Source organism: Leptinotarsa decemlineata, unplaced genomic scaffold (assembly GCF_025532065.1).
Source record: "Leptinotarsa decemlineata unplaced genomic scaffold, Ldec_3_MD MMD2_tig00026328_RagTag_RagTag, whole genome shotgun sequence".
NCBI lineage: Eukaryota > Metazoa > Arthropoda > Insecta > Coleoptera > Chrysomelidae > Leptinotarsa > Leptinotarsa decemlineata.
In genome coordinates, this window is record NW_027412688.1 from 36,657,059 (window position 1) to 36,860,946 (window position 203,888).

At 35.1% G+C, this 203,888-nt stretch overlaps 12 protein-coding genes and 2 long non-coding RNA genes across 18 annotated transcripts; 7 read left to right on the plus strand and 7 right to left on the minus strand.

Annotated features, from left to right (window-relative positions):
• The first annotated feature begins 697 nt into the window (after positions 1-697).
• On the plus strand, positions 698-123,357 carry LOC111502988 (neuroglobin). The gene is made up of 4 exons (XM_074182067.1): positions 698-872; positions 49,562-49,964; positions 114,446-114,677; positions 121,063-123,357. The coding sequence occupies exons 2-4, from the start codon at positions 49,774-49,776 to the stop codon at positions 121,213-121,215; spliced, it is 576 nt and encodes a 191-aa protein (XP_074038168.1). The 5' UTR covers positions 698-872; positions 49,562-49,773; the 3' UTR covers positions 121,216-123,357.
• LOC111502987 (uncharacterized) lies at positions 54,023-72,307 on the minus strand. The gene is made up of 2 exons (XM_023157178.2): positions 72,182-72,307; positions 54,023-54,755 (listed from the first exon to the last, which is right to left on the minus strand). The coding sequence occupies exons 1-2, from the start codon at positions 72,243-72,245 to the stop codon at positions 54,067-54,069; spliced, it is 753 nt and encodes a 250-aa protein (XP_023012946.2). The 5' UTR covers positions 72,246-72,307; the 3' UTR covers positions 54,023-54,066.
• LOC111502984 (uncharacterized) lies at positions 58,234-65,381 on the minus strand. 2 transcript variants are annotated; one of them, XM_023157176.2, is made up of 2 exons: positions 65,264-65,381; positions 58,234-62,228 (listed from the first exon to the last, which is right to left on the minus strand). In XM_023157176.2, the coding sequence occupies exon 2, from the start codon at positions 62,207-62,209 to the stop codon at positions 61,391-61,393; it is 819 nt and encodes a 272-aa protein (XP_023012944.1). In that variant the 5' UTR covers positions 62,210-62,228; positions 65,264-65,381; the 3' UTR covers positions 58,234-61,390. The 2 variants fall into 2 exon arrangements, with proteins under 2 accessions (XP_023012944.1, XP_023012945.1); XM_023157177.2 differs by lacking the exon at positions 65,264-65,381 and adding an exon at positions 65,103-65,227.
• Positions 75,111-97,874, minus strand: LOC111502983 (uncharacterized). 2 transcript variants are annotated; one of them, XM_074182128.1, is made up of 5 exons: positions 97,596-97,874; positions 92,344-92,517; positions 91,858-91,989; positions 79,583-86,491; positions 75,111-75,445 (listed from the first exon to the last, which is right to left on the minus strand). In XM_074182128.1, the coding sequence occupies exons 1-5, from the start codon at positions 97,735-97,737 to the stop codon at positions 75,129-75,131; spliced, it is 7,674 nt and encodes a 2,557-aa protein (XP_074038229.1). In that variant the 5' UTR covers positions 97,738-97,874; the 3' UTR covers positions 75,111-75,128. The 2 variants fall into 2 exon arrangements, with proteins under 2 accessions (XP_074038229.1, XP_023012943.2); XM_023157175.2 differs by lacking the exon at positions 97,596-97,874 and adding an exon at positions 95,633-95,711.
• On the plus strand, positions 100,273-101,554 carry LOC141485550 (uncharacterized). The gene is made up of 4 exons (XR_012467279.1): positions 100,273-100,553; positions 100,651-100,707; positions 100,768-100,909; positions 101,355-101,554. It is a non-coding gene; the product is annotated as an uncharacterized lncRNA (long non-coding RNA).
• A 5,130-nt stretch (positions 123,358-128,487) lies between the features above and the next one.
• Positions 128,488-131,568, minus strand: LOC111502989 (RNA-binding protein 42). The gene is made up of 3 exons (XM_023157180.2): positions 131,381-131,568; positions 130,191-130,540; positions 128,488-129,058 (listed from the first exon to the last, which is right to left on the minus strand). Exons 1-3 carry the CDS (start codon positions 131,422-131,424, stop codon positions 128,595-128,597), a joined length of 858 nt encoding a protein of 285 aa, XP_023012948.1. The 5' UTR covers positions 131,425-131,568; the 3' UTR covers positions 128,488-128,594.
• A 960-nt stretch (positions 131,569-132,528) lies between these two features.
• Usp12-46 (Ubiquitin-specific protease 12/46) lies at positions 132,529-141,770 on the plus strand. The gene is made up of 9 exons (XM_074182604.1): positions 132,529-132,674; positions 132,811-132,891; positions 132,946-133,162; positions 133,217-133,297; positions 134,885-134,994; positions 137,091-137,272; positions 137,336-137,489; positions 138,491-138,634; positions 140,470-141,770. Exons 1-9 carry the CDS (start codon positions 132,672-132,674, stop codon positions 140,575-140,577), a joined length of 1,080 nt encoding a protein of 359 aa, XP_074038705.1. The 5' UTR covers positions 132,529-132,671; the 3' UTR covers positions 140,578-141,770.
• A 1,536-nt stretch (positions 141,771-143,306) lies between these two features.
• Positions 143,307-148,181, plus strand: LOC141485608 (uncharacterized). Its single transcript, XR_012467305.1, has 2 exons — positions 143,307-146,239; positions 147,524-148,181. It is a non-coding gene; the product is annotated as an uncharacterized lncRNA (long non-coding RNA).
• Positions 148,182-150,397: 2,216 nt separating this feature from the next.
• LOC111503000 (large ribosomal subunit protein eL21-like) lies at positions 150,398-151,234 on the minus strand. Of its 2 annotated transcripts, none has more exons than XM_074182133.1 (2): positions 151,098-151,234; positions 150,398-150,921 (listed from the first exon to the last, which is right to left on the minus strand). In XM_074182133.1, the coding sequence occupies exon 2, from the start codon at positions 150,910-150,912 to the stop codon at positions 150,433-150,435; it is 480 nt and encodes a 159-aa protein (XP_074038234.1). In that variant the 5' UTR covers positions 150,913-150,921; positions 151,098-151,234; the 3' UTR covers positions 150,398-150,432. The 2 variants fall into 2 exon arrangements, with proteins under 2 accessions (XP_074038234.1, XP_074038235.1); XM_074182134.1 differs by having other exon boundaries at positions 151,068-151,183.
• Positions 151,235-152,937: 1,703 nt separating this feature from the next.
• LOC111502990 (large ribosomal subunit protein eL21) lies at positions 152,938-153,791 on the plus strand. The gene is made up of 2 exons (XM_023157182.2): positions 152,938-153,089; positions 153,268-153,791. The coding sequence occupies exon 2, from the start codon at positions 153,277-153,279 to the stop codon at positions 153,754-153,756; it is 480 nt and encodes a 159-aa protein (XP_023012950.1). The 5' UTR covers positions 152,938-153,089; positions 153,268-153,276; the 3' UTR covers positions 153,757-153,791.
• Positions 153,792-156,740: 2,949 nt separating this feature from the next.
• Mtmr6 (Myotubularin related protein 6) lies at positions 156,741-169,292 on the plus strand. Of its 2 annotated transcripts, XM_074182248.1 has the most exons (11): positions 156,741-156,918; positions 157,575-157,688; positions 157,773-158,093; positions 158,510-158,770; positions 158,820-158,952; positions 161,472-161,704; positions 161,761-162,011; positions 162,372-162,500; positions 162,632-162,758; positions 165,454-165,807; positions 168,773-169,292. In XM_074182248.1, exons 1-11 carry the CDS (start codon positions 156,895-156,897, stop codon positions 168,911-168,913), a joined length of 2,088 nt encoding a protein of 695 aa, XP_074038349.1. In that variant the 5' UTR covers positions 156,741-156,894; the 3' UTR covers positions 168,914-169,292. The 2 variants fall into 2 exon arrangements, with proteins under 2 accessions (XP_074038349.1, XP_074038350.1); XM_074182249.1 differs by lacking the exon at positions 156,741-156,918 and having other exon boundaries at positions 157,575-157,693.
• Positions 169,293-170,146: 854 nt separating this feature from the next.
• mRpL48 (mitochondrial ribosomal protein L48) lies at positions 170,147-170,920 on the minus strand. Its single transcript, XM_023157186.2, has 3 exons — positions 170,748-170,920; positions 170,435-170,695; positions 170,147-170,371 (listed from the first exon to the last, which is right to left on the minus strand). The coding sequence occupies exons 1-3, from the start codon at positions 170,838-170,840 to the stop codon at positions 170,201-170,203; spliced, it is 525 nt and encodes a 174-aa protein (XP_023012954.1). The 5' UTR covers positions 170,841-170,920; the 3' UTR covers positions 170,147-170,200.
• Positions 170,921-172,004: 1,084 nt separating this feature from the next.
• LOC111502993 (uncharacterized protein C3orf38 homolog) lies at positions 172,005-173,413 on the minus strand. The gene is made up of 3 exons (XM_023157185.2): positions 173,134-173,413; positions 172,687-173,079; positions 172,005-172,410 (listed from the first exon to the last, which is right to left on the minus strand). Exons 1-3 carry the CDS (start codon positions 173,243-173,245, stop codon positions 172,046-172,048), a joined length of 870 nt encoding a protein of 289 aa, XP_023012953.1. The 5' UTR covers positions 173,246-173,413; the 3' UTR covers positions 172,005-172,045.
• A 509-nt stretch (positions 173,414-173,922) lies between these two features.
• Ankle2 (ankyrin repeat and LEM domain-containing protein 2) lies at positions 173,923-198,644 on the plus strand. The gene is made up of 8 exons (XM_023157183.2): positions 173,923-174,589; positions 175,580-175,891; positions 175,956-176,111; positions 182,046-182,582; positions 187,214-187,829; positions 192,291-192,477; positions 192,557-192,694; positions 193,087-198,644. The coding sequence occupies exons 1-8, from the start codon at positions 174,158-174,160 to the stop codon at positions 193,253-193,255; spliced, it is 2,547 nt and encodes an 848-aa protein (XP_023012951.2). The 5' UTR covers positions 173,923-174,157; the 3' UTR covers positions 193,256-198,644.
• Positions 198,645-203,888: the final 5,244 nt, after the last annotated feature.

Consider the following 203,888-nt stretch of genomic DNA (forward strand, 5'->3'; position numbering starts at 1 on the left):
ATGCGAAATTGTATCAAATGACTTACGGTAATCGATCCAGACCATAGAGAGGTTAAGCGTATATTGTATTGTATCGTTGTTATTATTATTATTAATAAATATTCCTTTTTTGGATCGGATCATCACGTGTTAAGAAAAGTGGATTCTCTACGACAACAGGAGTCGTTCAGGACAGTGGCTGGACACCGATGAGGCACTCAGGCATTTCTTAAAGGCAAACCCCCTTCAAAAAAACTAGTGGTCAGCGACTGATTTGATGCACTATAACTTTCTGCAACCGGGCCAAACCATCACCGCAGAGTCATATTGTGAGGAAATCGACGAAATGTAACAAAAAAAGTGGCAGCAGGAGCCGGCACTGGACATCAATAAAGGTCCGATCCTGCTCCACGACAACGTACGTCCGCACATTTCAGAAATCACCGTCCAAATATGAATGTTCCAATTCACAAATTAGGGTTTATAATTAATAATTATTGGGAATTATCAACATTAATTCCTGAAGATTTTCCCTCACATCTTTCATTCTTATCCGAATTCGCTCGGCCTAACTCCAACACACGGGTTTCATTCAGAAGCTCCACTATCCCGCACACCTTCCAGCCCTCCCTCCTGTTCCCCCGTGCTCCCCCATCGCGAAATACTTCAACGCAGCCCCGGAACGCGCATGTCCTCGGGCGCCTCGCTGAAATGCTGAACTTTCAGTGCTTTTCAGGATTGCGCGAGCGGCGTTTCAGCGTGCCGTGCGGGTTGCCTACCTCGGTTTTGTGTTTGTAAAGTAGCCCAAGAGGTCCTGGATTCCTGAACGGATGCCGGCTGGTCCTGATTCCGCGGTATCGAGTGAGGATTTTTCCAGTGGGAATTGAGTGCAGGTGAGTTGTTGGGGGGTGGGTGGATGGGTTGCGAAGGGTTGTTTTTTGCCTCTGGGGCTGATGTCGCTTCTCTTCACATCCGGTTCACCTGTTTGCGTACCTGAGACTGTATAACAGGATCTGATTGAGCAATAGTATGAGTCTTGTCTTTCTTTCATGGAAGACGTGATTATATATAGTGAACATCATCAGTATCAATCACCCTCATATTAATAATAATATAAATCACCTAAAAAAGGAATAAATGTGGACACAAGTGATAAACATAAATTAGATAAACAGGCGGATTATCGGCGTAAGCTGTTTTTCAAATCAACCTTGCAAAAATATACAATAGAAAACAAATATATTGAAAATAGGTTGAGTATAGAAGATAAATTAACCAACACAATTATACAAGCTTAATTAGAATGAGTAATAATAAGAGCTTAGCGAAAATCGACATACAGAGCACCATACAGGATTCAAGAAATTGCAAGCGTTTTTTAAATGTCTTCGTGAAGAGTATGAAATCACTGAAATATGAATATTTTCTGATTGATTCAGCCGTTACTTGATGAAGATCCATAGTAATTTCATAAACTACAACTCACTCTGGATCAAATTGGAGATAAAATCGTGAGTTGTAGTTTATGAAAATAAATAGGGATATTTTTTGGGAAAGAAAGTTTTTGGCTTTCTACTACTCCATCTTGATACAAAAAAAATGATGAGGGAATCTTCCAAAGAAAGGAAGGTAGTAATCAATTTGAAAATAAGTAACTCTTTACATGGATCTGTAGATCATGCGAAGAAGTAACTTTCAGACACAAACTGAAAGAAAGTTCTCCTGAAACAGCTACTTTCATATAAACATGGAATAATACGAAAGAAAATTTTTTTTTCGAAACAAATACTTCTATATGAACACTGAATTATATAGAAGATACTTTTCTCTACTCAGTTTGTATTTCAAACATTCGTTGTGGAATAAAAATCAGATATCATTGGGTCGATCTCCAACAGGTTCCTCAAACCCTCGTCCTAGTCAACCAATTTGTAGTCTAATCAACTAGTACAAAAACGTGAAAAATAGAGATAAAGGCCCTAAAAATATGAGCGACAGCTCATTCGATTCGGAATCACCTCTAGAAAAATGTTCTTGAAGGATTTTGGTGCAGGTAAAATATGGCAATTATTATTAACAAAATAAGATTAAAAAAATGGTATTTAGTTTTTCCTTATTAACTCAAACAATTTTAATATTTAAGCAATTTTTAAAAAAGCTCGTTAAAGAGGAGGAAATTTCCGATAAAAAAGTCCCGACTTCCAAAACTCTATCTCCATTATTTATAATTTTAATTTGACGTTGAAAATAGGGTTCCGCGCGGCTGTTACGGCATGCACGCGCTGCCTCCGGAGAGAGTTTATCAAAAGAAATAATTTTTTATAACATAAAATGTCATTTTGAAAATTTGAAAAAAATCTAGTATATTCTTAACACTTGAATGAATCGAGTCCCGTAGAAAAATAAATTTTTATCACCATTTTTGAAAAAATTATTCAATTGTTAACTAACAAATTTTTTCCCAATCTCCGTTGGCATAAATAATGGGATAAAAGGTATAAATAATTGGCCTATAAATTTTAAACTTAAACATTGTTGATATTTTTTTTATTTATTGTAATATAATTTTTTATAGCACTTCTTTATGAATAGCTGTTTTTTTAATTTTTTCTGCTTCAGAAAAAAAATATAACGTTAATATTTGCTCATAACAAATTGTTGTACTGATAAACAATTAAATAATGAATAAACTTTTTTTGACAAACTATTTGAAAGTGTAAATTATGATTTTTAAAAGCAAAATTATTTCTTGATTATTTATTTAAACAATCGAAATATAAAAAAAATCTATTTTAAACAATTAAAAATTAAAATTAGGATTTTTTTTTTAATCATAATTATCTCTAGACAAAAAAATAGCAAAAAAAAATTTTCGAAAATATTGAATTTCTCTATTTGTTTAAAACAATTTAATAAACAAATTACGTAAAAAATTCATATCCTATGTCAATAACTGCCATTGTTTAATGTGAAAACAGACATAGCTGAATATCAATTGAAAAAAAATTCATCAACAATTTTAGATATTTTATTTCGCAATAGTTATAAAAAATCATAATTAACAAATTGATAAATTTTTCTGAACTTTTATCACAGGATATATATATCCTGTGATAAATATATATATATATATATATATATATATATATATATATATATATATATATATATATATATATATATATATTACAATGTAGGTTTTCACGGATGGTAGAATATGATGTGTTATTTTTCCGGGTGTTTATCCCTTGTGTACTATTCGATAGTCGACGTTTCGCCATCATCTCAGATGGCATTATCAAGACGAGTTACTGCTTCGCTTCGAGAGGTGTAACTTACACCTCACCTCACATTGTTGTCACTAACAGGAGCTAACCGTACATTTGTGGTTTCAATTAGAAGACCTAGAATTCCCAGGCATCATCTAACATCACCACGTAGGCAGCTATAGCTACCTGCATGACTTCCGGGTCCAAGATATAAATTCAGAGATACGCGGACACGCGGACACGTGTTTCTGCCTATTGGCCTCATCAGAGCGGTGCAGCCAATTGCTACATTCTCATGTAGCTTCTGTTCACGAAAAAATGCATCGATAGTGATTTAAAAAAAAACATATCGTCCGTGATTATTGAAGCTTTTTGATTTATGACCTTAGTAAATTGTCAAAAATTAATTGAAAAATGATATTTTTTTTATTTTTTCTGCAGGAATATATTCTGATACCTTCCAAAAATAACTTTCAAAAAATGAAAAAAATTCCAGCTTTGTTATTGAACAATTATAACACTTGCCAGGTTCCTGTTCAATTAGAAAGAAATTGTCAATTGACTGATGCATAATTATCTGGAAAATCACGAAAAAAGTGGGCCTGTCGTGCGCAAACCCATTTTAGGACGTATTTTCAGAATCATAAATATTGGTTCTACAGTTCCGAGTAGTACGGCTTTTTTTGAGAAGCTTGCTCCTCCTTCTGAATCTTCTTTGAAATTTGAAAAGTGTCGAATAGTTTTTGAGATATTTGCATAAACACAAACTCAATTTTTTTCAAATCATCTAAAGAAACAATTCGTTCAGACCAGTCTCAACTCCCTACACTGTAGATTAATGGACTGACACCTTTTAAAAAACAACTACTTCCCTGGCTAATACCACGAAGAGCGTTGGATTACATCCGACAGGTGTCAGTGCAGGATTCTTCACTGAAGTTATTCCTGCATATGCTGTTGGCGATAGAACTGCCGCAATAGATTTTCAATTATTGAAAGACACTTGCACAATCAGTGCGAGGTAGTGTCTATCATCAACCTAAACTCGATGATTTCTGATAATTGAAAATCGAATTCTTTCAGAGTATGATTCCTCGAACTAGACTGAAACGGACAACAAACAACAGTTTTATCATCGCCCCATCTCTGGATATAATCCAACACTCTTCGAAGTATTAGCCAGGGGATTAGTTGTTTTCTGATAGGTGTCAATCCATTAACGTACAGTGTAAGGAGTTGAGACTGGCCTGAAGGAATTGTTTCTTCAGATGATTTGATTTATTGCCAGTCTTCAAGTATGTCCCCTGACTATGTGTGAAAAATTATTTTTTTTTCAGTTATTTGTTTTTAACTCTTGTAATTTTTGCGAGCGGCACTTTATTATTCTCAAAAATCATCTGCACGCTATTCCGAGTCGAATGACACCTTGTTCATATTTATCGGAGGCAGAAAAAAAGTTTGACCTGAAAGGCATTCGTTGACCAGACTGTAAGATGTAATTGCCTTAACGTTCTCTCCTTGAATGACGATACTGAGAAACTCCAGCGACACGCTCGCGATTCAGCATAGCGCCACTGATGAGACCTTTGGCAAGCTGAAACAGTGCCGTCTGTTACAAATGCTTTGTTTTTGGGCTCTGGTTTCGACTTGCTGTTTCACAGTGAAAGCTGCAGAGAAAGACAGCTGACGAATCTCGTCAGCGGTCGATGTCGAAGCTTGACTTCGCAACGGAGACGATATCATAGATGACGTCGTCGTAAGGGGGCATATCATCACCTTCGCTCTATGGTCATGAGGTAAAAACAGTTTTGACAATGAGTCGCTTTGAAAAGTTTCGAGACCTGGCTGTATATTCGTGAAAACAGGTTGTGGCTGCTCTGGTGGATGAGTTTCTGGAACCATGCTAGGAATCGTATGTGAGAAGGTAACACCTCGTTAATCCCTACCTTGCACAAGTTTTGGCATCTGTGAGTTGTCGTACGAATGAAGGCGATAGCTCAGACCGAGGAGACAGTAACTCTCAACATTGAATTTTTCTCACCATTTCAGAATCAGTGTCATATGGTATGCAATTACAGAGCTCTGAAACATATGTTTCCATAAAAGGAATTCCATCTTATTCCGTGATATCATCTCATATTCCTTCGGAAAAGTTTGTAGTCTCAGAACTAGTTGGAAAATATCCAATTTTCATTCCAGAGACTCTTGCGACTCGATAGATACTGAAGTTTCAATTCCCTCGACACCTCAACGACTTATTGATTTCTAACATGTGAAAACCTCCAGAGATATCTACTGGAACTTCTGTTCTACAAATGTGCTTCTTTATTGTAGCGGATCAAATATCCAGGAGATAATGAAAATATTCATTAGCAGTTTCTCATTATATCGTGCTGGGAAGAAAACGGCGGAGGAATTTCACAATGAAAACCGCAAAATGTTGCCTAGGAAATATCTCGGTTATTATAAAAGTTAACTTCCGGAATTTCAGAAAGCTTATTTTAATAGTCTGGAGTAAATATTTACAAGAAAATAATAGTGACTGTATTTTTTGAAAATCACACAGAGCAAATGCTGTGCTCATATTTTCACAGAATCCATGTTGATTTCTGGATAACGTTCTCTGACTCCACGAGAATGATGGGAGTTGATTAGTGAAGTCCGTTTCATTGAGTTCAGCGAGACTTGACAATAAGCTGATGGCTGAATAATTGAAAAAGTCATCAAAATCACCTTTTTTGTAAAATGGCAGAACTACAGTCAATTTCAAACATTCTGTTCAGGATAACAAAGATTGATGAGAAAAGCCATTGGTTCACATAAACCTGCATACGATTTTTTCAGTAGGTTATTTGATATTTCATCAAATCCACTTGAGTTGGAAGATTTCAAATTACCAATCAATATTTTAACATCTACAGGTGTAACTGGCTTTAAGATAAACGACTTTTTTGACACTGGCATATTCATCTTCAGATAATCCCGATCATGCTGATTCATCAAAAATGGTTCTCTAGTGAAATGGATGTTAAACTGCTCAGCCATTTCAGAGGCAGTCATCTGTTTACCATTTTCATCGTGGATGTTGATGGGTATATTGTTTTTAGAACGTCCTTTCAAATTATTATTAATTTTCTATACAGTTTTTGATTTTTTTATTTAATTTCATTATCAAATCATCATTATATTTTTTCTTAGCCTCTGACAATGCTTTGCAGTAGCGTTTCTGTAGCTCTGCTCATGGTTGATGATATATTGGGTAAAAATTTGCTGAATCCGATATAAGAGTCAACTGCTGCTGAATGTAGAACTTTCTTGTTAAATCAAGTTCTGTTTTCAGCTCTTTTATAATTGGGTATTTTTTTAATTTGGAAATAGGAATCTATCAAACCACTGATGATATTCAAAAATTTGTTCCAGGCTTTATTGATATTATTTTCAGTGTAAATATTCTACCATTGTTCATCTTCCAATTAATTCAGAAACTTCGGAGTATTCTGTTCTAAGAATTTTCTCGAATACTTGTATTGTTGAGGAGCAGATTTGAGGCTATACTCAAGTCCGAACTAATGAAAAGACTTTTATGCTTCCCGAAAAAATGATGAAATCAATAATAATCGTCAGTTCTATATCACTCGAAGATATGTTGACAGTTTCAGCTCTTTAGCAAGTTTAGATTGTTGGTGAGAGGCATAAAATCTGTTTAAAATCTGTTTTTCCGTTAACCAGCTGTCGAACCCCTACGAACGAAAACCTTCAGAAATCGAAACTTGTGCGAGTTAAGGATTAACGAGGTCTTATCTTTTAACGTGTGATTCCCAACACGTTGTGTTAAAAATTTTTGTGGATCGAAGATTTTGCATCAAATTTTGTGTAAAAAATGAAATAAAGTGCTCAGAATACACTTTAAATGTTGACAGTGACATGCCGTGATTGTACTCTGAGTCAGAAAAATGTTTACAAGTGGTACAGGTTTTTCCAGGAGGTCGAGAAAATGTGAATAATAACGCCCTTCTGGACTCTCCAGCACATCAACAACAAATGAAAATGTTGAGAAAGTGAAGGAAATTGTTATGGAAAATCGTCGCAGCGGAGTTCTTTCTGAAATTTCTGAATTTTGACCAAAAAACCGTCGCATAAGAATTTCTCAGATATTGTTGAACGAAGTCAATGGCGACCAGATTTGCTTTAAACGGTCCTAACTGGTGACGAACCATAAGTATATGGTTATGATATCGAAATAAATCTCTAATCGTTCCCATGGAAGAACCCAGGAGAGCCAAGACCAAAAATATCACGCCAAGCTCAATCAAATGACAACGTTTTGCTCACAGTTTTCTTCGATTACCGTGGCTTAGTGCATCAAGAGTTCTTGGCACATGGCAGTACGGTCAACAAGGATTATGATCTTGCGCCGTTTGCGAGAAGCAATATGAAGAAAACAGCTGTTATTTTGGAAAACATTTCATGACTTCTGCATTACGATAATACATTTGCTCACTTGTTATTTCTTGTTCGTAATTTTTTGCCAAAAACAACACCGTAACCGTGCCTCGGCCACCGTATTCACTAGATTTGGCGCCCTGCGAATTTTTATGTTCCCAACATTGAAGAGACCCAAGAAAGGACGGCGTTCCGCGACGATTTTGGGAAAAAACCGATCCACTGAGATATCTCGAGGGCATTCCAAGAAATGCATGTCAGAGAGTTCATGGATTGGAAAATACAGTGAGACAACTGTATTATATCTGAGGAGGACCACTGTGGAGAGGAAATTAATGGATAGTTTTTTAAGGAAAATGAATATTTCCCTATTTTTGAACAGACAGCGTATATGATTTTTGTAAAGCAAAAAAAACACAGATAGTAACGGGTATGTTTGGAGTGCATAATTCATTATTTTGAAAATGATGGCAACTTACTAGAAATAAAACGTTTCAGCGAGATAATTCAACACAAATTTTGATGGATAGATACAATTGTTGGGAAAAGCCAACTGGATATTTGGGATAATAAGGTAAGGTTAGGAAAATTGGTAAATTGTGAGACAATTAGTGAAGATCATTTGCCTTCAATAAATTATTTTTTTCAAAGTTGCTGATTTCAATGCTTGACAGGTCACAGCTCTGAGAAACTTAGGAATTTTTTTCTTCTGTTCCTTGAACTGATCACCATTTCTCTTGCAGTGTTAGTATAACTTGTGATTCAAGTATTATAGCTTGTTAATTACTCGCAAGGGAGGCTTTTTACTTATGAATTCAATAGAGCAGAAGTTTGGGCGAATTACGAATAAACTGGCCACCATAAAATAACGAATTTTCCACGAATTGGACCAATTTGCTTGAATAAAGTCACTTTCAATCATAAAGAAACTTTTTGGAATCTTTTCCTGTGCAAATAGTAGGTAAATTCATAGAAATTTATTTGAAATCATGTAAGCATGTGACTTCATGTAGTAATTCAATCACATTGCTGATAATTGAATTTTTTCTTCCTAAAACTCTAGAAAAATTTTGGCAGAAGTTTCCCGTTCTAAATAAATGCTATTTAAAAATTTAGACCTGTTCAGTTACAGCCGGAATAACAGAAGGAAAATGACAAACAAATGTCCAATTTCTAAGAGTAAATGAAAAATCATAACATGATATTACAAAATAACGAACATAATATAGTCGATCAATTCCCATCAGAAATTTGTCTATTTACGATCATATCCATTACCGACAACAACAACATAACCATTACTGAAAGAAAAATCAATCGATTCGTCTATTCACTGGCCATCAACGTGGTAGAGAGAAAATTCCATCGCAATTCCTTAGCATTCCTGTACTTCCTAGAACTTGTTCCCGATATAAATCAATCAACTTTATCGCGTGATGAATATCGAAAGCATTCGGGATGCTTTTCATTACCTAAAAACCATCGACTAAATATTTTGGTTAGCTCAGCGGTTTGTCTATCGAACAGATTCCACTGGTACGAAGTGGCATAAAAAAAGTTTAGGTTTTTGACCTCAGGTGATGAAAAGTCCGAAATATATTTGTGAAACGAAGGGATGAGCGTAATTTCAATCAATACACTTTTGCCAACGAAACACAAGTCAAATAATTGCGTCAGCATAAAAAGTATGTGCTCGGGATTCGATGAAGTCGTTCTTATAATGTTGTTCAAATTGGTACTGAAGATCCCTGAAGGCAAGTATGTGTCTTACGGCGAAACATCGATGTCTACCATTGAGGATGACAGTGTTCCATGTAAGTGAAATATTTACCTTTCATTTAGTATATTGTGTAGAAATCCTATGAATGATATCTGATTTAATTCCATAATGAATGTTTGGATTACAAACTGAGTAGAGAAAAGTGTTTTTTGTATAATTCAGTGTTCATTTAAAAGTATTTGTTCTGAAATAATTTTTCTTTCGTGTAATTCAATGTTGATATGAAAGTAGCTGTTTCTGAAGGGGTTTTTTTTTCAGTTTGTGCCTGAAAGTTACTTCTTCGCATGATCTACACATCTATGTATAGAGTTGATTGCTTCCTTCCTTTCTTTGGAAGATTCCCACATGTTTCTGTATCAAGATGGAGTAGTAGAAAGCCAAAAACTTTCTTTTCCAAAAATTAGTCACTTCTAAAAATAAAACCCTTTCAGTGTCACTGTTTTTCGAATTTGAAAGCCGTGGATTTTTGGAATTTCTTCCTGACGTTTCGCTGGCGCTGTGGCTAGCTTCTCCAGAGGTTTAATCATCATGGCTAGCTGCCCGATGACTAACTTTTAGGCTTCGTGAAGCGTATTTATGCCTTTTCAACAGAAAAGAAGGAGCGGTGAACCTCAATCGAGAATATCAAACAGAATGACAACAGGCAGCAAGATTGTTTATGTTCCAGGTTCAAGTACAGGTACAACTGCAGATACAAATACAGGAACCAATACAACTGACAAGGCATAAATACGCTTTACGAAGGATTCAAAAAATCCACGGCTTTCCAATTCGAAAAACAGTGACACTGACACCATTTTGTCTTTCAATCCACATCTGGTTTGGTTATTGATTCATTTGTTCTGGCAATGATATTTTGTGAATCATCTTGTCTTTTGAGCTATTTTCTTTATTGATCCTGAGTAGTTTCTCTCAGTCTTGTAGTCTCATTCGAATATATCTATATTCGTCTTTCCTAGATCTTGACTTTCGGTAACATATTTTTCTGTCGATTATTTTATTTCTTATTCAATCTTGATTTTTTCTCAGGCTCCCAACACTTTTTATTGTTTTCTGTTGAGATATTGGTCTTCTGATCAGTAATTTTCTGAGCTAAATTTCTCTCGAAATATCTAACAATTTGAGTGAAAGCTCAATCGTCATTTCCACTGCCACCGGTCAAAAACAACCTTTCACTGAACATGTATCCACTTCCAGGAGTTGAACAATGAATAAACATAAGAAAGGCGAAAACTCTGATTCGATAACGATAATAAGAAAAACTTAAAAACAATTGAGTCAGCAGTATGAGACAGAACTTCATCAAATCAGTCCAGTTAGTATGAAGCCATTATAAAAATATCCTGCGTTTATTATTCTACGGAGTTTGTTTTTATTACTTACTGACGCACTTTATTTATTTATATTTGACGAAAAAATCTGCAGGCTAGGTGGAAAATAGATTGATTCCAGAGTTTAGATGACTAACGTAAATGTTTCAGTATTTGAGTTAACAAAAGCGTCTCCGACACTATTTTGCTATATACGGGGTACGCTCACGAAGTAGTTCAATAGACTCCTACTTTTCGATAACTCAAGAGATTTCAGATATACGACGTTTTACAAGTTTTCAAGGAAAGTGTGAATAATCTATGACAGAAATAATGAATGACTTCTTACTCACCGGTAATAGAACCATTTTTACGGTCGATATATGAATAATCCCCAAACAATTCATTTCATTCAAAATTCGATGTTTCATCATAACCCCCAGTAATTGTTATTCAATTATTTTTTGAAACCTGAGTTGAAAGCGAAAGTTTGTTTCACAGTCAGGTAGAGTCCTGAAGGTTCTTGCTCACGAGCAAGTGGACTCAAAAATACTCTACTATGTATTCACAATTTTTAATGTCAACGTTCCGGCAATTAGTTTCGCATTCTTCAGGGCTGCAATAAATTTAATATTTATTTTCAATATAAAAAACCAATTTAATATTTCATGCAGATCAGCAAACTCACCTCAACTATAAAGGAGGGTGATGATGTCAACTCTCTTCTTTTCTTTTATTAGATATTCCATAGTTAACGAAGCTAATATAGGTATTATAATGTCTCCGTAAAATTTGCATCATAAGTGTAAAAACTCGATTATTGACCAAATTATAATAAGTCTTTGATTAATTCATTGATTTCACCCCATTTGTTCTCAATATTTCTAATATTGTTTTATTAGGTTGTTCTTAAACAAAGATCTAACATCACTAGACATTAATATGTAACTTGTTGGTGAACGTATTGAATGAACTGATTTCTTCATTTATTACTTAGATTTTTTCCTGGGGGATAGCTAACTTCAAAAGTATTATTCATAATCCAGCTGATAACAAAGAAAACGTGCTTTGATACGGTGAACCATGGACTTCTGCTGGAGATACTGGAATGCCAAGGAGTTTGCGGCATGTTTTAATTGGTCTAACACAGTACGTTATTAGCATTATTAGTATTATTATTTTCACCAAAGATAGATCCAAACAATGTATATTCGATACTCCAATTGTAGCATCCACTATTTACCGAGGAACTTCAGGTACAGAGTCCATAAAGATCTCCTCTCTATTAAATTTACATTTGTTCTATGGCAGAGGTAGTTATAGATACTCGGCCAGTAATGGACCCAGAACTGTGCCTTGTGGAACTTCTAGATTTCCATTCAAACAAACTTCTAATGAAAAAATTTGTGATCTGATACGAGTCAGCGACGACTAAAGCGGATAAAAACTTCGTTTTCTCTTAGATAGAGCAGCGGACTGAATAAAACATAATATTTTGCGGACTATAAACCCTCGTTTCGAGAAGAGGTTTCTTCGGTATGAGAACTGAGCACCTGTTTGGTTGTGCTCATTAAATATTGAAAGGAACACCTGTTTCCATCCGGGAATTATTGAGTTGTTCGCCAAAGCAGAAGGAGGGATCAATCGGAACACAGACTGTTGCTCTAATTACTTGATCAAACTCAGGGCATCCAGCGAACATCAGATGAACTTTTGATGGGTTTACGGAGGGAAGGTTCGAAAGATTATACGGTCGATATTCAGTCGATAATTCCGTAAGAAAGTGTAGACATATCTCAATCCTTCTAGAACTGCAATCTCAGTAAATCCGTCTGGGATGTCTCCAATTGAAAAACGATTTCCATAAAAATTTGTTTCATCTGGGCATTAAAAATATTCTGTCACGAGCCCATGGAATTCATACGTTCCGCAAAAACGAATTATACCTAGTCAACCTCTCATCGGCTAATGGACACTTATGGTCATCTGGTAGTAATCTCAACTATAACACACATAATGTCACGCCATTATTTTTCGAACTTAATAGCCGCTTGATGTTAATCCAAAGTAAATATTTATCTCAGAGCAAATAAGCTAACGCACACTTCGATTCTGATGGAAAATATGAATCAAATATTTGCCGTCGATAATCGTAAATTGAAATGAAAAATTCATTCGGAATTTGTATATTGGAGTACGGAATTCCTATAGATTTCACGTGACTTGATCCTGGATTGAATTATATATATAACAATATGCGAATTTTTTCTCACAAATTCAACTTTCAATTGAGCTAAACATACTTTTTTTTCATGAACGGTTGAGAAAGATTTTCCAATTGGAAGAATTTTAACACTGGATCGTCCCCAAGATGGAAAATTATTGGCTGAAATAGTCTTCAAAATGAACGAAATAACAAAATAACTGAAGGAATGTTTTCGAGAAGAGTTTATTTTCTATTTTCCACTGACCCAGTTCAGTTGATTTCTGTTCGAAAAAGGGGTCTACCGATTAGAAAATCTGATCCAATCAAATAGGTTTTTCCTGGCTTTTCAATGGATTTGTGTATAATTTTTCAGGAAGAAATCAGTTAGCACCACTGATGAGATCTATGGCGGGTCAAAGCAACGCTATCTCTTGTGTTTGATCTCAAATTATTTGATTTACTATTTCCTTGAGTTTTCCCAGCCATTCCTCAATCGTCGCAAAACTCCTTCCTTTCGTGAATCTCTTCACTCTTGGGAACAAGAAACAGTCACAGGGGAGCAAATCTGGTGAATACGATGGCTGAGGCATGATTACGGCCCTTTTACGAAAATTTAGATCGTTGTTGACATCATTCAACAATTTCTACTTATGCGACGGTTTTTCTGGTAAAAATTCCAAAATTTACGAAAAAATTGCATAGCTTGGCAACTAAAACTGTGTACATATATTCTAAAGAAGTGTACCAATATGAAAATTTTCAAAATAGCTAATCGAATGTACGTAGCCCGCAAAATTTGAACGTTTGCCTCATTTTTCAATAGTCCACGTACCTACTATATTTTTGGGTCATCTTTGAATTTGGTGAATGAAGTAATTGAATAAATTTCAACAAGAAAAATATTGTAAATGGTTTCTCTACGAGAATAAAACACTTGTCTTCCAAAACAACTTTAATTTTTTCAGTTTTTCAATCACTGGTACCTGGTATGATTATCTGAATTAACCACATAATATATCGAGTGTTTTTTCGGGTGGATAAATAATATTCATTTTGAATAACTAGTGAATGCCTGAGAAATTTTTTGGTCTACATAATTTCGTAGTTAGTTCAAAGAAGGTAATTCAAAAATGAACTTTATTTCATTTTTTGACTTGAGGGATTTTTTGTAATGTTCTGTGATACTGAAAATTTAGACTGAGATATATCATTTTCATTGCTTCCAAATTTTTAGTTTCATACCTTTATTTTCTATGTGCAGAATTTCGAACTCGAAGATGATTTGAATATGTTCAATTTGTTTTCTTATTTACATAGCTCATATGATGTTCCTGGATTCGATTCCTAAATTTTCTACCAGTTTTACCAATATATACCTTAGGGCATGTTCCACATTTTAATTTATATACTCCTGATTTCTCGAATTTGGATCTTTTGTCTTTACTATTTTTAACTTTCCCAACGTATGACTTGTTCTATATGAAATTTCAATATCTCTTTTCCTCAAAAAATAAAGCCACTTTTTCCGTTGGTTGTCCAAAATGTATCAAAGCTCTCTAATTTTGATTTTTATTATCTAACTTATCAATAGGAAAAACTTTTCGAATCGCTTTTGCGTAGACTTTTTTGGCAAGTATTTTGTTTATTAATTCGGCTTTAAAGCCATTGTTAACCGTATTGTTAACCGTTTGTAGTTTTTAAAATTACTATGATTCTTCATCAAGAAACGGTCGAATAAATCAGAAAAGTTACAAAATATCCCAATGCATATAGAATTTTAATCATTTGAACATTTTTTTTGGCATTTTGGACGTGTAAGGAACATGTGAGACATTGATCAATGAGCAATCCTAGAAATATCAAACATTTTGTAAATGTCACTGATCAATTCAAGTTGACAAATCAGAATCAGATATTATTTTTTTAAATGCATACAAAAGGAGGTTTCCAAAATTTTCAAATATTCATCTCATCAACAATGAGCAGCTCTTGGTAGAATCAAATGTGCCAAGTCACTTGAATACCTCCCGTGAAAGTGTCTATAAAAGATAAACGAATCTCCAACTGTTCTTCGATGTTCCAGACTACCAAGGTTGCAAGTGATTTATCGTCTCTAATCAGGCGGATGGCTCTTTTCTGAATGGAATTCAGCAGCTTCAGGGTATGCTTACGGGCAGAGCTCCATACATGAGAACAATACTCCAAAGAAAGTCTCATGTGAGCTTTATAAAGCATCAAAATTTGCTGAGGTGTGTACGGTTTTCTGGTTTGGAACAGTGTTCTCAACATTTGAGAAGCAGCCTTTGCAATTCCAGCGACATGATTGTGCCAAGACATATTGGTGTCCATTCAAACCTCCAACAAACTTATCGAAGCAAAAAGCGTAATGGTCTGTGTTTAATAAAGTATTTAAATAATTAATAGATTTATATGTACTAGAACCCAAATTTTTGGCTTTGATATTGCTCCTGTGTCTCCCCCAAGCTCTAAGAACATCTTTTGGAAGGGTAGATTCGGCTATTGCAAATAATATAGCAGCATATTTATCACTAGTTACTAGTTGTATCTCTAATTTGTCGAATGAAGAATCTAATGACATACATGATTTGTTATTGGTGGCCTGCTTCAATACCAAATTCGACAGTTCCCTGACGTAAACCTCTATAAGAAATTCGTCTCGTGCAAACCTGGCTTTCATTTGATCAATGGCTTTTTTGTAGTTAGTTGTAGATGGGGAAAAACTGTCAACTAAAGCTTTTGCTACACTTCCCAGGTTCCATGGACTGCACTAAATATTGGAATTTGTCTTCATTATCAACCACGGTGTCTTCATGGATTTTTCGAAATTGCTCCCAGAATCCTATCCATTTTCGAACATCCCCGTCAAATTTTTCCAACTCTATTTTTGGCACTTTGAAATGTCGCTTGACATTTGATGTTCCAATTTATTTCCAATGTCTTGATTCGGTATATTTACTAGGGCAAACTCGCACTTCGACCTATACATTATCAAATTCTCACGAAACTTTTCATTCTCTTCATAATCCTTCTCGAATTCTTCACCATCTGTTGTCACCATTTGTATTTGCTCATCAATGACGAATAATCTGGACCTTTCATCTTCAATCTGTGTTAAGAGGGCCAGTATACTAGGCTTTGCTATCGGCTGGGCATTCAGTTCCAGTTCCAGCTCGTTGCATAATTTTTTAAATATTTTCCTCAAAATACCTCGTTCTTTCTTCAACCTTGATGGATTCTCCACGTATTGTCCTGTCACGGTCGCCATTTTATGTTAAGTGTGGAGAATTATATAGAAAAACTGAAATATTTTTTGGACTTTTACAGTTTTCAATTGCCCTACCATATGTGTAAACAAACTTGTAACTAACAAACTCAAATTGACATAAAATATACAGCATGTATTAAAATCACAAACGATGCTGCAACTCTCGAACTCCAACAGTCTTCAATCAGACGGATGGCTCTTTTCTGAATGGAATTCAACAGCTTCAGGGTATGTTTGGGGGCGGAGTTCCATACATGGGAACAATACTCCAAAGAAAGTACCATCTGAGCTTCATAAAGCATCAACATTTGCTAAGGTGTGTACAGTTTTCTGGTTTGGAACAGTGTTCTCAACATTTGAGAAGCAACCTCTGCAATTCCAGTGACATAATTGTGCCAAGAAATATTGGTGTCCATTCATACCCCCAACAAACTTATCGAAGCAGAAAGCGGAATTGTCTGACCTACCACTATTATATCCGGTTCGGAAATATTTATCTTTTCAGGAAAAACCGATGCCTGGGTTTTTGTGGCATTGAATCGAGTTACTTTCTCCCCAATTCAGAATTATTTCTAGATCCTCATTAAGATATTGAACCTCCTGTTGCCGGTGAAGGTTGGAGACAATATGGATCCCTGAGGAACACCAGCGTTGATGGTGCAAATATTAGAGAGATATCCCTCCAGGGCCACTTGCAGGAACCGTTTTTTCAGGAAGCTGAGGAGCCATAAGCAAAACTTATTCGACAAGCCATAGCATCGAAGTTTGGCCAGCAAACCCTCATGCCACACACGGTCAAAGGCCTTAAGAATATCAAGCACAAAAGATGTCATCTTCTACTCTTATTTCACATGATTTCCATATCAGAAATACAATTCATAATGTTCATAAATTACACCGCATATTTACAGCCAAAAATCGTTTTGTGCTATGATAATCACTGAAAGCGATCCCACGCTTCCGATAGTTCTTCGATATATCACCGAGTCTGACAACCCAAAAAAATCCACCCCGTGCGACGTATTTTTTGCCAACGCAGACGCAATTGTATAGGATGAATTGATGGAAGCGGCGATAAAACACATTGAAATTCCCTGGGAAATTAATAGGTCTTTAATCTTCGTAATGGTCACATCAGAATTCCATCATAAACTGGTCGACATTTTTATGGTGATAATTGCGACGCCAACAAACTGCCAGCGCAATGAAAATTAAATGAAAACTGTCTGGGTGGGATAAATTATGAACGGAATCCAGGAGGAACTGGAAATTTTCAGTCACAGCGAGGGGTGGATTGAACAAAGTCTTTTCTGAAAGAAAATATGTGTAACTTTCATCAAAGGGCAGATATTCTTTACTCCGAACCCTGGTTTTCAATTGGAACCGGTAGAATGTTGAAACATTGAAAAATGTCTTAAAAAAGATAGACACCATCTTAAAACAGGATACGTTTTTTTGGAAGATAACACCAAATTTCTGGCGTTGTATGAACGTGAAACCTTTGGTTATTTAACCTTCCACAATCTAAAAAATATACGAATCTGAATCTTTAGAAATCTGCTGAAGTCTATGAATGGCAAATAGTAATTAGGAACCAATTACAAATAATTAACCACCAATACTATTATATTGAGTCCTTTTACATGCTTTCATGCACTTATTTACATCATTAACTATATTAATTATATTGACTACAATTTGTGTAAAATGTTTTTAATATTAATTCATCTTCAACTGATACTGTACTATGCTGACTTGTTCTATATTATGCTAGACATAATCTAAAGAACTAATAATTTTTTTTACCGAAGTTTGCGCTGGTCAGGCCCTATCCCCTGAAGCCCCGATACATTCGGAAGGGCGCGCTAGCATTATCAACCAATGAGCACTCCCCACACCGTGGGGTAAGTGATCTTTGGGTCCGAGAATCATGTGCCCTGAGCAAGCGCAGTGAGACAAGAATGACTGCCTTCTGCATCTGTGCGGCTAAGATTTCTGCCTATATACTGTCTCCAACCTTCTTTGTATATCAACGACTCATTGGGAAAAACCAATAATCCTATATACTGCTGTGCTGACAACAGCACAATTGTCTTGTAATTCCATTTGGATTCCAGGACATTGGCTGCGGATGCACATCTTCACCGGCAGTAGGAAGTTGCATATCCTAATGAGGATCTAGGAGTAATTTTGAATTGGGTTGGAAATAACCCAGTTCAATTCAATGCCACACAAACCCAGGGATCGGTTTTCTCCAAAAAGATAAATGTCTCCGAATCGGATATAATAATGCCAGGTCAAACAATTCCACTTTCTGCTTCGATAAGTTTGCTGGGGATCAAAATGGACACCAATATGTCTTGGCCCAATCAAGTCTCTGGAATTGCAGAAGCCGCTTCTCAAAAGCTTGGAACACTGTTCCGAACCAGAAAACTGTACACACCTCAGATACTCTTGATGCTTTGCCAAGCTCAGATGAGACCTTCTTTGGAGTATTGTTCTCATGTATAGAGCCCCGCCCCTAAGCATGCCCTGTAGCTGCTGAGCGTCTTGAGAATTTTCCTGTAGTGCTTGTGTAGGGCGGAAGCTCTATTCAGTGAAGGTGACGTACGAGCTCACCTCATATGAGGTTTGAAAAACACACCAACAAACTCATTCAACGAGCATATTCCTCCCTCAAACTAATATATGGTAATAGGCACTACCTATCAATTGAATTGAAAAAAATGTTGTTTGACAGCTTAGTACTAGCACAATTGAATCTTGCAGATACTCTTTATGGGCCGAACCTGACAAGTCACTATAAACAAAAAATTCAGAAAGTCCAGAATTCTTGTTTGAGACTTACATATGGAATAAGAAGAAGAAAAAGAATATCTCACAAGCTCAAGGAAGTAGGATGGCTAAATATGGAGAATAGGAGAAAATTACATGCTGCCTGCCTCCATCACAAGATTCTCTTATATAAAATCCCTTCTTACCTGCATAGGAAAGTGACGTATCGAACAGATGTTCATAATATTAACATCAGGTTCAAAGGCTCTTTAACACCTCTCAATTTCAAATCCAGTTATTCAAACGATCCTCCAGTTACCAGATAGCAAAAGTATTCAATGCTATTCCTGAACTTTTAAAGAAACTGCCACCCTCTCAGTTTAAAATCAAATTGAAATTATATTTTTTCAAAATCAATAACATGATGAACGGTTCACTATTCCGTTTTCCAATCTTCTTTAATTTTTCTCCTCTTTGAGCAATTCCTAACCAATAATAGTTTGCCTTGTTTTGTATCATCGCCAGTCACTAATCTTTATTCATGTATTTATATACTTATGTTAATGATATGCTACTCCAATACCCATGCAGAGACTTTTTTAGGTTAAGTGGAAGAACAATTTAGCACTTATTTGCATATCTGCGAAAATTGAATTTCGCCTTTTACTATAACTTCAGAACTTATATTGTTATTTTTTATGTGTGGTTGTAGTAATAAAGACGATTATCACTATTATTATTATTAATCGACCAAAAACAATGACGAGATGATGAATTTGAGCCGTATATGAAGCTATTTACCATAAAGAACCCAAATTCATGTGTCAATATGTGACAATAAATGAAACATCGTCAACTGAGTGGAATGCACGTGATGAACCGACTCCAAAGCGTGCAAATGCGTAACAGTCGGCTGGTAAGGTACGGTTTCAATATTTCGGAAGGCGCATGGTATAATATTCATCGACTATATCGAAAAGGGAAACAATTGAACAAAAAGAAAGATCTGTTCCACCAAGAAAATGTACTGTGTCGCAAATCAATGAAAACGATGGCAAAATTGCGTGAATTGGGCTTCAAATTGTTTCCGCATCCACCGCTTTCTCCAGATCTGGCCCCCAGTAACCTCAAGAAAATGCTCGCTGTGAAAAAATTCAGCGCCGATGGAGAATTGTCGAAACTGAGGCGTATCTTGAGGCTAAAGACAATTCGTACTATAAAAATGGCATCGAAAAATTGTATGGCTGCTATAATCGTTGTATCGCTCTCGAAGATTCTACCAAAAAATGTATTTCTATATAAGCCTACGAACTTCTCAGCCTAACTTAGGTTAGATTTCTATTACGAAAACTATATTTTTCGCCTGGTATACAAAACATATTTACGTGTGAGCTATTATAGGAAGAATGTTTATTTTATAAATGATTTATTATTTAAGCTACCTTTTCATCATGCCCTCTGAAAATAATATTTGTTTTATCGCAAGGTAAACAAATATAGACTTAACTCAATAGTTCATAAACAGGAGATTAATCAGTTTCAGATATTTTCGATATTATTTCCTATATTAACTTTGAAAGTACGTAAAGGTGATAACCCATTCAAAGAGTAATGTGAGAAATGTCGGTTTGAATTCCACTATTATGTATAGAAAATTGAGTCGTATTCTTTGAAATACGAATCGTTTGATACTGCTACAGTCTACAAGCCTGGATGTTGTCTCTAATAATGATGTAATGTCTTTTTTTATAAATAAAGATATCTAATTCATTATAACATTAAAATCAACAGTACAAAAATAACATTTCAAAACGCTCAAAGGTTTTCATGAAGAGGATGTATGCATCTCCACTCACAAGCGATTTTGGTAAAATTGGTGACACGTGTGAATCATTGTATTCGTGCCACGTGCCAGTATAAGAATGTCTGCAGAATGCTGTATAATGTCCGCTGTAGGTAGACCCATTATGATTCGAAAGTGCATATAGATTATAACGACAAGGAGTCACACTTTCTGCTGCATAATTGTTCATATCTAAAAGGAAATTTGATGGCAACATTTAACTTGCCTCTGAATCTTTCTGTTTGAGGAAATCTTCTAAAATGAACGACTGAAATACGGGGAAACTCATGGACTGATAGAGACTTTGTGCATTTTTCTCTTGAACACTTGAACACGTCGGTTTTTCATGTCCATCCAAAGTTTCCTCTCCTGTGAAGAAATCCAAGCACTGGGATAAACTCCATTGGTCAATTCTTTGTGGTATGGGGAGTGACAAATCCTAGGATCGAAAGTTACAGATGAGTGTCCACAATGTGTGCACTTCATCGTGGATTTTAATTGACCAACGAAATTATCTTAGAGTTATATGTACTCAAGTAAATCAGCCATGACTCTTGCGTTTTTCCGTTGTCGCTCAATTTTTCGTTAATCTTCGTTAAGGTCGGTTTAGGTTTCTCAATAATTCTATTAACGTCATCATGTAAACCTTCTTAAAGATAACGAAGGAACTCCTGGGCTTCTTGATGTGCATGACCCATGAATCGAGGGGCAAAACTCTGATTCCGACTTTTTAAGGAAACTGTAATGTATTTTTTCCTCATTACAGAAAAGAAAAAAGATAATTGAAGAAAAGTTGCGGTTCAGCCAATTTGTACTTTCTAATCGTAACTTCGGCCCTGAAAGCCTATGTTGTTTCATTATCATTATGAAAACTGTTCGCACCCTAGCTTCCTACGGATGTCAGAGAATATTCAATTTTCTCGAAATTGTCCGCTGAAACTTTTGAAGCTCTTTCGGTACTGAAGTACGACAATTTGACTTGCAAATAGGGGCGAATTGATATAAAATTGATATTAATTCTGGTCTGACGAGCCAAGCCGTGCAATATTGTTCAAGGAAGAAGTATTAAAACTTTGGATTACTTGGAGCATTACCCGGAAACTTCTAGAAACCCTTGTACAAATATGAAATTGTGGAAATGATTATATCCGTTCTGCGGGGTTACTCGGCAATTCATCTGTATCGTAATTCAACTGAAGTTGTAATTAATGGATAATAAACGCGAGTATACATTGAATATTCACCAAATCGTGCCCGTATGGAAATGAATAAGACTGATTGATATGGAAATCGGCAGTAAAATAATCTTGAAAATATTCGAGAATCAAACAACTGGAACTGAGAATAAAACAACTCCGTTTTATTTCAAAGTGGTCATGATTTGATATCAAAACGTAAGCTGCTACCAATTTTCTCGCTCGTTAAGAAAAACAATTACGTTGCGAATTTTTAGTATTTGTTATGGTTCCTGATGAATATTTATTTATTGACTAAGTCAAGTAACCTTCAATTTCACAAGAAATGATATCTGATACTACCGAGGTTCACTTCACAGTTTGTAGCAGTTCTGTTTCTGTTAAGTAGAGAGAGTGAGTGTAGACTCATATCTCTTAGGCCACATGTGACCCATTGTACATCCTCCCGAGGAGTTGTCCTCCTAGGTCATAGTCCATCCTGTCCTTTCCAGGAAGGTGGACAGGTCACTAGGAGACATCTCCTTTATATTGACAGATGTTTTGTAAGGTGCAGCGATATTATTGTCGTTGCGCAGCTCCTTCAACCTTCTTGGGGTTCCCTCCGTGGAGGTGAACAAGTGAGGGGGCTTTCCTGCAGGGGCAGCCACTTCCTTGCCTTTATTCAAGGCAGAGCTCTTGGCGCCAGCCGCAGGAAGTGCCCCTTCTGTTGGAGGTAGAGTGGGTGAGGAGGAGGGTGCATCACGAGGTGATCTGCTGTGTCCAGCCTCATTCCAAGCGGTAGATTGGGGTGGACATTTCTGTTTATCCCCAACCACTGCCTTAGATTGAGGTGAGCACTTCTGTCCAGCCTCGAGGTTGGTATTTGTTTTTGTTATTTCTGTTTACGTGTTTGTTTCTTTCATGTGTGTTCCCACGAGTAGCAAGGAAAGAGTTGATCACCTCTGGAAGAGCTCCGCATTACCAGAGACAGGCTGATTACAATGAGGTTTCGCCCAGTAACCCAAGAGGATCCTTTGTGACCGCATTTCACCCTGCGGCCATTCAGCTCTCGGCATGATTCCTTACTCCTTAGCTTGGGTAGGCTGGTCCACGGTGGCATGTTTTGCAAAGGCTTTTGAGGAGTTTCAGTTCCCCTCAAACTACTTATTTCTGCCACTGACCAGGAGTCCGGCGACCCCGTCCGTAAAGCCACATTGGCTTCGTGGACAGGGCCTCCAGTTCCCTGGCCGTTCCCCTATCCGCCACCTGGGAACGCGCCCGATAGGTAGCCCAACTCACGGGGTATGTAGCAGTTATTGAGCTAAGATCAGATTGGCCAGTTAAGTGGGTACCCAAAGTATACAATCAGTAAGTTAAATCAATATCAAAATGGGTCATTCCATTTAATAGTCTTCATAAATCTACTGTGCTTACAAGATGCGTTTCATAGATAGCTGGACCCAAGATGCTTTATAGCACGCGCGTCATTGAGACATATTGGGTTGCAAAGCTTAGATGACAAGAAGAAAAAAATATTATATAATATATAGCTTTTCATCGGTGGGGGAAGCGTCTATAGATTTTTAGATATGTTAAAAAATACTGTTGCATGGACATACTCGAGCGCGTCAGATATTGAGAGCATCAATGTCCTACGTATTTTTAATAATGTTGGCATGTTAATCTGATCGTTTGCATGATGTGGGTGGTTGTACGTAAGGGTTAAAAGTGAGAAGAAAAAACATTTAATCGAGCGCGTCAGATTTTCTTAGGGGGTGTTAAGTACAACAAAAAAAAGCTCTCATTCAATAATCTGACGATTTCGATATGACGCAAACTCGCGGCCTTTATTATAATGTGCAAAAAAAATTCACCATTTTGAAATACTCAAGCGCGTCAGAATTAAGATATGAATTGTTCATCTTTATGTTTTAGACGTGCTGTCTCATAATCTGACGATTATCTAGAGGGATCTTGATCTGAGAAAAACAATTTTTTTTTAATTCATTGAACTTAATCAATTGAAAAGCTCAGGAAATAGCATGCAAATAAATAGGTGTATGTTTTTTAAGTAGAATACTTGTATTTATTAGAAAATATTTTTTTTAAATGTTCAAAAAAATTTAATTTTTCATAATCAATTGAATAATTAATGAAGAAGAGTGAAATGAAACTTTCTATGTTTTTTACCACTTGTATTTGTAAATAACGTTACTGCAGTTTCGTCCTTTAAGGACATTTTCAACCTTATATAAGTTTGAAAATGTCTTTTTATATATTGTATAAGTTTGAAAATGTCCTTTCATATTGTATAAGTTTGAAATTGTCCTTATAGGACGAAACTGCAGTAACGTTAGTTACAAATAAAAGTGGTAAAAAACATAGAAAGTTCAATTTCTCTTCTCTTCATTATGATTTCCTACCACGTAGTAACGGCTACATCAATCAATTAATTGATTGATCAATCATCTTCATCACGAACGAGTCTCTGTGATCAGCTGTGATGGCGTCATGGCAACAGAATTCAGAGTGGGGACGGAGTGAGAGAGTAATAGATAGAGAAAAAGTTAATAGAGAATAAAGGAATAGAAACTCAGAGAGGAAAATATAGGTATGACACAGCTGCGGCTTGCGGAAATCGTCAGATTATATATTTTTTGTTATCCTTGGATTATTTTCTTGAAAATGAAAAAAAATTAGCTACGCTCGAGAATGTCGAAATGACATTATTTTTTTACAACTTTGCTGCCCTCCCCTGTCTCTACGTCACTCTCAAATTATCAGATTATTGTAATATATACTTTTTAGCAGGTAATTAACTCACCGTACCTTAATCTGACGCGTTCGAGAATTTCTGATGATCAATTTTTTTTAATCTGATCCTTTATCCCTCACAGCCGGCCTTATATATGGGGCTCATATTTGGTGGAGGTACTAAACCGGGTACAAGGTATCCCCCTGTATGTTAATGTACCGCGCTTTAGTAAATCCCGAAATCCTCGCTTGGGCTCCCCTATTATTAAGTAAATGAATGCAGAAAGCCAGTATAGCAAGCAGGTATAAGCGTCAAGCTGAAGATCCCACTTGTCTTGGTTGGTGTCACATCCAGAGCACTTGCTCTGACCTATGGCGATGAACAGATTTATGCAGACTAAGGTGGGCAGAAATCTAGATCTTGAGCTACGTTACGTACGTTCCTATCTTAGATCAGTTGGGGAGTGTTCGTGGAAATTGGAAAAGTTCAACGAAAGCAGGCAGGTGTACTAGGTAGGTAGGCTGTGCCAAATTCTTGTAATAAAAATCTGGCCCATACGTTGACTGCCCCAAATTTTTGCAATAGAAATCGTGCCCCACATTGGGTGCCACAAGAATGTTACAACTAGAATTGATGTGTTTCTAAATTTTTCAACAGTCTCAATATCAAATGATTCGTTCTGGAAGGCTTGTTTAACCTAAAATGCACTGTATATTCAGTAAATAATTCAAGAAGATTTCATTACAAATAAGTTCAAAGAATGTTTTCAAAGTGTTACAGTGAAGTGAATTACAATCATCAACATATAAAATGGAAAAATTTCATTCTGAATAATAGCGCTGAAACTAATCACAAAATAGAGTAGTTCATTGAAGTGGAAGTTTGCAAAACACCAACATTTCCAACCGCTCCGGTCAATTGAAAGTTGGCCTACTTCCAGACCAATCGACCCGGAGTTTTCTCCGGATATTTCACGTAGAAACCCAAACGACCACACTTTGACGGGGGTTATAAAAGTGTCAGAGCTCCTAACGTCGTTGTGTGTTTACAAATGGGTTCGGCGGATGTTGTGTCTAATAGGATTATATATTTCCTTCTACAATCCTGGAAAATGACCAAGTCCATTCGTAGTGCTGCCCCGCCTTCGTCTGGACATAACTGGATGTTTGTAGAAGATCGAAGAATATGTTGGTTTTTTGGTGAGGAATGAAGAGCTTTCGTTGGGATATGCAAGAAACCTGCGACTTGCATACAAAATGTAGACATTCCTCAGATCGAACGACAAAGATTAATGAGGACTTTCAGTGACAAAATGGTGTAGACTTTCACGGTTGAGGTTTTCAGTGTCATTGCTTTTCGAGTTTGAAAGCCGTGGATTTTTGGAATTTCTTCCAAAGATTCCAATTTCAAAACCCTTTCAGTGTTCACACATAGTTTTTCGGAACAATTAGAACTCTGTTTTCTAACGTTGATCACCAATGTCTGACATAACTGTACTTCTACAGCGCAAAAGCGGAATTTTTCAGGAAAAACAAAATGTGGAAGAGACATCCAAGCCACATGCCAGCGACGGGACTCTGATAAGTAGAAATGTATTTTACAATCGAAATGTGACGTCAAAGTCGTAAACTCGGTACTATGATGTCAATTTCTAAAGTAATCCCCCTTCCCCGTCATCGCCGATAGAATCGCTTCCAAAGGAAATTCTAGAGCATGCGAATTCAAAGCTCGTATTTGTGACAGAAAGAGATAAGTAATAAATGAAGGATATAGGCAGATAGCACAGACTGTGGTATAGGTTAGGGTGTGTCATAACTCAATTATTCAAAAAGTTAGTAACAAGTTTTCATCATTTTTCTAATGAAATGGAAAAAACAATTAAATGCGAGTCACCAACAAGTTCAGTTCCCATTTGCAAGGAAAACAAAAAAATAAATTACTTTGGAAAAGGCTGGCACTGACCGGGTGAACTTGGTGTTAAGTCCCGTTTAAAGTCATTAGCTGGGTTATAATGACTTTTTATATCGTAAATTTGGGTGGCTGAAAATGTTCAACAGAAGAGAATTACATCTGGCTAACTCCGAGCAAAACCTCAGAATAAAACAACGTTCTCAATATGTTCTGAAGAAGTTGGTATACAGACGCGATACCCATGAGAGGAGTCTCAGAAATAGGAATGAATATTCCATCTCACGACATAAATCGAAAAAGTTTGAGAGATCCTTCTTTGTCACGCAGATTTTTTTTAAAATTGCCTGAATGAACAATGATCTTGAAATCAAGTTACCAAAAAGAAAGTTTTTCAGAATATTTCTCGTTTTAGTTCATTTTTCAACCGTTTATTTTTCAACATGTTAGAATTTATTTTATTTGTTCGCATTCATCTATGTATGCTTGGTTGAGTGAAATAATAGCTATATACTAAACTCCGCCAAGTTAAATAACGTCCAGTTATCATTATCATCATCATGAAATCAAAAGAAAATATTTTTAGGAGATATCAGTTATTTAGGAAAATACCTTTTGACTTTCTACTTCTCCATCACTAACACATTACTGATTTTTTTCAATAAGCTTATGAAAAATTGGTTTTTCCTTCAGCCATCTGCCATCCCCATATGCTAAGGAATATCAGAAGCAGACGATCTGTAATAAACAACCATCGTTTCTCATTTGAATACCTTCCTGTCATTTATCAACAAATTTTGTAAATAATTTTATAGAACTTAATATTCATTTTGAGAAGCACTATATAAGTCCGGTTATATTTAGAGTTACTTTCAGCACCGCCCTCGCAAATTCAATTATAATGAAACTCGATGGAAGCAAAAAAACCTCGCAAAAGAACCCATCCCGATGCATGTCTGCGGCGTCTCAATTAGATTTTCCCATGAGTAAATTGTAGACGCGAAAAAACGTTTCCCAATAAATCGCAATTTAGCAGTTTCCTTTTCAATAAGGATCGGTTTCTTTGGATCCTGTCTTTAGCGACAGTGACAAAAACTTTTCGATTTCTCTTGGAGTTCTCGAATGTGGACAAGAGATTCATATTAGTATTTATATCGCAGTACTTGATAAACTTTAAATTAATTCCACATAATGTCATCAATATCACAAATTATTCAACAAGAGTTATACAATTTCCTACAACCTACTTCAAAAACTATTGAGATTTTGGAAGAAGATGTCACAGTCATTTTGTGAATTATTATAAATCTAAAGAAATTTACTTTAAAATTTCAAGCCCGTCTCAGATATACCTACACAGTAGGTTGAATGGACTGATGCCTATCAGAAAACAACTACTCCATTGGCTAATACCACGAACGGTGTTGGATTGTATCCAACAGGCGTCAGTACAGGAATCTTCATAGAAAATTTCCTGCATATGCAATTGGCAATACAACTGATATCCTCTACGGATATATTCAACTCTTTATCAATATAGATATAGAGTTGGATATATCAACTCTATTCAACCTCTATATCCAACAATATAGTGCTGTCCTTTCGGTATCGCCTTATGCTCTGGAGGATATTGAATCCATTGAGGCAAATGAAAAGTTCCGAATTAATGGGAGCTAGCCTATATCCATCAACATAGTGTTGTCCTTTCGGTATTGCCTAATGCTCTGGAGGATATTGAATCCATTGTGGCAATTGAGAAGTACCGAATTCATGGGAACTAGCCTCTATCCATCTACATAGTGCTGTCCTTTCGCTATTGCCTTATGGTCTGGAGAATATTGAATCCATTGTGGCAAATAAAAAGTACCGAATTCATGGGAACTAGCCTCTATCCATCTACATAGTGCTGTCCTTTCGCTATTGCCTCATGCTCTGTAGGATATTGAATCCATTGAGGCAAATGAAAAGAACCGAATTAATGGGAGCTAGCCTATATCCATCAACATAGTGTTTGTTGTCCTTTCGGTACTAGCCTCTATCCATCTACATAGTGCTGTCCTTTCGCTATTGCCTCATGATCTGGAGGATATTGAATCCATTGTGGCAAATGAGAAGAACCGAATTAATGGGAGCTAGCCTATATTCATCAACATAGTGTTTGTTGTCCTTTCGGTACTAGCCTCTATCCATCTACATAGTGCTGTCCTTTCGCTATTGCCTCATGCTCTGGAGGATAATGAATCCACTTTGGCAAATGAGAAGTACCGAATTCATAAGAACTAGCCTCTATCCATCTACATAGTGCTGTCCTTTCGCTATTGCCTCATGGTCTGAAGAATGTTGAATCCATTGTGGCAAATGAAAAGTACCGAATTAATGGGAGCTAGCCTATATCCATCAACATAGTGTTGTCCTTTCAGTATTGCCTAATGCTCTGGAGGATATTGAATCCATTGTGGCAATTGAGAAGTACCAAATTCATGGGAACTACCCTCTATCCATCTACATAGTGCTGTCCTTTCGCTATTGCCTCATGGTCTGGAGGATAATGAATCCATTGTGGCAAATGAGAAGTACCGAATTTATGGGAACTGGCCAATATCCATCAACATGGTGTTGTCATTTCGGTATTACCTCATGCTCTGGAGAATATTGAATCTATTGTGGCAAATGAGAAGTACCGAATTCATGGGAACTAGCCTATATCCATCAATATAGTGTTGTCCTTTCGGTATTACCTTATACTCTGGAGAATATTGCCACTGTGGCAAATGAGAAGTGCAAAATTCATGAGAACTATGCATCCCTTTCGTAGGTTGTTTTGAGCTGAAGAACCTGATGAAGTCAACCTCAACTGTTAAGGAAAGAGGATTGCCCTACGGATCATTGCCCTACGTGGAATTTTCCACAGTATCTACCTGGACCACTCTGTGAAAATTGTTGTTCCGATTTTTGGAGCGATGCCTTTCTTCTCTCGATCCTCAAGATCATACCGGCTGATTACCCTACGGTAGAAATCCTGGCTGTATAAATGCAGAAGGTTATTATTCTCGACTCCTTGCATTTCCTCAAGTCACACGAATCTCGAACCATGTGATCATTCACCTTACAGTATGGTTTATTGATGCCGTTCGTGGCAAACTTCTCAGTGAAGAAATGTATGAATGTCCGGTTGAAGGAGAATTCAAACTCGGGATCTATAAGTCGACAGTTTTATACACTACCACCGCGATAACTATCCAATCAAAAAAAAATGTTGTCAACGATCCTAATGTACCTTATTTACAAATTTCACATCCCACCCCTTAATCTCGCCATGAACTGCTCACATCATCGACGTAACGGATATCGTTTTTCGCCCAGCACAGCATCCTTTTGACCTCGACCCAGATTCCCTATTCTGATTGACCTCGAGCATCCTCAGTGCTCTCGGCTAACTCAGCCCGACTCTAATCATCCATACTTGTGTTCTCTTTGATTACTAATTGGCAAGGGGCATTAGTCATCCCGAGAGCTCTGCTACGTCAGAACTCTAGTCTCTTTAATTACGCAAAAGGGCTTGCATAAACCAGGGAATGGGGAAGGTTGAAGGTGATCGCTGCCTCTGGGGTCGGTCAGTTGTTTGATGAAGTTAGGTTAAACTACATTCACCGGTTCTGAGAAATTGTCTTTTCTCTGGAAGGTCTCGAAAACAGTTGCAGGTATATGAATATTTATATGGTTGACACAATATTAAAGAAAACCACCAGAGGGCAATGGCAGTACGATGTCAGTATTCAATATTAGTATCAACAGAATTGGATAGCTAGCAGTCGCTGACAACCAGTCGGCCGGATCAAATCGAAGTTGAGATGTACGCCAAAATTAAAAAAAAATTGAAATTCTGATATCGAACTGCTTTGCCCTCTGGTGGTCATGGTGAGTATTTAAAACTTTACCTGACACGAAAATGCCACTTCTGAGATTCTATGGGCTCTATATTCTTTGAAAAAGAGCGATGACATCTCCTCGTTACGAAGATACAATATATGGGATCGGTAGGGGCTCCCCAAGGCGGTCAGTTGCAAAAGCAAGCTTCAACGTCAGCCTCTGACAAGATTCATCCTCTGTCTTGTACTGCAGCTTTCACTGCAAGGCATCTAGTTGAAACCTAGAGCCGAAACATAACGCATGCATATTCCAACACCAGACAGCGCTGTTTCTGCCCGCTATTAGTGGTGCTAGGGTAAACCACGAGCCTGAGTAATGCCATCTCCCTCATCCTGGATTATCAAAGATAAACGAGGCTCCCCAAGGCGGTCAATTGCAAAGTCTGTCGCTTCACTTCAACTTTCTGCTGAGCATTAGCTGGGGTATCTGGTATTTCTGTGATATCCGTTGGATATCTGAGCTCCGTTATGCGAACCGCAGATACGTGTTTCTGGTTCATTAGCTGTCATCAGCACGGTATAGCCAAGTGCCAGGCTAGGTTGCAGGAAACAGCACAAACGCCAGTTGTCACCAACAGAAGCCAGCCGCCAGCTTCAACCAAGTGTTGCACAACCTTGTACTAGGCTATACCATACTGATGACAACTAATGAGCCAGAAACACGTGTCAACACATGTCTGCGGTTTGCATTTTTCGGAGAGCATTTTCCGTGTTTGGGGTTTGGACCTAGACTAGGTGTAAGTCCATCTTCTGGTGGTGTCTGAAGTTTAGAACTGAACTGATTCACTCTAACTCTGTTCCTCAATTTATAGGTGTAGAAGTTACCATTTTCATGGGTTGCTCCCATTACCTGTGTTGGCCCGATTACCTGTGCTGTCCCGTCTGCCTTCGTAATTATACCTGAATTACCAGGTGCTAAGTTTTGCTTTTGGGGTTGTGCAGTCTGTTTTATGTTTTGGAATGATATCTTGGGTCTATTGCTGTTTCTGTGTTGTCTTGAAGGCCGGTTTCATAATTTTCTCAGAATGGTCATTCATTAGTAGAGTTATCTTGATGCTGTTCAACTCTTGTTAACTGTGTTCGTGGTCTGCCAGCCTCCTTGAACTTAAAATCAGTGTTTTGTCAAATACTGTATTTGTTTTGGGTGGTGGTGTAAATTCGCGACCCCACAATTATGTTCGTGGACGTGTGGAGAGTTGGACCGGAAGTGAGAGCGAGGGATAAGTTGGTAGTGTAAACGAAGGTGTGACTCACAGAAGCGAGGTGTGCAGTGTTGTAAGATGTACAACGTGAAAGTAATGATCTTCATGACTGCGGTAATCTTTGTGAATAATCTCGTTCATTGATGTAGTAGGAACGTTCCTCAATTTCAGTAGCTTCGCAGATTATCCTGGCCTGACCCGTGGGTTGGGCTACCTATCGGGCGCGTCCCCAGGTGGTGGATAGGAAAACGGCCTAAGGACTGAAGGCCCTTTCTGGGAAGCCAATGTGACCTTACGGACAGGGTCGCCCGGCTTCCGGTCAATGGCAGAAATGAGTCGGGTAAGGGCAACTAAAACCACCAAGAAGTATTTTCAGAACATGCCACCGTGGACCCAAACTAAGGAGTAAGGAATCGTGCCGACAGCTAAATGGCCGCAGGGTGATATGCGGTCACAAACGATTTCCTTGGGGAACTGGGCGAAACCTCATTGTAATCAGCCTACCTCTGCCAGAGGTGACCAACTTTTCCCTTGCTACTCGTAGAAACACACATGAATGAAACAACAAAAACCAATCCCAAGGCTGGACAGAAGTGCTCACCTCAATCTAAGGCGGTGGCTGAAGATGAACAGAAATGTCCACCACATTCTACCGCTTGGAATGAGGCTGGACATAGCAGATCATCTCCAACAGCAAGAGCATTTCTTGCGGTGGGCGCCAAACGCTCCACCTTGTATAAAGGCAAGGAACCGGCTGCCCCTGCAGGAAAGCTCCCTCACTTGTGCACCTCCACGAAGGGAACCCCAAGAAGGCTGAAGAAACCGCGTAACATCGCTGCACCTTCCAAAACTTTCGCGGAAACCACCGTGAGACACCTCAAGTTTGCCAAAGAGAGTGTGTGTTCGGTGAGTCTTGCCCTACACCTGCCAATATAAAGGAGATGTCTTCTAGTGACCTGTTTACCTTCCTGGAAAGGACAGGATGTACGATGACCTAGGAGGACAACTCCTCGGGAGGATGTACAATGGGTCATATGTGCTGTAAGTCTACACTCACCCTCCCTACTCTGGAGATACCAGATGGATAGTTTTTGCCGTGGCAACGGTTTTGATGTATTCGAAGCTCATCATGTGGCATGTTTCACAATAATGTTTGATGGAGGATGAAGCTGAAATGTGATAACAAGCTCAGGTTCATAGGCTCTGTTGAAGACTCTTCTGTTGGTCTGGTAGATATAAGTTCTGGAGCAGGTGGATCATGGTATTTTTTATAAGCCTATTGCCTCATTGGATGTTCTAAGGTGTTCGTAGAAAGGTGGAAATGTGTTTGCTGTGAAAAGTGTTTTTATATAATGCCTCTTTAGAATTTGGCTCACTTTGTCGATAACTCCATGAAAGGAAAAAAGTTTTCAGATGGTCCACAAGTTTATTATGAAGAAAAGGAAAGAAAGTGATCTTGAATTTTAATTCTTCATGTATAGAAAAAGCGTCACTCGAAAAATCACTCACTCAAGAAATGAAAATTTATCATTCTCAAGGATATGAAAAATTGATTGCATGTTATCGAGTAGGAGACATTTGGTGGTAAGAAAAATCATTTCCTGACTTAAATCTCATCTCATCTTCCAATGATGTGGGATTCATGTGTTGGTTGTTCAAAACACAGCTTTTACTCCTTTCTACAAATTTTATTTGTGATATTTTTCCCATCATAAATGTGGAAACGGGTAACTTCAATTCATACATTATCGACACCCCTTGTTTATGAAATGAATACATCAGGACAAAAACATCCTTCTGAAATGTATCAAGGACATACGAGTCATATGTTTCGATCTATCTTTTGCGATAGTCCCAATACGTTGTACAAGGGCCACATCATCATGAATAACTTCCCTATAAAAAATGATTGATGTAGTCCACTGTTTTCTGTAAAAAAACAATCCCACCAAATTAACTCCGTAATATTTCTTGAAAGGAAGCTTCAAGAGACGGGGCTGTGGTTCCAATTTATATTTCTCAAGACCTTAAAGGATTCGTTAGGTTTTTCTGGAGGTTTACGAACAACGGTATCCGGGGAAAAAAGTTTCCCAAGGGAGTTTGGCTAACAAAGAGTCGATAAAGAATGTGAGGGGGCACAGGCGTACTTCCAATTTTTTCATGGGTTCTGAAGAAGTTGGTCGGCCTGTATTTTGTTGAAAAACTATTCGGGGAAAGTTGGTTTCGATGCGGGATTGTGTTTCATATCATTGAAACGCTATTCCTCTATCACGATAATGAGATTTTTTCAGCTAACAGACACAACAAAATCGACTTGGAAACTTGGAAACAAAACCTACTCCAACTATTGTTCTCGAGTGTTCCATTACAGAACTCAGTAGGAAAAGTTTTGTTTGTGAGAGTATATTGGATTTTTCATGGTGAAAAGTTTTTTGTTGTTATTCTCATCTCTTATTGAAAATGTCGATGGCTGCCTAACAAGAAATGCTGGAGTCATTCGACATGTTATTTTAATAGAAAGTTACACAATAGTGGGGTCTTGGTGGAAGTGATTGAAAAAGAATCACATTTTGTAACCATTGAATCATAAATCAGTCAACTGAATATTAGTGAAAATACACTCCTCAAAACAATTAAAGGGTCACTACTTTGTAATGATCGTGAACAAGAATAAGTTTTACGATAAATATAATAATGTGACTTTTGCTACGGGACAACTTTTATAAGACACAACAGAGGTTGTCTTTGTTTCTGGCTTAATCTTATATTTTTGTAAACATACCGAAACTGGAATGGAAAAGAGCATGATTCCAAGTACTAACCAGTTATCAATCGAACTTACGAACTGCAGTTTACTCATTTTCTGTTTGGTACCTCCTATTTACGTATCATGGCATGTGTTAGCAGATTTTTTTTGACAATAATATCACTAGGGCTATCATATGGATTGAAGGTGGTGTTTCCTAACGTCAGGTGGGTCAAAGATTAAGTGTCAGTCAATAAATGGTTTCAACACTTCGGGAAAGGGGATTGAGAACTAGATGACCAGTCCAGGTACCTGGAAAGAGAATTCAATTCGCTTGGACACACAGACGTTGGCAGTTTAAGCATTGGCGTGAAGTACTCTTTTCTAGTGAATCTGAATCCAATATTTTTGGTAATTATGGTCGGGAGAGAGTATATAGAAAAAGTATTGAACGTTTCATTTCCTGCTGTTTACCTTCAAGGAACCCATTTGGAAATGGCTCAATGATGGTGTGGAGTGGAATAACACTCAATGATAGTACAGACCTTGTAGTCAATCGCAACGAATCCCTGAACGGCCAAACGTACGTAAATGAGGTGTTGGATGTCCAGATACGTCACAGGTGAGAAGCAGGAGGTCACAATATCATTTTTGTGCACGACGGGGCCCGTCCCCACGCTGTAGAAATCGTGCATCAGTACCTACAAGCCCACAGTATCATCAGTTTGGGTGGCCCACTTGTAGCCCGAACTTGAATCCCATCGAAAATATTTGGGATCAACTGAGAAGAAGCATCCGATGCCGTCAATACCAATCTACCACTTTGGATGAGCTGGAAATCGCTTTTCGAGAAGCGGGGAAGCGTTTGCCTCAAGAAAACCTCGAGAGGCTCATAAAAACTATGCCCTGCCGAATTCCAGCTGTGATTTCTGTCCAAAGAGAAAACATAAGATACTGGGCCATCATTTGTAATACGAAAACAATTTTTTGTTTACTTTTGATTTCGAAATTTGAATTTTCTCAGTATACCCAATGCACATCAGAAATTATTCAATAATTTAGTAAGATTTGGTAGCCATTTGTATTGTCTTTCAAATTAATATATCATATAGTAAGTTTTTTTCACTGTTAACAAAATTAAAAGCTCATAAAGAAGTGATCCTTCAATTGTTTCGAAGAGTATGATTCGCAGTAGATCAAATAGCTTCTGCTTCCTCATTCGGCAAAGTGAATTTTCGGATAACATTCTCTGTTCAATGTTCGATGGTAATCATGTGGAATATCATTTTGGGGATCATGAAAACGAGGCACTCATTAAACCAAAGCTGATTTCGAACTACTAGTTTAATTTGACATCATTTACTAAAAGTAAATAACTTCTCATGAAGTTCCATTTGAACCTGGTAACAATCTCCTAAAACCTTAAACACTTGATAATGAGGTCCTAGAGTAGAAATGGTATCATTGCACCAAAGACTACAATAACCGAAACATTCAACGTAACAGTCTGGATAAAAACTGCTTGATTCCAAAAGAAATTGATATTTCACTCGTTCTTTTAACCCTTTTTGGGTGACATTCGTCTCACTCGGAGCTGAAAACTACACGACGAATACTTGGTAGTTTCACTTTGCTAGTCGAGAAGAACTACATCAGGCTCAATAGTCTACGTCAATTATTCCAAAACTTATCTTTTCCTAGATAACGTAAAGGTGGCGTAGATTGTGGTGGAGTACGATACAGAAGAAATCAGCCTGCAGGGTATTAAAAACCCTTCAGTTTCAAACTTCTGTCCCCCAACCTAAAACAGTCAAAGATCAGCAGTTCGGACTTCCATTGTCTAATATAATATAAATTGATTCGAAATGCCTGAAAAAAATAAAAGATTAACAGAAAATAACAATTTTATTAAAACAAAAAAAAGAAATTACAAGGAAATAACATACAAGCTACAACTAGAATATAAAAAATTGAAATATTAATTATGGCTGAAAATTAAAAAATATTATCAACAAAAATGAAAAATTAAAATAAAAATTAAAAGATTTCAAACCAAGTTACGTCACGACGTTTCGATCGTTAGTATCCACAATCAGTCAAGTCAAAGATCAGGTTGCTTCGATAACCTAAGGTCTTCAATGTTGTGGAAAGGATCCTTTCACATTCTCTCATCCTCATACAGCTACAGGAGTAAATTAATATCAGTAGTTTTGATGTGGGGCCGAACTAAGTTATTGACGATACAACACCAACTCTTGCTATCTCATAGTCACGGTTCATGCCGAGAAGGGGATCCGACCTCTTGATGAATTCACAGGTTCCAACCAGAATCATTTTTTGTTATGTACACACTTCAAAATATATATCTACGGCATCCTTGTTATTAATGGAAGTGTGATGATGAGGGATGCAAACTCCTAGAAGGAGCATCATTTTTCCGGTTTTCACATCAAGTTGATAGAGTTGCTCTCAATTCCTTTCATTTTTACATAGAAGTGGGGTTAGATTGGGATGGTGAGCATATTTGTAGTAACAATTTTGTTCTTTTCCAATAGTTTCGATGACCAGATCTATCACAGCTTGTCCTGATACTTGCCAATGAGATATTCCTTCAATGTCATTCCTCCTTGGATGCGGCACCACGTCGACGAGCTGTTCATCTTCTTTCAGAAGATGAACAGATGATGTACTACTAACTTCAATGAGTAATGAAGACTTTTTTCTTCAGAGGTAATGCATGTAAAACATTCTACTCATCAAACTCTATTCCGACCAAATTTTATTTTGAAGTAATTTCTCCAGAGTGGTATCGGTTTTAAAGGCATCTCACTTTTTTGTCATTCTCAGGCATTCGGGAAATTAATCAATATTCCTAATAGATTGCAGTCTATATCAATTTTTCAAAACTATTACGACAGCAAATTGAAACGTTTTCTCCCGATAGAAAATCCAATCGTCTAGAAACGTCACATCCTGCAGCATTCCTGCTGGCAATTATTCTGGTCACAAAAAAGCGAAGCGAACGAAATCTCCTGGTTTCCTGCTCTTTCACAGTATCCTGCAGCAGCTGCTGCGGCCGCAGAAATGAGAAATATTCAATTCATGGCGTAGGCGGATTCCTGCTAACGTTAGACGCTTAAATTTCATTATTCTACTCCCTCTTCAGAGAGGCGTCGAAAATTCCTGCGGGGATGCGGTATAACTGTATTAGAGGACTTTACGGGTGTAGCATTTGATGATGCGTTATAAAGTGATGGTTAGAAGATTGATAAATGAGTCCCAAGATAAAGAAGGTTCGTCCGCGAAATGGGAATATCAATAGACGGGGGATTATGGTGTTTTGGTTGAGGATAATCTGCTTCCGTACTGAATATTTGATAATTGGTTGGTTTGATGAAACACATTTTTTTCTTCGCCATATGCCATCGTTTCTTTGCAATGTCGGCCTTCAAACGCTTCATCAACGCTATATAATATTCACTGTTGATGGTATTTCCCTTTCCAAGATAGTTAATGAATAATATACCACGCACATCCCAGAATGCCGAAGCCATAACCTTTCTAGCCGATTGTTGTCCTTTCGGGTGCTTTGGATAAGGTCCACCAGTTGCTCTCTACTCAGATGACGATCCCGGAGTGAAGCGATGGATCCATGTTCCATTAATTATCACATATCGATGCAAAAAAAGTAGATCACCAAAGCCGATTCTGTGACACCAGCCAATGAGAGCGCGGTATAGTTTGGTTTTGCGCAGTTACGCTGTGCGCAGTATGACTTAGTTCGGCGTACTATGTCAGTTTCGCTCGAATCGTTATTTTTCAAACCGCGATAACGCTGCTCGATTCTCAACCGTACGCGTGACCTTGAAAGATAACGATTTGAGCGAAACTGATACATAGTACGCCGAACCAAACCATACTGCGCAACATCAAACTATTCCGCGATTTCATTAGCTGGTGTCACAGAATCGGCTTTGGTGATCTACTAAAAAATCAGCCAACACAGTTTTTTTTTATATTTTTACAATGTCAGCTAACTCACTCAACTTCATTTTTCGATCATTCAAAACGATTTTGTGGATTTTTTATTGTTTTCTGAAATTAGTGTTTCATTTGGACGTTCACTGCGTTCTGCATCATGAGTATCTCTACGAGTACGTTTGAAATCAGCAAACCAACGTTCAATTGTTGTTTGTGATGGAGCGGAGTCCTTATAACACTTTTCTAGCCATTTTTTCGCTTGGACGGTATTTTTCCATCAAGAAGCAGTGTAAAATCAAAACAAGAAATTGTTTTGATTCATTGTTTTGAAAATACCAAAAGTAATGTCACTCTTAGCACAGTAACTCACAAACTAATGAGGAGAATGTCATGAAATTTCAACAGCTTTTTTTGAAGGTTAGTACTAACTGGAAAAGTTGATTGGTTTCAACATCTCTGAAAACTCACGAACTCCAAGAATTGATATAAGAAAACTAGTAAAAACCCATTGATATTAGAAATTAGAGAAATTTTGTTTTATTATAAATTAAATCACGAACAAGGTCATCACAAACCCGTTTCAATGATTCCTTTGAATTCCAAACATTCCAATTTGGATTGAAAGCAGAATTTTCTATATCCGATAACAGGAAACTGCCCACCTGTCTATTTTGAGAAGGGTTTATCCACTAGCGGTGTTCAACAGAAAGTAAATCGTCCAGTCGATTCCAGTCATCCATGAAACCCTGAGTTACGAGTGAAACCCGCCTTTTTATGTGGACCACCCTCCTTTGAATAGACCCTTTAAAGTTAATGTATCGAGAAATCTTGGTAGGGTTCAGGCAAAAAAAGTTTGATACGAATGACTATATTTAAATACTAGTACTATGTTGCTGTATCGCTGCTGTTCCAATGTTTTGACAGAATCAGAATCAACGAACTTAGGCGTGCGCAGCGTTATAGAACAGTGCTTTCAAAAAATGTTTCTACAGCGCCATCTAGTGGCGAGATACAGAAAAATTGATAGCCTTAAAAACCTTCTCTATGAAAAATTACTCATACACGTCAAGTTTCATCACGATCGGTTGAGCTATGTGGAAGTTTATCACTTACCAACCAACCAACCAACAAGCATCCATTTTTTTATATTAGATTTAAATTTTGGTGCATATGATGAACAGTTCAGTTTATTGATATATTCACATCTATAATGCATCCTTTCGACCAGCAAAAATAGGTTAGCCACAAGAAATGCCAATATTTTTCGTGCAATTCATGTTATATTTTAACAGTCTCATGATGTATTTCTTTCAGGGTGTTTTCTAATCGCCTGTTCAGGAACTGAGTTAATGTTGAAAATTTCATTTAAACTGAGTCCGGAAATGAATGTGTTCTCAAAGTACAGGGTGCTGAACTTTTTCTAAAAAAATTTTTCAGTATTTCTCCAAGAACAAGACATAAACACTACAGGAGAATCCTTGAGGGAGAGTTCCGTGGTAGACGTGGTAGTGGACGGATAACGTCCGCCCACGAAGATGGTAAACAAATGTCATGTGCTATCGTGGGGCTCCGTTTTGTGTTGTAATAGTCCATAGTGTTAATTATTGAAATGTGTGAGGGTCTTTTAAAAAAGTACTAAATGAAGGGTCACCTTTATTCACGCCGGTATCCAGACCGGGGTGGTTCGGAAAACCACGTAAAGGGGGCTGCATATGTGGAAAAAACCAAAAGGTCTCCCAAGCAGGAGGCGACTTAATGAAAATCAAATTGTTTCGAAGATAAAGAAAAGTTCGACAAAAAATGGGTGACAACATTGCTTCGTGCAAGACAACCGCGCCCTTCGACGAAACTCCTGTCAACCAACAGGAGGAGCGTTGGTCATATGCGCCTGAAGATAGGAAGCAACGGTCATCCAAAATAAAGCGAGAGAGAGAGAGAGAATCCTTGAGGCGCTCTGAAAGCGGTGCCTGGCAAAAGTAGGGATTCACGTTGAATTTGAATCGTTGGAGACTGAATTCATTTGGAAAATTTATTCCACATGATCGCAGTTCTCCAATTGAAAAAGTTCTCAAACTATAAAGTTCGGGGTGTACTCAGTTGAACCGCAAAACGATGAACAGCCACAGTCCGTCACGTATTTCTGATATGTACCGCTCTTGGTGGAATCAATGTGTCAAATCACTTGAATACCTTCTCATGCCACGTTTCTTGATTGCGTTACTCCAAATATGGGTGGCATACGACAGAAGATCGCCTGTTGATCTTCATTTCCGAAAGCCATCTTGATGATTGCTCAAGATATTGAAGCCTTCCAAATATTTAAGGAAATATGGTTTACGGCTTTCGACGTGATTTTTGATAGTCGCACCAGTCGCTTCTGATACCGAAGCGACTGGTGTATAGTTATTTGGAAGATTTTTCTTTCCTTTTTTGGGAGTATATCAGTTTCAATAGAGTATTTCAGAAATTCTGGAGAATTTTTTTTTATTTCATCACCCTGTTTTTCCAAAACCCTGCATTTTCAGAGACAGTTCCACTCATGAAATACTGATGAATTAACGAAAATATTTTTTATTTCCATTCAGCAATAATTTTGTATAATAATAATAATAATAACCTGCTAAGTCAACCAAAATTTTAGCACCAGACGCATGTTTTGGTTGAAAACTATACCAAAGGCCATAAATTCTCATATAAAACTGCTTCCCGGGCTGTTTCCCTTACATTCTGAATCTGTCCCAAAAGTATCTATTTTAGGTACGGCGTGTACCCAAAATAGATGTACAGAAGACATCCATTTACGCGCAATCTGGACATACCAGGTACATCCGTTAGACTCACATCGGCCCTAATCCGATTATTCTCAATACGTGCAATTCGTCATTTTCATACATCCTCAGTACGTTCATAGGACGTACTATTTGGATACTTCTACTACTCAGAACAGTTACCAAGCCCATGATTCCAACTTAATTAGTAAAACACGCGTCTTAGGAATGTTACAATTGGGCGGAAAAAAACTTCAATATTGTTTTCTTGATCATTGTATTCCCACGCACTTCAATGCATGCATTTAATGATCTATCTGGCTTCTTAATCAGCATTTGTTACTTCAACGGAAATTCTTTCATTGAGAGAATTGCATATGATAATTCACTTTGGTATGAAAACCATCACAGGAAAAAATTCAATGGAGTCATGTCGGATGATTCTGCTGGCCAGATATCCCAGTAGGTGCATTATAAAAAGCTTCATTTGGGACAGTTAGAATGGTGTGCGCAGATACGTTCCCAGTGATGTTTTCATCTCCTTGTCGTTTTTTTTGTGTCAATGATTAATTTTTGAATACATAAATAATTAAGAAATACTAGAAGGTGACTCTTATCTTCTGAAAAATGCCACATAAATTTGCAGTAGAAAGTTGTAAAGCGACCCTAGTGAAATATTACCTCCTTTAAACAACAAAAAAACATTCATTTCAGAATGCTCCAGCGTATGTCTTCTAATTAACCGGCAAATCCCGGACCCGTTCAGATTTACATATAATGAATTTTCCATTTTGTTCTGGAACGCTGAAAATTCCCCTGGAAATAGACCAATTAAGCTAAATATAAAGAGCTCTCTCTACAACTTTCCCAGTAACATGGTTGCCAAACTTGGACAAAATAGAGCTACGTGTTTCAGACCGATTCATTAAAAGTTTTGATTAGTTTACGCTTAAAACAATGTATGAAACTTCATTTACCGTTCTGATATTCCAGGAATATGAAAACTCAATACCGATTCAATATCGATTCAAATTGTTATTTTCGGTTCTTTTTGATTTTTTTCAGGGTTACCAAATCAATTCATATTATGTTAGACAATGGAAGTCCGAACTGACGAAATACACCACGAAACATTGTCAACCACCTTCAAACATACGATGATTCTATTTTAATAAACTTTGATAACTGAACAACTTTACAGCTGTAAGATAAAAATTGGGTTGAATATTCATAACGTTGGTGCACATCTACTGCAGATAAATCCTTAAGAAGTTGCTCTGTAAATGGAAGAGTTCTTGTGAGATGTAGTTCGAGGTGTATTCAACTGAACTACAGAGCAATATGCAGCTTCAGTTCGACATATATCTATAATAATAATAAAAATAATGATAGGTCTTTATTCTCAGAATGATACAATAAATATGTGTGAACATTTATTGAGATATGAAGCGTGTTTTTTAGTTTTTTTTAACTATATTTATTTTTAACTTTTTAGTTCGATGTTCTTTGAAAGCGTGTTTTTTAGTTTTTTCGAACTATATTTTTTATTTACTTTTTAGTTTCATATGCTACAAAAGCGTGTTTTTTAGTTTTTCAAACTATATTCATTTTTCAAATCAATCTATTGATTTGATATGTAATGTCAAGCACCTCAATTCCAATTTTAACTGAATTTTCAAGGTGTACATTTTACGATAACGTTTTCATTGTTGAAATCCATATTCTGGTTTGCTTTCGAATAATCGAATTAGATTTTAAAATGAATCTTTCGTTTCGTTCAAATCTTTTTTCTGTATTAAATCACGGGTAATTGAGAATATTTGAATATCTAAATATTTCATCTGTCATACAAAATTTCGCTAACACTTATAATTCTTGGAATCAATTTTTTTATTTTGATTTTCTTTTGAACAGCCTAATAAGGAGGTTATATACAGCGCCATCTGCCTGCGAATAAATCAAGAAATATGAAGGAGGTTACATACAGCGCCATCTGCCCGTGAATAGATCAAGCAATAATAATGTCGATAATTCTGTCAATACAGGTCCCAAGCTTGGGAGTTACAAGCAAACATACATACAAGCATACATACAAACATACATACATACAGGTGAAGCTAATATAAAGCGTGTAATATAATAACTTCATGAATATTCTTCCCAAGAAGGAGTGGGAGCCGGTATATACGGAGACAGAGCAAAGACGAGAATCGCACTCAGCCTCGGGCATAATACAACTGTATAGGGGAAATGAACAGGCAGAAGGTCACAAATAAAACCATTGCCACTTTCTCCGACAGCCAGGCGGCAATTAAGGCGCTCAGCTCATTTCAAGTCTTCTTAAGACTGTTGGGAAGCTGTCTGAGCGCACTGAAGGAGCTAAGTACCCAAAATAGGGTTACTCTAAATTAGGTACCCGGACATAAGGGTCACTAGGGCAATGAGAAGCCCGATGTTCTAGCCCGTGAATGCGCATCCAAGGCTATGATTGGCCTAGAACCCTTCTGTGGGGTAGCGAAAGCATGTATAAAGGTTCCCAGGAATGGGGCAGGCGAAAGAGTTCATAAAGAAACCATCCCCCATATTCACGAGAAGACCAGCTAAAGCACAACCGCAATGTTGTAAAGGTATTAGTGGGTGTACTAACGGGGTATAGCCAACTTAGGAAACATATCGGTCCAAGCATGTGAAGATATCTCTGTACACCGATGACACGGCTCTTCTCTTGTCTTCCATGAGTCGAGAGCTCGGCGTCGTCGATCCGAGTAAACCCGGACAAGACTCAGGCGATAACCATGGTAACATTGCTATCTTCTCCGGCCATAAAAGTGAGAATCTCTGGAAGGGAGATTGACTGGCAAGCGCGGGTAAAGTACCTCGACCTTCTAATAGACCGTAGGCTCTCTTGGAACCCGCACATCATGTACGTCAAATCTAGGATCGAGGGTCGGATTGCAAGTCTGTACCCTCTGATCGATAGAAAATCAAAAATGAGTCTGAAAAACAAGATTACCATCTGCAACACGATGTTCAAGCCTGTCATAATGTATGCTTCAGGCGTCTGGGGACAAGCGGCGAAATATAATATCTCCATTCTGGAGGTATTGCAAAATAAACTGATGAGGATGATTGTGAATGCTTCTTGGTTCGTGCGGAATGAAGCCACACGCAGAGATTTGCAGCTGCCTTCCATTCGGCAGTCCATCAGTCGAGGAATCGGCGAGTTTTTGAAAGTGCGGAAACTCACAAAAATCCGTTAATTAAGGCGAAGCTATAGACTATGCTCTAGGCGACCCCTCCCGATATAGAAGGCCCCAACACTGTGTCGAATGAGGCCCTCATGTCCCCCATTAACGGACGAATAGCTTTTTCATCCATCCCACCCCAGACAGGTAGGTTAGGTTAGGTTAGGTTAGGGCGGTACTGATGTCTGAAGACCTCATACCACCAACTTCCCCTCAGTCATGAACCCATTTGTCCTTCTTCGACAATAATCAGCTGAAAGGGTAAGGGAGCTGGGCTCCATCCCGATTGAACTGAAAAAGTTTGTCAGGCAGAAAACATATGAGCAACGTAAGTCTGATAAAAGAAACCAAATGTAGGTTCTGTCAAGAAGAGGAAGATACCGCACGGCATGTGCTCTATGAATGCGAAGCATTAGCAAGGCTGAGACACGCAAGATGTGGGGAAGAGAAACCAGAGGCCGCTAGCTATATGAAGGGGTCAGTGTCAAGGCTATAGAGTCTCTTTAAAGAGATCAAGCTAGACAATGCGCTCTAACAACCAAGGAGCATCACAATAGATCTGAATCAGGCCATGGGCCAGCTTCCCGACAATCTAATCTAATATTGTTTCAGTATCTGTGCAGCGAGATTCTATTTTTCAGTTTCGTGAATATTTATGGAAGTATTAAAACTTTGAAGGAAATTATGAAAGACTTGGATAATTTCGAACCATCACCAAGTAACGATGAATCAGAGGGCTCACTACATGGCCATGAACTGAATGACATAGAGGAAAATGACAATCCATATGAGGAGGCTATTGTACAGCGAAATATTCTTATTACCAACACCCTCTATAACGTTGAATTCCCCCCCCCCCCTCCGGCTACTATGACGATTCGAGTACACATCAAATTAATCGTGCGAGTTTCAGTACACGCAGAAACATAAACTTTTAATTGCGCCTCTGGTCGTTTGTTTCCAGACCATCGCCAACCCTGACAATTCGCAGAGCGATAACAACTGAACGCCCATACCGCCTCCTGTTCCGTGGAAGTTACTTTTCATAAATTCCTGGCGGAAACTCATTCATTATGTCTCGTCCGTCCTGGTTGCGGAAACAGTAGTGGAATGGAAATGTACATACCTATTCATTATGACGAGAAACTATATGGAATGGACACGTGTATGTGTCAAGAGAAGGATGAGATATCTCTTTTCATGGTTGTTGATATTCTACACTTTGATGGATAATCACTAATTCTAATCAATTTCATAACTTTCTGATAAAATTTGATTTAACACCAATTACATGGAAAGGAGCTTTCTGATATGATTTCAGTATTTTACGACATTCTTTATTCTATCATTGATCGCTTCGTTCCTCAAAAAAAATCTGTGAAAAGAAATTAGTTCACAAGATCTACAAGAGTGCAAGGTGTCCAGAAAGCTAGGCAGCATTTAGCAATTTAAGATCAAGATGTAAATCCTAATCAATTTTCTTCCGTCTATACAAGTCTATCTTTACATTCTTACGATAGCAATATTACATCCATGGTTGATGTGTCCAATTATCATATTGAAATCTCTAAAATTTACAAAAAACTGTCCGAACTTAATATCAACAAAGGCCCCGGTCCTGATGGAATTCATCCAACTTTTCTTAAATCATTTAGCTTTATTTTAGCTCGACCACTTTTCTATATATTTAATAATTCCCTATCATCTGGCAAATTCCCGGACTATTGGAAAACCTCATATGTCACCCCAATATATAAATCAGGTCGAAAATCCGACGTGTGTAATTATCGTCCAATTTCTATTCTTAGCACAATCCCTAAAGTTTTTGACATCATTTTTGATTATCTTACTTATGACTGCCTGCCAATTATAGGGACCGAACAATTCGGATTTACATCCAAAAAGTCAGCTGAACTGGGTCTAATTACCTACGTTGATTTTCTATCTGACGCTCTGTCTAAGGGTTTGCAAGTTGACTCTGTGTACACTGATTTCTCCAAAGCTTTTGACAAAGTTAATCATGAGCTATTGATCCATAAACTTTGTTAATATGGTGTTGATGGGCAAATATTGCAGTGGCTCAAGAGCTATCTTACGGAAAGAACACAAATTGTTAGAGTTAATCATTATTATTCTCATACCATCGCAGTTACATCGGGTGTTCCACAAGGTTCACATTTGGGACCACTGTTGTTTAACCTTCTTATCAACGATCTAATCAGGTGTTTCCATGAAAGCGAACCTTTACTATTTGCCGACGATTTGAAATGTTTCAAAATAATTAAAAGTGAAGCTGATACATTGTGTCTACAAAACTATATAGATTGCCTATCCAACTGGTGTTCGCAAAATGGTATGTGTTTAAATGCATCCAAATGTCAAATTCTCCGCTTTCATCGAACACATCACCCAATCATTTTTGAATATAGTATAAATAATCGGACCTTACATTCTGCTACTGAAACCAAAGATCTAGGTGTGATCCTAGACTCCACACTCAGCTATAAATCACACATTTCCGCTGTAATTCAAAAGAAGATTAAATCTTCCTCTTTGAAGATGGCTACTTGGTGATCGAAACACGTGTCGAGGTGTTAAAAATAACGATTTAGTGTTGGGGAAAAAACTACAGTAATATTCATTTAATATTCCGAATTTTTAATAGAAAATTAATGTATGTGACTACCTTATCTTAAATTCATATTTTATTTTTTTCAAATACTTTTAATAACCTTAGAATTAGGCTTGACAATTCCCATACATTTAATTGTCAACGGGAAATAAAGATTTATTTTTTTCCCGTAGTGTGCGCTGGTTAGGCCCTATCCCCCGAAGCCCCGATACATTCGGGAAGAAGCGCCAGCATTATCAACCAACGACCACTCCCCACACCGTGGGGTAAGTGATCATTGGGTCCGAGAATCATGTGCCCTAAGCAAGCGCAGTGAGCCAAGAATGACAGCCTTCTGCATTAGTGCGGCTAAGATTTCTGCCTTAGTACAGCAAGCCGGTATGATCTTAAGATTCAAGAGTAGAGAGGACATCATTCCACCAAGGACTCCAATCTTGACAACCATCTTGACAGAGTGATCTGGATAGAGTCTGCGGAGTTTGAAGAGAAAATCTCGATATTTTATCCATTATTCGTCTCGCCAAGAGCTGAAAACACCACGACAAATATGATTTTGCTCTGGTGGTCGAAATGAACTAATAAATTATTATTATTATCATTATTATTATGGTTTTGTTTTTAGCCAAAACATTTCGAAGATCGTGGTTGTTTAGGTCTTGGCTCTCTTGGTCTCTTCCATTGGGACGATTGCACTTTGATTTCGATGTCATAACAATGTACCCATGATTCGCACCAGTTTATGATCCTTTCAAGCAGATCCGGATAGCCGTTGACTTCATTCAACAATTCCTGAACGATGGTCATGCGACGCAAAACTTGCATCGGAAAAACATATTTAATATAACGAAATCGAGAAACATGGAGAGTCAAGAGCTGTTGCGCTTGATATTTCTAAGGCCTTTGACCGTGTGTGGCATGATGTGTAAGGCTCTTCAGCTTCCTGAAAGAACGTTTTCTGTAAGTGGCCGTCAATGGATATCTCTCTAATTTTTGTTTCATTGTATATCAACGACTTTTTGGAAGAATCCAATATATTGCTTTGCTAACGACAGCAATATTGTTCCGTCATTCCATTTGGATTCCAGGACATCGGCTGCGGACATCACCTGGAACGCTCACTTGGAAAAAGTTTTATACAAAGCCAGACTGTCTCTATGGACATGTCGAAGGATTTGTGGTAAAACTTGGGGTGTAGGTCCCAAACAAATCCATTGGATTTATGTGATGATTATCAGACCAATGATCACTTTTGGTGCAGTTGCTTGGTGGCCGAAGGCTTTAGAAAAAACGGCCCAAGCGAAGCTCTCTGGCTTACAGAGACAGGCTCGTCTGGCCGTCAATAACACACCGTCAGCGGCCATGGAGATCTTTCTAGATTTACCTCCTCTCCACATTTTTCTGAAAAGAGAGGCTAAATGGGCTGCATATAGACCTGTACATATTTGCCAATTGCACAAATCAATGTAATGCAGAGTGCAACAGACTGTTGGAAGTCACAGCATTCTGGAAATGTCCTCTAACTTTATGCCTCCAACTGTCAACTACGAATTGCCTTATAAAGTACTGTTCCCAAGTAGAGAAGAGTGGATCCTCCGGGAGAAGGAAATATTAAGATCAGGTAGTTGTTGGTTCACAGATGGATCAAAAACACATTCCGGTTGTGGTGCAGGCGTTTTCAGTCGCAGACTCAGGACAGAGATATCAACCTGCCTAGGAACCTATGCGACTGTGTTTCAAGCGGAAAGTTACGCTATTGAATAGTGTGCGGAGAGATTGGATGAATCCAACCTCACTCACAAGTCAATAAAAATATTCTCGGACAGTCAAGCGGCGTTGGAAGCTCTTGGTTCCTACCGAGCAACATCTAAACTGGTAGCAAATTAAAAAAAAACTAATCAATACAGTTTATTGTATGATTTTCACTATAAGGGTTTTACAAGAACAGCGATACGTGTTTCGCTAGACATTAGCTTCTTCAAGCATAACTGAAAGTTACTTCTAAATTACACCATTATATACTATAACCTAGTACCTATTCGTCTACCTAAATAATAAATCTACCTGAAAATGCCAGGTATCAATACATTTTTCGAAAGTTCACCTGTGTAACACACCGTTATGGTAGCAAATTGCCAAAAACGACTCTCCTCGATAGGAAGACTAACTGTTTGGAAAATAATGAAATAGCAGAGCAAATGAAAATTACTCACTCCTATGAACCGTCGTCATTTAGGACAACCTGTAAATTTATCACTGAACACGCAGTTACTGTAAATTATTTGAACATTAAATAATTCATTATCATCCTGCGATCACTGTTCTGTTCCAGGCCGACCAACAGAGTGTAAATGACCCACCGACCCAACCGTACCCCGAGCGTTGCTACGTCATCAGCCGACACCGACCTGATTCAAGCGTTCCTTTCGTCGAGCGTTCCTCTCTCTACTCTCTCTCGTCATGGCTAGAACAGCGCGAGTGGCATCGCCTCTGGCGGCATAGAAGCGTACCTCGGCCGGTCGCGTTCGCCTGCTAGATCGCGTGATGGGGTGCGAACTGGGAAAACTCGCAGGGGGCGGAAACTCCGACGACAACGGGAAACTGGACGACGTAGCGCCCCCTGCTACTGTTGATTCAAGGCTGCCGCTCACCGCAAAGCAGAAATACAACATGATGGCCTCGTGGAAGGGCATCAGCAGGGCCATAGAGAGCACGGGAGTCTGCATGTTCTTGAAGTAAGTTTTTCGTTTTTTTTTTAAACGTTCTGGAGCACCTTTTTCATAAGAGTCAGAGTACCGTTCCTCGTTCAAGCGCAGAAACTTGAAAGATATAGCATTTAAGAACTCGAATTCATAAGCTCCGTCAAATTTTCCTAGATTTTATCAATGGTGGACGGATTTCCACCAAACGGACTCGCTTGCGATTAGTTTCGATTTCAAAACCGGCCAAAATTTTGGCTTAAGGCTCCGTGAACACGTATGTTTGGACAAAAAATCTTCAATGTATGAACATATACAAGAATCAAAACACAAGATAAGTTAAGGTAACCTCATAATCCTTCACATATGTATTAAAGGGAAAAAATGAATTTGTTGGAAGCCATGGAAATTAACAAATCAAATAAAAACCTGAAATATATACCCCTAAACAAGCAACTCGATTTATGTAGCTCTCCACTACTGAATTTATAAGTTTAATAAACCCTTTAAATTTTATAGTTGGCACACTGGTTCGTTTAACTATATGTTCTTTGGTCTACTGCGCCAAAGGGAAGCAAAGACTAAAAAAAAAAGAAGAAGAACTACCTGTCCTTCTATATTACCTAAAAACTTCCGATATAACCTAGTTTTCAAATTTTACATTTTATTTTTATACTTGATAATGGGGTTAAACCCGAAACCGGTCGTTTAAATAAAATTGATTAGTGGAAATTATACCGAAGTGTTTTATTCATTTCATTAAAGAAACTACTATTCCGAGAAACACGTGTCCGCGGTTTGCCAATAATTTTTCTTGAGTGCTATTCCGACTAATCCTTTCCTTTTTGAATTAAATCATAGACACTCGATAACACCTCCTTCTATATATTTATATCCTGGACTCAGAAGTCACGCAGGTAGCTGTAGCTGCCTCCGTGGTGATGTTATGATATCCTAGAAATTCTAGGTCTCCTAATTGAAATCACAAATGTGCGGTAGGCTCCTGTTGGTAACTCCGTTCGTTTGTGTTGTTTTTTCGTTTTTGACAACCAAGTGTTGCCCATCTCTGCACTTGGCTACACCGCGCTGATGAGGCCAATAGCCAGAAACACGTGTCCGCGGTTTGCCAATAATTTTTCTTGATTGCTGTTCCGCTATATATATATATATATATATATATATATATATATATATATATATATATATATATACATATTGCGTAGCAAACTTGGTAAAATACGTTAAACCTAAAGCTGTCATTTCGAAGGAAAATGTATACTCAGTACTTCATTATTCCTTTTCCGTGCCTTATTGTTTCCTCAAACGCTAAAAAGCAATATCTTGTGTTCCAATATCCTTTTTCCTCATAACAACTCCTTGTACCAAACAGAATCATAGAATTTTCATGGTTGTTGAGGAACAGAGCGTTTTCAAATATAGATACAATAATCGAGAAGAAATTAAAAATTCACTAGCTCATCTGAAAAATTCGTTAATCTGAACATTTGGCTTTTTATCTCCGCCTAGGGGGACAATTTTCCAAAAATCATAGTAATCCAACAGGAATCTAAGGCACTGTTTTTTTTCAAAAATATTGTTCACGGCTATTTTTTTGACTTGGCTTTTTTCTGTGCAAGGTATAAAATTCCTCTGCAGAAGATTGTCTATCAATAATATGTGGTTCAATTTGTATAAAGAATATTCAAAAAAGTAATTTGTTTATAATTCAATAATTATTTTTCATTGTTTTCATTGAAATTCTTGAATTTTCAATTCATTCAAACATAATATAAGATCTCCTAGAAATATTTTCAGTTTAGTCAAACTGAATTACATTTAGACTGCTAGATGATAGATGTTTCCATTATTATTATTATTTCTGAAGAAGCATATAATGTTTCCACGTGTTTGCTTAATACGGATAAAATTAGCCCACTCGACGTTCAAAACTTCTGCAAATATTTGTTCGAGCAAGATAAACCCATGTTCAATTCTACATATTTATTGACCATCCAATTTACGAGAATTTGAAGGTAGCATCTAATTCTATTAAATTTGCTCTGAACCGACGAACGTAAAATGTTTTCATTAGATTTGTTTACAACGCGAGTCCTTGAATAAACAGAAAATAGTACATATTCGACAATTTATACAAGTTCGTAACATTTCATAGTGTGTTACAGAGTTAACTGTGAACATTAAATGAAAATTATCCTTGAATAAATCTCATTGATTTGTTTGCAAGGTAATCATACACTGCTGTTGTAAAAGTTCTCTTCCTCCTAAGTTCTCAACAAGCCAAGATGTATGGGGGCATTGAATTGAAATACCGGATGCAAACACTCAAGTGGGTATACTCGATGTTTTCCAATCACCGCAAACAACACGATTTCAGTGAGGACCTTCAATCCCTCCGTAAAGGAGTATGGCAGAACAAGACATTCTGATCAAAATTGAGCACCTTCTTCTTGAAAAATGAATGTTTCATTGTAGGCAACTACTCCCAACAGAAAATCGAAATATACAGAAACACAGATAAATTCAAATGAAACCAAGAAGTATCCAGATCAAGAGAATCACACTGAAAGCTCCAGCTCTTCTCTTTCCCTTTTAAAATTTCAAAAGTAGAACTAATCCGCCACTGATTTTTGTCATAGTAAACATCATTTTTGAATTTTGAAATGCTTTCTTTTTGAGGAAATCTGGAATCTTGAGTTTTTTCGTTTGGAGAAACGAGAAACAGTTTCGGTCACTTGCATGAATAAAAATCGAGATTCACGAACAAGATTTTTTTTTGATATACCATGTTCAACAGAATATCTGGGGTCATATCATAAGAAACACCATATATGTAGAGACTTCACCAGTTGTAATGCAAGTTTAATCAATTCCTGTCTACACTCAAGAATCCATACTAGGCCAAATAAGATTCACCATCATCAATCATTTAAATGGATCACATACACTCTGGTACTCACAAAGACAACAAATGAAAATTCCAGCTCTTCCTCATTCCTTGTGGCAAATGAACGGTTCCAACAACTCTCAGAATGTGTTGACATAATCACAAACAATCAACTGAATTTTGAATAATGCAACATTTAACCCAATTTTCTATAACTTCCTCACAGGTTTATGCAAAGGAACACTCGAATTCATTTAATCCCCAACAAGGTATAGACCAATCTCGTCGAATCCATGATCTTCTTGGTCATAGAGAATGAACAAATGCTTGTTGAACACCTCCAAAGCTCAGGAGAAATGAATGATTGTCTGTAGATGCTATCTTCAGAAATCTTTTAGTCTATAACGTTCATGTTTGACTTAATTTCATCAACCGTATTTGAGATTACCTGGGAGTTGCTTCATACGGTATGTAGCACCTATGGCTTGGTATTAGAAATGTAGGTAGGAAGTTGTTCCACTCAACAGCAGCTTCTAAAAATCTGTAAAAGGTGTAGGCACATTGATGTTCATTGTCTAGAGCAATTCGTCTCATAAGTGAGCCATTATGATTGTTGCCAACCTTAGAGATTCCTTCTCATTTTTTCGAAAGCACAATGGATGAAATGTCCAGCCCCTGCTCAATTAGTGAATCTGTATTCAAGTCAAAATAACCCTAGCTCATGGACCAAGATATAATCATTTTGACGAAGAGCGATTGACTCGTCGATACTGCAGACACTGCCTTGTCTGGACACAAACGAATGACTTCAGCTTGCTTGTTCACATTTTCTTATCATAATCTGAATTTAGAGCCCCATTGGAGGTATAGCTGGGTGCCCAAAGATTCATCCACGGGGAGTTGGTGAACCAAGTGCGAGCAATTTGAGAAAACTACTAAGAAATGTTTACTTTTGCTTTCCATACTTGTTGAGCAAACGAATGAAGTTACGCTTGGCAGTATTTCTAAAAAATCTTTCAGACTCAACCTTAGATACATCATCGTGATTGGAAACTAGAGAAGGATGGTAAATGATTTTGTTTATAGGCTACTCTTTCAGACCCAACCTTAGATCCATTATGGTGATTGGGAACTAGAGGAGAATGGTACATGACTATCCTGGATCATAACCAAATCATGAAACATAAAGTTCTGTGACTGTGCTTTATTTCGAAATCAGAGATTCGACAAACTTCAAGGAAGTTTAGCTATATCAGATTTTATAATAGACGACACCAAAGCAACCGTGTACTTTGCCACGAAATCTTTGAAGACCTTAGAGTCCTGAAGCAGATCCTTCACTTTCGTCTTGTTTTCCAACACTGTCCTGGTGAAAACACAGTGCTTCACGTCGCATTCTGGATTCATCTTATCTAAATCATCTATCGATTTTATCAAACCGTCAATAATGTCCGGCACCAGATCAGAAATATACTTGACCAATATCTTGTCCCTTCGAGCTAAAAGACCATTGAGTATGCAGAAGGAATCCCCATGGCACATCTGCTCCACCTTTGAATTTTTCATAATGTAAGGGTTGAAGAATACCCCAATCTGTATCGCGAACTTAGACAGAACTCCTTCAAGGTTTCGCTTCAGTACATTCTGCACATACTGTGCGTCTTTGGAATCAGCCAGAACGTCTGTGGAAAGAAGAGAAAACAAGCGAACGATGCTGTCCACCGAGTCTTCTTGCTTGCCATACATCAAGTTTTCGATTATTTCATGAAGGAGGTTGATAATTGCATTCAAGTCTGGTAAATCAGTGTTTTCAGAAGGTTCAGTTGTTGAAGAGGTGGCGTTGCTGATGATGCAGCTGCAGTTGAGTGAGTCGCCTTTTATATTTCCAGTTGAGTTGGAAACGTCTTGGCATATTTCACAATCTGAAACAAAAAAATTTTTAATCGAAATATGAATATGAAGATTGATGTTCAGATTCTTAGTGGATGTGAATGTAGAAAGTAACTTAAATCAAATTGTTGCATCAATGTTCCCCATAAGGACACTCTATTTAAGCACCTTGAATAGTAGGGGAGCCCACGATGCAAAATGGTGATTTACTCGAGCGTCATAGAGACATATTAGGTTGCAAAGCTTAGATGATAGGAAAAATGAAATAAAGGCGGTCTTGAAGAACGTCAGATTGACCTCGTGAGATCATCTGTGAAATCTTTGTAACCATTGTAGTTTCTATGAAACTTTTTCAATGACTATCATCAATTTTTTTCACCCAAGTTTTACTTCAGTATCTCTATCATTGTAGACACAAAGAGATTTTCTTTATAATCGGAATACTCTCAAGAGTTATTTTCAACCGAATATATCTACTATTTCATTGGCCTACATGAAATAAAGGAAGTGGCAAAAACTCTACAAAATATACTCGAACTGAACTCCACCTGATTGCACAGAAGTCACATCTAGTTTCATGAGTAACTAGTGCAGAACGATGTAAATATAGGATGAAGGAAATAACTTTAGTCTAATTTCTACTAAAATGTTTATTTGTTACTGACGCATTTTTCAAAAATGGCAAGAATGACATCCTGTGTAAAAAGTTATAAGTTACAGCATTCACAGTGACTTTTTCTGTCGGTGCTATTTAAAAAAAACAATTCGAGTGTAGTTTCTCAGAACCTGCAATAGTCAGAACGATTTCAAAAAGGATCTTAGAAGGACATTCTGAAGTCTTTCAATACCGTCTTCATTTCATTTTCGTAGCTTCACAAATAACAGCGATATCGTTTGTAACTTAATTTTGGGGCACCCTGTATATTTCTTTTTTCTCAGTAGTAATTATACGTGAATACCGCTGGTAGACACGAGTATATCGTCGGTACATTCTAATTTTCAGAAACTGAGTAAATATTCCGATGATGCAATTAATGAGGGCCATCCTCCTCCAATTCGAAATATGAAGATCAGATTTGTATTTATTTGATTTAATACACCCCTCATCTACAGATTCTTGAAATTCGATACGTTCAAACGCTTCATTTCTGATATCACCCTCTTCACCACCCAAACAAATACATTTATGTCGCTCGACTTCACTATCAATATCTCCTGGCCACAATATAGGGTTCTTTAGCTTTCTATTGTGTCAAGTTGGCCAAGTTCCAACTAGTTGGGGTTTCTTCAAGTCCGAAAGATCTTTTACAATTTCCTACCACTCGACTTCCACATAAATCAACCCGGGTCTGGTGTCGTTTCGAACGAGGATGTTTATTACACAGTTAAGCGGATCGTTTTCGCTACTCAGAATTCGGAGTGATGAATGGCCATTCCCCATGTTTTCCGTCGCAGGACGTCATTTGGGTGTTGCGACTTGAGGGGGCAACGACGGTTTTGCAGGTTTCTTGCCTGATGTGTTTTTTAATGTGATAATTTTCTTCAAACCGATGAAATGATGGAAAAATTGAAGGCTAGGCACCCAAAAGTGAATTCAATAGGGCTAAGTTGAATATTACTGGAGTTTTTTCCCAACACCAAATCGTTATTTTCAACACCTCGACACGTGTTTCGATCACCAAGTGATCATCTTCAAAGAGGGAAATTAAACTAGTAACTAACGCGAAACTAACGCTATTTATGCTATATAGATATGTCATACAGGTAAACCATCCAGCTGTACCACCCATACAGGTATACCAACCTAAATTAATTTCACAATTTTGCCTTATCTATTATTTTACAATATATGTGTAACTGTTATAGCTGTATATAATAACAGCTACATACAGCTATATACAGCATTATATACAGCTATAACAGTTAAACATATATTGTAAAATAATAGATGAGGCAAAATTGTAAAATTAATTCAGGTTGGTATACCATGGTATAATATACAGCTATATACAGCTATATAGAGCAATATATACAGCTATAACAGTTAAACATATATTGTGAGATAGTAGATAGAATTAATTAAGGTTGGTATACCTGTATGGGTGGTGCACCTGGATGGTTTACCTGTATGGTTTACCTGTATGGGATATCTATATAGCATAAATAGCGTTAGTTTCGCGTCAGTTACTAGTTTAATCTTTGAAGATGATCACTTGGTGATCGAAACACGTGTCGAGATGTTAAAAATAACGATTTGGTGTTGGGAAAAAACTCCAGTAATATTCATTACTACACCAAAGGTTCCAAACAGTGCATCATAAGGGCTAAGTTGCTTCAATCCAATAACAATAAAACTGGCCGTCATGAAATTAACATCTAGGTTGTCATTATTCCTTAATCATACTCTTAGGATTCAGTTATGCATCATTCATATTTAATTTGATATTATGATTATGACAGTGACTAGAACTTAACCTCTGAGACAACAACACAAATGCATATGTAAATCAAATAAAACTCACCAATACAATGATTCACATAACCTCACTACAATCATTCAACTCTCTCTTGAATACCAATAATTTATATTTGATAGATCATAGATCGAAATCGAAACGTATTCGTACAATGAGATATATTTGGAAACGATATTCTGAATGTTAATGAAATCGAAAAGAATACGCGACGTGTTGGTGATACATCTAGCTATATCAAGTATGTCGGATATTGTTGACAAATACGAAGTTAGTCATCCACGTACTCTGTTCGAATATTCTGCAACTTCTTATTATTCAGGTAATACAATTTATTCAATTTAAGAATTGATATCTTTTATATCGATGCATTCAGCTGAAAATATTCCAGGAAATAATCTTTACTAACACCACTCGACATGAAATTGCCTTAGATGAATGTCTATTTTTTTTTCTCAAACGAAACTATTTTCAGTTAACTAGTTCAGTGATCCAATAATTTTTCTAGACAAAGGTTGATTGGGTAACAGAATCAATTTTTTTCTTTAAAAAAAATTGTTTTCTTGCCTACGCGACGTTTCGGATTTAATTAAAATTCTTCAGGGTTAGAAAAGTAGTTTTTTGTGTTAATAATAATACTATTTCAAAAGCCATCTAATATGTCTGGTGGTTTTTGAAATAGTAATAATATCAACACGAAAAAACTACTTTTTGAGCCCTGAAGAAGAATTCAAATAATTGATCCTGTTACCCAACCAACCTTTTTTCAAAAAAACTATTTTCAATTCGACAACAATATTTATTTCTCTGCAAAATGTGGGAAATTCGTTGAGCCCCTTACTTGCGGAAAGTTTCTTGAGTAACGTAGAAGTTGATTCATAAGCTCCTTTGTTCAAGTATTTTTGTATAGGCATATATATGTGGATGACGTTTTGGTATGTTTCACAGGTACTAACAGAAAATTCGATATTTTTCATAGGTATATTAACAAAATTCATGAAAACATCGAATTCACTATTAAAGTAAAAGCAGAGAATTGAAACTCTGTAGATTTATTGGACTTGACAAACAAACTTTATTTTTCAATTTATTACAAACCTTCCAATACGAATATTACTATTCATAACATTTCTACCCATCTGTATCAACACAAAATAACATCCTATAATAGCATGATTTATAGACTAATCAATAGATAAGTTTAATGAAGAACTCAATATCATCAGGCAAATCATTTCAATAGATTTATCGTTTTTTTGCATTGACGGAAATAATTCTGTTGAATTCTGAAATGTTTTTCTCTCAAAGAAAATTAGTACGACGTGATTATTTTCTTCAAACCGATAAAATGATAAAAATATTGAAGACTAGGCCACCAAAAGTGAATTTAACAGGGCTAAGTTGCTTCAATCCAATAACAATAAAACTGACAGCCATTAAAATTAACATCTAGGTGTCATTATTTCTGAATCATACGTAACTCTCGGAGATAAGTATGCATCATTCTCACAGTTTATACAATGTGTAACAACGAAAACTTAACAGAGCCGTTTTTGAATATAAAAAGTAATATTTTTAAAAAAAGCTCGGACACGTCGATTTCTAATTAAAGGGGACACCTTTCAGACTAATCAGATTTTTTGTAGTACGCACCCCCTCGGAGGGGTGCGTCCGACGACCCTTATTTAGATAGGAAAAGTAGGTCGAGTGAAACCTTGTTTTAACGGTCTTTCGAATACCTTTACATCTCTGTTGAAAGAAAATTTTTGTGACGATTAGTTTTCGAGATAATTTGAAGACTTAAAGGTATTTTTATTGAGTTCAACCCTTTTTAAAATAAATCAAATTGTTTTTAAGGTACAATTTACGTTCAGAACTTTCATAAAAAAAATTAATGTTTGCTTTTTATGACAACTTGCTAAAATACGTGTCCATTTGATTTCGTAAAAAAGTAAGGATTATTTGTTTATTACGAGGAGATTTTTTCGGGTGATAGTGCTGATTACCACCCTTACATTTTAGGTAAATTGAGTGGCACCTCCTTATGAAGGTTGCCTTTTGACGTGGATATTTTATGCTTCTTATAAAAAAGTTAATCATACTAAAAACTTACCTACACAACGAATACAACCTGCTGATTTCCTTGAAAGCTGGTGACACAGAAAAGTTTATAAAAAACTGTTTTAGGGTTAATAAATCCGAATAATTGTTTTTAAAGCACACACAAAAAAGTAACACCTAATAAGGGTACCTCACATAGTTCGAATTTTGCTCTTACATTATTCAACATCTCAGGAGTTATAGCTCGGCATTCATTAATAATTCTACGACGTAATTCATCCAAATTGGCTGGTTGTGTAGCATAAACTTCAGACTTTGAATATCCCCACAAAAAGTAGTCCAGTGGTGTTAAATCTGGTGATCGTGCTGGTCATTCAATTGGACCTCTTCTGCCAATCCATTGTCCTTCAAAATGATTATTCAAAAAATTTCGAACCTGCTGGGCATAATGGGGTGGTGCACCGTCTTGTTGAAAATGGATAAATTCATCTTGACATCTTGGATCCTGTTCAATTATTTCAACTATACGAGGTTGTATTGCCTCTTCAAGAAGTTGTAAATAAGAATCACCGGTTAAATTTCCATCAATGAAAAATGGACCTATAATATGATTGCCTAATATTCCGGCCCAGACATTCAACTTTTGGGGATGTTGGGTATGTATTTCTGCGTATTGTCTTGGGTTTTCATCCGACCAATAATGGCAATTGTGACGGTTCACGCAACCATTTAAATAAAATGAGCTTTCGTCCGAAAAACAGATGTTATAAAGCAGCTCGGGATTTTGCATTAATCTCTCACTCATGCCCTCACAAAACTCCTGTCTTCGGTCAAAATCATCCTTATCAAACTTGTTCATGAACAAGTTTAATTTTGTAAGGATGGAATTTGTGGTTTTTAAGGATTCTCCATGAGGTCATATGGCCTATTCCGGCCATTGCTGATAAACCTCTGGTACTTAACCTGGGTTTGACGATGACTTGACCAATCACTTCAATCGCATTATCGTCATTCACTACCCTCCTCTGAAAATTTTTTTTCTTATTTAAAACCAAGCGTGTCTCTCTGAATTTTGTGACCAAATCCAGAACGTGATTTCTGCTTAGGTGTTTACTAGGGTTTTGCTCGTTAAATAAAATTAGTGTTCCAATAGCATTTTGGTCGTTGCTGAAAAATAAAGCAATAACTGAAACCCTTTCAGCAGTAGTGTAAGGCATTTTTAAACAAATAACAATACACGACCCGTTTAAACAAAACAATCGAACGATGTAGCAATGAAAACTGGAAGAAGAGGAGTGGGTATTGATTTTAAAAAAAGGATTTTATTTAACAAAAAACTGATAAGAGTAACTGCTCGAATTTTTTTTTATTTAGGCATACAAGTTACCGAGTGGTCTGTCTAATGTATTACTAACATGGCAATTTCAACTTCAAATTATCTCGTAAAATAATCGTTACAAAAATTTTATTTTAACAGAGTTATAAAGGTATTCGAAAGACCTTTAAAACAAGGTGCCACTCGACCTACTTTCCCTATCTAAATAAGGGTAGTCGAACGCACCCCTCCGAGGGAGTGCGTACTACAAAAAATATGATTAGTCTGAAAGGTGTCCCCCTTCAATTAGAAATCGACGTGTCCGAGCTTTTTTGAAAATCTTACTTTTTATATTAAAAAACGGCTGTGTTAAGTTTTCGTTGTTTCACACTGTACATCTGCCACTGTCCTAATCGAGGGTTTAATTTGATATTATGAGTATGGCAATGACTAGACCTTAACTGTATAAATCGCTTCAATAGTTTCAATAGATTCATCTTTTTTGCATTGACGTTAATAATTCTGTTGAATTCTGAACTGTATTGCTTTCAATTTCGACTGTCGTGAGAAAATTTGTACAAAACTCAAAAAAATGAATGAAAAACAAGCGCTAGGATAAATTTTTCAGGCGTTCATTATAAAACAATCAGGCACGTGTTACATATCTCCAATATATTCGTATCTCTACAGCATTGGTGAGTTTCAACTTATCCATTTGGTCGTCAAAATCAAGTCCAGTCCACTAAACTGAAACATACTGGGTTCTAGCCCGTAGGGCCATCAAGAATAAAGATAGTACCGTTCAAAAAATATATTTTCACTTGTCAACACCACCTTCAGTAACAACGCTATTTTCGTCTACATTATTCTCTATTATCACAGTATATCTCATCTCCTTCAATTTCAACTCTGTGACCAAATTCCTGTTTATCTTCTGATAACCGCAGCCCAAAGTATATTCATCCAAGTCAGCCACCGAACTTTCATGGAGTTTATCAGGGCAATCGTTCATGGCACACCTCTTGCAATGCTTCCTGGGATCATAAGGGATGATCTTGTTACAAAAGGACAAGCAGCATTCATCGCTGGAGCTTACCAACCCCAGTTTGTAAGAGGATTTCTTCTGTGGGTACAGGGAAAATACATTAGTCCAGAAATACTGACTGGTAGGCACCATAAACACCAGGAAAGGTGTACCTTCCTTAACCAGAAGCATAACGGTAAACTTCCTCTTCGTTTCGAGGCTATCCATAGGGGTAGTTAGACTGTCCTCGCAAACGTTTTTATGATGGAACTTCTTGCAGTGGGGGATGATATTCTCAACGCTGATCACTTCATCACACCTCCACGACACCGGGCACCGCAGGGTCCTCTTCTCGCAGATTTTCTCGTGCCCCTCCACTCGGCCCCAGGGGAGCTTCTCCTCGCAACTGGGGAAAGTGCAAGGAAAAACTGCGATCTGCGCTATCTTTTCGTAGAGAATGTTTCTGTTGTTGATTCTGGTTTCTATGTGTGTGCATCGTCCGCATCGGTGTTTCTTGTTGTCGGAGGTAACTGTACTGATTGGTGCGACTGAGAGGTAGTTGTTGCATAGTCCGCATCGCATGGTTTCCAGCACGTCTTGGGGAAGCTCCATTCTGGAATGGTTTTCGTTACTAGAAAAAAGAGTTCAGGTTATACTGAGTCCTTGTATTCTGTTTATTCTACTGGTTTCCTTAAACAGAATATGATAGATAGATAGATAGATAGATAGATAGATAGATATTTATTTAACTATGTAACTCATACATGATATGGTTTATAGCAAGTCAATCACAATTAATATATCATATTGAATGAATATATAATAACATTATCTAAAAGTCTTCAGGTGTACAATATAAAATATATCACAATCACATAAATTGGGTAATACACGTCAAAATCGAATTTTTGTCTGAATAAACTCGTCTCTAGAATAAAAACAATGTTCGAGAAGATAATTTTTTACATTAATTTTGAACAATTTCTCGTTCATGGATCTAAATTCGCAGGGCAATTTATTATATAGTTTAAAATCTAATGAATTTTTCTCAGATTTGGACAACCTGTAACGTGGCAATACTAAATCATCAGCCATAGCAGCCCGGGTAGTGTAATGATGCAGGCCAGAAACTTTTTGTATATTCTGCCTTTCCGAATGGATTTCTAGTCAATTTTGGTATATACACACACAAGGGAGTGGTAGAATCCTCATTGTTTTGAACAGTGGTTGACAGTGGTCTCTATACCTAGCCCCAGCTAATAGTCTTACCCCACAGAATCGCACCATAGCTGATCACAGAATGAAATAATCCAAAATAAACATTTTTTAACATGCTCGAATTGAGGCAGTACCTGAGCTGTCTAAGCAAAAATAAGAGACTGGATAGTCTCTTACTCAATATATCTATATGAGGAGTCCAGTTCAAACGATCATCTAAAACAACCCTAAGCAATTTACAATGCTTACCTAACGTGATCTGATTATTACAGGAAATTATGAGGTTTTGTGTCGTCCCTTTATTCAGTTGAAGATTCAGTTGATGACTAAAGCTTCCGCTTTAGTCATCAAGGTTTCAGCATTATCAAGAAGACGTGAAATGTTGCTGTTTGAACTGATGACAATGGATCAGTTAGTAAAGGAATGAAGAAGAATTCAGTATGTGATGTGATGGAAAAAAAGGATGGAGAAAAGAAATTATACGGGTCACATACGAAAGAAGGTCGCCTGTTAATCTTTGTTTCCGAAACCTATATTGATGATCGCTCAAGATGTTAAAGCTTCCCAAATATTTGAGTATACGGTATATAACTCAAAAACGGGAATTTTATCCAAAGGCAAAAATGAAATATAATATTGAACATTGAAAAGATTGATGGTTAAATGAAAAAGAGATACCTTTCAGCAATTATACACTCTTGAAATGCATGCAATACTAAGAAACCTATTCAATGCAAGTAATTTAAAAAATGAATGAGACAGTGATAGACAAAAACAAACGAAGGGCGAAATATCTGAACTGCTCAGACCAAACAAACTGCTACATAGAATTTTTCAGACACTATCAAATGTACCAAACCAAATTGAAAATATAACATCTTTTAAAGTGAAGCAGAGAACGATAATATTCGTGAGGATTATTTCATTTAATCTTGAAATTTTAATTAAAATCCCACTTCAACTGTTGGGCAATTCATTCATAATTTTATAATAATGTTCTCAGATAAGTTTTTGATTCAATCAATAATTCTCGAATACTTATGAAACAACATGGCGAGGTTTTTTTCTACGGTAGGTAATGGTATGTTCACATAACAGTAAAATCGATTAGTGCAAATGAAGGTCATGAATAAAATTTGTTTAAAAAAGAATGAAAATAATTTATGTTTCTAGAAAATATGTTATTTCATTTCGAATGAAAATGGTTGTGAGAAAGATATAAAACAAATGCTCATTTTGTCTTTCAATCATGAATTTTCAAAGTCAAACTTTCTGGATTTTCCACATTCAATAACAAAGAAAACATTCTCTTTTGAAACTATTTCAGGAACCCTCATGAATTGTATTTTAAATACCTGTCATTCGTCAACCAAAAAAAGAGAAAATATGTCAATCTGTCATTTCAAAGGAAAGGATTGGGTGAACTTATGTAATGTCCTCGTATACCTGTATGTATAATATAGGTATGTTGACGATGTTATAACCTGCTCAACAGGAACACATCGACAATAACATAAATTTGACAACAGAACTTTAAAACAATATTTCGATAAACCTTTCAGATCCCACAATTACAAAAATCAACAACAAACAACAACTATCAATAACCATTCTATTCACCCTCATCAATTTCAATAAGGAATCAAATTTGATAAAACAAATTGCAACAACTTCAACAAAAAACTTTTCAAACAGGACATTAACCAAATATACCCCCTCATTAAAAATTACACTTACACATACAAAACAAACATATACAGAAAAATCATCGGATAAAATAAAAATACTACTGATAAAGAAGAACATTAACATAGCATATAAGACTGGTAACTCCTTGGGTAGAGATATAAAGAACAAGTCAGAAAGACGGAAAGAGAGCAAATCAGGAATCTACAAACTCACATGTGAATCATGCCCATAGGTAAGTTTATATACTCGTAGAATCGCTGAACATAAAACAAGTTTTGGGCTGAAGAAAACTGATTCCACTTATGCTTGCCACAATATAGAGAATAAACACGATTTCAACATAGACTACGACATATTACATACAGAATATGAATGACAAAATTGAAACCATCTTGAATCTCTGAAAATCGATGAACTTAATTATTCAAATTTTCTTTCAAACGACCAAGAAAGTTATTCATTCACTATCATTGAACTTGTTCTCATAAAATGTTATTAATTTACATATTCAAATAATAACTGTTTCCCAAGTAAAGAGTCAAGGTGTTCATAATTACATAATATTGATAACAAATGCATAAGTTAAAAACGAAAGTACCTCAATTTGTTGAAATGGATAATCTCATATAAATGTTGGCTCTGATGAACTGTAAAAATGATGATCTGCAAAACTATAGATCTTTTCTAGTGAATTAAATACTATATAGAAATGTAGAACTAATTATATTAATGAATTCGAGTAAATAAAATAAAACTCACCAGTACTGCTATGATGACTTGATGGGAGATCACTGTTATATCACATAAATCAAACGTCATCCACTGAAAACCACTCATCATTATCTTAAGATAAAGAAACCCTTCATTGTTTTCTTCTATCTCCTTTGATTATCAATTTAATTCAACATGAATCCGAACTATAACCTTCAAAATGAGCGTATTCGATTATTCTGCTGAGTAACGTTTCGAAAGCATGTTGGAAATAAAGAAAAATGCTAGAAAATACTACGGGAAATCCTGGAATATCAGGAAATTCATTTTCAGATTTGCAACACGTGTTTCGCTATACAATAACTTCTTCAGGCGTGTCTTTACGCCTGTCAATAGCACTGTATTCATCAGATTTGTGTTCTCTGTATTCAACAAACTGAATCCGATTTGTAAGATAGGAATGAAAGAATTTTATCAGATTTGAATCAAAAGGAATTTCATTGAGTTTTGAAATGAGTATGGTGTAGTCCAACTTGTCGAAGGCAATCGAGAAGTATGTATATATTGTGTCTACCTGAAGCTGATTTTTCTAAATGACAACTCATCTTTTGTGTTAGTGTTAAGATTAGTTGTGATAGATTTTGTTGCGATGAAGCCATTTTGTGCAGGAATCATTAAATTTCCTACTTCAGAAGATATTCTATCATAAATAAATATCTAAAAGCTCTTCGCAAAGTGATGGGTCGAAAGTTTGTCATGTCAATAATCTCACCTGTTTCAAAGTGGAAATGACTTCACTTATTTTCCAAACCTGTGGAGATCACACTCAAACTCCTGAGAAAATAAATGTCTATACAGACATATTGATGAATAATATTGTTGGTCCCTTATATATCTAGAGGAAATCCTTATTCACCCACTGATTCGAAAAACTATGACCAACAAGATGTTGCGCCCATAAATTTCTTAGCTTTGGTGAGCACTGATGATGACGAAAGTCGGAAGCGGTTTGCAATAAGAATTCGTAATTACGAACTTCTATACAAAACTCTTCGATTCATTCATTCAAATGAGTGTATTCAGCTTCCCGAGTCTATTCATTGTGAAAGATTGGTTGGATCAGACATACCCAGGCATGTAGATTGGTAGTCGCGGTCCTTTGGAATGGCCTGTTAGTTGACCTGATTTGACTCATCTCGAGTTTCCGAAATAAGGTGGCGGAGTTACAAATGTCCTAGTCCAAAATCGAATACCAATCAATCCGCAACCGGTTATCTTAATATAAAAAGTGAATATCAATATGAAATGTTATAGGACTTCCTTTTTCATTATAATTGCACCCTTGCGGCGACAATTTATGTCACATGATTGGCTTTTTCATCAGAAAGTAATGAAAAAGAGATTATTTTTCACCAAGGTTTCATCCAGCTGTGATATCTTGTCTGTTCAAAAGTTGAAAGGAGAAGGGCTATTAATGGCCGCCCTGTATACTATTGATGCAGACTAAATACGTTATCTTTCAACTGCTGAAGTTATTTGAAATTTCCGTAAAACTATTTCTCTACATAAGTTTTTGTATTTTTTCGAACTACCAATATAAAAGCATGGGAAATGTTTGGAGAAGGCGCAAATTTATGTTTTGTCCAAGCGCCAAAAGCTCTAGAACCGGCTCTGCTTCAGAATAAGGCAGTTAGTTACGTTTATATGAATAAATCAAGAAAATACACGAATATCTCATTAAATCCAAGAATTTTGGGGAAAAATTATCGTTCTGGTATTCAAACTTCGCCACCAGCCAATTTACATTTTTCCCCCATCCATTTCAATCACAACCTCCCTCCTCCAAATAAACCTCTTATCTCTGACCCCCTCGATACGGCATTCCAACTCAATCCAGAGATTAAATCTCCCTTAATGATCCAGCGCGGCTTTCGTGTCAGAGGATAAATATAGATCTTGATTGTGATACTCCCAGGGCTTGATATTGATCATTTGTCGACTCGCTGGCAACTGATCTCTTTCTCGAAACATCGTTAACGGTTCCGAGGTGATTTATAATATTACGTCGATTTGTCACGCTTTCCGGAAAGCTTCAGGCACGTCAAGTGGACGTCTCAATACCGAAAACAGGAACGTTATACACTCTATTTGCTGCTTGGTAGGAAGAAGTTTCATGTTTTCGAAAGCTTTATACCCAATCAAGTCTCTATTTCTCTCTCTCTCACACACACACACACATACACATATACAAAATCTTGGACTTTGCTCCCATGTAGGCTGATTTAGCTTACTCACTCAAGAAGAAACCGAGAGTCGCAGATGATCCAAGTTGTTCTATAGTAGAGGTTAATCTCTCTAAGACTGCCACAAGATCTTTCGCCCAAAAAAAATTACCTTGAATTGCGTTTCTTTCCAGATATGAAGAAATCATGGATACCACAGTACATTAAACTTGCTCTTTCTCTCTGGTAAGGTAGTCTTTAGTCCAAGATTAAACTCTTCATAAATTGATAAATTATTTCTACCGATTATTCAATCATATTCCATGCGTGGAGGATATTTTCTCGAATTACTAGAGAACACTGAAGTCACAGAACAAGACCATCAGTCGGTGAAAGAAGCTCTTCAGACCATCCAGAGGTCTGACCAAAGACTAGAGTCTGGAAGCCAGAAAGAGGTTGCTTATATTTGCTTATACAGTGCCTTCATTTCAAAACTTCTCACCCCTAGTACTTCGTTTAGCAGGGAGAATTTGCCGTAGGCAAAAAACACGTCAATTTAGATATCGAGGGGGAAGTTTAAAACCAGTCCAGTGGTATTTCAGGTTTAACGCCCTTACCCCTAGCTACCCCCACTTGATAATTTTAAAAGGCACCCCCTATTTTGTAACGCATCATTTTAAATATCTCAAAAATCCTCACTCAACCCCGTTTAGAAAACTGAGATTGGTTAATCCATTCTCGTAAAATAGAGCAAAAAGAAAATTAAGTATAATAAAAAATAAAATAATAGCTATTGCAATTAAATAAATGTACCTTACTTTATTAGGTGTTCAAAATATTCACCATTGGTAGCTAAGCAAAAGTACAATCTATTCTCGAATTCCTGTCGGACTTTTGTGAATGTTTCGTTATTAATTTGTCTGCATGTGTCAGTAATCCTGTGTCTTTGATCCTGAATGTCCTGCGGGGGACTTTCATATACCCCAGTGAAAGAAATCCAATGGCGTTAAATCCGAAGATCTCGCCGGCCATTCCAGAGCACCTCTTCTGCCAATCCTTTTGTCAGGATACTGTTGATCGAGCCACTGTCGGACATGCAATGCGCAGTGTGGCGGTGCGCCGTCCTGTTGAAAATGTAAATTTTGTTCATCCAAGAACGGGTTGTCTTCTTCATCAACTTGTACTTTTTCGGGAAGCTTTGAACGCACTTGGATCTCATGTGTGTTGGCATTGCCCCAAATTCGACAATATGGATTGTCCACGTACACATTCATCCAGAAATGGGCCTCATCGCTAAATATGATTTTTCGATGAAAATTAGGGTCACTTGCCAACTGCTCCAGAGTCCATTCAGCGAACACACGGTGTTGTTTTTGGTCCTTTAGCTTCAGTTCCTGGGTAAGTTGAATTTTTTGCGGGCTAGTTCTTGTAAGCAACGCGAAATCGACTGCCTCGGATTCTCCTGCACACTCTCACAGACAGCAACATGTTTTCGGCATATCTTGCTTTTTGTCGACGTACGGATGTTGGTCGATCGTTTACTGAACCAGTGGACTCAAACTTATTCACCGCATTGCGAATAGTCCTCTGGGTAGGATAATCATGGCGACCGTAAAGTGGGCGAGCGCACGGTACGTTGCCCGAACACAACACCCATTTTGATGAAACAATTTTTTTATTTTCACATGTTGTTGAATGCTATATCCGTCTATGGTTATTTGGCAAAACAGATTCCTATAGAAGGAAACATAGAATTGCTGGAAAGAAGCTTGCAACAAGTCCCGAGTCTGGCTGAAATAAATTATACACAATATCTCCTCAGTATGGAACTTTGGAGACTTTGAACCTAATTTTTTTCTGAGAAACACCTCAGTAGCGTGTAACCCTCTATCATTGTGAATTCTATAAGCTGGGGCCGCACTGCAGGAAGGTTGGTAGGTTGGTAGATGGTAAATAGCTGTCCAGGGGACCCAATTTGCACTTCTGGAAGAAGAAATCAGCTCCGAAGAAGATCCGGATTTGTGTTTCTTCAAGAGTTTACTTCCATATATGCGGGAATTGAGCCCAGGCTATAATCTGAGACCGTGGGAAAATTCAAGACCTTATCTTGAATGAATATGAAAAAAAAATTGTCTGTGGGAACCCCTCAATTTGGCCACGAGTATGATAGTCGTACCCAGTACTCATCATTGTCAAATTCTACTGATGTTTCATGCTTTTCGATAGAACAACAATCATTAGATTCGTATGGTGGAACATCTACAACTCAACAGCAAGATCCTTTTTTTCATAATATGTAATTCTTTTCTTCAACGTTCATGTTCTAATGTTTAGTTTCAATGATTTTGTTTATTTATTAAAGAGAGACATGATTATTACTTTTCCGCTGTCAGTTAGATACACCATCCACCTTTACCATCCACCCTCCAAGCAACCATCTAGCACAGGACTGACACAGGACAATTAGTCATACTGCCACATTGGCTGGTCCATGGAGGAGGTTTTCACCTACTGGGCGTGCTATTAAATATATATGGCTTGGAATTTCCACCCACTAGAAAGCTCTAGAACAGTCAAGAACATTCAAAAGTAGTCGAGAGCATTTTACAACATTCATGAGCATTCTGGAATGTTCGGAAATGATCTGGTACTTTCCGGAACATCCCAGGATAGTCTCGAATGCTGTGGGATGTTCTGCAACATTGTAAACTATTTGAAACCTTTTTTGGGTGGGTGGAGACTACCCTTTGGTAGCAAGATCCGCCGACATAGAACAAAAATCCAACTTTCGAAATGATTCTATCCAATGATAAATTAGATTATTTTTTCACAAATATCTGCAAATCAATGTGTTTTGAAACCGTTAAAAACATGAATATCGCCGATCACTTCGGTACTATTTTCGAAATTATTTCGAACGAACAATCACATGAGTCTCAATCAGTAAAAGAATCGATGACATACAGGAATACCAGTGAACAGAACCTCACAAATTTGAAATTATTTCTTGAAAAAAAAACTTTTCTGACGGTCTACGGTAGTTTTCATAATATCAACGACATTCACGATAATTTTATAAATATAATTCAATATCTAATCGATTTAACATGTCCAATGGTTGTGAAAAAAATCAAAGGAAAAAATATTGCAAAAGAATAGTTGAATAATGATATCATTTCTATTAGTGAGGACTTGAAAAATATTTTTTGGTTGAGCGTTTCGTGTGTTATGTTCGTGGATATGACATTGTTTCGCCAAGGATGGTTTCTTCTTATGGATTTCAATCAAAACGTAATAAAGAAATAAAGTTGGCAATGGCAAAATTCTGAGTTTTTTGAAATATTCTTGACAGTGATTCCTGTATCCAATATTAGCCAGCACTCTCAATGCCTTCTTTTGCATCCTTAATAATTGAGTGGAATGACATGAATTTCCCCAAAGTTGTACACCCTAACTAATATATGAGAGTAAAACAGTGAAAAATATTAGGTTTTCAATATATTTGCACTAATGATGTACTTCAATTGGCGAAGAACAAATAAAGAACCCGGGAGTTTTCTCTTCAGTGGAAAAATATTTGCAGACCAGTTGAGTCTATTATCTAATGTAATGCTCAGTAATTTAACTTTATTAGTTTCACAATTAGAGATAATTTGATTATTAACAGAAATCTGGATGTATTGTGTTTTTGACAATTTAGTTTCAGCTTATCAGAAAGAAACCACTCATTAGCACTATTAGATACATCGTCGAGATGAGACTGTAATTATTTTTATCCGACAGAATGAAAGTGGTGTCCCGCAATGAGAACCGATTTGAACAGCAAGTCATTCACATAAATGACAAATAAGAGCGGGCCCAAAACAGACCCTTGCGGAACGCCATGCTTAATAGCTTGAAAGTTTGATAAGGTACCGTTGAGCATCACTGCTTATTGATGATCAGTAGTCACAAAGCATCAACGCAGTGTAATTGCCCTGCTCAAGTTCCTCATTCACGCCAGACACGACGTCGAACACTGCATCTATTGTTGAGCGCGACTTTCTGAAACCATATTGTGAGTTGCTGAAAAATTTATTATTCTCAAAGTAGGCATAGAGCTGAATCTTAATTATAATTTCAACAACTTCACTGAATATTGAAATATTACTTATTGGTCTGTAGTTATCGATGGCTTTTTCAACGCCCTTTTTAAAAAGGGGAACTACTTCAGAAGATACCAGTACATAAGATTAAATTGATCAGTATAGTAAGAGGTTGAATTATTATAGACGAGGTGTCCTTTAGTATTCGACTATTGAGTTTATGGGTATCTGAGCATTTTGGAGTCCTTCAGTGAATTAATCGCTCCCAAAACTTCTATCTCATGCACGGGTCGGAAGAAAAATGACTTACAGGGAGCAGGATTTTTTTTTTAAGTTAAAAGCTCTTCGTTTGCAACATACGGGAGAGAATTAATGATAGTACACACCAATATGAACGATTATGTCTTGTAATTCGAATATAAATAACCAAAAACATTTTAAGTTACCACATTTCAGCACCTCCATACTCTCTTCTTCACCCTACTAACTTCATACCTGGTTTAACATCTTCTCAATGTACCGTTGGTATCATAAAACGAAAAAACCTCGAGTTGTTGCATTTCATCAACCCCCGTTCCTTTCTATTACTCTTTTATCTCAATGATCCGTTTTGCTTTTTCATGTAGCATTTCCACAGGGTTTTCATCAAATCCACTTACCGTCAACTGCGCTGCAGGAAACAACCCACGCGAGGAATAAACTTGCAACAAACTTCCTACCCATTTCGAGTTTATATGACGGGAGTTACTGGATTACTGCCCGAGCATTTCGCTCGGAACGAGTAGCCATATTGGAACGTGACAAACTCTTTATTGCCAAGATTCGTCTTATCGTTACGACAGTATAGTTGTTTCAAATGGGAAAAGTGTTTGATAATGTTTCGAAAACGAGGTTTTTTTCGTTGAATAACTGCGAGAAATTGGTTTAGAGATCGATGGGATTGTTTCAGGAACAATGTGATTTGTGATGGAAAAATTTAGGAACTTAGATCAGAAGACTGGATATGGTATCATCAACTTTGTTCATCCATAACTTTTTCAATATGTCATACTCGTTCTTAGAGGATGAGAATTGATGTATCTCGAAGAGAAAAGCAACGAATGAAATAAAATCACAAATAAGTTTTCAAATTAATTCGAAATTTTTGTTTAAAAAAAATTTAAAGCATCCTGTAGTCTATTGTAAACCTGGATACATTTAAAATAAATGGAATTCTGCCCAATATTTGTTGTCATTTTCATTAATTTCAAATTGCCTGAATATCTTGTCGAGTTGTTGTTGGTCACCATCGATTTGAATGTTTGTGTTGTTAAAAATGAAATCGTTTAAATATGCGGCGAGAATACCGGTCACCGACAAGTAGCTGATATTTTCAATGCCAGACAAGAAATATTCATCAGTCAACAGTTAGTAGGATAATAGCTGAGTTTAAATCTACTGGCTCGGTTGAGAGTAATTTTAAAATAGCACATCAGCCTTCTAGACATACTGAAGAAGTGGAATTTGAAATATGTTTGGATGTCGTAGAACATAAAAAAACAAGTATTCAAGATATTGCAGATAGAACAGATGTTAACCGAGAGAGTGTACGACGTATTTTACACAAAAATAAATTTACGCCTTATAAACCGAAATTTATCAATACATTAAAAGAAAGGGACTTCGATATGCGCTTGAATTTTTCTTTTTGGTTTAAAGGGGAAAAAGAAGAAAATTATCATTTTATGGGCAGATGAAGCGACCTTCTCTTCAAATGGCGTTGTGAGCTCGCAAAACTGTAGGTGGTGGGCAAAAGAAAACCCACATTTCGTAATCGAATGTCGAGATCAATATTCGTTTAAGACGAATGTATGGTGTGGCATATTAAACGATCAAATTATAGGACCATACTTTTTTAGACATAATTTAAATTCTGCGGACTACCTACACTTTGTGAATACCGAACTATCTGAAGTTTTGGATAATATGCCCCTTCAAGTAAGAAATGTTGTGTGGTATCAGTGTGATGGTGCACTGATGCCACACGGCTGGTTAAAGAGCGTCTTTTAGAAATATTTAGGGGCAAAGTAATCAGTCGCAATATGGAACACTTTTAGCCGCCTAGATCTCCTGATATAACCCCACTAGATTTCTTCTTGTGGGGTTACTTAAAACAAAAGGTGTATAAGCAAAGACCTTTTCGAGATATAAACCATTTAGAGGCAGTTATTCGAAAATGTGTTGTAAGCACGAAACCCCGTAGTATAAAGAATGCAGTTAAAGATGTTTTAAAAAGGACAATTGATTGCATTGAACGTGGTGGAAGGCACACCGAAATGTGACTTTCTATTTTGTATTTCTATTGGTATTTACATGGTTTAGGCATATGTTTCGATTTGATTTAGTGTTCTTGATTTAAATTATAACTTTATTTTAACAGATGTTTGTTAGAATTTTTTACGGTTTAGTTTTCTAGGCAACAAAATCTAAATTGATTTCTGAAGTAATTTTGTTCATTCATACCTCATAAAAGATATTTAGTAAATGTGAAATTACTTTCGTATAATTCCTTCCCTTAGTTTAATTGCGTTGTAATTTTTCGTAATTAGTAAATCAAAGTTTAACTGTTTGAAAAGTGCAGTAAAGAATAAGTTATTGACTTTTCATTGATGTTGTTTTTTAATTATGCTTATGTATCAAGCTATTTCGCAAAAAGTAGAAATAAAGTGAAATATTTATCTGTTTTTAAAAACTTTATCAACTTTGCATCATTTTTGGCATAATTTTTTCTGGTGTTTTGAATTTTTGCGAAATAAGTTGTATTTATAATTGCAATTGGTAATAAAAATGCGTTAGATAAGTTAGGCATGAAGCACTAACTTTGTTGAGGTTTGGCTAAATTTGAAAAATCGGCAAATGTCAAATTTTCGAAGAACTGTAAAAAAACTAAATTTGTACTAGAGAGCTAAAAATTGGTATATGGGTAAAAAATAAAAAAACAACCATCTTTTGTCTTCACCGATTTTCGAAATTTCGAGCAATAACTGCTTTTCTGAACATTTTTTGGAAAAAATGTCAAATTGGACAGGGAAGAAAAATCACTTGATCGGTCATATGCATGTCATTTGGCATCATTTTTAAAGCACAACTTACTGGAGATATCAAAAGTTGCTTGAAGAGATGAACAGAAAAAACCCTTTTGATGCGGACTTTATGTGTGACACTGTATATGAAGATTTCTGAAAATTCAGTGACATTTTATAGCAGTAAAGCCGTAAAAACTTTTCATCAAAGTCTTTTGAAATATTAATTTTAATTTCTTCTGCACGATTTCCATTATAAATTAAAGTGGTGTCATCAGCAAATATTTGTTGTTCAAATAAATCTACTGTACCGAAGAATTAAAATATATAAGAAACAATGCCGGTCCAATTTTTTTAACGAATTATGTCGCGCATATAGACATATTGCTTTCTTATGGATGATTTATTTTGAAACCAATTATAAACCTATAAATACCTACCAAAATGAGAATTTGATATTTTTGAAAAAGGCTCTCATTTTTCTGAGCAACGAATACCTTTTCCTCTCAATGAATCAAACAAAAACTAACAGCATATCACTTTATTATCCAAAATACCTCCCCTGATAGTGATAGTTCGGATTGGAGTACAGCTCATCGAAATCACTCCCTGGCCGGTAATTGAAAACTTGGTGGTTGGCCCGATCATGGTATCTATCGCCATCCTCCTCGCAACAGCAACAACAATCGCAGCCAGAGCCGTTTTCTTCCTCTTTTATGGGAATGACTTTCTTCAAAAACACCGCAGTATGTGAGAGAGGCTTCCCAACTGAGTGCAGGGCACTAGAAACTTTGCTCAGCATTTGTTTCGGTTTCGACAGAACTCCTCCATGTTCATCGGTATTGTGGTGGCTATGCTTGCCTGTAGCAGAAAAGCCTGATAATCAGTTTCAGAAATGATATTTTTTTTTAAATGTTATAGATGACAAAAATTATATGTAGCTAAGTTGATAAGTCGACTATCATGAATAGAAGAGAATAGGATGAGACCTTTAGTCTAGTTCACATGTACTTTTTTTGTAACATTTTTCAGCCCTGTCCAAAAATTACGACCAAGAAGTCATTCGATTCGTATTTTTGCCTAGAAAGTTTAAGGAAAGGTCCGAAAACGCGCTGATAAAAATTACAATAGTTATAAACAATTGAATGAAAAAAAATGGGACTTTAAATTTTTCTTAATATCTCGAAAAATTTTCAAAATTTTGGAAATTTAAAAAGAGATTTGAAAAGATCAATTAATTTGCGTAAAAAAGTCACGACTCCCGAAACTGTATCTCGATTATTTATAATTTTTACAGAGCCCTGAAAATAGAGCCAAAACCAGGTAGTCTGGCTTCCGCGCGCCTTTCGTCACTCTGACGTAAAAACAAAAAATATTATTTAAACATATTAAATGTAAATATTGAGGAATGAAAAAAATCATGTAATCTGTTTTCTGCTTAAAATCTGTTTTTCCGTTAACCAGCTGTCGCACCCCTACGAACGACAAACCTCAGAAGTCGAAACTTGTGCGAGCTAAGGATTAACGAAGTCTTACCTTTTAACGTGAGATTCCTAACACGGGTTGGACGATAGTAAGTGAAGATCGATCGTTCAGACTAGGGCTTGAACCACCAACCAACACGGCAGTCAATTCGAGTGAGTGAACAAAGCACCCACGCCGAACCGCTTGGCTACCGACCGACCGACCGAATGTTGGAATACATCAATAAACAATAATCCTTAGTCAAAAAATGTTTATCCCAATTTTAACGTCAAACTTTTTCTGAATTGAAAGTTAATATAAAAATCCCTATAATTATTAAACTAAAACCCTGGCATTTTTTTCCTTTGGTGAAGTTATCCTTAATAGGCAAAAAAATAGATTACCGTTGCCAAAATAAAAAAATTGTTATTTTCAATTTTTTTATTGACAATTGAAAATTATAATTTTATAAAAAATACATTACAATTTTTTTTCTAATTTTACATTGTTTCAATGTCTCATGGCTAAAAACTAATTAATATTTTTTTTTTATTTTTTACAGCTATTGTTAATAAGTTTATTATAAACAAATACATTTTTTATGAGCAATTCGAAAAATTTTTTTTGCATTATGTTAATGGAAAAAAATCATGATTTTAAGAAAAAAAAAGTTTCTTGAAAAAATTTCTTTGTTGCTAAAAAATGCGTTTGTTAATTAACAATCGTTTTTTGCAACTAAATATTAAAATTGAGGAACCGTTTTTATTTAAATTATTAATTCAATTGTTCTTTAAGGTTTTGAAAAAACTTTTTTTTATTCTTTTTTTAATTGTTATAAACATTTTTTTTCAATACTTTGTTCTATAATAGAAGTAACTATGTGTTTTTTTTTAATTTTTCTATTTTTTATAAAACTTTCAATATTTTGATACCTGGATACTTGTCTTTTTCATTCGCTCCTTCGCTTTTATAATTATAATAACTTTCAAACTATTGCAGTTATGATAAATATGCTTCAAGTCTTATTTGTTCATTATGAATTTATTAACAACTCAAGCCTTTTACTAAAGTTGAGATATTAAGAAAAAACTAAAGCCCCATTTTTTTTCACTTAATTGTTTATAACTTTTGTAATTTATATCGGCGCGTTTTCGGACCTTTCCTTAAACTTTCTAGGCAAAAATACGAATCGAATGACACCTTGATCGTGATTTTTGGACAGAGCTGAAAAATGTCACCAAAAAGAGCTAAATCGAGTACATGTGAACAAGACTACTTGTAGTAAGTATTCCAGACTTCAATACGAGAATATCCGACTTGTTGTGTCCAGTCATATTCCTGTCATACTCTGATACAGCCCACGCAAATAATTATTGAAAGAGTCTATACCATGTGTTAGTTAATGTATAGTCTCGAATGCTTTAAAAAGTGTCAGAGATACCAGAGCCCATATTTTCCTATGAAGAATAATCTACTACATAGTTGACAGACCATGGTGAACAACACAAATATGTGACATGGGAAATAGGTCTACAGTGACGCATTTCAGAGAAATGATCTTCTCGAATTTTCGTTTGAACGGTAACGTTTTCTGACCTTCTCGGAAAAGTTTGTTCCCACTCCTGAAGGAGAAAGATCGAGAGTTGTGGAAATGAGGAGCTCTAGCTCCGATGTTACGGAAAGTGTAGTTGGGGGTTGTTTACACTGTAGTCTCAAGGTCGATTTCTTGGTTACTTCATGTTCCTCAAAGAGGTCCCACGAGTAACTAGAGGAGGTTCATCTCGGCAGAGCTCCGCATTACCCCGACAAGATTTTCTAAGACAAGAGGGTGCGCGGTATCTCGGAGATTCCTCTAGAAACACTTAGTAGGCTCAGGTGAAACATAGTTTCGGCAAGAATGGGATGAAGTCACCTTGGTAGATGCGTCCCCACCCGGCAGGGGGTGCTCTAACGATCCTCGCTGCACCAAGACACAAGTAAAGTGCTAGTACAACTATGTCTTCTTTCAAATCCATATTGCATCAGAGGTGAAATTGATTTGGATATTTTCTCCACAGATAATCAACATCACTTTTGCCATCGCGGATAGTATGCTTATGGCACTAAGATCCTCCAGGTTGTGAGGATCATTAGTTTCTGGTACTATCAGAGCTATCTCACGATTAAAAAAAATCTTGATAGGACAGTAATCGGTGATTTGAGAGAAAAAAAGAGGATTGCTAGAGAGCATCAAAGTATCATTTTAATATTCACACCAACACCCCTAGTGACATTAATTTTTCTCACAAAGTGTGTTTGAAACTGAAAATTGATCTCATACATAATGTTCTAACTGATTGAGAGACATTAAGGTAGCACATTTACAAAATATGATTGGTTTCATCGCGTTGTTGTTGTTTGATGTTCGCCTCAATTGAAACATTCTGTATTCTCCGCGAAACAACGTATGAGGGATGTGAAAATGGTGCTCCACGAAAAGAGGAGAAAATCAGTGGAGGATTTATATTTCAATCGACGGTCAAATGGAGTCAATTCAAGTACTATGGCTATGTCAGGTACGGGGAACACCCCTTCGTGATGCCGTTGTTTATTTACTCCTTTTTATATTTGAGACTTATATACAGCTTTTATCTATATTTAGTGAATAAACATTATTATTATTACTCTCAGCTAGACAAAGTGAGAAGATGCGTTTGGGTCGCTCTCAGGGAACCGTTTCATATTTTTATTGTAACTATTCTCAAGGAGCTGATCGATTTTTTTGTGGTGAACATTGTAAATAAATCAACACATCAAGATTTTGCAAATCGGAGAGGTAAGGAGAAAATTGAAAAAGTCATTCTGCTATATATACACTCACAAATCAATAGGTATATGTTGATTTCATCAATAACCATACAATTCAAAGACATTGTTTGAAAATTCTGTCAATTGGAATGAAGATTCTGATTCCAAAACCTCTTTAAAAGAAAAGATATTTTTATGCAACGCTATTATTCGTCGAATAAATTCAAATTCATTAAACACTACCAAATCCGAGCTGGTAAGCTGTAGTCGAATGGGATCTCATTATACTAAACGTTTCGTATGCTACTGCGGGAGACATAATCAGTGTTATGTGCGTAGTAGCAGGCGAAACGTTGGGTACTTCAAGTTTCATTCAACTACGGCCTATCAGCTCAAATTTTGTTTTTTTTATTCGGCTGTGAAAGCCTTTGTTCCTAATTTAAACATTCTCAATGAATTGATACTGGATGTTTTATAATTGTCATTCTTCGGAAAATTGAAAAAATCCAAATGAATTAAAATTCATTTCACTTATAAATATATATATTCTCTCGGAAATTACGAAGAAGTATTCATTGAAGATGATTGAGCCAAAACACATGAACAATATCGAATTGATATTTCACGGACAAGTTTTTCACCATTAATACAACCAGACAGAATTTGGGAAACAATCGACTTTTTCTTTCGAGTAAATGAGAATGTACTCGACGAGCTTGAAATAGCAAAAAACTCAATAATACTCACCAAAGAGCCCAGAGTGTTCATGCTCCATACCATCCCTCTTATGCAAGACATCTTTAATGTATTTGCCAGCTTGCTCAACTTCGTGAAGTTTGTCAAACAAAACATGGAAGGGTTCTTCAATTTTCTGTTTTCCGTGTTCCAATTTCGCTTTGAGTAGGTGCCTTTGGTGGTCTATTCCTCCTCCTAGGAAGTGCTTCATTTCTTTTTCTCTCTCTTTTTCCTTCTCCTTTCTGTCTCTCTCAAGACAATCTAGGAATTCCTTCCTTTCGTCGGTTGCTCCCCCAAAGAAATTTTCGTTGTGATACTTGTTGAGTTTTTCAAACAGATATCTGACAAAGTTGCTGCTAGCTCCCAGTCCAAGTAAATCCTTTTCTTTTTCTATGAGGTGTTTGAATCCTCGAACTAACTTTCCATCCATTTCTTCCGAACACTCCTCTGAATCTTCATGTTTGCCAAAAATTTTTTTGATTGCTGGTTTGATCTCCTTTCCTTTTTCTAGAACATGATCAACACCTCCAACAATTTTCTTTCCAGCTTCTATAGTACCCTTGACCAGAACAGCTCCCCCAATGAGTTTTTTTCCTTCTTCCAGAGTTTGTTTAAGAAGTTCTTCTTTCGCTTCCTTCTCTCCATGTTTCACAACGCGAGCAAGAAGGTGTTTAATAAAATCATGTTCATGTTCAATTTTATGATGTTTCATCAGTTTTTCCATAGTAGCTTTGAATCCACCAAATTTCAACGCTTCTTTAATGAATTCTTCAATATCCTCTTTCTTTCCGTGCTTCAAAACTTTTCCAAGAAGTCCTTCAATGAAATCATGTTCATGTTCGATTTTGTGGTGTTTCATAAGTTTTTCCATGGTGGTTTTGAAGTCATCAAATGTTTCTTCGATTTTCTTTTTTTTATGTTCATTTTCGTGATCTTTTTTCACTGTTTTGATAAAACCACCAAGTATTCTCCTGATCTTATTTTCTTTTCCTGTATCAAAATTTTCTTTACTTTCTTCTTCACTGTCTTCTTTTTCATGCTCGATAAATTTCTTCTTTGCTTTTTCTACAGCATGCTCTATACTTTTAACAATTTTTCTTCCTTTTTTCGTATCTTCAGTACTGTCTTCTTCGCTATCTTTTTTCTCGTGTTCAATTACTTTATTAATGAAATGTTTGACAACTCCATATTCTAATTTGTGTTTTGCCAGACCTTCAACAATTTTTTTACCCTTTCCAATCGAATCTTCGGTGAATTCTTCTTCCCTATCTTTTTTCTTATGTTCAGTTACTTTATCAATCAAATGTTTCACAGCTTTATATTCTAGTTTATGTTTTGCCAAATCTTCAACGATTTTCTTTCCTTTCTCAAATGCACCTTTCATGAATCCTCCTTCATCTTCTTCCTCGTCGTGCTTGAAAACCTTATCTTTAGCGTTTTCTATAATATGTCCCACACCTTCAATAATTTTTTTACCTTTTCCAATCGAATCTTCGGTACATTCTTCTTCGCTATCTTTTTTCTTGTGTTCAGTTACTTTATCAATCAAATGTTTCACAGCTTTATACTCCAGTGTATGTTTTGCCAAATCTTCAACGATTTTCTTTCCTTTCTCAAATGCACCTTTCATGAATCCTCCTTCATCTTCTTCCTCGTCATGCTTGAAAACCTTATCTTTAGCGTTTTCTTTAATATGTCCCACACCTTCAATAATTTTTTTACCTTTTCCAATCGAATCTTCGGTACATTCTTCTTCGCTATCTTTTTTCTTATGTTCAGTTACTTTATCAATCAAATGTTTCACAGCTTTATACTCCAGTGTATGTTTTGCCAAATCTTCAACGATTTTCTTTCCTTTCTCAAATGCACCTTTCATGAACCCTCCTTCATCTTTTTCCTCGTCATGCTTGAAAACCTTGTCTTTAGCGTTTTCTATAATATGTCCCACACCTTCAACAATTTTTTTACCTTTTCCAATCGAATCTTCGGTACATTCTTCTTCGCTATCTTTTTTCTTGTGTTCAGTTACTTTATCAATCAAATGTTTCACAGCTTTATATTCTAGTTTATATTTTGCCAAATCTTCAACGATTTTCTTTCCTTTCTCAAATGCACCTTTCATGAATCCTCCTTCATCTTCTTCTTCGTCATGCTTGAAAACCTTATCTTTAGCGTTTTCTATAATATGTCCCACACCTTCAACAATTTTTTTACCTTTTCCATTATCTTCAGTATATTCTTCTTCGCTATCTTTTTTCTTATGTTCAGTTACTTTATCAATCACATGTTTCACAGCTTTATACTCTAGTGTATGTTTTGCCAAATCTTCAACGATTTTCTTTCCTTTCTCAAATGCACCTTTCATGAATCCTCCTTCATCTTCTTCTTCGTCATGCTTGAAAACCTTATCTTTAGTGTTTTCTATAATATGTCCCACACCTTCAACAATTTTTTTACCTTTTCCAATGGAATCTTCGGTACATTCTTCTTCGCTATCTTTTTTCTTATGTTCAGTTACTTTATCAATCAAATGTTTCACAGCTTTATATTCTAGTTTATGTTTTGCCAAATCTTCAACGATTTTCTTTCCTTTCTCAAATGCACCTTTCATGAATCCTCCTTCATCTTCTTCCTCGTCATGCTTGAAAACCTTATCTTTAGCGTTTTCTATAATATGTCCCACACCTTCAACAATTTTTTTACCTTTTCCAATATCTTCAGTATATTCTTCTTCGCTTTCTTTTTTTCTATGTTCAGTTACTTTATCAATCAAATGTTTCACAGCTTTATACTCTAGTGTATGTTTTGCCAAATCTTCAACGATTTTCTTTCCTTTCTCAAATGCACCTTTCATGAATCCTCCTTCATCTTCTTTCACGTCATGCTTGAAAACCTTATCTTTAGCGTTTTCTATAATATGTCCCACACCTTCAACAATTTTTTTACCTTTTCCAATCGAATCTTCGGTACACTCTTCTTCGCTATCTTTTTTCTTATGTTCAGTTACTTTATCAATCAAATGTTTCACAGCTTTATACTCTAGTTTATGTTTTGCCAAATCTTCAACGATTTTCTTTCCTTTCATGAATCCTCCTTCATCTTCTTCCTCGTCATGCTTGAAAACCTTATCTTTAGCGTTTTCTATAATATGTCCCACACCTTTAACAAGTTTTTTACCTTTTCCAATATCTTCAGTAAATTCTTCTTCGCTATCTTTTTTCTTATGTTCAGTTACTTTATCAATCACATGTTTCACAGCTTTATACTCTAGTGTATGTTTTGCTAAATCTTCAATGGTTTTCTTTTCTTTCTCAAATGCACCTTTCATGAATCTTCCTTCATCTTCTTCTTCGTCATGCTTGAAAACCTTATCTTTAGCGTTTTCTATAATATGTCCCACACCTTCAACAATTTTTTTACCTTTTCCAATATCTTCAGTATATTCTTCTTCGCTATCTTTTTTCTTATGTTCAGTTACTTTATCAATCAAATGTTTCACAGCTTTATACTCTAGTGTATGTTTTGCTAAATCTTCAACGGTTTTCTTTCCTTTCTCAAATGCACCTTTCATGAATCCTCCTTCATCTTCTTCTTCGTCATGCTTGAAAACCTTATCTTTAGCGTTTTCTATAATATGTCCCACACCTTCAACAATTTTTTTACCTTTTCCAATCGAATCTTCGGTGCATTCTTCTTCGCTATCTTTTTTCTTGTGTTCAGTTACTTTATCAATCAAATGTTTCACAGCTTTATACTCTAGTGTATGTTTTGCCAAATCTTCAACGATTTTCTTTCCTTTCTCGAATGCACCTTTCATGAATCTTCCTTCATCTTCTTCCTCGTCATGCTTGAAAACCTTATCTTTAGCGTCTTCTATAATATGTCCCACACCTTCAACAATTTTTTTACCTTTTCCAATCGAATCTTCGGTGCATTCTTCTTCGCTATCTTTTTTCTTATTTTCAGTTACTTTATCAATCAAATGTTTCACAGCTTTATACTCCAGTGTATGTTTTGCTAAATCTTCAACGGTTTTCTTTCCTTTCTCAAATGCACCTTTCATGAACCCTCCTTCATCTTTTTCCTCGTCATGCTTGAAAACCTTGTCTTTAGCGTTTTCTATAATATGTCCCACACCTTCAACAATTTTTTTACCTTTTCCAATCGAATCTTCGGTACATTCTTCTTCGCTATCTTTTTTCTTGTGTTCAGTTACTTTATCAATCAAATGTTTCACAGCTTTATATTCTAGTTTATATTTTGCCAAATCTTCAACGATTTTCTTTCCTTTCTCAAATGCACCTTTCATGAATCCTCCTTCATCTTCTTCTTCGTCATGCTTGAAAACCTTATCTTTAGCGTTTTCTATAATATGTCCCACACCTTCAACAATTTTTTTACCTTTTCCAATCGAATCTTCGGTGCATTCTTCTTCGCTATCTTTTTTCTTGTGTTCAGTTACTTCATCAATCAAGTGTTTCACAACTTTGAATTCCAGTTTATGTTTTGCCAGATTTTTTACGTGGTCTTTGAAACTATCTATTTTTTCATCGAAATGGTTTTCTTTTTCTTTAATACCTCCAATGATTCTCTTTCCTTTCTCCAAGACATCTTTCAGGAGACCTTTCTTCTCTTCCTCTTCATCGTGTTTGAAAATTTTGTCATTTGCCTTATCTAAAACATGCTTCATATTTTCAACAAGGTTTTTTCTTTCTTTCATTGTATGATTTATTGATTTTACTTCAATTTCTTTCTTCTCGTGTTTTACCGTCTTCTCAAATAAATGTTTCACTGCCTTTCCTGCAACCAATTTATTTCCTGCCTCCATAATGTCTCCAATAATTTCCTTCCCTTTTTCTCTTGCATCCTTCATGAATTCTTTTTTATGTTCAGTTTCCTCGTGTTCTTCACTACTACATTCTTCGCTACTTTCTTTCCTTTTATTTTTCACCATTTTTTTAAATAAGTGTTCAATGAAATCGCCTTTATGTTCTATTTTGTGATGCTTCATCATTTTCTCCACGCTGTGTTTGAATTTGTCAAATTTTTTGTCATGTTCTTTCTCATTTTCCAGTGAATCCACCATTTCCTCCTTTTCGTGTTTTATAACTTTCCCAAATAAATGTTCGATGAAACTTTCGTCGTGTTCTATTTTATTGCTTTTCAGCAATTTCTCTATTTTCTGTTTGAAAATTTTAAATGTTTTGTGTTTCTTTCCTTCCTCATCTTTTGAATCTTCATCTTCTTTCTTGGCGTGTTTATAAACTTTTTCGAATACATGCTTAATGAAATCGGCTTCATGTTCTATTTTGTAAAGTTTCATTAATTTTTTCATCACAAGTTCAAATTCGTCAAAGGCTTTATGCATTTTGTTTTCTTCTTCTTCTTCCTGACTTTCACCTCTTTCACCTTCAACTTCCTTCTTCTCATGTTTTATAACTTTATGAATCGCATGTGTGATGAAACCACCCCCATAAAGTTTCGCCCCTTTTTGTGCTAAGTGTTTGAACGTTTCTTTGAGTTTATTTCCACTTTCGTCTTCATCCTCGCACAATTCTTCTTCGTTCTTCTTCTTGTGGTGATTGAATACCTTATCAAATACGTGTTTGATGAGATCGATGTCATGTTCTATTTCGTACAGTGTTTTTTCTTTTTCTATGATGTCCCTCAGACCATTGATTGCTTTCTCCTCACCATGCTTCAAACTTCCAACAAGCTCTTTACCTTTTTCCAAAGTTTCTTCTATGATACCATGTTCATCATCTCCTTCTTTGTGTTTGAAAACCTTTTTAAATACGTGTTTGATTATGTCTCCTTCCTTAGCTATGTCGTGTAGTTTCTTTTCCCTTTCTATCAGATGTTTAAAGCCTCCTATTAGTTTTTTATCATTTTCTACCTTTTCTGCATCCTCCTTCTCCTCATCTCTGAATACTCTCTTCAATTGGTCTTCAGTTGGATCACCTACATTTTTCATTTTCTGCAGTTTCTTGGTTTTTTCCACAAAATGCCATATTCCTTCAACTACTTTTCCTCCCTTCTCCTTCACGTCGTCGACAATATCTTCTTGGAATTCTTTCATTTGGTGCTTGGCTTTATCTGCTATAGGAAGTTTATTCTCCGTTTCTTTCGAACTTTCTTCATCTTCAGTTGTGTTGTGTTTCTTTAAAATACCATAAATTTTTTCGTTTATTTCGTCGATGTGCTTGAACATCCTTTTGCGATCTTCATCTTTCTCTTCATGCTTCTCTTTAATTTCATGAATTTTTTTTCCAACTGCTTTGAGCTCTGCCAAAAAACCTCTGATAGTCTTGTCACAGTCTTTCTCTTCTCCTACTGTTTCATCCAGTTTCTTTTCCATTTCTACCTCGTGACTCACATTCTCTCTAAGGTGCTCGCCACTGTCTTTGATGAGACCTAGAAAATGGGGTTTGTGGACCTCTTCACTTCCTGAGTTGTGTTTCTTCAAAATATCTTTTACAGATTTCGAAGCTTTTTTTCCAATATGTTCGAATATTTTTTGTTTGTTGTCTTCTTCGCTTTCACTGTCGTGTTTCTTCTCCATTTCGAATATTTTTGCTCCTATCAAGGTGACTTTTTCTAACAATTCTTTCACTTTCTCTATTTTGTCTGTCCCCTTTTCTTGTTCATATTTGTTTTTAAGTTCCAATAATTCTTTTACCAGGTCTATAGATTCGTGTTTTATGGCCTCCGCAGTCAAAAACTCCACGACCTTCCCTAGTTTCAATCCCTTTCCAACAAAATACTTCATGGTATCCTTTTTATCGTCTTCTTGGGATCCTTTGGGTTTGGTCATTTCCTTCAACAGAAGCGATAAAACTTTCCACTGTGCTGCAAGTTCTTCATGGTCACAATTGATTTCTATCTCTATCAAATTTTTCATTGTGTTGAACTTGTTAGATCCTGAAACAAAACATAGCAGCTTTCACTGTAAAACAAGCAACTAGTAGATAACATTTCATGTCTAATGTAGTATGTAGGTTTGAAGTCACATGATTGAATGACAAAATATCATGCAGTTTTGTAACTAGATATTTTATTACACAAGGATCTGTTCTGGGACTAGTTATATTCATTTCATATATGAATGATATCTGTGAAATCTTCTGGAATTGTTAAATTCAACTTTTGAAATTTTACCCAGGTAGGTTGCATGATGATACTTTGGAATCGACTACATCAAATTCCAGAAATATATTTATCGAGAATGAAAAACTATGACTTGCGTCAAAATGTGAATTTGTAGCCTCATTTTCAGGTGGGTGCCTGAATTTCAATCAATGACATAAATTTCAGGAAAAATTACTCAAAATAGGATTTCCAACAAGAATTGACTAAAATTTCAAGTGTACAGATCTATTATTGAATCTCATTTATAGTTTTATATACATAAAACATCCACTATACAGTTTATAATGGGTACTTCGTGACAAATGAAGCTCCAGATAAGTGTGCAATTTCAATTGAAAAAAATATAAAATTTTAATTCATGCAATTTAGGAAATAGACATATTGGAAATGTTTTTTAATTTCTTGACCTCAAGAGTTCATTTATTGAATGAATTTTCATTGTTACCTACTTGGAAAATTTTCTCAAAATTTTGAGAAAGAGAGAATCGTATACTGTCTGTTCAATAATTACTCTTTCCAGTGACAAATGTATGGAGAATTCAACAATAAAGCTACACAGTGTATAAAAGCCAAATGGAATTGATTCATTATTTCGGTTAAGGTACATATTTTAACAAAATCCCCAAACACGTGAAAGTTAAATTATAATTTGGCATACCTCAACGGAAAAATACTACCAATACCTTCTACTCACGTCGAATGAAGGACAGGTACAACCCCTAATTTTTAAATAAGAAGTATAGGCTTGTGATGAGATATTGATAATGAGAAAGCAAGCAAAAATCATAGTAATGTTTTTTTTTAAATGGTATACTTTAATAAACTGTAAAAAAATTCCGTGGCAAAGTTGTTTTAAAACACCTTGTCAACTTTTGTATGTTACGACATTAGATGTCAGTGAAGTTCGTTAACTTCAAGTCTGACAAATGATTAGATTAACGGAAATGCATATAATAACAATTTTACAAATGATTGATTACGGCGATAAAACCCGAACACAGCAGGAAGTAGCTCGCCTATTTCATGAGAAAATTCCTAATTTACTGCCCATATCTCAAGGAACAACAAGCACAATAAGCAGATAAAAAAAGCAGTCAATGCAATGAGTGATGAACTCAAATTAGATGTGATGCTTGAGTTTGAGGAAAGCCCACATACATCGAGTAGACAGGCATCCACTACATTCAATGTTGACCATACATCGATGGTAAACATATTGAAAGAAAACAAAAATGATACCTACTCAAGAGCTCATGGAAAACGATTTTGATAGAAGAACTTATTTTTGTGAGCAAATGATGCGAATTTTGGATAACAATATCATCCAATTAGAAGACGTTATGTGTTCTGATGAGTGTACTTTGTTTCTACATTGAGGTCAACTTGAATGGCGATATTTATTTGGCTTTACTTCAAAATGATGTCATTCCAAATTTAGCAAATTTTACCCTGATCCAAGAAACCCTCAAGTTCCAGTGAATACGATATTGTTTCAGCAGGATGGACCACCATCACATTGTCAAGTTAATATCCGGCAATACTTCGGTACATTTCCCAATCAATGGATAGGGAGGCGAGGATCGATTGAATGGCCAGCGCGATCACCTGATCTTTCATCATTAGATTTTTTTATGGGGATATGTAAAGAGCAATGTGTACAAAACTGAACCTTCACATTTGAATGACCTAAAATAACGAAAAACGCTTGCGATTAGGTCGGTCACGCCTGATATGTTATACAGGGCTTTTCATGATGAGCGTTAATTAGCCGTTTCTGACAAACTATTCAACGGATCAACCTGAAAATTTCACAGTATGCATAAATCAATATGACCTACACGTCTAAAATATTTCAGACGAAGCGGCGTTGTCGCTTCTACTATAAAGTAGCGGCTTCTTTGATTTTTTAAATGGAACCTCCCGTATATAAAATCATATTATGATTCATTATCACTTTGTCAACAAATTCATATACTAGTTCCCCATATCTATCTATTACCGTTTAGAAGATATAAATTAATTTCGATACTTTTTGTACCAAACATGAACTTTTATAAATGCTGATAATCTTGAACTCTCTTGCACTAAAACGATCAAATTTGAAATGGAGTGGAGTGATACTATGAGGATCTTCACTCCGAGTCATATTTTCATTTGCCTTATACAGGGTCTTCAAAAAATGCAGATACTTTGATCTCATGAAAAAATGAGTGGAACTCAATTTTTAAATGGAACACCCTGTATATTTCAACATTTTTGAGCTCTACATCCAATTTTAGATTAACTTTGTTCAGATAATACTATTTCTATTTTGAATCGTTTTCGAGATAAACTGTTTCAAACAAAAACTGACGTAGTTTTCTTGCTCGTTTTTTTGAATTCATCACTTATTTTGGATATTCATCATTTTTTTTATACTTAGTAATATTTCTTTTTGATCCAGTTTTTTAACTGTCTCAGATCAGTCAATTTGAAATTGGTATGTACCTTCCTTAGAAAAAGTTACAATTTATATACATTGAGGAATTGGTCTATAACGTACAACAGTACACATTGATATTTTTCAATAGTGTGCTTTGGAAAAATAAATAAACCAATTATTTAACGTCAGACTTTCGTTGGTGGTTTTGACTGATTGTGATATCTATCAATTATAATAGAATAATGTCAAGATTAGGTTACAGTAATGAAGATTTCTTGAATTTATTAATAATTTATGGTGAGTGCAATAGAATTGCAAGTAGAACATGCCGATATCCACAACTTCCGAAACCGAATAATAATGTGATAAATCGACTACTAAAAAACTGTAGGTTGAATGGAACCTTCCGTCCAAAAATCATTCGTAAGAATACTAAAGTGGATGATGATGACAATGGTGTAACAGTTTTGGGATACTTTCATGCATTTCCAAATGCTTCTCTACACGAGGCTGAAAGGGAGATAGGTATACCCTACGTGACAATTTGTCGAATTCTTAATAAGCATAAATGGCATCCCTATAAGTTCCACCGTGTCCAACATTTGAAAGAGACTGATTTACCTCGTAGAGTGGAATTCTTTGAATTGAATGGTCAATTTCCTTGACAATATCATATGGACAGATGAGGCCAAATTCACAAAAAATGGAGTTTTCAATAGACACAACAGTCTTTATTGGGCGCCAGAAAATCCCCATGTTGTCCGCCAAAGGGGTTTTCAAGAAAGATGACAATTCAATGTATTTTGTGCCATAAAGAATGAGTCAATTTTTTATATCGAGTTTTATGATGATAATTTGAATGCATCAAAATATGAAGATTTACTGAGGAATGGAATTCAAATGATTTTAAATAATAGACCAGGAAGAGAAAGTGTATGGTACCAAATGGATGGTGCTCCACCCCATAATTCTCATTCAGTCAGCGAAGCTTTAACCGAAATCTTCGAAGACAGATGGATTGGTAATAATGGACCTTTTCGTTGGCCTCCTAGAACACCAGACGGCAATCCATTAGATTATTTCGTGTGGGGTTTCATTAAAAATATGGTTTACTCTACTCCAATAACTGCAATGAAAGATATGAAATCGAGAGTTACAACTGCTTTCAATAGTTTGACTCCAGACTTAATCAGAAGCGCTACACATGACAATCTTTTGAAGAGATTACATGTTTGTTTAAGTAGAGGTGATGTGTTTGAACATATTCTGAAATACACTGACAATTAAATTAACTCATTAATTTATGGGTTTATTATTTTCAGTTCGTGTTTCAGCGTTAATAAAACTATTGTTTGAAGAAAAGTTTCATTCGATGGTTGAGGAGTATCTTTTCATTGTATTATCTGTGACTAATTGAGAAACATCAAACGAAATCTGTTTTACAAAAATGAGTGATGAACAAGGAAACCATGTCAATTTCCGTTTGAAACAGTTTATCTCGAAAACGGTTTAAAATAGAAATAGTATTATCTGAACAAAGTTAACCTGAAATTAGATGTAGAGCTCAAAAATGTTGAAATATACAGAGTGTTCCATTTGAAAAAATTGAGTTCCACTCATTTTTTCATGAGATCAAAGTATCTGCATTTTTTGAAGACCCTGTATGAGGCAAATGAAAATATGACTCGGAGTGAAGATCCTCATAGTATCACTCCACTCCATTTCAAATTTGATTGTTTTAGTGCAAGAGAGTTCAAGATTATCAGCATTTATGAAAGTTCATGTTTGGTAAAAAAAATATCGAAATTAATTTTTATCTTCCGAACGGTAATAGATAGGTATAGAGAAATAGTATATGAATTTGTTGACAAAGTGATAATGAATCATAATATGATATTCTACTTTATAGTAGAAGCGACAACGCTGCTTCGTCTAAAATATTTTAGGCGTGTAGGTCATATTGACTTATGCATACTGTGGAATTTTCAGGTTGATCTGTTGAATAGTTTACCAAACGGCTAATTAACGCTCATCATGAAAAGCCCTGTAGAATGTTAGAAAACAGTTTTATTTCAGATTGGGATATTACCAAGACGTTCGCGGTGAACATTTCAAACATCTACTTCGGTAACATCCATAGTTCTTTTTTTATATTCTACATTTCATTACGTTCTGCATTACATTTTAGTTTTTGAGTGTATTCTATCGAATTTTATCGGTAACCACATGATTTTTATTTATTTTATCCTAATTGTTTCAATTTCAATAAACTTGAAAGCGATAACATTTTTGAATAGAGAATGAAGAGACCTTTCTAACGATAAATCACAAACCTATACTTCCTATTTGAAAAATTGGGGATTGTACCACTCACTGACAGAACCTTCACCAATCAGGGCCAGGAAAAATGGTCTTCCTCAACTTCATCGAATCCCGAGCACACAATGTTTATGCTCACAGAATTAATCGACTTTTGCTACAAGTACAATGATCTAAATGGCGCTCTTTTTGAATAAATTGTATAAGTATTCACTGAGATATTACAGTTCAAAGTAAAGTCATAAAAATGGACAAAACTTTTTAAACAACCTCATATTTTACCAAAACGTTTCTTAATATACATTAAACCATAAGTATTGCATTGATGAAAAAAAAATAAAAAACTCTGTACACTCACTATTTCAAATGATTAAATCTTACAAAAATCCATATTTACCATATGCCGAAATGATATTGTTTCCGCTGCCCTTTGAATTTCCTTCCACTTTCTTTTCATCCATGGCTTTTTTAATCAAATGTTTTCCCTTGTGTATCAAGTGCCCCGTTATTTCCGCATCTTTTACTTTTTCTGAAATCAAGAACGTATACGTTTTCTCTACAAGTTCATTTTTGCCAATATTGGACACAAAAAAATACATGGAGTTCCAAAATGGATTACCAATTTTTCAGGTTGTTTAAAATATCGATTCAAAAAACTGTAGCGTAATAGGTATGCCAGAAAGTCATATTCTTTAGGAATATATGTTTATGTAAAATTTCTTTTTGAAATTAGAAAAATTCCACTATGAAATATTACCATTAATGACCACCCTGAAGAAAAACTTCCATTTCCCTTCCATGCAAGTTTTCCATGTTATTTTTTCAATATCACTGAACTTGGATTCCATCTAACAACGGTGGAGAATATGTTTTGTATACGTACCTATAACTTTGTGGAAATTTTCTCCTCCATGGTGTCCAGTATCGCCCGAGAAATTATCTCCCGTCGACCCAGAATCGTGTTTCTCTCCTGATAATTTTTCTGCATCAAGTACAGGTGCAGCTAAATGTTTCAAAGTCCATTTATCTAACGATCTTTTATCAATTATTCTTGCGGCTAAAAAAATGTTAATGTTATATTCATACTGTATAACTGCAACGAATCCTTGGATTTCTATGGATTTGTTTCATTAAGACCTTTAGACATACTCTCAATTTAATGCACTCCCTTCTACCAAAGGATATTTCACCAATGTTGAATTATTATGTTCCTTTCAAATGTTCTTGGACAGTCAAGCGGCGATTGAAGCTCTTGGCTCCTACCGAGCAATGTCTAAATTGGTAGCAAATTGCCAAAAATGACTTCTCAATAGAAAGACGTAACAGACTGTCTCTGGTCTCGATTCCTGGCCATACTGGCCTAGAAGGCAATGAGGCTGCTGACTCCCTGGAACACCAGGACTTCTGGCAGAATCTTCCACTCAAAGACGTTTTTTCACCCTTCGTGGCTCGATACCAAACAGTTGTTGGACTACAGTAGGGATCAACTATGGTGTCTAATAGGCCTTCTTACAGGTCACTGTCATTTAAATCATCATATGCAGAGACTCGGACTGTCGGAAGACAGTCCGAGGAAAATGATGAAACAGCAGAGCACATACTTTGTGCCTGCCCCGCTGGGGACCGAATCAGGTTTTTAGAGTTCGGCAGAGCCGTATCTCTACCATCTGACCTGAAAGACCACTCACCATACAAACTAAACGGCTTCGTTAAGAAGCTGGGTTTATTTTGTTGAGTGTGAATAGGTGTGAGCCACAATAAACCCTTGCGGGTTGCGGTGGAGGGTCGAATAGACTCACTCACTTTGGACCTAACTTTACCTAACCTCTTTCAAAAAACTACTTTTATGTTTTTCAATTCTTTTTGAAATATTACCCCCGTATGACCAATGCAGGAAACGGGACAAATCAACTCATGTACAGATATTTCCTCAACAGATTTTCCATGGATCGTGAATTTGAAACGCTACTTCCAAACTTTTTTTAGCAACAAGCAACAAGTCGATGTCCCATTATGTTTGTCCTTGCTTCATTGTGTATCATACTGTTAACATAGCTAGTTATTCAAGGAGGAATTATTAAACATTTTCTTCGAACGTTTTCATGCCGGCATTGTTATACGAGGTCTATTCAAAAAATATACTCCCCTCCCCTCGTCACACCTTTCCATACGTTTTATCCATTAATCGAAGCAGCGCTGGAAGTCTTTTTTGGTGAGGGCCTTCAGGAGCTCTGACTCGAATCGGGTTTCTTTCAAGGCAGATTTTACCTTCGGAAACAAAAGTCGCATGGTGCTAAATCTGGCGCATGTTCGAGCACTGGAGTGCGTTCATCGGCCAAATATCGCATCACAGATAGCGCGTTATGGGCATGTGCGTTGTCTTGGTGCAAAATCCACGAGTTGTTCATCCACAACTCGGGCCGTTTCTTAAGAACTCGTTCTCGCAGTGTTGCCAAAACTGACAAATAGTAACTCTGGTTGACAGTCTGACCCTATGGAACCCATTGAGTCATCACGATACCGTTAATGTCGAAAAATACGATCAACATTGCCCTGAATTTTGATTTGGATATCCTTGCTCTCTCGGGTCTCACTGAAGCGCTTACACTACTCAAAAACACGCGCACGAGATAGAGAATGGTCCCCATAGGCCTCTTGCAACAATTTATAGTACACACTCAGTGGCTGGAGAAAAAACAACTGCTACTGCACACATACTATAATGGTGACGAAAACGTGTTTTGTTACGTAAATAGAGAAGATTTCCAGATACCCAACGCCTTACTCGTTTTCCCCCCACCCCTCTAGAGCGCTCTCTAGGCGCCCAGTCTCGTTATTTAATAGCCGGACCTCGTATATACGAAATTTTAGCTTCGTAGGACTTACCAGTACGGAGAAACGGAGATGAATGAGTGAGTGACATTCGAATAGATGGTAATTTGAGTTCAATTTATATCTGCACGTCAAGTAAGTGAAAAGTACAAAGAAATAAGTAAATCATTCGATATTTTTCCAATTACAAAAGATAAAAAGTATCCCGTAATCCTGAATATTCGTTGATTGGTTTGTTTTTTGCCAGATTTTCATAATGACCAGTCAATTTTCAAAGTTACAGTAAATAACTCAGTGAATAGGGTTCTGCAAAAATTAAGAAATCTAAAGAAATGCACTTTGAACGTTCAAGCCAGTCTTGGATATACCTACACAGTAAGTTGAATGTACTGACGCCTATCAGAAAACAACTACTCCCCTGGCTAATACCACGAAGGGCGTTGGATTATATCCGACAGGTGTCAGTGCAGGAATCTTCACAGAAAATTTCCTGCATATGCAATTAGCAATGCAACTGAAAGAGTCGATCTTGAATTTTGGAACGGTCACACTTGCAGACCGGTTTCGAGCTCATTAGCCACTCGTAAGTGCAAGATAGTGGCCAATATCACCCTAAAGTCAAATTCCATAATTGAAAATCGGAATTATTTCAGAGTATTTCATTCCTCTTCCTTAGTTAGAGCGAACAACAAAATGTCACTCCATCTAGTGGACGAGGTACTAACTAACCATATTCGAAATGTCGGATATGCAGTTGGTTAGTACCTCGTCCACTAGATGGAGTGACATTTTTTATGTTCGCTTAAACTTAAGACGAGGAATCAAACACTGAAAGAATATAAATTTTCAATTCCATACCCTTTCGGCTGATAATAATTTTCAATTATGGAATATCATTGACTTTAGGTCGATGATGGCCACTATCTAGCACTGACGAGTAGCTAATGAGCCCGAAACCGGTCTGCAAGTGTGCCCTTTCCAAAAATGTAGATCGACCTTTCAGTTGTATTGCTAATTGCATATGCAGGATACTTTCTGTGAAGATTCACTCGCTGACGTCTGTCGAATATAATCTGACGCCCTTCGTGGTATTAACCAGGGGAGTAGTTGTTTTCTGATGGGGGTCAGTTTATTGAACCTACTGTGTAGGTGTATCCAAGACTAGCTCGAACGTTTATAGTTAATTTCTTTATATTTGTTTACTGCCAGTCTTCAAGCCCACTGACTAATAAGAAAAAAAATTAAGAATACTAAAATGAACAATGATCTCGATTTTCAAAGGAAGAATCAGATGCACATAATATGTTAATCCAAACTCATGTTTTATCATTATCACTCACCACTATAAAAACTGGTTAGGGCTATCAATAGAACCCACACTCGAAAAAGGTGGTTGAACGAGTACATCTCAAAAGGAAGAGAAACACCAATTAAGTTAGCAACTTCAGTTCTGCCGTATTTATCTAATAATCATGAACAAAAGAATTTTCGAATATCGTTTGTTTATATTTCCGTTACACCACAGCCTGCGGGGCTATTCCAAAATTGTATCGAAAAAGAATATTTTGGTTAGTAATTTCGTGAAGCAAGCACGTGGTTGTTTCTTTAGGTTACAAGACGTGGTTGTTTGGAAAAACAATCGATACTCGTTCATCAACAATTTTTATTCAACATATCTGTTGTTCTTCCGCATATTAGAATTTGTTAATAACACTGGTGACTTCCTGGTTGTCAATTTCCATTTAAACTTATGTTTCACTAGAAATGGGAGATTCGAAATTCAAATTCAATTCAAATTTATTAACAAATTTACACTATAGAATGAATGTCTATAAATATTTTTTTAAATGTTAGTACAAGCATATTTCATCACAGTCTGCTGAGTATAATCACTTGTGTTTGACTGATTTTATCGAAAAATGAAGATTATGTCGACTGCTAATAGGTATTATTCATAAAAAAAATAATGAATTGAAATGAAGAAATATATCAATCAACATATTTGTTCAACTGAGGTGTTTTCTGGTTCGAAACAATGTTCCAAGCTTTTGGTAAGCAGCCTTTGCAATTCCAGTGACATGACTGTGCCAAGACATGTTGGTGACCATTTTAACCCCCAAAAAACTTTTCGAAGAAGAAAGCGGAATTGTCTGACCTGACATTATACAGGGTGTAACATAAGTACGTTAAAATATTCAAGTGAGGTATTCCTGAGACAATTTTAAGAAAAAAAGTATATATGAACTTGTGTCCGGACATCAATTCATATTACTTTCTGAGGTTTTATTCAATTTTAGAGTGCAATTGAATTTTTGAAAATAATTTTTTTCGGTTCCGAAGAATATATTTTTATTCCATCCATCAAATTTTGGTTGATATTTTCAACTACACGAAAATGTTATGAATTTAGATCTCGTGATATTAAGTGTCAATTTCAGCCTTTGATATGGTCTCATCCCAGTTATATCCATCTACTACTAATATAGTGTCATCTGCATATGAATATAGATTACCATCAAAAAACAAGAACACGTCCTGAAACCGTGCCTTGAGGAACACAATACTTTGTTACTTGGAGTTTTCTCTTATATTCATTTATTTTTACGAACTGTTTTGTGTTTCTTTAGTAACTCCGAAAAATTTCAAGGCAAACACCTTCTATTCCGAAATGTGTTAGTTTCTCGAGAATTTTAGAGTGAGATATAGCATCAAAAGCTTTTCTTATATCTGAAAATATTCCAATGATCCAATATCATGAGTCCTTGAATATCTTCAGGAAACGATATATTGAAAAATTAATAGGTACAATAGTTTCTGAATTGTGAAAAACTGAAACAAACCAAAAAAAGGATATGTAAGTTATCATAAAAAAACATCGGACAGATGAGAAAATTCGTAATGAGACATTTCTGCATCGATTGTTTTTATAATCAGTAGATTCAGACTTTTTTTTATCACGCAACATGCGTGATGAAAAAAGGTTGCAATTGCATTGGTTTTATTTCACACAGTTAACCACTTTGAAAGTTGAGGTCGTATTTTGTCCATATCAAAATTAAAATCAATAGTCATTGATACAATTTTGTTTGAGTGATTTAAATCAATGATCATTATTATCAATTATAAGCTGATGACAAAAATAATGAAAGTATACATTAAGTCAAGTATCTCCACAAAAAATATTGTACTGACGAAATCAAAATGATACTGTTATACAGTTACAAAAATTTTGACATTTGCAGTAAGTGACATAAAACAAACTAGCGATGTTACAAAAAATAATAACAATCTTTCCAAACATACCTACTTTCAAACATCCACAATCTTCCGTATTCAACTTCCTATTCCGGTAAGAAGTTCTTCTTTCTTCAACTAAGATGCACGTGAATGTGTTTTCTCGCTCATGCAACAAAATGCAGACAGCTTCTCCAGATTTTTTTTCCATTCCTTATTTTCGGACATCGAATTTTTCGTGTTATTCCAGTGTGACATGTGCATGGAATTTTCTATAAATAAGTTTCTAGTTTATTTGGATTCTTTCGAAATCTTGCATTTTATACGTTCTCATATCGTTCGAAAGTTTTTCGAATATTCCAGATTTTGAACTCAGTGGATCCCCAGAAACTTTTCTGTTGTACTACTCATGCTGTAATTAGATTATTATCAAAAAATCATAGAAGGCCTTGAGAGAAGAAAAATTATCTTTTTGATAAGAAGAACATTGTCACCTTTCCAAAGATGGAATCTCATTCGAGAGGACATTATCAAAAGGTGATTCTATCTATCATTAAATGTCTAGTCACAACGAACTGATACATGAGAAAACACAGGATTCTTTTTCAAGTTTATGAATCACTTTGAAAGAATAAACATTCTCAAAAATTCTACAAGTGCCTGATATAATATTTCATAATTTCATCAGACGAGTCAGGAAATCAACGTTAATGTGTAGATAATAGACAGTCAGGACGTAAATGGTATCCCGTCCGCCCCCCTCTCAACTTTCGAACTGGGCAAGATATCAGAGTCTGGCAAAATTTTTGTAAAATGTTCAGTACTTTTTGATTCAAAAGCTAATAGTGTGACATCACTTGCCGCTGACAGGGCACTTTAAACCTTATTTTTCAAATGGAAAGGGGGTCTTGTAACATTTCGTATGAGATTATTCCAATTCTCTTAGACTCTAGACATTCACTTTCAATAACCGGTTGCGGAGTTATCAATGTTTGAATTTGGGTCTAGGAATTTCGGCAATTCTGCTTCTGGGTTCCCTTATTGTCCTACGTTGCGTAACTTTTGATTTGATAAATTCTCGGAAGAAAACATTTATAGGAGTCAAATCCTGCGAACGTGCAGGCTACCAATTCACATGCCTGAGTATTTCTGATCCAGCTAATCCCTTAGAAGGCTGAAAAAAGTGGTTCCTCACCATCTTGTTGGAAAACAACTGGATTTTTGAATTCATCTTGATTGTTGGCTACAATTCGTTGAACTCGTGGGTGAATTAGATTTAGAAGAATTTTATTAATCACCACTCAGATTGTTCTTTAGATGTATGAGATCAACAATAAAATTTTCCAATATTTCTATACAGATATTTATTTTGTCAGGAGTCGGTCACAAAAAAATACTAAGTCAGAATAAAAATATATATGCTCATTTTTGTTGAGTACGATTCATTTCCGTGATCAATTACTGTTTAAACTGTGATAACCAACTTTGGACCTTTTACAATTCTCCTTTGGTTGCGAAGTAACCAATTATCATTATCATATCATATGGACGGGGCTTTATCGTTCCTGAAGAATAGACAGCAGTTTGTTAGCTTGTTAGTTTGTTACCTTCGATTTTGAGCGCTTGGACGTCACGATGAGTGTACCACAAGGATCTGTGCTAGGTCCGATATTATTCCTTCTTTATATAAATGAAATCGATAACTTCATCACAGATGCATTCGTAACGATGTACGTTGATGACACATCCTTGGTGGTGTCCAGTTGGTGAGATTCCACAATCGTCAAAGACAGTGCGAAAAAAAAACAAATTCAAATAAATGATCAAACACTCAACAGTTCAGATGATACAGCATTTCTGGGGATAACCATTGATGCATGTCTGACTTGGAAAAAACACTGCACATGGCATATGTATATGGAGTAACTCTACACTAGCTTCAGATGTGTTTATTGTACAGAAATGAAATACTCGAATAATAGCAGGAGTTCTTGTAGGGAAATATTTCGAAAATTTATAATCAATTCTATCCTGTATATACATTTTAGAACTGTCAATCTATGTTTTTGAAAACAAGAATAGATATTCTTGAAATGGAAGAATTCGTAATGTGAACCCTAGACAAAAACGTGATCTCCATGTTCCGTTTCGTCAATATTAAATTGTCCATCATTGGTAGGTCTTACTGTTGTTGTTGTTTTAATAACAACGTTGCAACGTTGCAAAGTTGAAACATCACTTCTGTTAAAAAAGTAAGGTGAATTTTCAACTGTTGACACGTCAAGAACGAATCCCAAATTGATGAAAAAAAATGAACATTTTTTGAGAAGAATGCACGGAAAAAAAAGATTTGTTACTTCAAAGAAATTTATTTAGTCTAATTTATTTCATCACTTTGATTAAATATCATTCATTCCAAACGACGTGTGTATTGTATTGATTAGATGATAATTTTGCGGAGACAAAATGAAATTCTCATTTTAATTTCTCTAATATTTCAATTCAAGAGGTCTTTTACTTAGTCAAATGAATTGTGAATCATTTCAAGGATAACATTTATTGAGTTCTCAAAATAATTCGGTTGAGTCAAACAATATAATTTCATCAAATCAAAAGTACGTCTGTTGAATGAAAACTTTCCAATTCAGTTTAACACTATGGGGTGCTGTTTTGACACTAATATATAATTGAATCAACTGAATATTTATTTTCACTTCAACAACACATTTCAATACCTTTAACTAATTTTGGAAATAATTTCAAGATTATGGATAATTTCATTTCAACATTTTTATTATTTGTTGGTTTGAAAAATTGAATTGTTTCCTTTAAAGAAATGATATAGTTGAAATACTTCTAAGGAATAGAGTGCCGGTCGGCACCATTTGCATTTTCGCAAGAACCGTAAACTAATCACGAATGGAATAAGAATTAACAATGTGTTTTGTGTTTTTCAAGGAAATGACGAAGAGGTTTACAGTTTCTTTTTGATTATACGTGGATTGAAGTTTTTCAGTGTTTTCACAGGTATGTTGATAATATACTTTCTTTCATTCCATATTTTGAAATAATTATGAATAGCATGTATTGGATATAATTGCAATATGATCTCTTTTATTTTTAGACATGGAGGAATTTCTTAATAACTTGGGATTAAATGACCTAATTGGCATTTTTAAAGGTAAAAAAATACATATATTATTTATCTCCTAATAATATACTTAAAACACATACTTTTCAGACAGAAAATGATGTAACCTTAGAAATAGCTAAAAGGCTCACTGATGAAGAAATGAAAGAAATGACTCCCCCAATTGGCAAAAGAAAAATATTCAATCAAGGAAGCAATTGATGGAATAAATTAAGAGTCATATATAACAGAGGTATGTCTTTCATTCATAACTTTAATAATAAATATGTATACCATTACAATTAAAAACATATTCAGTTTTCTCAAATAACTATATATTTTTGCGATTTGCTGTAGATACTTATTATTATTCAGGTCTATACCTAAGTAATTGAATGCTAGAATTCTTAAATTTAATAGATTTGAAGGCCTGAAAGTTACGATTGGAGACCTAGGTAAATTTTGTCATCACAGTCATATTTCTAATCAAATTTTTTTGTGATGAAGTAAGTCATTGTTTTTTCCTATTATCAAAAAATAAGGGTATCTCCTTTTGTTAAATTGGATGTGTACAAAAAAAAATTATTATATTTTTATATTTCTATGGGATAATATCTAAGCTTGTTAATAGAAATTGATCCAATAGTATTATTGCGAAAATGTAGACTATCACTAATCTCTGTTCTCTTTCATTTTAGATCATTACTTCAGTGAAAGGTTTCGAAATCAACTCTAATTGTTTTTTAGTAGATATCACCAATAATAATAATAAATAATAAAATATGTTAATGTTTCATATTAGGATTAACCATTTGTGAAAAATTTATATTTTCATTTAAATATTTGTAGAAGTCTATTATAATTTATTGATTGTTTGAATAAATTTGGTACTAAAATTTCTCGATTTTTATTTATATTTTGCTCATTCTCACGTTGAACAATTTTCCATGGCATTTACATAATCAGTATTGAATATGAAATATTATCCGCAAGACTCCCATCAGCAGCTGATTAAAAAATCGTGATACGTAAGTAGATCAATAATCCAGTTGAGAAAATGATAAAAAGTGTATTTGATGTATTGAGAAATCGGGTTGTTGAACAAACTATAATATATTCTCACAATTATTCAATAACTTCGTCTATTTTGATTGGAGATTCATGTAAATTCAATCACTGACTCTGTATTTCCGATTCTGCTGAAAAGTAATTTTCTCAATATACTAAAACTATACGTAATGCTTTTTATCTACAAACTTAAAAAACATATTGAAGTTTTGGAGAAGAGAAAAGTAATTTTCAGTAGAACTGAGGGAAGGATTTTGATTTGTAACTTCATTTCATTATTCATACTTATTTTGAACTTTCGAAATGCTTTACTCTATCAGAAAGATACTCACAATGAGGTATAAACATTGTTCGTTCAACTACTATTCATTATTTGTTCAACAAAATCATTACTTTAGTGGAAATTTTCCCATTATCAAAACAAGCAAGGTTCTTCATCATCCTGCTGATATATTATGTTTCTTCAACATAACTTTTATTCAAATAGAAAATACATTTGATTATTTCAATCAGATCCACTATTTCACCCATCTTTAAATTTTGTTTGTTCAATAGAATATTCGAATTACTCTAAATCATTCTCGCTATCAATTAGACAAAATATTACTTGAATTCAATTCTTCTTTGAATTGAAATAACTAATGGATGCGATTGTTTCAATGAAACATTTGTTTGATACAATGAACATATGCTTGAAGAAATAGTTAGGAGTCAAGAATTCTTTTTACTTGCACCAACAAAATATTTTGTCGTGCATATATGACACTTTTATTTATTTGAATGAAGTGAATTTAATTTCATTCAACAAATCTTTTTTTTCCGTGTGAAAATTCACCTCATTTTTAGCAGAATTTCCGTGTCACCCATAAACAATCAAAATAGATGTTATAACTGAAAAAAAACAATGTCAAATAACAGTGACCCCAATATGGATCTTCGAGATTTCTGCCCACTTGTACTACCCCATTTTTTTACCCAATTCTGAAACCCCAGTGACCCTCAACCCCTACTGTCATACCCGACATCATCAAGTTTTTTCACTGAAACTTCACCTCCTTAAATATTTCCATCTCCTTGCTCCGAGGTTCGTTTATCATTATTGAATCAAGAAGGCTTCGCAATTTCCTTGGAAGTAATAAATTTTCCAGACGGTGATACTTAATTTTCATCGAGAAATTCACGCTTTAGGTCAAAATTGGGAACTGAAATCGATCAGATTTTATGGCTTTATGTCAGTTTGGATAGGTGGAAATGATTTATTCGAGAAACTCTTTTTTATTATGAGATTTTTACTGAACAGTTTTACATGTGTTTCGCTGTACAATGGCTTCTTCAGGCGTGTCTGTACTACCTACAATCTACATATTCAATGCTGCCATTGCTGACATAAGAAAAAAAGAGAAAGTGTACAAAGCCATTCGAATAAACATGTAATGAATGTAGTCATCAGTTTCCACATTCGATTTGTTCAATTCATCTTGGTCATTCAGTAAAAATACCCGAATTCTTGCATCTATTTATTTTTAAACATTCTAAAAGATTGAGTTTCAAACTTTTCTAAATGTAACACGTCATAGTCGTGCTTGAACTTATGTTGGTTCTGTTAAAAGATGGTTTTATGCTCTTTAATTCTTTGGAAAAAAGTTCTCTTCGTCTGCCCAATATAACATTTTGGGCAAGAGCCAGAAGTCAACTCATATATTCCTGATCTATCTAACACTAAAGTGTAATCTTTATCGTTTTTAATAAATTTGCTTAAACTATTATCTGTTCTGTTTTCCAAAACAAACCATGCTTCTGATTATCATCAAATAAACAGTATTATTTTGTGAAAACCAGCTGAAAGTCTAACAGTTCTGACCTGAACTCTTACTGAAAGAAATTTTCCAGTGATTGATTTTTTTTTAAATATAGAAAAATACATGTGTCTTGATACATGACCAAAACAGAGGTTTTTTCCAGTATTTGGAAGTTTCCTATATTTTTTCTTTAATGGTGGGGAAGTAGAAGGCCAAAAAAAATTTTCCCAAAATTCACTTGTTTCATTTTAAAAAATTTCAAAAAATGCGGTGGCATTTAATAATAATATCAATAATAATATCGTTTATTACGCATAAAAAATACATTTTTTATGCATATTGATGAATATTATGATTTGAAAGGGGAAAAATTTCATTCAGATAAGAAGGGGCTATATAAGTAAAACATCCTTGAAATTTATAAATACGGTGCCTAGGTATGCTGAAAGAGTTAATTATCAAATTGAACATATGTATGTCAGAATTCCTGCTCAATAAACTATATAAATAACTAGGTGTTTTAGTTTGAAGCAACTTAAACAAAAAAAATTCTATCAAATATTTGACTCTGTACCTCACATTCAGCTCCTAACAAAAATGGTGTGACATGTTCACCATATGATATACAGCATACGAATCGCATGCAAGCATTTTGTATACGTTGTAACTTCTGCTTGTTATATTGCGGCAAAAAATTGTAATACACCGAACAACAATACTCGATATGGGGGTAAATAAGAGTTTTAACTAACCTGAGTTTCATTTCTTCTGATAACTGATACTTGAATTTATATAGCGATTTGAGTTTGATTGGAGTTTGTCACATGTTCATGAAAAGACAAAGAGCTATATATGGTTACGCCAAGATTTTTAGAACTGTCTAGCCAGTCAATGTCTGCGTTATCGAGAGTGAGCCTTAAGTTACACTGAGTTTCTACTATTTGTCTTTGAGACCCTATGCATAAGGCCAAAGTTTTATTCGGATTGATTTCCAGTCCATGATACTCCGAGTATAGGAATGTTTTGTGCAAATCTGTGTTTATATTGGCCACGCAACTTTCTGTATCAGTGTTATGAGAAGACAAATATAACTATATATCATCTTCGTATAGATGCACTTGACAATGTGATAAAAAAGTGGCGTAATCAAAAATAAACACTGAAAACATCAAGGGTCCTAAAATACTTCCCTGCGGCACACCTGAGATTGTTTCTGGTCATCCATTCAAGAGAAATGTCATCGAATCCTATGAACTAGAGCTTGCTGATAAGTAAATCGAAATTAACTAAATCGAAAGCTTTACTTTCATAGAGCAGTACAAAAATGGTTACTTTCGATTGATCTCTGAGTCTCGCAAGATCATCGATTACTTTCAAGAGGGCAGTTTGTGTTTCGTGTTTTTGTGGAACCCAGACTACTCGATTTTCTTCAAGAAAAGCTCTTACTTGACAGGAAACATTTTTCTCGAATATTCACATCTACCTACAAAATTCCAAGAAATATTTGTAGTTAGTTGATTCATGTCTTCTATTTTTAAATACGAAAAATATTGGTCTCTACTTTTTTTTGAACATCTCTGACATGGAATATATACGAGGTTTATATGACTGGGTGGACAATAACTGCTTCCATAGCGGAAATGAAAAACATGTTTCGAATCAAAATTGTAGTGAATAATGGGAGCTAATTTTCAAAATAGCCGTCATAATACAGGGTGTTCAATGAATGTGTGATTTGCCAATTTTTTTTATTCTTCAATGAAAAACTTTACATATTTTCACTTGATTGATTTCCTTCTATAGTCCACATTATGAGCTTCCAAAAGATTAGCTTGATTTCAAACAGAAATGCATCTAATTCCTGAAATTCAATATGCAATAAAACGTAAAAGAAAGATAATGATGTCGTGAACTATTCAGAATATGAACTACAAAAAAAATAGCAATTGATTCATTTCTGGGGGACTATAATGTCCCCAGATCTCATTTCCTTAGATTTTGATTGCTCGGAGATATGTTAAGGTATAGGTCTATTTTGAGAAATAAACTTCACATCATAGTTAGAATTCCAAAGCAAAAAACAATGCCGCGGATATTTATAAAGTAATTAGAGTACGTCTACATCATAAACCTCACTACTATCACAAAATGAAAACACTCTTGAAGCTGTAGTCAAACACATGGAAATATTGACAGAATTTCATAGAATGCGGCAATGGCCTGGCATTTGAAACACGACGAAAAGTAACTGCATTTCATCAGTTCGGACTTCCATTGTCTAATATAATACAAATTGATTTGAAATCCCTGAGAATATCTGTGAAAAAAATTAAAAAAGATTTGCCAATATATATATGGAGTGGTTTGAAACTCTGGCCATTGAAGAAGCCCACAAGAAGCCCGAATCTGGTCGAGATACCTTCGTAATATGGAACAATGGGATTGCAGAACTAGACACTTTCCTGATGCACATCAACAACGTAAGTCATTCCATCTGTTTCAAAATGGAGAAGGAAGTCCACAACGAATTGCAATTTTTAGACGTATTGGTGAAGAAGACCGACACTAAATGGGAAACATCTGTATATCGAAAACCCACTCACACAGGACAGTACCTGAACCAGGAATCCAACCACCATCAATCGACAAAGAGAGGAATCATCAAGACTCTATTAGACCCTGCTTTTGGGCTCTGTAATACGAAGGAAGGTCTCGAAAAGGAACTAGGCATCATCAAAAATGACATTCAACGGAATGGTTACTCCGAAGTTATGGTGGAATAGGCTTCAGCTAGAAGACAACTAGAGCTCTACAAGGAAGAGAAACCGCCACAACCAGTATACGTACTTCCCTACATCAGAGGATTATAGAAAAGGATAAGAAGGATTAGGTTCAAGTATAACATCAGGACCTACTTCAGATCTGGCCACCAAACGTGGACTGCGATTCAAAGAATTGCATTTACCGGATACCCTGCGAGTGCGGAGAATCATACATCGGTGAAACTAAGAGGCCATTGAAAGTTTGCATTGTCGAGCACAAGAAACACACACAGCGAGGAGAAACCAGCAAATCAGGAATAGCAGATAATGTTTGAACTCATCAACATAATATCAAGTGGACTCAAGCTGAAATCATCCACAAGGAAGAACACTGGTTTAGGAGAGAATTCAAAGAAGCCGCATATATGTTGTCCAACAACGCATTCAACCAAGGTAGCGTAGAGATACGTAACTTATGAAAACCTCTAATCAAGCGGAACACGACCAACTCTCGCCAAATGGTCAGCTTCCGCTAAAACCGATGAAGCGGAGAGAGGGAAGAGGAGATAGGTGAAAGCCTTCGAATGACCTATAAATAGTCAGATCTCGGAGGAATAAGTCCAGTTATCACCCGAAGACAATCGTGGATACTTACAATCGAAACGTCGTGAAGTAGCTTGGTTTTCAATCTTCTAATTTCTTGTTAATACTTTTTTAATTTTCACCTAGTGTTTTTGGTTAAATTTTTTGTGTTTTTTGGTTGTTACTTGTATTTTATCTCATTGTAATTTCAGTTGTTTTGCTTAATATAATCTGTTATTTTTTCAGCTAATCTTTTTTTATATTTATTACAGATTCTTTCAGGGATTTCAAAATAATTTATATCATATTAGACAATGGAAGTCCGAACTGATGAAATACATAACGAAACATTGTCAACCACCTTCAAACGAAAAGTAACAGGCAAAAAAATGAGAGTCCAGCAAAGATCGGGGAGCAAATTGCCGATGCTTTTTTTAGATTCATGAAAAGCAACGGTCGAATTATGTTGAACCGTTGCGTTGCTATCAATGTGGCGATGATTCAAGTGTTGGCTCTCCAATCAAACGTTCATCAAGTTTCGCTGGAGGAGTCGAATGTTTCGAATTCATTTATTTTCTCGGTACGTTTGTAATCCTCCTCGATAAAATCTTCAGACCCAGTTTATGGCTTCGGGAAAATACCATAACGAACGAATCCCAAAGGTCTCGGCCAGCTCGGTCAGCTCAGTCCCTTTATTAGATTTCATGACCCTATGTGGGTGGCAGATGCATCCTAACTTATTCGAAACTCTTACTGAATATAGGATAAAGAAAATAACTTTTGTCTGATTTCCACTAAGTTTTTTATTTGTTACGTCTGGTTTGGGTTTCCTAGAGAATGGTTTAACAAACCGAAACCGGTCGTAACCAGCTCGAGACCAAGCTGGCCGGGAGCTTTGGGATTCGTTCGTTATGGTACTTTCCCGAAGCCTCAAACTGGGTTTGAATATTTTATCGGGGAGACTTAATGACATACTGAGTCAGTATTTTTTTTGTCAAAACATTATAATTGAACATTCAACACAGTTAACAACAAAGGCCAAAGTTCCTGAAATGATTTATTGATAAGTATAGCCAATTTCCCGCAGTATCAATGATTTTTTGGAAAAAGTATGTCACTATTGATTTCCATTTCAATTGAAAACATCTACAGTTTCTCGGCTCGTTTCTGAAACAAACTTTATCTATCAAACGAGCTCGCAAATCTCTGTATTCAATAAATCCCGCGCACTCCTCTGATAACCTGCAAAAAGGAGAACAAGCATTATTTCCATTTGGATCGGGATCCGGGCATTCTCCAACGTTAATGTCGGATTAGAGTGAGTTATATTCAGCTTAGGAGGCATTGTTCACCGGAATGGAGTCAGAGGTGTGCACGCCATCGTTTTGTATTCCGTAAAAGGTAAAGTAGACGGGATAGAGAAATTCGGCGACGATTTCTGGGAGATACTATCATTTATCATAGAAACTTCGGGAAATGACTATCATAAAGGTGGTGTGGAAATGGGAAAAGGTAGTGTGATTGAGGGAAATAACGTGGAATCATTCAGCTGACGTCATTAACATTTTATATGTTATATGTAATACGTTTTGTTAATATATATGACATACATTTTCAACAACATCCATATCGATTTCAACATGTTTTTATATATTATTACTAGTACGCGTATTTTACAATTGTGATTTTATACTTAATTGTCAATTTAGTTTTATGTTTCTATGATTTTATATTTAAATAATAATATATGTGAAAACTGACAACTTTTCATATTTATATTATCTTATGTCTTTTGAATTTCATATATTAAGAAGTTTATTCTCATATGCAAATCCCTTTTATATACACCATTCTCATACTTTAAAATTAATCATATCCTTTGGATCTCCTTTTCACCACATACAAGCAACATCTGATGCTTCTGTGGTTTCTACGATGTTTATTCAACTATATACATTACTTTAGCTATTTCTTTTTGTGTATAAACATTATTATTATATGAACTTGGCAGGACTGTAAATCTTATCCTATATAATTCTCTTCTTCTTCTTCTTCTGAATTACGGGACAGAGACTTTATATCTGGAACTTTGTCAAAGAGATATTTGATTGAGTAGAACCATTAGGATAGTCGTATATTCATTAATATATTTTTACTGCTTTACAAAAGTCATATGCATTTGGGAACGTGGTTTAAAAGAGAGGTTGATTCTCAATGGTTAGGTTAGGTTAGGTCCAAAGTGGGTGGGTCTATTCGACCCTCCACCGCAACCCGCAAGGGTTTATTGTGGCTCATACCTATTCACACTCGACTAAAAAACCCAGCTTCTTAACCAAGGCGATTAGTTTGTATGGTGAGTGATCTTTCACGTCAGATGGTAAAAGTACGGCTCTGCCATCTGCAATTTGCTACCAATTTAGACGTTGCTCAGTAGGGGCAAAGAGCTTCCAATGCCGCATGACTGCCTGAGAATATTTTCACATTTGTATGGTGAGTGGTCTTTCAGGACAGATGTTAACAGTACGGCTCTGCTGAACTCTAAAAACCTATTTCGGTTTCCGGCGGGACAGGCACAAAGTATGTGCTCTGCTGTTTCAAAGGTAGTGACGTCACAGTAATTTTTGAGTTGTTTCCGTTCCGAACGCGGTGACTTAAATACTGGAACTGACTCTGATTTTATATTATTGTTAGTGGACGTCGCTTGGTTTCTCCTAATTGGATTACCTGTCAAGGATAGGTAGCCGGATTTTATTAATATGCATTGCCCCTTCTTTTCTATTAAAAGTATCACTGTGTTTTTGGATTTATATTGCCTCTCTATATATCCGTGGCAGTAATTCAGAGTTTTATCGAGTATTACTATATCTTCGTATGAGATATTGTGAAAGCATTCTTTGTTGAGAGCATGATTGGGTTTAGCTGATTTGTCGATTCCTCCGAAACGACAATTTCTCTTGTGTTTAAAGAGATGGGTATCCGGTATACCCCGGTATTAACGGTTCTCTTGGGTTCTTAGATGACCATAGACTTTGTCTGATAGTTTTTGTTGGCCCAAATATTGCTTTCACATCCTATTCCTCCAAGATTATCTCAATCCGGTCTATAACATTTTCAACATAGTGTTACGTTTTTATCCGTGGGTTGACCAATAATTGACTACACTTAACTTTATTTCACTTTAAATACAAGAAACACTTCAACAAAAACTTCAACTACTATTTGAATGTCTATCGCATTACTAAATCACTTCGCGTACCTCACTGTAACGTCCACTTGACTGTATTGATATCCTCGTGGCTAGCCTTTAAATATGGTAATCGAATGCCGTAAAAATTTCGCCGAAGTCGAAATCGGTAGTATTATTCTCGCTGCTTCTAGAGTAGCGTACATTCGCCACCATCGTACATTCGGGCGCTATTAGCTACGTCACGTTTGGTTTATGGTTACCAGTGGCGGCCGGCGTTATTTTCTTTCGGGCATGATTTACAATAATAGGGAAGGACAGCTTTTCCTTGAACAGCCTAGCTGAGGTTACTTTGACGTTCTCTCTCCTGGGTTGTATAGCCCGCTCGAATTCCCTTTCCCTTCGAAGGCATTTTCAGGTGATTGAGTTCCTCAGGAAGACTGTCAAGCTCACAAATACGTCGTGCTCCCTCTACCAACGTTTCATTTGCCCCTCTCTTTTGTTGTGGCTGGTGATTAGGGTTTTTGTTCAGGTACCTTTTTGTGTGTATTGGTTTCCTGTACACGAAAAAACGAAAATTCTGATTTTCAGTTTTTCCGGATATTTCCGGATATACTCGGAATTTTCCATGTTTCAAAACAGTATTTTGTTATGCATAAAAAACGCAACTTAGCTCCAATTCAGGCTTCGACATATCTCCTGTAGTTTAGGAGATCCCAATGGTAGGGATCAAATTTGAATTACCCTGTGTATGACCTTGAAATGGGGGGACATTACCAGAAAACGAATCCATTGTTAAATCAAGTTTTTCACAGGAAAACTATTGATTATTGAACTGATTAGTGTCAAAGAAGGTGAAATAAGAAGTGAAGGTGAATCTAGGCTTGTAACTCTGGAAATAAAAAAAAGATCCAACTTTTTCTCCCAGAAGTTGTGTTTTAGTAGATATGAAGTGTATTTATGTAAAGTAAGTTTTCTGAAACAGTTCCACCTCTAAGAAACCATTCCTACCAAATAATTGAATCTCAGTAATATACTCACTTCGCACACCTCGTATATTGTAATGCGATCCAATTCCACTGCCGTGTCGGAGGAAGGTCATGACGTAAGAAAGTAACCTTTTAAGCAGATTCGTTTACTATCTTTACCGTGCGGGGAGGCAATTCATTTTCCTCAGGCAGTTAATTTGAAGTTATCTCATAATGTCGTCGACGTCAAGTTGGAGTTCTAAATATACCGGGGTTTCAACGCGAGGGTCGGGGTTTGCTGATTAAGGGTATTCGAAAGTTTTTCAATATCGCAAGCGTTACTTTTGATGAGGAATAATGTCAATATCGTCATCGATAGAGTCGGATTTTATGGTTCGAGACGAACTTTATGAGGGAAGTTTTCTCAAGCAGGGACAATAGACAATGATGGTGAACAATGGAAATTGGATTTTCGTCACTGCTCATAATTGGCATGCCACTCATGATATTTCCAGATTTTCTAAGACATTCAAAAGTCTAGTGGCATGTAGTAATTTTAACAATTTCAGACAGTTTTCATTTATTCTATGTCCGTTCTTCAAGGTATGTTGAGCACACTAGATTCTTCTGGTCTCCGAGATGGAATATAATAATAATAATCGATTACCGTAAAGCATTTGATACAATATCACATGAGCTCATCTTGCATTTTCTCAGATGCCTTGCGGTATCCGACAAAATAGTGAGATGCATTGAACAACTTATACCACTTTGGCGAACTCGCTTCACCATAACATCTGGTCAAGCAAGAATCCAAACAGGGTGAGTCACTTTCAGAAGGGGTGTATTTCAGAGCGCTCAGAAATATTCGTGGGTATAACTGTGGCACCCCCTAGAACTGAAGGCACAAGGTCACCCATTTGTTTTATATGGATGATTTTAAACTTTATACCTCTGGAGAAAAAGATCTCCATCAGTCCATTTGGATGCCGGAGAGGCGTATACTTACCTCGGGGTGGAACAATGCCACTCAAAAGAGGTAACAACAGTGAAGAACCCTCTCCGCGGCAAGTATCAGCACAAATTTCGACAGATCTGGTCATCGGAACTGTCGGGGAAGAACAAATTTGCTGCAACAAATATGCTTGCCGTTCCAATCTTACTCTACTCGTTTGGAGTAGTGAAGCGGACTCTGGAGGAGCTGTATCAACTCGACGTAAAGACCCGAAAAATGATGCATCTCTATAGGTATTTGCATCCTAAATCGTTTGTTCAACGGTTGTACTTCGCCCGACAACAGGGAGGCCGTGGACTTTTGAGTTTGCAGTTTCTAATGACAGAATGGTACTGAATGTAGCCTGTAAAGATATCAAGAGTTCGGATCCCCTTCTCTGCATGGTTCGTGACCATGAGAGAGCAGGAATTGGAGCATTTCTCCTCAGGACAGCTGCCCGAGCATCTGATGAACTCGGTATAGTTTTCGACTCTGAACGAGGTGACCACAACTCTGTCACCGAGTTGGAACCCGTTCAGCAAAAAGCTCAGATAAAAGCCGCAGAGATCACCTTACTTCTGCGGAGACACGAGAATAAGCCAATGCATGGGGTTTTCTTCAATAACATCGGAGACCTTGGCTTATCAAAGCGCCTGACGTTCGCTTTTTGCAGGTCGAGTGGGTTAAAGTCGGAAACTGAGGGGTTCATCATAGCTTGCCAGGATGGTGTCTTCAACACCTTAGTCTACCGCAGTCGCATAGAGGTTCCTGACACAAGGTGCAGGGCCTGCCGCGAGGCACCCGAGACCCTCATGCACTTGCTATCAGCAAGCTAATTAGCCTGATGTAGTCCTTCTCGACCATCAGGATTACACCAAATCCAAATACAGGCAAATTTACCTGAAGCAACAGAAGAACAGAACCGGCTATCATCTTCAAGGCTCTACTCAAACTTCTATTTTGAGAAAATAAAGAAGAATTATATGTATGCATCATTCAAAAAATATATATAAATATATATAAAGGACTATTCAAATTCGTTTCTGTACATGGGGATCTCGTAAACGATAAGAGATAGAGTGTCGGTTAAATAGTGGCAAAGTTGCGTATTTTAGAGACCTATTCAATGATGTGCAAAAATCGAATATAGCGCTTTTGGTTCCGGAGATATACAGGAAAAACCAAAAAATCCCAAATTATTTTTTTGCCCAAATCTTTTTTATTCGCAGGCATATTGAAATTCTGTCCACATTTTGCTATTGGCCCTTGATGTGGGCTATCAGAATATGTCCATGAATCTTTTATACAGGGTGTCATCTGACTTGGGCCACCCCCATCTTTCAATTTTTAAATACGGACCTGTATTTTTTGTTGTAGTTTTTGTAGTGTCAACGTTCACTCCACACTGAGAAATCAAATTAAATTTTATATTTTGGGATGTTTTGGAAGCTGGAGAGTCAGTCATACACAAAAATGATCCGTTTTGACGTCGTGACCATTTACCCATGGTTCGTCACCAGTTTAGGCAAATCTGGATCGCCGTTGACGTCATTCAAAAATTTCTGAACGATGCTCATGAGACGTTTTTTTGGTATAAATTCAGCAAAACACTTCTAACTTTCATGTCTCTCACCAACAAACTAAACAGCTGAATTGTAGCCCGCGAAATTTGTACATTTCCCTTATTTTTTCAACAGTCCAGGTACTTAGGACCTGAATGATTTTGTTCCAAAAGCCTTGTTCCATTTTCTCTTTGAATTGTATAAAAAAGAAATAAGTGAAAACTCCACTCTCGAATGACGGGTCCATATATTTCGTTCCAAAATAAAAGGGACTGAAACAATATATTCACAAAGAGATATGATCTGCGATCAAATGAAGCGTTTCTTCGCTGAGATTTCCTTTCGGGGAACTGATTTGAATAAACGAGAAGGCAAGTCACGCGATAAATTCATCGCGAAACTCGCGACTTATATAAACACCAGCTGACTTTTCGCAAAGAAATTCGCCGTATCTTTGTCAACAAGTTAACAAAGTTACCGAGCTGAAACAGAGACGATAACATCTCAATTTTCACTGCACTTAGTGGAAAAGATATTTACATTAGCAATATTACTTAAGAAAAGCAGCGCTGGCCCTTTGGCCGGAAAGGAATATTCTACTCTATCTGAAAAATGTTATGCTGTTGACCTTTTTTTTTTTCATTTTTGACTTACTAACGGGCGTCTGCCTTGGTCTACAAGCAAAGAGAGGATAAAGGTTAAAGAAAAATTTTATTATTTGTTACGACCGGTTTTGGTCTGTTAGACCCTCCTCAAGTAACTATATGCTATGTTCATTACGAATTTCTACCAAATGAATAGGTCATAAATCGAACAAATCGAAACAATCGCTTGGATCCTTCTACTTCACATCTGTATTATAATTTCCAGATTGTTCGAAGAACACGCTGAGCTGCTTAGTCTCTTCGAGAAATTCAAGGAGCTGAAAACGAAAGAAGACCAGGCCAACAGTCTGGAGTTGCAGGAACACGCCAGCACCGTAATGACCACGTTGGATGAGGGTATCAAAGGCCTCGACAACTTAGACGCGTTTTTCGATTACCTGCATCAAATAGGCGCTTCTCATCGAAGGATACCGGGATTCAAAGTCGAGTATTTCTGGGTGAGTATCTGGTATAACTAGGGATAAGCCGAGAAACACTAGAAAACTGTTTCACGATTTGTGAAACATGATATATTTCTTCTTTCTTCCATTCTTTCCATGAAGCTTTTTATTACCACTCTCTATTCTCCACCCCTTTCTTCTCTACAGCGTTGTATAGGGTCTTTCATTATGATAACTCCGGGAATATATTCATAGGAGGTTAGGTTAGGTTAGATCCAAAGTGAGTGGGTCTATTCGACCCTCCACCGCAACCCGCAAACGAAAACGCTTTTTCCCAAAAAACTAATTTATCCTATAAATATATATATCCCCTTTCCATTCCAACCAAGATTTAAGTTCTACAAACTCCTTTGAAACACCCTCATCACGGTTCAGGCAAAATTACATGCTGTAGGAATGTGTGCTCAGAAAATTCTGAAAGGGGCCCCTCGAAATACAAGGATATACTTACAAACAATCAAAAACTCTGATTCATTTACCTGTTAGTGTAAACTGATGAAAACCTCCTGGTGAAAAGTCAATTAACTATGATGTGGATGCTAGGTACAAAGGAAATTTGAGGAAATTTGGAGGCTGATGTCCTAACAGAAGAGGAAGTCAATTCTCCTTTTTCTTGGCTGGAATCTTGCTGAGGCCCCAATAATCCACGTATATAAACCATAGTAACTCCCATAAAGTCACTAAGTATGTCCCGATCATCCAATTATTGTCATTGTTATGATTTATTGAATACAGCATATAAACGTTCATGATTTTTTGACACCACATTGTCGTCTTAATCGTAATCGCATATGAATCAACTCATTTCTTTATATTACGCCCAAATCGATAGTCGATTGCGGTATGGTATCTGTTTCTGGAGTCTATCCCCATGTTCCAAAGATGTTTTTTTGGCACAGAAACGAGTCTTAAGTTCTCTTGTCAACACATCAAGTCGAACTAGCTGCAAGCAATTTTTTCAAAAATATAAGATTTTAACACTGGTGTCTATTTTGATTTTGGAACTATCAATATGATCTTTTCAGCAGAGAGATACCTAACTCCAATCTAAAACCAAACATCACATCGAAACTCGCCAAAAAATGATTTACCCATACCATTTAATAGACTCAATGTATCTTTGAAATCACCCTAGTCTATGGCACCCAGAATTTTCAATAAGTTACCAGTTGAAATAAGAAATATAAATTTTTTTAATACTTTCAAAAACGTCTGCGGGACTATTTAACTGGGAAATGTCTGTATAATATTGAAGAATATTTGTATATAAAAATATTTGTATGGTGCTTTAACTTTTACTTATATCTTTAATGTTTGTATGTTGCTATAAGTTTTATCTGATTAGACATGTTTGTATGTTGCTATAAGTGATTAGACATAAGTATATTCTGACGATTCCTATACAATGTAAATTGTCGTATGGAAAATAAAGAATTGAATTGAATTGTAACATGCATATGTTCTATTTAGCAGTTGAAAGTCATTAAAGTATCAGTGATAATAATCCCTCCTCCCACAATCCGCATACAATAGAAATGACTTCAACAATGCCTTATTCTTCAACTGCTTCCGATCTATTTCAGTTCTGGATTAACTTAAGCTTCTCTCAAAGAAGGAGCCATTACACGTTGCACCAGACAGCATGATAAATGATCTGTCTCGTTTTGATCGCGTTTAGGAATAATTCCATACTGTATCGAGTTTAAGACCCTTTCATTGTTGCTTCTAGTCCATTTATCATCGTAGAATTTCCCGGGCGGGAATTAGAAACGTAGGAAAAACAACGAAAGCACATATTGGGTCAGCACTGGGACCGTTTATCATTTTCAGAGGTCATTCCGCAGCAGCGGGAGGTTTTTACGGAACCGCAAAATGATTTTATATTTTCAGCATTGCCGGAAATGAATAATTAGGATTCATTCATAAGTTTCGAACCGATAATAATTGATAATAATTGTGTCTATTATTTGATTGTGTGTAAAGATCAACGGACATGGGTGAAAGTGAAAGTTTTCAGTCGGTCAGAGTGAAGTAGTGATAGTGATCAATGAACATTACATCAACTTAGAAGAGAGAAACGTGTGCAATAAAGAGCGAAAATCATATTATACGGATTAAGTGAAAAGATGCAAAAAACACACATGAAAAAAATCATCAAATATTAAAAATGAAGAGAGGAAAAAGCAGGGATGAGATACTGAGAGAGTAGTAAAATCATTTACATTTACCAATCTCTTCAAAGGTGTATTAAGTGCTGTTTGAGAAAGCATATTATTTTCAGCAACACAACAATATTCTGGTAGTAATAAAAAATATGCAATCAGCCCAAGCATGAAAAATGTTTAACTTTTGTCCCTTCTGCTGTTTCTCTTTCCATAATTTTTTTCGTTCTCTATCTTTCAATTAAATTTTTGATTTTTCGTTACATATTTATACTGCATTTTATACTGTTTACAGTTTTTGTCTTCAACGTACCAATCTTCATATTCATTTCTCAACCACAACTACCATGTCATCGGGACGACGAAGCTCTGAAATTTATATCTTTTTCACTTTTTATGATTTCCTTCCTTACCACTTCATCGAGGACCATCTTCCAGGTTTGAACACCTCTATTATATTTTCGAAGTCGTCTCAAATTCATTCAATGTTTCCTGTTTAATCATCACCATGTGTCTTTCTACCGAAGCTTTCTATACCTCTTAACAAAGTTATTGGCGTTCCCCTCTCTCGTATTATTTTCAATATGTCACGATTAACTTGGTGAGAGTCCTCTTCCGGATCTGCAAAGACTAAATGCACTCTTCGACTTTACTCAAAGGTTATTTGGTACACTTATCTTTTAACGAAAATAGTTTCACTGTTCTTCAATTTGGTCCTGAGCCAAATTCTGTTTCTGTATTTTTATAAATGGTTGTTGAGATTTCCACTTCATTTATCATTCTTCTAGTTTCTCTCCCTGTAGAGCTTAATTAATAATTGTATGTTCCCAGTTATGTACTTCTCTTCTGTCACTTTTTTATTTTAACATTTGTTTGCAATTATTTTTGGAATAAAGAACTCCTCCCTTTCATCCTTGAACCTAAACACCACTCTTCACAATACGTTTTACATCAACCAATATGGCCTCCAGCAAGTTTTGTCCCCTCTCATTTGTGCTCTCATGTGATACTATTGGATATATCATTTCGTTAGAGTTAAGAAGTGAAAAAAAATCGAACGGATCAACTCTGTTAACACAAAAGTAGCCCTAAAAAGGAGTGCATCAAAATTTTCTTATCCATGGCTCAGAAGTCTCTTTTATCACATTCATGACTTTTCTCGCACATTGTCGGAATCGCGACAGTAAACTTATTGTAAACAACAACGAAAATCCCTTTATTCAAAAAATGCGGAGGAGGCCGTGCATGAAGTGTGTCAGAACGACACGCCAGCTAAATTTTATATCAAAGCCATCTGGGAGCGATGCGAAATTTCTCATAAATTTGTCGACAGCTCCGGGAATTGGCCGGGGGCGGCTGTGAGTTGAAGAATGGGTTTTGTTGGTCCGGATGAAATCAAAATCAGTCGATACTAGGAAGTGGGTAGATTGAAAACCAAGTAGTTTGCTTTAGATATTTTCGTAGGGGAATGAATGAAGTTTTAATGAAATTGTAAACCTGTATCACATCGCGTTTTGCGTTCATAAGGTTTGTTTTTGACTATTTTACGTACAGTTGAGAAAGGAATTTCGGTCAAATCTGATGTTGCTTGTATAGTATTTCCAATACCAATTGGAACAGCACAGATAAGGTATTCCCGTCTCGACATAGGCGTCGGCATATTATTTTTCAGTGGGAGTTTTTCAGTTACTTATTGTTACAAAAATAGCAAATGATCACCCCATGAAAAAGTTATCTCAACTGAATTTTTCCTCCATGGGTAATTATGAAAAACTTCGAAATTTAAGTTAGTTGATTTCCGAGTCGAAAACTTTAAAGTACAATGAAAACACAAATAATCACACCGACTTCTCGTCAAACATATATTTACAAAATAATAGAGGTCAAAAAAATTGCTAGAAATATCAAAATTCTTCTTCGCTATATTCGGATGAGATGGAATCATCATCGGGTTGAATAACGAGCGGATTTATGGCACTTTGCACATAATATTTGTTCTCTTCTTTTATAACGTGGGCCACACAGTTCTTCCACACATCACTATTACCTACTTCATTCACCACTCGCCTTATATTGTCAAGCACTACAGCATTCAAAGTCGGTGACTGATTACATTTCCGCAAGTTTTCTTTCATTTGGCCCAAACTATTTCAATTGGATTGAACACACAATACTATGGAGGCAAACGTAAGAGTATACGACCAAGTGTTTCACACATCGAATCAATAATATACTCTTTTTTGAAATTACGTTGTTTTCTGGTCGCCAATAATACCTTTTTCGTTGGAATCTTTTCGGGTATTTCCATGTCATGATTTCGCATGAAATCAACAATATCTGCTTTTTTGTGTTATTGTTTGGTATTGTAGTCAACAACCGAGATTGATACGAAGCGTTATCCATAACAATAACCGAGTTTGGAGGAATATTTGGGAGAAGCTGCTCACTGAACCAGGTTTCGAATAAAGCCGCAGTCATATCTTCGTGATAAGCAACAGACGAATCTTTTATATTTTTTGCCGACAGAAGCAAAGCGTTAGGTAAGAAACCACTTTCGTTCTCGGCATGCAAAATTATAACACGTTTTCCCCTTGAAGAAGGTATGTTCAAAGCGCAATACTTGGTTTCGTCTACCCAGCCATATTTGACAACATCATGGGTGTCAAACCAAGTTTCGTCGAGATAGATTCTATGTCTGCTGGATTCTCGATAGCTTTTCATTCGCCTCAAATATTCTTGTCGGAGTTAAACAATGCGTGTCGATTCCATTATGACCATCCGATTGTTCAATTTTTTATATTTGAAACCACAAGACAATAAGACACCTCGTAGAGTTTCTAAAGATTTGTAATTGTAATCGGGATAGTCGAGTAATTTATACCAAATCATTTCCAAGGTTGGTACTTCATTTTTTTGGTATATACCATAAATTTTTCGCCGAATCACATCTTTTGTAGCACCACCAACATTTGCGAATTTTTATTCCTTTGTTTTCATGGTCAATGACATCCCCTAGTTAAATGAATCGAAGAACTGTCGAACGAGATAATTTCGTTAACTCGCATATTCTATTCACAATAGCATTCTGTGAAGTGTGACAGTTTTCCTTCTTCAAGCATTCATTAATATTTGAAATTACTCGCTGAACTTGAACATTTGAGTCCTTATTTTCAAATTCCGCTTCCCTGTCGATTGACACAGATTCCTCACACGTAATGTTATCATTTGTTTCAAAAGGTCTCCAGAAAGCCATATTGATGAAAGTACCCAAAAATGCTAAGATTTTCACAAAAATCGGTTCAAACGATGATATTGGAGCCGTTGGTGTAAAAGTTGAAAACTTTTTCTAGAGATCAATTACCCTTACACCAAACTGATATTTGTCCGCTTTTTAATCTATTGTTGACAAATTAATTTACAGGTAGCGGTACCACTAGTTAATTACCGAGAAATCAATTAGGATAATCATCATTTAACAAACAAAGTCCACATCGGACCAAAAAACTTCAGGTATATAAACAGCTAACCCTTGTCTTTAGAGTCAGTACAAATTTGCTTCTCCTGAAGATGCTAACCTTGTTAGCGAAACGCACGTCGAGTGCAAAAATATCAGTTTGGTGTTAGGGTAATTGATCTCTTGAAAAAGTTTTCAAAAATCGGTTTGCAAAACCACTCACTACCTCACCTAACCCCACGAACACACGGCACTGACTAAGAAATATTGTGAAACGGACAAAAAATTAGTATTCAGTCAGTCCAGCTAGCCGAGCCTTTATTCTTCAACTACGTTTGAAAGCACGTTTACTAACTATCTGGGCGACTAGGGGCCACAGGCAAGAAATTTTACTTTTTTGCCGTTCCAATTGGGAATGGATAGACTATAATAGTTTGTTTTCTCGAAACCAAACTTGAGATATAGACTCAGCACCATGTAAAACTAATCTCGTCCGAATAGAGTAGGAAACACGGATAAAATATTAACCATACTCTCGAACAGAAAATGGCTACCCAGAAGGAGGTACGGTAAGACGCTGCATAACCAGGTGTAACCGATAAAATTGATTTTCTCCAACCCGTGCGCTTCTGCCGACCTGAATTACGACTCACGATTCATTTTGTGACTTTAAAGTTCATTTTCCATTGCAGTCTCCTTCGTTCTAGGGAAACATTGCCATATTAATAATTCAATAGGCATTTATTGACTCTGTTTATTTTTCCAGAAAATCGAGAAGCCGTTCCTTGAAGCCGTAGAAACCACCTTGGGAGACCGATACACGGAGAACGTAGAAAATATTTACAAAATAACTATAAAATTCATAATAGAGACTTTGATTAAAGGTTACGATAATGCCAACGCCAATGCACCTACGTGAAAATCAAAGTTTAATCGACTGGAAGACGGAATCGAGAAGGAGAATCTCCTGGGTATTACTAAAAACCAATATAGTATTAGTTTTAACGAGGAGTAGCTGCTGATCCGCTCAGTCGATTGCTTTTGGGAGTGACTAATGAACCGTGGCACAACCATTTCACAATGAGGATAGTCGCTTCCCGTTAACTTTTGAAGCATTAAACAATAAAATTTAATAACTATAACTATTTTACTTTTATATTAAGTCCCCCATGTTTGAAAAATGTATAAGTAATGATTCAAAATGTAACAGGGAACTGTGGACTCATTCTTGACAACTTATTTACCGAAAATGAGAAATTATAAGGAATGAAAAAAGTATGTAATGATCTTTCAATTCAGTATTCCCTCGTTCAATTCTCGAAAATATTAGCCATTCTTAGACAATTATTCTCTTCGCCTTTGACCACCAAACGTACTAGTTGATGTTATCAGTTAAAATATTGCGTTGTCGGATCAGGAGCCACTCCCGTTTTTATATATATAGAACCAACCCTGGTTATGTATCGTGTAAATATCTTTGTGTGTATATGTATTCATTTGAAGTCGCAAGATGAGTTAGAAGAAAAATTGTACCTCAAAACTTTGTGACCTATATCAGAAAAGGACCTAACATTTTTTACAAAAATAAAGTATGTAAGTCTCTAACGTTGTATTTTTAAACAAGTTTTGATATGTTCATTCTTTGAATTCACTTTTGGGCTTTAATCGGGAGTATCGGGTGTCCCAATTGTCAGAATTCTCAGTTGTGAAATTCAGGATTTTGTAATTTATCAAAGAAATATATATAATGTACGAATAAGTTATTAATAATGATATAACTAGTCCGCATTGGTCAATTATATAATCATCTGAAATTATTAAAATGGAAATATCGGCAATGTGAACTCATTTTAGTAGAATTTACAAGAAACAGTTTGTTAATATCGTTCGTTCATTGCTACTTTTGCTCGAAAAAATATTTTTCTTCTAACGGCATTTTTCATTTCTGTCGGTGTACCTACTCATAATGTTTTTCTTAATAATCGTTTTACAGAATATGCTGAGATCGTGTGAGTAAAAACGAAAAAATTCCACATAATTTAAGCATTAAAACAATTTGATGCAATTTTAATACTGAATGTGAACCTTCCATATCGCTTCACAGTCAGGCTTGCCAGTATGGTCGCAGTAGAGAATTCTTATAAAAAGTAGTACCTAATTTCACTGCTCATCAAAACTTGATTACTCATGAAATCTATTTTGATGTGTTTAGTAAAATATGAACGACATGGAGATAATAAGATTTTGGAAAGTTTCAATAGAATTAGAGTTATAAACTCTACGAACCATTTCTTTATTGATACATAGCTCTTATATTATATCAACTGGTAAAGTGCCAGGAATGCATGCCAAGCAGTTGCTGTTTACAGACAGGTCTGTTGGTCCTCAGCGCAGTAGAGACTGTGCGGGTGCGTAAAACTACTACTTTTCGTTAAAGTTCTCTACTGAGCATAGACATTTTTTAAACCCTTACAATGAGAAATAATTTCGAAATTTTTATTCTCCAAGATATTTTAGTGATAAATGTATATTACTTACATGACTGGTGTGTGAATGTCATGTGTCAAAAAATACCAGATTGATAAATGAATATTATTATATGGTACGAAAGGTTCGTTGGCTTTTTCAGCGTTAACACAGAAGCGGAACACTCGAAATTATTTATTTAGATCACTGAAACACATTTTATTTTTAAACAGATTTTGGTGTTCTGCCAACATAAATATCGTATACCTCTCTCTTTTGCTCCCTTGCCTCAAAATTGATGGTTTGGCCAGTTACCGCTCCTAATTTTCAATATTCCTCTTGAGGTAACTGTCTTTTGATGTCGGGTGTCATCAATAGAAATTACCATTTGGTGAAATCAGGATAATTTCCCGTTGTTCTGATATATCACAATATTGTTCTAAAATTGTTATCCATTTGCTTATAAGTGTTCATTGTAAAAATTGTAAATTTTTGTTGAGAATAAATGTAAAATTATGAATGTTAAAATAGGTATAATATTTTATATTTGTAATTATTGTATCATTTGTTAGTATTAAAGATGAATGAAACTATCTTCCATGTTCTTTATCAATACACGGAGAAAATTACTTCCACAGTTGTAATTCAGGTAAGTGAATTTAGGACATCTGACGTAAAATAAAGCTGATGAAAACACTAGATATGCACGAAGGTTTCTAACTCAGTTGTGAAATTTCTTGTGAGTCGTCTCCAACCATTCTGACTTGATTAACGCGTCGAGAGACAGTTCAACAGTAAGCCAACTTGGTTGCTGAACCACGCGTCGAAAAGGATATTGCATTTCTGATGATTGAGAAAAGTGCCTGTTTTTGAACCTTATCAGTAGCCGTGAGAACTTCACTCTTAAAAATTGAATGTTCATGCATACATATCTTGATCATTCTGATTCCACTTCGTTTTTATGTCAATGAGCCTTTTTCCTGAGAATAGTACAGCGAACGTGTCACGAGAGGCAGCACTAATAGTAGGGACAAACAAACTATTCACATGTAAAACAGTGTTATTTACGTAATATTAATTGATTATTTAAAAATATAAATCTCATTTAAAAAATTATTTTGTGCTAGTATAATGCCAACAAAGCATTGCTGTTTTGCGAATTGTACGTCGGATAATCGATATCCGGAAGAAAACGTGTTTTATATACCATTTATAAAACCTCATATTAATGAGGTTAGATGTAAGAAATAGATACATGTTTGGAGGAGAGTGGATTTAACAGTGCCAAAAATAAATAAATATTCATACCTATGTATGTAAACATGAAATGAATAGTAAATTGTCCATCGTTAATTACCATTGATAAAAATGAGATAACCTCAATCGTTTATTAAATCATATTCATTTATTATATTTAATTACATTTATTTCATTACCATCTATATTTGATTCATATTTCACTCGGAAATGAATCTGAAATTCATAATTATTTTTAATTTCATTCATTACAGTTTGAATCTACCGCTACTCTTTTACTAGAGTCTGTATACTAATCTGTCTATTCATTCACTTTTTTTCCAGTTATTTTTAAATTACGGCATGCAAGCCAACGTTTTAATGTTACATTGTTATCCTTTACAGTTGCAAATTTTAGTTTTGCTCCAGGAACATCTTCTTCTGTTAAAAACATTCTTTTTCAATTGTACTTCACGATATGTTTATATGAGGATTAGGCAGTGTTTGTCCCTACCGAACTACTAGCGCTGCTAGTGAGTAATTTTTCGTACTTCAGGAAAAAGGTTCATTGAAAACTGCATGTAGTCAAAAGTTACTTCGTTGTAGGAGACAGTAGTTGTAGGGTTGTATTTTCAATCATCATTTGCACAATCTATTTGGATGAACAAATTCTCTGTTGAAATTCTGTAATTCTTTACATTTCCTGGACAAATTCGATCGATATAAAAATAAAATCAAAAATACTCTTTATTCATTTTTGATGATACAACAACAACGTACGTTTCAGCATTTTTGCCATTTTCAGATTTGTTTTTTTTTAATTGGTGATAACTGAGGAATGACTGTGATGGCGTAGTTTCACTGAACTAAGTGTATATTTATCAACCTGAAGAAATGTACGTCGTCAGTCTGTTATTAAAAATGAATATATAGTTTCCAATATATATTTCCAAGTTTATTTCTATATCGACCGAATCTGCCAATGAGATCTACTGAATAAAGAAAAATGGTCGGGATAACTTAGTGTTTGTGAAAATTCACTTTCTGGCCAATGCTGAAAATGATTGATTCTATTTCTGAAAATGTTTCGTCGTCTAGGATGAATATATATGTAAACTAATTCATTAAGAAGTCATCATTATGTGTGGTGTATTTCTAATCACTTTTGATTAGAAATACTTTACAAAATATGGATATGGCTACTTATAGGTTATAAACATTTGATTAATGATTTTTAACGACCATATTTGGCCTGTTAGCAAACGTCTTGATTCAACATCTAATTAGTGTTGACTGGAGAATGTACAACAAAACATTCCGTCTGAGCTTCGTTAATATTTCAACTAGGTATTGTACAACCCGCCGTTATGGCGGATTTCCACCAAACGAACAAAACCACAGCAACTGTTTCGATTTCGACAAAACACAAACTTCAGTTTTCAAAATAAGATAGATTTTGAAGACGTTGTGTCCCAATCGATACGGTACTTTTCACTACAAATTAGTACTTGTTTTATGGATAGATTCAGTATCAAAAATAAAATCTCAAGAGGTGTTTTCTTGCGTTTAATCGTATTAGAGCGTCTATTCAAAAACGATTCGTAGTTACGTCATCAATAATAAGATTCGCCAGAATGGAATAATTCAATTTGTGTTACATGTCAAACTCAATTATAAAAACAAATTTTTCAATTTTCTCTAACGTCAATTATACCCGGATTTGTGCAAGTAAAAATGTTCCAGCTTTATTTTGTACATCGTTACAACGTATTTCATGAAAAGTTTTCAGGACTTTATAAACTATAACGATCAAAATAAAGCAGAAACTAACAACTGACGTAATGGAATGTCAAATTCAGTTTCAGAATAAGCATGCTAGTTTTGAATCATGATGAATACGTTTCAAATCATAGTGGATGTGACGTTATCATTTCAAAGCCAGAATGAATATATTTGAATCAAAGACGAATACATTTTGAATACATGAGCGCCAGAAAACGCCTAAGAACAACGCTGTATGCGACTGCCATGGAACAACAACATCGTGCGAAGTGAAAATGAGGATGAGGGCAGATTTCATGTAATGTTACAAGGCTCCCGGGCTGGAAAAAAAAAACGGAAAGTAGTTGGCAAAAAATAGGAGTCTAACAACGATTAAAGGGCAGACAACCGATGCATTTTCATCACTTCATGAGTGAGAGGCAATGGGCGAATTATGTTGAACTGTCGGCACCAATGTGCCGATGATTCCAGTGATGACCTGGTTATTAACCAACCATCAAGTTTTGCTGGGCGTTATCACTATTGTTTATCTTGGATAAGCAGATTTTGAGTTTTCTGCTGGCCCCATAGATGCTTTATTCGTAATTATAGAAGTCCATGATTACTCATAAAAATTTCGAATATTAATACCCTAGTAAATAAAAAGCATCATTTCCAAAATTCCTGCTAACTTGGTTTTCAATGAGTTTTTTATATTAATGGAAATACTTAGAAAACATGTATATTACAAAGAAGTGGAGTCCTCATCCGTTCTTTGAATACCTACGGATTACCGATAGAAAAAGCAGCCCCAGATGTAATATGCAACGCGCTAGGAAAAGTAAAAGTAGTCGTTGATCTAATATTGGTACAATGGTTGGGGATGTCAAAATTTCATTCGAAGCTCGCTAGATAGAGCTATATTGAAAGAAAAGGTGGTATCACAGCATATGTAACAATCAGCAATGTCACTTCGCTTGGCGGGAGAAGTTCGCGCATATCCGTCGCGTTGATGAGTCCCTCATTTTAGGAAGTGACAGACTTAGACTTACTTTCTCATTCTGCTTTTGGCTTTGCTCTTCTTAGGGCGTATATTATGTTACTTGTGTTCTGTGCGTATCCTGAATTTTAACTTTCAACATAATGGGTTTGTATCATTGCTTGAACAATTTAATTATAACCATCCATATGAAAATTTCCCAATATCTCACCTTTTGAAGTTATATAGTAGAGTAAGATTATTTTATACATTAAAATATATAAATAGGAATTTCAAATCTCAGAAAAATAAGGAAGAATAAAATAATAATTTGGAGACACGAATAAATATTTTAAAATGAACAAACCTAAGTGGGTCAACTACTTGATCTTGACATTTCATGAGGGTAAAAAACGTTCTGTGTAAAAAAGTATAAAAAGATTAGAGTAATAAAAGTTGATGTTTGGATAGAACTTACCTATGTATATATAAAAAAAATACATTTATGTTGAAAAAGAGTTCATTCTAAAATGCAAGGAGAACGTCAATTCTTATAATAAAGAAAAAGCAATTCAACTGAAAGGTTAATTAGCAATATAAAAAATAACATTTATTTCAAGAGAGGTAGATCATGAAGTTTATACCAGAAAGTTGTTTGCTGGACAATTTCTCCTCCATGTTCCAGTTGATTGAACCATTGTATTCCTACTGGTGATTTTAAAAATAATTCGACTGTTTTGACATTTTTTGAAAAAATCAGGTAACCAGATAGAATGTCTGCACAAGAATTATTATATCAATTAAATTTGGATCCATTCCGTAAGGTATATCAAAATTATATGAGCATTTTGGATATAAAAAGTTTGAGTGTGAACCTGTCCAAAACCATTTCGCGAGTCCTGCCCTCTTATCGTCACTTCCCAAAATGGCGTCTAGATACTTTTCCACATCAAAGGAGGCATGGCCTAGTGTCCATGCTGATTGTTACCTATGCTGTAGTGTGGTATATATAAAATTCACACATATGTTGAATATATATATATATATATATATATATATATATATATATATATATATATATATATATATATATATATATATAAATAGAGTTTATTCTATGATTTACAAAAACCGCGACAGGTGTTTCGCTATACAATAGCTTTTTTTTTCACACATGTGTTCAGTAGTCTAGTCATTGTCTTAGACAATGGTTCAGTTGATTGCTGTCTGTAGAAGTTTTTGGAGAATCAACTCCTTGTGACACCTGTCGGTCGGTACAAAAGCCACTATACCTGAGAATCAATTTATTTTACAGGCAGCTTCTGTGTATGTAGTGAATGTGCGCTTACAGACAATGTCTAAACCAAGACTCATAGAAACCAGTGTCTTCTCTATTCACTTTTGTGTTGTCGAAATCTCTTGACGCGTGAAATGAGATTGGTCCCCTAACATTGTACCAAACATTAAGTTGTCGATAATTTCCTAACTAATATCGTGGCGGATATTTGAATAATTGGGGATGGAGACAAAACTTCTTTCTGATATTTAATGGGATGTCATTGAGGGAAAGTAGAAAAATCAATGGCCACACGGTTCAATCCAGTGACCGTTAGTATTCTTAAACTTGCTCAGAAAGTAGTAATTGAAATATTCAATGCTTTCATATTTCTTCAGATCATCCAAAATATACAAAACTCTCTTATCACAAATTTACTCACACCAATATACCAAGCATGAGAAAGAAAGGTATACACTTACTCACTATTTTAATCAGAATACAAAAAACGCTTATTCACTTCTATCAGTATCGTACAAAGTCCTGTTTATGTACAAGTCAAGTCAAACAATTTACAGCCTCACTTATAAGTGGCCGATGTCAGCAAATTGACCAGAGCAGCTTTCTCTTTCTCCTTTTTCTTCACCACATCTATGCACCTGTTCCTCCACGTACTTTTCCTCAGCTTAATTGGCCTGCTCCCCACGTAACGTCCGTTAATTTCCTTCATGGCTTTCGTAAAATCCGCGGGTTCCTTGAAACTAATAAACCCGTACCCTTTACTTTTGTTTGTTCTCTTGTCTCTTATAACTTTGGCCCTTTGGAACGAAGGGAATTTATTGAATGTCCTGGTGAGCAGTTCGTCCGTAACGTCATTGCCTAGATCTCCGCAGAAAATTCTGAAATCGTCATCCGGCCAGTCAGCCAGAGAATTGTCTTCCCATGTTTGCCCGCCTGCGACTCTCATTAGTTTCCTGTTCTTCGGGCCACCTTTTCGCTTGTAGTCTTCAGGGCCAAAGGACTGGAGGGCACTGCTGGCTTTTCCTAGAAAGGAAAATAGATTAGAGGTGCGTGCGGCTAAGGAGATTCAGAGAGTAATATTACATAACGCCAAGACACAGAATAAACATACATTTCTATTCGGCCAAATGAAATAATACACCTTCAAGAAACCATATTCCATGCTTCCATCATTTTTTAACAAGTTAAATTGTACAGAAAGTGTTAAATCCATTCATAACATGAAACTAAAATAAGTGTTGGAAAAATACAATAGAGAATAATAAAATACAGGCAAATTCAATTAAATATGAAATATTGAGATCCGGTTACATGTTTCATGATCAGTACTGAAAATTTGTTCAGTTGACAAAAAGATTTAATGTGCCTTACATGAAAGGCAAAACTTGAAATAACCAAAACACAGATTCAATAAACATTAATTTGGCAAACAATTATTATCATTATTATTAACTGATACTATACAGCCTAGGAAAATTTCATTAAATGCATAAATAATAATGGATTTATTTCTTTTTATTGACAATTAAAATTGTATAATATTAATAATAATAAAAATATTTTTCACTTCGAATACATCAAGTTCAATTTTTTTCAGTGAGAAAAAACGCTTGGTAGTTGGTAGGTGATAAATTGTATATAGGTTAGAAGAACTACTTATGCGACAGTTGTTAATAGGAGCATGTCTGAAGACCTTGCAAAAATACTTGTTTTGAAACAATAAAAATAGAATAGGTTACAGACAAATATAAGGTGAAACTCCTACAATTTATCATAGAAATATTAGAATTCATTGACAATTTTTACTACCTTTTTCTTGCTTTTGAGAAATTATTTGAACCAATCTAGACATATTCCTCTTATTCCCATTTTAAATGTTTTTGAAACATAAAAACCTCTATAAACTTTTCTGCTGTACAAGCTACAAATATGGAATCAATTGTGAAGGGTACATCTTGAATAAAAAAACAAAACAGAAGGAAAAAGTCCATTCTGAAAGTGGCATTCAGTTTCATAAACAATTGTGTTTATAACAGTATGTACTTTACAGGAAATGATATACTTTAAGGGCAATGGACAAAAACACGTAGGACTGAAGAAAACCCTATCAAGAACCAATAATTTTAGAAATATCAGACTGGCAAATATGACTCACCTTGCGAAATAGCAAGCTCTGCGCTAACTTTCTCGTTCTTCAATTTTTTCAGTTTTTTCTCCACTTCAGACTGTAAAGCCATAAAATCCACCGACTGTGTCGTTGCTGTTGTGGTTGTTGTTGTTATTTTCGGCGGGGCATACAAAGTAGGCTTTGCAGACACAACTGCGGGCTGAGGAGTGGCTATTGTAATGGGCTCTGAATATACATCATATCTTCTGGGCCCCCGGTGTATCTGGTGAGGAATCAACATTGGAGGTTGTGGCGGTGGAGGTATTCCCCCAAATCCGTTCATGAATGTGGGGCCGTAACTACCCATCATTTGTTGACTAGATATTTCAGCTTCAAATCTGGAAAAATTATAAAATATTTTTTGAAAAATGAATTGGGAGTTTATTCATAATTTCAGTGATGTATATCAAAGGTAAAAAAATATGGAAACCCGACCTAAATTGTGTACTAAATACCTTGAACAGTGCATTGAAATGGGAATCATTTTTAGAAAAAAATATTATGGCTCCACATTACTTCATCATCATATAAAAACTGGGAAGTGACATGAAATCATAGTTTTTGCAAGGATTCAGTAAATCATCTTTCAAAGTTATTCAAAAAAGTGCTGGTAAGTATTTGAGAACCAGTGTTTTCACCTGAAACTGGAGAATGAAAGTCTTCCTTGATACTGAAATTTCATATCAATACTTTCATATTTAGAGGTACAACTGGTGTCTTTGGCATAGAAATGACTAGTCCCAAACATTGTTCACTGTTTCCAAACATAAGAACTGCAATACACTTCCCGACACATGTTTCACCAACCAAGTTGGCATCTTCAGGAGATGAAGTGGTCTACTGAATACACCTACTTGGTTGATGAAATAGATATTGTACACAATGCGCCAAATCAACTACGAATGTTCACAGTACAAACTGAATGAGAAAAAGTGATTTTCCTGTAACTCAATGTCCATAAATTTATAATTAGTTATTTCAAATGGACTTTTTCCTCCCTTTTTAATAAACTTCACCGTTGCATGATCCAGACATTTTTGTGAAGAGCTTCATTGATTTAATTCATCTTTTCTTCCTTTCTTGAAAAGTTTTCCACTTTCTATATAATGATGGAGAAGTATGAAGCCAAAGGTTTTTCTCACATGAGTAGTTGCTGGTATGGAAAAATTGTAACTCACCTGCTCATTTCATCCTCCATACTCCTGAATCTGCTTTTGTCCATTTTAAAAGATGATTTTTGTCTGCCTTTAAACCTGAAAATGTGAACGAATCGTGACTTTCTGTACCTTCAATATCTTAGAAAAATTAGTTTGTTTATCCACAGAATATGGTTTATCTGTCAATCACTTATCGCTTGGATCAAGTGTCACTTCATTTGACAGTTCTCTTCCTCTCTAATATATATGGCCGTCGCTTCTCATTCGAGTGCATTTGGCCAGGCTCCTCTATTCCATAGTGAACAGAAATTTCGTCCAGGGGCGCAGCTATCGTACACGACGCAATGCTGCCACCCTAAGTTTTTTATTCACTTCTTTTTAAAAAAAGCTCAGAGAAAAAACACTTCAATGACGTCTTCGTCGAATCCGTCTCCATCCAGCCTAGTTACTGGCGTAGGCTACCGCCAGTACTCTCAATACGTCTATCACTTCAATATTTATTCGAACTTGACTTTCTTTTGGACTCCACTCCGTTCACAACATCCACGTACCATCATTAAGGACGATTGTTATCGGCACCCCCGCGATCAGAAAGGAAGTATGATTTGACAGTTAACATTAATAAACCAATTAGCGATGATTGAAGGAAATTTTTATATTGAACGAAAGCTACGATGGATTGCTTCAACTGATAGAAACTCTGACCGAATGCGCCTGAGAAGGAAGCAATGGCCAAATTACAATAGAGAGGGAATAGAAACTCGCTGAGCTTTCGAATAAACCAATATATGAATTTATCGAATTAATCTGTAACCTACAAATGAATTTGAGAACTCGCCCTAATTATGACATTAGTTAGGCTCAGTTTGACAGTATTTTTGACATGAGATATACAATGTTGATATACATATCTAATTTTACTATCCGAAATTCTAAATTAAGTTTGGTATAAATATAAAACAACATTTTTCAAATTTCACAAATTTTTATAATTCTACCACCGATGACAAAGAGTAATGATAATAACTATATATATTGACATTTCGATGTAATTTATCTCTAGGAGAGTTTTCTCAGTTTTTGTAAATCGTGTTTACTTTAACCGGTAACTTCTGAACCCTAAAAAATGCCTGAAATTCTGAACCTATCTCAAACCTTTTTTTGTTTCAAGCGGAATATGTTCTGTGACCTAATAATTTGTTTAACAGCTGTCAGTCGTCAAAATGCGATAATGGAATGGAGAAGTCTCGTCTGATAATTGTGTTAATTTTGCACATTTACAACTCAACAGTTATGGATTAGCAACTGAAATATGGTAAAACACATTGCTTTCCATTCCGATCCAAAATTCCCCCTCTACGAAAAGTATATCCCGAATTTTTCAACCGTTTTCCATTATGAAATATGACTAACCCATTACATGTTGGAATACGATATATTTTAATTTCCAGGGTGCAAACATTTCCCAATTGGAACGAGATATTGGTTCAGAACAGTTTCCGTGCAACGAGCACTATTTTGGTTTGGTCAATGTAAGTTAAATAGGCCTCAAATAGACACTTTGAAACCCCTGTTTTTCATTACAGTTTGGTAATACCTGCTATAGTAATTCAGTACTTCAAGCACTTTATTTTTGCAAACCCTTCAGAGAGAAAGTGCTGGAGTACAAAGCGAAGAATAAAAGGACTAAAGAAACGCTGCTCACATGCCTCGCAGACCTATTCCACAGTATAGCGACTCAAAAAAAGAAAGTAGGTTCTATCGCACCAAAAAAGTTTATAGCAAGGCTACGAAAAGAAAAGGGTGAGTCGTCTGGACGGGGCACCTTCGGGCTAATTCCTCACTTGTTTTTTTTAGAGGAATTTGATAATTACATGCAACAGGATGCTCACGAGTTCCTGAATTTTCTCATCAACCATATTAGTGAAATTATATTAGGTGAGTTGGATAGTAAATTGATGTGGGCCGGAAGAGGAAGCTTCTTCATTGTACACCTAGATTTGTACATAATAGAATATCTAATTATATATATAGACAACAGATTAACAAATCCCAGAATATCCCGAACGAGAACTACAAAATAAATCAATCGAGGCCATCAGAAGTATGTTCAGTGGTGTGCTGAAAATAGTACAGTATGAATGTCTGTCAGTCTATAAACTGATGTGTTATTTCAGAGCTTGTTTTCAGAACGGTAGAATAACTATAAGAAAACTGGACAAGTACAAAATTTTTAGTACTCTCCAAATTTAAAACTATTGAAGAATAACTACATGGATAATATAACTTTCAAACTGAGTTTATACTGCTTAGTTATATAAAATATCCATCAGGAAAATGTTAAAAGTTATATTTTGGACTGGTAAATCAAATATCTCAAATGGACTCACTTTCTGAGGTCAAGGGCATAACTCTGGTCATCTTTCCACTGCGGAAAAACGGTAAAGAAACATTTTGGCAATCTGGTCTTCAACAAAATATGAGCTGGAAGAATTTGTGAACTGATATGAATAGGGTATTTAGAGGACAAAAATGTATCATGAGAAAGTTGAAAACCAGTTTTTAATAAATGAAAAGTGTTAACTGTTCCCTTGTTGTACTTTTATGAATGTGTGGTTTTGTCAGAAAAAAACCTGTCTACCTTTTTGACCAATTGTTTTTCTCATTTTTCTCACGACTATTGAGTAGGTCATGGCAATCAGTTGAGAATATCCGCCACAAAACAACTAAAAAATCAGCCCTTCACAAAGCTATCACTTTCTACAATAAACTGCCAATTTGGATTGAGGGGTCTTAACCTCGTGATGTGTCTTGAAAACGGTCCAAATCTACAGGGAATACTTGAATGATTATTCTTGCTGATCTATAGTTTCCATTTATCTGAATTCTATGTTTATTACATGTAATTTATTTGTTTCTGATTGCCTATTTATGTTTTTCGACTTGCCATTTGTACTTTTGTACCATAAATGGTCAAATGAATTTTCATTATTATTGTTATTCAACTACATGAACATTGATCTCTTCTGATCAAATTTGAAAAAAGTGTCAATTTGAAAAAACTACTACTCAATACAAGAGTTTCCAAATGAAATATTGAAAGAGAACAACGTATCGGAATTTCAATTGTTTTGTTTCAAGTAAAAGTTTTCTCTGTCTGAAGTATTTTTAAAATTCCAAAAACTAGTGATTTTGAAGTTTCTCGCAATGTATGATATCTTGAAATATAAGTGTATTCTATTCATTTAACCCAAAAAAATTATCATTTTCCAATAAGCTCTTGCCGATCAAGCCCCTTATCCAGAACTCAAGTTGGTGAAAATAAAGGAAAAACTCAGTAGGTAGATAATAGTCAGCTTTAAAAACTGTGTATCCTAGGTCGATGAACCGAAGCTTATTGTCAAACAGCTAATCATTATATCATTGCCATACTTTCGTTTTTTCAATCTATTTTTTTTTCCTTTCAAGAAAGTTGTTCCTGCCAATGTCGAACATTTCTTTAATTTTGAAAATTCAACTTTTCAGCTGAAAGACAACAGAATTCGACGACGAATAATGTGAAATCAAAAGCTGCAGGTGAAAATGGAACCGCTCACACTACTCCTGAGCCTACTTGGGTGCACGAAATTTTTCAGGTTAGTGTTACTAGGTTCACAGAATCGGGAAGAATCAGCTGCAATTTGCTTTGAAAATTATCTGGCAATTTTTCATACACGAGGTCTGTTGAAAAAATAAAATGAATTTTCATTTTTCCCAAAAAATACTTATTTATTCATCAATTTCTATTTTGTCCCCTTCAAAGAAGTTCCCCTCAGATATAATACACTTGTGTCAGCATTTTTCCAATCCTTGAAACAGTTCTAATATGCTCAAGGACATACCAGATTCGGTTTTTATCTCCTCAATCGTTGCAAAACGCCGTCTCTTCATGGGTCTCTTCAATATTGTGAACAGAAAAAAGTCTCAGGGGCCAAATCTGGTGAATATAGTGGCTGAAGAATGATGACGGTGTTGCTTTTGACCAAGAAATTATGAACTTTCTCGACATTTTCATTGGTTGTTGATGTGCATGTTTTTGAGCACGTCATTCCATTTTTTTACACAAAATTTGATGCAAATTCTTTGATCCGTTTTTTTCGATAGCAGAAAAACGGAAAACACGCAAAACATTTTTAAATTATATTCCTCTCACCAACCAACATATAAAAATAATAAATCGCCAATCGAATTTGAACATCCTTCGCGAAATTTGAACATCCTTCCTATTTTTTGAACAGACCTCGTATGCCTAAGCAGCATTCGATTCTGTAAATCACTCGATTTCATTGGCCAAATTAGATTTCTACGGAGTGAGAGGTGTCTGCCTGGACATGATGAAGTTATACCTTAACGAAAGATATCAAATTGTTGATCTAGGAAATACCTAAAGTGAAAGAAGAAAAATATTAAGAGGGGTGCCACAAGGGTCAAAACTGGGGCCACTTATGTTTCTAATCTATATCAACGACCTGCCTCACGTGATGAATTCGTCAGACATAGAAACTATATTGTATGCAGATGATGCAACCTTGGGCAAAAAAATATATAAAATAGATGATCCTCATGTGATCCATACTGACATATTAGAGAAAGCTTGATCATGGTTCACACCGAATGACTTAATTCTCAATGAACAAAAAACATAAACTCTTACTTTTGAAACAATTTGCTCAAATCAAAATAACAAAAATTCTACCAAATTTTTGTGAATACAAATAGATTCCAACCCAACCTGAAATGGATAGACCATATAAATAGCATGTGTAGTAAACTTAGTAAGACAGTCTTTGCTTTCAGAAGAATTAAAAAAATTGTAAATCAAAGTGCGGCACTTGCAACATATCATTCACTTTTTCATTCAGTCCTTAGGTATGGTATAATCAATTGGAATAATGCATCAAAGGTACATCTAATAGAATATTTGTCATTCAAAAATCTGCAGTAAGAAGCATAATCTCTGCCAATTATGATGAAAAGTGTCGACCAATATTTGTAAAACTTAAAATAATGACCCTATATTCAGTTATTGTCTATGAAAATTTGCTTCTTGTTCAACAAAACTTGATAAATAAAGTTGCTCACAAGTATATACTCCAACATGATACAAGAAATAAATCAATCCTTGTTCCTACAGCTGATAAGTTGAAAAGAACAAATAATAAAGGAATTAAGCTGTCGAATTTCGTAACTTGTCATTTAGAAGATTCAAAATCTTATTGAAGAAAATATTAACCAAAGATCCTTTATATGAAATTGATCAATTTTTCGAAGTTATTCAAGAAGAAAGAGACACTTTTGTGGTCACCTCCTGAACTTTTACTCGACTTTGAATATATATAATATGTTAGCTATGTGATTTATAATTTGTAAAAGCTCGTGGCTTTACATTTTAGTCAGTTTTTATAAGATTAGAATTTTATCTTGTTAACTTGTATTTTTTTGTCAATCTAATTTATCTACAAGCATTTTTTTAGAAACTATATTGACGAATTTTATCCTCTCAAACCTATTTTAGAAACTATAATGACATGTCTAAAAACTGTGTGTTTCTTGAGACTAATAAAATTATTATTATTATTACCTAAGAACTCCGCGAAATTGGAACGTTCACCTTATTTTTTGAACAATCCTCGTACATGATGGAAATAAGGTTCTCTGGACACAACTGAATTCATAGAATTCCTCTCCTCAGGGTATTTTAACAAGTGAGACGAGGTGTTTGAACTGCGAGAACGTAAGCAGCAAAGACGAGGACTTCTTTGATCTGCAGGTGGACATTGAACAAAATACCAGCATAACGCACTGTCTCAGGTGCTTCAGCAATACGGAGACGTTGTGCAGCGACAACAAATTCAAATGTGACAACTGCAGCAGGTGAGTCATTGGGCGCGTTACGTGGTTCTTGTCGTTATCTCTGATGAATTTTGTCCTACGTAGTTACCAGGAGGCCCAGAAGAGGATGCGAGTGAAGAAGCTGCCGGTTATCCTGGCCTTGCACCTGAAACGTTTCAAATACATGGAGCAGTACAACAGGCACATCAAAGTGTCTCACAGGGTGGTATTTCCATTAGAACTTAGGTTATTTAATACGGTGAGTGGAGAGTTATTCAAGTCGAGAAAACTATTTTTTATATAAGTATATATATAGACCTATTTATTCTATTATTATTTTATTTAAATGTAGTTTATGAATACAAAGTATAATAAGATTTGCAAATGCATTCATCGACACTTTTATTTGAAAACTTATTAAATTTTACAGTTTTCGATTTCCAAAAAAGTTCTATTAGCGATGTTAGTTCAAATATCCTACAGATATTGGTACTTATTTTAGGGTTATGTTTGTGTTATGTTTACTTTACTTCAAGAAAATAACAATTATGCAATAAATTTGAATTAAAAGGAACAAATTTTTTATTCATTACAATATCATTTGTAAATATAAGTTATGCATATTCACAAAACACACTTCAAAGTGAGATTTCCAGTTGAAAGTTTATAAAACCGCGACATGTGTTTCGTCATACAAAAGCACCTTCAAGCGTCAAAATTCTGTTTGTACAAATTCTTTGTCGTCATTATGACTATTACTACATGATAAATTCAATACCTGAACTATTCAGCTGTCTAAGAACAACTCAGAAGACCAGAGAATAATGAATACAGTTCTATCATATTTATTATACAAAAAAATAAATAAAATTGTTTTTGAAAAATTGATATTAAAGTTTTCCATGAAGGCACTGTATTTAATATTATTAAAAAAAATATTCTCCAAGAAACAGTTGAAAATATTTCTCTATTTTTTATCTTTGTCTCTAATGTTATTGAAGTTTTATGATTAAATTTATATATATTTAAATAATAAGAAATACATTTATAATTTCATACTTAGATTGTTTGACTATTCTTACTATATGACATAAAATCTGCAGAAACATTTTTGTATAAGTCGTTACATCATTGATATCGGTTGTGGAATAAAAGTAAACAGAAATGATAAAGTAAAATATAGTCGTCAAACTTATTATCTGTCCAGGTGTGAATATAAGTGTAGGTAGTAGTGACTAATAGTGACTTGTTTGATTTCAGTCTGATGACGCCGTGAATCCGGACAGGCTCTACGACCTCGTAGCAGTTGTGATACATTGCGGCAGCGGCCCCAACAGAGGGCATTACATCAGCATAGTGAAGAGTCACGGATTCTGGCTTCTCTTCGACGATGACCAAGTTGACGTAAGTAATAATGATGTTCATTTTACAAGAAAAAAAATGGTTATAATAGGAAACGTGTATTGATTTGAATATAATTGATGAATTAAATCTATGAACAAAAGATAGCTGGAGAATTATTATATGTAGCTTGGTTTAGAACCTAAACAATAGTTTCATCTGCAATGTCTTTTATATAAAAGTGAGTAATTACAAAACTCAATTAGATAAATGAATAATTCTGGTGAAATTGGTAGAGTAAAAAGAAACAATTACAACAGTATCGCTTCTAGAGAAACAGGTAATTTATTAGCATTTTATGTCGAAACTTAATTGTGATCTGTGAGTTGAATTTGATAGCGAAATGAATTTTAATCTTCAAGTGTCAGAAATTGTGGCAAAAAGTCTCAAAATGCTGGGTTTTTTGTTGAGAATTTCTACTGATTTTTCAATTAAAAGAAAAAAGATTTTATATTGCGCTTTCGTAAGATCCATTCTTGAATATTGTTAGGTTATATGGGACCGATACTATAATGTAAATATCGATTTGATTGAGAATACATTTTTCATATACATTTTTTCCATACCAATTATGCTTTGAACAGTCCGATGTCTTGTATTTTGAAGCTGGTAAATCAATATCATAATAACTTTGATCTGTTTGATGTATCACTTCAGGTCTTCAAAAATCAATTGAAAAGGCTTTAGCGTTTTCGAATTTTTTTTTTACCTTTCCATTTCCTTTGTAAGTACCAGATGTGTTACATCTTTTTTCTTGTAAGTACCAGAATTGTTTCATCTTTTAGTAATATAGACACGAGACATAAGGATTTATTAATATTTTGTATTTCACACTTTACCAAATGTTTTGTAAAATTGTATAGCAGACATCAGACATGAGTATTCAAAAACACTTTGTAGTTCCTCACACTTTGTTAAATATGTTTTTGTAAATTGGCTTTGCCATTGAATAAATAAATAAATAAATAAATGATGAATTCTGTAAAATATGTTAGTTTAACATGTTTATATATTACTCGTTTTCCTAGAAGTAATATATTCAACTGAAAACATAACTTACTGGATAATTCGTATTATACAATGGACAACTTCTTATCTTCGTAGTGAACTCCCTTTGCTCCTTATAGCATTTTAAAGTATGTATGTATTGTTTGCCTAATCTATGTTCAAATTTCTTTTGGCATGTTTTAAGCCTTTTAATTCTTTGAAACCAATAAAGATTATTATTATTATTATTATATTGTAATAATATAAAAATGGATGTTGGTTGATTGGTAAGTGATAAACTTCTACATCGCTCAACCGATCGTGATGAAACTTGACATGTATAAGTAATTTTTCATAGAGAAGGTTTTTAGGCTATCAATTTTTCTGTAACTAGCCACTAGATGACGCTGTAGAACAATTTTTTAAAAGCACTGTTCTATAACGCTGCGCACGCACAAGTTCGTTGATTCTGATTCTGTCAAAACATTGGAACAGCAGCATTGGAATATTATTATTATTATAAACATAGAATTATACAAAATAAAAAATACTTCTAGAACAACTACTTTTATATGAACATTGAATTATACAAAAAACATTTTGTTCTATTCAGTTTGTATTCCAAACATTCGTTATGGAGTTGAATCAGATATCATCAACAGGATACCTACACAATATACTGAATGAAATAGTAAAAATGTCACTTACATGGAACCCTGCCATCCTCAATAGTATACATCAATGTTTCGGTATAAGACGATTGCCTTATTGCTTCTTCAGCACCATCTAGATAACATAACATTACAAAATGAAGCATTCAAGTCTCCAACAGCATTTTTTTCTCTTTTCAGAAAATAGACGCATCGACCATCGAAGACTTCTACGGACTGACGGCTGATACGCAGAAATCTTCCGAAACGGGCTACATCCTGTTCTACCAGAGCCGCGAGAGTTTATGAGCTCTCCTGAAAGTTGCCTTACCACGGCGGCAGGCGAGACAGTCGTCGTTGTGGACCGTCCCCCGCCCAGCCCGGGAGAGGCGGTGAAAACGAAATAACCGACGAGCGGATTGTAAATATTCGAGAGGCAGAGATCATCGGGAAGTTATTTATTTTTTCTATCGTATTTTTGTATTTATTTTTTCCAAAGTCGTTTCGTTGGTCGTCGGCGAGAATTGCTTGTTTCTGGGAGGTGATGCGGATGGCGCCATCTGCCGCATTTCCTCATAACTGGTTTTTGGTGGCAGGTTCTGGATTTTTTTTTGGCAAGTTGCGACTACCATTTTTTGACTTTTGACAACGAAAGAATGTCATAATAACTAGTAAAAACGAAACCAAATAAATCTTGGTTGAAATTTAAAATAAATATTAGATTTTTAAGGTGTACGTCGTCCTATTGGACTACTACTATAGGAACCTCAATCTATTTCCATGAATATTTCGTCAAGTTTTCAATCTTCCGAGCGGTTTTGTATAACGAATAGTATGAATGATGTTCAATGTTGTAAGGTAAACAATTTGAAAACTGAGTTTTCTTCAAACAAACTATTCATAGAGGTATTTAAAAAAAAAGTCATGAGGTTATTTTTTTCAACTACCCGTTTCTCAACATTTTCGAGTCTCTACATGAAGTTCATGAAATCGAAAATTATTTATGCAACTGGCAACACTTCTGAGTACTTTTGTTATCCTAATTATCGAGTGGGTATCAAACAATTTGTCTTGTGAAATTGAAAATATACATTATGCAATCCCCAATTATAAAATATTATCACTCGGGGAAGCAGTTTTGCTGTGTCAATAGCAAAAGAAAAATCTTATATCCAGGAATATCATTATAAAGTGAGGGAATATTCGTTTTTGGAAAATTTTTACTTATATTTGCGTATTTTTATCCAGTGGGCACAAATCTATAGTCATGATTTGGTGTTCGAATCCGGAAATAGAGCCACTCAATTTCGGAAGCTCACTTTAGGTAACGAAAACTCATTAAATGTCGCTAGCCACAACAAACTACATTCTGTTATAAACACAATTGGGAAGATACATGTATTTTTTTAATTATTTCAAATAACTAATGTCGTCCTCAGAAATCTTGAACAGTGAAAGAAATTTCTCTAAACATTTTTTCTTCAAAATATCAAATTTGAAAATTATCTGAAATTCGAACTCGATTTGACATTGAATTTGAATAACTTCCTCCAAACACTTGCATCACTCTTGGTTATCCCATGAGCTTTCAGGAGAGCCCAACTAGAACCATAATTAATTATCAATAATAGTACAATCGACTTGAGTCGTGATGAATTATCATTAATATTTCACAAATTGAACAATTCGTTCAGGCCAGTATCAAATTACCTACACTGTAGAATAATGTACTGACATCTATCAGAAAACAACTAATTCCCTGGCTAATACCACGAAGGGTTTGGATTATATACGACAAGTATCAGTGCAGGATTCTTCACTGAAGTTATTCCTGCATATGCTGTTGGCGATACAACTGCCGCATAGCCAACTGCCAATAATTGAAAATCGATTGCGGCAGTTGTATCGCCAACAGCATGTGCAGGGATAACTTCAGTGAAGAATCCTGCACTGACACTTGTCGTATATAATCCAAACCCTTCGTGGTATTAGCCAGGGGAGTAGTTGTTTTCTGATAGATGTCAGTACATGATTCTACAGTGTAGGTAATTTGATACTGGCCTGAACGAATTGTTCTTTGAAATAATTTGGTTTATCAATAATAGAAAAATCACTTTAATTTTGATAACTGAAAGTCTTTTTCTGTGAAAAGTTGAAACTGATGGAAAATTCATTTGTACACCAGATACTGGCAGGGATATATTTTTCGGAAGATGCAAAAATTTAAACCTTTAAATTTTGTGTTATGAAGAAATTATTTTTTTTTTTGTAATTCCAAGCAGTTTTTGCATCTTTGATAGGGGTAATGTGCTTGTTTAAATTAATATATTTTAAAACTGAGACATACGGTTGTTTCCTATTGTTGATTTTTTCACTGATTCTAGTGGCAGTGTTTCAAAATTAACTTAGAAATCAATGCGTTATTGTCATATTTTAGCTATCAAAAAATCAAACGGCAGGTAGACTTTGAAAAAACAAATTGAATACAATATTGCTTCTAAGAAAACAGTTACCTTTATAAATATATCATTCATTGACATTTCATGCAAGCAAGTTTAACAATGGTGAGTGGATATCTTCTTGTTGGTCTTTCAAAAAGAAAATTTGGATGTTTATTGATTTTCACAGATTCCAGTAGATTTACTTTTTGTGCTTTATTTTTTGAATGTAACATGTCGTACTCCATGCTAAAATCGATTTCAACAGGGAAGTTATTCACAAACCAGTGTTCCTAGAAGTAATTTATTGTAATTTCTTTTTATCTAATGGGTAATATTTACCTAGGCGTTGAAAGCATCCAGGCTTCCAGAAAAAGACTCTAAATTTACATTTTTTGAAAACCACACGACATATAACAAGAGCTCAAAGTATATAAAAATAATACAAGTATTAAAATATTTAAGCTTGCAGAGGAAACGAATAGAATTAGTTACGTAGTAAATGTAAAGATATAAGAGAAGGTACGATGTAAGTTCAAATTGCACTAGTCGAATCAAGCTTTGGTCTGGTCGGATTTCAACCTAACCTAACCTAACCTACGTAAAATTTTTGAAATTCAGAAACATAATTTTCAATTTTTGATATGTTGATGAAACAGATGTTGGTAGTGCAGTATATTCAATAATGCCAATATATAAAACATGTTTTTCCATAATTTGTTTAAATTTTATTGGAAATAAGACTTTCGGATTTCGTAGTTTGGATGGTTTCATCAAAAATTTGAGATTCTTAAACCTTATTACAGCTTTTGAGTTTTGTTTCAAATGATAATGTAATTTGTAATGTCTACATGAATCATAAAACGCCTTCGACAAATACTTTTTTGGTGGGAGTTTGATTTTTCAGAGTTACCTCGATAAATGGGATTTCAAAAATTTTGTTCCTGTCAAAACCGAAAACCAGCTCGCAATTCTCGTGTGACGCTTACGGAAAGATATTTTCCTGTAGGTAATTTCACAAAATGTATACAGACACCATTGGAGTGGATCACTTATTTTTTTTTATTATTTTTCAATTATTTTCTCTTGCTGCTATGGAGAATTTAGCAATAAATATACATAAGGACGATTTTTTTCGACACCAGGCCACATTGTTAATAGAATTTATTTAGGAAACCGCTACAGGCTTCGTTACGGATAAAGTTGTCTTTATGCATATCACAGTTCATCTATCCCAGAGTGCAAACGATATCGATTCAAGCTTTTTTCTCGAAAATATTGTTTTAATTATTTTTATGAAAAGTTTTCCCGGTGCAGTGATAAGTTCACTTTAAACGTTCCCAAGCCAAAGTAAGGTCCATCAATAGTCACACCTGTAGCTTTCAAAGCAACACCCTGTATGGACTGTAGTATAACATCAATTATACAGTGTTTTTTTTTTGATAAAATTTAAACTACTTCAATCTATGGTAGAGAAATGGGATTGATGGTTTTCTTAAACTATATAGGCCCCAATCTGGATCTTCCTGGTGTGCTGGGGTATAAATCTTCCAATGTAAGGTTGCATTATGAAATCCACATCAACTCGAAAGAATATAAATATTTTCCAGCTATTTTTTCAATAATAATTAGTCTCAATATTGAATCTTCTTGACGAAGCTTACTAGTCAGAATTAGGGTAAAATTATTAAACTGATGTTATGCAACATGCAAAGAGTTACAAATCTTTACAAAGTACATAAAATGAATTTTTTTACTATAAAATATCACATACAGTCAAAAAAAACGGCAAACTAAAATTTAAAATAAATATTTGCAATAATTATTGTTTCATTACTTGCAAAAGTTTTATTTCGTTACTTAGGTTTATACTTTTCAATTTTCTGTCTAGATTATTTATTCATTTGTTACTTTTTATGTTATTACTGACTTTTATTTGCTCTCCTACAAACACATTTTATGTTTCTTGGTGAATAAATAGTTATAATATTCAATAGACTTCAGTTCAGTGCTATTCCTTTTGAAATTCATACTAATCATCAAAAGTGTTGCTTATTAGTAAATGTTCCATTTTTTTTAAAGGATAACATTTTCTGACTGACTTTTCAACACATTAACTTATATATCTTTACCCGTTTACAAAAAGGGTATGTTCTATATGTCGATAAATATTTTTATAACTTATACAATTCCTAAAATAAGAGCTACGTTTGTCAGTAATTAATTTTCTCCAAAAACTTGCTTGCATGAGTCACTTGGTTACATTTCACACATAAATCAGATATTTTTTGGAATACATAAACCGACTCTAGGTTATTAGAAGTACATATCCCCAAATAGGTATACCATGAAGTGTGACTAGTAAGACATACCCGTACTCTGTCAAACTCTCTAGAAATTACTATTACTGCCGCAGCTTCTCACTTTAGTGTTTTTGCAGAAAAACCTAAAAGCTCTCTAGAAATCACTTCTACAACTTGGTATTGACTTTAATGAACTGAAAGTCCTGGAAATGTATTTCATGCCTCAAGTATGTTAGGGTATATGGTATACCTCAAATCTTAGTAGGACACAGTATGTAGTTTTTTCCAAAGAAGTTCTAATGACCTAGAACTTTATACCTTTCTACCATTATGCCATTCTATTAGCTCTATTAGGGAATGATATGCAGTTTTTTCTGTATATTGCTATTTTAAAGTATTTGATTCTAATGATCTTGAATTATATACCCCAGAAAGGTAAAAAGGTATATCGTTATCATCATGTCATTCTAAGGCAAGAAGGTATAATATAATTATCAGCATTTGATTATATTATCTCTATTATGAAATGAAGAGCAATTTTTTTCTGTATATTGCTATTTCATAGCTAATTCTAATGATCTCAAAAATATAAGAAGGTATATCGTTATTATCATGTGATTCTATGACAAAAAGCTATATAATTATCAGCATTTCATTCTGTTAGCTCTATTGTGAAATAATATGCAGTTTGTTCTGTAAATTGCTATTTAATAGCATCTGGTTCGAATTAATTGAAACTATATATCGCAAAAAGATAAAAAGCTATATCGTTATTATCATGTGATTCTATTAGGGAATGATATGCAGTTTTTTATGTATATTGCGTTTTTATAGCATTTACTTCTAATGATCTTAAACTATTTACCTCAAAAAGATAAGAAGGTATATCGTTATCATCACCTCATTCTATAATGAAAAGGTGTATCATTATCATCATGTGATTATTTAGACCGTGATTGCAACTTTTGCTCTAGAACATTTAAGTTCTCTAGAAATAAAATTCTGTCTGTCAAGAAATTTCTATTATCTTACCAAATGAATTGATTTTTTTCTATTTATTATCTGGTGGTTTACAAGTTTTTCAATCTATGCCTGAAATAGTTTTTCAATACATTTTTTCGAGGCTAGCTAATAGGTGTGGGAACTTAGTCAAAAATTTCTAGGGTCTTAACACCATAAAGAAGCAAGAATAATTTCAAAACTCCTGATTTCTTTTGCTGGCTTGAGTCAGTGGCGGCTCGTTGTATTTGAAAATGGTGAGGCACAGTTAAAAATTTTTTTTAGCAAAGTTAGAATTTAAAGTTAGTCTAGTGGTCACTCTACATCGTCAGTTGTGTAATACCATTTGTAAAAAAAATTATAACATTAAATTTAAAAAAATTAAAATTGTTTATAAAGCTAGGGCTATGTTATCGAACAATTTGTTCCTATAGAAATATTTATTACGCAACTGTCCAGCAAGAACCAACGTGGAGGTGTAGAGCATTCTTGCCATGGAAGGGAAGGGCGGAAAGGATGGTATTGAAAGAAATAGAGGAAAAGGGATTGGTGAAAAGATAAAGAGATATTAAATAATAAATATAGATTCTTAAATCAACTTGAAACAAATTATAAATAAACTAAAAAATCAACCCTGCGTAAAATAAGGAGTTGTGAAAAAATGTGAAAAAATATTAACCATAAAAGAAAAACGTGCGTCCAAAAAATTAAAGTTTTTCATAAATTAAAGGGATTCTGCGATTTTTCTGTTCAGCAAAATGATCTATCACCTCGTCTATAAAACGTTTTCATCTAGTGATTTTATAAAACCTTTTTCAATTGATATCTTTGCCATATTACTAAGTCGCGCCTGGCCAGTAGTATTTCTAACATAATTCTTAATTCTTTTTAGCGCGGAGAAACTTCTTTCTGTTGACGCGGTTGTCACTGGCAAAACAACGGTAATGAGTAATGTTGTAATGTAATATTTTAGAAAAACCACCGATATTCACTGCTCACCGAACCGAAAACTATCTATTATAATAAAAAAGTGTGCACTGTCACTGTGCACTTTTAACCCTCAACTCATACTCAACCTGTTAATCTAAAAATAGCATAATTGCATTAGACGCCCCCTCCCCGAAAGACAATCGGTCAGTTTTCATTAATTTTCGTGTCGCTTACGAGGCTTGCCTCTGAAAACGAAGTTTTTAAGCACATTTTAAAGCTATTTATAGATTCGGCTGTGTCATACAGAACAATTGTAATACGCTAGACAAAGAAACGCAGAGGCAAGCCTCTATCCATATACCACCTAAAGCAGAAATGAGATGGATGATATTTATAGTGAAACGCGGTAATTGACATCGGACGGCGGCAGGACCGTATTTTACTAATTTAATAATAATTCTAATTGATATAATAATGCATGCAAATAGAAAAATAATATAAATTTGTGATTTATTTAATTTGCAAATTATTGGTGAGGCACTGCCTCATCTGCCTCATAGGAGAAGCCGCCACTGGCTTGAGTAGTTTTTATACATACTCCCTCATTTATAAAATATTAATGTGCAGCAAGACTGTTCATATCAAATCAGATAAAATCAAATATACTTCAGTTGCCTCGGCTGCACAATGTTCGAAAACATTTTCTATTCCCTGATCACCCCCATGCTTTTATTTTATAGTGAGAAAAAATACAAATCCAGAATTGGAGCACCTACTAGTACCATGCTATAAATATGCTAAAGTGGTCCATTGAAATTCTGGTACAAGACAACAAAATAACCTACAGTGTAGATATTTATGTAACCCTGATTTTTTTTTTTTTAATTTTTCTTGAATTTTGATAGTTTGTCTTTGAGTATCAAATTCTAGTTTTGTTCGAAAGCCACTTAAGAACACTGTATTTTTGATATTCTCTCATATCCCTAAATAATTTATTTTATCCATATAATTTATTTGTTACAGAGTAAATTTTGAATCGATATCGTTATACGCTCCTTCCAGGAGACATTATTCTAAAAGTTGCGTTCACTCTGCCATACGAGACTTTAAAAAACTGTAAATTGTAAATTGTTTTCCTAAATGATGTCAAAAGTACTAGCGCGTTAATATCGAATACTGCTAAGCAGATTTTATTTTTGTTCTGTACATATTATCGTTAGTTATAATAAATCAATTAATTATTGTTTTGAGTTTTCTTTGTATTTTCATGAATCCAATGGAAATTTTTCCCGATGTGCCGATTTTGCCAAAATGAGTTGGTGACAGGAATTGTTACTGTACAAGGTTTGCAACATGTGAAACAAACGTTCATATAATTAAAAAATATGTGAACATCAGTAGAAGGGACTTATCTGAGCTTTACAAAATGGAACTGTTGAAAGAAATGTTTCATTAGCCTAAAGAGAATTCGTACCAACTCATTTACTTATTTACATTTAAATGCCCCATTTGAACATATTTCATTCACTAGTAAATGATTCAAAAATTTGAAACACAATTTCATTTTGAAAAATTTTTTTTTGTGGGGACAATCTGATTTTTTTTTCGACTTTTTTTGGGTATTTTCATCTTCCGCAATCTGGAAAAATATAAAAATTGTTATGGAGAACTTGTGACAATTGTAGGCCAGATAGATGACACTGATTCGCTTTCATCTTCTCATTTTGTTCAATATTTATTATTCTTTTTTCATAAAACATTTGTTTCTTGATATAGTAGAGACAATTTCTTCAAATAGTTTTTTGTTGACAAATTTAATATACAAGTTGGAAACTTTGCCTTTTTAATTAAAAAACTACTAACACTTTTCGGGGAAGAGTCTGCCTCATCAATTATTTTTTAAATAACCGAATATTCATACCGTAGAAGATGAAATTATGAAAAAACTAAAGAAAAAAAGTTGGGAAAAAAGAGTCCTATTACATTCTCATACAAAAAAATTTGGAAACTTCCAAAGAAAGGAAGAAAGCAATCAATTTCAAAAGTTACACAGACACAAACTGGAGGAAAAAGCCCTCTACTACAACTACTTTCGTATAAACATTGAATTATACGAAAGAAAAAATACTTTTGAAACAACTACTTTTGCATGAACATTGAATTATACAAAAATCACGTTTTCTTATTCACTTTGTACTAAAACGTCCGTTATGAAAATGAATCAGATATCATTCACAGGAATGCTACACAATATAGTCGTGGCATCTTATCTTGAGTATCGGAAAATTTGTGTAAACGTGGATAATAGTAGATCTCAACTTTTTGATGTTAATTTAGGGGTTCTTCAAGGATCAGTTTTAGGTCCCTTGATTTTCCTTTTATACGTCATTTACCAGATTATTTGAGCACTGAACACATTTTTTTGTATACAGATAATACGACAACCGCCACTGATGCTGAAACCCCAGAACTTGTGCAGAAAATGAATAGTTGATCGAAAGAATTTACTGACTGATATAGTAACAATTCGTTGTCAATTCAGAGACAACAGTATGTTTACAGTTTTATTTTCGTACAAAATCTCAAAAGATAATTTTGTTTGCGTAAACAACAAAAGTATAGGTATGTTTTTCGGATTCAATAAAATTCCTCTGCACATATTTGGATGCAAATTTGAAGTGGAATACACATGTTGATCAGGTGTGTAAGAGACGATAGTAGTTATCATGTAATTTTGCAGCTGAAAAATATATTCACCATAGAGCAATTAATAAATATGTACTATGCTCTCTCATATTCACATATTTCTTATATTGTCCTTTGGGGAAGTACGGCCAATGCTCGCAGAGTTTTTATCAGTCAAAAATGACTTATTTGGTCTTATCTTTGGCTTAGATTACCGAATGACGTGTAGGAATCATCTTAAAAAGTTTAAATTACTGACGGTACTGATTTACATTTATAAAACTGTAACATATCTAAAACTCAAGAGCTTCTCAAAAAATTCTGACTCTCATGACTATGCTATGAGGCATGGTGACTTACTTAGAAGTACAAAGCACCAGACTTCACTTTACGAAAGCAGTCCTAAGTATAATGGAATATGATTTTTCAATCATCTCCCCAGTGATGTCAAAAAGAAAAAAATATTAATAAGTTCAAAAAAAAGATTGAAAAAATATTAATATTTTGCTAGTTCATAATCTTTTAATTTGTTAACATATTTAAAGTAATATAGTTATTTGTTTATCACATTGATATGTGTCTCTGTGTATAATTTTATGACTTGTCCTATATCACATGTATGATCTTAAAAGATGAATAAAGTTACTATTATTATTATATGAAAGAGATAAAATTTCACTTACATGGAACACTGTCATCCACAAAATATACCCCATTCAATTTAAAGAAAAAATATTTTGCTCCCTAACAAATTAAATGAAACAATAGCCAAACCTCAATAAAACTAATTTATTTGATAAATTATAAACCTAAGCAATAAATTCATACGGAATCGGCGCTAGCTTCACGGCAGGTACCTTTCCGCTGACGATGTGTGCAGGCCTAGGCTGGGCAGGCTGTCTCTTCAACTCCACCTTGACATTTTTCTCCTTAGCTTCTCTGCGAAGCTTTTCGTTGGACTTCACTCGCTGCAAGAAATCCTCCCTGCATTTAGAGTGGGTGACGTGTTCAATGCGGATATTAATTCTCTTGGGGATGATCTTCCCCCGTACCCTTTTGTTCACAATCACTCCGAGTGCGTGTGCGGTAACGTTAAATACACGGCCGGTCCTTCCGTGGTATGCTTTGTAGGGCATGCCTTTCTGAACTGCCCCATTTCCTTTGATATCTACAATATCTCCTACTTTGTAGACTTTCATATATGTGGAGAGTGGGATGACTCCATGCTTGCCGAATTTACGGGCGAAGAGATCCCTTGTGCCGCGACGGTAACCTTTGGAGTTCGTCATTTTTCAGACCTGAAAGAAATTTTGATGAGTTTTAGGTTAGGATGCCCATATGGTCTTTCTGAACGCAATTTCAAAGTCAGTCAACGAATTTGGTTATTCCACTGATAAAATCCAAGAACTAAATTGAATGCGGATAAACTAAATCAGAAAAATACCTAAAAACTATATTATTATCGTGAACGCACCTTTCCACACTTCTTCGATAGAAAAAAGAAAACAACAAAGATGGAGAAACGATCAACGAAAGGTCACGACTCTAAGTTATAGTTCTGTGGGTCACGATTCACGATGTCGCTCGCAATCGAGGATTAGGCATGTATTCACGTCGGAAAGTTTTTCTTGAAACAACTTGATTATAAATTAGGACGTGTTCCGTTTCCAAAGTTCCGTAACCGTAAATTTTGAAGTTATGACGAGATGATGAAAGCAAATTATTTTGTTGCAGAATAAATTAGGTTGATGCTTCCCAAATTATATGACTTAATGAACTATATCATTGAAGTATTCCTTATTTTCCATTTGTGTGTGTGTTGCCGGCCGTTAAAATTTTTTAAAGGACAGAGGCTGTTAATAAGCACTTTTCAATTGTCATCTAGATACCGGTAAACCATTATAACAGTATGGGATTACGGAAATAATATAAGGGAACTGATTAGAGAGTGGAAAATGTTAAGAAATATTATCACCTTTTGAAAACATGTACTCGATTTGAAAAATGGAGACGAATCTCAAACGTTTCCCACATTGTGTGAATTGGCGAAGAAACTTTCGTGACACTGTGAAAAGATTACTTTAAGCTATAAATTTTATGGAAACCAAATTTTGCAACAAAATATCTACTGCAAATATTAAGGCTGCATTACACACCAAATCCGACATAACCGATTGCTACTCATTTGAAGCCACAGAAAGGCACATGAGGAAATTTAACTAAAATATGTACGATTTTATAGAGGAAAATGAGTCTGAAAATATTGAAGATGATGCAGTTGAGGATGAAAGTGAAAAATAATTCCAGTTTGATTTTTGTGTTTTATTATTTTGTGTTTAATATTATAATATAACAATGTATGTGAGTCCTGATGACTAATATAAGTTGATGCAAGTTGCAGTTATATGAAGACAGTATGATATTTTTCTTTTTTACTTTACCTATTGTTTTCTCTTGTTTTATTGGCGAGCTGTTGTTTTTTTTTTGTTATTGGGGTTGGTAACACTGAATTTAGAATAAACAAAATAGCTTCTGTCCGATTTCTACTACGATTTTTATTTGTTACGGCCGGTTTCGGTTTGTTAGACCACTTTCAAACAGAAACTGGTCGTAACAGAAATCGTAGTAGAAATCAAATAGAAGCTATTTTTTTTATCCTATATTGAATATGAATTTCTACAAAATACATAGGTCATCAATCATCATCATGGTGGCAACAGTAGTTGCTCGATTGCGAGCGTGATAGAAAATCGTGAGCTTTTGTGATTCCTTTTTCCACAGTGATGCCAACATGGGGATTTGCCCCCTGAATTTAGGGAGAAAAATTTGAATAAGAGGGAGTTTTCAGGTGAAAAATTATTCAGGGTATTTAAATTATCACTGAAGTCGCTACAAAACTTGATGATGGTACAAATTAGCATTCAAAGGAATTTTGGTTCGTGAATGAATTTTACTCCGTGTTCTGATATTTCGAAAATGTTTGATGTAAAAATATATCACTTCGAAAATACTGAGACAAATGAAGAACAAGAAGCTATATAATGACTTCTTTGAAATCATGAACGAGTTAGGAATTAATATAATCAGATACTTATATTTATACATGTCCTCGTTCTATATATTTATTGATTCATTTATGAGTAAATGTCATGTAAGTCACGTGAAGGCAATAAATGAGTCAACTGTTTCTATAAATCTTCTGTAATATTTATTTTTATTGATTGATTGGAAACTATCGTAATAAAAATTTTCAGGTGAGTAAATTTATTGGATTTGAATATAATTGGAAATATTCAATCACATTTTGTATCTACTACCGTAATTATATTGAACAAAAAATATCACAAAATTTAAGATTTGAATTTAGGGGATTTTAAAAACGGCTTAGGGGAAACATTTTTGACCCGTTGGTCTCACTGTTTCTCCATCTTTGGTTTCTTTTTTTCTATCGAAGAAGTGTGGAAAGGTGAGTTTACGATAATAAGATAGTTTTTAATATATTATTTTTGTTTAATTCAACCGCATTAATTTAGTTATAGGATTTTATCAGTGGAATAACTAAATTCGTTGTACGAGTTTGAAATTGTCTTTAGAAAGACCATATGGGCATCCTAACCTAAAAATCATTAAAGTTTTTGTTTCAGGTCTGTAAAATGACGAACTCCAAAGGTTACCGTCGCGGTACGAGGGATCTCTTCGCCCGTAAATTCGGCAAGCATGGAGTCATCCCGCTCTCCACATATATGAAGGTCTATAAAGTTGGAGACATAGTAGATATCAAGGGAAATGGAGCGGTTCAAAAAGGCATGCCCTATAAAGCCTACCACGGAAGGACCGGCCGTGTATTTAACGTTACAGCACACGCGCTGGGAGTAATCGTAAACAAAAGAGTTCGGGGGAAGATCATCCCCAAGAGAATTAATATCCGCATTGAACACGTCACCCATTCGAAGTGCAGGGAGGATTTCTTGCAGCGAGTGAAGTCCAACGAAAAGCTTCGCAGAGAAGCTAAGGAGAAAAATGTCAAGGTAGAGTTGAAGAGACAGCCTGCCCAGCCCAGGCCTGCACACATCGTCAGCGGAAAGGTGCCTGCCGTGAAGCTTGCGCCAATTCCATATGAGTTTATTGCTTAGGTTTATAATTTTATAATAAATTGAGCTTTATTGTAGTTTGGCTGTTGTTTCACTCAATTTGTTGGATATTTCTGCCTTTCCACTTCTTCATTTTTATACAATAGTTGTAGGAAACTTCCATAGGAAGAAAGCAACAAAGGTATGTGGATGATGCATAGAAGTAAATTTCAGATACAAACAGGTACCACTTTTATCTGAAAAAAAAATACTTTTTCAGTTCGTACTACAAACATTCGTAATGGATTTGAATCAGATGTTCAGGTGAACTCAACATAAAATAATATATGAAAGAGATACATTTCACGGAACAATGTCATCCTCAATGGCTGTGGAGGCAATAAGACACTTGTATTATTACCTCTTCAGCACCCATCTGGAGGAGGATATTACAAAATAAAGTAATCAATTCATTCGTAACATTACGACTTTGTACAGACGAGTTGAATTTACTCGTATCACAAAACGGTTTGTAATGCTATTGATGATTTAAGTGCTTCATCTTGTAATGTTATCTAGATTAGTGCCGAAGAGGCAATAAGGAAAGTTTCTTATTCTCAAAATCTATGTTCTGTATTGAGGATGACAGTGTTCCATGTAAATGCAATTTCATCTCGTTCATATCTCGTCACTTATAAATAAAATAATGAAATGAAAGCTTAAATAAAAATTAATATTTGCATATACAAAGGTATAGGTACATATAGACATATAAAGTACTAATAAAAAAATAAATAAAAAATGTGGCAATTTTGCTTGCCGTAGTCAGGTAAATATCCATATATATATATTTACTTACATACATATATAAAAAAACGATAAAAATCGCCAGTCAAAACACTGAAACTAAAGCAAAACAGCAAGTGAAAAATTAGAACGATTATATATCTTATTATTCTTCTGTGAAAGAATCCTCTAAATATTCCTTATGACTGTAGTAACATTTGTCCAGTAATAAGTTTTTAACTTTCTTACTGAACAAATTTGCAGAATTCAACATTTTTATAGAAAGTGGCAGTCTGTTATGAAAATTTATGGCATTATATAATGGAGATTTTTTGAAATGACCACTCTTATGCGAAGGGACCCTCAGAACAGTAGCATGGCGAGTATCACGACCGTGAATGCTTAAGTTCGTTATGTACAAGTCAAGGAGTTCTCTTTTAAAAACGGGTCTACAACTTTCTTGGTACCCCAGGTTGAAATCAATCTTATCAGTCGTTTCTGAAAACATTTAGTAAACCAAACCTATCTAAACAATGTTTCAACTGTTTGATCTAATAATGAGCTGAATTGAGTTTACTGCACACTTTTTGTATGTGACTTCTCCAGGTGAGATTATCATCTAAAATAGTTCCAAGAAAATTAACTTCTTTTGATATTTTTATGTCATTCAAAGTGACTAAATTACAACAGAAATCCCTCCTAACAAATGTTTTCATCAGCACTGACTTATATTTATTTAAAATCAGTTTGTTACGTTGACACCAACTACTGAAATCGTCAATAAATAAATTAATTTTCATTGATAATTCATTCTCGTTTTTTCCAGAAACAGTGATTGTAGTATCGTCAGCGTACATAGTTATGTGACAATCTGATATGAATTCAGACAAGTCATTGATAAAAGTCAATAATAACAATGGACCCAGAACAGACCCTTGTGGAACACCTAGTTTCACATCATAAGGAACTGATATAATTCCGTTACATTTAACCACCAAACCACGGTTTGCCATGTACGATTCTATCCAACACAACACATTATTGGGAAAGCCCATTACTAGTAATTTTTTCAATAGAAATTTGCCTTTTCTTGTGCAGTGAAAAAACAAGTGCCCTCTTCAATTCATCTGGTGGGAAGAAACCCCCATAAAAAGACTGGTTAAGCAAAAAAACTAAAGGTTCAATATTATATCAATAATTTGCTTTACAGCAACAATAGACATATCATCAATACCAGCTGAATTTTTGTTCCTCGCATTATATAAAGTTTGCAAAACTTCAAGCGGTGAAATTTCTGAGAAATCGAATTCATTATATTTTAAAGCTATACATGATGGATATTTACTTTTAGTTTTTTTTCCCAAGTTCATTATTTATGATAGTCCATACTTGTTTAGTTTTATTTTTGGAGTTATATATTTTTGCATTATATTCTCTCCAAATTTTATAATTTCATCTTCTATGATATAAATATTCAGTTATTTGATGAAAATTTTTATTATTGACGAGGGGCACTCTTTCTTGAAAAGTGAGAATAATTTGCTAAGTACATGACAAAGTTACCAACTTGTATTTTATGTGTCAACAAAAAAGTATTTAAAAAAATTGTCTTCAGTACACCAAGATCTATTTGGTTTGATCATATATATGATGGAATTAGCCGATACTTGATGAAAATCCATAAGTAACGTATTCAAAAAACACTTTGTGATATTTTCACTAAACAGTTTTACAAAAACACAGCACGTGGCTTCTTCGAGCCTGTTTTTATTCAGTCTTTACTAAATACGTTGGTCTGATCATTTCAATAATTATAACAATTCTGCCGATTGTAACATTACATATGATAACTTTTCTCGTATTTAGAATAATTTGCAAATTTACCCACTCTACAGGAGTTACTTTCCAAACCTAAAATGGACTTTATTCAAACATGAGAATATTATTTGCTATTCGATAAATTAATTTGGTTCATCCTAAACATTTTTCCAGACATACTGAAGATCTCTAAAAGTAGTTCCAATATAAAAAAGGCCTCTTGAAAGAACCTTTCAACTTTGGACCAATCTCTATAACGTTGTTTGGTTAAACTTTATGAAAAAACCTATTTGAACATAGCAGTATACTTATTGAAGCCCAATTTGGTTTCTGTTCGATTGTTGTCTACAGACCCTATCGATATGATGTAATTTTTTCACTCTAGATATACCAATGAATATATTTTTTTAAAACGACAAAACAGCTGACAATGACAAATGACAGTTGTGTCAATAAACAACGACATCTGAGAGAGTTGTAAATTGTGTCTTTAATAAGTTGTTAACTTAATGTCTATTTGTTTAATAATTTACTTCATGAAAGCATAATTGCTGAAGTATTAGAATACTAGCCAGATACTGTGTGGAGTTCCCAATTATGGAACTCATCAAAACACCAAAGGTAACTTTCGATTTTAAAACGTTTGTGGTTATTATTTTTCCATAATGGGCAGAGCTCTCGAGCTTACCAGACTTACCGTACAGTAAATTGAAGTGATATGAAATGGTGTTCCTCAGGGCTCCATTTTAGGTCTATTATTCTTGATCTAATCAATTATTTGTGTAGTTTCATGAAACATTCTAGATATTTCTTATTTGCAGATGATTAACTGTAATATGTCCTAGTTAGGGATTGAATTGTTTATGAGAAGTGATTGAAGACAAAAAAAAAGCACCAGGGTATGATGATGACCTAATAAAGTTTTTCGAAAATCTGATAAAAACTCTTGAAACTCTTGTGTAACTGATTTTTCAGTCCTCTCTTTTCAAAACTATCTGTAGTTATTCCTGTACACACAGGTGGCAGTTTAGGAGACCGTTCAAACTTTCAATCTGAAACATTTTATTTGCTGAAAATAAGAATGACCTTTATGTAAAATGGTTAACTCGATAGATAGAATTAGATTCTCTGGTGTAAAATGAATACTTTTCTCACACCAGGACTACACCAGGACTACACCATGGGTCTCTTGACCCATGTTTGCCATCCAAGTTGCATCATCAGAAGATGACTCTCATTATATCAAAATGCTCAAATAAAGTACTCTGATCTTGCAGGTAGAAAATGTACGAATGTTGGACAGATATTCGAAGACGCCCTCTCAAGGAACACTTTACCTGACAGCCACTCATCTAATTTTTGTTGATCCTGATGCCAAAAAAGAAACATGGGTAAGGTGGGTTCTTCAGGCCCTACTTTAATATTCACTGAAACGGCTACAAATATTACCAGAAATAATCTCATCTTCGTTGCAGATCCTCCACATGCACATAGCCCACTTGGAAAAGCTCCCTCTTTCTACAACTGGTTCTCCTCTACTTATCCGAACAAAAACATTCCTCTCCGTTACTTTCGTGGTCCCGAAAGAAAGAGATTGCCATGACGTGTTTGTGAGCCTCCGACAGCTGTCCCAGCCTTTGAACGTAGAAGAATTGTATTGCTTCTCCTACACTCCTCCTGTCGAAGAGATACAGAGGAGTGCTGGTTGGAAGTTCTATGATCTCCAGGCCGAGTACCAGCGGATGGGGGTGCCCAACGAACAGTGGTGTCTTACCCATCTGAATAAAGATTATGATGTGAGTAAGGATGATTAAAAGAGGATTTTACGTATATATGAGGTTTTCAACATTGAACAAGCTGCCAAAACAGTATTTTCCCAAAAATGTAATGAATTTATCAGTAGTCATATTTTTTAAATGTGTCAATTGATGAAGAAGTTTGAAAAAAACATTCTCAATTCAGATCTCATTTCATAGTAAAGACTATCGTGATAATTAAAGAGATATTCTCTTGTAACAACAGAGCCTAATATCAATCGATGCCTAAAAATATTTTATAGCTCAAACACATCCTCAACAAATGATTAAGTGTGCAATCTATCGAGAATAAACTGAATGATCTATTTATATTTCTCGAGAACCAAAATTATCCTCAGATTATTATTATTATTATGAAGTCGGTTTTGTGTTGAAATTCACTGACGTTATTTTAGCTCTGCGATACATATCCAAAGCTCCTGTACGTGCCCCTGTTGGCTGGAACCTCCACTTTGATGGGCAGTTCTAAGTTCAGGTCAAAGGGTCGCCTACCAGTTTTGTCCTATCTGTACAACAACAAAGCTAGCATAAGCAGGTGCAGCCAGCCGTTATCTGGTTTCAGTGCCAGGTGCTTGGAAGACGAAAGGATGCTCAATCACGTGCTCAAGACTAATCCTAATGCTACTTTTATGTTTGTGGTGGATACCAGACCGAAGGTAATTGTTTAAAAACAAAATATTTGGGTCTATTTGGGTTTTGTTGTAGATCAATGCTATGGCCAACAGAGCAGCAGGGAAAGGTTATGAGAATGAAGCTTTTTATGAGAATATAAAGTTCCACTTTCTTGGCATTGAAAATATCCATGTGATGCGTAACAGTCTTTCAAAGGTTATTGAAAGTAAGTAGTAATACTGTGTCTTCTATAGTTTCTAGCCATGCTAATGTAAAACACACTTCTAGCTTTTTCACACAGATAAAACATACCTACATAATATACCTAATGATAAAGAGTCAACTTTTTGAAAGTTACCTTCAAGAGTCCCTCAGGGTAGCATCTTAGGGCCACTTTTATTTACATTATACGCTTCAAATTTTGTAAATATTCAGAGATATTGTAGCTACCATCTTTATGTGGACGATTCTCAAATATATTATTCTTTCAATCTAACAGATCGTGAGTTATCAGTGGAGTTTATGTTCTTAGTTCATTATATGAAGTTTCAACTGATCAATGTATCAAGCTTTTTGAAAAATCATGTGAATTTAATAATCGGTTATGCAAAAATATCTACCGAATTATCTCATAAAAGTTTAGGATTAGCAATCGACTGACAACCGATATCGTGCGATTTGATCCCGTTAGACTTTTTCTTGTGGGGTTTTCTTAAGTCGCAGGTGTATGCGAATAAGCCCTAAATCACAGCATTCCTGAAAGCCAACAAAACCCATGCCATCAGTCAAATTCAAGCTGATTTATGCGTCAGAGTCATGGAAAATTCCACACATAATGGCATCAATAGGTCTTTCAAACGAATAAAAATTTCAATGATATCTCACAAACACGATTTTTTTTATTTCAATTTAAAGGTAGGAAGACCCTATGTATTTGGTCTCCTTTACAGAATTGGTGAAGAATTCTTTTATTTATTTATTTATTTATTTATTTATTTGACACTTTGGTACATTGAGTACATGTGCTAAATCATAATTAAAAAACAAAATAAAACTACAGAAGTTGAACAATACAAAAAAAATAAATATGGTTCACGTCCACAAACTTTCACAACATAGAAGTATTATATAAAAAATAGGAGAAGCTCTAGCAAATACTCTCAAAATGTCATGAAAAAGTGTCGTGCAAGAATTCCTCAAGACTGTAGTAACACTTCTGTAAGAGAAGTTTCTTCACCTCAATTTTAAAAAGTTTATCTGACTCGATTTTCCTAATAGATGCCGGCAAGTTATTGTAACAGTTTGTTGTATTAAATAGTGGGGAGCATCTAAAGTGAGCCGTTTTGTGTGAGGGGGTTCTTAACAGTTTCCCATGACGGGTGTCTCTACCATGAATATCCGCGTTTGTGACAAATTCAGATATATTGTTACGGGCAAAAGTGACACATTTCAAGATAAATAAAGAAGGTGCCGTCAATAGGCCCTCTCTTAAGAAAATTGGTCTACAACTATCTTGAAAATCTATATTAAAAATTAGTCTCAGCAATCTTTTCTGAGCAACAAAAACTCGTGGAAATTACGCTCAAAAAAGCCATTGTATGGCGAAACATTTGTTGCCTTTTTGTAAATCGTCTAGTGAAAATCTCACAATAAAGTGTTTTTTGAATATGTTATGGATTTTCATCAAGTATTGGCCAATTTTATTTATTTTGTTGTTTTTTATATTGTTTGGAAAATATATACATAGAAATGGCTGAGTGAGTGTTATTTTGAATGTTTTCCTCCACAGAAAAATATTGAAAAAAAGAAACTCTCTCTTCAGGAACTAAATGTTTTTTTAGGTGTTGTTTCTGAACTAATGCTATTGAAATTTGATAAAATAACCAAATCAAACTTAATGATGGTCAATATTGTAATAATGTTATCATGATGAGGGTTATTTGTTTTCTTCTTACTATGTAGATATTTGAAAAAATATTAAATAATTATCTTTTTTTTATCTTAGGTGATAATTTGGGGTAGAATGAGTAATCTCAAATCCACTAGTGGACTTCTTATAGTATTCTGTTACATATCTGATGTTTTCCAAAACAAATATTGTTCCTACCCACAAGAACTTCAACAATGATGATAAAATGAACCGTACTAAGTACGTCCAAATTCCAACTCAGATTATTTATTTATTACAAGATGATCTTCATCTTTTAGCCATGCCTTAATGGTTTCCCCCTAATTTATACTCAATAAATCATATAATTTTATGGAAGCTCCATCATTGAAGGAATCGAAAGTAAAGTATAAAAAACGGGAGTTCCTCAAGGATCGATATTGGGACCAATTTTGTTTCTTCTGTACATGAATGATCTCTAGAAATTTTGAGAAAACACCTACCTCAATGGTTTTAAAAAATTATTGAAAACTCAACTAGTTTCAATTGCAGCTTGGACGAGTTCAACGGTGAAACTTTATCGTTTATCAGTAGTGAATTTGACTACACTCATTTTCTACAAACTTGTTTTTAGCATTAAAAAAAAAATCAGTGACACCTGACATACTGTATTTTCGAAATACGTTTTTCTGTTTTTTAGGAAAAGTATCTAATGAACATTTTTCTCACGCGTCAGAACAAGAACACTTTTCCCAACGCTTGTTTCATTCCCCTGGTTTTCATCATAAAAATATTACTTAAACCAATTCTTTATAAATGAATTACAAATTACCGTACATTCAATTTTGTATTTCTAGCTTGCGAACAAAGAAACCCCACAATGACTAGTTTCCTGAGCGGCTTAGAATCGAGTGGGTGGTTACGCCACATCAAATCTGTACTGGATACGTCGCAGTTTATATCCAGCGCCCTGGTAGATGGTATCAGTGTGATGGTACACTGTTCCGACGGCTGGGACAGGACTGCTCAAGTGTGCTCTCTAGCTTCCATCCTGTTGGATCCGTTTTACAGGACCATTTCGGGATATCAAGTAAGTGGGGGATGTTGTAGCTATGATACAGATACCATTATACCGTTCTTTCGCAGATTTTGATCGAGAAAGACTGGCTGTCGTTTGGTCACAAGTTTTCCGAAAGGTGCGGTCACATTCAGACTGAAAATAAAGAGATCTCTCCCATCTTCACCCAGCTGTTGGACGCTACTTGGCAACTGATGCAGCAGTTCCCCATGTCATTCCAGTTCAACGAAACGTTCCTATACACCCTGCATGACCATATACATTCCTGCCAGTTTGGCACTTTCGTCGGTAATTGCGAGAAAGATAGATTAGATTTGAGGTGAGTTCAATTCTGGAGCGTTCTGTAATTTGAAAGTTTACAACAATCCCACCGCTGTCATAAGTTATTCCACTGCTGACACCAAAAAGGGGGATTGATTTCTATGGTTTTCAGCCTGTAAGCCTTGGAGAAACGAATAATTGGTGTACCAAAGAATCATTGAATAAAAATTAAGAACTTCTAGGAGAGTACCTAGTCAAAAAAAAAACACTTAAAATTGAAAAACCTCAATTTTCGAAACGAGCTCTTTCAGAAAGAGTAACTTGGAACTCATTTGTCACGGAAAATCTTTGGCTTCAATTTGAATACCTTGTTACGAAGCAAAGTGTATTCTGTATTGTCTCTCTTTTGTTTTTCAAGGTTATCAGAAAGGACTTATTCCTTGTGGGGATACATGGCGAATCATTTGAGCGAGTACCTGAATCCTTTGTATAATTCCGAAGAAACACCTTCTGTTTTGGTCCCAAATTTGATACCTCAGAATATCAAGTGAGTTATATTTTTATTTTATTCATTTACCTGCCCACTCGCTATAGGAACTTATAATACACCAAATGGATATTTTTACACAGCTTGAGATGAGGTCATTTTTCTTCCAATCATTTGAAACCTTGTTACAGATTTTGGAGTGGTATGTACTGTCGTTTCGAAAGTGGAGTACACCCTAGAGAACCCCAGGCTGATATGCTGCTGGCAACATCAGATTACACTTCTTCCTTGGACGACCATGTGAAATATTTAACAAAGGTAGGGGTTCAAAGGGTTTTTTACTATCAAACTGAATCTGAAGTACTGTACCATCCATCTCATAGTAATATGTGATACTTTTTTACTATGAGTTAGACACCAGCCCAGCTGATGAAGGAAATACCGTTGTTGAAACGTGTCTTGCATAAAATTTACAGTGAGATTTTTATAATTATCATCATGGATAGTGTTGATAATTTTCATCAAGTAATGGATCACTGTATTTATAAACTATTTTTTTTATCGAAAGAAAGTCATAATATTGCACTTTTGAATATTGCATGTTATCCTTTTTGATCATTTCATAATTTCAAGTCTTTTTGTAGCAGCATAGTTGCTTAAAAGACTTAGTTTGAATGGGTTACTGAAGGACCAATTTGCAGTATATATATCAATGAACCACTATAACTAGTTTCACTAGCAAATAATTTTATTTAACAGGCTACCTTTATACGCGTAACAATATAGAAATCTATACACTCAAATTCTCGAAAAGAATCCAAATAATCTTACTCATATTAGTACGATTGATTGATTGATTGATTGATAATATGTTTATTGTTTAAGAATAAAATTCTTGCTACAAATCCAATGTCATAAATAAATATCAATATAAACATGAAGTATACCATGTGAAGTATGAGTGTATAAAATATAAATGATCAAAATAAAATGTGAACTATATATACATACATATGCAGAGGTCACATGACAAGAACTAGGAATAAAAATATATGTTTCACACACAGAACAATCGCAGTTTCATCACATTCTAAATTACAGAGCATCGTAAAAATATTCTTGTAGGTCATAATAAGCTTTATCACTTAATAGTTTTGTACATTTCTTTCTAAATATGATTTCATTGGGAAGTTTATTGTATATCCTGATCCATTATATATCAACAAGTTTTCAACCAAACATGTTTTTGGAATTGGTTTGTTATGCAATCTGTTTTCGTCCTTGTCATGCCACCCCAATGTGTCATCAGCAAATAAGGTAAAACTTCCGGTGATCAATTTGTTGGTCAAATCATTAATGTATAACAGAAATAGTATAGGACCTAACACAGAACCTTGAGGTACTCCACAATTTATCTCTCCCACTTCCGAGTTAGATGACGTTCTTACAAATTGTTTTCTGTCAGAAAGGTATGAACTAATCCAAATATGACTGTGTTGTCCCTAAAACCATATCTTATGAGTTTTCGAAGCAATATGCTGTGATTGACATAGTCAAAAGCTTTGAATAAGTCACAAAGCACTGCTGCAGTGGCTTCTCCGCTGTTGATTTCATTATACACCAATGGGGAATGTTCCTCCTGACGAAAATCAAGTAGTTTTCATGAAAGAGCTCTAAAACAACGCATTTTAAACTTATCATTTCAACCTTTTTCTTCAAAAAATTATTTGAATACTTAAAAAAGAGGAATGAAATAATGCATTCAACATTTCAAGGGATTCGTTTCTATTTCACCATTTGGCAACATCGGTTATAGCTAATAAAGGACAATGAATCTGTTACCTGAATGAGACAAACAAAAATGACATATTTCAGAGGCGTGCTGTTCTGTTTACTTATGTTCCGAGTTCCGAGACATTCTTTGACATATGACATTTTGTGCACCTAACCTATCTTCCTCTATATAAATAAATAACAAGGTGGTATTGAACTATAATTTATATTTTGCCTTAGTTGTTGATTTATAAAGATAATTTTCCTTTTCTAAAGTAGAATATCTAGGTACGTATAAATTATTTCAACTTGATATATTATATGCAAGGTAAATATTTTTAGGAATGGCAGGTGAAGTTCTAGGCGCTGTTGCCAATGTGTGAATTAGAAACAAATCCCTTTAAAAATTAAAACCCAACATTTGAAACATCAATTTGAATACTTTTCGAAGTGAATTTGAAAAACTCATGAATTGAACTCAACTTTATTTTGTTCAAACTTGCATTTGGTCCAAATTGAGGAACACTCCCTATGCAATACTGTTGATATAGCTTCCTTCACTTGTACTCTTAAAATTCTGAAAGCCATAGTGATGGCTTTCAGAATTTTCAATTATTTTTGCTAAGGTTGGGATGAGTGAAATAGGTCCAAAGTTTGCTGGATCTTCATTGTTGCCGCGTTTATGGAGAGGAATGACAACCGAGGTTTTGAGAATTGAAGGAAATGTTCCTTGTAGGTATATATAAAAGAATTAGATCAGGATAGTATTTAAAAACAAGAAGAAGAGTTCACATGAATATAAAACTAATCACTAATATTGTATGCCTAATAAACAATTTTGGGTTGATTTATGATGTGTTCAATCAGTTTATATTTAAATATTGTTACTGCTCTTGCATTTTTTATCATTTGTGGAAGTCTATTATAGGAATCTAAACCTTTGAAGAACAGAGAACTCATGACCATTTTCAGATTCGTTCTATCTATATGGAAATCTACTCTATTTCTAGTGGAATAGTTGGGTATGTTATGATTCAAAATAACAATTTCATTAAAATACTCAGGTTGACCTGTCATATATGAATATGAATGTCATAGTCATATAAAACAATCTGTTCATAGTTCCACCAAGCTTAAATTTACTTTATCCTTATGCACTCAGTGAACTGTATCATGTTTTTGATGAGCTACAATGACACTTCCCCTACTTTCTGCTGATCGATTTCCCCTCGTTTTCCAGAAACTCTCGAACGTCAAATCGCTGATTTCCCGCACCGTAGGCAAAAAGAAGCCCAAACCGAAGCGCGACCAGCTCTGCAATAACGTCTACCTCGACAACAAGCTGCTGTACGAGAAGACCACCTCGAGGGAGATGCGCAGCGCCGATCACGACCACCCTTTAATAGCCGCACACAATAAGCCGACCTGCGCGGTCGACACGGTAACGCACAACGACGAACACCGAGTCATCGGCGAAATGACGAACTTGGAGCTGCTAGCTTCGGAAGTTGATTCGGTGGCCATAGACTGGAAGCCGATGCGGAACGCGAGCGAATGCAGTTGTTCGTTGGCGTTGGACCAGTTCAGCAAGAAGGTACAGTGTGGTCTAGGAATTTATATGTTTGTGTTTGTTACAGAGATGTTTTCAGATATTTTTCAAGTCTCTATAATTCAACTATGAAAATAGATGGATTATAGCAGTATAACTAAAGGCTTGGTAGCTGGAATTTAAACCTCTGCTGTTAAATGAATCTGTTGAATACATTCTTGCCACTCCAGAACAAATATAGTGTTTTTTGATGCGCTAACTTGGTGAGCTGGAAACAAAAAACGAAGCTGATAAGAAAAAATAGAAGACAAAAACATTCATGTTTGAAAGTAGAAGGAATCGTGGACAAAAAATAAAAGTGATTACCATACAAAAATGATTAAAAAGAAATGCATCAATAGAGGAGAACACTTTCGGAGTCTGACATTTAATAAAAGAGGAATCAACACTAAAACTGCAACTAAAATATATAAAATGATCTGTTGTCCACTTCTCTAATATGCACATATAATTTATTCAAGTTGTAATCCTGTATGGAATAATCTCCATACAGCTGGAACATCTACACTAAGGAATATTACCAAAATGAGTCACCCTCAGAACATACTACACAATCCCTCAAACACACTGCTTTATAGAACTACAAAAACTACAAAAACCTATAAAGGAGAGACTATCAGACCTAAGAAACTGCTTTACCAAAAATGAAACTAACTTGGAGACCCTACAGGCATTATGTAGGGAAGAGCTGAAGGACAATCATCCAAAATCACATACCCGGAAAAAACTATTTGGAAAAACACCAAATCACTCTCATATTTTATAGTACTTTTTTTTTCAGAAGCATATGTAAAAATCACTGCAAATATTTAAAAAGTGTACACTGGCTGAAGGATTTCGGTCGATGGCCCTTTGGTATTCACCAATAAATGACGTTTATTATTGTTATTAAAAATGATTACTCATTTTATTACTTCAATGAATACCAAACCCCAGAAGATCTTTCACATAAACAAGGTGATCCAAGTGGCAATGCAACAATACCACAAGTGATCAAAAGACATTGGGACTCGGAAACTATTGATAAACAAGTTTCTGCTAATCTTGTTAAAACCAAAACCATACAAAAATGGATGAAATAATTCAACTTAGAAAAGGACATGAATGAAGATGAAAGTTTCATAAAAATTACGAGACGTTGGAAATGAAAAGAAAATTTGGCTATTCCTAACTAGAATTCCTAGCACAATTAATGAAGGAAACATAAAAACATACATTAGATCCCGCATCAACTCCACAAACACTAGTGTAAAAAAAACTACCAACCAGAAGTTCCAGGCGGAATAACCAATCCTTCATGATCGCTGTAGGTAGAACCTCATCTCAGAGAGCAAATTTATAAAAACAGTTTTTGGCCAAAGAAGGCTAAGATACAGTCACTTCAACTTCAAATTGGGTCAATACTTTCTTGACTCCGCATCAGTCTCAACAGTCAGAAGAACATAAGAGACTAAATACATTTTCAGGCAAAACAAGGAGCAAAACGAAGAGACTTTAATAAATGGAAAAACCAGCCTAACTGAAAATCTTGTACTTATGCGTACCAATATTCAACTACAGAGTTGAAAAATCTTCACATTTTTATTTTAAACGAACGTAAATTTCAATATATAAATATTTTAAATATGTTGTTAAATGTTTTGTATGACAAGTCTAATAAAGTACATCTGTGTATTACCACGTACCACCTTGAGGTACCACAAGAGGGGTACCTCAAGGCTCTGTTTTGGGACCCCTTCTATTTTTGGTTTTTATAGATGATCTTCTGAAATTTTGTTCAAAAGCTTCCATTACTGTTATTTTTGCGAACTATACTAACATCTTAATAGTATCTGATGTCCGAAGTAATTGTCAAAGCTAATGAAGTAACTGATCAAATTTCTGAGTGGTGTTCTATAAATGGCCTGCTGCTAAATCTCAAATGCTCAACTTTGTTACTAAAAATACAACAATTGATAAAAGCTATTTGATTAGATTAAATAATGAAACTTTACATCAAGTTAATTGTACTAAATTCTTAGGTGTTGATATTGATAATAAACTCACCTGGAAGTTCCATGTTGATAGTGTCAAACTGAAGCTCAGTAAACATATATATTTACTTCCTCGGTTAAAACAAACAGTATCTCGTGATGTTCTCAAGCTTCTATACCACAGTTTGATTCAGTCAGTAATTTCCTATGGTCTTGAACAGTGGGGCTTATCAGCTAAAGCTGATGAAGTTTTTGTTATTCAGAAAGAGGTAATCAACATTCTGGCCGGTGTATCTTAAAGTGAACACTGCAGGCCATTATTCATTCGTTATAGTTTATTAACAATGCCTAGTTTGTATATCTACCAAACACTGATGTATATGAAGAACAATATTTCAATTATTCCTAGAAATGAGCAAATCCGGATTTGCCCATTCGATTGACAGTATCAAAGAATCACCCATGTGCATTGGGGTTAAGCTATATAATAAGCTCAGTGAGGAAATTAAATCCTCAAATATCAATATCTTCAAAATGCGACTCAAGATTTTTCTATTGCAAAAAGCATACTATTCTGTGGACGGGTTTCTCCTTGATTCTTAATTTGGATTATCGATTATTAACTTTTTTTTATGTATGTTTTATGTTGACTTTTTTATCTTTTTTATGTTTGTTTGACCTTTTGAATCGGCCAGTATTTTATGATGATGTTATGTTTTTTGCTTGTCTAATATGATTGTGAAGGAAAACTAATTCAATAAATGTTTGATTGATTGACTTCAACATATTTTATACTGCTTCAACAGATGAATATTCAATTTCAATTCTCACCAATCATGAGTAATCCCTTCAATACCGTAGTGGTAGAGTTTCCTCAGATGAATGTCATAAAACACTTGAAGCAGGATATAAATAATAAAATTCCATGTCAGAGACTACCTTATACATTGTATTCAATAGGGATATTTCCGTTTCAGATGCACTGCCGTAAATGTGGCGACATCTTCTGCCAGAGATGCATATCGAAGAGCGTGCCTCTCCCAGGTCATTTATCCCAGAGAGCTGTTCCAGTCTGCAAACCGTGCCACGAAAGTATAACAAACGGTAGCGAGACCTAGCGCATACCTTCACCCTAGGCTTAGTTGCAATGAGATGTGATTTTTTTTATTTGGACACTGGTTTGATCGGCATAAATGTAAAGCCTGTTATTCGTTTGTTTATTGATGAGAATGTGTCTCGAGTTGAAAAGCTCAATGTTGCGGTACCTGCTTGTTATTTGTTATACTTTACATTTATATTGAACTGACTATATGCCCGTTTTTTATTATTTTTTACCTGCTCGATTTAGATGTGAATTATTCGTTCCCTGCACCAGATCGGATGAGTAGCTCTGCAGCCAGCGCAAATTAGAAGAAAATCAATTTTTGTTTTTTTCATATTTTTTAGGCCTATAAGAAGAACAAAGTTATGTATTTGGAAAGTATATTCAAATGTCAACTTGAGTGTGTTTCATTTGGGGCAGCAGGATGGGAGAGGGACAAGGCGGGGTAGTTTTTCCACTATATGTTTCGTTATTTGTGAGGTATATGACAATAATAATAATAATATATTCCTTCACTTGAACAACTTGTTTTCAATTCCTCCTGATAGAGTAATTTTTTTGAGTACATTATATACACAGATATTTGTAGCAAGTCATATAGCACAATAATCATTAGCTACTTATTTATAACATTAATTTCACGGAAGCAGATACATTTCACAATACACATATGAACAATTTTCACAAAACATAATGTAGCAATGCCATGAAGAATATCAAAGGGAATCTGTAGATACACTCAGTTTGAGTCACCCAAGAACTTGTCTATGAGTAACCCTCCCGATGCTGTAGAGTTTTTCAAATATTAAAATTTGCCTTGTTCTACTTACAATTTGATGCTTTTAAAAAGAATGTTTGGAAATTAAAACAGGAGTGAATAGATAGTTGAAATGTTCAAGATACAAACAAAAATGGCTTAATAAAATTATCAATAGACAAGTATAACGGAATGCATTATGATGTACTATGAATGAGTTACTAGCATTCTTGTAAATGGATGATTGGTAGGAATAACGATGGGTGAACAAATTGCAGAAAGAAACCGTCCTTATTTCTCAATTGTAATAAATCAAATTGAACAAACAACAACCATACCGAGGCACACCTCAGACAACAACCAGGTATCACATTTTGGGAGGGTTTTGAAATGGACAATGAGAACACTTATTCACATTATTAGTTTATATAACAGATATCTTCATCAGTTTAACTCCATAGATTTTTCAAGGTATCCTAGGAAAAAATCGAATAGTATCAAATTTTTGTTTTACTATTATTAAAATAAATAAAAACATTTCATTTTCTATCTTTTCGTTTTGGAAGGGCCTCCCAAATCGTCCAACTCTTGCTTCAGAGAATGGAGTTCTTTGTCTGGAACATATCGAACCTCCTCGTCAGCTTCTTCGTGAGGTCTGACTTCTACAGATACTCCAGCTGGTAAGCTGGCTTCCACTGTTCTTAAAACGAGTGGAAGCTGAAAACCACAAAACAATCATCTCGAAAAACATTATATTTTCTTTTAGGGAACTATTCTCACCTGAAGCGATGATACGTCAGTGATTTGAACAGTTCTCTCATAGATTTTAAGTTTGTATTGTGCATTGATGACTTCACTTTTGGGCTTGTAAGTAGATATATGCATATGTTGAGCAGGAGTTGCCCAACAGTCCTCTACGTTGACTTCCATATTTTTTAGAATGTTGTGAATGAACTTCTGGTAATTCTCTAATATGGCATAATCGTATCCTCGTAATTGAATATTTATTGTGTCATAAAGGGGTGTCTTTGGTTTCATGGCCTATAAAATAATTATTCAATAGTTGCAAATATTATTATTTAATTAAATATACCTCAAGGTAGGATGGTTCATAGAGTCCCCCGCTATAGTGCCTTATGATCGAATAACTGTTATTAGATAATATTTTTCGTAATAGTTTATTCATGTTTCCAAGATTTTGAACCTACTGAAAAATATTTTTACGAACAGTAGATTTGAGGTTATGACATAAATCTACAGTGTTGCCAATGGAAGTTGCACACAATACTCCTAAACTTGGTGTGAATACCTTTATTTTCTGGCATATTGAAGAAAATCGTCGCACCGGTTACTCTCATCCAGTGACTGCGATGCTGAACGCAAATTGAACAACGCTTATGTCAATATTACATGCAGGACAAAATTCGTGTAGCAAAGCTCTAGATTTCTTTTTTTACAATTATGTACATATTTCAATAATGTAGTAGAAAATCTGTTTATTTTGACTTCGTTTGCAGTAAGTTTAATTCTGAGGGCATTATATTGAGTCCACATTTTGATTTGAATAAGTTGAGGTTGAAATATTAAAACAGAATTATGTGAACTGATGGATGTAGCCGTTACTACGTGATAGGAAATCATAATAAAAAAAGAGAAATGGAACTTTCTGTTTTTTACCACTTTTATTTGTAACTAACGTTACTACAGTTTCGTCCTATACGGACATTTTATTGTAAAGTATTGAAAAATTGTATTAAAAGTGGTAAAAAACAGAAAGTTCAATTTCTCTTTTCTTCATTAGAATTATGTGATTTCTTCACTATAAATCTTTTTCAAATTCCCTTCCCATTATTCCCCTACCAACCTTATATATTTTACTCCCTTATTTGGGTTTCAACTACGCAGCGCCATCTATGAATGAACCTCATCCTCCGATATTTCTCATCTGAAAGCTGTCTCTAGACGCTGACATCTGGCCAATTTGATACATAGTTTAATCATTGTCTAAGGATTTAAGACAATGGTTTAACCATAGTATCTTTATACTATAGTTTAACCAGTCAATAATATTACTGGAGTTCAATCCCAACATCAAACCGTTATTTTTAACACCTCGACACGTGTTTCAATCACCAAGTCAATAATTGCTTGTGACTAAAGGATCAAAAATTAAAGTTTTCTGTATATCTTCCATTTTGAAATTCTGAGTTCAATCAGTTCGGAAAATTCCTCAATTACAATTTTCTTCAAATCCAAAAATATCTACTCTCATAAAAAAGTATATTTCAGTCTATGTCTATATATTTCTGAAAGGGACATTTTCATAGTTGATGATAATTAAAACACTGGCCACCTTAAGAAACTATAATCAACCACAACAAAACAGTTTTGTCAATTACTGGAAGGCAATGAGAGCAAATTAGAAGTCAGTTCACTATCACACAAACTTGGTTGGCTCATAACCCCACTTTTGCTGCGTAAGTTCAGTTCACAGTTCTTAATTTTCCAGTTATTTTCACAATACGGGTCCCTCGCCAAACTAAATACCTGTTCGAAAACCCCCACACAAGTACCTTGAGTGTGTAGAGTGCCGCAGGCCAAAATCAATACCAGTCCGTGAGGATCCATTTTCCCTTGAACCCCATCTGGGGAAATATTTGGGTTGAAGAACAAGTTGTTCTGCACCTTAATTCGAAACAACGCATTTGCTATCTCCTCGGGACTGTCTTCAATTACACTTGTATCACAATTGAGGCCTGAAAAAAGTGAATAGTCATATTTCTAGCTTGCACTAGATTTGGAAACAATTTCAATTCTTCCCAAAAAAGTTTATTTTGTTTAAACAGAGATTGTTTTACTTGAAATGGGTAGATATTGTGCTCATGAAAAGAAAGAACAATTTTACGAGTTTTTAGTACCCTAAGTATGTTCCTGAAATAGTTGATTTTTTTACAGTTTCGATAGAGAGGCTGTATCTCCAAAAGCATACCACTGTGCCAAGTTTTTCATGTGCCCTCAGAACATATTTTTACCTGAAAAAATGTTCAACTTCAGTTTTGCTTCAGGAAAGAAATGCTCTGATCCAATTCCCTGGAGATTCAGCAGGTCATAGAACCACTTTATGAATTGTTCTGCTAGAGCAGAAACAGTGTGAGGGTCTTGGCTCTGGCCATTTGCACTCAGAACACCTTTATCTTCTTGACTACACACCGTTTGGGTATTGTTATGTTCAGTTACAGCTCGACTAGTTCGTGAAATATTCCAAAAATCAGCTATTTTATCGATCAGTTCATTTTTCGTGATGGGCAGTCTCACTTCGACATTTTTCTCATCTAAATACGTGAAGAGTATATCTCTAGTGACTATTTTTCTCCTCAAAATACTGATAAGGTCTGGGGAGTACTTCAATATGCCTTTTATGGCATCTGGAACGAAACATGATAATAGTCGATTGCGTTAATTGTTCAATTTATACTTACCATCAACAGAGTTGATTTTCAACAGTCCCTGGGTTACTGTACGAGATAGTGACAGTAAATCGTCTTCCTCCAATTTAGAAAGTAATTCTTTTATTCCATTTTCAGCCGTCATCTTCACTGGGATCCATTCAATATTAAGATCAGGAAGGTTTATAGATACTGGAACTGGAGAGACACATATTCCAGTAAAAATAATAATTTTAGTTTAGCTGGTACTCGCTTCTTAAACAATATAAATCAACACAATACAAATAATGACATTTTTCTTAGATGACATTGTAAATGTCACTGTCACATTAATGACATAGAACAAAAACATCAATAAATCATGGAACAAACAGTTGAAGATTTTTAATGATACAGCTAGTACAGACTCAGTGTATATATTATAAGCCATCTATCTCAGCACAGTTTTTATACTTGAATGTAAAATAAGTATTCATTCACATCCAATCCATAACTTTCAATAATTTTAAAATACAAATCTTGAAATTATGAAACAACAAAAATTGATTGGCGCTCTAAATTTATTTTCGTCATCGGAAAACATGCCAACATTTCAGTACGTCCACCAATTGGAAAACTGTTAACTTTGGGTATCATATTCGACAGAGAAAAAAATATTAGATTAGCGATGGATCTTCCCCGACAATAACAAATTTGAATTTACACTTTCGGAGTATATCCTGAGCGAGCTGTGGATATTCAGCTTTACTCACATTAATTTCGCGCTTTGAGTTAATTTCTGGTAGCCACAATTACATACCAACTGTTTTTTTAAAGCACGATAACCTGGAAGGAAGGACGTTGTTTGACGTGTTGATTGTAAACAGAAGCAAAAAATTAGGACGTGTAGCACTGGAGAAACTACTAACTGACTTCAAAATACAGTTGACCTTATTAAACTCCGTGACAAATGTAGTATTTTTTGTGCATGTTTTTGTAGTTGTATAATTGTTTAGTGAACGTGTTTTAAGCGAAAATAACTGTAATGTAATCCTTTTAAACAAAAATTACTCCTCTGATGGACCCAAAAAAATCATCCGACATGAAGGACACCCCGAGCCTGATATATTATGGAGTTTTCACTCCCAACGACAACAAAGACCACAACGGTGTCCCTAACGTTTTTGACGACAAAGTGGAAGCTTTGAAAGTAGCTAAGAAGAACAAAAAATCTAGGTTTAAGGCTTTTCAGTTTTATCACGAGGCGCTAGAATTCGCCCTGAACGGTTCAGAGTTTCCTAATAACAACACAACAGTCAACGGGGTTCCGAAAACTGAAACGAGCCAAGCTGTTGGCGAAAAGGCGAGTCCCTTCAAAGGACCTAAGCCCCAAGAGTTGGTCGAGTTGAGGAAGGCTATTGAAAACGGGAATGTTAAATTTGTGAGAGACATAATATGGCAGAACCCTCGTTACCTCGTCAGCAGCGGAGACACTCCCTCTATATTACAGGTCTGTATTATTTGTATAACCTTCAGTGAAATTGTTAGGACACTAGCTACTTGAATGAAGGCATTCCACAAGGATCAATTCTAGGTCCTTTTTTTCTATTTGATTTTTGCCAATGATGTAGTTCAATTCATTAACGAATATCCCAAAATTCATGTGACTGCTTATACAGTCACATATCTCAGACAACTCAATGAGTGCCTCAAGGTTCTATTTTAGGGACAAGTCTGTTCATCATCTTCACAAACGACCTCAAAAGTATCAGGGTTTAAGCAACAAGTGTATGTGCATATGAAATTACTTTTCTAGTGAAAGGTAAAGATTAAAGCAATCTAAGACAATAGACAGAATATTTGGTTTACTCCAAATATACTTTTGTAGTAAACCAAAGCCTAATCCAGTCAAACAAGAACAATACAGAGAAAAGTCACTAAAATTTTTTGGAATATAAACGAACCCAAAACTAAATTTGAGTAAGAAGCTCCATTCAGCAGAATATTGTATAGAGTGAAAACAATTTTGACAAACCAAGCATCCAAAATAGTTTACTTTGCAAACTTTCATAGTATAGCAACGTATAGAATCGTTTTGTGGGGTACTGTTTCTGTACCCCACTGCAGACTACTACCGCAGTAGTAGACAAAACTTCAGGCAAAACAATCTGCAGAACATGGCCAAAAACCCAGAAAATAGCTTTGACAAAGTTTACACTTTTTGATATTTAGTATAAGTATTTATTTTATTTCCTAACTTTACATATATGTAATTATGTACTCAATATCTTTTATTTTTCAGTTCAGATGCATGTGTTTTTTCAATACTATGAAAATAAAAACGTTGAATGTTTTGTTTTCAATGAATAAATTGATTGATTGAATGATATGGTTTATTTTACCATTTATTTGTGACTAAGCTTTGTCATTAAGATGTGAATCTTGCAACAATAAAGCATATTTTGACTTTGAATTTTGAAAAAGTAATGTCCTTTGTTAGGAGGGGCCTCGTTATAACGCCTTGCACGTGGCAGCTAAATCAAAGAACGCGGAGATAGCAGAGCTGATTCTCAGCACCATATCTAACACAGAATTCATCAAGCTCCTCTACGGAGACGATAATCAGCAAAATGCTGAGGATAGGACAGCTATTCTTCTTGATTTGTACCTGAATACCCCTAACAAGGGTCTGAATGAGACACCTTTGCACTTTGCTTCTAAACATGGCAGCACAGAAGTGGTGGAAATCCTGGTTTCTTTTCCTCAATGTGATAAGACGCTGAGAAATAAGTTCAACAAACTGGCTGAGCAGGTGAGCAATACTGATTTTTTTTACGATTACAAAATATCCAGATGGTTCACTGTATTTGTTTTAGATTATTTGCGAAAGGGCGGAAGGTGATAACATAGCAGCAGCTAAGAGAAAAATTGAGATGTTATTGAAGGACAGCTATTACGTTCCAGTTTTGAGGGCTGAGGATAATAGCATGGCGCCACTAATAGGAGAGCCGTTTTCTCCATCAAAACCACCGGTAAGTGACAGTTTGTTCTAATGCTCTCTTGTCAACCCACAGTTGAAAATTTCATTTTGATCTCACTTCTGTTATTGGCGAATTCATTATAACAATTTCCCGAACATACAAAAAAGTCACCTATAAAAGTTAACTTGCGATAAGTGGTTATGGCACTTGTTTGCTATTTTTTGGTAAGTGATCATTTTGTGTAGGATTATTATTACCTAATTGAATAGAACTGGCTTATACTTGATGAAAATCCATAACAATTAATAGGTTATTGTAATATTTACACTATGAAGAGTTTTACAAAAACCACGACACAAAAACCACACCACATTTATTCATACACTGGAAAAAGCTACTGTGCTAGCAACACGTGTTGTGATTGTATTTTTCAATAAATATCTGAACTGAAGGAAAACTTGGCTGGTATAAAGTTGACTCTTTCAATTACCTCTACAATGCTGATCTCAACATTGCCAAAATTGATACATTTATCAAACACATAATTGGGCATATGTACATATTATGTGACAAGTGAACACAGGAAAAACGATTTGCAAAAAGATTGACAACTCCGTCTAGGTAGTTTTCATATTGGTTCTGTAAGAGTATTTTGCCTGGAAGATCATAATTTTTCCGCTTATCATTTACAAATCTCCAGAATGTTTTTGGATTCGACTTTATATTGTTTTCGACATTATTGATATAATGTTTATATGAAAGTTTTTTACACCTTCCAGTAACGCAATTACTATATGTGATATAAATGATATAATGACTTCCAGGAAATATCTTACTTTTTGTTGATATGTTATTGATAAATTCTATTGAAAACCGTGATAAGTTGACATGAAACACAAACATGATAAAAAATAAAAATACAACACTGAGATATTGACAAAAATATGTTTAAAGATGACTTGTGGGAAATGGTATTTCACACCAGTAAAACATTTTTAAATATGATTATATACATTGTTATATTATGTAAAGAATGGAAAAACATATCAAGGTAGGACAAAATTACATAAAAATGATTCATGAAATGATTCTTTTGAAACGAGTTTGGAAAGATCATTAGCGTAAAGTGTTGATTTGGAATATAGGAGAAATGTGGGAATGTCTATTATTTCATCAAAAATACTTTTCAGGGTTAGGACGTCTCTGTTACCTGACATTTTACTACCGTTGGGGTGAGGTTATGATTTCAAATTATTTTTCTGTGGTAAAAATTGATCTTTTCTAAGTTTTTACTCGCCTTTATTGCGACATTTCTTACCGGTGAGCACTTTTTTTTTGAGTTCGGCGAACAGCCAGTAGTCGCTGCGAGCCAAATCTGGAAAATGCGATGGATGTGGGAGCATATCATGTAGTTTTGCCATTGTTTCGAATGACTTATGACACAGTGTATTGTCTTGATGAAACAAGTTTTATTTCTTTGCCATACAAGATCTTTTTTTTGCAATTTGGGCCTTCAAACACGCTCCAATAACACTGTGTAATATTCACTGTTGATGGTGTTTCCCTTCTCAAGATAATTGATGAATATTACATCACGCACATCCCAAAATACCAAGGCCATAACCTTTCCAACCGATTGCTGTACTTTCGGGCGCTTTAGGCGCTTCACCAGTTGCTCTCCACTCAGATGAGGATCGTTTTGATTCCAGAGTGAAGTGATGGATCCATGTTTCATCCATTGTCACATATAGATGCAAAAATTCCGGTTTGTTATGTTCAAACAAGGCCAAACACTGCCCAAAATCATCAAAACGTTATTATATAATAATAATAATAAATGTCATTTATTGGTGATCACCAACGGGCCATCGACGGAAGTCCTTCAGCCAGTGTACAATTTTTAAATATTTGCAGTAATTTTTACATATGCTTACATAATAGATTTGAAGTACATTATATTTCTGACAAGAATAAAATATTTTATATGTTTTCCCTAATAGTATTTTCCGGGTATTTGAATTTGGATGTTTGTCCTTCCCTACATAATGCCTGTAGGGTTTCCAAATGCTTCAAAAGGGACCGGAAGCACTTTTCAAAAAATTGTGTATAATTCTCAGGGCAAGCTTAGCACTGGGACACATACCAAAAATTTGAAGACTGATCAGGGCCACCTTTATTCCGAAACCGGGGAAAATCGGGCAGGACTCGGCCAAGGCTTTGAGATCAATCAGTCTCATGTCATTTGCGTTGAAAACGCTAGAAAAATTACTTGACAGGCATATCAGGGACGTATCACTGGCTATCAGACCATTACATCGAGACCAATATGCATACAGGTCAGGTATGTCAACAGAAACGGCTCTATGTCGGGTAACAGAAAAAGTAGAATATACTTACAAAAACAAGGAAGTACTTTTAGCTGCTTTCTTGGACATTGAGGGCGCATTTGATAATACGTCGTTAGAATCAATCATCACAAAAACAAGGAAGTACTTTTAGCTGCTTTCTTGGACATTGAGGGCGCATTTGATAATACGTCGTTAGAATCAATCATCCAAGCATCGAGGAGAAGAGGAATCAATATTACCGGAATTTTTTCCCCAACACCAAATCGTTATTTTTACACCTCGACACGTGTTTCGATCACCAAGTGATCATCTTTAAGAGGAAGGTAAAACTAATAATTACTCGAAACTAAAGCTACTTATACTAATCAGGTACATCATACAGGTAGGTAATCAGTAATACCACCCATACAAGTGTACCACCCTAAATTAATTTTACAATTGGCCTTTCTATTATTTACAATATGTCCTTATGTATGTTTAAATGTTACAGGTATATATAGAACAATTTTCAGTTATATAAAATTAGTTTCACAATATTGCCTATCTAAATATATTTACAATGTGTCTTTTTGTAGTAATCAGTAAACCCAACAATATTATTTCAACAAGCTATATAGTATGCTATTTGGTATTGGTCCGTTATCGTTATTCATAATATTATTACGTTTACTTATTTTCACACTGTCATAGGCATCTAGTTTCCTGTTGTTATTAACTTGTCTAACTAATCTTAAAGAACTGAAGTCTATGGAATGGTTTTGTTGTAAGAAGAGGAATCGACAAGGCAAGCTGTAGGTGGATAGACTGCATATTTAGGGGAAGATTGGTATATACAACCATTATGGGGGAAACAGTCGTGGCACGGGTAGTAAGGGGCTGTCCTCAGGGGGGTTCTATCTCCTCTGTTATGGAACCTTGTAATGGACGAGCTACTATGTCTCTTGGACCATAATGGGTATAAAGCACTGGGCTATGTAGACGACTTAGTCATCTTAGTCCAGGGTAAATACAATAATGTAGTGAAGGGATGCATGCAACAGGCCCTGAACATTATAACAAGATGGACCGAAGAAGGGCTTAACATAAGCCCTTCCAAATCGACCATAGTAGAATTCACCAAGAGGATTAAAACGGAGGGTCTCGGACCTCTAAAACTTCGAGGTGAAGAAATACAAGTGTCGGGGGAGGTTAAATATCTGGGAGTAATCCTAGATTCCAAACTGACCTGGAACGAACACGTGGACAGGATAAAGAGGAAAGCGGAGGTAGCACTGTTGCTCGCCAGACGTACCTATGGAAAAACATGGGGGCTTAAACCAGACATGGTATATTGGCTATACACGATGGTGGTTAAACCCATGGTAACATACGCATCTCTGGTCTGGTGGCCAAAGATCAAGCAGGCGACCGCCATCAACAAACTAGGCAAGGTGCAAAGACTTGCATGTTTGGGAATGACGGGAGCAATGAGAACTACCCCAACAGCTGCATGGGAGACACTCTGGAATCTACCTCCTTTACACTTTGTGATAATGGGGGAGGCCAGGATTGGTCAATTCAGACCGGAAAACTCACCGAACTACAAAAGATCGGACCGAACAGAAATTTCGGAACAAGTGGAGGAGCACATATTGAATATGTGCACGGATCACATGACACCGAAGTACACTTTTAACACACACGGCCAAAATCATAAGCCGTGAAGAGTGGAAGACCATTAGTCATCCCGAAAACATGTTTGGAAAAAACACCTGGTATACAGATGGATCGAAGACCAAACATGGAACGGGAGCTGGAATATACCGAGCGGATAGAAATCTAAACTACAGCTATCCGCTAGGACTATACACATCCGTCTTTCAGGCGGAAGTGTATGCTATCTTGCAGTATGCAAGGCTTATTAAATTGAGACCTCAAAGAAATGAGCGGATCAATGTATTTACAGACAGCAAGAGCGCACTAGGGGCTCTGACAAACCCGAAGGTGACATCAAAACTGGTCTGGGAATGCCACGAAGAACTGAATGAACTTGCAAACAGGAACAAATTAACTTTGTACTGGGTACCAGGACATTCGGAAATCACAGGTAATGATAAAGCTGATGAATGCCCTAGACGCGGATCATCAACTTCATATATAGGTTCTGGGGGTACCAAAATCATTGGTACGAAACCAGATTAGGACATGGACCAATAAGAAGCACACAGAGTACTGATCAAAAGTACTTGGCAACAAACACAGTAGAACCTTCATTAGGGAACCGTCCGAGAAAGGAACCGAAGAACTACTTCAATATAGTAGGGAACGGCTCAGAATAATAACAGGGTTACTAACCGGTCATTGTCCGCTTAGAGGACACCTGAATAAAATGGGGCTGTACAACGGAGACCTCAGCTGCAGATTATGCAACGAAGGGATAGAAACAGCTCTACACATCTTATGCGAATGTGAGGCACTGAATCACAGAAGGCAGGCAATATATGAACGTACAAAATTACGCCCAGAAGAATATGACGAACATCCGACACTAGTACAGGGAACGAGACTGATGGAATGGGTGTCATGAAAAGATGGGAGAATAAACACAATAAGCCCAAGAGACTGCAGTGTTTTCTGGAGACTTGGACTAAATGGACAAGTCAGACAGCTCCCAAGGTACAAAAAAAAGTCTCCAAGTTAGTTTCATTTTTGGCAAAGCGGTTTCCTAGGTCTGATAGTTACCATTTTTATTGTTGGTAGCGTCTCTGAAGGGTCTTGATGAAAAATTATAAATTGTGATTTTTCCGGGTTTGGTCTCAATCTCCATTTATTGAACCAGAGCGTTGTCCTGTCGACGAGATTTTGCAGTTCCTCTATTGCTAGTGCTAGCGTGCGGTTGTGTGAAACTAAGGCAGTGTCATCTGCATACTGTAAGATGTAAAGGTTTTCATTAAATTCGTTCTTGTCTTCCAAGTTGTGATTGTATATATCATGGCAGTATATATTATAGAGAATTGGAGATAATTGAGAGCCTTGTGGAACTCCTTGTTGGGGAGCAAATTTTTTGGAGAATGAATTTCTGACTCTGACGGTGTGGGTTCTGTTCTCAAAATATTGTTTTATTATACAGAGAAGATGGATTGGGGTGTTCAATTCGGGAAGTTTATATAACATTCCTTAATACCAAACGCTATCAAAAGCTTTATTGATATCCAAAAATAGCGCCGCAGAGTGTAGGTTGGTCATGCGTGCTGTTGTACGTTAGATGTTACAATTACTATAGGGTGGGTTGTATTTCTTTTTTCCCTAAAACCAAATTGATACATTGGTTTTTTTTGATATCTTTACAATGTCAGCTAACTCACGCAACTTCACTTTTCGATCATTCAAAACAATTTTGTGGATTATTTTTAAATTTTCTTCTTTTACTGCCACATTTGGACGTCCACTGCGTTCTACATCATCTGTCTCTACGACTACGTTTAAAGTCAGCAAACCAACGTTTTATTGTTGTCTCTGACTAGCGCCATCTATGTGTTAGACCCGAGACTTCTCAGCCCATGTAGCACTCCCGTTATTTTGAGAGCCCCGGTAGAGAGAGAGACTTGAAAACAGGACTCTTCTCATCATCATTTTTGAACATAAACTGTCTTTCCAGGTGCTGAATTCGAACCCTCTAACCCCTCGCCTGGAAATCCACGCGTATGCTGGCCCGATGGATCAGAAGAACGCCCGGGAGTTCCGCAGGGTATGGAAGACTCCCCCTCGCTCGCTACACTTCAATTCGCCCAACAAAACACCAAAGGACCTGCTGAACGTGTCTTCGCTGCGTTTCAAAGACCCACGAAAGGGGCTCGAGAGAATTGGAAAGCGCCTCGCCAATGAATTCGACGTCAACTGGAAAGAGTACTGGCCTTTCCTTGGTAGTTTCCTGGACATTTCCTCCGAAGAGGGGTTGGATGCCTTGGAGAAGTACTTGCAGGAGAGATTCGCCGACCCGGAAAATTCTAGGACGGAAGATTCTAATGAGGGGGCTAAGGAGTTGAACGGTGATGAAGTGCTGAGTCCTGTGTCGAATTTGTGCTTGGCATTTTCGAGTTGTCGGTTGAGCGACAGTGCGGAGCCTCAGCCTTCCGTCAAATTGGACCGTATCAGCGACAGCGATTCTATTAATTATTTGGACAAGGCGTGCCAGGTAGGTGTGACACTCTTTATGCGGGTGATTGATTACTTCACGGGGTTATTTCCTCAAACTAACATGACCTCATTGATTTCAAATTAGAAATTACTATTGCACATGTCAAAGCTATCTTAAAAAAGGAAAATAAACAAGAAATAATCAACTAAAGGCCCATTGCAATATTGTCAAATGTTAGTAAAATCTTTGAAAAAATAATGTACAACAGACTGATCACGTATCTAGAGAATAATAATCTAAGTGATATGCAGAATGGATTTAGTAGAAAGAAATCTACTAATCGAGCTAACTATCAAGTTCTATGTAAGGTAATTGAATCTATCAATAGTAAAAACGCTACAACAGCTGTCAATCTGGACTTGTCCAAGGCTTTTGACAGTGTTGACTATAAATTACTGATCACAAAACTGTCGTTCTACGGTATCAGAGGGCGCCACTTGAACTAATTACGTCCTATTTGAAAAATAGACAGCAATGTGTTACTGAAAGGGATACTGATGGAAATCTAATGAAATCAGAAATGCTATATATTGTAAGAGGTGTAACCCAGGGGTCAGTGTTGGGCCCACTACTATACATTCTTTACACAAACAATGTGCCTGAAGTTGTTAATGAATACATGGTTCAGTATGCCGATGACTGTTCTGTGGTTTTCAGTTCAACCGATCACAACTACCTACAGGCAAATATCTTTTTCGAACTAAAGATTCTGGAGTACTTTACATCACACAATCTCAAACTGAACAAAAACAAGACACAAATCATATCTTTTACCCAAAACGGCACAAATAATACTTTTAGTGATGGTGTAACTATTTTAGAACCAGTGACCCAACTTTACTTTCTTGAAAATATAATTGACTCAAAGCTAGACTGGAAGAGCCACATAAATAAAGTGGCAACACAAATGTTAAGGTACTGCTATGCCCTGAAAATAATTTCACAAAATATATCCACTGAGGCTACGATGTTAGCATATAATGGTTATATTCAGAGTCATATCAGATATGGCATTATGTTCTGGGGAATGTCTGCACATACACAAAAAATATTCATATTGCAAAAATGGTGTCTCAGAAAAATATTCAACCTTTCTCAGAGAGAAAGCTGTAAAAAATATTCGTAGAGAAAAAATATTAACACTAATAAGTCTCTATATTTATGAATCTGTGGTATTTGTCAAAGAAAATATATCTCTTTTTGCGAATCGTAATAGGAACCATACCCACAACACACAAAACAAAAATTAACTTTTGAATATAAAGACACATTTGACCTATCTTCAAAAGAATATACCTTTTTCAATCATTAATATTTATAACAAGATACCTGAATCTCTCAGAACTTTGTCTTCTATGATAATGAAGAATAAATTGAAAACTTTGCTTCTCTCCAAAGCTTATTATTCGCTGTAAGAATTCTTCAATGATAATTTAAACTGATGTTGTTCGCGTTGAATATTTCATGTCGTATCATTCTGCATTGTGATGTAGTTTAGTCTCTTTTGAACCCTACATATAGATTTATATGTTAGTGTTCTGTATCTAATATATTCACTGTGATAACCTTGTTATATACATATAACATATGTATATAACAAGGTTATATACTTGTAACTATATAACCTTGTTGCTACTTCTGTAATGTTTACTGTAATTGACATGTTCTACACCTGAAAAGGTTTTTTATTACAAAGAACTAATAAAGGATATCTATCTATCAATCATTTTAATTTTTTTATTGGTTTCCAAGATAACATTGTAACAATCACCATGTATTGAATTGAAAGGGCCATATAGAAAGGTTTGAGCTTTCTACTTTTTCATCTTTATACAGAACAATGTGGGTATCTTTCAAAGAAAAGAAGAAAGCAGTTACTTTCGAAATGAACTCTTCACAAAGATGTGTAGATCATGCAAGGAAACAAACACAAACTGGAATACACAGCCCTCTCCTAATAACAACTTTCATGTAAATATTGAATAACAAAAATGAATCTCATCTCAGAATATACCCCTTTCAATTTAAACAGGATTCCTTTGGCTGGGATTGAATCAAATAAGCAAATAGATGTTGTTATGTACTGTCATTGTTGACATGAGTAGATTTAACTCGTCCGTGACATAAAGTCATAATTTTATGAATGAATTGAGTGCTTGTAATGTTATTCAAATTGGTGCTGAAGAGGCAATAATGTCTTATTCCGAAACATCCGATGTCCACCATTGAGGATGACAGTGTTCCATCTAAGTGAAATTGTATCTCTTCCATTCGCTATATTGTGTAGCAATCCCATGAATGATATCTGATTCGACTCTATATTTATTGTTTGCGGGAAAAACTGAATTGGAAAAAGTATTTTTTGTTTATTTCAATTTTCTCCTTTCTTTGGAAGACTTCCACATTTCTTTGTATAAAGATGGAGAAGAAGAAAGTCAAAACCTTTCTTTCCCACCATGTATTATTTTGATTAAAGTCTATCCAAATCCAAGATAGAGTAAAACAAAACCGAAGCGTGATGTTCACGTGATCGTCCAGTATCAGATGGAAAGGGCAGCGTTCATTGGTGAATTCACCTTCTTGGTACGAGTTCGGTACCAGCACAGGGTTGTAATCAGTCGTTTGTGTGGCGTGCGTTATAGTATATTGTTTAAAATTGTTTTCCAAGATGTCCAGTGTACAGACACTGCTGATGACACTGTGAGCTATCCTCTGAGTCCAGCCAGGAAACGATCCAAAAAAAAAATTTGGGTGTTGAGATGAAAGAAGTGATTTTAAATGTGTTCAAGAAAGAGATGGAAGAAATTGAGACATCGACAGTCGACGAAGTCGTATGGAAAGTTTCCGATAAAATTGGAGTGTGTTGCGCTTCGATTTACAATGTTTTACGGGAATATAAACAAAATCATACATTTTCCAAACCGAATACAAATCAGAATCGTCAAACCATTATAAAATCAATAAATGATGCTGATAAACATGCAATCAGGAGGAAAGTGCATGAGTACTTTTTCAGAAATGAAATACCCACGATAGACAAAGTACTCACAGAAATAAATGAAGATGTTTTATTGCCAAGTTTTAAGCGGTCAACATTAAATAAAGTATTGAAACATTCGAATTTTGTATGGAAAAAACGAGAGCGCAATAGTTTTGGATAGAGAGGAAATTGTGTTATGGAGGAGAGAGTATTTGACTAAAATTAAATATTATAGGGAACAACAGAGAACAATTTATTATATGGATGAAACCTGGGTTAATGCTGGTCATACTACCCCTAAAGTATGGGTCGATGAAACTGTGACCTCATCTAGGAGGGCCTTTCTAGATGGACTATTCACCGGATTAACAAATCCATCAGGTAAACTTATATTTATATTAACACCTGCCTCAATCTCAATATATAAAAAGTAATCCTCGTATTTGTTTTATTTACTTACATACCTTACTTAGGTAAGGTACTTTACTTAGGTAAAGGTATTATTTGTCAAATCGGCAATGAGAATGGGTTTGTTGCTGAAGGGCTGTGGTGTTTCGAGTCGAAGAAAACTGGAGATTATCACTAAGAAATGAACGGTGAATCTTTCGAACAGTGGTTTTCCAAAGTTCTACCCCATCTGGAGGATAATGCTGTAATTTTAATGGACAATGCACCTTATCATTCGCGACGGTTAGAGAAGATTCCGACAACGTCTTCAAAGAAGGTTGAAATCCAAAATTGGCTGCGATCAAAGAATATTAGCTTTGAAGACTCAATGCTAGGAGTACAGCCACTAAAAATTGTCAAGGAGCGCAAGCTTGAATACCAAGTCGATGAGATAGCAGCAGGCCAAAACAAAATTGTCATTCGCCTGCCTCCATACCACTGCGAGCTCAATCCCATGGAGTTAATATGGGCGGATGTGAAGAATTTTGTAGCTCAGCATAACACCACGTTCAAATTTACAGATCTCAAAGTACTTTTTGATGAGGCTTTGAAAAGAGTCACAGCGGAGAAATGGGAGAAGTGTGTTCGGCATGTGATATCGGAAGTCAAGACAAAGATGTGGTAGCTTGATAACATAATAGAGGCACAAATCGAGCCACTGATAATTCAGATTGGTGAGGATGACACTACTGATGAAGAGACAAATTCATCCAGTTGAATAATTTTGATTAATATTCCTTTTGATTTTACATAAAATAAAAATTATCAATAAAGAAATAATTACGTCTCTTTTCATATAATGCTTGAGTGCGCTGTGAAAAATCCAATGAAAATCTTTTTATATTACACATATCTGCATTTTTCCCGTTAAACTGCAAAACTCGTGAATTTCACTCGTTATTATAAAAAAGTTTTCCTAGGTATGATATAGCATTTGCGATCAACAAGATGTTGGTTCTGAATACGACCCTGGCCAATTCTTGGGTTTTTCAATATAACGTGCGTAGGGCACGTTACATTGAACTCTATTACATCCACTCTATCTTGGATTTGAATTTGCTGTAGGTTGGGCAAAAGTCTGTATGACAACTAATTTGACAGATGTAGCTTCAACAAGATGGCCGTTATCAATTGTCAAAGTTCGGAAGTTCCTGTTGGAAGACCCCATATACAAGTCTCACTTTCTTATCATTGTTATCAGGTATTCGCCAACCGCATCTCGAACGACATCCTCAACGTATTCTGCGACGAAGGCACTGTCCTACAAAACCTCGAGACGCAAGTGAAGCAGTTAGAACTACTGACGACGAGCTACATGGAGGACGCGCGATTCGCGCTCGTCAACTTCCAGAAAATCCACTCGCGTATCGGTCTCCTCATCGGCCGGAAGATGTGCGCTTGGGCGAAAGATGAGATCTGTGCATCTCTGCGCGCCCGACTGGAAAATCTCTTCGACGCGGCCGCGAAGAGCGTCGATTGTTTCTCTTCGGATGATGAAGGTCATCGCGACATGCGCGAACCGACCTCGGAGCTGCGCAAACCGACGATGCGCAAGAAGCAGCTGATTTGCCTTCTCCACTACGTGCTGAACGGGCTGTCGAGGAGTTTCGAGGGGGATGGCGGGTCGCGAGACGAGTGCCTAAGGGATTGGGAGGAGGCGGAGGCGTGCGGGTGCGTGTACCACGCGAGGAAGTCGAACAAGAGGAATAGCTTGTCGAGGAGCGTGAGTTTCAAGAACAGCGGGAGGATTCCGCTCAAGAACGAGGAGGAAAATGTACCGAGGAGGCTGAGTTTCGATGATGGAGATCCCCCTGCTGGTGAGTCTATTCGTTCACTTTCGATAAGGCATTATAGAATCGGCTGCATATGGATAAGTGACTGAAAATGTACCAAATTGGGATAATGACAAAATTTAACCACTTATTTCAAGGTCATTCTTTCAATATAATTTTTGGCAAACCCATATAAATTTATTGAATAACAGATTAAGCTCTATTTGTGGTGTGATACGATACTTAAGGGATCAAGTCTCTGTTTGTAGCCTGAGAACATATTACTATGCACATGTGCAGTCATTGATTTCATATCGTATTATATTTTGGGGTTATTCAGTATATTCACAAAAAATATTTGTTAGTCAAAAAAGAATCCTGAGATGTATCCTAAATCTCGATCAAAGAAGCTCTTGTAAAGAGTTCTTCTGTAAACTTGATATTTTGACAGTGCCCTCGTTGTACTTCTTGGCTCTTGTCTGTTTCGTAAAAAACTATCCATACCTGTTTCCCAGAAATAGTGGTCAATATTCGAATAATATGCATATTAACACCAGACAATATAACGAACTAGCTATTCCCAGCCATAACTCAACATATTATGAGAAAAGAGCTTACTATCAGGCAATAAAAGCATATAGTTCTCTACCGAAGGAACTTAAAAATATCACAGTCTTCAAGAAGTTTAGAAGTTCAGTCATTTCTTACTTGAGACATAAATGCTACTATTCGTTTAACTGCTGGCTAATTTGAAATTTGTTACGAAAATCATTAACAAAAATAGCTATGTTAATATTGTTTATCATAAATATTTTTGAAAAACTCTTTAATTTATATAATTTTCAACTGTAATTTGTCGATGATGATACATTAAAATCTGTTAATTTTAAAATTGGTAATTCCAGGGTAAATGAGAATTAACTTCTCGAAAGTTTGACTTTTGCTGTGTCCACTTGTAGATCATATTGCAATAAAATTATTATTATTATTATTATATAGATAGATTTTTACTAGGTGCAACTTGTAAATATTGCCCAAAAAATTTTCAAGATAATTGTCTCAAATGTCTTTCAATTATTACTTTTTTTGAGGTAATATCAATTTTATTATCACAATTAGAGCAATTTGCTATAGTAATTGGACAAACCTTATTGCCAATAATTTTGTGAATTTTATTCAAGAAACACTTTGGTGTGAGATTTTCACTAAACAGTTTTACAAAAACGCAACACGTGTTTCTGTACAGTATAGCTTCTTCAGACGTATCTATGCCTGAAGAGGCTAATGTATAGCAGAACACGTGTTCCGTTTTTGTAAAACTGTTTGTCTCACAATGGAGCGTTTCTTGCATACATTATGGATTTTCAACAAGTATCGGTCGATTCCATTATATATATTTTTTATTTTGCCGAAGACTGATATATGGTGTTCGAAGACGTGAAAAAACTTCAAATGAACTAATTACTGTTGAATGGTTGAATATGGAAAGGGAGAAGATGAAGAAAAGATAATTGAAACTTTCTATGTTTTTTACTACTTTTATTTGTAACTAGCGTTAGTGCAGTTTTGTTCTATAAGGACTGTGTTAATCACAGAGTACTGCTCAAAAAATTATATTGCTATGGATTCAGAGGAATGACACTCGACTGAAATCAGATTGTCAAATTGCCGAATTGTTCCTCTGATATCTCAAAAATAAACTGGTGAGTTCCCCAAGGACCCGTTCTTGGTCCAATTCTTTTCCTTATTTACATTAATGACCTTAGTAAGATTGATATACATGGAACCTTTACCATGTTTGCAGACGATACCATGATACTATGGCATGGAAGTGATATAGAAATTCTGAAAGAGCGTATCTTTCTAGACCCACAGAAAGTTAAAACCTGGTGTGACTCAAACTATCTTTGCTTCAATGGAAATAGAAACCAAAATCCTGACCTTCAAGTTCAATTATGAAAATCTGACCTTGAATGAACAAATCATAAATAATAATACCAGCATAAAATTCTTAGGTATATACATTGATGATAAATTATTATTTGATGACCATGTAAGGACCATGAACAAAAACCTAGCCTAATGAGCTCAGTATTTGTCTTACAAAAAAGAGCTCTCAGATATTTATCAAAAGCTAAGTCCAGGGATCACTGTAAACCACTTTTTATAAAACATGGAATTCTGACCCTATACAGTATTTTTATCCTTGAGACAGTGTGCTTGATGCATAAGAAAATATCTAATATGATAATTGTAAGACCATATAATACTCGTCAAAAAGACGACTTACCCCTACCCCTACCAAAAACGACATTAACCAAACACTCTCTCATATTTGAGAGTAAAAAACTCTTCAATCATCTGCCGAGCCAATGTCATGCCCGAGAATCTTTCGGAAAACCGTCAAAAGCATATTTTTAACTAAAGGATACTACAGCCTGCAGGAGTATTATAGTGACAGTATCTTGGGCTAACTGTAGTTTTTTGATTTTATCTATAAGATTAAATTATTTGTATTCTATATTTATGTGTAATTTCATCGAAAGATGAAAAAAAGGAAAGAATAAATTATATATTTTTACCTATATATTTTTATTTTTTGTTCTTTTTACAACTAGACCAAAGATATATGTATTATCTATTGTTTATATCTGCAAATTTTAACCATTTTATATAAATCACTGACAAATTAATGGGCATATTGTACATGTAAACCATGCTTTGTCAACAAGAGTCTTTCCTCTTAGACAATAAAGTACATTGATTGATTGATAAGTTTAAAAATGTCCGTATAGGACGAAACTGTAGTAACGTTAGTTACAAATAAAAGTGGTAAAAAATATAGAAAGTTTCAATTCTCTTTTCTTCATTATGATTTCCTACCACTTAGTAACGGCACAGAAGAAGACTTTTTCATGTTTGTTCCACAAAATTATAATTACCAAAAAAAAAAAAACACATTTCGCTCTGATATTCATAATGTTAAATTGAGAGGTACATTAACGCCACCAAAGTTTAAAACTGAATTTTTAAACGTTGTTTTTCACGTCAAATATGCACCACATACAACTCTGGAACCCCTGGAACTTAAACTTCTATCGTTCACAAAATTCAAATTAAACTACAAGAAATATCTTTTTGGCCAATCTGAACTTTTTTCCCTTTTTCGTTGTTTTTTTTTTCTATATAAACTTGAAATCATTCATGGAAGGATATGTAATGATGCTAATGCTAATGTAATGATGCTATTTCGATAACGTTGCTAAAGTTAGGGCAGCATTTTTGGGGTTGAGAGGAAGAACGTTTCCTTGGAGGTCTTGTCTCCAAATGAAATGAATTCCGCACTTTTCTCCTGTCTATTAGCTCATGGTCACAAGTATAAAGTGTACAATTTATGTGAGAAGAAAAGGCGACTATTATTATTATTATTTCTGCTTGTGTGTTCTTCACTCAAAACTTTCAAATTGTGGTCAAGTTTCCAGTAATGGTACTAAGTTCACCTTCCAGAATTTGAGTTGCTCTTCCAGTTTTTCAGAAAATGATTCATCAATGTAGCCTTTGGCTACGGTTCAAGATTTGCATCCTCCGTGGCATTTCAATGTTAGTTTGTCTGCCTCAGATTTTACAAGCTTTCAGAAGATCTGCAAAAATAATGTCTTGTGTATTGCATTGGGTTTTCAATATTCAAATATTTTGCATTATTATAATAATAATAATTGTAATTTATTGAACAAAATTACAAATTTGTTCAACTGGCTATCGACCGAAGTCCTTCCGCCCGTGTAACAAAGTTGCTTTGAAATAACATAGCTTATTTTACAATATGAAATAGTTTAATTGATAAAGTTGTGATAATTTTTCTAACAGTGTTTCTGTTGGGTATCAATGTCGTACTCTTGCGTGGGGGTTTTTTGTCGCAGCATAGTTTCTAATGATTTCTACATTGTCGTCTTTTCTAGCAAACTTCTGAGTAAGTGACGGTAGTCTTTCCTCAATAGGGATAATACCAGTGAGTTGGTACAGCAGAGGGTTGAGAGGGTTGTGTTTGGGGTTATTGGGATGCCTTAATCTTGTTATTTTCCTTATAGCCGTTGTTTCATATACTTTAATTGTTTTCAAGGCCCTTCGTTTGATATTGAGAAATAGTGGGTGCGAGTATTCAATAAGTTGACGACAGATTAGTTTATATATTCGGCTTGCTGTTGATATGTTTGCACCTGCTTCTGTTTTTGTCAAACTTGTGAAATGTGCGGCTCGTTAACGTGGCTAATGAACGATTTTGCATGTAAGATATGTTGGAAAACGTTGAGGTTATATCTTATAAAAAATCAATTATGATTGGTAGACTGAGGACAAAGGAATACATAGTTGCGCTACATTTCAACAAAATTGTAATTTAAAATGTTTCCTGCTATTACAAATGATCGAGGTTTGTTTTTCTTGCCGTATGATATTTTTACAGTTATTATATGAATTTTCTATTCCATTATAAACCTTTTATTTCAGTTCCGAACGGATATAAATTGAGCAATGGCCACGACGACGTAGAAATAAGTACTGATGAAGATCCAGACTTGGATGAAGACAAGTTTTATACGCCTCCCTCTAGTCCTAGCTTATTGGAATGCGAATCGGATTCTGACGATGAATTCAATGACACAGAACTACCAAAGCACGACATATTTTTAGAAGGGTGAGTTGAGATTGCCCCCGGATCGTGCTCGTTCATTGATTCTTTGTCACTGTTTGATTTTTACTGATATATTTTTCAGGGATTGCCCTACGAAACTAGACTGTGAAGTATTCAACGCCCTCTGTTATGCGGAAGTGCAATTAGATAGTAAGAAATATCCAAATATTTACAAATGGCATCACACCGTGAGCTTGTACTCCACTGAGGAGAGAGAGAGGTGAGACGAGAGGTGTTTCAGGAAGGGTTTTTTTTCATGGGTATTTCAAAAAATAACATTTTTGAGAAACTTATGTTTGTGTGGATGTCCAAAATATCCTCATATTTCTCTTTGGCCTCAACAAATAAACTTATTGCTTCCTCAACAATTGAAAGTATTTCCAATTTTTTTCGTAAATTTTCTGCTGAAAGAAATCAAGAAGACTTCAGTTCAACAGAAATTGATTGACCTATAAGTCCCTCATCGTTTACATAACAACCCTTACCTAATTAAAAAAATAAGTTGTTTTTTTGAATTGAAAGCTACTCAATGTTTCGCCTACTTAGTTGGCATCATCAGATGGTCATAGCTTTAGAACCAAAATAAATATTGAATTGTATTGAATTTTTCAGCTGGAATAGCCACAAACCCAAATCAAAGGTCTTCCTGAACGTCTCCTTGAATTCTTCCTTCGACCTGGACCAGCCGCGAAGGACCAGCACTCCGTCCAAGTCTTGGCTCAGGATAACAGGCGCCAACTCACCGAAGGCTGTCGTTAAATCACGTAGCATGCATTTATGAAAATACTTCTCGTTTTGCGGTGTGCTGCTCTTGTTCTGTACGTTTAATGTTTGTTTGGTATGAATGTGATCGCAAATGCAAGTGACTGTTGATTCTGCCTGGATATTGAAAGTACTTCTCAATGATTTTGTTTTGGAAACTTTATGAGACTTATTAATTTTTTGATTTGGCATTCGTCAAAACCGATTGAAAACAGTTCTACAAAAATCTTGGACTGACCAAACATTTCTCTAAAGTGTCTTTGAGTTTACCCACGACTATTTGATTTTATAAAAGGAGTTTTGATTTTATAAAAGGAGTTTTGAGGTCTCATTTCAGTGTATGACACATTTTTCGAGTTTTCCAAGTTTTTTATGAATATGATTGCAAATGCTAGTGACTCTGTTAAATCTGCCTGGATATTGAAAGTACTCCTCAATGATTTTGATTTGGAAACTTGATGATACTTCTTAATTTTTTTATTTGGCATTCGTCCAAATTGATTGAAAATAGTTCTACAAAAATCTTGGACTGACCAAACATTTCTCTAAAGTGTCTTTGAGTTAACCCACGACTATTTGATTTTATAAAAGGAGTTTTGATTTTTATAAAAGGAGTTTTGAGGTTTCATTTCAATGTATGACACATTTTTCGAGTTTTCCAAGTTTTTTATGAATATGATTGCAAATGCTAGTGACTGTTAAATCTGCCTGGATATTGAAAGTACTCCTCAATGATTTTGATTTGGAAACTTGATGATACTTCTTAATTTTTTTATTTAGCATTTGTCTAAACTGATTGAAAATAGTTCTACAAAAATCTTGGACTGACCAAACATTTCTCTAAAGTGTCTTTGAGTTTACCCACGACTATTTGATTTTATAAAAGAAGTTTTGATTTTATAAAAGGAGTTTTGAGGTCTCATTTCAGTGTATGAGAAATGTTTCGAGTTTTCCAAGTTTTTTGGTTTTTGTTTATGAATATGATTGCAAATGCTAGTAACTCTGTTGAATCTGCTTGGATATTGAAAGTACTTCTCAATGATTTTGTTTTGGAAACTTTATGAGACTTATTAATTTTTTGATTTGGCATTCGTCAAAACCGATTGAAAACAGTTCTACAAAAATCTTGGACTGACCAAATATTTCTCTAAAGTGTCTTTGAGTTTACCCACGACTATTTGATTTTATAAAAGGAGTTTTGATTTTATAAAAGGAGTTTTGAGGTCTCATTTCAGTGTATGACACATTTTTCGAGTTTTCCAAGTTTTTTATGAATATGATTGCAAATGCTAGTGACTCTGTTAAATCTGCCTGGATATTGAAAGTACTCCTCAATGATTTTGATTTGGAAACTTGATGATACTTCTTAATTTTTTTATTTGGCATTCGTCCAAATTGATTGAAAATAGTTCTACAAAAATCTTGGACTGACCAAACATTTCTCTAAAGTGTCTTTGAGTTAACCCACGACTATTTGATTTTATAAAAGGAGTTTTGATTTTTATAAAAGGAGTTTTGAGGTTTCATTTCAATGTATGACACATTTTTCGAGTTTTCCAAGTTTTTTATGAATATGATTGCAAATGCTAGTGACTGTTAAATCTGCCTGGATATTGAAAGTACTCCTCAATGATTTTGATTTGGAAACTTGATGATACTTCTTAATTTTTTTATTTAGCATTTGTCTAAACTGATTGAAAATAGTTCTACAAAAATCTTGGACTGACCAAACATTTCTCTAAAGTGTCTTTGAGTTTACCCACGACTATTTGATTTTATAAAAGGAGTTTTGATTTTATAAAAGGAGTTTTGAGGTCTCATTTCAGTGTATGACACATTTTTCGAGTTTTCCAAGTTTTTTATGAATATGATTGCAAATGCTAGTGACTCTGTTAAATCTGCCTGGATATTGAAAGTACTCCTCAATGATTTTGATTTGGAAACTTGATGATACTTCTTAATTTTTTTATTTAGCATTTGTCTAAACTGATTGAAAATAGTTCTACAAAAATCTTGGACTGACCAAACATTTCTCTAAAGTGTCTTTGAGTTTACCCACGACTATTTGATTTTATAAAAGGAGTTTTGATTTTATAAAAGGAGTTTTGAGGTCTCATTTCAGTGTATGACACATTTTTCGAGTTTTCCAAGTTTTTTATGAATATGATTGCAAATGCTAGTGACTCTGTTAAATCTGCGCGGATATTGAAACTACTCCTCAATGATTTTGATTTGGAAACTTGATGATACTTCTAAATTTTTTTATTTGGCATTCGTCCAAACTGATTGAAAATAGTTCTACAAAAATCTTGGACTGACCAAACATTTCTCTAAAGTGTCTTTGAGTTTACCCACGACTATTTGATTTTATAAAAGGAGTTTTGATTTTATAAACGGAGTTTTGAGGTCTTATTTCAGTGTATGACACATTTTTCGAGTTTTCCAAGTTTTTTATGAATATGATTGCAAATGCTAGTGACTCTGTTAAATCTGCCCGGATATTGAAAGTACTCCTCAATGATTTTGATTTGGAAACTTGATGATACTTCTTAATTTTTTTATTTAGCATTTGTCTAAACTGATTGAAAATAGTTCTACAAAAATCTTGGACTGACCAAACATTTCTCTAAAGTGTCTTTGAGTTTACCCACGACTATTTGATTTTATAAAAGAAGTTTTGATTTTATAAAAGGAGTTTTGAGGTCTCATTTCAGTGTATGAGAAATGTTTCGAGTTTTCCAAGTTTTTTGGTTTTTGTTTATGAATATGATTGCAAATGCTAGTAACTCTGTTGAATCTGCTTGGATATTGAAAGTACTTCTCAATGATTTTGTTTTGGAAACTTTATGAGACTTATTAATTTTTTGATTTGGCATTCGTCAAAACCGATTGAAAACAGTTCTACAAAAATCTTGGACTGACCAAATATTTCTCTAAAGTGTCTTTGAGTTTACCCACGACTATTTGATTTTATAAAAGGAGTTTTGATTTTATAAAAGGAGTTTTGAGGTCTCATTTCAGTGTATGACACATTTTTCGAGTTTTCCAAGTTTTTTATGAATATGATTGCAAATGCTAGTGACTCTGTTAAATCTGCCTGGATATTGAAAGTACTCCTCAATGATTTTGATTTGGAAACTTGGAGTCATGAGATACATCAATTTTTTGATTCGTCATTTGTCCAAACCGATTTAAAATAGCTCTACAAAAATCTTGGACCGATCAAACATTTCTCTAAAGTGTCTTTGGGTTAACCCAAGACTATTTGATTTTATAAAAGGAGTTTTGAGGTCTCATTTCAGTGTATGAGAAATGTTTGGAGTTTTCCATTTCTTGAAAAATGATGACAAAATTTTAAACCATCAGTTAAGACTGAAAATAACTCTCGATCTTCCCAACTGGAATTACCTGAAATTTAAATTAAATAGTTGGAGTGAAGAAAAAAGTTTTCTGGTCGGTGTTCGCAGGGTTCAATCATGTGGCCATTGTTGTTCTCCCACTCTCATAAAAAAGTAGTGATTGAAATATCAAATGCCTTTATGTTTGTTCAGATTATCCAAAATATTACTTTGAGATTGAAACAATAATTGTTTGTATCAGTATAAAACTCTTTGTAACAAATTTACCCCCACCAATATACAAGCAGAGCAAAGAGAGATATATACTTATTCACTATTTTAATTGGAATACGAAAATGCCGATGTCAGCAAATTGACCAGAGCAGCTTTCTCTATCTCCTTCTTCGTCACCACATCTGTGCACCTGTTCCTCTGCGCACTTTTCCTCAGCTCAATTGGCCTGCTTCCCACGTAACGTCCATCCATTTCCTTCATGGCTTTCGTGGAATCAGTTGAGTGAATCAGGCCAATATTGTGTTGTATTTTCCAAAAGAAGGGTTGAATGGTTCAAATCTGTGATTTCTCATCCATGATTTTTGAATTAAGCGAAAATAAAGATGTACCTAATTTTTGTGGGGTTATGTTGGTCAATCTGTTTCCATTGATTGTCACTTGGATTCCACAAAAAATTATGGGAGCTACAGTTATTTCAATAATTCACTTCGGTATAGTTATTACGTATGTACTAGATTATTCTGTGCTTCAGAAACCTTTTCTTACTTCATCTGTAACATTTCATGTTTCTGTTGTGTCTGGTGGTGACTTCTGTTGCCCAAATGTAAAACAAACTTTCAGAATTTTCAAAATGAAGAACTGCAAAAAATTTGTTCTATATTTAGATGAGACACATCATCATCAGACAACAGATACTCGAAACGTCACAGGTAAACTGGAAAACATTTTTTGAAGCAAAGAATGATCTTATACGAATTTGATGACTATACCAAAGTATAACAACACTTGAATTTTCGTAAAATCATATAGGTTGTTCACGTTAAGAAAAGAATGACGTCACAAGATGACAAGTTACGGCGTTGCCAACATGTGCACTATTTCGAACTTTCAAATATTTTTGTACTGTTGATATGTTTTATTGCTATTATCCTTGGATACTTTTAGTATTTGTTGCGACTGTTTCGACAATGCTTTAGGCATATTGAATATACGCAGGTCTTATTACAAGAAATGATTAGTTCTGAAAAGAAAAGAAAGACTGACAGTTGTCGAGTTTTTTTCGATTCGGCAACGTCTGAAATTTTACTGTCAGTTGAGCAACTTACAAAATGAAATGTTACTAGTTTCATTGCTGTTGAACGCATTTCAGTAGGAATTTTAACGTTGTTATGTTGGATATACAAAATTACCAAAAATGGCCTCATTCTCTTCTTAACGTGAGCCTATAGCTTACATTGTATACATGACGGCTAATTAATGGAATCAATTTGTCCAACCTAACGTTTCTTTCAGCTCTTATTAACATTATAATAAATTTTTATTTCTTCAAACAGAAAAAAAATTTGAATGAATGCACTATTAGAACAAGAAAAACTATTTTTAAAACATTACTAAACACATTTGGAGTTTCAAGCCACTTTTTTTTTTGCTCAAATAAATGAAATGATGACTTAAAACCCTTAAATTATATTTTTTACAGCGTTTCAATGCAACATTCCATCTTATTGAATATTTTGCCTGTTGTAATATTGAATCTGTTTGATATTGTTGTCAGAATTTTTATCTCGAAATCAAATTACAGGGTTGGTAGATTTCAGAATTAAATTCATAGTGATAGATAGATAGATATTCATTTATTTCTACAGAGTATTTGTAAATCTTGTATAAAAGTTAAAAGACATACTTTGTCAGAGAAATACGTCAGTGAACAAAATTACAAAAGAGTAATAAGATACAAAATTTGAATAGAGAGAGAGAGAGAGAGAGAAAGTACTTTATTGTTCATGCATAACATCATGGTTACAAAGTTAAAGAAATTAAAAAAAAAAAATACAACACGTCACATACACGTATAAGTATAGAGTTGATAAAATAAAATTTAAAATAAACTGTTAAAATATTCGTATAAGGCTCTATATTGCATAAACATTCTTTCACAGACTCCAGAAAACTGCTGGCCATCCCAATGTCTCTTATATCCTGTGGGAGAGAATTAAAAAATTTAATCACACTGTAGACAGTACTTGTTTCATATAGAGATTTTTTATATATCGGATATAAATTTCTTCCTATTCCTAAATCTTGTTCCATACTTATGTGTTTTATGCTGCTTTTCAAAGTAGCTTGGTTGATTTACTAAAAATTCAATGACTCAAAAATGTATATCGCTGGTACTGTTAATAATTTGTTCATTTTAAAGATTCCTCTACATGATTCTTTGACCTTTATACCAAAAAGTATTCTGATTACCCTTTTTTGGCAGAGAACTACTCTGTTCAGCTCATGACTGGATCCCCAAATGAAAATACCAAACCTTATTGCAGCGTAGAAATTAGCATAGTAGGCAGTCATCAGAACATCACTGTCAACGTTTTTTTTTTTTGAGAATCCTCATAGCATATGTAGTTGAAGAAAGTTTTCTGCAGAGATTGTCTATTTGATTCACCCAACTTAAGGTGTCGTCGATATATATACCCAAAAACTTCACAGAGGTGTTGCAGGTCACTCTAAAATCATTGAAAGTGATGCTCTTCGGTGTCTCCATGCTGTTATCAATTTTGAACAGGACGCAATCTGTTTTGCATCATTTAAAATCAATTTATTTTCCAGAAAAAAGTTTTTTGTTCTTTCTATTATTATGTTTGGTAAGTTTGCACCTGTCAACAATAGGTTAGTATCGTCAGCATAATTAGTGTTTGGGTTGAGACTGATAGTGTTTTCAGAAGTGTATAATACACATCTCTTGTCATTTTTGAATAATTTGTACAAATTTGTAAATGTGTAGAAACCTAAAAATGATAATCGATAAAAACTTCATCATTGCTTCAAACTTCATCTTCATTTATTCTTCAACACATGCAATATTTTTTGCAGGCGAGTTTATACTGTGTTATACACTTCTGATAAAGCTATTTAAACATATGTAAATTTTGCAAACTATTACATGAAATCTCAAACAAAAGTGTCCCGGTTTTTGTTGAATAGCACAGGAGTATAGTCGAATGAATTGGTGCAAAAAAGATATCTTTCCTAATTCAAAGATATTGTAATTAAAAGCATGATTTGACAATTGTGAAAAATTGTTAAAATTGCAACGAAAATTGAAAAACTTATTTATTAAATGAACTTTTTAGACATATTTTTGTCAAAACATATACTTTTTCTTCCACAATTTTCCAAATTCCAGTCCACAAGTCAAAAATTGTGTTCAAATGATGATTTGTTTATGCACAAAACAGGATATACTATTTTTCAATAATGTAGTGAAAGGCTATAATTTTAGTTTTCTAAAATAAAATTGCAAACTCTCCATTTAAGAATTTCGTCAAAAAAAGAGTGAAAATTCTGGTTCGACATATTTTCAATTAAATAAGTAAATCATTCCTAATTTACAGAAAATTATTCCAAAGCTATAATTTTACAAAAATTCAAGTGTTGTTATTCTCTGGTATAGTAATTTTGTTCTTCCCAAAAAAGATGGCAACTTCCCTGATTTGAAGTCTGTAAGGACAAGCTTAAAATAACCATGACATTTGACTTTACACCCTTTGAGAATTTTTGCAAATTATTCAAAAATGACAATAGATAAAAGCTTCGACACATTCCACCTTTTCTGCAGGCGAGTTATTCTATACTATACTTTTCTGAAAACATTAACAGTGTCAATCCTAATACTATGAATTTTATTTTAAAAAATGTATCAACCGTGTTATTTGACTTCAAAATGAGGATTCTGACAACAATATCACAGTTTGTATGCTTTGAATCACATTCAATATTGCAATTGGCAAAATATTCAATAAGATGGAATGCTGCATTGAAATGCTGTAAAAAGTTATAATTTAAATGATTTGAGTTTTCATTTTTTTTTTATTTGAGCAAGTAGAGTAGTAAATAGAAATGAAAATTTCTATGTTTTTTACCACTTTTAATTGTAACTACTGCAGTTTTGTCCTATATGGACATTCTCAAACTTATACAATATATAATATATACATTATATCCAATATATACATTATACAATGTATACGTTTGAGAATGTCCATATAGGACGAAACTGCAGTAGTTACAATTAAAAGTGGTAAAGAACATAGAAATTTTCATTTCATTTTTCATTATGATCTTCTACCACGTAGTTACGGCTACATAAATCAATTTTTTGAAAATAGGTTTTCTGTTTTAACAGTACATGTTGATTCATTCGTAATGACATTTTTTTGTTGACGAATCAATCATCTTTTGTACTTACATTGTCTTATTTACAAACGCTTATAATTGTAGAGTGTAAAAATTAACCAAAAGTGGAATTTGTCGCGGTTCTTTTCCTTTAATTTATTGATTTTTTTACAATATGACAAAATTCCTGCACAAACCCTTCGCAAATGTTTGTGGGTCTTGGGGAATTTGAGCTCCAAAAAATTGACCATTTCCAAACTAACTAAATTTAGATACGAATTAAAAAAATTAATTAACCGTCATCATCAGACAACAGATACTCAAAATGTCGCAGGTAAACTAGGAAACGTTTTTTGAAGCAAAGAATAATCTGATAGGCATCTAATGACTATACCAAAGTATAACAACACTTGAATTTTTGAATTTTTTAATGAAATCACTTTGTCCAACCTGATGTTTTCTTTCAGCTCTTATTAACATTCCGAAAACTCTGATTTTTAAGCTTTGGACTGATTTTATGTGAAATGGAATGATCTACTTATTTGCCTGTTGCTTGCTTCTGAAAATCTGTCGAACCAAAATTTTCACTCTTGTTTTTGACGAGATTCTTCAAGTTTCCAAACTGAGAGTTTGCAATTTTATTTTAAAAATCTAAAATTATAGCTTTCATTACATTATTAAAAAACAGTATATCCTGTTTTGTGCATAATCAAATCGTCATTTAAACACAAATTTTGGACTCGTGGTCTGAAATTTGGAAAATTGTAGCAGAAAAGGTATATGTTTTGGCAAAATATGTCTAAAAAGTTTATTTAATTAATAAGTTTTTCAATTTTTGTTGCAGTTTTGACAATTTTTCACAATTGTTCAATCATGCTTTTAGTTACAATATATTTGAATTAAGAAAGATATCTTTTTTGCTCCAATCCATTCGACTATACTCCTGCGCTATTCAACAAAAACCGAGGCACTTTTGTTTGAGATTTCATGTAATAGTTTGCAAAATTTACATATGTTTGAATAGTTTTATCAGAAATGTATGAACTAGCCTTCAAAAGATATTGCATGTGTTGAGGCTTTTATCTATTGTCGTTTTTGAATAATTTGTACAAATCATTTGAAAATGACAATAGTTGAGAGCTTCAACACATGTGATATATATATGCAGGCGAGTTCATACGCTTCTGATAACACTAACAGTCTCAATCCAAATAATATGAATTTTATTCTGAAATCAATCAACTGTGTGTAATTTGATTTCAATACAAGAATTCTGACGACAGTTTCACAATTTGTTTGCTTTCAATCACATTCCATATTGCGACTTGCAAAATATTCAATATAAGCTGGAATGCTGCATTGAAATGCTGTAAAAAATATAATTCAGGAATTTCAAGTCATATTTTTTTATTTGAACAATTGTTTTGTAATGTTTTTCTGTTTCAACAGTGCATGTTGATTCATTCGTAATAACTTTTTTTGTTGGAGAATTTATCGTCTTTTGTACTTTCATCGTCTTAATCACAAATGCCTTATTATTGAAGTGTTAAAAAACGCGAAAATGAACCAAAAGAGGAGTTTGTCGCAGTTCATTTCCTGTGATGTTTTGTTTTTATACAATATAGCAAAATTTCTGTACCAGCCCTTCACTAATATTCGTGGGTGTTGGGGAATTTGAGCCCCAAAAATGTGAAAATTTCTGAACTGACTAATTTCAGATTTAAAATAAGTGTTGCTCAAATGACAAAATTTGTTTTTTGAAAGTGTTTTAAAAAACACGCTCAGAAAAGAACACTGATTTTAGAATGAATATTAATTACTAATTCAATATCTGTAGAATTGTCGATTCTAAATGATTTGTTTTCTGTTGAAAATTTTATCATTGCATTTTGTGTTGCGAGCTCCCTTTTAATTTGTAGTGGTGATATCGTTGTTGATTTTTGACTTGACTTACAGGTTGTGCCTAAAATGTTTTGTCACTAGGTAGAAATTAAACTAAGAATATTGTATATTTTTTTATTGGTCTACCCACAAATATACTAATGCTAGGTTACATCCAATAAAGTAGTTTTATACAAATGTAGTTTTATTCAAAAGCAACAGTAATATCCTAAAACTATAAAATGAAAAGTTAAACACTCCATATTAAAGTAGGTTGAGGAGTAATTTAAGACTAAGCGTTATACAAAAACTCCAGACACCAGAAAGGTAATCTGATAACAAAATCAACCTAAAAATGTTTTCAACATTTCTTCATAAAATACCATAACGAATCGTATCTTGGAACTATTACTAATACTACTAAATGAGTCTTTACAATGATATTGAGATAGCATCATAGTTCTTTCAAAATCGATTAAAAATAATGATCATGACGTCATTAAGATTTGATATGAACCTGCCAACACGGTAAAACTTCATAGTACATTATTTCATATTTTTATTCTGAGAGTACGAGCGACATTGACAACGTTTTTTTGGTGTCGATGGTTTGTTCCGAAATTGAGAAGCATTTCATATTATGAAACAATTATATGTGGAATTTCATTAGAGATTTGAATGAGTAGTACTTATTGAATAGTTATGCCATATATTCATTCAAATACTTTATATACTTTTCTTGCTTTACAGAAATCATAAATTTTGTAACGCGGTTTAAAAGGGGGGGGGGAAGTTTCAATGGTAGTGACGTAATTTTTTCATTTTCTTATAAAATGAAAAATGATTGGTGATTATAGAACTAAGAAATGATATTGATTTTCCTTTTTTTTTTTTCAGAAAGTGTAAGGGTTCTATTACTTTAGACAGATCCTGTATACACAGTGAAAACTAAATTTTAAGAACTTAATAAATGTTTCATAGGTAGATTTTTCAGTACCACTAAAGAAGATGATTATCTCCAAA

Bases quoted from the DNA above. Each gene is read 5' to 3' on its own strand.
- LOC111502988 (XM_074182067.1), top strand. From the start codon at position 49,774: ATGGGGTGCGAACTGGGAAAACTCGCAGGGGGCGGAAACTCCGACGAC. The intron at 49,965-114,445 runs GTAAGTTTTTCG...TATAATTTCCAG, and splicing joins GGAGTCTGCATGTTCTTGAA to ATTGTTCGAAGAACACGCTG. The intron at 114,678-121,062 runs GTGAGTATCTGG...TTATTTTTCCAG, and splicing joins TCAAAGTCGAGTATTTCTGG to AAAATCGAGAAGCCGTTCCT.
- LOC111502984 (XM_023157176.2), bottom strand. From the start codon at position 62,209: ATGGAGCTTCCCCAAGACGTGCTGGAAACCATGCGATGCGGACTATGC.
- LOC111502987 (XM_023157178.2), bottom strand. From the start codon at position 72,245: ATGGGTAGGAAGTTTGTTGCAAGTTTATTCCTCGCGTGGGTTGTTTCC. The intron at 54,756-72,181 runs GTAAGTGGATTT...TTTTTGTTTCAG, and splicing joins TTCCTGCAGCGCAGTTGACG to ATTGTGAAATATGCCAAGAC.
- LOC111502983 (XM_074182128.1), bottom strand. From the start codon at position 97,737: ATGGAAAAAAAATCTGGAGAAGCTGTCTGCATTTTGTTGCATGAGCGA. The intron at 92,518-97,595 runs GTATGTTTGGAA...ACATTTTTTTAG, and splicing joins TTGTGGATGTTTGAAAGTAG to CCGCAAGAATAATTGATAAA. The intron at 91,990-92,343 runs GTACGTATACAA...TCTTGATTTCAG, and splicing joins AAATTTCCACAAAGTTATAG to AAAAAGTAAAAGATGCGGAA.
- LOC111502989 (XM_023157180.2), bottom strand. From the start codon at position 131,424: ATGGACAAAAGCAGATTCAGGAGTATGGAGGATGAAATGAGCAG. The intron at 130,541-131,380 runs GTGAGTTACAAT...TAATTTTTCCAG, and splicing joins ATGGAGGATGAAATGAGCAG to ATTTGAAGCTGAAATATCTA. The intron at 129,059-130,190 runs GTGAGTCATATT...TTTCCTTTCTAG, and splicing joins AGAGCTTGCTATTTCGCAAG to GAAAAGCCAGCAGTGCCCTC.
- Usp12-46 (XM_074182604.1), top strand. The intron at 137,273-137,335 runs GTGAGTCATTGG...TGTCCTACGTAG, and splicing joins AAATGTGACAACTGCAGCAG to TTACCAGGAGGCCCAGAAGA. The intron at 138,635-140,469 runs GTAAGTAATAAT...TTCTCTTTTCAG, and splicing joins TCGACGATGACCAAGTTGAC to AAAATAGACGCATCGACCAT.
- LOC111503000 (XM_074182133.1), bottom strand. From the start codon at position 150,912: ATGACGAACTCCAAAGGTTACCGTCGCGGCACAAGGGATCTCTTCGCC.
- LOC111502990 (XM_023157182.2), top strand. From the start codon at position 153,277: ATGACGAACTCCAAAGGTTACCGTCGCGGTACGAGGGATCTCTTCGCC.
- Mtmr6 (XM_074182248.1), top strand. From the start codon at position 156,895: ATGGAACTCATCAAAACACCAAAG. The intron at 157,689-157,772 runs GTAAGGTGGGTT...TCTTCGTTGCAG, and splicing joins ATGCCAAAAAAGAAACATGG to ATCCTCCACATGCACATAGC. The intron at 161,705-161,760 runs GTAAGTGGGGGA...GTTCTTTCGCAG, and splicing joins GGACCATTTCGGGATATCAA to ATTTTGATCGAGAAAGACTG.
- mRpL48 (XM_023157186.2), bottom strand. From the start codon at position 170,840: ATGAATAAACTATTACGAAAAATATTATCTAATAACAGTTATTCGATC. The intron at 170,696-170,747 runs GTATATTTAATT...ATTATTTTATAG, and splicing joins ATGAACCATCCTACCTTGAG to GCCATGAAACCAAAGACACC. The intron at 170,372-170,434 runs GTGAGAATAGTT...TGTGGTTTTCAG, and splicing joins CTGACGTATCATCGCTTCAG to CTTCCACTCGTTTTAAGAAC.
- LOC111502993 (XM_023157185.2), bottom strand. From the start codon at position 173,245: ATGACGGCTGAAAATGGAATAAAAGAATTACTTTCTAAATTGGAGGAA. The intron at 173,080-173,133 runs GTAAGTATAAAT...GTTTCGTTCCAG, and splicing joins GAAAATCAACTCTGTTGATG to ATGCCATAAAAGGCATATTG. The intron at 172,411-172,686 runs GTAAAAATATGT...CACTTTTTTCAG, and splicing joins GAAGTTGAACATTTTTTCAG to GCCTCAATTGTGATACAAGT.
- Ankle2 (XM_023157183.2), top strand. From the start codon at position 174,158: ATGGACCCAAAAAAATCATCCGACATGAAGGACACCCCGAGCCTGATA. The intron at 175,892-175,955 runs GTGAGCAATACT...TATTTGTTTTAG, and splicing joins TCAACAAACTGGCTGAGCAG to ATTATTTGCGAAAGGGCGGA. The intron at 192,695-193,086 runs GTGAGACGAGAG...TGAATTTTTCAG, and splicing joins TCCACTGAGGAGAGAGAGAG to CTGGAATAGCCACAAACCCA.